Source organism: Rhinichthys klamathensis, unplaced genomic scaffold, assembly GCF_029890125.1.
Source record: "Rhinichthys klamathensis goyatoka isolate OS25496 unplaced genomic scaffold, OSU_Roscu_1.1 h1tg000731l_1, whole genome shotgun sequence".
In the NCBI taxonomy this organism is placed as follows: Eukaryota; Metazoa; Chordata; class Actinopteri; order Cypriniformes; family Leuciscidae; genus Rhinichthys; species Rhinichthys klamathensis.
This window is the reverse complement of record NW_026607144.1, coordinates 1-222500: the sequence shown is the minus strand read 5'-3', so window position 1 is coordinate 222500 and position 222500 is coordinate 1. Positions and strand designations below refer to the sequence as shown.

Sequence of the window (222500 nt, the reverse complement as noted above, 5' to 3'; positions counted from 1 at the left end):
ATATACTGTATCTATTAATAATATTTATATATATATATATATACACTCACCGGCCACTTTATTAGGTACCCCATGCTAGTAACGGGTTGGACCCCCTTTTGCCTTCAGAACTGCCTCAATTCTTCGTGGCATAGATTCAACAAGGTGCTGGAAGCATTCCTCAGGGAGTTTGGTCCATATTGACATGATGGCATCACACAGTTGCCGCAGATTTGTCGGCTGCACATCCATGATGCGAATCTCCCGTTCCACCACATCCCAAAGATGCTCTATTGGGTTGAGATCTGGTGACTGTGGAGGCCATTTTAGTACAGTGAACTCATTGTCATGTTCAAGAAACCAATTTGAAATGATTAGAGCTTTGTGACATGGTGGAAGTAGCCATCAGAGGATGGGTACATGGTGGCCATAAAGGGATGGACATGGTCAGAAACAATGCTCAGGTAGGCCGTGGCATTTAAACGATGCCCAATTGGCACTAAGGGGCCTAAAGTGTGCCAGGAAAACATCCCCCACACCATTACACCACCACCACCAGCCTGCACAGTGGTAACAAGGCATGATGGTTCCATGTTCTCATTCTGTTTACGCCAAATTCTGACTCTAACATCTGAATGTCTCAACAGAAATCGAGACTCATCAGACCAGGCAACATTTTTCCAGTCTTCAACTGTTCAATTTTGGTGAGCTCTTGCAAATTGTAGCCTCTTTTTCCTATTTGTAGTGGAGATGAGTGGTACCCGGTGGAGTCTTCTGCTGTTGTAGCCCATCCGCCTCAACGTTGTGTGTGTTGTGGCTTCACAAATGCTTTGCTGCATACCTCGGTTGTAACGAGTGGTTATTTCAGTCACTGTTGCCCTTCTATCAGCTCGAACCAGTCTGGCCATTCTCCTCTGACCTCTGGCATCAACAAGGCATTTCCGCCCACAGAACTGCCGCTCACTGGATGTTTTTTCTTTTTCGGACCATTCTCTGTAAACCCTAGAGATGGTTGTGCGTGAAAATCCCAGTAGATTAGCAGTTTCTGAAATACTCAGACCAGCCCTTCTGGCACCAACAATCATGCCACGTTCAAAGTCACTCAAATCACCTTTCTTCCCCATACTGATGCTCGGTTTGAACTCCAGGAGATTGTCTTGACCATGTCTACATGCCTAAATGCACTGAGTTGCCGCCATGTGATTGGCTGCTTAGAAATTAAGTGTTAACGAGCAGTTGGACAGGTGTACCTAATAAAGTGGCCGGTGAGTGTATAAGTGATGTGTGTTTTTACAAGGTTAAGAAAAATGCCCCTGAAAACCATTTCGAGGGGCAAATATTACCCCTAATATTAAATAATAATAATTTCTGACCTATATATCCTGTCCACTTACATGTCTAACAGCAAATCACTTATGCCACCTAAATAATATTTATAATGACACAAAGTCCTGTATAATGTGTCCGCGTCCCAGATTGCTCCTATGCTCCGGTTGCATCCATGAGTTTGGTGCAGGATCTGTTTGACAGGCCAATGTTTGGGAAACCTGTTCAGCAACAGTCATTACTCCTTTTGGTGACGGCACAGAAATGATTCAAGGCTGTCTGTCCATAATCACAAGAACGTGCCGTGTTTGATCGGCCCTGATGTCGTTCAAGGGTTCTAGATCTCTAAGGCATTTAGTTAATTTAACATTGAACATTTCCATAACGCATGATTGATTGCACGGAATGTAAAGTTTGTAGCGAGCGGCAGCATCTCGGATATTTCATCAGTGTGTTTCTGTGGAAGCATTAGACCGCTCACACACACTCCTTCTCTCAGCTGCTATTTTTAGCTCCAGCTCTACAAGCCCACAGTCACACTCGCTTGCTTATCCAATAAAGCTAAATCGATTTTACACTTATTTCCGAAATGCTCTGTGTATCAATAACTCATATAGACTATATCATTTGATGGAAGATCCTTATAGTGACTATCTATCTATCTATCTATCTATCTATCTATCTATCTATCTATCTATCTATCTATCTATCTATCTATCTATCTATCTATCTATCTATCTATCTATCTACCTGTCTATCTATCTACCTGTCTATCTATCTACCTGTCTATCTATCTATCTATCTATCTATCTATCTATCTATCTATCTATCTATCTATCTATCTATCTATCTATCTATCTATCTATCTATCTATCTATCTATCTATCTATCTATCTATCTATCTATCTATCTATCTATCTATCTATCTATCTATCTATCTATCTATCTATCTATCTATCTATCTATCTATCTATCTATCTATCTATCTATGTGAATATTCTAACTAACTTGTTTTCTTCAACAAGTAACAATGGTAATACTATTTATTTATTTAGGCATGGTGGCATTTTAAAGTAATGTGGCATCATCAAGGTAAAACTATGGTACTGAGATATATGCCTTTGTACTACAATTCATTTATAAGGTGCTTGCAGTTATACCATAGTACCTTCATGGTACAAAACATGCAATGCCATGGTACATTTTGTTGTTGTAAATACCACGGTTTTTATGTAGCATGGTAATACCGTTCTTGTACATGGTATTCCTGGAAGTGGCATGTAAAATAAGTCGTGCGATTATATGATATCATCATATACTGTAATGACATCAGCAATGAAAGGTAAAAAGTAAATAAAAAATAATCAATATAAAAATAAATAAATATTTTTAAAAATATATATATTATGAAATATCAAATGTTAAAAAGCAAATAAAAATCGAACATTATAATGGTAGCCTATGTGATTGATATAATATAATCATTGTATCATTATCATATCAATATATGATTAAATGATATCATATGACTTTCTTTCTTTCTTTTTTTTCTCTCAATTCAATTCAAATCAATTCATCTCTTTCTCTCTCTCTCTCTCTGTCTCCCTGTATGACTTGTAGCTCACCGCTCTGAACACAGGGGATGATTCGACCTTGTCTCTTTTTTTTTCATCAGAGACTCGGATCATCTTCCCGTTCCCGGAGAACTGCAGACACGGGAGTCAATCTATAGCTTTATAGATGAATTTCAAACAGTGTTCCGCTGCTTTTTCCACGATACCTTCTCTATTGCGTAACAGGAGCTGCATGGCACTCGGCCATTTTTATGAGTGACCTGTTTTTCAATTAAGTTCAGCCGGCTTGCCGTTGAGGTCTCTCTCTGCTGACTAAACATGCAGTTACAACGCTTTGGTCGAGGGGAAATGGATGGCGCTCTTAAAGGGCGGTTTTGTATTGTAGTACATTGTTATTGATGGGGGTTTGAACAGGTCAGAGTTAAATGCTGAGCGCTGCTGTTTTCACACACCACACCGGACAGGTTCTGCGCTTCACTGACGGGTCAAGCCAAACGCTAGCGCTCGGGAATGAAGAAGATAAAACAGCAAAATATAAGTTATTGATTTAGACATGCTTTGTGTGGACTCTCTTAAATTAAAACAAGCCACAAATATACTTCCTATTGACCTTTACAGTGCAACAAATTAATCTTTGTGAGAACTGATTCAGCAAAATTTGGTTGTTTAAATCTTGGCTGTTATCTAAAAATATTTGAATCCAAATTTCAAATATTAATTTAATTAAAATACTTGGAAACTTTATTTCAAGGTGATGTAATTGCACGTCACTACATATACTTACTATAGTAATAACAGTAAATTATGCATAATTACAAGTAACTAACCCTAAACCAAACCCTAACCGTAACTCTATAGTAAGTACATGTAGTTAATTAAATATGAGTGAGTACAATGTAACTACGTCACCTTAAAATAAAGTGTAACCAAATACTGTAATAAAAAATGTATTCAATTATTTGAAATACAATTGAATTTTTTTATTAAAATATTAAAAATTTACAGTAATTGAGCATATCTCGTATTTAATATTCCTTTAAGACACAACATCACATTCTGTTTCGTGTGTGAATGTTGTAGCCGTTTCTCCAAAAGCATTAACAAACCTCTTTATCCTTAAAGGAATGTTGCAGTGCATGCTGGGACACACATGTTGGCATGAATAAAACATATTGTGCTGATCTGAGATGGATTATATCGTGTGAAGATTCTCATGGGAGCAGGTCAGCATGTAACTCTGGTGTACGTCTGTGTGTGTACATCCTCTCCCTGATACATATACTCCCACTCTATACTTATAGTTATCTATCCATCCATCCATCTATTGTAATGTACAGTATCTATCTATTCATCCATCCATCCATCTCTATATATTGTAATGCATATACTTAGTATAGTTATCCATCCATCCATCAAATATCTGCAAAAGTAAGTTGTTTTTTTCTTTTCTTTTTTTTTTAATTCTGGGGACAATTTAATTTATGTAAACACACACAACACAGTCGGTTACTGTATGTACGCACATTTCTACTACTCTTCACTTCTGGCATGCTCATTGTCTCACAGGTGGGAAAAGAAGGTTTTTAAAGCTCATTAGCAGTGTGTGTATGTGTGTGTGTGGTGGTGGTGGTGGTGGTGGTGGTGGGGGGGTTGTCTGTATATGTGTGTGTGTGTGTGTGTGTGTGTGTGGCAGTTGAACTCAATCTGCTAAGTGGGTGGAAGATTCTAGAGGCGGTGTTGAGATTCATTTAGATAATGACACATTATCTCATCTTGATGTTCTATCTTTACCTTACGCTGTGCATGGGCGACGCAAACAAGAATGCAGAATGTCTTCCATCCGTTTAAAGCAAAAATGCATAATATCATAACTGATTGTTCGCTGCATCTTTGATCGATATAAATGACTTCAGAAGAAACGTGCCCCGTCAGATCACTTTTAAGAAGATCTTTGTAATGGGCTGTTTTTGTGATAAATCACTACGTTTGATAAAAATGAGATCCTGGATTGCATTTACCGTACATTGTTGAGAATAATCAATTTTGGAGTTGAATCAGTACAAGCTGAGAATGAATTAAACTGCGGATTTAATTACGGGGCATTTTCATAAAGGCTGCAATTTATTTCGAGTGATGAATGGCGGAAAACATGATATATAGCATATACATAATTTCTATTCACTCACAAGAAATGAGGGGCTGAGTGCGCAGTTTGGTCACCGACTTAATTCTGAAAGACATCTGGGAAAAAAGGGCAGCTTCATGTGAGATTAATTAATTCCGAATGAAACAAATCCACTTCTTCGCAGCGCGGGGCTTCTGAGGCGCAAAGTGTGATGTCTTTCATTTACTACACTTACAAATATATGAACATCATTGCATTACATAACAAAATATTAAACCGACTCGAGAAGCATTTATTTGAAAGATTATACAAGTCCTTCTCAAAAAATTAGCATATTGTGATAAAGTTCATTATTTTCCATAATGTAATGATAAAAATTTAACTTTCATATATTTTAGATTCATTGCACACCAACTGTTCAGGTCTTTTATTGTTTTAATACTGATGATTTTGGCATACAGCTCATGAAAACCCAAAATTCCTGTCTCAAAAAATTAGCATATTTCATCCGACCAATAAAAGAAGTGTTTTTAATACAAAAAAAATAAGTCAACCTTCAAATAATTATGTTCAGTTATGCACTCAATAGTCAATACTTGGTCGGGAATCCTTTTGCAGAAATGACTGCTTCAATGCGGCGTGGCATGGAGGCAATCAGCCTGTGGCACTGCTGAGGTGTTATGGAGGCCCAGGATGCTTCGATAGCGGCCTTAAGCTCATCCAGAGTGTTGGGTCTTGCGTCTCTCAACTTTCTCTTCACAATATCCCACAGATTCTCTATGGGGTTCAGGTCAGGGGAGTTGGCAGGCCAATTGAGCACAGTAATACCATGGTCAGTAAACCATTTACCAGTGGTTTTGGCACTGTGAGCAGGTGCCAGGTCGTGCTGAAAAATGAAATCTTCATCTCCATAAAGCTTTTCAGCAGATGGAAGCATGAAGTGCTCCAAAATCTCCTGATAGCTAGCTGCATTGACCCTGCCCTTGATAAAACACAGTGGACTAACACCAGCAGCTGACATGGCACCCCAGACCATCACTGACTGTGGGTACTTGACACTGGACTTCAGGGATTTTGGCATTTCCTTCTCCCCAGTCTTCCTCCAGACTCTGGCACCTTGATTTCTGAATGACATGCAAAACTGAGCAACAGTCCAGTGCTGCTTCTCTGTAGCCCAGGTCAGGCGCTTCTGCCGCTGTTTCTGGTTCAAAAGTGGCTTGACCTGGGGAATGCGGCACCTGTAGCCCATTTCCTGCACACGCCTGTGCACGGTGGCTCTGGATGTTTCTACTCCAGACTCAGTCCACTGCTTCCGCAGGTCCCCCAAGGTCTGGAATCGGTCCTTCTCCACAATCTTCCTCAGGGTCCGGTCACCTCTGGTCACGCTGTGCAGCGTTTTTTGCCACACTTTTTCCTTCCCACAGACTTCCCACTGAGGTGCCTTGATACAGCACTCTGGGAACAGCCTATTTGTTCAGAAATTTCTTTCTGTCTTACCCTCTTGCTTGAGGGTGTCAATGATGGCCTTCTGGACAGCAGTCAGGTCGGCAGTCTTACCCATGATTGCGGTTTTGAGTAATGAAACAGGCTGGGAGCCTCAGGAATCTTTTGCAGGTGTTTAGAGTTAATTAGTTGATTCAGATGATTAGGTTAATAGCTCGTTTAGAGACCCTTTTCATGATATGCTAATTTTTTGAGACAGGAATTTTGGGTTTTCATGAGCTGTATGCCAAAATCATCAGTATTAAAACAATAAAAGACCTGAAATATTTCAGTTGGTGTGCAATGAATCTAAAATATATGAAAGTTAAATTTTTATCATTACATTATGGAAAATAATGAACTTTATCACAATATGCTAATTTTTTTAGAAGGACCTGTAGAATTTGATGCATGCATACTGTATAAAGATACTAGATGTGATATTTTATCAACTAATGGCATTCAGACATTTTTAAGTGTGACTTACATCTTGAAATAATTTTTAGGGTCATTTTAGTTACAAAATGACAAAAAGTCTCACCATCTTGTAAGCAAGTGTTAAACGTTTGTAACCTGCAAAACTATGTTTGATGTTTACACAGTTGGTCCACATCTACCGTTCAAAATATCTACCGTTTGTGGTCAGCATTTAAATACTTGGCATTGTTTGCTGTTAGCAGTCTGCAGTGTGCTTTCAGAGACCCTCCACCTCCCCCCAGCTCCACCTGTATAGATCAGCAGCGGGGGGTTATTCATGTGTGTTATATGTGCAGAAGCAGCAGCAGCATGTCTTACTCAGCAATGTCTGTGAATGTATTGGCAGAAGCAAGTCTCTGAACTTGCTCTGCAGCAACAGCATAGCAGATCTAATCCGCCAAGACCAGATACATTAACGTTGACATATCCATTATTACCAGTACCATGCCAATCTCTCCGAGAGTTGTCATGACAGCACTACAGAGAGGTGTGCTTGTTAATGTATGTCCATGGTAACAAATGACTGGCGGGAAACTAGAACAAAGGGAACAGGTAACCGAATAGAAACAAATAAAAGTTCATGAAAATGAAACTAAACAGAGCATAACCGTGACAATTTCACAGTTTTGTTGTTTTTACTGTATTTGTGATTAAATAAATACAGCCTTGGTGAGCATAAGAGACTTCATCAAAACATCTTACCGACTCCAAACTTTTGAACTGCATTTTCAAACAAGTATTTGTGGTTATATATATATATATATATATATATATATATATATATATATATATATATATTAAGCATAATTTACTCAAAGAGGTCTTTGAACTTAAAGATTAGGTCTCATACTAAAGACTCAATCAAAATGGATAAGGATACACTGTTTTTATAGTGTGATGTTTGTTTGGCAGTCCTCACCTGACTGTTAAAGGTGTATTGTGTAATATTGTTGATGTTTCAATCATTTAAGTACTTCAATACTTTAAAAATGTCTGTTTGTTTGATCAGCACTTCTGACTCAACCAATGAGTGAATCTGGGGGCGGGGCTTGTACCTAAAGGGCCGTACACACCGGGACGAATATCGGCGCGCGTTATTCGCCAGCGCTTTTCAACGCCTTTTTTTGTGTTCACACCCAAGCGATTTTCGCTGACGATGAGCCGAGTGAACATGCAAATTCATTCCCTGACATTAGATGGCACTTAATGTATAACAGAAATAGTCCTATTCTGTAGTCGCTGTCGCGTTTGTCATATAGTTCTTTTAGCTCCGACACCAATGAGACCAGCAGCTCTACATTCATCTTGCCTTGCATCTTCCTCGTCTTATTTCTTCCCGGCAGTGTAGACGCTACTTGGCGTATATCTTCTTCGCCGCTACGTATGTGTGCTCGGCAAGACCGTTTTGTGCTTGAGCGCCCCCAAGTTGTGTTTTACTGTAACTTCAGAAGCTCCAGACACGTGAGCAAAAGTGCCAATCTCATTGGTCGGATAGTTTTTGACGCGGCGCGTCAAACCCAAAGAACGAGCCCGAGGCGTTTTTTTAAAAATGACGCTTTTACGCGTGGCGTTTTTCGTGTCGGTGTGCACACTCACATTGGCGCCCTTTGTTTAGTCACGAGGCGTTAAACGTCGGCGAGTATCGCGCGCGAAATTCGTCCCGGTGTGAACAGGCCTTAACTGTGAAAACAATGACAGATGGGCTGGTTTGGGAACAACCAACAAAATCTAATGGCAGTTTGTTACATTTACATTTTGGCAATTCATACGATCTCATTAGTACATTTTTGTATACGATCTGCTAATGCCCCATGTGATGGGTATGTTTAGGGATGGGGTTAGAGGTGAACCTTCATGCTTACTTCATATTTTTTATAAAAAATTGCTACTTCATAAAATATTTTGGTTTTCCCATGAGACCAGGTTGGCACAACTGTTTGTAAACAATTATTATTCTGTGCAATTCCCCTTATTGCAGCTAGTGGGGATAAAACTACATCGATTACTACATGAAACTTCTCATTCCTCAGAGCCGGGAGGGTTTGACCCGCTGGTTAATGATGGTGCTTTAAACCCAAACCAGTGAGACCGACACTATCTCAGAAACTTGCGACGTTGAGCTTGTAATTAAATAATGAAGTGATTGAGAGGTAATTAAGGTGTCTAGACAAGGGTCAGGGTGGTAGAAATAACTCTAATGGGGGGTTGGGAGGTACAGAAGCTTGTGTGTTGAGTTTATTTAATTTTACAGGATGTAAAAATATGATGTTTAGATATGTATTACTGTTAGATCTATTTATTTATTCCTGAATAGATGTGGATATAATAATTGTCAATATTATAAGTGTAATATAATATTCAACATTTCTGAAAGTGCTGAAATTTAAGCTTTGAAAATATTGCTTAATGTTGCTGATGTTTTTTCTTGCAATGACTGTTAGTTTTCAAAATCTAAGATTTAATTAATGCAGGTTTTTTTTTGTTTTTTTGTTTTTTTTTGTGGCTGTGTAGCATTTTGGGGTTGCACTTTATTTTACAGTACGTGTACTTATAGTGTACTTACCTAAGAAAATACTGGGTATTATAAGGCAACTATGGGTTAAGGTTAGGTTTAGGGATATAGGTTCAGGGTTAGAACCTATTATAACCCAGTTATAGGAATTACTGTAATAAGTACATTGTATGTACATGGAAAATAAAGTACCCATTTTTGTTTACTGTTAATATTTTGTATAAACATTGCTAAAGAAGTTCCTGAAATATTGGATATTATTCAAGTTAGTCACATGCACATATTACAGAGGTGCAAAGAATATGACAAATCAAACGGATTGCTACCACAGATATGGTATAGTTCATATTATACGGTATGCAAGATTAAAAATACGGTATGCAAGTGTTGAAAAATCTGCAATCTGTTGAAAAAAAGCATTTTACGACATTTTTTCTTTCTATGACCACCAGGTGGAGCACCTTCAAGTTGTGTGTGATCTCAGTGTTGTAGATTTGTGGCTATGGCATTAGCATATCAGGAGACCTTTTCCCATCTCTATGAACTCATAAAACATTCAGCACACCAGTGGACTAGCATCAAAAAAGTTCTTTTTTATTAATAAAACATCGACACGAAGCAGTTATTTCCCTTAAATATTGATCTGTGCTTTCTGAATATGGTTTAAAGATAAATTCAACACATGAATCTGTGATAAATCGTGGTGGTATGCGACTTGAGGTTGTTTGGTGTGTGTTCTTTACCGTGTTAGTGTGGTGTGTAATGTGAAATTAGTATGTGGACTTCATTATTATTCATAGCAGTATGAGAATTTAAAATTGTGTTTTAAAAATTTTATACGCTTGATGATTAAAATATGATGTATTAATGATTTTATTAGAGGGCACAGCTTTCATTTTAATTTGACAAAGAGAAGCTGGTTACCTCTTCGCTCTGTTTCTCTGTCCTGCTCTCCTCATATCTCTTAATCTTGTCTTGCTTATCTTTTCTCCTTGTTTAATTATTGTCTGGTTTCTTCTTGTCCCTTCTCCCCTCATCTCGTATCTTCTCATCTCTTCTCAACCCCTCAACTCATTGAAAAAGTCCTCCAAGAAGCCAAAAGCGGACATATTGATCTACAAAGTTAATATCCCACCTCCTGTCCTTTCCGCTCTTCTATCCTCCTCCTTAATTCTTTTCTTCCTGTGAGTCAGCATAACTAATATTTGGCTCTGTTCCTCATCTTTTGTCCTTTCACTCGTTGTTTTCTCTTCCAGCATGAGGTCTGGTTGTTGACTGACATGTCGATGCTTCCCCGTTGAGTTACAATAAAGTGTAGCAGGTGTTGTTGATGTCATTTCCTGTTGGGGGTTGTATGTTTAATGGACAGTCTTATAGCAGGAACGTTCCCAGAAATCGTGACTGTTGCACTTGCACTTCTAGCATAGACCGTCTGGGATGTAGTTAATATTTTATGACAGTTTATCCCTTTTAAGGCATATTGTGAATAATTTTTTCTTGTACTGTTTCATTAAGTCAAGTCACATTTATTTATATAGCGCTTTATACAATCCAGATTGTTTCAGAGCAGCTCCACAGTAATACACAGGAAAATAACAGTTAATGTTGTAAAATATATCAATCAAGACACAAATTCAATTTACGCAGCTTTCGGAAAATAATATTATCAGATCTATCTAGTTCAATGTTGTTTCAGTTCAGTTCAATAACTGTCAATGTTGCAAATTTCATCAATTATGAAACAAGTTCAATTCAGCTATAAGCAGCTTAACAGAAGATAATTGTTCAGCTCAAGTCAGTTTAATGTTGATTCAATTCAAATGTCGATGTTGCCAAGTTAGTATCATTATCCAGCTCAATTCAGTTCAATTTCGTTCCAGTTCATCCCAAAGGTGTTCGATGGGGTTGAGGTCAGGCTCTGTGCGGGCCAGTCAAGTTCTTTCACACCAAACTCCTCTAACCATGTTTTTATGGGCCTTGCTTTTTAATGCTGGAATAGAAAAGGGCCTCCCCACAAAGTTTGATGCATGGCATTGTCTAAAATGTGTTGGTATGCTGAAGCTTTAAGATTTCTCTTTACTGGAAGGGGCCAAGCCCAACCCCAGAAAAACAACCCCACACCAAAATCCCCCCTTCACCAAACTTTACTGTTTGGTAGAGGAGAGATAATGGCATTGAGTTACATTAAAGTATAGCCGGTGTTGATGATGTCATTTTCTGTTGGGGGTTGTGTGTTTAATGGCACAATGCAGTCAGGGAGCCAGGTAACGTTCTCCTGGAATCCGCCAAACCTATAGACTTGCCCATGAGACCAAAAAGTGTGATTCAAGTACACTTTCTCTACAGGTTGACAAATTTCCACCGGTTAATCGTGTCAACCGGTATCGATCGCACATCCCTAACAGATACTGTAAAAAATAAAACCATAATTTTTACGGTAAAAAACGGCAGCTGTGGTTGCCAGAACTTTTCCGTCAAAAATACGGTAGGAACGTTGTTGGTTTTACAGACTTAACTTAAAATTTACAGTAATAAACCGTATTCCATTATCTGATGTAATGTTGATTTACCAACCTATTGAAGTATTGATATCTGTTTTGTACCATTGTAATACACTGACAACCAACAATCATCACAGCAGTAATCAGAGTCACATGATTAATCAAAGCTTAGCTCATCACAAACAGCTCTTCCACAAGAAGGTTAATACTTATATGAAGAAGCTGCACAGTGTCATTCACACAAACATTAAACACCATCATGGTAACATACATGAAATTAAAACAATGCAATAAACATTAATTTAACAACATTAAATGTAACATAAAACCCTAATGTACATAACTGATTAGAAAAAAAAAAACAAGAAAACTATGAGGAAACAGTTATTTCAACAAAAATACATAAAATGTGAAGTGTCACGCAGGGAATTGTGGGAATGTCAATTTACAGGTTTTCACTGTAAATTATACCGCGTTCCAGGCAACCTGTAACCCGTATTTTTCCAACCTTATACCCGTGAAAGTGCACTGGAACGGCAGTCAAACCCGTGACTTCCCACCCGTGAACTCGTACTAGATCGATGTACTCCCAGTTACGAGCTCTGACGTCACATATCCCGCGAAACCATACAGGTTTGTTTACATCTAGCTACCACAATTCCTTGCGCTCAGGTAGTTTGGCGTGACTGGCCTGGAACGCGTGATTTACGTGCTCAAAAACCTGCCTGGAACGCAGCATTATACAATGAGTTGTTCTTTTTCACTTTCAAAAACTGTAAATTTAACGGTATTTTACAGTAAAATTACATTAAATGTACCATGAGATCTATCACAGTTATTTACCGTATATAGTACGGAAACTTTCTGTTAACCAGTTAACAGTTTTGCACTGTAGCATTTTTTACAGTCTTTTACCGTTAAAATCACGATTATTTTTTACAGTGGGGAGATTGTTGATATTACATTGTTTCTTCTCCAATGAGACCCGTTGGACTGGCTGGCATTTGAGCAGCATCAGCATCGGGAAAGCAAGTCTGATGTTTCGTCTCTCCTGAGGATCTTTCTGCCTCTTTTCTGCTCTTACTTTCTCTGGCTCGCGTGACATCTCACAAACAGGTCTCAGTAACTTCATTCTCTCTTCCGGGAGCGATTCACCCGGGAAACACAACAGTTTAGAGGGATTGTGTTTTCCTCAGAGAGAGGGCAAACAAGGATGTGAAAGATCTCTGCGCATGAAGTGCAGCTTCAACTCTCACCCGGTCAAAAGAGAGATGACTGAGATGTTACGAGTGAGTTTTTAACTAATCTGATGATGAGCATCAGGATGAGTTCATACAGTCATGTGACTGAAGGAAGTGTGTGCGTTTGTGCGTGTACAGTAGAATAGAGAGCGAGTATGTGCGAGATGTGGGTTGTATGGTAAAGATACAGTAATTAAGTTGTTTCTAACCTAATTGCCACAATCATTCATGCACAATTTTAGTTTAACGCTGACTAAACAGCTCCGTCTGCAGTTTAGAGGGTGCAAGTGTGTGTTTGTGCGTGTGGGAGTGTGTGTGACATCTGTGGTTAAATGCTTTTTGGCTGTGTGTGGCCCTGTTTAAAATAGACTGCTTTTGCTGCTAGATGCAATAATGTGATAGCAGTAGCACAGCCACCTGAAAGAGCACTCGCTCACTCACTCTCGCAGAATCCTCTTCAGCATTTGTGGAGTGTTTTTATTTATTCATAAAGACATTGTTTTTATTTTCTTCCAAAAATGCTAAACTTTTTCTGTTAGTGTTTGAGTTAGTCTGTAGTAATTATAATCAGCTTTATTTAAAAAGAACAGGTAACAAAAAAAAGTGTAGAGTTAGTCTATAAAGTTGTTCTAGCATTGCTACTTATTTGGAAAGAAAAATCATAAATAAATTGACTTTGTATATTTTATTTATGTGGTAACATTTTAAAATAAGGTTTCATTAGTTAACTACTTTAGTTAACGTGAACTAACAGTGAACCATGTTATGGGAATTTTTTTTTTCTTCCAATTTTGATCCCCATGAGGGAAACAGCTTAATCATACAGAATTATGTTTTTTGAAAAATGCAGATAGTTTTCTGTAATGGTTTAGGGGTAGGGTTAGTGTCAGGGGAGAGAATATACAGTTTTTCCCTTATAAAGGTAATCTTAGAGTTTGGGCTAATCTGTAATGATTAGAATGAATAGTACACTCTAAAAAATGCTGGGTTGTTTCAACCCAAATTTGGGTCAAATATAGACAAACCCAAATGTTGGGTTAAAGATGTAATTTAAAATTTTAACCCAACTTCAACTTTCACTTTCAACTGTACATTTTTTAATTACATTTTTAACCCAACATTTGGGTTTGTCCATATTTGGCCCAACTTTGGGTTGAAACAACCCAGCATTTTTTAGAGTGTATATTTTATGGTAGTTATTTAGATATACTGTACGGGTATACAGTATGTTTATTAGCTATACTTGCAGGACAAATTTGTCCGCTCAAGTTACGTTAATTAAACCTCCTTTTGGGGACATATAGACAAATGATTCATAAATAAATGAATGGTTTCTTAGGTTTTAGGAAAGTTTGTAAATACAATTAGCTGTATATGAAAGCAACAGAAGTCTGTAGTATGATCTCATTCACAAGTAAACATTTGTGTTTCCAGTAGAGCATGAATCATTACTTTTATCCACTTCCTTGTGTGCACATTTTATCTGACAGCAGCTCTCGAAGGAGTGTGTGTGTGTGTTAAAGGGTAAAGGGGTCATAAGTAGCTCCTGCCACGTCACAGTGTTTTTTTGTCACTCGAGCGACATTGTGTGCCTCACACACAGCCTTACACACGCACACACAGAGTAAGCCACAGGTAGACATCTACTGACTGTAAATATACAACGCTTGATGTTTAAAACTGCAATATCTGCTTGAGCTCTGTGCCATTTAACAAAAGTCTGTCTTACATTTGACAAGATATCAGTGTGCGATCATTAGGGCTGTGAGTCCTCGTCCGCTCAGCTCATCTTCCTCACAGCAGTCATTTTTACACCCGATTTTTATTCATTTGTCTATTCCTCTAAGTTATGAATTAATCCCAGTTCCGATATTACAACATAAGCTGTTTGGAATTGTATATTCATGTTTCAGTTAGGACATTTAGTGCTTGGTTTCTAACTACATTTTTTGAAAGAAGGCTATATTTATGTGATCAGAATACAGTATAATATTGTAAAATATTATTACAGTTTAAAATAGCTGTTTTCTATTTTAATATAATTGAACATATAATTTATTCCTGTGATCAAAGCTGAATTTTCAGCATCATTCCTCCAGTCTTCAGAGTCACATGATCCTTCAGAAATCATTCTAATATGATGATTTGCTGCTCAATAAATATTTCTTATTAATATCAATGTTGAAAACAGTTGTGCTGCTTCATGTTTTTTTGTGAAAAGCACGACAGGATTTGTTTCAGGATTCTTATATTAATAGAAAGTTCAAAAGAACAGCATTTATGTCGTTTTTTGACCAAAGAACCAATGAAGGAACACCCATTTCTTTTTCCTTTAAATGATACTTGCATGGGAACTATTTTTTTTTTTAATGTTTTAAGTGTGCGGATGTCTCGGCAGACGTGACCTTACTGTCCCCATTAGATCTTATTCCCCTGCTGTACGTCCCCACAGGAGAAAGGGAGCCGGAGCATGTCATTTCTCCTTAAGCAGAAACTCCTTCATGGTGTGATGGATCTCTTTTTCCTCCAGCGTAGCTCAGCTCCATTTCTGAGAGTCCTGACGGCCTGTGCATCCTTTCACGGCCCGTAACCATGGATATAAGCTGCCCGGAGGAAGAGCGGCACTTGTAGCAATCAGCAGGGATACAGGGATCGGGGTTGATACAGATGGCTTTTGTGTGTCTGTATGCTGTGGTGATGTAATGGCAGATGACAGCTGAGCAATTTCATTGTGTGTAAATAACCTTTGTACGTTCCGAGTGGAAAAGATTATGTATATCTGTGCGTGAAAGAGCCGAACGCTCCGTGCTTCTTCACATTTTTAGTATGCATTCTTGGAAATAAGCAATTTATTCTCAGACAGACCATTTCCTCCCTTGCTTACTGCGATTTCGTCAAGTAGGACATGTTCCTAAATTCCTTGTTGGCCGTGAAATGTCATTCCAATTGGGTCCTTATCACCTGTATCTTTCTCCTCTGATTTTTTGGTTGGGGTCATGACAATGGCGGTGTCCTGACTTGGAAAAAATTCGCATGTTGCTTGGAAATTGGTGGAAAGAATTAAAATAGCATCTTTATTATTCCATTTCTACAGAGAAACGGGTTTTTTAAAGGGATCGTTTACGCAAAAATGAAAATACTGTCATCATATACCCTTGTTTCTAACCTGTGTGACTTTTTGTTTCTTCCGCTGAGATATTTTAAAGGATGTTTTTGTCCCCAACAATGAAAGTTAATGGGATCCAAAACATCACTGGACCTCAATGACTTTTACTAGACATAAAACCTTATTCAAAATATTAGGGCTGTAATGGTACACAGAAGTCCCAGTCCTCGATTTTGGGGTCACGGATCAATACGAGTTTGGTACAACAGGAAAAAGCTACAAATCCCCAATGCTAGGTTTCTTTTATTTATTTTGAACAGACAGTAGTGAAAATTATAGTTTGTTCCACCTAGCGGACTTTAGTCCTGTATTAAGCAGTAAACAGAATGCACTCTTATAGGTCATATTTCTATTGTAGACCCCATTGTCTCATTATTACAGCGGCAACAACATAAAATTCTCCGTCATTTATGGTCAGATAAGATACAGATAAGAGCAAGACATCATTCAAAACTATAAAGGGTCTATTTTTATTTGTGTGAATACGATCATTGTGCTTTTGTAAAATAAAGAAAACTAACAGGGTCCCGCTTTCTGCCATCCCGGTTTTCTTTCCATGAAGTTTGTGGAGTGTGTCACAAAAATGAATCAAAACTCACCGTATAGGCTACTAGCAAGCTCTTGCGTGCCATCTGAACTCTTCGTTTTGGGTAGGTGCATAGTTCGACTCTTCTTCTTCTTCTCTTTTTCCTGTTGTGGTGGTTAGAAAACAGCGTTGCATTACCGTGTGCGCCCCCTCCTGGATTGGAGTGTGGTTCACCTGTGACTGACTGTATTCCTCGTCTGATTGTTTGCACCGTGACGTCCATACCATAGAACATTAAATAACATGTTTCTGTGTGATACTACTATCTGAACCGTGTGTTTTAGCCTATCAGATGTCACAGGAGATGGAGAGTAATGGAGAAGGCATTAGGCATGTTAAAGGTTATTCCATTCAGATAAACACCACTGATTCAGACATTCATACAGACAGACATCATTCATAAAAATATCTTTCAGAAAGTGTAGATTAACAAATCTCATCCATGTTAATTAGAGTTTTTTTACTTAATCCGCTGTGACAATGACTATGTGCACCAATAATGTGATCATTTCCAATAATAAGAGTAAGGGCTTGTAAGATATGATACGACCAAACATTTCCACTCCCATTTACATGCTAATTTTATTCTCTAAGTATTGTGGTTATTTTTGCCGCCATGTGCAATGTGGTGGAATAAGTCCCTCCTTCTAACTAAAAGAGCCAATCGCCAATTGGTAAAGTCATTGCGTCACTTCTGAGACGTGCACTTAGGACTGCACAATTTATGAGAGAGTTGTTATCAGATTTTATTGGTGATTTCAAATATGAAATTTAATCGTAAGCTTGATGAACAGCTTTAGAGATTTTGATGTTTCCCTATTCAAAAAGATAGAAGCTGTACTTGACTCGTGTATGACTGAGACTCTTCAAAGATGGCCGCCGAGTGAAATGACTTGCCTTAAAGGGACTTTGTTTATATTCATGTTGCACAACGTTGTCAACATGAACTCAGTTTCGAAAGTGCACATGTACAGTTTGGTCAGAGTGGAATAGATGCAATTAAAGTGTTTACATTCCTGTTTGTTGTTGGCATACGTTTTACTATAATTTTGGTTGCTCTGAGTATGAGCTTAATTGCATCAATTAGATCTAAGTATTGTTTTTACATAAGGTAAGGTTTAATCGCAATATTACCTAAATCTCACTATAAATCGCATTATGAGGGTGCATGTATAGTTATTGACAAGCAACACATCATGGCACGACATTTTGTTTGCTGCATAGTCCTGAAAACATTGAAATCTCAAGTCCCACTCCACATAAAATATATATGCTCAGAGCGGTTTGCTTTGGTTCATGGCTTAGAACATGAATTAAATATTTAACTCAGCAGTTTTTGGTGAGGACAGAAAAATGACACCATTCAGACCAAGTAACAATATTCATACCTGCAATGCACATTTGTATGTAAGTAGTTAGGAAATGGTTTAAGGAGCCGTTCACACAGAACACAATCTTGCAATCTGTCTATGCTACTTTTTAATTGTTGGTCCATATGCGCTAGGTGAAAGTCAGGTTGTGCTGTCATGTCTCGCTGTATTTTTAGCTTCCCACGCCATGAGTCCCATGTTTTTAAGATGCTGTGTCAATTTAAAACAGTTGAACTTTTGAATAGCATTTCCAGTTCCATTGCATTTTGTCTAGATGTTTTTGTCTCTAACTGTATCTGAATTGTCTGTATGAAAACAAATCATCCAATGGCCTCTAGTTTTGCTCTAAAACACTCAGTTAAGGTGATTCTTGAGTTCTCTATCCTGTCTGAACATATACTTTGCAGGTTCAAATTAAAGCAGCACTAAGTAGGAATTCCGTTTTTGTCAAACAGCGACCCCTAGAGTCGCTGTGGAGCACTTGTACTGTCGTGAATAGCACTCACGCAGAGATGGCTCGCACTCACGGCCGGATCCCCTCCCCCTGTACACCGGTACCTATTCAGTAGGATGGACGCTGTAACGAGTGGAAATAAGGTATGGCCCCTTTAAGAGCTGCGCGCGCCCTGTTTAACTGTCGGCAGTCTGTATTGTATGTGCGCCTCGAACACCACATGTATACGGCGGCGGGTTATTTCTGTTTGATGCTCATTTGATCAGAATTTTATCAGATCTGTTTTTTGCCGTAAAGCAATTCGTTACCTCGCGAGACCTGATATCACACGATACTTCCTAACACTGAGGTCGGCGGCTCGCCGGCCCAAAGTTGCAAGGGTGGTTTTGCGGCTCACAGGCACCAGGGGGGTGCGAGACGACCACCATTCAACACGAAATCAGTAATATAAACATTACAATGACTCCAAAGCTGTTCGGTTAAGGTAAAAAAGTTACTTAGTTCACCTTTAAATCTTAAAGGCATCTTCACCTTTAACATCGCTTTAGATAAGTGCAAGTCACCAGCAAATCCCGGTTCACCAATGTTACCTCGTGGGAAAATGTGGATGTTGAATTTCGATGTCATTTCCAGTTGGCCATTTTCATTGTTGAATAATTCAATCAGAGCATGTAGACAGCTTTGTCCCTTTCTTTAGATTTCACATTCCTTTTCCTCCATTCACTTGAGCATAATTTCATTTCTGAATCATTAATTTCCATTCAATTCAGTTACACTGCACTCACTTCCAATCACACTGGAGTGTTTTGGAGGGTCTTGCAGTGCACTGAGTAACACAGCGAGGCCTGGCGTTCTCATCTCCTCCTGCGCTTGATGATTTACCCTCTGGCCTCATTCAGATTAGCACACACTGAATGCAGTCTGACAGCGCACAATGCTGTCATTTCTAGACTGGATGTATCATCCTATTACATTAGCGTGTGTGTGTGTGTGTAAATAAGAATTGTGTGTCATTTTGTCAACGGCAATTACGTGGCCACCAAACCTTCGATCATTGACATGCTAAAGCTCACTGAATGTGTGTTTGTGTGTGAGAGAGTCAAATATCTTACTGGTTCCTTTTTTTTAAACCACACACATATATAAGTACGTGTGTGTATACATTACTGCAACCTACTGACAAGCCTAATTCGAAAACATTAAAGGGAAACTTCACCTCTGGAAAGATGAATATGTATTTAAAATGGGTCATTTATGTAGAAGAAATGTGAAATTATTTTTGAATTTGGAGCTTTCTAGACTGAGAAAAGCCAGAAAATGTATTTTTGGCTTATGTGGATGAAAGACAACAACTCCCAGAATGCACTTGCTTCGCTGCCCTAGCAGGCCACGCCTACCGGTAACAGAGTGCAGTAGTTAAACAACAAGTCTAGGCTACTAGTGAGTCTCCGTGATGAGTCTGCCCGAAAATGTTTCGAGATTGCCCAAAATCTCCGGGATTCGGCTTTTGCGTTCTACAGTCGCCATTCATCATGTTTACTGTGGCGAGCAGGACGAGACTAGGGCCGCGGAAGAACGGCGCGAGGCCGGTGGCGTGATTACTGATGAGAGACACCTGTGAGACGCAGCGGTCTCGTTTCTCTCACGGAGGAGCGGGAATTGTCTTAGCAATGTTAAAACGCACATCAACCGATCACTTGTTTAGCGTTCATGTAAACACTACATTCAGATTCACCAATCGGAATGAATTCAGTTAGATTGAAAGAAAAGGTGTACATGTAAATAATGAATGGCGACTGCAGAAAGCAAAAGCTGAATCCCGGACATCTCTGGCCGGACATGTCCGGGAAAAGGATGGTGGTAACCCCTACTACTCAGCTTTCTCCACAGAACAAGAGCCTGCTAGCTTAGCTTAGCTTCCAAAAAAAGATGGCTGACACTATGTGTACATTCTGTGAGTGAGATCCCACCCTCTATGGGCGGGTTGAGAACATGCGGGACAGCCCCTACTACTGACTGTAGTCTTTAGCCTCTGGCCAAAAAATCCTCCGATGACGCAAAATGACGATTTTTGCGTCATCGGAGGATTTTTCCCAGACAAAAAATACATAAATCTCTCGTCTCAGGGGGATATGAGGGTGGAAAGCTTGGTAATTCGAAAATACTACAGGTTTTCTACTAATACAAAGCTTAATGCTAAATCCTGAAGTATCCCTTTAAGAATACTCTTATAGTGCTTTGTATGGTCAGAGCGTGTTGCAGATTTTCTTTTTTGTTGTGAATGAGCATTTTGTTCTGTTTTCTTTAGTTCTCAAAACTGGAATCTCAGAGGACCTTCTGTGTTGTCTCTTGGGAGATGAAATGTCTGTTTCTCTTCAATCCAAATACTAATCGTCTTGAGGGAAGCAAACTAATAATAAATAAGGTTCCTTTAGCAGTCCTAATGACTGACCTTTGAGCTATCGACATCTGGTGTCAAAACCATCTCAACTGCAGACCACTGCTGGAATAACAGCGGCTGGAAAAGGTCAGCTGTGTTCGTGCGCATGTGTTTCCTCACACTAAATTGTCTTCCTTTTCTTTTTGTTCTGTCTAATTATTGCTATTATTTTAGGTTTTAGAACTTTACATTATAGTGTTACATTTAGCATTAAAGGTGACCTATAATTCAAAATTGAATTCACCTTGGTATAGTCAAATAACAAGAGTTCAGTGCATGGACATGACATAGAGTGAATCTCAAACTGGACTGTTTTCGCGTTCTCATTTAATTCACGTTTATGAAAAACACCCCTGAAAAACGGTCGGTTCTCCACACAATACCGACTGTGACGCAATAGTCGGGATCATTAATATGTACGCCTCCAAATATTTGCATAATGCCAGCCCTCAATGCCAGGCGGAACTGCGCAGCCGAAGCATGGCAGTTGCTCAGTGTGGATGTACACATGAACACAAAAGTATTTTTTAGTTCCTTCATCTGAGCCTCTGAAGAAACAATGGGTTATTTTTATTTTCTCTGGAAATTTCCAAACATTTCACCGACGACTGTTTCCTCAACTTGGGCCAATACAGAGCTGGCCTCGGATCGAGCTACCAAGCAACACTTTCTGATGAGTAATTGTTCAAGTTCAGACAGGTAATCTTTCTCTCAAAATCGTTCAATACTGTTTATGCATCAGTAAGTCAAGCCAGTGACTAAAATATCAGCTTCACATCGTTTCTTTTAGTAGGATGAAAATAATCGTATTTAAATTGTGAACAAATTATATACAGAAAGCGATCAAAGAACAATCTTTCCACACAGCGCGAGTTTATCTGGACACTTGCCAAACTCGTTATGAAATCAATGACGCACGTTACTGCACAACGAAGCTCTTACTGTATTTACATCATGGTGTTTGCATTGGTGAAAGCTGAGAAAGTGCAGAAACTGCTTTGCAATGATAAGATCTTCATTCTCGCGATCAACAGACTGTCATCTGCTCAATGCTCATCACGGCAACATTTTATGTGATGGGAATAGATCTAAATACTTTAAAAACATCTCACGATTCGTTAATCTCGATAGCTGTTATAGTACAAACGTATAATAGCAGTAGTAAAAGTATTCGGGAGAGAGTTTCACGTGTAATGCGTTGCTATTTCATATGCAAGCATGTCAGCCAATCACAGCAGTGGCCGCGGTTACACTGAATCCCACAGCAGACACGCCCCTTCAAACAGAGTGTTCAAATCAGAGGCTAAAAGCAGGCTAGGAAAAATGCCATTTATTTCTAAATTATGATTATTTTTTATCTAAAAAACATACTAACATTATAAGGGTAACCCAGGAAACATTATAAAATAATAAAAAAAAAACATTCTAGGGCACCTTTAACAGATACAATGCTGTACGCTAGAAAAGGCAAATTACAAGTGAGAAATAATTCATTTCTCCATCTTTTCTCCTTGATTGCAATGCAATTACAATGTAGGTTATTTTCTTCGTTTTGCTAAGAAATGAAATCTTCTGCTTCTCAAAATGTTCTCTTGAGAGAAAGACTCCATTAATGTCACAATGCATTTCCTCAGAGTAGATCTCAACAGTGTCTCAAACTGTGCTTGTCTGCAATGTAAGATTACACTTTATTTCAATGGTCCATTCTACTAAGTTACTTTGCAACTTCATGTCAACCAACTCTCATTGCAGCATTAGTAGACGTTCGGGTTAGTAGAATAAGTTGACGTGTAGTTGCACAGTTACTTATAATCAGTAGAATGTCTGTTGGAGGACCATAAATTAAAGTGTTAGCAGATCTCAAGAGTTAGTTGACATGTAGTTGCAAACTAGTTAGTAGAATGTCATAAGTGGACCTTCGAAATAGTGTTACCTACACTAATTTTATCAAAAATTATGACATAGTAGTGCATGTTGTTCGATATAATTACTCCATATGTATCAATGCAGCTATGAGCACTGCAATTTAAAGTGTGACCATTTTGCATGATTTCTTTCTTTAGGTTTTCAATGTATTGCTCCTAAACTTTTATAGTACATGGGTGATAACTGATGCTCTGGATTTATACATCTATTCAAAGGGCGCCATCATAGGCTTTCCCTATAGTTTCTCTCTTTTTTTATTTTTTAAAGAAACAAGGCGTATCCATAGATTAAAATAAGTTACTAAAATATCTATAATTAAAATAAAATTTCAGCATTCCAGGCATTTTAAGTATTCAACCAATTCTTTTAAATTAAGTTCTATCATGACAACTCTCAGAAGGGTTTAGCATGGTAATGGATATAACAATATTGAATGATGTTGATATTGAACATACAACAAAAACTACAACTCCCAGGAGGCTGTTGGGTCTATTGGCAGCACACACACAATACATCAATGAATGACACATTATTGTAAAAACACAAATGCCTACGTCCCAGGCGTTTACAGAGCAAGTACAGAGACTTGCTACTGCAAATACACACACGACACGCTGCTGTGAGCATGTAAGACATACTGCTGCTGCTGCACAAATAGCATACGTGAAATTACCGTAAATCTACACAGGTGGAGCTGGGGAAGGTGGAGGGTTTCAGGGGAACTTTGAAAGTGTGCTGCAAACTGCAGATGCAACAGGAACCAATCAGCTTGTGCCCTGTAGTATATAACTGTCAACAGGTTGCGTTAAGGATCCATCAGTCTGGGCCATCTAGAGTTTTATGACAGAAGTTGGTACATATCTTTATTTTTAGCTGTTTTAGCTTCTTTCAAAGCTTGTTTTGGCTAAACTTTTCATCCAAGTCATCTTGAGGCCACTTTGTAAGTTTGAGAACCGCTACACTAGAGCATAAGACCAGCACCCTTACGGTGTTGTGTGTTGTGGTCCGGTGTGTATCGTGTGTGGTTGTAGTGATCCGTAATGGCCACCCTCCTCTAGCTGACGCTCTGTCAGAGTAAAGCGCTCTTGCGTGCCACACGCTGACCTTTAGGTAATGAGTCATTGTGCTGTGTGTACTCTGTAATCTAGTGCTTCCAGCATCTCCACTACTGTCTGTGTGCTGTGCGATCTGCACTTAGCTTCTGCTGGACGCCGCTCCATCTGTTTATCTGGAAAGAGTGAGTCAAACATTAAACCACTCAGGGACAGATTTTTATCTGAACAATGGATATTCACAAATATCAATGACTATGTGTTTTAAAGAGCACTTTTGAATGTTGAGCGATGGTTAAAGTAGAGCAGAATAAAGTACAATCGAATAGAAAAAAATTATACAAAAGAGTGTGTGTGTATTATTGGAAGGATGTTAATGGAGTTAAACTGATTTTAAAATATAAATGTATTGAGCTGAACTGAATGGAATTTGTTTGGGTGGCACATTTGGCTGTTTTTGTGATTATAAGAGTGTTGGAATAGAACTGATTTAAACCATGTACATGAAATCCACGGGGAGGAGTCGGATCCAGATCCTACTCCTCCCACCTTACATATACCTAAACCTACCCATCTCCACCCCCTGATCCCTAAACCCACCCCTAATCCCTAAACCTACCCATCTCCGCCCCCTGATCCCTAAACCCACCCCTAATCCCTAAACCCACCCCTAAACCTACCCATCTCCGCCCCCTGATCCCTAAACCCACCCCTAATCCCTAACCCTAATCCCTAAACCCACCCATCTCCGCCCCCTGATCCCACCCCTGATCCCTAAACCCACCCCTAATCCCTAAACCCACCCCTAAACCTACCCATCTCCGCCCCCTGATCCCTAAACCCACCCCTGATCCATTAAAACCCACCCCTAATCCCTAAACCCACCCATCTCCGCCCCCTGATCCCTAAACCCACCCCTGATCCATTAAAACCCACCCCTAATCCCTAAACCCACCCATCTCCGCCCCTGATCCCACCCCTGATCCCTAAACCCACCCCTAATCCCTAAACCCACCCCTAAACCTACCCATCTCCGCCCCCTGATCCCTAAACCCACCCCTGATCCATTAAAACCCACCCCTAATCCCTAAACCCACCCATCTCCGCTCCCTGATCCCACCCCTGATCCCTAAACCCACCCCTAAACCTACCCATCTCCGCCCCCTGATCCCTAAACCCACCCCTAATCCCTAAACCCACCCCTAAACCTACCCATCTCCGCCCCCTGATTCCTAAACCCACCCCTGATCCATTAAAACCCACCCCTAATCCCTAAACCTACCCACCTCCGCCCCCTGATCCCTAAACCCACCCCTAATCCCTAAACCCACCCCTAATCCCTAAACCCACCCCTAATCCTACCCATCTCCACCCCTTGGATCTTGATCCGACTCCTCCCCGTGGATCTCATGTACTGCATTGAGGTGCTACTGTAAAACTGGGCTAAATTAAGTTTAATTCAATTTTTTCGAGTGGCACATTTGGCTATGTAGATTTAATGGAATGGAATAGAATTCAATCGAAACAGCTGATTTTAATTGAAAGTTCAATTGATCTGAATAGACTTGCATTGCATTTGTTTGGATTGCACATTTGGTTGTTTTTCTAGATTATAAGAGTTTTCTTGCTTGCTTCAAGCGCTCACTTGCAAACACAGACATCTACGCTGCACATTTATTTCCAAGAGGGAATCACTCTACATGGACCCACACAAACGCAAAAACACCCGCAGACACATCCGCAAACAAGTCGGCTAACTTTGAATTGCACAAACACTATAAGACTGACAGCAGTGTGTGGGACATCAGATATGATTCTGAAAGGCACAGCAGGTGCATACAAACAGCGGGAATCTGATGAGAAATTAGACGCTTCAGTCCTCTGGGGGACTACATCTAAAAGGGTGATTGAGTTCATTAACACATGGCACGATGACATTTGTGTGTGTGTGTATGTGTGAGAAAGTGAGTGTGTGTTTATGCGAAACTTCATTCATGCGTGTGCGAGAAAGAGTGTGTGTTTGTGTCCAGATGCAGTCATGCATTTGTGTGTGGGCATCCATGCATGTGTGTCAGAAAGACTTGTGTGTGTGTGTGTGTGTGTGCGTGCAAGAGTGTGTCTATATGCATAGTTTTGTGTGTGTGTTTGTTGATGCAGCAATGTTCTACTTAGGAACAAAATGGTGGACCTGGTGTAGATTTAAAGATGGGTATTAGTACGCAACAAAAACAAACTTTTTTGGATGTTTGGATAGATGCTGAAATGTAGATAAAATTGATTATTTTTATGATCATTTGACGTTTTTTGGCTTATTTTAGAATCATTGTTATATGAAACAAATTTTTGTCACCTTTTGAAGTGAATTTAATTGGAATGATATTAATGGAGTTAAACTGATTTGAAAATATACATTCATTTGAATCAAACTGAACTGAATGGAATTATTTTTGGGTGGCACATTTGGCTGTTTTTGTGATGGAATAGAACTGATTTAAAACTTGATTAATTAATTAATTATACATAATGAAAAGAAATTTACAATCACAGCATATTGATAAAATGCCTTTTGTGTCACACACCAAAATACATTACATATTAAACAATTACAGAAATATTATTCATTATTCAGTTCTCAAAGTGTATTCTTCTTCAACATTATGCAATTCTTTGAAACGAGTTTGCACCAGAAGTCACACTGAACAGAATTAAATGTCCTCATTTCTAATTAAGTCAACGGCTTTCAATAAATGTGATTAAAACATAATTTATCATACAGTAAATGCAACAGAATCGACTGATTCATTCCATGAATTCAGTATTAGATTAAATAAGGGTTTGTAAACATTTGTATGTCTGTAAAGTTGCTGTTACGGCTAGGGGGGTGTATGGGACTTACATGAGACACACACGCGCATTTGCACACACACGTAAGGTCTCTCGCTCTCTCCCTCTCTGCCGTATGCGCGCTGCACGGTTTGGAGCTCGCGAGCTCTAGATTCCGAGAGATTTGAACTAATTTGCGGCCATCAGGAGCCGCTATCAATATGCGGGAGACTCCTGGAACTTCCGGGAGATTTGAAATATCTGTGAACGCATACCTCTCTGTCCAATCATCTTTGAAAACTCTATTTTCTTCGTCAACTTTTCTTTTCCTGGACAATGACATCCTCCACAGCCATTCAAACGCTTACGCCGGGAAGTGTCGCGTCGCGGTCGCGCCCGATTACGTCAAAAGTCACACGCTCACTGGATGGCAACTAAATCACGGAGGAAAACTTTAAATATCTCGCCTTCGTTTTAATTTTGAACCATCATAAAAAATAAACAAATGATTTTAACATGCGTTTATCAAAATAGGAAATCCAGACTTTTAATCCCACACAATTAGGGCTCTTGAAATACGAAATGGAGGCGGGTCCGGATTGAATTCCCTCCGGGTCCGGATCCGGACCGGGGTCCGGACTTTGAGAAGCACTGCATTAAAGAGATCTAGGGCCCTATTTTATCGATCTGAAACGCAAGTGTCAAAGCGCAAAGCGCAAGTAACTTTGTGGGCGGATCCCGGCGCTGTTGCTATTTTCCCGGCGGGATAAATATCTCTTGCGCCAGGCGCAAATCTAAAAGGGGTTGGTCTGAAGTAGCTTCATTATTCATAGGTGTGGTTTGGGCGTAACGTGAAATAAACCAATCAGAGCGTCATCTCACATTCCCTTTAAGAGCAGGCGCGCTTGTTCTAAAGCGGATTCCTATTACGGCGGATTTGCCAGGCGCGCGCCAGGAGCGGTTCACAGCCGAGGAGAGCAACGTTCTCGTCAGGGCCGTAAAACACAGAGAAGTGACATTGGGGACGGAGAAACCCACCCAAATTAACTTCTGTTAAACAGGCGTATGATAATTTGGGTAAATGTGTAAGCTACATGTATGCTTTTATAATAAATTGTCTATCTATCTATCTATCTATCTATCTATCTATCTATCTATCTATCTATCTATCTATCTATCTATCTATCTATCTATCTATCTATCTATCTATCTATCTATCTATCTATCTATCTATCGTAATAATGTATGATTTGCAAAAATGAAAACTGCTGCTTAGATGAGAGAATCAAAGTGTATGCGCGTTGTGCACACGCTACATTGATTATGGTCAAGCATGCGCCCTTAAAATATCATAATGAACAACGCGCAATGCGCCACTGACTTTAGACTAGTTTTTTTCTGGTCAGTGGCGCATTTGTTTTATAGAACAGCAAAATAGCATGAAGGAAAGTTTGCGCCGGAACACGCCTCCTCTTTGCGCTGAACCGCCCCGGGGAGCGCAAGTGTATTTCTTAGTTAACCGACGTGCGTCTGTGGAGGGAAAAGTCCGCTTTGCGCGGGTGCAAAATAGGAATGATACATGCGTCAGTGTACAAAGTCATTTGCGCCGAGTGCAAGATAGGGCCCAAAATCTGTGATTTTCATTGCGGTTTGTTCAGTATGATGGAGTGAGATGCTGATTCAGTCCCTGTGCTTCTCTAATATGTTCTTCTCTTCGGGGACAAACTGTGACTGTCATTACTTTAATCAGCCCCGGAACAATCAATGATTCTGCTTGGCTCTGATTGGCCAGTGTAACGCCTCGTCATTGGGGACTGGACATGCCCTTCACTTATTGGTTAACACGAAGCCCATGGCAGGAATGGGAATGGTTTCATAGATGTTAGAAGTGTCAGTCCTCCTTGTTTGTGGACTGGGCCATGATTGGGACAGTTTTGTAGTGTGGTGCCAATACCGATGGCCTTAAACTCCCCTCTGTACCATAGTATGCCCATTTAAAGGACAATCTAAGTAGTAAACCTGCACATTCACTCGTTTTCCAGAATTTAAGAATTTAATAAATCCTTACCTGACACTCTCACTGATTACTCTTTTCTCCATACAGTATACTGTGTATATACACTGTATAAACTGTGTTATTTTACTATTATTTATATAATAAATATTATAATATTTATTGAATTAGGTTTTGTGTTGTGTTACAGTATGTGCTTTTGTCATTCTTGATATTTTTTTTATTTATAGTTCTGTTTAGCTTTATTTTATTTTTATTTCAGTTTTAGTTTTAGTAATTTTAGTACTTAGCCTAAACTTATTTTATTCCCAACACTACATTTGTAATTTTCATTTAAGATTTTTAAGTTTGTTTTTCATCTAATATTTACATTTTATTTCTGCTTTATTAACTGTGCAAACTCAATATTCTTTTCCCTTACCCTCAACCTAGCCATCACAGAGAACTTTCTGGATTTATATATATATTTTAAAAAATAAAACCCCATCATTCTGTATGATTTATAAGCTGTTTTCCTCATGGGGGACCAGCAAATGTCCACACAAGGATTTCGAATATTGCCATCTTTGTGGGAACATAACGCAGGGTTTACCTGGGCTGCACACACACACACACACGCACACACACCTGTGACTGTATAACCGGGTTTGTGTTCTGCTGAACGAATGGCTCTGTTGCTGCAGTGATGAAATAATGAGATTATCATATCAGAAAAAGCATGATGTCGTCTATCCGGAGCTGACGAATAAACGTTTATCGGAATCATCAAAACGATGCCGGCTCCAGGGAATAAAACAGAGGCTGTGAGAAATCGATGTTGTGGCACAGAGTACTGAATGAACATACGTTTTAATGCAGAACCAATATGACAGTACCAGTGATACCTCTAAAAATACATGCACATTGTTGGTTGCTTTCCACCTATTATATTTAGCTATAGTTTTGTAGTAAACTATGTCAGGGTTAGGCCTTAAAAACCCATCTTCACAGCAACACGAGTTAATTGATAATCTGATGTCAACCTGTGCATTCACTCAGTGTGAATAACAGCAATGACTCAGCTGTTGTTGTTGTGATGTGATCGTGAATATTATAGCATCAATTATTCAAATCTGCCAATAATGATTTAGTGTAATTACTGCACGGGTTATAAAAGTGTCAAAGCTCAATATTAATTAGCACTTGCGTAATGCAGGCGACTGAGACGGATCACAGATGCTCGGGCTGAAATGTGTGACGCACACTTGTGAAGGTGATTTTATTGCTCTGTACCTCACAGGAGTTTGTTAAAAACTTAAAACCTTGCATTCTTAGACCACTGCAGATAGTGCCCGGTTTTGAAAATCCCGATGACTCCTGAATGCTTCAACGTGGTTTATTTGTGGATCTGAATTCAAAGTTTCCCATTAGCGCAGTCTATGTCGTAGCGAGAAAGACCACACGCAGTATGACTAAGCTCATCAACAGCAAGAACTGAAACGAAAACCCAACCGTGTAAAAGATCAACCCACTGCCACAGATAGCGATAAAAAACGCTTTTAAATTCTCATGGTATCAAAGCTCTGCAAGGCTCTGCATTGACAGTAAATAAACCACCTACGTGCATCAGCTCTAATCTCCTCACATCCCACTCAAGAGCTCTCGCTAAAGCAAGCGTTCATCTTCAGAAAGAGGAGGTGGGACGCCGCTGAGGTGAACAGGGAATCACGCAGATTGAATACTATGTGTTTGTCGCTTGCTGAATCAATATTACCACGTACAGTTCAAAATCTCTACGCTGTAAACACAGAGTTTGTGTTTCTGACATCTGGGCTTGCGTGGTCTTGTAACCAGAACTTGGACTGATGGGCAAAAGCTCTGGTCAACGTTGCAGCTTATTTTGCACCAAAAAATACCGACTTGGCCTGACGTGTAAAGAGATCAATTCGTTTGGTTTTGTTTTTACGTGCTAGTCATTCAGAAGATTAGTCAGCTAGCCGGCGGGTCAGCGTTTACCTTATGTAAATGACTCACGGCGTGTCTTTGCTGTTTTTGGCTGCATTGACAGTGAGTGTGTGGGAGGAGAGAGAGAGGATGCAGGTGAGAAACCAAAGCTTCTGGCGTGTGTTGTCACGAACGCTGTAAAAACAGTGATGTCTCGCTCGCTTAAACTTTTTGAAAGATGTCTCTTACACGGGTTCTACACAAATATGAAGCAGCACAACTGTTTTCAACATTGATAATAATCAGAAATGTCTCTTGAGCACATCAGCATATTAGAATGATTTCTGAAGGATCATGTGACACTGAAGACTGGAGTAATGATGATGAAAATTCAGCTTATCAAAGGATATCACTTATTCACATATTACAAATATATAGAAAACCGTTATTTTATATCAATGATAATAAAATGTCAATAAAATTGGTTTTACTGTAATTTTGATTAAATAAATGCAGTAGTGTTGTCAAAAATATCGATATTTCGATAAATATCGATACTGAAATATCTGAACGGTACCAATAGCCTACTAGTTTCCCGAAGTATCGATACTAGCCGAGCGGTCACTTTCACTTCTCTCAAAAGGCGCGTTGACAAACACCACACGTGACGCACTCGTCTCATTCGCTCTGGTTAAATAGCAAAAGTGAAGTGAATGGAAAGATGGCGAGGGCGGCGCCCCCGCGACCGGCTTTGGTTGATTGATAAAGAATACCGCGAGCGGGCATGTCGGAGAATAGCGCGGACACGCGTAAAAAACACACCGCGAGCTGGCATGTCGGAGAATAGCGCGGACACGCGTAAAAAACACACCGCGAGCGGGCATGTCGGAGAATAGCGCGGACACGCGTAAAAAACACACCGCGAGCTGGCATGTCGGAGAATAGCGCGGACACGAGCTACACACCGCGAGCGGGCATGTCGGAGAATAGCGCGGACACGAGCTACACACCGCGAGCGGGCATGTCGGAGAATAGCGCGGACACGAGCTACACACCGCGAGCGGGCATGTCGGAGAATAGCGCGGACACGAGCTACACACCGCGAGCGGGCATGTCGGAGAATAGCGCGGACATGCGAGCGGGCTGCGGGCACCCAGCAGATTGTTTGACTATCAATAATCCCTCACATGGGTGAAAACAGACTTAAGGAACAGGCTCCAGGGGTAGGCTACTATTTAGCAGCATATGCTCAGCATCAGGGGTGTTTGTTGTTTGGACAGACCTGCTCCCACTGCTAAAAAAAATCCTCAAGGAAACACTGTAACTCCTCTCATTTGAACTTTTCTGAAACATTAACCAAGATGGCCTAGTATTGTTGTTGATAAGAGTCTGTGTTGTCTCGTTTAAATTCTTAAAGTTAACATAATCTGACTGAGGAATCTTAGACAAGTAAATATTGTAACTGTGGTCAAATGTAAATTAACTGGTGCCTATTTAACTTTATTCAAAAAAATATTATTTAATTCTGCAATTTTCCTTCATTAGCGATTATCATCAATTTGATTACACAGATATTAATTAAACTAAACAGCTAGACAATGGCATCTCTGAATTCAATAATGACATGCCTTTAACTTAAAATTGAATGTTTAATCTTATTATTATACATTACTGACTCTCTATCCTCCAATTTGATACTGTTAAGTGCTTTTTTGTTACAGTATATTTTAATCTTTGATAACAGTGCTGTGGAGCACCAGAACAATGCCACAGACTTGAACTTATAAAAATACATCATGTTAGCTCTGATCCAATTAAAAAATATAAACAAATAGAACTCAGGACATTTTTGTTCATGTAAAATATACCTCATTGTCATGTTCTAGACTTGTTATATTTAGATTTAAATAAATAAAAATACCCCCTTAATATTGTGGCAGTTTTTTCTCCGTGGTATCGAAAATGGTATCGAATACCGATATTTTTCAAGGTATCGTATCGAAGTTAGAAATTCTAGTATCGTGACAACACTAAAATGCAGCATTGGTCAGAAGGAGAGACTTTTTTCAAAAACTTTAAAAAATATGAATTATTCCACACTTTTTGAACGGTATGGGTGTTATGGATTTGCAATTTTTTGTCTTTAACACTTTAAAGTAACTCAGATGTGTGCAGCTCTAGCATTCTTACAGAGTATACGTTGAATGCAAAGTGCTCTTGGTTTGATTCACTTTACTTTTTTTTAATTCCAAATCGATTTACCGATATTATTATACAAAATTAATGTATGTACTAATGTATAAACATACTCCAGCAGAGTATGATTCCTGCTGTAACAGTTTGTGGAAAGGTGAATCTTTCCTGTTTTCACCATTAATACAAAAAGTCATGTGACCCACTAGTCAACACAGACCCAACTAGTGGCAGAGTTCGTGTGTTGCTTTTTTTAAAAACGTTAATATATGTATATTTTTTAATATATAACATAAATAATTTTATGGAGTGTCTGTAGGTTTTTGGGGTCTGTCAGATTTTTTTATGTTTTCGAAAGAAATCTCTTCTGCTCACTAAGACTTGATTTATTCGATCAAAAATACAATAAAAACAGACATATTGTGAAATATTATTACAATTTAAAATATTTTCTATTGTATTATATTTAAAAATGTAATTCATTCCTGTGATCAAAGCTGAATTTTCAGCCTCATTACTCCAGTCTTCAGTGTCACATGATCCTTCAGAATCATTTGATGATGATTTGATGCTCAATAAACTTTTCTTATTATTATCAATGTTGAAAACAGTTGTGTTGCTTAATATTTTTGTGGAAACCATTTGTTTTGTTTTTTAGGATTCATTCATTTTAAATAGAAATCTTTTGATCAATTCAATGCATCCGTGAAGAAAAAAAGTATTAATTTCTTTTCTTTTTTTTTGCTTGTTTGTTTTATGGAAAAGGGATGTGTAAAGCAAAAAGCCTTCTTCAACATTTACATTTGACTGAGCTTTCGAAAAGTATGCTCTTTAAAATTAAATTATCGACAGCTCCACAATATATTCCATCATTAAAATGCAGCTGTATTGAATCTATTTTTGTCTTCAGATATCAGTCAAATATGCTGCCAATTCTATCCAAGTGCACTTTCACCTTTTAACCTATATTGAGCCCAGGAACAATTTTTCTCCAATATTTCACCACAGCTGAGTGATAATATGAAATGTACGCACCATATTTCCAATAAGTGCCTGTGTGTGCGCACATGAGGTCAAAAGAGCAAGTACCCAGTGAAAAAGAAAAGAAAGCTCTCCCTTGCAAATCGAATCGATCAGGCTCGACTTCTATAAATAGAATCCATAACCGTACGCTCGAGTGGGCAGGCGGCCTTCAGGGAAACTGGGAGATCAATCTTTACAAGTCCAGAAGATCAGTAAAAGCCAGTTAAGTTTGTACAAGTGCTCTGCAGGAGTTGAGCCGCGTGGCCGTGTTGTATTGCGGTAATGAATGCATGTGTTTGTGGGTGTTGAGCACTGTGGCGTGGGCCGTCCAGTGGGTGTTCAGAAGGTTTTCAAGAGGCTATATGTCAATGGGATGCATTCTCATTAAATCTGCTGCTATTTCGGCACAAATTAAGAACAATTCTCTTTTTTTAGTTGATTAGTTGCATTAGGTATTTTATATATTGTCTATATATAAAATATATCTTCTGTATTTTAAAGGGATAGTTCACTTTGGAATTAATTTTTGGTATGTTTTAGCTTACCTCAAGGGCATCCAAGATGTAGGTGTCTTTGTTTCCGCAGTAGTTTCAATTTTGATATGTTTAGGTCAAACCGTTCTTGTCTGTCAGTCATATAATGCAGGTCTATGGTCACCACCTCAAAGAGCATGCACAGAGAAGTCCAAATTAAACATGATTTACTGACTCGTAAATGTAAGTACACATTGATGGCCTAAGACACGAAACGAGCGGTTTGTGTGAGAAAACAAACAGTATTTATATCGTTTTTACCTCTTGTAAACACAGCCACGTCCAAGTGATCTGAGGGCGCCGGCGCTTCAGTCTTTTCCGGAAAGCGCCGGAAGTGAAACCTCGCGCGTGTGCGTCACTCATACAATTGTTTTATTTTTTTTAATTGTTTTCTTTTACGGCGGTTTAAACATCCCGGATAAGCGCAAATTAGTACCCTTTTAATTAGCCGTCTTACCTACAATCTCTGTTCTGTGTAAACAATGAGTGACGTACACGCGCGAGAGATCACTTCCGGTGCTTTCCGGGAAAAGACCGAAGCGCCGGCGCCCTCAGATCACTTGGACGTGGCTGTGTTTACAAGAGGTAAAAACGATATAAATACTGTTCGTTTTCTCACACAAACCGCTCGTTTCGTGTCTTAGGCCATCAATGTGTACTTACATTTACGAGTCAGTAAATCATGTTTAATTTGGACTTCTCTGTGCATGCTCTTTGAGGTGGTGACCATAGACCTGCATTATATGACTGACAGAACGTTTTGACCTAAAAATATCAAAATAGAAACTACTGTGGACACAAAGACACCTACATCTTGGATGCCCTTGAGGTAAGCTAAAACATAACAAAAATTAATATCAAAGTGAACTATCCCTTTAAAAACATCCATCCATCCTTCCGCCCTCATGATTGCGAGTGTGATATTACTTAGTTAATATTGAGTAACTTCACTTTTAGACAAAACATTTTAGCACTTAAAAAATAAACAGAATCACAGCCGTTTGTTTTCTCTGTGCAACACACACAGTAGTGGCATGATCCTGATCCTGACTGAATCTGTGGTTTTCACTGAATTGGTTAAGTGAATGATTCAATGACTCACAAGGTACTTATTTTGTATAAGTATACTTCACGACCGCTAAAAAAGTATGTTATATTATGAGTGTGTGTAGTGTGAATGTAATGGACGTACTACAGTCGCCATGTTGTCATTATCATGTGACCTACCAGCGTCAGTTACGCTGCTTCACTGTCATTCACAAATCCTCTCCCGTGGCCTCATGGGATAGTAAAGTGTCCATCGTATGCAGAATCTCAGCAGAAGTAGTAGGTCATCCAGGTAGTTTTTGCCTACTCTTTTATGAGTACTGTGAATTTCGGACATACTTCTGTCACATACTGTTTTTCACCTAGTATGGAAGTATGCGATTTTGGATGCAGCCAGCCACTTGTTTTGTTTTGTTTTGAATGGTTCAGTGCATAATTAAGTAACTCATATATTTTTTCTCATAAATGCATTATGAATCTCTTAAATGAATTGTTCATTCGTAAGACTGCAGCATTATATATATATATATATATTAGAGAAAAACAATTCTATATATTTATATTTCCACTCTATATTAGAAGTCCCTGCAGCAGACAGAGAAAAACACAAGTCTGTTGTTACGTGGTGCACTCCAAAAACATATGAATATTAAATCTATTGTAATAGAACTGTTTTTTTGTTTTTTGTTTTTTATACAGTATCTTGATTTCTGCAATGTTTGAATGGGAATTAATGGGAAAATATGTTAGTTTTTTTGCCTGCAGATCAGCTAACTGCTGAAGCTTACCAGCCAAACCCTTACGCAACAAAAATATATTTCTCAATATATTATGTGACAATATATTTCATGTGTCTCCATATATTGTGAAATTTACATTGTAATATATCATATGATATATTATATAATAATATATTATATATATGCAATAATATATTGCAATATATGGGACAATACTGCAATTATTGCCGTTTTCATATATTGAATAAATACATATTATTATACTATTTAATATATTGTTAGGTATATTGAAATATGTCCCATATTATATGAAATTATATATTGGAAGAGGCATTGTATATATGTGAAAATATATATGTAAAATTATATGAGCTAATATACCTCAATGTACCAGATAATATAATCAGATATATATGCAAACATGTCTTAAATATGTTGAAAAATATATTGATTTATATTACATAATATATTATATATAATTATCATATTATATATTGTATACAATAATTTACCATGTGGGGGAATAAAAAGTGGACTAAAAAATGTTGTAATTGTTGCTGTTAATGATAATTTAATTTATACTCTCATCTACATTTTACAATATATGGCCGGGACTCGATTAAAAAAATTAATCTAATTAATTAGAGGCTTTGTAATTAATTAATCGAAATTAATCGCATTTTAATTGCATAAATATTTGACCTGAGAACAGTGAGAAGTAATTTTTTTCACATGGATTTTCAGTATACTATTGAATAATGACTGAATACATAAGCTTAATCAACAACATAGTTTATTTTTGTTCAACCAAGTCCAGCAGACCAGTGCAATTTTTGCCATTAAGTGTCCAGCAGACCAGTACAATTTTTGCCATTAAGTGTAGTAGCATATTGCTACACTACACTAATAGCAATAGCGAATTCCTTGTTGCATTGCACACAACCATGCTCTTATCGACGCTTCCATCCATTCGCTTTTTATAACAAAAATTCCCACCGGCCAACCAAAGCGATCTAGGCGATCTATGAAGCAAGCGATCTCGTCAGCTTCTTCATCATGAACGCTAGTTGGTGCGCCAGTATAATCGGTCCGCCGAAACTCATCCAGTGAGAAACGTTCCGCGGTGCAAAACTAAGTGTGATTAAAATAATTTGTGTAATTAATTAACGCGTTAAAGTCTGTAATTAATTAATCTTAATTAACGCGTTAAAGTCCCGGCCCTAGAATGGTCCATCCATATGGCTATATAATGTAAAATATAATGAATGTCATGCAAAAATTTGATTTGGACTATTGTTAATCAACCTTTCTGTAAACCTATGCATGAGCTTACTTAACTCATAAAAAAAATACTTTGTTTCAATAAACATACATGCAATAATGTAATACAGTTTTGTTTGTATATCAATGTATTTTAATATATGAATCAATATATAGCAATAGGTTGTCCATCCATATATTGTTATATATTTTCAAATATATGAGGCAGTTTCTGATATATTGAAATATATTTTCTAATGTATTGCAATATAAATTCTAGTATATTGCAATATATTTTTGTTTCGTAAGGGAACAGTAAACACCTGTAAACAGCAGAAAAGAGCCAGAAGCTGCTCCCCCTTTTTTTTTGTCAATCAGAAAGTACTCTTTTCCTGTCAATATTTTTGCAATGTTCTGGTGGGTGTGGATTTTATAAAAGGCCTTTTGATTAAAGGAACCGTTTTAAGTCTAGTGTAAATTAGCAAAATGTATGAAATTGCACAGTAACTTTTAGCAAGCAAGCCTGTTTAAAACCACTTTAAACCACTATGTTTGAGCTAGTATCACTTCAACACGTATGCAAAGCTCTTTGAATGATATCTTCTCAGTGCGAATGAAAGAAGGAAGATGCTTGTCTTGGCATAGTAAGGTGGGACGTAATACATTTTTACTGTAGTCTTGTCACTTATTTTCTCGCTCATCAGCAAAGACTGTATTAGAAAGGCTCGATGTGAGTCAGCGAATTTAGTCTTTTTACTTCCCGATAAAGTCTAATTAAGCTAAAAGCTTTACTGGCTCAACTATCCTTTCTTCTTCTTTTTCTTTTCTAAACCTGTAACGCCTACCTTCCTGTCTCGCCCCCCTAAGAAGCGGGCCAAGGGGGCAAGAGAGGAAACCTGGCACTAATTGGACACCCCCTGTAATCTCTGAGCCCAGAATAAGATGAAAGAGACACCTGGTTTGCGTGACCTATACTCAGCGTTTTGGCTAAGATGGTGCGTGACTCAGCTCACATTTTCTGCCCGAGTGCATTTGCAGGCGAAGCCAACATTTGAGAAACTTTCAGTTCTTGGAAAGTCACTGATTGGCTTCTTGGAATTTGGTGAAGATGATAGAAGTTGGCCAGTTAGCAGAGTAGAATTAGATTAAAGTATGAAATCACACCATGTTGCTACTTTCTGTTGCCAATATGCGATACTTTTTTTTTCTGGTGCTTTTGAAAGCAGTTTCTTAAGTCAACTTTACTACTTTGTAATTTAGCTAATGCTTTTTACCCAGATTGGCATACAGCACAGTTATCCCAGGGGAAATCCGTCTAGAACAACTTGGGAAAAGTGCCTTGCCCAAAATTGAAGTTTCTTTAATGGTTTTTGTAGCACCTTAGGTACAACAAACCATTGATAGTTGCTACTATAACCCACTGTTGCTATAGTTTATGATTCTTTGGAGATGATAATGTTACACTGTAAAAAAGAATTATATGATCAATATGTTATTACATCTCTTAAACTCATCAAAATAAGTTCAGTAATTTTCAACTGTTTTATGTTATACACGATACAACTCATTTTAATGTAATTTAAGTTGAAATGACTTAAACATGCAAGTTGATTGTACTTAAAATTTAAGGCATTTTTTACAGTGTATGATCAATTTGGACTCTGGAATCATTAAAGCACCCGTGTGTAAATGGTTTTCTAGTTAAATATAATATTTAAAAAACTCAAGTTACTGCAAAAAAATCTCTATTTCTCTATCATTTATTCTCTTAAAATTAAGTCTTAAAGTCCCACTGAATTGTATCTCTTAAGTCTTAACTCATCTTTGATCACCAAAATGAAAATTTTTCCTTGAAAAGAAATTTCTTCATGCCTTGAATGTAATAGCTTGAATGTAACTCTGCATCCTTGCCTCATTTAGTATACACGGTTCCATGATTATGCAAATTAACCACACCTCCAGCTCACAAATCCACTCGTTGATGTGATTGGTTACAAGGTAGTTTGTGACGTCAGAAACACCAGCGATTTCAAACCACGTCTTTTTTTCACTGCAGTTTTAAAGCTCCAGTAGGGAGTTTTGAGAAAACGTTGACTTAGCCTGAAAATTTGAACGAGCACAACTTACAGGTCCCACCCCCTTGCTCTCTGCTGCGCTACAGCCCTTCCTTCTCAGCTCTTCCTCCACAGCGGAGCCTGTCGTGAACGCGCAGGCTAGTAAACAGGGCCACCGATAACAGCGGATAAAAAGTTATATGGCACATTCACTAATAGGGACTAAACGTCAATAATATGCTTTACATTGACTATGGCCTGCCCATACTTTGACTACAAACTTGGTCCTCAAATCATTATGTATTTTCCAATAGCCTACATGTAATTTTATAACGTTGCACTCTTTCTATGAGTTATAAATAGCTAGTAAGATAACGTTAATATAACGGTAACTAACGCTACAGTATGTAAGTAATTATTCTAGCGATATATAATGCTAGATACGGTGTGCTAGTACATTATTTCAGCAACATGACAAGCCAGTGAATTAGCAGGTTTCAATTGTTGCTTAGCAGAGTGCGTGACATTTTATCTACATGTTATGCGGCTAGAGTTTTGACACCGAGTCAATGGGCTCTGTGTAATTCTTTCTTTTTCGCTTGTTTATCGTCATCAGTCTTTTTCCTTTTACCTCTTTGTTTTATGAGCAGGTGTCACTGGAGAATTTGCAGTTTAGGTTGTTTCTCCGTCATAAGCACAGCTGCAGCTCGCCGGCAATCTTGAGTTTGAACGACGGCTCGCGCAACGCGCTGTGCAAGAGAGGGGTGTGATCAGCGCGTACACGAGCGTGAATGACACTGCTAAGACATTCCTCCTGGCTCTGATTGGTTGTTTCTGACCGGGAGCATGTATTTCTTGCAAATGGCAATAAGACCACTGGGAGGAGCCAGAGGAGCTTGATTTTTACACAGATTATCTGTCTCATATTCTACTGTCAGGACATAATGACAGTTTTAGCAAATACATGTTTTCAAAAGTTACCTACAGGAGCTTTAAGGAGAAAATACTCAGCAATGTTGACTTATGAATTTGCACATGGTTTGTCTTAAAGCATAGACATATAAACAACATTAAATGCTTGATTTTCACCACAGGGGGACTTTAATATTTTAAGTGATGTTGCTTTGCACTTTTAAAGGGAAATTTGAACTTGAACATTTTAGATATGTTTGTACCTGGGAAAACAAGTCAAAAATCGACTAACTAAAAACCCATGCAGTGCAATGGTGGCAGCGGGTTCACAGTCACACCTGCAACACTTGGTTACCAGCCCAGATTTTTAAGCATCAGTATTCTCAGCACACTCAGTTTTGTTGTTTGCTGGCATCTTTGATCTGATCACTTCTCTCTCTCCGGTCTCCAGGTTATGGTCACGCGGCTCCGGGCACGGATGCGGGAAAGGCGTTCTGCATGTTTTATGCCGTGCTGGGGATTCCTCTCACGCTGGTGATGTTCCAAAGCCTCGGCGAGAGGATGAACACCTTCGTCAAGTACCTGCTGAAGCGCATCAAGAAGTGCTGCGGGATGCGCATCACGGACGTCTCCATGGAGAACATGGTGACCATGGGGTTTTTCTCCTGCATGGGAACGCTCTGCATCGGCGCGGCAGCTTTCTCCCACTACGAGGACTGGAGTTTCTTTCAGTCCTATTACTATTGTTTCATAACACTCACCACCATCGGGTTTGGGGATTTTGTGGCCCTGCAGAAGAACAAAGCCTTGCAGAGAAAACCCGTCTACGTGGCGTTCAGCTTCATGTACATCCTAGTGGGGTTGACGGTCATCGGGGCTTTCCTCAACCTGGTGGTACTACGTTTCCTGACCATGAACAGCGAGGACGAGCGACGGGACGCCGAGGAGAGAGCTTCCCTGGCGGGGAACCGCAGTAGCATGATCATCCACATCCAGGAGGACACGCTCCAGAGGAGTCGACGGAGACGAGAGCAGCAGCAGCACCGCTTCAGGCCAGAGGTCACCGATCTCCAGTCCGTTTGCTCCTGCATGCACTACCATTCGCATGAGTTCGGGAGCTCTGTCGGTCTCGGGTTGGGAATGGGTGGAGGAGGAGGAGGAGGCGGCGGCGCGTTTCCGCACCAGAACTCGTTCGGCTCTCAGTTGAGCCCCCATCAGTACCATCACTACCACTCGACGGTGTCCTACCGCATAGAGGAGATCTCGCCGAGCACGTTGAAAAACAGCTTCCTTCCCTCCCCCATCAGCTCCGTCTCACCCGGGCTCCACAGCTTCACAGAAAACCTCCGGCTCATGAGACGACGCAAGTCCATCTGAGGAGCGGCGGCGCCCGGTAACTCATCGCCCGAACACACATTTCCAATGCTGCTGCTCTACCAAACCTCATTCCTGCACTTTTTTCGACATTCCCTGGCCCTTGCGAGATGACGAGGGATCACGCGAGCAGGACGCTTGAAAGTTTGATGGATATATAAGAACTTCTTAAAAAAGCATGAAGCATGGATATCTATTTTTGCAGAAAACTTCACCTGGGCCTTCTTTGCCCTTTTGAGCAGCACCTGAGCGCGGGTTTGGATAAAATAATACCACCCTGATATCTTATCAGACGATTTGTGTTTTGAATAATACAAAGGGAGAGATATATATATAATTTTTTAAGGAACATGTGAAAATGTGTTTTATCAAACGGTGAGCAGCCTCTGGTTCTTTCTTAAGATACAAGTGCCACACCAACGAAGAGGAAATAACGATAAAACTGATTTGAAAAGGACTACACAGTATCAGGTATTGTTTTCTATAAGCAATTCTATTTAAGAAGAATAAGACATTGATTCACATCATGCCAAAATATTGTTGCCAACCATAGCATGTTGTATTTGTTGTTTGATGTGCGTCATCATTACCGTTAACTTTTTGTTTAGTTGTTTTTTTTTTCCCTTGTTTTTGTTCGTTTAATTTCAATCAAAAGTTTTCTGTAAATTATACATGTGTGTAGAGACTTTCCAAGTGCGTTATATTTAGAGGTGACAGACGAGAGACAGCAAAAGTCGGTCCTGAGAAGAGAATAATTGCATGTGCTTTGTTCAAACTGGTATGCGTATACGGTTTACGAGGCGAAGCGGTAGCTACTTTAGCTCTGGATTCAATTTAAAAAGCAAATAACCCTTTTAAAAGTACTGTTTGAAATGAAAGTTGAACAACTGACTCCAAAACATCCACTAAAACTGGGCCTCACAATGGGAACGTTTACGGCATCGCAAATGATTGTTTTTCATCGGGATTTATATAAAAAACAGCACGTTGACTCGACTATTATTCCATTGTGAACAATCAATGTATAATGTATGCTTACCCTAGCAATGATTGCTTTTCTCTCAACCATTTATTTGAATGAGACTTATTTAAATGCATCAATAAAGACAGTTATTTATGTATTTTACACTTTGATTATGTCTTGAGAAGGATGCCCTGCAAATCAGATGGTACCTCATAGGCCTAAAATTGCTCTGACGTTGATTGAAAAACATAGTGCACCTCTTTTAGGTGAACGGTCAGAATGTAATCAACAGTTCTCATTCGCTGCTTGTGCTAGGGATTGTTTTTGTTCACTAGCCGAATTGCATCTCTGATATAACAGCAATCATGTCACTTTCCAATTTTAAACTAAATCTTTTACTGGGTCTAACTGTTTCCTGAATATAATATATATAAGTATCTGCGTCACAGTTAGGATCATCCAATAAACCAGAGTTGGAGTCAAGACCAAACCCTACAAGACCCAGACCATGACTTGACCCCTCGAGGCCCAGACCAATACCTCTTCAAGTATGAGTTTGTCCAGTTTAATGGAGAAGATGCTGGATTTATCACAGCATTCACTTTGTACAGTTATTTACACTTTGTACAAATATTGCTTATTTTCTGGAATCATACCTTGTTGAATTTGGCTGAGTATCACCTTTTAGTAGGAGGCCCTAAACTAAGAACTAAGACTTAGAGTAATGCAACTCAGGCCACGTTTATGTGGTTTTGATGGGTCTCAAGATCAAGACTCCAACTCACAATAACTAGACAATAATATTAGACAATAACTAACATCACAAACACTGGCTAGTAGGAATTTGTGAAATTGACATGTGAAGGCCAAGTTTGGTAACCCATACTCGGAATTTGTCCTCTGCATTTAAACCATCCAAGTTAGTGAACACACATTAGGAGTAGTGAGTAGTCAACACACACACACACACACACACCCGGAGCAGTGGGCAGGCACTCACTCAGGCGCCCGGGGAGCGATTGGGGGTTAGGTGCCTTGTTCAAGGGCATCTCAGTCATTTCCTGCTGGTATTAAGAATTGAGCCCGCAACCTTCGGGTTACCAGTCTCACTCTCTAGCCATTAGACCACAGCTGGGTATAGAATGGGTATATGAGTTTGTTTGGATTAACGGTTCCATTACTTGTCTTTTTTTTGTGTGTGTGCATTTTCTTGATTTCAATTTCATTTCACCACCTCATTTTCAATTGAGAGTTTGTCTCTAATTTTACCTCTGTGAAGCAAATAAATCAGAAGCAGTCAGGATGGTTAGTTTTTATCTAAAATCCAGGATTCTTGGGCAGGCGACTGGTAATAGATTAGGTGAAATGTGACACGAAAAGCATGAATTGGTTATTAAAAAAAATTGCCAAAGGCTTTAGGTGGTAAGTGTCTTTCGGCTTGGAACCCTGTTGATGTTTTCTTGGAAAAATAAATCTTGAATAATTGTCTTGATGTGGATCACTGAGGGATGGAAAGCCCAAAAGTGCCCACCAAAGTAATTCGGTTTCAGACAAGACTAATTAATGAGAGAAATTCCAGAGGGACTCAGTTGCTCCCATGCACTCTTTTAGTCAATTTCCGAGTCTGCCAGCGGGAAGTGTTTCCAGGCTCAAACAGCGCACCCTTCTAATACCAATCAACTTGACGTCTGACATTCTGGATTTCACAGCATATGTTGCAGCACTCATGTAAATTTATGTAAATCGCTACCATTTTATAATATTGTACAGTGCATATATTGTAAGTAGTTATATCCTTGACAAATTAAAAAGGCATATTTTAAACTCAGATGCATTCCCATTTTTACAGCATTCAGCATACTGTATTATGTGCCTTGAAGGGGGTATCTTTAAAATGTGGAGTTTGTATTTCATTAAGGCACATACTCAAATACATATTCAGATATAGAAGAAAACAAATTAAAACACTTTGTCAAAAAAAAAAAGCTCCCCCATGTATCCATATGGGAAAAAATACAAGTTACATCAAATAAAACCAAAGCAACTAATCCTCATAAATGCCGCCGCCGCCACACAAACATATATTTTAACATAAACACTGTCTGAAATACGTTCTCTGTTTCACTAGCACAACAACAAAAAGCATTATTTTCCACTTTTTATGGTTGTCACATTAACCTATGTATGTACATGATGGTTTCTGGGGTCAGGGCAGAATAATATGTATTTTACATTAATAAACTGTTCTTGCATACACTATATAATAGCCTGATGACAAATACTCAGACAGATAAGCTTGTATGTATGAAATGGATGAAATGTAATAACTTTATGACTGGCAACATATCTACTGCTATGGGTGGGCAGTGACATAAATAAAATGTGTATCAAAACAGTTCTGTTTACTTAAATAAATAAATAATAAACTGCAAATATCTTCTTGATATTATTATAGGGGCGACAGGAGTTAATATGATGATATAGCAACTAGCCATGGTCTCCCCTATACATAATTTAATTGACAATATATGTTTTTTTTTTTTTTGTGGCTGTCAGCAGAGAAACAAACAATTGTTGTGACCATCTCTTTTTCATTTGTTTACTCTCAACTACTATATATTTATCTTAATGCTTGAGGAATATTGCATTTTCAAATCAGTCTGTCCACCCACAGCAGTGTGATTCACGCTGCCGAATAAATATGATTATTCACAATAATCATCATGTTGCTCTATATTAATTTCTACAGTAATCTCTTTCGGCAATAGCATCCATTATTGAGGGATCTTTAAAGATCCCACTACATCAAATAATCTGTGTGACCCTCTCTGACTAAAGAAGGGAATCCGTCATGATACGGATTCAATGTCCGGACTGTCAGAACAACATATTGTTTTGCCTTTATTGGGAAAACTTGCAATGGGCATTTCAATTTATTTGTTTGTCTTATTTGTTGTGTGTGCATGACATATTGTGGCCGGCTGACCTCTTGACCACATGACTGGGGTGAATTAAAAATTTGAATTAAAAAAAATATCAACTTCCTTCTTCTCTTACCGAGTGCTCTCTGATTGGCAGTTTCTGTATCACATGGCAATCTGCATAAACACACATTCATTGGTTTTATTGGTGACAGAAACTTTTTATTGGGTTTGTGTCACTTTTTTATTTTTTAAATGTCTATATAGTTTATTTTTTTATTGTCAACCCGCTGTAAAAAAAGTTGCTGCCTTAAATTTTTAAGTACAATCAACTTGGATGTTTAAGTCATTTCAACTTAACTTACATTTAACTGACACTAAATTAAAGAATTAAAGTCAGTTAAATGTAAGTTAAGTTGAAATGACTTAAACATCCAAGTTGATTGTACTTAAAAATTTAAGGCAGCAACTTTTTTTACAGCGGGTTGACAATAAAAAAATAAACTATATAGACATTTAAAAATAAAAAAGTGACACAAACCCAATAAAAACTTTTTTTATAAGTTATACAAGAAAAGTTAAAACTTATTTTGATGAGTTAAAGCAATGCTAAAACATATGTTGTCATAACTTATTAATCATTACATTTTTTAACAGTGACATTTTTATTTTAGTTATAGTACAAGTTACAACCAAAAATTAGAAATGTCAGTTGGCTGAAACTAAAAAAATATATATATTTATTTTTACTTTAAAGTAACGATTTTTATGGGGTTTTTTGTTAATAATAACCATATATATAGATGCACATACCACTTCATACTTGCACCGACTAACAAAATCAGCATTCACATCTCTGCACATGACTTTTTGACAGCTACTGTTTGCAAATAACCATGTTGCCAAAGTCTTTTTCTGTTTCCAGTTTCCTGTGTTCCCATATGTGCCGTCAATAAGCGTGCAGAGCGTGCTTTCTCTCTGGGCCCAAAATTAGTCTGTTTTCTCAGTGCATGATGGGAGGTGAAAGGTGCTGTATCACACCACACAATCCTTCCCACCTTATCTCTCACATCAGGCTCTCTTCAGCAGCTGTCGAAAGGCATGTAGGTGTCATTTGCGTGCCACAAAGAAAATCAGTAAATTCCTCAAGATGCCATTTAAACTTTAACTACAGGCAATAGATCAAATGCTGTGACGTTGATTGCTGCTTACTGTATAGTCATTCTGCTGTTACAGTTACTGTATGTACCATGCTTTGCAATGTAAACCGAAGATCTAGTAACTGATCAAAACATTATATCTATCATCACATTGTATATTCATCATCACAAGTCTAAAAAAACGAACTTTTCATAATATCAAGCAATGACTTTAGAAGAGACTGAATTTAATTACTAATGTATTGCATTTTATGATACGCAAGCCTTTCCAAAATACTGTGTGAGTAGGTAAGCTATTTGAATTTGAATTTACTTCACGACTGTTAAAAAGTATGTTCTATACAACGCATTCTCATCCTTTGGCGTCATATAGGTGACGTTCCAGCGTCAGTTGCGTTGTTTCACTGCCATTCATAAATCCTCTCCTGTGGCCTCATGGGATAGTAAAGTGTTAATATGCACACTTCAGAATCTCGGCAGAAGTATTCGGTCATCCTGGGTACTTTTCTCCTATAGTTTTTGGAATATTATGTATTCTGACATGCTACTCTTTTGGCGTACTGTTGGGAAGTATTTGATTTCGGACGCAGCGTTAGTTTAAATATATAAAAATAGGTTATGCATCTTTCTTTAAACAAACAAAGTTATCATGAATAACTTTCAAATGTATAATGTTTAATGTAAACGAAATCATATCAACACTTCCCTACTGAATAAACCATCTTTAACTAGCCATAAGGTGGTTAGCTGGTCCTCTTGGTTTGTTCTGCAGGTTTTAAGATGGGAGACTAGCTAAACCCGGCTGAAACACGAGCTAACCCATCTTAAACCAACTAAACTAAACCTATAGGCTAATTTAAGTCAGTTTATGAGTATTGAGCATATGAATGTTTCACACTTCAATTGTTAACACATCGTGACTTAATAATTCACACTGTACTGGCACCAATCTTTGAGGTTAACATCACAAAAGCTCAAAGGATCTCTGGTTAAAAATGCTAACGCTGTGCTAACAGTATATGCTAAAACACTTTCAGTTTATAAGTGCGAAACATTTTAACCCAATGTCTAACGCTGCATAAGATTCAAAATGGGATGTGGGAGAGTCCTACCTGTATCTCTGACTTCCGACCATAAAGACGCTCAGAAGATGACATACAAAGAAACAAATTGCAATGCTAACATTTGCTTGCAGGTGTTCGTTTGTCAACACAGAAGTCTCCTTGAAACCAAATTGCAGAGGATAAATGATGCTATGCAATGCTAGAAGTCGTTCTGCAGGTGTACGATTATCAGCAGAGAAGGTAATTTACACACCTGTTTCTTATTACCACGTAAAACTTTGACATATTGATGCATTTTACTTGCTAAAATGTGAATGTTTATCATTAACAGTGTGCATCACTCTACTTCAACCTGCCTAAGGGGCTTTAATAATCTGTGGAAAAAAAACTTTTCCTTTGCACAGAATCTACTGTACTTGTTCAGACACTTGAAGTCGCTTTGCATTTAAGATCCTCGTTGCAAGATGGATAAAGTTGCAATGGGATAAAGTTCTAGTAGTAATTCGTTAAAGATAGTTAGTGTGGATCTACTGTAGAGTGATGTAAGTGAGAGCAAACCTGACTACACAGTGGAGCTAACAGAGGCAACATCACCTTCTCAATGTGTGAAATCTAAATGAATCCTAGAGAAGGAGCTAGACTTTAAGAGAGAGAAAGAAGGGGCTGAATGTGCCTGTGAATTTCGCTGTGAACCTATTTGTGGAAACCACACTCACGTCTTGAGTGGAAGAATATGAAGCTGTCATTTTCTACCAATAAAAAGTGTGTGCCTGTGTTTTAGTGAGTGAAAAATGCACTGTGTTAGTTCGAGACTAGGCGGTAAGTAGGAGCTAATACAGTTGTGTACAAGCTCCGAGTTTTTGTTAGCACATCTATATTTCCAACGCTATCTCACGACCAATTCTTACAAATTCGTACGGGTGAGTAAGTTGTGACTGATTCTTCGTACGACCTTACATGTGCGATTTGTCTAAACCCCAGTGACGGTTAAGTTTAGGGGCGGGGTCAGGGGGAGGTCATTCGTACGAATTCATACGAATTGGGCAACTCGTAAAATATGTACGACTTAGCAAAGATCGTACGAGTGAGGTCGTATGAATTCGTACGAATTAGCCACCTAGTAAAATTCGTACGAATTGCCGTGAGATCGGGTTGATATTTCATTATTTATTTGTCAGTGCAGTAAAATGTTTAGAAAATGAACAGATCTGATAAGAAAATCTGATTCAATGAGCCACATGCTCAGTTGAGTCCCCAAGTTACAGTTAGCCAGTGTTTAACAATTTGCATTATTTTGTGGAAGAATGTTAAATGGCAATAGGCCTGTTTTTATACAAATTAAGGTAACAGTGGTTTTACAGTGACTAATGGAGTAAACAGCCTCATGCATTTTTCTTTTAAAAAACGGTATCAAAAGCAAATTCAGTAAAAAAAAAAAAAAAATTCAATAACATAATTTGGGTCACATTTTAGATTAGGGTCCCAATTCAATACTGGGCCTGGGCCGACACAATGTTGCTGTCTGGAAACATATTAATGCCATATTCTACATCCTACCAAATACCTAAACTTAACAACTACCTTACTGACTATTAATAAGCAGTAATTATGAGTTTTCTGAAGCAAAAGTCATAGTTAATAGATAGTTAATAGTGAGAATTGGACCCTAATCTAAAATGTGACCCAAATTATGTTATTGAAATTTTTTTTTTTTTTTTTTTTTTTTTACTGAATTTGCTTTTGATACCGTTTTTTAAAAGAAAAATGCATGAGGCTGTTTACTCCATCAGTCACTGTAAAACCACTCAATGCTTATTGCTTTACTCTACTGAGCACAAGTTTTATATTCTGGAATAGTTTTGTAAGCTGACATTGCCCTGTGTCATTAAAATAAACTGTGTACATGCATTTCAATGGATATTTGACTTCACTGCACCGAAACATCCTAAGACTGCTTAAACTATGAACAGCATTCGTAACCCATTTTACAGTAGTGTCTAACAAGATCAAAATTGTAGGGCAAGACTTGATTGTATTATCAGGAATTGATTGAATGATGTAAATTGTTTTATACCAGAAAATACTGTAGCTGTAACACACTTTTGAGGAGGCTTTCTGACCATGTCATGGATGCTGAAGGTCAAGTTCACCCAATGTATCCAAATGGTAACGCTTGTTTTTCAGATCTTTTGTGATTTGCTATTTCTCCCATAGCCTTTATTATATTAACATCAACTAGCATTAAATAATTGTGTTCACTCTTTGTAAGATATTGTTCACTCTTTAAGGTGCATTACACCTGTAGCCTAAAACAATGAGTAAATAGCTTGTTTAATTGGATAAGATTATTTTTCACCAGTCACGTGGGTTTGGTATGGAAGATTGTTTCCGTGGAATAAAAAATAAAAAGTTATTTACGACTTTTTATCTCAAACTTAGGACTTTATCGCAATTGCGAGTTTACATCTTGCCATTCTGACTTTATAAACATGCAATTCTGAGTAAAATAGTCAGAATTGCGAAATAAAAAGTTGCAATTGGGAGTTCTAAAGTCAGTACTATGAGATATAAACTCGCAATTCTGACTTTTCTTCCCTCGCAATTGCGACTTTATATCGCACAATTCTGAGAAAAAAGTTAGAATAGCGAGATGTAAACTTGCAATTGTGAGGAAAAAAAGTCAGAATTATGAGATAAAAAGTCACAATTACCTTTTATTCTGTGGCAGAAACAAGGTTCCATAGTTTGGTGGTGTCTGCCGAAAAGTCAAGTTAGCATTTTTTTTTTCTTTGGAATAACAAAATCATTCACAATAAGAAAAGGACATGGTGATGGAAAAATATAAAATGGGAGGGGGAAAAAAATATGTCAATGCTTTTGCCTTCTCTTGAAAAAGTTTTGCGTTCCCCGAGAAACTTTGCGTTTCCTGGCAAAGAACTTAAAAAGTTTTGCGAGCGAACGCAAAGTTCCTCGGAGGAACGCTAAACATTTGTGAGAGAACGCAAAAGCAAGGACTTTATTATTTTTCCTCCCATCTCATATTTTTTTCCACCACCATATCCCTTTAGCGGCTCCTGACCTAAATAGAGTAAATTTGACTTTGTTGACTTATCTTCTTGGTCCAGACTGAGAGCATAACAGAATCCATTGAACAGTATGTTTTCCCACAGAGCTGATTTCTTATGCTAATCACAGCGCTGTCATCAGTAACAGAGTACATTAGCTAATACTCCAGCAAATGAATATTCTTTTCACTCTTTTTCCCGGTTCTCCGTAAGGTTGCGGTTCAGCAGCCTCTATGACATCAGCGTCCTCCGTGTTTGGTGGGTCTACAGCTGGATGCCGGCCTTTATTGAGTAGGTGGAAGCGAATGTTCCTCGGCCCTATTCATCTCCCGTGGCTCCTGGCTAATTAAGCTGTCAGGCTGCTGTTTGAGGCCGGGGGAGAGCGACAGCATAAGAGCAGTGGTGGAGGAAAGCTGGATCTCTGGCGCTGGATCCAGCCTGTAATTTAAAACGCAGCTCAAAAGAGCTTCAGCACCCAGTCAAGCCACCCGAGGAGGGGAGCTAACCTCTCTCTTCATAAATCACTGATATGAAAGGCCTGTCTAATATGCAGGTGCTGAGAGAGAGAGAGAGAGAGAGAGAGAGAGAGAGAGAGAGAGAGAGAGAGAGAGAGAGAGACTGAGAGAGAGAGAGAGACTGAGAGAAAGAGACTGAGAGAGAGAGAGAGACTGAGAGAGAGATTTGATTTTTGAAAAAAACTTTATTTACAGTTTTTTTTATTTTTTTTTTACAAATTTTCATCTCTTCACAAAAAAACTTGACCAACAATAGCTAAAACATTCAACACATTACACAAAAGATATTAATACCTAATGCAATTACAAAGAAAAAAACAAATCACCTTCACAAACTCTCTCATAGTTTTATAAAACCGAAAATCAATCAAAACTCTAGATTTTATCGAAGATAAAAAACATACATTCACATCATCGCTACCCTTTTGTTCCACTCTGTTTTTCCTGCTGATATAAATAGCCATTTTTGCTTGCCCTAAAATAAAATTCAACAATTGACAAGTGAAGCGTTTTTTCTGAAAGTACTTAAAACCTAAAATGAAATTCTCAATACAAAAAGTTTCATCAAACCTACAAAACAATTCTTTTAATGTCATAAACAAAGGTTCTAATCTCAAACAATGCATAAAAGCATGAAAAACAGTCTCCCTTTGAAGACAAAAAGGGCAAGCAGGATTAATTTCTGGACTCAACACCGAAATAAAAGAATTGACAGCAATGGCACCATGAAGAATTCTCCATTGTAAATCACCAAACCTTTTTGACAATGGTGGCTTATATAATGATCTCCATTCAGGTTTTACATCATTTCTTAGTTTAAAAACAGAACGCCATGGTGTATCGGTTCTTTTTTCTAACCTTTTCTTGTTAAAAACCAAAACACAGGCTCTATACAGTTTTTTACCTTCGCTTGACATGAAATCTAAAAACAAAGATTCACCTGATTTCAACAAAAAAACTATACCCTCTTCAAGATTGGGTTGAATAATCAAACATGGAAAGGGATCCTCAACATCACGAGTACAAACCCCCGTAAAAAAGTCTCTTAACAAATGTTCTTCATCAACTGTAAAACATGATTTAAGTTTGACAAAAAAACGTGTTAACAAACGAACAGATTTGATTCCTAAATATTTGGATGCAACGTCCACATTCTCAAAATGAGGCCCAGTTAGATTCAACAAATGTCCCAAAGTAAAAACCTTGGATTTCAAAAATATGGTGCTGAACCCCGGCAGATAGCAGTGAGTAGCAATGTCCAGACGGGCCCCAAGTATCAGTGGTTCCTGCAAAAGCCAGTGGAGAGAAAAAAAGTTTTCAGTCTTGTGAACACGAAAGAAGCTCCACACTTTAAAAAGATTTCGATAGAAAGCAGGCAGCTCCGATAGATCCAATTTGGTTGGATCCATTAAAAAAAGGGATTTGTCCAGTCCGAAACCCCCAATAGTGTGCAAAATGGTGCAACTCGCAGCACGCCAGCTGAAATCTGTAGAACCATCAAGTAATCTTTTTAAAAACTGTAAACGAAAGGCAGCCATTCTACTTTGTAAGTGAATCAAACCTTGCCCACCTTCATCTTTGGGGAGGTATAAAACACTCTGTGGGACCCAGTGCAGTTTATCCCAAAAAAAGTTAACAAGAGCAGCTTGAACTTCTGCTAAAAACTGTGGTGAAGGGTCTACACATGCCAATCTATGCCAAAGTGAAGATGCCACTAAATTGTTGACAATGAGAGTTCGCCCCCTATAGGACATATTTGGTAATAACCATTTCCACTTATCCAAGCGTCCCTTAACTTTTTCCATCAGCCCCTCCCAATTTTTTTGTAACACATTGTCATCCCCTAGATAAACTCCTAAATATTTTATACCCCCACTCCCCCAACACAACCCCTCAGGAAGGCAAGGTTTACCATCAGACCATTGTCCCAACAATAAAGCATCACTCTTTTTCCAATTAACCTTTGCAGAAGACAACAATCTAAATTCTTCAATTAAATTAAGTAAAATCTGCACATCACTTTGTTTGTTAATCATCACTACAATATCATCGGCATAGGCTGACAAACAAATCTTATCATTACAAACTGGTAAAAACAAACCACTTAATTGACCTCTTATTTGTTGAAGCAAAGGCTCAATGGCCAAGGAATACAACATTCCAGACAAGGAGCAACCTTGTCTGATACCCCTAAGAACCTGAAAAGGAGCACATAAGCCACCATTTATTTTTAGCATACTCTCAACGTCACAATAGAGTACCCTAATCATGTCTATAAAATCTTTACTAAAACCAAAAGCTGTTAAAGTACTCCACAAATATGAGTGCTCTACTCGGTCAAAAGCCTTCTCCTGATCCAAAGATATCAAACCACAGTCCAAGTTTAACAATTTAGAGACATGAAAAATATCCCGAATTAAAGAAATATTGTCAAAAATAGATCTACCAGGGATACAGTACGTCTGGTCCGGATGGATAACCTGACCCAACACTCCAGCCAATCTGTTACCCAAAGCCTTAGAAAGTATTTTGTAGTCGCTGCAGAGAAGCGAGACAGGGCGCCAGTTTTTAATATCTGTAAGGTCCCCTTTTTTTGGAATAAGAGTGATCACCGCTCTTCGGCAACTCAACGGCAACCCACCCTTTGACAAGCTGTCCTTCAGTACCTCCAGCAGATCTACACCCAACTCCAACCAAAAAGCCTTATAGAAATCCACCGGGAGGCCGTCCATTCCTGGTGCCCTCCCAGACTCCATGCTATGGAGGGCCTTTTAGAGCTCTTCCAGGGTCAACACTCCTTCGAGATCGTTATTAGCCTCCTCTGACACCTTTGGTAGGCTGTCAAGGAAAACGTTCTCCACACAACACCCTGACTTGAGCTCACTCCTATACAGATTTTGATAAAAAAAGAACTGCTCTTCTCCGAATACCAGCAGAATCCGACAATAACACTCCATCTTCGGAGCGCAATCCATGAATGAACCGTTTCTGGCCATTCTTTTTTTCCAGATTAAAAAAGTATTGGGATGGTGCATCCATCTGATCAATGCTTTGAAAGCGTGAACGGACCAGAGCCCCCTGTACTCTATGCCCCAGTAGATCAGCTAACTGGGCTTTCTTCTTTGAGCAGGCTTCTAAATAAAGTATCTCACCGGTAGATTGAGCCAAATTTTGAGATTCAATTATCTCTCTTTCCAAATACTCTAAAGAACGGGTCAACTCCTTAGTAACGTTGTGAGTATACTGTTGGGTAAATTGTCTTATTCGTATCTTACCAACATCCCACCACTGTTGCAAGGAATGAAAAGAAAACTTCTTTGTTCTATAAACTTCCCAAAAATACTTAAATGATTCCTTAAAAAAAATATCATTTAACAAATTGGTGTTAAAATGCCAGTATGCACTTTTTGGTTTTATTGAACTTAAAATAAGCTTACAATGCACCATACTGTGATCTGAAAAACTTACTGGTGTTATATAACATTTAGTAAAAATACTAAAATGGTGATTAAAACTGTAAAATCTGTCCAGCCTAGCTAATGACATAACATTATCACGTGTGTGAACCCAAGTGTACTGTCTCTCATTACCATTTAAAGATCTCCAAACATCACATAAATCATACTTTTTAACAATATGAATAAAACGTTTACGCGAAGCCAAATGAGGCTCAATGTGATTTCGATCAAGATTGTGCTCAGTACAATTAAAATCACCACCTATGAACAAAAAATCTTCAGGGCAGCAGTTTTGGAAAGTTGAACACAGTATGTCTAAAAAAACCATCCTTTCAACTGGTGCAGTTGGAACATATACACAAATAAAAATAAACACATAACTTTCGACAACAGCTCTAACTTTTAAAAGCCTACCTTTTACGATTTCATCAACATCATAAGAGATAGGATTAAATTTTTTTGTGAATAAAATGGCAACTCCCCCACTTATTGAAGTCTTATGGCTTAACACAGGGATGCCATCAAACTCCCTCGCCCAGTCAGCAGCATTTTTCAAGTCGCTATGAGTTTCTTGTAACAAAACAACATCAATATTTTTCTGTTTAATTACTTCATATATTGTAGCTCTTTTCCTAGATTCTCTTGGACCGTTAACATTCAAAGTAGCTACATGAATTTCACTCATAAAAAAGAAAAAGGAAAAGAAAAACCACCCACAAATCCAAAAAACATCAGCCATTCTATTTTTAAAATGAACAGACATTATTGTTTAAAGCAGTATTGAGATTCCTCACAATTTTCTTAAGTCGATAAACTTCTTTGTTAGTAAAGCAACTCTCTGCCATTAGGCTTCTTGTTTTTTCAACAAACTGTTTGACATCAGGAAAATAGTCTTGCACGCGCACACCTCTCTTATTTTTTGTTGATCTAAGGAATAACTTAATGTCATCAAGTCCGTAATCCCGACTAATGAACTCCCCCTGAGAAAGTGTCATACTAGAGTCAGAAGACCCACCATCACTCTCTGTATCCTGATCCATAACATCTTGCACTTCACCCTTTTTACTTATTTTGGCATCAAATGTTTTTTCAATCATCTTCCTTTTATGTGGCATTTTGAAAGAATGCTCTTCCTCTACACAATCCGTCTCACATGTCACTGAACTGTTCTCTACAGCACTTTCATTTTGCTCATCTCCTTTATCCTCAGAGAACTGTGCCAAGCTCGGTAAATCTTTGACACTAGCCTCTGAAACTATTTTGTTGCCTATCGTGCCCAAATGTTCACAGTGCAGTGAAATCGACGCAACAACACTCTCACCGGGAACACCTATTGCCGACGCCGCCACAGCCGAGCTCGGCCCCGGCAATGCCTCCTCAACTATGTCGGCAACACCCTCCGCAACACCACCACCTTCAGTACTCTCATTCACTGCGTTTGTTTCCTTTTCTGTAGCTTTATCGGGACAATTACGAATTAAATGTCCAGATTTACCGCAACCAAAACACTTAGATTTCGCGGTAGTGACAAAAACAACATATTCAAAATTATCAATCCGAAAATTTAGTGTCATGTCTAGCTCGACATCGTCTTGAATGATCATATACGCGAATCTCCTGAACGAAACGATATGTTTCAACAGCGGTGATCCGCTATTGATTGGGATCTTTTTAATAGGAGATACCAATTTTCCATATCGAGATAAAGCTTGTGTCAAAATTTCATCACTTACGAATGGTGGAACATTTGACAAAGTGACTCTCTTAGCTGGCAATGAAAGAGGAAGAACAGAGACAAAATCACCACCAATGACTATTCCGTGTTCGACTACTTCATTGACTTTATCTACGCTATTAAGAAACACCACAATGGCACTATTCATTCTCGAGGCAGATAGCACGCTCTCATGCCCCACAACCTCACCAATGGCCAAACAACATTCCTCCACACTCACCGCGGCGGCCACTTTAACCGCATTACGCCGCGTGAGTGAACTCAAAACCTGCACAAGTGGGGCCGACATACTTCCCCGATAAAGTGGAAAGCACGCGGCCCAAAAAACAAACAAAAATACTAACTAACAAAGACCAGAAAAAAAACAGCAAAGGGAGAAAAAAGAAAACAGTTTCACTCACAACCCCTCCTGACACGCTCACACACTCCGTCAACTCGCACCCAGACACACCGGAAGTGAGAGAGAGAGAGAGAGAGATATTACATAAGCTTATGTACACATGTATGTGTTCCATAATGCATACGGTGAGAGCCGAAAGGCCAAATCCACAGTGAAATGCTGGGAATTAAAAAATAACTTGAAAACTTTTATGATTTAAAAAATATTATTACGTAAATAAGTATTGGTAATTATTATTTTACACATAAACAGATATAATTTATATAAAATTATATAAAATGATTATATAATTATATACATATCATTTATATAAAATGATTTATCTGTATTATATATATATATATATATATATATCCCCCAAATCCAGAAAAGTTGGGACATTTTGTAAAATGTAATAAAATCAAGAATCTGTGTATTGTTAATTCTCTTTAACCTTTATTTAACTGACAAAAGCACAAAGAAAAAAAATGTCCAATGTTTTCACAGGCCAAATTAATTGTGTTTTGTAAAAATAAACAAATTTTGATTTTGATGGCTGCAACACACTCCAAAAAAGTAGGGACAGAGGCAAAATAAGAGTGAAAAGACTCATAGAATATCCAATTGACCTGTTTTGTAACAGTTCACAATTAGCAGTTGAACTGGTAATAGGTGAGGGTAACGTGATTACGTATAAAATCCAACAAAGACTTGGTCCTTGCAAGCAAAGTTGTTCATGGCTCACTACTTTGTGCCAAATTTCATGAGAGAATTGCCAAACAATTCAAAAATCACATTTCTCAATGCAAGTCTGCAAAGTATTTAGGTCTTTCACCATCTACCATACAAAATATTAAAAAAGTTTCAGGGAATCCAGAGAAATCTCAGTCCGTGTAGGGCCCGGCAGGAGATCTCTGGTGAATGTGTGTGACCTTTGACCCCTGAGATGGCATTGCATGAGAAACCATCATGCTACTGTGTTAAATTTAGCCAGATGGGCTCAGAAGTACTTTGGGAAACCGTTGTCACTTAACACAGTCTGCAAGGAGAAATCTATGCATCTGTTCAATGCAGAGATGGGGCCGAGTTCATCTCAGATGGTCTAAAAGACAGTGGAAATGTGTGCTGTGTTCAGATGAATCCATGTTTCAGCTTGTTTTTGGGAAAAACTAACTTTGAGTTCTCAGTCCCAAAGATGAAAAGGACCATCCAGATTTGGTGCAAAAGCAAACATCTGTCATGGTACGAGGGTGCATCAGTGCAAACGGCATGGGTGACTTGCATGTGTGTGAAGGTACCATTGACGTGGAGGCGCGTGTATTGGGATTGTATCAGGCGAGATTGGGCAAAAATTCCACTTGCAAAACTTCAACAATTAGTATCCTCAATTCCCAAACATTTAAAAAGTGTAATTAAAAGGAAAGGTGATGAAACACTGTGGTAAACATGCCTCTGTCCCAAATTTTTTGGAGTGTGTTGCAGCCATTAAAAATCGCAGTATTTACAAAATACACTTCAAAATCTTTTCTTTTTACTTTTGGCAGTTAAATAAAGGTTAATGAGAATTAACAATTCATAGATTTTTGGTTTTATTGCATTTTACAAAATGTACCAACTTTTCTGGATATGGGGTTGTATACGTATATGCTCATAATGCATGTAATACAACAAATAAGTTATAACACACACACACACACACACATGTATGTATGTATATATAAATAATATGTGCATTAACTTCATAAGTTTCATAAGCTATTTAAATTTTAATAAAGAGCAATGAAAAATTTAGCTAATGCACTAGGGCATTCTGGGACCAAATGAATCCTTGGGTTCAAAAAAAATGACTTGGGTTTTATTTCTAGCCAAGAGTACTGTTCTTTTCATTTCAGATTATATCCTTTAGCACCCTATTGCCATTATGTCAAATAAATTATATTTGCATAAGAAAGCATGCAAATGTGCTGCAACTCTGGAAGATTAAATCTCCAAAAAAAAAACAGACTCCATAAATTATTTGGTCATTCTGAGTTTACGACTTTCTCTCCTAGCAAAATCTCTGCGCTAAACTATTTATGTGGGGTGGATTAGAGTAATAATTTATCCAAAAATAAAACTGCTGTCATTATTTTCTCTCTCTCGTGTTTGTGGTGGTTTATGGGAAAGCACTGTGGAACAGTGGGTGTCTAAATTACCTCATTTAACAGGCGGTCAGTGACCTCTCCACGGGGGACTGTGACTAAATCGGAGCACTTTTGTTCATAGTGGGCCTGTTTGGAGAACTGCAGAGCCAACCGTCACAAACCCTGTGAGATTCTCGTCTTTGCTGTAATAACCTCTTTTTCTCTTTGCACTACAGGTGTTTGACATTTCAGCAGAAACAACTTCAGGCTGAGACACATACAATGAACTCCACCAGGCATCTGAGAAGAAAACCGTATTTTTCTCTAGTAGGATGACTGGAAACATCTTGAGAAAGCTGTGAGAACAACTTTTGTGAGCTTGAAGAAATTGTGTGTAATGTGTTGCACCTGGTGATGAAAGAGAATTGGACAATTTTGGGGCATGAAATGACAGCTTAGAATTATACTAAACATTCCAATTGTTTCACTTGTCTTTTCAGATCAAGCTTATTTTTCACTTGGTGGATGATAAAACAAGTGAAAATCACTCAGAACAAACCACTCAGCAATATCCTGACAGCCACCCACAACACCTTACTCCGTGTCTACACCGGATGCGACGGTCGTCGCTCTTGTCAAGTCGTGCCGCAACAGCTAATGGCTGTCTACACTGGACGCGAAAAAGTGCCAGTTGCAAAGCATTTGTCAGTACGTTATAAATAGAACGAGCATCAGTTTACTGTATGAGATTTGTCGCTCACGTCGCGGTGCATCCAATGTAGGTCAGAATCACTGTTTCTAATAAGCTTTATTGTTTTTAGTCGCATCGCGTGTAGACAAGGTGTTAGTAATACCCTGGCATTAACTCAGAACACCTTAGCAACCACTTAGCAACACCCAGGCAGCCAAGCACCCTAGCCACCACTTAGCAACACCCAGGCAGCCAAGCACCCTAGCCACCACTTAGCAACACCCTGGCAGCCACCCAGAACACCTTAGTAATACCCTGGCATCAACCTAGAACACCCTGGCAACCACTTAGCAACACCCTGGCAGCCATGCAGAACACCCTAGTAACCACTTAGCAACACCCAGACAGCCACTCAGAACACCTTAGTAATACCCTGGCATCAACCCAGAACACCATAGGAACAACTTGGCAACACCCTGGCAATCAGGTACACTAGCCACCACTTAGCAACACCCAGGAAGACACCCAGAATAACTTAGCAATACCCTGGCATCAACCCAGAACACCCTAGCCACCACCTCTCAACACCCTGGCAGCCACCCAGAACACCTTAGTAACACCCGAGCAGCCATCTAAAAACACCCTGGCAGATGCTTAGCAACACCCAGAACATCTTAGCCAGCACCGCCCTGTCAAACAAACAGAACACCTTAGTAACAACCTGTCAACCATCCAGCAGAACCCAGCAACCACTGAGCAATACTCATTTTACACATTTTTAAATAAGCTAAATGTACACTACCGTTCAAAAGTTTGGGGTCAGTGAGAATTTTATTTTTATTTTTTGGAGGAAAGAAATCAATACTTTTATTTATCAAGGACAGTAAAGACATTTATAATGTTACAAAAGATTCTATTTCAAACAAATGCTGTTCTTTTGAACTTCCTATTTATCAAAGAATCCTAAAAAAAAAAAAAAAAAAACTGTACAACTGACAGACCAACAACTGTTTCAACATTGATAATAATAATAAATGTTTTTCTTGAGCATCAAATCCTCATATTATACTGATTTTTGAAGGATCATTTGACACTGAAGACACTGACTCTGGTGATGCTGAAAATTCAGCTTTGATCACAGGAATAAATTACACTTTACTATATATTCACACAGAAAACAGCTGATTTACACTGGAATAATATTTAATACTATAACTGATTTTTGTTGTATTTTTAATCAAATAAGCGCAGCCATGGTTAGCAGAAGAGAATTCTTTTAAAAGTATTTAAAATCGTACCGACCCCAAACTTTTGAACGGTAGTGTATGTATTCAGAGTCTGTCATGTTCATCTCACCTGTGATGACTTTGAAGTGAATGTGTTATCAGTAGTTCAGCCCAACAATATTGTGTGAACCAGAGCAAAAATGAAAATGGAGAAAGGAAATGCACACAAAAGCACCATTATCAGCTGGTTCCATCTGAACAATCACATCGTGCGCGGATAAGGACAGATGGATCTGGCTGCCTTGAAGGCGTGGGGTTTCAGGCAGATTGTTACAATTCTTCCCCAGATTTGAGAGCCTGTGCAGCACTGATGCTCGTTAAGCCCATTGCCCTTTTGAAACCAATTTCGGTGTCTCTGCACTCATGCCCGTGCGAATATGTGGTCAGCTTGCTTTTTCAGGCTGTCGCGCCCCATGCAGCGCTTAGCTCTGTCTGGATTATGACAGCACTTTCCCTGCTCTGGGTCACCAGGATCAGCTCTCACTCAACACCACAGCCATACATATAATCCCATCAGCCCCAGCATGGAAGAAGAGGATTTCAGGGTGACTATGAGGACTTTACAGAAGATTAGGCCACTGGATATCTCATTCCACATCACAAATGGAGAGTAAGATCGTCAAACTGGGGATCATTTGCTTGCTTTACATTTCCACATGTGTCGATTTAGATTTGATCTCTTGTTTATACCCAGATAATAAAGAAATGTTAGAATAATGCAGAATAATTTGCCAAAATATGCTGAATGCAAAACAAAACAAAACTGTATTTCACAATGCAATACGCTCAACTTGACCTTTGTTTCCAATTCTAAAAGCATTTATGATTTATATTTTGACTCGATATTTGTTAAAATTAAACAATGCTAATTAATCCAATTGATTTAATAGTGTTGGGTCCACCTTGTCAAGTCCGAGTCGAGTCTATAAGCCCTTAACCAATTGAGTTTGAGTTGATGTTTAATGTCTTATTATCTAATTTTATGTTGTTACTTATTTTATTTCATGTTACAAGTGATGTGGATTCGACTACACTGCAAAAAAAAAAAATCGGTTACACTTTATAAAGGCGTCATTGTTATAGCGTAACTAATATTAATTACCAACAGCTACTTACTATAGGGTTGATTGGGTTTGGTTTAGGGTTAGTTGGATGTAATTATCCATAATTTACTCTTATTAGTATGGTAAGTACATGTAACGTGTAACAAGGACACTGAAAAACAAAGTGTTACCAACATTTCGGAGTCTAAAATGTCAGAGTTTGCTTCAAGTCCACCTGAGTGAGTCCGAGTCCAAGTTCATTCATAATGGCAGTCCGAGTCCAAAACCCAACTCTATGATTTCATACAAAACAATAACTGTTACTTTAAACATACAGTAGCCTATTTTTTTTTAACAAATTGTAGGCAGTGTACAGTCCAGTGTGCAGCATTCAGTCAGTAGTAAGGTGTTCCCTTCCACAGTCATGCACGTTTGAGGCTGCAGTCAGTAGCGCCATCTAGTGCCTGCTGACAATATAATCACATTCTCTACTGAACATTTGAAAATCCAAGACCATGTGGCTTTTACATCAGCAGAGATCACAACACACCTGCACACTGACCCCAATCCTCATAAGGATCTTACTGAGAAATCACTGAGACAGTTGTCAGTCTAATGCAACCTCTCTCTCTCTCTCTCTCTCTCTCTGCAAAGTCACAGTCTCGTGCAGGACAGAGGAACAAAACAAACACACACGGCCTGATGATTCGGCAAAAACACACACAGGAAATTATGGCATCAGTTGTGAGTATATAAGCATTCTATTCTATTCTAATATAATCTATTCTATTATATTATATTCATCTGTGTAGTTGTGACTGAATTGTTAGAGGAAATTATTGTTTTCATTTAATCAAACATTCTGTGGAGTGTATCAATGCTACTGTAATAAAGAGAAAATATCAATATTCATGTTTAACTTGAGGGTAAATGTTTCTTATTTAATTTGATTAAATACTACAATGATTTTTGTAAGACGCAGTTGCAAAATAAAATAAAAATATATTCCATATAGTTTAAACATGACTATTGTTTTCATCCTCTTTTTGTAAATTGAATGAAATTATATTTACAATACCAATATATATATATATATATATATATATATATATATATATATATATATATATATATATATATATATATAGTTAAGTATGAAATATATATAATATATAGCTTCTTTAAAGCATGAAGTGCATCCTGGAATGTTTTTTTTAAAAGAGTTTGCTGGACACTTTATTTCCTCCATTATGTGTTCCAACTCATTCATTAAAAAAGAATAAAGAAATTCCTATTTATGCACAATTATTTTGTATCCACAAAGCAAATTTGAAGCATTTAGGTTTTTAACATCATAAGAAAAAAATCAGTCCGTCCAAACTTTCCACTGGCAGTGTGTATAAGATTTTTTTCATAAAAAAACGTGTCATAGAAAACTGCATGTAAATGTCACACTTTTGCATGTGTGTGTGTGTGTGTGTGTGTGTGTGTGTGTGTGTGCTGAAGATTCAGGAAAGTTTGACCTGCCAGGGGAAAAATGCGATGATCCATCTAAGTGGCTGTGGTATTCAGCTGGTGTCTAACAAGGGCGGTCTCTCACGCACACCTGCCCTCCATCTGTTACCGACACATGCTGAGGAGCCAGGTCACATGACGCTCTCCTCTTCTTCCTCCTCCTTCTCCTCTTCCTCCTCCACACAGGATCAGGGTAGAGCCCCTGTTCAGCCCTCAGAGCAAGAGAAAGCGGCTGAGAATCTCCCCATGAGACGCCCTCTGAAACTTGCCCCGCTAGAGCTCCCCCTAGAGGTGAGAGAGGCACAGTGGCAGAAGATCAGAAGTGCTCAGCAGGCCAAAGCGCCGGGCTATAATTCGTGGGGGGCGTATCCAAGAAAAGAAAAGGTTTGTTGGCAGGACGGCCCGGCCAAGTCACCAGAACGCTCCCTGCTGAGTACCATCACAGTGCCCCACAAACCACTGCTACCTGTCAATCAAGTCAAGCTTGGTTCTGATAGGCCAGCGGGGAAGGAGGCGGGGCGAGGGAAAGGTAATCTGTCAGTTCGCTCGGCACATCCTCCTGAGAACAACTGCCAATCAGAGCACGGCAACAGCCAATCAGCTGCTCCAGCTAAAACCCAGGATGCAGATAAGAGGCGTCTAAGACTGCGAAGGACCCGACTGCTAGAGGAGGATCAGAGCAAATCCAGCTCCTCTACAGGTGATGAGAGCAAACAGGCCTCAGGCGGCCCGGGCAAGGGTCAGCGCGCCGCCGACAAGGCCATCAGAGATGCCAGCCGTGTGCTGCAAAAGGCATCATGGAGGAACCTGCGGGAACCTGGGGCAGTGGGTAAAGTTGGGAGAAGGATGGCTGTTAATGACATTCAGGAAGCCGTGCTCTGACTCTTTGACCCGAAGAGGAAGTTCAACACGTGGTGTTGGGTTTAGAGACTTGAACATGGCAAAGCAGCCATGCCTAGAGGATTTTCCCTCTTGGGTTTAGATCCGAAAACTGCTCAGTAATGTAGAAAACAGCACAACATTCCTGATCCAAATATTTGTGTATAAGTATAAATGACAGATTATTTACAGTGAGTCAGTGATTATCGCAAAATAAACCCAGACAGGGTGATCAGGACTTGGACATGAACGTTATTACACTACTACTTACTCAGTAAATAATAATAATAAAAATATCTGTCATGGGACTCGTGGATGTGTGTGTGTGTGTGTGTGTGTGTGTGTGTGTGTGTGTGTGTGTGTGTGTGTGTGTGTGTGTGTGTGTGTGTGTGTGTGTTTTAGTGCTGTCAAATCGATTAATCGCAATTAATCACATCTAACATAAATGTTTGTGAATATATAATGTGAGTGTATGTGTGTGTATATATATATATACTGTATATATGTTAGATGCGATTAATCGATTTGACTGCAGTAATATATGCATTTTAATTAGATACTGCCTAATTTGCATATTTGAACATAACATTGCAGAAAAGTTGTAATATAACATTTTTTGTCTTAATGTACTGTGATTAATTAACTGGGGAAGTATGGCAATGTTTAATAATTAGGGTATAATAATAAATACCCCAAAATGACCCTATCCACCTGTGATGTCTTGTTTTAAAATGTTAATTTATGCAGTTTATCATTGTTACCTGCAGAATGCTACCACTGACCAATCAGAATCCGGTATTCCTGTGAGTCAGCCGTGTAATAAAATCCATTTATGTTCTTTATATAAGACGATTATCGTTGCTAAAACTAGATAAAAATAAAATGTACACATTGACAGTCTAGGCAAAGAGTTTGTCAATACTGTTCACCGCAGCCAATGAAAATGTCAATGATCACTGTGTTTCTTTCCCTATTTACATAAATCAATAAAATGTTGCTGTGTCTAACACAATCTGAGATTAATAAATAAATAAATCTATCTTCTTTCAGGGGACAGTGCTAAATGACTAAAATGACTTTCAAAGAATGTAATGTCAGCACTATATAGCTAGCACTAAAATGACACTTTGTAAAAGCTGCAAAGGCAACAGAACACTAGCTCATGGTTATCATTGCGATGGATTATGGGATATGAGTACTCTTTATTGTTAATTAAACAATTTTTAACAAGTTTATCATATTCAACGTTGCTGTTTACACACTGAGTGTGATGAACATTGTAGTAGGCTAGTAGTAGTAGTTTTTTTTAATGTCCCCCTGTGGTGAAAATCAAGTTTTTAATGTTAGCCTATTTGTCTTTGTGTTGTCTTTAATGTGCTTTAAGACAAACCATGTGCAAAATCATAAGTCAACACCATTGCTGAGTATTTTCTCATTAAAACTGCAGTGAACCAAAGACAGTCTCAAAATCGTGGTTTGAAATCTGACGTCACAAACTAGCTTGTAATCAATCATGTCAAGGTCCCGGCGGGCTTTAGTATATCATTAACAGCGTACCAACAGGGGGGTCCAGGATGTCCAGGTAGCCTTATATTTTCTGTTGATATGAAAAATCGGGTAGATTTAGCAATATAGCGTGTGTTCTGAGTTGTTCAAAGCGTTTCTGATGATTGTTAGAAGACTGATGCCTGACTCTGAGATGACAAACGGAAATATGGTTTGTGTAACATTAGCTAGACATTATTAGCTGTTGATAACATATGGAGCTAATAATATGACAAAATGATTTGAATTTGAATTGTGTAAATTTAAATTATTTGCAAGTGTAATCTAACAAAACTGAATTTTAAATAGTTCTGAATTTGATTTTTTTTGGAACGAATATTGAACATCTGAAATTTAACAAACTGAAAGGTTTTTATGGCTGAATTTTATAGACATGTATTTTCAAACAGCTAGTTTTTGTGTTCTGAATTCAAATACTGCAAAATTTCAGTTAAAAAAAATACGGATTCAAGTTTTCAAGATGAAGAAATTCGGAACGTCAAATTCAGTTTTCTAAAATTCAATGTCAAAAATTCAATGTCAAAAATTCAGGTCTTACAGAAAGTAGGTCACAGGGAAGAGTAGATGATCTCTGACTCTGATCATGAATCGCCCGGAGGTAAGTTAAACAAGAATGATTTTGTGTTTGTTAGGTTAGCGTTCTCAGCACGTGATACATTTGTCTAAGCGGTCTCTGGTGTTTGTTTTAAAGTATATTTTGTGTAATATTTTGTGTAAAATTGATTAGAACGCCACCGTGTCTACTACACAGACAGGATGCGAGCGGCGCGAGCAAAACAAAAATGTATTAGTGCAACTTTCATTAAGTAAAATCACCAAAAGCCTTCAACCAAACTGAGATGACCCGGTTTTATACATAATGCCTACATAATGCAATTGTCCTTTCAATATTAAAGTCTTCTCTACTGACTGATGACTGACTCAGTAATAAAGACTGTCTTTGCCGCCATCTAACATTACAGGCGAAATATTTTAACTTATGCTGCTGCTCACGGCCAGGGACTATTTTTTTGACATTGAATTTTAGAAAACTGAATTTGACGTTCCGAATTTCTTCATCTTGAAAACTTGAATCCGTATTTTTTTAACTGAAATTTTGCAGTAGGCCTATTTGAATTCAGAACACAAAAACTAGCTGTTTGAAAATACATGTCTATAAAATTCAGCCATAAAAACCTTTCAGTTTGTTAAATTTCAGATGTTCAATATTCGTTCCAAAAAAAATCAAATTCAGAACTATTTAAAATTCAGTTTTGTTAGATTACACTTGCAAATAATTCAAATTTACACAATTCAAATTCAAATCATTTTGTCATATTATTAGCTCCATAATATGATAGACATAGAAGCAAAAGGCTAATTATGTTAATTACCGATGTTGTAAAGAGCGATACCATTGTGCAACCTTTACCTCAGTAAGGTAACGTTAGCCGAGTGAATCTCTGAGCTGGCGTCTGACGTGAGTGGAGGCGACGGGGCTAATTAGCATATTCATGGGTCCGCGACTCCGCGTATACTAAATGAAGCAAGGGTGTAGAGTTGCATTCAAGCTATTTAAAGCAGCACTAGGTTACTTTTCAACCTTCATAATATATTTCCAAGTCTCTTGTGATGGTACATCGACTTACAATAGGTTGAATGACACGTCTACCATAGCCTGACGGGGTCTGTAGCGTTTTTAATCGTACTTTTAAACTTCGGGTTTTGGGTAGTAACCGGCGAACAAAGAGAACTACAAAATTCGACTGCTTTACGGCATATACGTCACTTCCACCACCACCCCCACTTCCTTAAAATCGGACGTGCGAGCCAAATGTTATAGTCATGGCCGAGGCAGCACAGAAAAACAAGAAAGCAAAGGTTTTATCGGAGCAAAGCAAAAAGAGAAAGTGATCGCGTTAAAGGCAGAACGAGGATCAACATTGGGCCAGCATTTTCTCGCTGGCGTGAGCTGAAGGAGGAGGAGGGGTGCCCGACCGATGCGGACTTGGCAAAAAAAAAAATAATAATCAAATGAAAGCCTGTGTCTAAACGGCATGCACAAGTTTGGTAGGGGCTACATTCTTGCAAGTAAATATATAAGATGTACAAAATCATATTTTAGGATACCTAACATGTCTGTGATATTTGTTTATTTGTCTTGCCTCAAGCTATAATGCAAATTGATTTGTAAAATTTGCAGATTCATTTATGGTAGCTTGATATTATAATATTGACGATATATGGTTATTATCAACCACTCAAACATTGCATTGAAGTATCATATAGATTCAGTAAAACGGTAAAACGGTAACCAATAGGCTACTATAATGACGCTGGCTTGTAAACGTGATCATCGCGATCATTTGTCGTTAGAAAAAATAAAACCCATGAAATTATATTCATATGACATGCTGAAATATATGCCACTGTACCTGGGATGAAGACATTTCACACGCGACGCAAGCAGAACACCTGCATGTGACCTCCTACAGTGTTCAGGGCTATCATGGTTGTCAACAATTGCACGTGCATGTAGGATGACAGAGTTTACGACAGTAGTAGAGGTCGAGAGGACAATACTGTTTCCCAACTGTAGGGGGACCCCACCCCGAGAGCAAAAGTTCCCTGGTGTTACTTTAAAGGGACACTGTGTAGGAATTTCTCCCATCTAGCGGTAAAATTGTATTTTGCATTCAAACGAATTGTGCTCTCCAGCGCCTAGCTTTTTCAAATGTGTGTTGTATCTACGGTAGCCGTTATGTACCAAAAAGCTATGACAGGATGTCTTCTAATAGCACTTCGTCGAGTGTTCCTTCGGGTGAACAGGTTTGTTATTTCAAACAAACTGCAACTTGACACAACGAACAAACGAATGTTACAGTATGAATTACTGACTGTCAACCTTGCTGGGGCAGTGACAAGCGCCTCTCACTGCTCTGCTCCTCCGTTTCTGCTGCGTTCAGTTACGTGACGCTGGCTCTGAACGAAAACGCGTTGGCCTAGTACTTTTTGTCCCTCTCTGCTATTATAGTTTTTCAAGATGGCGGAACTACATGGAAGCCTCCGTGGACCTACCCTATGTATATAAAGATAATAAATTCTTCATTTACGAGGATAAGTCAGATAATTGGCAGAGGTATTTGTACACCATTGAGGACATATTTATGAATACAAATTGATTTTAGATAATAAAATACCTAAAAAAGTACACATAGTCCCTTTAAGGCATGAATATATATATTTTTTTCACAGGACAAAAACTTTAAATACTGTGTCATTTTAGTGATCAAATATTAGTTTTAAGGGATACAATTATTGACTACAGGGGGACTTTAAATTAAAAGACCCAGAAGTCTGAGAGAGGATTAGGACTGAAACATTTTTCATTTCATTTAACCTTTTTTTAACCAGGTAAGCACATTGAGAACACTTTCTCATTTACAATGGCAACCTGGCCAAGATAAAAAGCGTTGAGGTACAAAAAACATGAGTTACACATGTAATTTACAAGACAAACTACACAGTAAACATAGAAAATTAATATGTAATATGCAGATCCGCAGATCAGACATTTACAATTTTGTACAACTAATGCAAAAAAGTGAATCGGGTTAGCATGACTCAAATTGGTTTCAAGTCGGCATCAGAGCACCCCCACACTGAATCTAGTTCAAATTCATGGTTGTACACGAGTAGCCTATCTGTTGTAGCTACTGATCAACTGGCTGCCAATGGAGAACACCATTCAAGACCCCTGACCACTAGAGTTTGTAATTTTTTGTTATATGTTAAAGAAACGTGCAGCAAATACAAACACCTTCTTCCCATAATTAAATCGTATGCTCAAGCTGTAATTATTTTTTTTTCCATAATGAAATCTTCATAACATAAACATATCTGAATGACCTTTATAACCCTACATGTCTCCTCACTTGAGTTCTTCAAAGAACCTATAAACTTAACTTCCTCGTCACTTTTGTAGATCTGCATCTGTGCCAAACCATCAGTTGTCCTCTGCTGGACTTTGCCCTGCGCTAAAGTTAGTGCGACCTCCGAGCGAGACCCCTTACAAAAAGGTAGAGGATGGAAATAGATCTTGTTTCTTTTCAACAAGATGAAGCACGAGCAGTTACTTCCTGCACGTTTTTACTGGTGGATGTTTATTGCTGTGTGGCTCGGTTGTTGATGTGTTTTACTGTCCATAACGATGGGATTTAGGGAGTTTGGAAAGTGCATGTTTGTAAGATTTCGTGAGTGCCCGATGCCTGTGAAAGTACTCTGTGGTAAGACGTCCAGATGAGACATGAAAAGTAAGACAGGAGGAGAAGGGAAAGAGAGAGAAAGCAGGGGTCTTCAGAGACACGCCGTGCGCACAGGACATCTGGCATGTTCGGCCTCAAAGAACAAGACGATCTGACAGGAAAAACAGCAGGATGGTCGTTAACATTACAATCTTTTAAGGTAAAAAAAGTACATTTTAATTGGGTTTCCTCTGAGAGATTAACTCGACTAATACTTTGACATTACAATACTGTTAGTGTTTAAAGAGATTACAAGTCTATCTATCTATCTATCTATCTATCTATCTATCTATCTATCTATCTATCTATCTATCTATCTATCTATCTATCTATCTATCTATCTATCTATCTATCTATCTATCTATCTATCTATCTATCTATCTATCTATCTATCTATCTATCTATCTATCTGTCTGTCCATCCGTCCATCCATCCCCATCCATCCATCCATCCATCCATCCAAAACAGGTCTTTTCACACTGTTTAAAGGAATAATTCACTCAAAAATGAATATTCTGTCATAATTTGCTCACCCTCAATTTGTCCCAAACCTGTATGAATTTCTTTCTTCTTCTGAACAGAGAAGAAGATATTTTGAAGAATGTGGGTAACCAAACAGTTGACGGGCCCCATTGACTTCCATAGTATGGGGGAAAAATACTATGGAAGTCAATGGGGAATTTTTCCTTTTCCTGTCATTCCAATTAAACTTCCTATGTGTTTGGCCAATTCAGTTGACTACTTTCCTTAACTCAAAGGTGGCCAATTCTTCAATTCTGAATGTTGCACAACCCTGGAGCATTTACATTAGAAAAGAGCCACTCAGTTCAATTTTCAACTTTTCAAATCTGTGTTTTAATGAAAATGCACATCCACTCATTTGACACACTACTTCATCGAGTGAACTCTCACTATAGACACAAACCTTGTGGGTAAAAGTCCCCCATCAGGCCCATTGGCAACCTGTTGTAGGCTCAGCCTGGCCTGGAGAGAAGAGGAGAGAGAGAATGAACTTGTGTGAGAGAAAAGGAAAGAGATGACGAGAAAGAAAGTGACAAAAATATCCCGGAAAGTTGCTCTATAATTGGTGCAGTCTGTCAGAGCCCTATTTTATGTGCGTGAACAGGGCAGGGCAGCCATCTCGTCCCCACTGAAACCCAACACTTAGAGGAACAGTTCCTCGTCCCTCCCACCTCAGCAGAGGAGAGCAGACTCCACAACACTGTGCTCCTCACTGCAGGATTACTGTGTGTGTGTGTGTGTGTTATCACACCTGTGTATGACCTTACCTGGAGCTTTATTTCTAGGAGGATGCTGCTTTGATACTTCAGGTGTCTGTGAGGTGTGTTTTTTGGAGGAGGTTGAAGAAGATCTTCTTGTTCCTACGGATTGACAGCACAGGTAAGAGTGAAGTTCATCGTTCATATCCCAAATATATCCCATCAGCAAACAGTGTTTCATTTGTGATATTTTGATCTAAGATGTTTAGTCATCATGTCTTAATAGCTCAGTCTGCTCTATAACTACTGCTTTCTTTATTCTTCCACTTTTGGGGGGGGGGGGGGGGGGGGGGGGGGGTGCTTTAGTAGAAGTAAAGGCTGTTTTTAACATTTCAGCAGAGGAAGAGTGAAGATTTCTGGTTTATTCATCTGCAGGTTGTTCCCAGGCTGGTCGTTTAGCAGAGTTTTGGAGTTTGGCCGCAGTCGGGCCCTAGAGTGTTAGTGGAGATAGACACACTTAAAGGTTTCAGAGACTCAAAATGAGAAATGTACTTGCAGACAATACAACAATTATGATAACTGATGGGTTTTTTTGACAATTCTAAACTGTCCAATAATGAAATAACAGAGGTAACTGGATCAAATCAGTCAATTGCATTGGTAACCAAAAGATTGTAGGTTATATAGAGTTGGTAAACCAAAAATGATATGTTATACTGTACATCCGTCTAATAATAAAAAGGTTGTAAGTTAGTCGATGAAAGAATGCAGGTCATGGCTAGTAACCAAAAGATTGTATTTATTGATCTGCTAAACCCAAAAATAGTATGTTTTACTGTGCGCCTAATAACTAAAAGACTGTAAATTGGTCGATGAAAGAATGCAGGTGTTGCATGGATGATAAACAAAAGGTTTTAGGGCTGGTGATCGAAAGGTTATAGGTCGTAGGGCTGGTAATGCAAAGGTTGTTGGTCATAGGACTGGTACTGTGAGTAAACAATTGTAGGTTGTCAAGCTAGTTAACAAAAGTTTGTAAGTCAAAAGGCTGGTAACCAAAAGATTGTAGATTGGTGGTCTGGTAAAAAAAAAAAAAGAAGAAGATTTCTGGTTGTAGGGCTGGTAAATGTAAGGTTGTAGCAGGGATTGAACGATTTTTTCAAAAAAAATAAAAAAAAATAAGTTGACATCTTTGTGAATAAAGTCGAGTCGACGTTGACTAGTCACTGATGACGTCATTAATGGACAAATAAGCCTGAACCTCGAGCTGAGACTTGAACGCGGGTTGCCTTGCGCACAGTTATGGCATACAGCGCTGCCCACAAGGCTATTGCATATTGCTCCAGTTCTCAGTTCTTTTGTCTTTGGGTCGTTATATTTCTCACAGATTTTTGCTCGTTCTAAATCAGATACAGAAAAAGTAGCACAGTAAAGATTACATATGAATGCATTACAGAGAGTGATTGCGTGTGAACCAATTATACCTGGCAGCGTCTCTCTACTAATAGTGAAGCTGTGGGTTTTAGTTACTAAGAAACATATGCTAGAACTTTTCAGTTTCTAAGCTAGTTTTTTGATAAATCACAGAACAGTGCTATGCGCTACTAAATGTTTCTCTATTTGCACGTGATGCGAGATACTCTGTATGTGTGTGCGTTACAATGCAGAATGGCGATTAACTTGCGTGAACAATAAGCTGTTTAACACGTGCATTCACCCGATTAATTTGTTCATCCAGATGGTATAATCAAATATATCTAGAGGAGGGCTCTCAGAGTATGCATTTATTTGTCATTTTAACTGTTGGAAACAAAGCGTAAAAGTGAACATAAAAGATTTCGTATCCTGTTGCGCCCTCTATAGGCCATGATTAGCGACTAGTCAATGTTTAAAAGCTTAAAGTGTCATGGCAGAGCATTCAAGTCGTCTAGTCTGTGCAACCCCTAGTTGGTGACCATGACCATTGTGCCCTTGGACATGGCACTGACCCACAGGTTCCATTTGGGACATTGACCATATGGGTCAACTGGGTGAACTGGGTGTTCCCTTCCACAACCATTTCATTTTAGTTATGAAAAGAATTTAGTTTTTTAACCAAGCACAGGCCCATTAGTTTCAAAATGCAACCGGTAATTTAGGCTAATAGCTTGACCAGTAGGCTGGAAAAACAAAGTGCCTTTTAAAACTTTGGACTGCTGAACTGGCTGTAAAAAAACAGTAGGCCTACATATTGGCATATATATATAATTTGATGTCTAAAATCTAAAAATAAATCATATTACATGTGTTACAGGTGGCTATTTGTTTTCACAGACACATGAAAATCCAGTATATATGTTGTTTACTGCAAATGTATACAGTTAATGTTACTAGTTAAATGAATCCGGGATACTTTCGCAGTCTCAAAGAAACATGAGAAGACCTGCTGGTCAAAGGGTTCAAAGAGCTCACCGTGCTGGGACATACTGTGGGCTTTTAAGACCAAAAGTAAAGAGCAAGCAAGACTTTCTGGGTCATATGATGATAGTGCAAACCTTCATGAAGGGAGGGAGAGCAATGAGCTATGGAAAGCAACAAAGAAAAGTCACTGAATTGTGTGAGAAGAGGCCTCTGACCATCAGTTCACGAGGAACATAATTGTTTTCCTTATGTTCTGACGGATCCAAAGAAATGGACAGTGTTCCAAAGATGCATCAACTTTTGTACTGGAAACTTTGAACTCACTAACTCAATTGATACCATTTTTACAAGTCATCAAAGTCCCATTTGCCATTGATGAAGTTAATTCTATTGTCCTTGGTGAAGGTTTTTCAGGAGAATAGCAATTTAATGCACCTGAAAGTAGGGGAACTTAGCTGAAATTGCCTGTGAGGAAAGATTGCCACATCATCAAGGCTCAGCAAACCATAATTCAATGCTTCCCAACGTTGTTGCCTCGCTCCTTGATGACAGTGTGCTCCCTGGGGCGAACTGTACTCCGCTAAATCAGAAGAACACCCTATTTACAGCGAAACATCAGTTCAGCTTAGCCAGAGGAGCGTGGTTAGTCACCAGTAATGTATATATAGTTTGGTGAACAGGGGAATGAATTACAGATGGACATAAATCTGTTACCCCACCTTGTTCACTCGGTTTCCTGATGGAGATCTATAATCTTTCATTATGTGTTATTTATAATATTATGCAGTCCCCCCAAATACCTCACCTCACATTCATGCTAGCACTTTTGCTAATGTATCTGTCTATAGACAACAAATATTATTTCTTCACTATGCACTTAACAAATCATATTTAGTATCACATTCAGGGAATACATTTTTTAAATTTCCACCAGTCATATATGGATGAATCTCAATCTCACAGAGAGAGGTTTTCTCTGCAGACATTTACTATTCATTTACCTATTATTTTCAGTGATTTTACAAGACTTTTTATGGTAACACTTTACGATAAGGTTTCAATTGTTAACATTAGTTAATGTATTAACAAACATAAACTAACAATGAGCAATGTTACTGTATTTATTCATCTTTGTTAATATTACTTAATACAAATACAGCTGTTCATTGTTTGTTCATGGCAGTTCAAAGTGCATTAACTAAAGTTAACAAATACAACTTTTTATTTTTATAATGTATTAGTAAATGTTGAAATTAACATTAACTAAGATTGATTAATGCTGTAGAAGTGCAGTTCATCCTTATTTCATGATAATTCAAGTTTAAAACCTTATTGTAAAGTGTTACCCATTTTACTTGTGTAATACGCAAATAATTGTAAGAAAAAAAAGTAATAATTGTATTTATATTGTACTTAAATTGGTAAAATAGTAGGGATGCACCGATATGAGCATTTTGGCTGATACCTATAACCGATAATTCTTTATATTTTGAAAGCCGATAACCGATATATCGGCCGATAAATCTAAATCCAAATTTATATATGATTTATGAGAGCCTGATTACAAAAGCAAAAGTTTCACCATTTAAAATCCATGTCTCAAGCACACAATTATAATATCCTCATGATTAATGTAGCCGATATATGACACATGTTGCACTGAACTATATTTTCCTTTTTTGAATTGATTTTCAATAATTTTTTAAGCAATTCATAATCATCATGTTGAACAGTGCGCATCTGAAGTGTCTCAGCTGAAGGAAATAATACATTATTTATCGGCTTTAATATATCGGCCAAATTGTCTTATCGGGACGATACCGATAACATTAAAAATGAACCGATATCAGCCGATACCGATATGGTGGCCGATATATCGTGCATCTCTATAAAATAGTCCTGTATTCACTTGTATACTGTGTTTATGAGCATGATGGTTCATTTTGTTATTGACTCAAACTAAAACGGTAACTTGGAAAGTAATCAGGATTAATGTGGGCTGCACCAGTAGTACATCAGTAAGAAATGTTATAGCACACGGCTAACATGAATCATACACTCCACTTCTGTTTGCAATCTATCAATATACCTCCACTCCGAGTCAGAATGACTGATCACCGAACATTTGTTCTCATTTCTCCACTGCAGCAGCAACTTGATGATCATCGCACCTTAGTGGGAATATCAGCAAACAACAGCGGAGAAGGAGATGGAGTTTCGATTCGGGCTCAGGATCTCTCTGGTCCTGACCATACTGGCCCTGACTCTGTACGGAAGGGGTGTTGAAGGACAAAGGGCAGGTGAGGTCACATACTAGCCTAAATATACTGTTTTCATGACCCCTAACCACATCTCTGTTTAACTTTAGCTTGGTGGCTCTAATTCTGACTCTCGGTGAGTCTGTTATGTGTGCAGACTGAGGTTTTGCACCTGAGAAACTAATAGCTTTGAGTTCTCTGTCAAATTCAGTCCATGTATTATCCAACCAGACCATGGTACACTGACAGAAACACAAACCTCATAAATCTGTGGCTAAACTCTATACACACTGTCTGTAAAATTGCATGTCTTTTGTCCCAGGTTGCAAGAATGTCCACTATGATCTGGTATTCATCTTGGACACCTCTTCCAGTGTGGGCAAGGAAAACTTTGAGAAGATCCGGCAGTGGGTGGCAAACCTGGTGGAATCTTTTGACGTAGGTGCGGAGAAGACACGTGTGGCCGTGGTTCGCTACAGTGACCGTCCCACCGCCGAATTCAACCTGGGCAGGTACAAAACTCTCGAGGAGGTCAAGCGTGCCGCTGGGAACATCCGCTACCTGGGTGGGAACACCAAAACTGGAGATGCCATCAGCTTCACCACCAACAACATCTTCACGGAGAGGACAGGGGCAAGACCCGCCGCCAAGGGTATTCAGAAAGTTGCGATCTTGCTGACGGACGGCAGGAGTCAGGATTTTGTTTTGGAGCCATCGGTTGCTGCAGCGGCTGCTGGAATCAGGTTGTTCGCTGTAGGGATTGGGGAAGCTCTTAAGGAGGAGCTGGAAGAGATCGCCGCCGAGCCCAAAAGTGCTCATGTGTTCCACGTGACGGACTTTGACGCCATTGACAAGATCAGGGGCAGGTTGAGGAGGAGACTCTGCGAGAGTGAGTATTGATGACTTTGACCTTAAACCACATATGTTATTAAAAATAAAGGTTCCAAAAAGAGTTGTTGTTTTTTTGCAGTGATGCCATGGAATAACCATTTTGGGTTTTTTAAAACATTTTAAAAATCTAAAGAACCTTTTTCCACTATAAAGAACCTATTGTCCAATTAAATGGTTCCAGGGATATTAAAGGTTCTTCACAGAAACATAGATGCCAGTACATTTCTTTACACAGTCAGATAGGTTAGGTGGGAGTTGACTTAACACAGAGTCAGCTTGACCATTGACCGACTAAAAACATCAGTCATTTAATATGCTTTTGTTGGCAACTTGGCACACATTCCCATTCACAAGAAGGTCTGTTCTGTGCCATACAAGACTTGTTGGACAGGAACTGGAAGCTCTTTGGCCAGGACATTTATGTGGTTTCTTGCCTCGGTGAGCTCCGAGTAAAGAGGTGTATTAAATACAGAAGACAGAAAAGCTCAGAGCTCAAGTGCTTTTCCAGATCACATCGGCTCTGCAGGCAAAGATAACCTAAGTACATGTGGGATAGTCTTTGGAGGCCATTACAAACAACAAGCTTGCATTAAAACTATGAATATAGATTCAAAAATACATAAACCCAAACCGTTGAGGTATGTGGCCTGGATTGACCATGCAAATGCAAATTATGTATATGCGTAGTACGTTTTTAGTGATGATGGATGCTTAGCCTTGACATTCCTCTCTAAAATTAGCGTGAACGGGAGAGCGACGACACCTGGAGCTCTTCAGTTTAAAGTGGAAATCTGAGTCCGGAGTAGCACTTCCGCTTTCCAGAACTCTTGTGTAGTCAAAGCAATATAAAAACATTACATATACAGTGGTGAAGCGGTCTTTTGTTGAAGGTACAATCGTTGGGATTTGAAGAGGTTGTAACACAAGCCTTCTCCAATGCCTGCTTTAAATCAGACAGCCAGGAAGATAGGGAACCATTGGACTTGGCAGGGAGATGGAGAGATTAAAAGAGAAAGAGATAAACTGATTTATTGTGAACCAAACCCTTGACCCTGCCTTGATTCCAACCAAAGGTCCTCCTCTGAGTGACTCTACGTGACTCAGAAGTGCAGAGATATCAACTCAAACATTTCACTGCCAGCTTTAGACTTTGATTGTCCTTTAAGAATTTAGAACTGAATATCAGGTCCAGTTCTGTGATTACCAAGATAATCTGGCACTAGCATTGGCATCTAAGAATACTGGTGGCTAGAAATCATGGCATCTCCAAGGTCCAAGTTATTTTTGCTCTGAAAATTACAGTCCTAATGTTTCAAGTGGAACTTGGCTTCACCGTACTGCGTTTTTACTTTTTAATCTTTGGCTTTTAATTTTTTTTATGTGAAAAGATAAAAAGCATTACCTCATCCAAGGGCACAATTAGCATTATTTTAATTTATGAAATGTGATTACCCATAATGCAGTTTTTTCTTCTTTGGAAAGAAAATCATTTAAGGAAAATGACATTTCCTTCTCTAAAAGTTGGTTGGAATCAGTTTTTCCCTTTCTTTCTTTCTTTCTTTCTTTCTTTCTTTCTTTCTTTCTTTCTTTCTTTCTTTCTTTCTTTCTTTCTTTCTTTCTTTCTTTCTTTCTTTCTTTCTTTCTTTCTTTCTTACTTTCTTACTTTCTTACTTTCTTTCTTTCTGGTTAGTAATAATAATTTAGAATGAATTGCCTAGGTAATGTTCACCATAAATTCAACAGATTTTGTTGTTGTTGTATTTTCATCAGCGTAAAAGGGAATATATGATATATTAGTAAAGTGTACATTTTTGTACTAAATTCATAAATAATTATTTTTTGACCAGGATGTGTTACAATAATGACAATGATATTTGTGCTTACAGGGGTAGTTCACCCAAAAACGAAAATTAGCCCATGTTTTACTCTCCCTCAAGTCATCCTAGGTATGATATGACATTTTTCTTTCAGACGAATACAATCGGAGTTATATTAAAAAATGTCATGGCTCTTCCAAGCTTTATAGTTGCAGTGAATGATCGTTTTGAAGTGCATAAAACATCTATCCATCATAAACGAACTCCACACTGCTCCGTGGGGTTATTAAAGACCTTCTGAAGCGAAGCAATGAGTTTTTGTAAGAAAAAAATCCATATTTAAAACTTTATAAAGTAAAATAACTAGCTTCCGGCTAAACGAACATTCGGATTCCACTTAGCGCAACTTATGCGAGTAATGCGACGCACTGCTGATATTTACGCTACGCCATGACACACTACGCTACTTCCGACGTCACAAGTTGCGCTTTAGGCGTAAGTAGACTGCGTATGGCTGTTTCGCCAGAAACTATAATTTTACTTTGTAAAATTTTCTTACACAAACTCATCGCTTCAGAAGGCCTTCATTAACCCCCCGGAGCCACGTGGAGATTGTTTATGATGGATGGATTCACTTTTATGGACTTCAAAACAGAAACGGCCATTCACTGCCATTATAAAGCTTGGAAGAGCCAGGAGATTTTTTAATATAACTCTGATTGTATTCGCCTGAAAGAAGAATGTCATACACCTTGGATGGCTTGAGGGTGAGTATGGGGTAATTTTCATTTTTGGGTGAACTATCCCTTTAAAGGTGCCTTGTGTAAAAAAATCAATTCAAAATCCACATATTCCATACCAGATGGGGGCAGTATACCAGAAAGTTGGCCTACTCTAGTCTGTTTTTTAGTTTCGGGTTGTTAATCTTCTAAAACCGTCAAATCGTCCGCTTTGTCCCTCCAAAGCCTATTTTGATCGGTTAGTGATGTAGAATAGAATGACTGCTGCGCTTTACAGGGCGCATAACGAGCAGAGAGAGAGAGAGAGCGCCCCGGCCGCGCGTGCGCGCACTCTCACATCTTTAAACAACACGAGCGCAGTCCTCCTGCTCTCTCTCTCCCTCGTGCATATTAATCAAATTAATTGACACGATCGTAAGACCGCAGTTCATTTGGAGATTTTTAGAGATTAGAGACTCAATGAACAACATCTCAACACTAAATTATAAAGGCCAGTCTCATATAGACGCGATAGGCTTTATGCCGAGCGTCACGTGACCAAGCCGGAAAACAGGTCACATCGCTTCCGATTCAGGGCTTTTGTATGTGCTTCATGAAATTTTTTGCGGTTTTACTCAAGATAACTTAAAAGGAGCACGCAAAAATGAGCACAACCAATGTCCCTCGCATGTGCAGATGGATATTTAAAAGTTTTTTAATTTTTCTTCTTCACACTAACGTTTATATATTTAAACAGCATAAAACACCAATAACAAAGTGAATTTAGTAGGTTAGCTGATTACCTTAAAAATCCATAGATATCGTAGTTAGTTCTTACGGCCGTTAACACTTTCTCTGACAAGCGGATGCAATGAGACCTGTTTTCCGGTTTGGTCACGTGACGCTCGGCATAAAGCCTATTGACATCAGGTTCAAGTACGCCCACAAGCCGTGCGAGTTATTCGTGTATTGGAGTTTGGCTGGTGGTTATGTATGTTGCCCGCATACCGCCTCCCATGGCCGAAACTGGTATTATGACACTGGCCGGGCCGGGGCGCGATATTTTTTTTCACAGGATGGTAGGGGAAGACTCATGAATATTCATTAGGGAACTCATCCCTGATTGGTCTTAACCCCAGTGACTGGTAGGTTTAGGGGCGGGGTTAGGGGTAGGTCATCAGACCCCCAGTGACAGGTAGGTTTAGGGGCGGGGTTAGGGGTATGTCATCAGACCAATCAGGGATGAGTTCCCTAATGAATATTCATGAGTCTTCCCCTACCATCCTGTGAAAAAAAATATCGCGGCCGGGGCTAGTAATTTAGCATGCTAATTCAGGTTTATATCTCGGCAGCACTATGACTTGTCATTTTTTTAATGACATCATTGCATTTATTTCTTCTCATTCTTTTGATACGTGTAGCTCATTTGTTGGATATTTTTACCTCAATTTTTACATATGGCACCTTTAACTGTCATTAAAATAGTCTTACAATGCAAACAACAACATTCTTTATGCAAAATATAATTTCCTTTTGATTAAATGGTGAATATTACTTCCAGCTTTATGATAATACAGGAAGTGCACTGGGACATTTTTAGCATGCTTGAAATAAACGAAAAGTGCAAAGCGTGTTTGACTAGTAGTTTCATCACTTAGTGTATCTGGGCTTTGGTTCAGGTCGGTTGTCCACCCATGACCACAGCATGCCAAATCTGTAATCAGTGGTGGGACGCTGCTAAACAGAACAGAAGTGCACTGTAATATGTTGGGTGTGCTAAAATATTTGATTGAGCCATTCCCTTGTGTTTCAGAGTATAGTTTGCACACTTGCTGGAGGATTTAGATGTGTTAGCCGGGAAGAATGCTGAACAGGAAGTGGAATATTTTGGGTTGGACTTCTCAGAACACGTTTAATAGAGTAGGACTGTCTCTGAATGAATATCGCATCTGAGGAAACTTGGATGTGAGATGTTTCAGTTGTTGATACTGGCGTTCTGAGTGGTTTTAAATGCGTGCAGTTGCAAGTGTGTTTTAGATGGTGGCTTAGTGGCTTTTTAGCTACCGTTTGAGAACTTCAAGTCTGAGCTAAAGTAAAGTTGGTAATGGTTTTACAAAGTCCTCTATCTATATGACTCAACACTTTCTGCATCTCTAGCCTGAAATGTCAGGGTGATTATTTGCTAGTTTCATTGATCAGCCGGTACCAGTTGGCCCTTTTGTAAGCATAAATAAATACATCAGCTTGGTAAATGATTTGTCATTTGAGACTAGTATTTTATGAATTGACTAATGTCAATACAGTGCAAATTGTCATGTGTATATGCATCCATTAGATACTTAACCAACAACATCTGGTAACATTTTGCAGGTGCATCATAATTTATTTTTAGTTATATTCATTTAACCAGCTGATTATCCTTAGCATATCTGATATGATTTTTTTTTTGGTGTAATCCAATCACAAATTGATTGCTCTAAGAAATAAGCAAGAAAATAAATGCAAAAGTCTTTGAAAAACAATGTAGAAATGCAGTACTCGGTCCATCATTTTAGTTTCATGGCCATCCACTAAATTACAGCCTTTAAGCCACAGCTGAAGGAAGTTGCCCTCGATAGAGCACAGTTAGAAATCACTCATACGTGCCATTTAAACAATGACGCACGACTAGCTTTTGATTGCTTTGTCATTTCGCCAGTCAAAGGAAATAGGTACGTCGAAAACAACTCTTTATGGACAACCACATTTTGTTAGTTACTTTTCATTTAGCAGCATCCCACATAGCAAGCAGTCTGGCCCGAATGTGTCTTCAATCTGGCACTGCTGGCCTCCTGTCGACAATGACATGTCTCCTGTCTGCCAGAGCTGGGCCATGTATGGCAATGATGGCACAGCATGATCACGGCAAAACACATGAGGGACGAATGTTGGTGGGAGGAGTGTGGCCCAGACCAGTCCATTGATAATCTGGTCCAAATCAGGCTTGTGACCATGGGCCATATAAATGCATTTTATCTGGCCCAGCTCTGTTCCACAAAACCCCTTTTCGCTCGGCTCACGTACAGCAAAGAATGATGGCCCTGTAGTGGCCCAGATCTGGATTTAAGACTAACCCCACAAATGGGCTATAACTGGTCCGAGTCTCAGCCAATTAATGACCCATAACTTGCCCTGCACTGGGCCTGAATAGGTTTTAGTATTGGTACAGATTATCCTTAAGATTTGGATTACAGCACTAGAATGTAATACTTTTATGATAATTTTATTGTGTTTGTGGTCTATTTTACACCACATGGTAATGGTAAAATTATCACAGAAATGTCAGTTATTTTCATTCTGTTATAACTTGTCAATTCAAAGATTAATTTTAAACAATACTTATCTTGAAAATTTTGAACTGAATCTCTGTGATAATTTCACCATTATCGTGAGGTATTTTAATTAATTGTGTTCACCATGAAGTACATCATTTTATTATATGTACTACCAATACTAAAACCTATTCAGGCCCAGTGCAGGGCCAGTTACGGGTCATTAATTGGCTGGGACTAGATAGGCCAGTAATAGTCTATTTGTGGTCCTAGTCTTTAATCCATATCATTCTTTGCGGTATGTGGGCCGAGGGAAAAGGGGTTCTGTGGAACAGAGCTTGGCCAGATAAAATTTGCTATGTGGGGTGGGGTGGGACTTTTTGTGTTTTAGGAAGGTTGTGGACACAGGAACATGACCTGTTTGCAGTAACACAGAAAGAGAAACCTCAAGTTACTATGCACATAAACGCCTTGAAAACGATACATCCGCTGTACTGCAATAACTTGGCTCACATAACGAATACAACTCAAATATAGAAAGCCAGGTGCTCTTTTCTCCAACCTTTATTTATCCCCGGGTGGGCGGCTGAGCTCTTTATTTATTCGTGGTCAGGAGGGTGATGTTTGGATCAGGGCAGGGACTCGCTCGGGGGTGTGGGGGTTTGGGAGAGTCACGCTGAGGACACTGTATCGGACAGAGATGTAATTGTGTCAAGTGACCCAGCCTCTGTAAAGTGGAACTCGTAGTGAAAGTGGGGCCTTTTAAACGCTACAAAGCACTTTTTATAGGAGCGATTAAAGAAAATTACAGGGTCTGATTGTACATGATTGTCAGGGACGCGATCAGCCGCTGTGGTTTGGGCGTCTGCCTGGTTCATGCCAAGAGTGTGTGCACGTATGAGAGAGAGAGAGAGAGAGAGAGAGAGAGAGAGAGAGAGAGAGAGAGAGAGAGAGAGAGAGAGAGAGAGAGAGAGAGAGAGAGAGAGAGAGAGAGAGAGAGAGAGAGAGAGAGAGAGAGAGAGAGAGAGAGAGGCATAAAAAGACATTGAAATCATTTGATCGATGGCATATTTAGGTATTATAGTATGATTTTGTGCATTATTCTACCAATTAACACCCAAAGAGCATATACGTTATAAGGGTGAGTAAATAATGACATAATATTTATTTTTGGCTAACAGCTACCGTGTGTGTGTGTGTGCATGCATGTGGAGTGATGGGAATCACATTACCTGTACATCTTTTCCTGTACTCTCTTTTCAATTAAAAGTAACAAAAAGACCAAACAAAAGCAATAAGCAGTCATCCATAGTGTCTAAGCTAATATTAGCATCCTTCCTTAGCACTAGCAAGTTCCTCTCTATAAATAGCACATTCTCATCACAGATGCCATAGTAAAGCAAGTCTGCTGGTGTTACGTTTCTTCCTGTCATCACTGCTGTCACTAGCAATGCATCGCCATTTGAAATCTGCCCGTTTGTACGGCCTAAATTATCACCGCTGTGACGTTAGCATAGCTGCACTCCACCAAACTCTAAGCTCACTGCGACCAACCTGTAACTTTCCCCACTTCTATGAGCCAATGTCATAGAGTCGTAAGTTATGCCACCATGTCTTCGCTGGAGGGCTTGGAAAGGATCCTCTAACAGTCTGTCTTCAAGCACAGAGAGGAAGATGGATAATATTACAGTGAAAGTCACTCTCAACTGTTCATTTTCTTCAGCTGCCAGTAAAATCATACCTCTTCAAAGAGGGCAATGTTTACTGTTTAGAAAGATTATGGCATTCCTATTTAGGTATCATCAAAAAAAAAAAAAAATCCTAAAAAGCTTTACAGGGGTTCTATTATGCTCATTTAAAGGTTCATAAATTTGTTTATGGGGCACACTGGAATATTTTTTACACCATTTAATGTTCAAAAAATTATTATTTTTCATTGTTCCAGCACCTGTTCTCTCTGAACGCCCTGTTTTAGTTTCGGTTTCTTAAAAACCTGCCTTCCGAAAAGCGCAGTCTGTTGTGATCGGTCAATCACAGCATGTGTCTGAAATGTAACACTACAGTAATATCTTTAATTTCTAGTAAATTTCGAGATTTAGGATTTTTGAGACTTTATCTTTGCAAATTTGACTTTGAGACATCATTATTTTGCTTTTGAAACTCTAGAAGAGATATGTCTTATTCAGATGTCAGGCAAAAGTCTCTATTTAAACTTGTTTTCTAACAGCAATTGAGATATTAAAGAAAAGTCATGCATTATTTTTTTTTCTCATTAAGTGCCTTCATTGGAAAAAAGGTTATATCTATTTTCATCCTAATTATGTCTGTATAACATAAAACATTTAAATGTTAAATAATCGTGAGTGAAAAGGTTTGTCACGGGCGAAATACCTCGGCAGATTGCCTGGGCACCTGGAACCAGTACAATAAAATGTCAACAAAAAAAAATTTAATTTCACACTATGAATTATTGATGGAGTCTGCTCTCACTAAAAGCAGATGTTTAGACATTTCAGGAGTGTTAATAAAGCATGCATCACATTAACCCAAACAGGACTAAAAAATATTACGATTCTAACTGTAGAAATAAATTGCTCTATATAATCCAAGCACCTGTGAAGAGCTGTGTAGTTCCTAAGGTCGTTTTGCCATCCAAAAATATGTTCACCCATAATGTTGTGTTTCTCTCCACAGATGTTCTGTGTCCCAACATGAAAGTCCAGGCAGGACGTTTCAGACCGAACAGCACCAGTGCTGGACAGACGGAGGTCCCAGGTAATGTGTCCATGTTCTTCCCATAGTGCTTTGGTGTTAAAAGTGTCATGAAAGGCCCTCAGCGTCGTATCAATTCACTGTTCGCATCTGAGGAAAAGTTCACATGGTTTCATTGATAATAATCTCATAGGATATGAGATGTTTTCAGCTCACCTTGTTGCAGCTCTAAATCCATTTGGTATAAATTGGCTTTTTAAATTAAAATCTATTGTCTTCCATCATTTGCGACGTTAACATCCCAAAACTAGTATTTTATGATACTTTAATATATGTTTCATCTTCAGATGTGAGAAAACGAAAACTTTTCTTCCTCTCACGGTTACACGGTTACATGAAAATCACCATACTGTATTTTATTTTCCGATTAGAGGTCAAAAATAAAGTGCACGGCATAATGATTCTGACATATGGACTCCCAATCTTGCACTTCAGAGTCTTTTTTTGTGTGGATGTAAGTATTAATACCACAAACTACAAGCCTAGTTTCTACATTTAAAGTACTTTTGGATCAGAAATAAAGCATTCTTTTCCCTGAAGGTTATGCTTTAAAACATGAAACATTGCAGCGGGACATCGAGGTTTCGAAATAAGAGATCTTTTGCCCTCCTCTGTTCTAAGAAACGTGGAGTTCTTTAGTGATTACACAGATCTGGAAGGATGTTGTGTTTGGGTCTTCAGGGGGTTCTGAGTTCCTCTGCGAGACTCCCACTCAAATTCATCAACCTAAAGTAAGAAACCAGACCAAAACAGAGAGAGAGAGCACTTACCTGTGCAAGAAAATGACTATACAATCTGGTGCTATAGGGGTGTGTGGAATGGAAGGACTGATTCACTGCAGGCATATACAGACACTGCTGTATGTACAAAATGGTCAAGAGAGCTGTTTTTCATAAATCTGATGAGTTTGGGTCATGTTTTAATTGCTCAAATCTCTCTTGATGTCGTAACCCTGGAAAATGATTTATGTTTCTTCGTTTGACATATTTTATATCTGCATTGCTACAAAAAAGTAAAAAAAACTTTCTAAAGTCTCTGAAATGTGGTCCATTTGACTAACTATTCTACTTATAATAAGGAAAAGTGCTGTCTTTGGTGTTTGGGTGAAGTTTAAAGTGTGATCTCTCCATGTCTGAACATCATTTGTGGGTCACTGCGCTTTCCTCATCGTTCCTGTCATCTTCTTGACGTTTGTGCTTAGATCTGTTTGGTTGCAGTTCTTTTGGATTGCACCGACTAGACTAGATCTCTCCTCCTTTGGTGTTAATTATGGTGTCTTGCTCCTGTAATCTGCGATATTCAAGAGAACAACACAAGCTAAATCTTCAGGGAAATTCCAGGTTCACATGAGATGTCACAATTGCTGAAACATCTGCATGCTGTTTCTGAAGTTTGGAACGTCAGTGTTGGCCAAAAGGCCAAAATGGACATAAAATATTGCTGACTCATCTGTAAAGTAACTTTAGCAATACAAAAGTAGTTTATTTCTAGCACTTGCACACTAGATAACACTCTGATGGAGTGTTTGACAAATGTGTAAGATGTGTTTTGAGGGGTTGGAAAGTTCAAGTATACAGTAAATTGGATTTCTGAAAGCATAACTAGACATCTCTGAAATTCTCATTGATCATCAGTGTGTTAGAATGCATTTGAACCAACTTTTCTCAACGTTTGGTGCACAAACCCTGGTTTTCTTCTAAATCTGCAATGCACTATTAAATCAATGGAGTTGCCTGCATTGTGGGGTGTAAGTGCACTAACTAATTTTAATCGTTCATATAATTCAACTTAGCTTTTTACTAATGTTTTAAGGTACATTCACACCAAATAATCCGCATAAAGATTACTATAACGTTTAATGATAACAACATTAGCATCCTCTGACCATTAGCTATATGTTTCTCGTCTGCCACTTTAAATGATCGAGCTCTTTAAAGCAGGATAGATTCTGATTGGGTGTCAATATTTTTATCATCCATCACCTGGGGAAATTTTTTTTATGAAAGTGATCCCAACTAAATTGTTTCTCTGTGCTGTTATTACTGTTATAGTTGTGGTGTGGACTGCAATTCCTTGATATTTATAACGATTAGAACTATTTTTATATAGCCTATAATGTAGCCTATAGCTATCGGCCTTGGTATGACTGTATTTATGAAACTTATGGGCTTATAAAATGACATTTTCAACATTACATTTGCATGATTTGGAAGATGATATATCCAAATCGCATTAAATGTAGGCTATGTTTAGCGCATGCGCGGCCACGGAAGATTTTCAAAAGCGGATAGGTGGAGGGAAAATAAATTAAACAGATTAGGCCCTATGGGTCTCAAGATGCATTGTGAATAGTTTAATTATTTTTTAAACATCTTAAAAACATTGCGCTTATGCAACTAAATGCTGAGGGGACAAAACATCAAGATGTCCATTTAGCGCATGCGTCTGGATCAAAGACTTGGCTGTTAAACCACAGAGAAGTTTGTCACGCTGACACACTGTGTGACCGTTTTAAAACGCTGCCGTAGCGTTTTTATGCGGTGACATCTAGTACTTAAGGGGGCTGGTTTCTATGGTCGTCGCGTTGTGTGCTGGAGTGCCCAATTGTTCCGATCAAAGTCATGCGTCTTAACGCGCTCATCCGTGCCGCGCCGCAGAACCCTCGCTCTCTCACTGTTTAAAATAAGACTCGCTCGTGATTATACGCTTTTACTCGCCACTCGCCAGGCCCAAATTACAGGTCCTGCAGGCGAAACGCTATCGAGAGAGAGAGAGAGAGAGTCGTGCCTGGCGCATGGAGACGCAGAGACAAACAGAGAGTTGTGGAAATGAGCTGAGAAACGAACAGCTGGAGAAAGAGTTGAACATGGTGTGAAATCAAACAAACAGTATAAACATACAAGTGATGGAGAACACCAGGGGAAATTGTTCTAAGATGATGAACTGAGGTTCAGACACTACAAATTAGTATACTATACTTAAAGAATTTTGATGCCATAAATACCTGACATTTTTTATTTGCTGACTATCTAACCAGGTTTGATGTCAATCATGTTGAACAGCATTGGTTCTCATGTGTCATGTTAACGAGAAAGAGATTTTAGAGCAATATTTTCTGCAAACAACTGCTTAAATTTAGCTTTGTTCATTGCTTCAGACAACAAGTACCATATATAAGTAATTTGGGCTACTTTTTAGGGTGTTAAACATCTCCTTCTGTGTGTTAAAGTCATACCGAGTTGGAAAAACAAGAGGGTGAGTAAATGATGATACATTTCTCTTTCTTTTTTTGTGAACTATTCCTTTAAGGGGCAAATGACACTATACTTGCTCTATATGCAAATATTGATTCATCTATTGGTCCAATGTTTTGAAAACTTATTTTTAAATTGATACAGCTTTCATGGCACAAGAGACTGCAAAAGCATCGAGATGTACCATTACGGCCAAAGATGTCAATTAAAAAACTAGCACAGATGGAACATGAGAAAGTGTGAACGGCCCCCTATAATGCTGGTCTGGCAGAAACCATGAGGGATTTGTTGTGCAAAAAAAAGCTTAAAAGATGAAAAGTGCTTTTGTTGTTTTATGCATTTTTTGTACTTTGCTGTTAACAGGGTATCTGCTTTCTTTCTACGTCCTCAGCCACCTGTTACTCTATTACAGACACACACACACTTGCACGTTCTCACATTACCACCAAGTTAAACAACTCCTAACATCCTTCAGTTCAAATAATCGTAGACTGTTTAAAAGAGCCCCCGTTTGCTGACACGAACACACCTGCCCTAAGAAAACAACATGAGAGTTCATCAAGTGAACGTGAGATTTAACAGGCGGCATATACACAAACCATCAGCGGTTCATGTACAGTATCGAGAGCTCTTTTGAACGTTTAACTCAACCAGCATTAAAGTGTGTCGCAGATCGACCCCTGACTTTCTTCCTCAGACAACGCCTAGGGCCCCACTGGCATCGCCATGGCGACAGACTATGTATTGGTTAAAGGAGCGCCCTGGTTTGGCCCCTATACTAGGGTAGAAGGCCAATACTGCCAACCTCTCTCTCTCACACACACACACACACACACACACACACACACACACACACACACACACACACACACACACACACGCACGCTGGAGCACCACTGACATAATTGCACATGAAAGGTTGGTTTTTAAAACATCTGGTGCAGCAAGTGCAGTTTAATGAGTGTTGGCTGTGGATCTGAAGCATTAATTAATGGGCTGATACACACACACACACACACACACACTTAACTATTTAAAAAAAAACAATGATGTCATGTTTGATCCCAGAGGCATGGATTTTTTTGTGTGAATATGGAAATTGGCCCGAGTGAGGCGTGTTGTTTTGCTCGTGGATATGGAGGAGAGATATTAACACTTAAAACACAGCTGATCAGTTTGACCGTAATTTGCTCTTTACTGGGATTTGTTTCAATTTATGTCCATTATACTTGATTCTGATTGGTCAGTCATGGTATTTTGTTGTCAAATATTTGATGTTAATGTAGACTGTTGTCTAGTTCACCCAAAAATGAAACTTCTGTCAGTAATTACTCACCCTCATGTCGTTCCAACCCCGTAAGACTTTCGTTCATCTTCGGAACACAAATTAAGATATTTTTGATTAAATCTGAGAGCTGGATCACTCCTCCATATAGGCTTCTTAAGGGATCGAAACTGGCCGGCCCAAAAGTTATGAAAGACATCGTTAAAATAGTCCGAGTGACTACAGTGGCTCAATCTTAAGTTTATCAAGCGGCGAGAATACTTTTTGTGCGCAAAAAACAAACAAAAATAACGACTTTATTCAACTATTCATTTCCTTCTCTGTATGGCCGTGATATTTCACGTAGTGATATTGCGCAAAGCTTCTGGGTTGTACGTCACGCATCACACACATGACCAGCGTCGACCAATAGTGAGCCTGCGTGTGACGTGCAACCCAGAAGCTTTGCGCAATATCACTACGTGAAATATCACGGCCCACAGAGAAGGAAATGAATAGTTGAATAAAGTCGTTATTTTTGTTTGTTTTTTGCGCACAAAAAGTATTCTCGTCGCTTGATAAACTTAAGATTGAGCCACTGTAGTCACTCGGACTATTTTAACGATGTCTTTCATAACTTTTGGGCCGGCCAGTTTCGATCCCTTAAGAAGCCTATGGAGGAGTGATCCAGCTCTCAGATTTATTCAAAAATATCTTAATTTGTGTTCCGAAGATGAATGAAAGTCTTACGGGGTTGGAACAACATGAGGGTGAGTAATTACTGACAGAATTTTCATTTTTGGGTGAACTAACCCTTTAAGTGATTTCCTATTTTGCTGTTAGTTTCATGTCCCTTTTTGACTCTCTTTCTTCAGTTTTTTTTTATGCTATATATAATACATACATTTTAAGAGTCCTTACACAGGTCAAGCTGTTTGGCCAATGGGTGGAAATATATATAATAATATGATAAATACAAACATTTATTTGTATATATATAAAAAATATATAATTAACGTTTAATTACTCATTTCATGCATTATTTTGAGTCATTAAAATGAACATGTGATAAATTATATTTGAACTTAAACTGAACGTGTCTGTTTACGGATTTTTTAAGCACTGCCATATGAAATTTGCTAGATCAGTAAACGTGCCTAGCCTAGCAAAAACGTAGAAGCTATATTATTGCATATAGGCCTTCTTTTGTTTATTGCACTATGATATTATGTTTTAATCTTATTTATCTCTTTTTTTATAAGAGTGATCCTCTACTTACAGAAAGATTTAGGAAAGTTCATTTACAGTATGTTGTCATTTTGACCTGTCTCTTGGACTCCACCTAGTGATCATTGATGGAAAGACGTGTTAACGATAATCTACAGTACAACATGTTCCTCAATCAACATCTTTGTAGATCCTAGAACAACGTTTTAATCAACCAATCAGATTTGAGGGACAAGTTTACAGTTAATGTCAAGTTTTTTTCTTCTTCTCTGGTCTCAGGTTTTGATTTGATGGAATACTTCAATGTGAGAGATTTTCTTGGAGAAAAATTTGAGCCAGGTCAGACCCCGTATGTCCGGCTCGGTACCATGCCCATCGTCCAACAAACACAGTAAGTGAATCATTACTTGCAATGGAATATTAAAAAAATGCTTTATTTTAATGTTGTTTTTTTTCTGCAGTTTTTCTCTTTTTAACCAAGCTGTCTTTGTTTCTTGTGTTGTAGAGATGTCTTGCCGCAGGGTCTGCCTGATGAATATGCCTTCGTGACCACATTTAAGTTCAGGAAGACGTCTCGTAAGGAAGACTGGTACCTGTGGCAGGTCTATGACAAATACGGCATCCCGCAGGTGTGCACAACTGATTCTTGGGCGCCAATGAGGACCTGATGTTTCAATTGCTCTCCATTTGACCAAATAAAACCTATGTCAAATATATTCTACATATATTCTCCAGGTGTCCATCCGTCTGGATGGAGAGAACAAGGCAGTGGAGTACAACGCCGTGGGCCTGACGAAAGATGCGGTCCGGGCAGTCTTTAAGAACCCAGAGGTGGAAAACCTGTTTGATCGTAACTGGCATAAGATCGGCATGAGGGTGGACTCCAAATCTGTGTCCCTGTTCCTGGACTGCAAGCACATTGAGACGGCGCCCATAGAGGAAAGAGAAGACATTGACATCCAGGGAAAGACTGTCATCGGAAAGAGACTCTATGACAGCGTTCCCATTGATGTAAGCACCTGTGTTGAGGTTTATTTATACACACTCTCATTTAGATTAGCTTACATCGTACTGAGTAAGTTGCACAAAATACTGTGAAATGGAGGCATCAAAAGTTAAAACCATAGTATACTAAGGTACTGATTGATTATTTTTTATAATATAGTATTTTCATGGCACTTCATAGACAGAATACCACCATGGTAGTCTCTAAAAAGCGTGGTAAATAGTGGTTCATGATTTGATGGAACGCCAGTCTTCAGAAGTTTAAGGTCAGCAATATTTTTTTAAAGAAAAAATACTTTCTAATAATTTCTATTTATTAAAGAATCCTGAAATAAATGTATTTCTGTTTCCTCAAAATATTAAGCAGCACAATAATAATCAGAAATGTTTTTTGAGCAGCAAATCAGCATATTAGAATAATTTCTGAAGGATCATGTGACACTGAAGACTGGAGTAATGATGCTGAAAATTCAGCTTTGATCACAGGAATAAATTACATTTTAAAATATATTACAATGGAAAACAGTTATTTTAAATTGTAATACTATTTCACAATATTACAGTTTTTACTGTATTTTTGATCACATAAATGCAGCCTTGGTGAACAGAAGAGACATTGGATTTTTATTTTATTTTTTCTGACACAAACTTTTGAACTGTACCATATGTTTATAAGTCAACCAAAATCACAGCTAATACAAACAGTCTTTCCTTTACAGTTTGACCTCCAGAGAATGGTGATCTACTGTGATGGTAAACAGTCTGAGCAGGAGACGTGTTGCGATATTCCTGGTGGACCAGTAAGTGTATCTGACACACACACACACACACACACACACACACACACACACACACACACACACACACACACACACACACACACACACACACACACACACACACACACACCTTTATTCTCACCTCATTATGTCTTCAAGAAGAATATGTAAACACATCACCTGGATAATAAAGCAAAAACATATGCTTTCGAACAGTACAAGCCCTATAAAGGGCTCAAAGGTCTTTGTTTTTAGTCCTTGATGAAGATGATGATGGGGAATATTCGTTGTCCAGTGTCCAGAATTTCATACTCATAATACTGGACATCTGGAGCCGCCCTGCAATACTTTTCGTCTTCGATTCCTCTCACTTTCTTTCTTTCTTTCTTTCTTTCTTTCTTTCTTTCTTTCTTTCTTTCTTTCTTTCTTTCTTTCTTTCTTTCTTTCTTTCTTTCTTTCTTTCTTTCTTTCTTTCTTTCTTTCTTTCTTTCTTTCTTTCTTTCTTTCTTTCATAACACATTGAGTCTCTTTCCGTTTCCTCGTTCACTTTCTCTTCTCACTCAGTGTGAACAATCTTTGGCGACCGAGGCTCCCCCAGTCCCGTTGCCCACCCCAAAACCAACAAGTGCTGAGCAGAAGAAACCGGCCGCGGTCAACTGCTCCTGTCCTGCAGGGGAAAGGGTAAGACTTTCAGGTCAAAGGTCACACTCTTAAAGCTGGTGAACACCCACGTTTAACATGCGAAAAAATTGAATGTTAGCCTTATGATGCTGTACAGTAACCAAACTTATTTACAGTAGATGAGAAAGAAAAGACTAAATAGACTTTCATTCTTTTCTGAATCATGTGCTGAAGAAGTTTTAGTCATGCTAATAAGGAATATTTTATAGTTTATAAGCAAAAATGTGACATTTTGGTTAACACAAATTTTTTTTTGTAAAAGCAAGCAAAAATTAAGTTTACAGTACATATAGTATAGCCACAGGACTTAAATTAAACATTTTAACATAAGACTAGTATGATGAAATTATAATATAATAATAATAATAAAATTATACATTTTCCCTTTATTATACATAAAGTAATACATTTTACATAAATTATACATTTTACACTCCAACTTTAACATTTATAATAACAGATTAGTTTTTTGTACATAAGAATACATAAGCATTTACTTTATATCAATTATTTGTATATATAATTAATAAAATATTTTAAAAAATCTGGGCTTTTTTTTGTTTAAACCCTTAGGAATTTCTCGCCCTATAGACATTTGTTTTTCCTGAAGGGCGAAGTGTCATGGATGCTTTTATAGAAATGAGTTTATATTGAACTTGTAAAATTCCTTTAAAGACATAAGGCTGGATATCAATTTTTTTTTAAATCTGAACTTTCGTTTGTAATGCATTCAGTTCCTTTTTGTAATGCATTCATTCTATAACCTCTCTGATTTCTGACCTCCACTTTCAAAACATATCCCCTCATTGCTCTCTCTTTTGCTGTCTCTCTCTATCTTTCCCATCCTACAGGGTGAGACAGGTCTACCGGGTGCCGCGGGGCCCAAGGGTGAAAAGGTCAAATAGTGTTTCAGTATCACAACAACTTTAATATGCTTTTGCACATCTCTGGATGCATTTCCGACGGGTTCCTCATTGGCTCTTTGCGTAAACTGTGCATCTGCAGGGGGATCCTGGTCTTAAAGGGACAGAAGGACCGCCAGGGCTCAAAGGGCTGAAAGGAGAACGTGTATGACACTCATACTATCTCTTATAATGCTTCATAAAGCTTCATTAACTCTTTAGATGAACGTAATATTAGAAATGTTTGCTGATTTTCCCATACAAGTTAGAGAAAAACAAGATTTATTTTTATATGACATTGATCTGTTTCCATCTCTCTGGGCCTGGAGAATAATTGATCGGTGTTGATTGATTATTTGCAGGGCCAGGCCGTCTCTATCAAAGGTGATAGAGGAGAAAAGGTAAGGTCATGAATTTACCAGCCAAACTCCTCAAGATAGACCAAGCACAGTGAATGTTTAGTCTGTATGTGTGTTTGTTTGTGCACGTGTGTGTTACTGTCGTTTTCAAACACTTCATTCTACCCTTGATTCCAAAAAGAACAGCAGAAAAGAAACAAATGTTGAAATTGACATTCTTTTGAGGATAAAAATGATACGAATACCATATTTTGAACGGCAGAATTATGGGTCCGCCAACCTCGGAGGATAATGCAAAACAAGAAGCAGGGCACTGAACACCCACTCACAGCGCTTAAAACAGACAGACAGACTCCAGGGCAGAATTACCTCAGAATAATGTCATAATTAGAATTAGAGAGAGAATTAGACGACCGTGGTGTTGGGAACAGAACGGAAACTGCCATTATTTAAACATGCTTACTGGCTATCAGTAAATGTCCAGATTTCACTCATTTGATCTGTGAAGACTTCTCGAAAAGAGTCTTATTTTGAGATTTCCACTGGGGCAGATTTAGATGCCAGCCGACGCCCACAGCTAGAAAAATGTTGCATGCTGGATTGGTCAGTGGAATTTCCTGCGGGCGACCTAGAAACGGCATATGTGAATATTGACCCCTACTGTGCCGGAGCAGATTAACAATTACAAAAACAAACACGCTAAACAATTACTAATCCTCATACGTTATGGGTTTAGAACTAACCCTAAACCCTAGAAGGTGTGCTGTTACTTTTCGACACGGCAAACGAAAAGTTTGATGAAAAGAAATGATATTTTCTTACTCAGTGCTTTTGTATTGGTTTCCAGTAATAATATCTCAACATTCTTAAAGGCATAGTTCGCCCAAAAATATAAATTCTGCCATCATTTACTCTTGTTCTTGTTCTAAACCTGTATGAGTTTCTTTCTTCTGTTGAATACAATATATATATATATACACTCACCGGCCACTTTATTAGGTACACCTGTCCAACTGCTCGTTAACACTTAATTTCTAAGCAGCCAATCACATGGCGGCAACTCAGTGCATTTAGGCATGTAGACATGGTCAAGACAATCTCCTGCAGTTCAAACCGAGCATCAGTATGGGGAAGAAAGTTGATTTGAGTGACTTTGAACGTGGCATGATTGTTGGTGCCAGAAGGGCTGGTCTGAGTATTTCAGAAACTGCTAATCTACTGGGATTTTCACGCACAACCATCTCTAGGGTTTACAGAGAATGGTCCGAAAAAGAAAAAACATCCAGTGAGCGGCAGTTCTGTGGGCGGAAATGCCTTGTTGATGCCAGAGGTCAGAGGAGAATGGCCAGACTGGTTCGAGCTGATAGAAGGGCAACAGTGACTGAAATAACCACTCGTTACAACCGAGGTATGCAGCAAAGCATTTGTGAAGCCACAACACGCACAACCTTGAGGCGGATGGGCTACAACAGCAGAAGACTCCACCGGGTACCACTCATCTCCACTACAAATAGGAAAAAGAGGCTACAATTTGCAAGAGCTCACCAAAATTGAACAGTTGAAGACTGGAAAAATGTTGCCTGGTCTGATGAGTCTCGATTTCTGTTGAGACATTCAGATGTTAGAGTCAGAATTTGGCGTAAACAGAATGAGAACATGGAACCATCATGCCTTGTTACCACTGTGCAGGCTGGTGGTGGTGGTGTAATGGTGTGGGGGATGTTTTCCTGGCACACTTTAGGCCCCTTAGTGCCAATTGGGCATCGTTTAAATGCCACGGCCTACCTGAGCATTGTTTCTGACCATGTCCATCCCTTTATGGCCACCATGTACCCATCCTCTGATGGCTACTTCCACCATGTCACAAAGCTCTAATCATTTCAAATTGGTTTCTTGAACATGACAATGAGTTCACTGTACTAAAATGGCCTCCACAGTCACCAGATCTCAACCCAATAGAGCATCTTTGGGATGTGGTGGAACGGGAGATTCGCATCATGGATGTGCAGCCGACAAATCTGCGGCAACTGTGTGATGCCATCATGTCAATATGGACCAAACTCCCTGAGGAATGCTTCCAGCACCTTGTTGAATCTATGCCACGAAGAATTGAGGCAGTTCTGAAGGCAAAAGGGGGTCCAACCCGTTACTAGCATGGGGTACCTAATAAAGTGGCCGGTGAGTGTATATATATATATATATATATATATATATATTTTTTTTTTTTTTTTTTTTTTTTTTTTTTTTTTTTTTTAAGAATGTTGGTAACCAGACAGTTGACAGTACCCATTGACTTCCATAGTAGGAAAAAAAAAACTATGGAAGTCAATAGCGGTTACCAACATTCTTTAAAATATCTTCTATGTCAATAGGGTAAGAAAAGAAAAATGAACTTAATTAGATAAAATAATCCCATAGACTTACAATAAAGGAGGAATTCTAGCCAAATGGGCCTGTAAGTAACTACCCAGAATACTTTAGCAACCTCATATCGACATGCTAAGACCACCTTACATGAACGTTTCTATTGTTATGCATGATTTGTGTGTGTATTTATGTGTCAGTGATTTGCACGAGTGTCCATGCGTGTATGTATATGTGTGTTCATTCTGTGTATGTGTGTCTGTGTACTCACAAGTATCCGTGTGTTATAATGTTAGCTAGCAGCATATCGAGGAGTTTGCTGGTTAAAGTGCATGATGCCGCAAACGCATGTTTGTGTTTGAGGTGTTGCTCTGTCTCTGTCTCTCTCAAACCCTGTCATGTATTGTCTTCTTTCACACTGAGTTGTGCTGTGGTGCAGTAGTTCGCACACGTGCTTTTGACATGCTGACCCATGGTGCACATGCAGAAAGAGATGTTACCACATGTTGCTACATATCGTTTACAATATTCAAAGCTTAATTAATTACACAATTTTGAATGATACTTTCAGTAATCCATATCTGGACTCTGCCCGCTATATTTTCACTGAGTTTGCTGCAATGCATTCTGGGATTTTCTTGTAAGTGCTATATTAGAAAGTGGCCAAAAGCTAACTTAGAAGGTAGCATGATTGTTACCTACCGTTTGAAAGATCTTTTTGCATCGTGTGTATATTGCTATATAGGTTGCCAGCTCTCTACATGTGGTCGTTAGTTTCTCTTGATGGTGTTTATCATTGATCGGTTGGCTTTATCGAAGTGAAAAGAACCTTAAAAGTAATTACAGACTATCAGGCTGTCAGCTGCAGTGTGTGAAGTCGTTACTATAATCAGGTCATAAAAGTTTTCTCTTGTACTATTCAACTCTCAGAATTCCAGGAGATTCCCTCGAGTGCACGAGACGTCTGAAAGACAAGATATAATGGGAACTATTTCTTTAGGTTTCCTTAGTGGTGTTTAGTGGTTTAGTGGTGTGATTAATTGCCTTGACTAGAAAATTACACTGACTGCTGTTGGCCTCTTTTTATATTGTGATCTCACAAGCATTTCTACATAATTTGTAAGCCCTTACAGTATGTGATACTTTGTGAATGATGATGGAAATATTGTGATTATGTCTGATACACTCAAGCAAAAACACAGTCTTTTTGTTGGGTGGTTTGTTGGTCATGTTTTTTGATAAACTCTTTTGGTTGGAAGGTCAGATTTTTCAGATTTTCATTGGGACATTTTGAACTTTATGTAAATTAAACTAATTAGTGCTTCACATGCATTTGGCCCCATCGAAACATGTACAGCACGCCAAAGGATGAAACGTGGTCACGTCCAGGTCAGGAGTCATGTGACATCTTAGTGCAAACCATACTGAAATTCCATCTCTCTCCACAGGGGGACAGCGGCGAGCGCGGTGAACCTGGAGCCAGCGGAGACAAAGGAGAAAGAGTAAGATATAAGATACACTTCTTTTTTCTTTCTTTTTCTTTTTTTAGTAAGATATACATGTGTACATGTAATATGAAATGGCATTTGCATTTGACTTACACTTGAGTTCAAATGTTTAGGGTTGGTAAGATTTTTTGCTGTTTTTGAAAAGAAGTCTTTGATGCTCACCAGCTCTGCATTTATTCGATCAAAAATACTGTAGAAACATTAATATTGTGGAATGATATTACCTATAACAGTTTCTTCTTTCATTTAAAATGTCATTTATTCCTGTGATCAAAGCTGAATTTTCAGCATCATTACTCCAGTCTTCAGTGTCACATGATCCTTCAGAAATGATTTTAATTTGCTGCTCAAGAAACATTTCTTATTATTATCAGTTGAAAACAGTTGTTGCTAACTATTTATTTGGGCGTTTTTAGGGATCCGATGGTTTACCAGGTCTGGCTGGGAAACAAGGCGATAAGGGACAAAGAGTGAGTAAAAAATGTGTGTAGTTGATGGTATATTTCGATGGTGTATGGACTATTGACCAAGCATGTCATGTTTGTGCTGATAAACAGGGTGAACGAGGAGTTGCAGGTGAAGCTGGGTTACCTGGACCTCTCGGACTAAAGGTAAAACACCACCACCTTTAGACATTAGAGTTAGAATATACACTCACCTAAAGGATTATTAGGAACACCTGTTCAATTTCTCATTAATGCAATTATCTAATCAACCAATCACATGGCAGTTGCATTTAGGGGTGTGGTCCTGGTCAAGACAATCTCCTGAGCTCCGAACTGAATGTCAGAATGGGAAAGAAAGGTGATTTAAGCAATTTTGAGCGTGGCATGGTTGTTGGTGCCAGACGGGCCGGTCTGAGTATTTCACAATCTGCTCAGTTACTGGGATTTTCACGCACAACCATTTCTAGGGTTTACAAAGAATGGTGTGAAAAGGGAAAAACATCCAGTATGCGGCAGTCCTGTGGGCGAAAATGCCTTGTTGATGCTAGAGGTCAGAGGAGAATGGGCCAACTGATTCAAGCTGATAGAAGAGCAACTTTGACTGAAATAACCACTCGTTACAACCGAGGTATGCAGCAAAGCATTTGTGATGCCACAACACGCACAACCTTGAGGCGGATGGGCTACAACAGCAGAAGACCCCACCGGGTACCACTCATCTCTACTACAAATAGGAAAAAGAGGCTACAATTTGCAAGAGCTCACCAAAATTGGACAGTTGAAGACTGGAAAAATGTTGCCTGGTCTGATGAGTCTCGATTTCTGTTGAGACATTCAGATGGTAGAGTCAGAATTTGGCGTAAACAGAATGAGAACATGGATCCATCATGGCTTGTTACCACTGTGCAGGCTGGTGGTGGTGGTGTAATGGTGTGGGGGATGTTTTCTTGGCACACTTTAGGCCCCTTAGTGCCAATTGGGCATCGTTTAAATGCCACGGGCTACCTGAGCATTGTTTCTGACCATGTCCATCCCTTTATGGCCACCATGTACCCATCCTCTGATGGCTACTTCCAGCAGGATAATGCACCATGTCACAAAGCTCGAATCATTTCAAATTGATTTCTTGAACATGACAATGAGTTCACTGTACTAAAATGGCCCCCACAGTCACCAGATCTCAACCCAATAGAGTATCTTTGGGATGTGGTGGAACGGGAGCTTCGTGCCCTGGATGTGCATCCCACAAATCTCCATCAACTGCAAGATGCTATCCTATCAATATGGGCCAACATTTCTAAAGAATGCTTTCAGCACCTTGTTGAATCAATGCCACGTAGAATTAAGGCAGTTCTGAAGGCGAAAGGGGGTCAAACACAGTATTAGTATGGTGTTCCTAATAATCCTTTAGGTGAGTGTATATGGTTTGATCAGCGTCAAAAACAAACTTTTGCAAAGAGATTGTTATAATACTAAAAAAAAAAGTAATATGATGCATCTTAATATGAAATTATGTGAAAAATATGACCACTTTGGTCAGTCTGAACAATTGTGGATGTTACCTATAAAATCAAAGCAACATCAAATTTAAAATATTGCACAACATAGTGTTAGATTATACAGCTCTCTACTGTGCTGTTATACTAGATTTCATTGTGTTCACTGTTGGGAGTGTTTTCTTCGCGTAATCTGCTCTGTGTTGCATCATTTTGAACACAATCTGGCCCTTTTAATCTGACCTGTTTTAATTCAGGGTGTCCAAGGTGATTCTGGTCCGCCCGGAGCACCAGGTCCTCAAGGGGTGTCTGTAAGTGTGACGTGTGTGTTTAAATCAGCTGCTTATACTGATGATTATGGAAGCCCTCAGAGTAAAACAAATAAAAACTTACTTTAAGACTTTATCTTTAATGCAACTTTATATTTCACAAATGCATGTTTGTATCTAACAATTGTTAATTCTTAAAGGGTTATTTCACCCCAAAATTAAAATTAAAATGTGTCATTAATGTGTCACCCTCATGTCGTTCCAAACCCGGAACACAAATGAAGATCTTTTTAATGAAATCTGAGAGCTGTCTGTTCCTCCATTGACAGCTACGCAACTACCATTTTGAAGCTTCAAAAAGTTCATAAAGAGTTCATAAAACTATTCCATATTACAAATATTCTGAAGGGATGCTTTATATGATAAACAGATTGAATTTAGGCTTTTATTCATTATTATTTAATATTATAATAATAAAGTTTTAGCAATTTTATTTTGTGATTTTTATAAGTTTTATGTCTATATAGTTTTTATACATTTTTATTTCAGTTTAAGCAGTTCTATTACATCAAGTTAAACTAAATGAAAATAAAAAATGTTGCTTTGGCAACTAGTTAAAATAGCTAAAATGTTTCAAGCAGCAATAATGTTTTTATGGTTTTAGTTTTATTACATTTTAATAACCCTGTTGTGAAGTTTGTAACATTAAGAGCATGTTGTGTTGTTCATCAGGGCGGTGCCGGAAATAAAGGAGACAAAGGATCCTCTGGAGATAGGGTAAATTATGACTGACACCTGTCAATCATAACAACTTTGTTACCACAAACATCATAATAGGCTTAGTGAGCTGAACCCCTTACGCTGAACTTTGGCACATAACTCGTCCTGCACTACAGACATGAATGAGTCTTAAATCATGCAGCAGATTTTTTGCACAGCAGTCATCGCCTTCAGAAAATGTAAAAATCTAGATTAGTCTGTCATTGCAGAGCCTCTTTCCCCCACTTCAAGGCCTGGGACAATATTCCCGGTTGTCTTCCCCTTGTCAGCACCCCTGTTTTAAGTTCTGATGCTGTGTAATAACTTGGACAGAGTCCAAACTAGTCATTATCAAAAAGCACTGTACATACCTGTCAGATCCAAACGCTACAGAGGGAATATTTCAACAGTGTACGCAGGCAGACTAATAACTCAAACAGATGTCAGTGCTGATGCAGACTCCATATTTCCTGTTCTGTGGGGGCGGTGTGCAACCAGACCGTTTCACACGGTACAGCATTACCGTCATTCCACGGTCTGTCCCACGGTACACCTCCACACACACGCTGAGGTTGTTAAGACAAATTTGACTTTTCTGAATCAAATTTAGGAGCAGCATATGGAACTGCAAAAATAGTGATTGTTTTCATACAGCTGATGTTGCTGTATTTGACTGGTTGGGATGCTCAAACAAACACTATTTCCCCGAGGAGTCACAGTGTTACACTTTCCAGGAAATCAGCTATTTTATTATGTTAGATATTTTAACATGGAAAAAGTACACTGTTGAAAAATTATGCAATTTTAATGGTGAAAGACTGTAAAAACCTTTTGATTAACAATGAGTTTCCTTGCCGTATATGGTGAAAACTGTAGTAAACCAAACATTGTAAAATGTTAATTAAATTTAGTTTTTGGAAAAAGTTATCCTATGAAAAACCATAACCAGTGAAAAACCATAAATTGACATTCCCAGTCCCATAATTCCCTGTGACACCTTACATTTGATGTTTTTTTATTTATTTAAATCATTATTTCTACCTATTTACTTTGGTTATCAGTTAATCTTTTGGTATTTGTTATACAGTACGTTAGAATTTTGTAACATCTTGTCTTGTTAATTGTGTTTATTGCATTTTTTAAATGTCATGCCTGTTACCATGATGGTGTTTTGTGTCTGTGCGACACTGTGCGCCTTTTATCAGTATTATATCAGTTTGTGGAAAAAGCTATTTTTGATGAACTTTGACATTACCAAAAAATTGCTTTTACATTAACAAATAAAATTTAGTGCATTAAAGGGATAGTGAAACTTTTGTTATTACTTACTCACCCTCAAGTTGTTCCATACCTGTATGAGTTTGTTTCTTCTTTTTAACACAAAAGAAGATATTTTAATGAATGTTGGTAATCAGACCCCATTGACTTTTGGATATTTTTTTCCTACTATGGAAGTCAATGGGTGCCGTAAACTGTCTGGTTACCAGCATTCTTCAAAATATCTTCATTTGATGTTCAACAGAAGAAAGAAATGCATACAGGTTTGGAACAACATGAGGGTAAGTAATGAAAAAAGGTACATTTTTGGATGAATTATCCTTTTATTGGGTTGGTTTGTTAACATTGTATCAGTTAATGAAATATACTTTTTTTTTTTTTTTACTGTAAGTTAATAAAACCTGAAATGTTGCTAACATATTTTTAACAGTTAAGTTCTGGCTACCACAGCGCTGCCGTTTCTTTTTTACTGTAAATTTCACAGCTTTTATTATTATTATTATTTTACAGTGTACACATTTCAGCTTTAACCAGCTAAGTTTGCCTTGGTAGGCAAAAATGCATTACTTTTAAAGATAAATATTGGTGATCCAATGCAAATGGAGCAAATAGGAATATTTTTAGAAATAAATGCATAGTTCATCAAAACAGGAAATATCAGATTATACTTTTGCGAGAATGGTTTAACTTTTGAACTGAAATGGCCTTGAACTCAAAATAAATACATCATGTAAACTCATTTACCATCTGTTATATTTCCTGAATTCCTGAGCTGTAACAGCAGGCTCTGTGGAGTGTATATTACACATGTTTTCAAGAGCTTGTCATTTTACACTCATTTCCTGCTGCTGTTGTCTGTATAAAAAAAAATAAAAAAAACCTGTCTGGACAAATATAAGTAGTTTAACGTTAAAGGAGTCGCTCAGCCTCGCTTCATTCTAAACCTAAATGTCGTTTGTGGGACAAAAACTTAGAAACTAGGGGTAAGAAGTAAAGAGCTTGTGACACTATTCTTACTGAAAGAATTAATTGTTCTCAGCAACAAATTTCAGAACAAATTGCGTGCTGTTAAAATTATAGTCATTTATCAAGACAACTATCATGAAATGAGCATTGTGAAATTGTAAGCAAAATATAGCACATAATTAAATATTGCTTATACACTACTGTTCAAAAGTTTGGGGTCTGTAATTTTTTTAAATTATGATCAAGATTTATTTGATCAACAATACAATAAGAACAATAATATTGTCATATATTATCAAAAATTAAAATGACTTTTCTATTTTAATATATTTTAAATGTAATTTATTTACAAAAATGTACTGACCCTAAACTTTTGACTGGTGTATATATATTTTTATTACAGAATTTTCCATTCAATGATGTCTGACTTTCTCATGTTGTTTAGGGCGAGCCAGGTTTAGACGGGTTTCCAGGTAAACCAGGTCTTCCAGGAAAAGAAGTAAGTGTTCAGAGGATTCTATAATGTATATAATTTGTCTCGTACCATTTTGCTCAGCATGCCATGTACAAAGGATGTTGCAGATATTAATGTGAGCTTGTGTCAAGTATTGCTATATGTTTAAACTAAATGACTCTTTTTCTCTAAAATCAGGGTCTTAGGGGGCTGAGTGGCGCTCCTGGATCAAATGGAGTCAAAGGAGAAAAGGTATGGACACTTTTTTGGGGGGGGGATGCTGGTTCCTTTGGTTTTAAAGATCTGGGCAAGTCTTTTATTCATCCTCAAGTTGCTCCAACCCATTTGACTTGAAGTTAAGTCTCATTTTCAAAGTCATTTTTCATTTCTTTGGTAGTTGAAGGTGCACCCAGATATATTTAACTCTTCCCTTTTTCACATAAAATCCCAAAACGCATATCTTCCTTGGAAAATTATAGTTTTGTATGATATGTCTGTATTTCTCACGCTCATCCACAAAGACACCCATTCAAATATGCAATCAGTCTCATTTTATCTCACACACACACACACTTTCATGTACTTATTCCCAAAGGAAATGAGAAAAATGTCAGACGTTGCAGCTTGCAGTACAGACAGTTTAACTCAACTCGAATATCAAATCACTGTTTGTGGGAGTCTAACCCAGCATTGAATAAATCTCCTGCTTAAACCATCCAAATGTTGTTTCATAATCTCTGTGTTTGTTTGATAGGGTGAACAAGGTCCTGCTGGAATACCTGGCAATGCAGTAAGACGTTTGATTCGTAAACTGAATTCATTTACATTGTAAAACAGCTGTATTGAGTTGAATTGATCTGTGTTTTTTTTCTCAGGTTCAGTTGGCAGGACTCAAAGGGGAGACTGTAAGTGTAACATCTTTTTAGAAGAGGAGTCTACCTTTGCTTCTTCAGAGTATTCTCTAAACCGTGTGTGTGTGTGTGTGTGGTTTTCAGGGCGTCCCAGGAGAACGAGGACCCCCAGGAGCGGACGGCCCCCCTGGACCTGCTGTAAGATATATTTTGTGATGTAATGCTGTTTCAAACAAGTTTTATTGCTTTAAAATTACGTATTGAAGAAGAAAAGTAAAGTTCGTTCTGAGAAAAGCTTCTGATTGCAGATGATACTTGATATTTTATATCAAATGCAATGACATTCAGACGTTTTACATAGGGCTCAAGTGTCCAAATAATTTTTGTGATCACTGTACATTACATTCATGGTCTGTTTATGAAAAAAAAGCAGCATTGTTGTGCACTTCATTGTTTTTAATTAGCCTATTGTTTCTGTTGTTTTTCTCAGGGCCCACCTGGACCTCCAGGTTTGCCCGGTGAGATGGGTGAGAACGGACAAAGGGTAGGACATTTATATTTGATTGTAATAATCCATCTCGGCTGCTTGTGAGGTGTTCTAGAACCTGATCTGGGGTAACCATAGAGACTGGCTAGAAACTGTGAATCTCAGTTCACGTTGTGGTATTTTTGAGTGCTCTGTGGGGTCAGATTAAAGCGAGGAGCTTGTTAGGAAGAGAGACGGGAGATGTTCAAATGCTCTCAGATGCCCTCAAACTGATGAGATGACTGCATCATTAAAATGTTCTCAGGGTACTTGGTAAACAGTGTTTCTTGTCAAAAATTATAATAGCATTTGGATAACAGCTCCAAAAATGAAAAACAAGCAAACAGAACAAGGTTTTTTGTGCATTTAAATGAAAATTCTGTAATAATTTACTCACCCTCATGTTGTTCCAAATCAGTATAACGTACTTTCTAGAGATGCACCGATTACAATTTTCTAGGCCGATTCCAATTTCCGATTTTTCTTGAGTTTGACCTGCCGATACCGATTTTAGCCGATTTCGATGTCCTTTTTTTAAACCACTTTACAGCACACACAAATATTTATTTTCTATCTTCTCTTTAATAGAACATTTTGCATAGAACATTTTTTTAACAGATAATCACTATAAAATAGAACTATATAAATTACTCCTGGTGTGGGAAATCCACACACATCTAAAGTGCAGTGTTATGGAAGAAGCATTTCTTTCTTTTCACATCCAATATCCAACTAAATAAAATTGATATATTTAGCAAACTAAACTTTTGTATGAAAACAGGTAATGGCAATAAAATAATATATAAATAACAAATATAACAATAAAATAAATATAGCCTACCCTTGCAGTATATATTTCTCAACACACACACACACACACACACAGGCCTATTGCAATCACTTGTACATCAATGTTATATTTCTCAAACAGTTTTTCTCTCTGACACATGTCCAGCCAGGCTAAACAGGACAAGTGGAGCATGTGCAGGGAAACGACCTGGAATAAAAACAAGTTATTTTCTATAAATATTTTTGAGTCTTAATTTTCTTTTCTGACATAGCCTGGCTACTTCAGTTCTTGTTAAAACACACCAGAGGTGCAAATTCTGTGCATTTTGGGCACTTTTGGGGTGAATTCATATTTATTTTGTCCATCAAAAGTGTGCTTTCACTTTAATTGAGCGCGAGCAGAATAGACTCGGCGCCGAAACCCGCGCTTCACTGTTGTTCACGCGACGCTCCTGCTTGACGCTCACGCGCTGCTCCGGCTCCCGGTGTGAATGCACTCATTGATTAACATGCACGCCGAAGGAAAAAAAAAAAACCCGCTGCTCACGCTTGCGGTGTGAAACGGTCGTAATTCACGAGGTTTCCTACATGTGTGTTCCGTGTGCACGTGTGATGCCGATGTTGCGCGATGTTAATCATGCGGCGCCCGAGTGCATTTGACCGGCATAAAATCGGCATATGTCAGACTGACTGGCCGGTCGCCGATCATGGCCGATCACGTGAAAATCGGCCGATTCTGGTCACCAGCCGATCAATCGGTGCATCTCTAGTACTTTCTTCATTTGAACACAAAAGAAGATATTTTGAAGAATGTCGGTAACCAGACAGTTGACGGCACCCATTGACTTTCATAGTGTTTTTTTTTTTCATACTATGGAATTCAATGGGCGCCGTCAACTGTCTCTGTTACCGACATTCTTCAAAATATCTTCTAGAAAGAAACTCATACAGGTTTGGAACAACTTACGGGTGAGTAAATGATGACAGAATTTTTATTTTTGGGTGAACTATCCCTTTAACTAAAATCAAGCGTAGCGCTAGTTCTGGCAGGTCACGTCAGTCAAGCTCGCGTCAGCTGACTCTCAGCTGATCCACGTCTACCTATAGGAATATGACTCCTATCACAGCATTCCTATATATACAGTATATATACTGTAAGGTCCATTCAGTATCATCAGCAGGTTTATCGTGTTGCTCAGGAGCTAATTACCCTTCTCCATCCCCAGCTCCTCCTCTCATCCAGTCAGGACTTGGGCTTCTGATATTCCTCTTTGATTCAGACTAATTTTTCTTGAATTGTGTTATTGAACATTAATAATGTCTTCAATACATTTATGTTGGTTCTGTTCTGTTCTCCCTGCTCTTATCCATGCTAGGCTGCACGGATGGTCAGGGAGTTCTTGCCCAGAACAGAACCATAGACCTTATTCAGAGCAGCGCCATGACAGATATGAAAGCGAGGCTGTGAGAGATAGACTTGCCGTGTTTTCAAAAAGCTGTATAAAGCTCCTAGATCACTTATAATTTTCCACAGCTCATGTTGTCTGGGTTTTTTGTCTACTTTGTCTATATTTTTGCAGTGTTTCATCAGCAGAACAATCCAAAAACACATTAAATAACAGTGCAACCCACTGAAGAGTATTGTCTATCCCTCACAGACTCGCTTTCAGTCCTGTTCAAAATCAACGATGGCGCTGCCGTGAATAAAGTCAGTACCGCCAATCCAATTGGTCCTGACAGAAATAAATGAATTGCCAGGGCAATAAGTTGTCATATTAGATACGTACATTTCTAAGGACTCTAAATTATCAACATGATCAAAACTGGAAAAACCTGTCAGACAATCCACATGGCTTCTGTCTTTTTTGCTGTGAAGACAACTTTAATGATTTTTTATAAAGTAAGTTTACATAAGAATAACTTTTAAATTTTAGTAATATTTCGAGATGAACACTTACTCTACTGAAGCAACTTAGGTTTATACTTGCTTATACTTGATTACTTGCTTATCAATACATAATTTAGAAAAATTGGGACTGAAAAAACGTGTTTGAGCTCCATATTCTCTTATATCATACTATATGAGCTATAAAAGCCTGATGTATCAAATATGATACTCATAAAGCACATATGCAAACTTTTATTATATATATATATATATATTTCATCTAAAGTTTCAACAAACAAAAAATAGATTTTTCTGAGTATTATTTTGTCAGTTGAAGTACTAATATTACTAACTAAAATAAAACTACATCTGGCATTAAAATAAACTAAAAATATTTTTAAATATTTTTAAAAAATCTAAAACTAATAAAAAAAAGTTAAGTCAAGAACTGTGATAGTATATAAATAATGATAAAGTGACACAGGTTTAGCACAATGTTCACTGCTAAATGGAGCGAAAATGACAAAAAAGCACCAAAAAAGTAGTTCATACAGTATGAGTTGTGCGTTATATTTTAAGCTGTGAACAGACAGACTGTCATTTAGGTAATCTGCGGCAGCTCTCAAATCTGCCCATTTCATATTTACCACATGAAGACTGGCCAGTGAAGGCATTGGTTCTCTGTAAAAACTCACTTAATCCACCTAAATCTGGTCTGCTGGTTTGAGATGGTTTCTCAGCCTCACCAACTTGTTATTTAGCTGGACAACTATCTGAAAAGTGCCCAATAAACCAGCTAGGACCGGTAGACACACAGACATTGTGTGTGCATATTGCCTACTTTTATCCTTGCAAATTTCAATTCTCATTTTTAGGTGCGCAGTTCCTAGCTCAGTATTGTATCTCAGCAGGGTTTGCAGGTGTTCTGAGTGTAGCCCAAGTTCTCTCTGTCCCAGCGGGAATCACAGGCTTTCAGAAGCTTTTAGATAGGGAATCTAACTCAGATCTCGCGCACAGCACAGAAACACAGCGGGTGGCACTTGAGTGAATGATGCACAACTGTAGAACGGCAGGGAGCCCTGAGTGAGATGTTAAAAGAGTTCCTATCTCTCTATTTTAGGCTCTTATTGCTGTAATACCTTCAAACTAATTTTCCTTGCCTTACATGCCAGCAGCAGGGGATGCTAACGTGTTAGCAAGAGTTAGCATGTTCTGCCATGATTGAACAAATATGAAAGTGAGGAAGATAAATGTACACTCTGCTTCTAAACCACCTATTAAAACTCTTAATCAGAATTGTTTTTTTGTCGTATATGCTAGCATACGTAAACAACAGCAATATTTCAGATAGGGATATAAAAAAGCCCTAAGTTACCTGATACCGACTGCTAGCATTAGCAGGTAGCTAATCATGGTCTGTAACTGTGACAATAAATAAAGTCTGTTGGCCATAAAGGAAAGTATGAGCCCTACTATATGTCCCAACCTAACATCCGTTTCAGTTAAAAAAAAAAAAAAATGTACACAGGAAATAAAACCATGCTAACAGGGTCTTTAGTATCTTTGTTTGTTCTATTGCCATTTACTGCCATTTTGTAATTTTTGTCATTTCTATTTAATATAGAATACACTGACAGCTAACGGAACATTGTCATAAATGTAAATCAAGAGCCATTTCCAGTTTGTCCAGGAGAGGGCAGAACAACCCTTGTTTTGTGCCTCTAATTAATGGAAAGTTACATTGGAGTCATTATAGATGCCAGATAGAAGACATGAACTCTACCTGACCTCTCACAGTTTGTACAAGAAACTGCCAGAGGTCAGGTAAAGGTCAGAAATGTTGACATTTCCATAAAGTTCACAACAATTTGAAAAAAAAAAGGCACACTAAGAGAAATCAAATGCCTGAAAGTTCACCCAAAAACGAAAATTCTGTCATAATTACTCACATAATTACTAATGTGTCGTTCCAAACCTGTAAGGCTTTGGTTCATCTTCAGAACACAAATGAAGATCTTTTTGATGAAATCTGAGAGATTTCTGTCCCTCCATTGACAGCTACGCAACTTCATGAACGGATCATAAAACTATTCCATTTTTTATTGAGTGGTTAAGTTCTGAAGAGACTCGATCGATTTATACGATGAACAGATTTAATTTAGAGAGAAAAGATGGATAACTGATATAGAATAAAAAAGTAATATGCCTTTTATTGTGTTATCAATCAGACCAATAGTGATTAAAAAAAGGCTAATTATAGCATGATACTAATGCAATCACTTCATTGTTTTATTTTATAAAATATCTCTTTATTCCTTATTATCTCCTTATTTATTTTCCACATAATACAAGCTCATGAGACATTGTTTTCTCTGTTTCTCTAGGGTAAAAAGGGGGATGCAGGATTGCCGGGAGTTGATGGTCTTCCAGGACCACCTGTAAGAACCAGCAGAACATTCAGTCTTAGTCTGAGCAGAACCCTCTGCCCTTTATTTTTCTTATCAAGTGTGATTGCATTTTGGGTTTGTTTTTAGAATTGGTCAGAATGAAATACTACTGCTACTGCATAGCCTACTATGTATATATGTATATACTATGTACACAGGTTGAGCAATTGCTCATTATCATTTAAAGAGACATGCACCGAAACGGGTCGCTGTGAACAGAGCTGTTTTTGAGGAGGTAAAAAGGGTGTTGTTTTACACAACCATTGAGGAAATTTAATCAAAGTATGTTACAAACTTTACATGAAGATCCTAAAGAATCATACCAACTTGTGGAAAATGTGCATCTGATGATCCCTTTAAAAAAATCTAAAGTCTTTTTAGAGTAACAGTGGCCGCTAGTGGTTACTAGAGGAATGAACATCATTCAAATCAAATTGCATTGACTCCAAAAATCTATTAAAAAGCAATTGAATTTCTAATGTAACATTCCAAGTTTTATTTTTGGTTGTTAGGGTCCTCAGGGGCCTCCTGGACTTGGTGGCAGCCCTGGACAGACGGGACTTCCAGTAAGTTTACATACACCAAAATAATATGTCACAGCCACAGAATAGTATACAGATGATATTAAATTGATCTGTTTGTTCTCACAGGGATTACCCGGTGAAATCGGCTTCCCGGGAAAACTAGGAGAAGCAGGAAAACCAGTGAGTCGCTGTGACTTAACCCTGAGAACTCAAGCATATTGTCCACACTTCAATAATCTGTTGCCTTATTAACGGAACACTCATTTGTAGTGTGGAAAAACTTGAAATAATGATTTTAATGGTAATTATTTTTTCAGGGTCTGCCAGGAAAAGATGGATTGGATGGTTTCCCTGGAAACGACGGCGAGAAGGTTAGAACTGTTTTAATGAGGCAAACTGTGAACTCAGTTCTCTGGAGGCAGAACTTCATCATTTATACACTCGTCGAAAGGCCAGATCTGGTTTTTGACCTTTTCATTTGTGTTTTTGTTGCACTACAGTTTTTGTAATTATTTTGCATTTCCATTAGGGGCAACGAGGAGAACCCGGACAGGACGGTTTCGCTGGTAAACCGGGATCGAAGGTAAAGGGTGGTCGTTTGTGGACTAGTTGTTTAAGATCTGGGTTGGAAATCCTTTTTTTATTATTTTTTTTTATTGTATCACTAATGCTACTTTGTCTTTCTCTCAGGGAGATGAAGGCCCTCCAGGACCCCGAGGACCTGCTGGTGAACGGGTGAGGAAAGCAAAACTTAAATGAGTTTTGAGAATGCCTTGGCAAAAGCACATATGAAACGGCTGTCTTGTTCTGTCTCAGGGAGAGCCTGGTTTGGGTGGGCAGGTCGGCCCGATGGGACCCAAAGGAGAGAGAGGAGGCCAGGTAAGACTGTGTACTATATGGACGTTTGTTTGAAAGAATCAAATTCTCTCTCTGCTCTCTTGATGTTTCGAGGTCAGAATCAGGTGTTTCATTGATTAACAGAATCAATAGATATTGATTTGTTAAAAATATCAGGATCTACTTTAAAAAAACTCTACTGTGAGAACCATCATCTATTCACTTCTCATAAGACATGTCCAGACTATATTTCAGCACAAAGATCGTGAGATAAATATACGAAATTAGTCTTGTTAATGTCAGTTTGAGTCATGCGTTTGTCAGATCTTCATCCGTCTGTCCGTCTTGTAGGGGGAGAGAGGGAAAGATGGACCTACTGGCTTGAAAGGAGACAAAGGAGACAAGGTGAGAAGCAAAAAGACTGCTGGAAATGTGCATATACAGTATAGGTTAGGGGCTAGTAAGGGTTTTTTTTATAGTGAAAAAAAGAAATGAATACTTGTATCCAGCAAGAACGTGTTAAATTGATGAAAAGAGACAACAATACATTTACAAAAGATTTCAATTTCAAATAAATGCTGCTATTTTGAACTTTGTATTCATCAAAGAATCCTAAACAGCACGACAGTATTTCTTAATATTATTAATGTTGAAAACAATCACAATTTCTTGAGCAGCAAATCATCATATTATAATTATTTCTGAAGGATTATGTGACACTGATGATTGGAGTAAAATTCAGCTTTTCATCACAGGAATAAATTACTTTTTTAAAATATATTCAATTGGAAAACATGTTATTTTGAAATGTAATAATATTTCACAATTTTACTGTTTTTACTGCATTTTTGATCAAATAAATACAGCTTAAATACTTCTTTTTAAAAACATTAAAACAACTTTTGAATGGTAGTGTATTTAGTTAATTCATAGTTTTGATAACTTGAAATAAAAATGAAAATAAAATAAATGATTAGGTGATTATCTAAGACTCATTTTGTTGTGTTTTTGCCTACAAGTCACCTCTGGATAACGGCATTTGTGATATAAACGCAACAGGCTTCCAGAGGGCCGTTTTTGAGCATGTGTTGCTGTAGGTTTCACACATGTCAGTGATGGTCTCCTGAGGGCATGAGGTTGTTAATGAGATCATTAACATGCTGACAGGATGAGGATATAACCTCTCTCTGTGACTGTTTTTCATTCATACAGGGTGAGGTGGGCCCCAGGGGTCCAGCCGGGGTCCCAGGCAATGTGAGTACAGTTGATAATTGACATATTACATACAAATATAACCATATACATTTACAGATGGTATAAATAATCATCTGATTTCTGATGTAAGTAATACATCAGATGAATAAACGAGAATAGAAATCTCTTGTTCAAGTTTTTAGTGTTTAATCATGTATTGATTCAGCTGATGAATGTGGCTCTTAATTCATATTTGTGTTTTTTATTTTCTGTAGGTGGCCAATGTGATTCCTGAACCTGGCGAACCGGTAAGTTATCGGTTTTGTCTTGATTTTGACCATATTTTGAGTAATAGATATTGAGAATAGTTTGTTAATAGATATCGTGAGTATATCTATTAATAAACTTATTTAAGTGTGTTTGTGCTGTCTGTCTTTACCCTGCACGATATTTTGATATATTTTAATTGATGCACTCATTTTTTGGGGGCCACTGTATCATATAATAAACCACATATTTTGCCTGTTTTACATTCACATTTGAAATTTCCTGATCTTTAGGGCAAGCCGGGAGAGAAGGGAGAGAAAGGAGATCAAGGAAAACCAGGCGAGATGGTGAGCTTTCCAACAATAATTTGAAATGTAATGAACTACTGTATCTTTTCAAGGTTGTAGGGATCATCTCAAGAGGGCAGTAGAGAGTCAGGTTTGGTTGTGCTAGTCTCTTGTGCGTCTGAAAATGTTCATTTACAGAATCACTTTACTGTGACTAGTGCAGACATAATAAAGTCTCCTGTCAGTTTGAGGAATCATGAGGCAAATATACTTGAAAGGCAACAGCTAAATATGTGCATTTCATTTCTGAGAACAGCCACCTGAAGTGTTTCACGCATTATTTGACAATAGATATTAAGGGATTCAGCGTTGCATAAAGGAATATTAATAAACATGAAGGTCAGGGGCGTTGCATCCCATCAGCTGATGTTATACATCTCTTGTGTGCTCACGTTAAAACCACCATTCTGCTATAGGACACCATTTGCTATAGTTTTAGCACCTGATAATATCTCAAAACAGGTGAAGGTGCCTTTTTGCCCCGAGCTATTAATAAAGCAGATCCTGGGCATCTATTCACAGATCAGTGCTATTGACATTTACTGTAGCTGTTTTTTGTTAAATTGTTGACATTTCAGTTTTGACATCTCCAAGATGAGCTTTTCTGCACAGTCAATCTCTTGACTAATTAATATTAAAATATCAAATAAAGAAAATAAGCAAATAAAGTCTAAAAGCCTGAACAACTCAAGCACATCTTTACAGGACATCAGTTTATAAATATCAAAGTGAAAGTTTGGCTGATGAATATAATTAGGTCACATAACCTAATGATCTAGGAAGATTAGTGTGGGATAATTCATATTTATGTGGTCATATTGACATCATGACTGGCTCATCTTCCGCCCTCCCACTCTAACACTAATAATGTCAGTTAATGCTTTATAATTATTCTATTATACACTCACCGGCCACTTTATTAGGTACACCTGTCCAACTGCTCGTTAACACTTAATTTCTAAGCAGCCAATCACATGGCGGCAACTCAGTGCATTTAGGCATGTAGACATGGTCAAGACAATCTCCTGCAGTTCAAACCGAGCATCAGTATGGGGAAGAAAGTTGATTTGAGTGACTTTGAACGTGGCATGATTGTTGGTGCCAGAAGGGCTGGTCTGAGTATTTCAGAAACTGCTAATCTACTGGGATTTTCACGCACAACCATCTCTAGGGTTTACAGAGAATGGTCCGAAAAAGAAAAAACATCCAGTGAGCGGCAGTTCTGTGGGCGGAAATGCCTTGTTGATGCCAGAGGTCAGAGGAGAATGGCCAGACTGGTTCGAGCTGATAGAAGGGCAACAGTGACTGAAATAACCACTCGTTACAACCGAGGTATGCAGCAAAGCATTTGTGAAGCCACAACACGCACAACCTTGAGGCGGATGGGCTACAACAGCTGAAGACTCCACCGGGTACCACTCATCTCCACTACAAATAGGAAAAAGAGGCTACAATTTGCAAGAGCTCACCAAAATTGAACAGTTGAAGACTGGAAAAATGTTGCCTGGTCTGATGAGTCTCGATTTCTGTTGAGACATTCAGATGTTAGAGTCAGAATTTGGCGTAAACAGAATGAGAGCATGGAACCATCATGCCTTGTTACCACTGTGCAGGCTGGTGGTGGTGGTGTAATGGTGTGGGGGATGTTTTCCTGGCACACTTTAGGCCCCTTAGTGCCAATTGGGCATCGTTTAAATGCCACGGCCTACCTGAGCATTGTTTCTGACCATGTCCATCCCTTTATGGCCACCATGTACCCATCCTCTGATGGCTACTTCCACCATGTCACAAAGCTCTAATCATTTCAAATTGGTTTCTTGAACATGACAATGAGTTCACTGTACTAAAATGGCCTCCACAGTCACCAGATCTCAACCCAATAGAGCATCTTTGGGATGTGGTGGAACGGGAGATTCGCATCATGGATGTGCAGCCGACAAATCTGCGGCAACTGTGTGATGCCATCATGTCAATATGGACCAAACTCCCTGAGGAATGCTTCCAGCACCTTGTTGAATCTATGCCACGAAGAATTGAGGCAGTTCTGAAGGCAAAAGGGGGTCCAACCCGTTACTAGCATGGGGTACCTAATAAAGTGGCCGGTGAGTGTATATTTAAAAAAATCATATTTCTGTAGCTGAACTCATGAAAGCTCTCTCTGCCATGCACTCATCTAATAAAATAGTCCAGACACCAAGCAGTGCATCATTTACAGAAACACAGACAAGCTTGTTACAATGATGTATCTGCTCTCACCTGAATGTATTAGTGTGAAATGAGAAATCTCTGTTGAATTACTGCAGTTCTCACTAGTCAGGCCAAATGCAATCATTTCTGTCAGAGAAACTGCCCCGACGTCATCTTAAAAGAGAGCCAGGTTTCATTTCTGGAGTGCAGCGTAAACTTTATGAGATTTCAAAGTCACCATGGCTGGATAAACTAAAGTATATTAAAACATTCACATTCAATTACACATTATTACACACTTTGAGGATATTATGGCATACATTAAGACTTGTTACTAAAATGAATCTGATAACCTTCACAATCTCTAATATTCCCAGGGTCAAAGAGGACTTCCTGGAGAGCAGGGATTCAGAGGGCACTCCGGACCTGCGGTAAACCAGAAACAATCCTTTATAAAACATCTGAGATGCTTTCAATTCATTCAGACAAACTACTGAATATGATGATAATTGTTAATCCTTAATCCAGTCACACCTGTGAAAATGTCAGTGATTTTTCGAGAAATTGAGATGTTTCTTGTCTTTCTCCTGTTGGTGTGAACAGGGCCCTAAGGGTGACGCTGGTGATAAAGGAGAGGCAGGGGGACATGGAGACCCAGTGAGTTTGTCTTCTCCTCACACATGAATGCATTGTTTGTTTCCTGAACTTTTCACTGTCAAACTCTTCACTTTCTTCAGGGTCCGCCCGGATTGATGGGCCCTCAGGGGCTCCGAGGGCTGCCAGGCAACGTGGTACGTTCTTAAATACATTCTTGCCTTTTTTGACATCCAAAATACAAGATCCATTTTAGGAAACGTACAATTTGTGTCAAATGTCTAAATGCACATGGGGTCATATAAGCAGGTTGTAATTTTTCTGGTAGAGATCTCATGAACAAATACGTTTTAAACTTTAACTTTTGCAAGTGTAAACATCTTTTGTCTGTGTGTTTTTCAGGGTATTCCAGGCAGCATCGGTCCACCTGGTATCGCTGGACAGAGAGGGGAGAAGGTACAGAAATGAAATATTCAACTAATACAAATTGATGACTGATGAGCCAAAACATTATGACCAGTCACAGGTGAAGCGAATATTATTGATCATCTCCTAACAAGGTCACATATTAAGGAATGCATCATAACACACAGTGCATTACACTATGCTGCGTATGAGTCTGAGTAGCCACTGAGCAATCAGAGTGCCTTCCATGACCCCTGTCAATGTCGAAAACGCCTACAATGGGCGTTCATGAGCGACAGAACTGGACCTTGTAGGATTGGAAGAAGGACATCTGGTCCGATGAGTCCTGAGTCCATCACATGGAATGCCGTGTACTTGTGCATCGTACACGGCATTATATATACATATAGTTGTCAGTCAATTTAATGGGTGGGTTTTATGGTAATTGAGAATGAGCGTGCATGCGCGTCCCATTTACGACTGATTGGAATTCATTAACATGATGAAGGGTTCAAGGTGTTGCCCTGGCCTCCAAATTCCCCAGATCTCATGGATGCCTTGGTGGGTCGACGGTGTTTTGGCAGCACACCAACAGCATACTAGACATAATGTTTTGGCTCATCAATGGATTATTGTATCAAGTTATTTATTATCATGAAACATAATTTACCCTGTCCGAATCAGAATGTATTTTTTGTTTGTATTTATTGCTATTTATATGCCACCAGGGAGATGCAGGTAAAGATGGTCCTTCTGGACCCCCTGGTCCAACCGGTGAGCCTGGTTTAAGAGGAGAAATCGGTTTGCCAGGAAAAGGCAAAGAGGGAACAAAGGTAATGCATTCATTTTGTGATTCATAAGCTTGATGGCATGGATTATATTTTTGTTACTGATGTGACTTTGTTAAAATTGCACATGTTCTAAATGTGTATTCTCAAAACTACTGGGCAATTAGCTTTAGAAGAAAAGAGCATGCATTTCGTTTCATTCTTGTTTTAAGGTTTCCCGTCACGAGCGTGTAAAATTGCATTTAATAAGCTGTTTACATCTTGTGCTCTGGAGAATCTTAAAGTTGTTTACCCTAACTTTTTCCATTTATATTTGCTGATTGTGGTTAAAAGCACTGAAACGTGGAGAATAAAACTACCACACATTAAACTAATGAGTCAATGAGACTGTGGCTGCAGGTGTTACAGGGGAACTGGGGTTGTTTTATAGTTACAGCTGCCTTATTTTTCCAGCTATACACACACGCACACAGTCTATCCAACAGAGATACATGCTTATTAACACGTGTGTGTGTGTGTGTGTGTGTGTGTGTGTATAATAATGAAATGGATGGATTTGTATGCCGTATTATTGGCACCAAACAAAATGGCGTCACGATTTTCAGTGAATCATGACTTAAATTTCATTCTGTATGTCTCTGTATGACTTTAAAAAAACTTGGAATGAAATAATCCCTTAAAAAATAAACTAAATATGATTTTGTGAGAGGGAAAATGAAAGGACTAATAAAAAATTGAGAAATAGAGAAGCTTGAAGCACAGTATTACTCTGCTTTGTGTGATTACAGGGTGATACAGGACCTCCGGGTCCAGCTGGACCTCCCGGACTGAAGGTAATGAGACTTCGATGTGGGTTCTTTCTTGTTAGAAGAAAGAAACAGACTTTATTTTGTCTTCCATCAGCATGAAATATAATTTTGGGCATTTTTTTTTATATCATGAGCAGGTGCGTGTTCCCCAGAGGCAAAAGCTGAATCACTTTTCATTGGCATTTCATTTATGTGATGGTTTTTAATGAAATGTCAGACAACCAGATAATGATACTAAAAGACGTTTTCCTGGGGAAAAAGTACCAGATATTCATTTTGCTACTGTATCAATCAGTGCTTTACCAGTGCTCGACTTAATAAATGCAGGACATACACTCTCGTTTAAATGTTTAGGTTCAGTGAGATATTTTTTAAAAGCTTTTAACCAGAAAGAATGCCTTAAATTGATCAAAAGTTACATTAGAGACACTTATAGTATTACAAAAGATTTCTATTTCAAAGAAAATTCCATTTATCAAAAAATTCTGGAAAATGTTTCCACAAAAATGATTCCTTAAAATGATTAAGCAGCACAACTGTTTTCAACATTAGTAATGATAATAAATGTTTCTTGAGCAGCAAATCATCATATTAGAATGATTTCTGAAGGATCATGTGACTCTGAAGACTGGAGTAATGATGATGAAAATTCAGCTTTGATCACAGGGATAAATTACAATTCAAATATATTCAAATAGAAAACACTTATTTTAAACTGTACTATTATTTTACAATATTACTGTATTTTTGAGATGGAAAAATGATAGATATAGATAGATAGATAGATAGATAGATAGATAGATAGATAGATAGATAGATAGATAGATAGATAGATTACCATACTAAATATATTACAATAAAGATGCAAATTAGAGTATATTATAATATTATAAACACAAAAGAACAATATCTTATGCAACAATAAAGTAGAATTATAATTATTCAGCCCTGTTTATCACTTTTTATTTTGTGTTTTAGGGCGTGCCCGGCCCACAGGGCATGCAGGGAATGCCAGGAAACAGAGGACCAGCAGGAGAGGGAACCACTGGACCCCAGGTACAGAAACACACACAGTCATGCTATCTGCTCATTCTTCCATTGCAATATCCAATCAAAATGCATTCATTTTCACATAAGCACTAATATTAGCAACGCAAATAACTCTAAAAAAAAGCCCTATGGCCAAAAAGTGACCTTTAAACTGACTTTAAAATTTGCCATGAATTTGGGAAATGGGTTAAAACCAGTGTAACTGTAAAAATGCCTGTTTGTCCGTGCATATGCCATTGTTTGCTGTAGTTTGAGTGAACACATTTGCATAAACAAGCACACATACTGTATGCACACAGAGAACATGGTTTTATTATGTGAAAGCTTATGTGACTTTTCCATCTATTTCTGACCCAGCTTACTGTTTTTCTTTTTTTTTTCATGGATCTGAAGCACACATTTATTTATGCTCATATCTGAGTGATATTCTGTGTCTTTCTCAGGGGCCTCCCGGACCTCCAGGGCCAACAGGAGCCGCGGTAAACAATCTCTTCATATTTATATCACTTTCAAATGAGACAGATGCTCACAGAACAGCCTTAAGTGACGTGTCATGTTTGATATTCAGGGTTTGAGAGGACCTCCAGGAGTGAGCGGACCACAGGGACCCGCTGGACATAATGTAAGATTCATTTTGATTTACTTGTACAGGGACAATTCTGTTATTGTAGCACTATTAGCTAAAGGCTACATGTAAACTGTAGTCCCTGGGATCAGATGATTCATATTTTGAGTTCTTAAAAACCGCGCAGCACACAACCGAAGACGCTCTGTAATTTGGGCCTGTAATTTGCTTCATGCTAATGATAGGTAGTAGCAGGTTGTATTTATAATTCAGTGAGATTTCATATTCACATTTTAGAGAACAGTTTTTCCTGTCCAAAAAAGTAAATATCTACTTACGTTAGTGGTTCTACTATTAATATTGCTTAAATTTAGAGTTACCACTTAACTGCTTACCAACCTGGTTTCATTTTTTTTAAATCCACGCAGAACACAGTCATTCAACATCTCAGATGGAGCATCTTTAGCTTCCATTAATCATATTGTACCTGTGCAATGACAGTGAAGTGCTTTACTTTTCAATCCTGAATCGTGATGCAGAATTAAACCAGTTTCACGGCCCTGCTGTGGATCTCATTCAGTCTTCTTGGGGATTCAGTGTCAGTTTGTGACTAACACGGTTTGAATGTGTTTTCCTGTGGTGAGGATCATCAGCAGGAGTCATGCTCATGTGCATGTGTGTGTGTGTGTGTGTGTGTGTGTGTGTGTGTGTGTGTGTGTGTCTACCTGCAGGGTTTACCAGGAAGACCTGGAGAGAAGGGCTCAACTGGAGAACCAGTGAGTGATACCTGTTCATCATTTAAATATGGAATCATCAAATCAGCTGACATTTAATATTCACCTGCTGCTGATGGACCATAAATGCAGTTAAATAAGTGTTTTATTGAATTTTGTTTTCCCAACCTCTTTTACAGGGAAAAGCTGCAGACCTTTCTGATCTGAAGGTAACAGCCATCCATCCTAAAATCCTCCATTCTTCCATCCTTCTATCCATTTCTCAATCCATCCATCCATCCATCCACTCATCCATCCACTCACCCACCCTTTTATCCACTCATCCATCCACTCATCCACCCTTTTATCCATCCATCCATCCATCTGCCCTTTTATCCATCCGCCCTTTTATCCATCCACCCTTTTATCCATCCATCCATCCATCTGCCCTTTTATCCATCCGCCCTTTTATCCATCCACCCTTTTATCCATCCACTCATCCACCTATCCATCCATCTATCCATCCATCCATGGCGGATAGAATATATAATAGGACATTTATATTAAAGTGCATACCGTAATAGAGATCAGGGTTGGGTCACACCATCCATAAGTTCTTACTTAAACTGGGACACAAGAGAGGCTTAGTAAGTAAATTTTACTTAATTTGGCTGCACTATTATATTAATTAAAGCTCCATTACACCATTAAAGCTCTCTGTAATATGTGTAGTTGCATAATTTGGCATTCACCTTTATTGATCAGAAATAGTGTTGAAAACCCAGGATTTTGAGTTTATTGTGTATTTCCATTCTTGTTAAGGTTGTAACTGTGCGTGTTTCTCTTTCCCAGGACATTTGTTCAGATTGTCCCCCTGGACCAGCTGGACAACCAGGTACTCCAGGACCTCCTGGTGACAAAGGTCATTCTGGACCACCTGGGAAAAACGGACAGGATGGATATGCGGTGAGGAATCATGATTTAGACAAATATGTTTATTCTTTAAGCTTAATGGAACTGAAACATGACAGAACATGAAATATAAACGTTTCATCAGTTTACCTCCATTTAAAACCTCAAATAATAGATTAATTTATGAGTCTTTATTGGGATTTAACTGGTGGTTTTTGCAGGGTCCTCCTGGACCAACAGGACCCACAGGACCTCCTGGTGCTGATGGAACCAAGGTTAGAATGTTGACCATATATATACAGTCAAACCAACATTTATTCAGACACCTTCAACATTTCTCACATTATCACAGTTTATGCGCTATAGTTTAGAAAATGGTAATACAATATAACAAGAACTCAGAGTTATCAAATCAGTTGATATTTCACTGGTTTTGGCCGTCCTTCTGTTAGATAATACCAATTTAGGTCAACCAATTTACCAAGCAATGTTAAATTTTGTTCAGTCTGCGGTGTAAAATGATTGCATTACCAATTAAAACATGCTCAGGTCAAAGTGTCTGAATCATTGGTCCCACATTTGTATAAATTTTACTGGTAGTCCACTGTATGAAGAATTTTTGGTTATAATATGTCACAGTTTACTTTATTTTGCTATCCTCACTTACATAAATGAACTGTAGTGTCCTGCACCCACTAGTAAAAAAAATATCAAAAATGATATCGGGTGTCTGAATAATGTTTGGTTTGACTGTACACATTATAAATGCATATCCTTATATGGGTGAAATATAGTTGTGTCAACCGGCAGCATTGCATCACTGGTGTTTGTTTTAAATAACTTATTTGTGTTGCATTGCAGGGGGTCAAAGGTGACAGAGGTCCTCCAGGAACAGCTGGAGATAAGGGTGAAAAGGTACTATCAACTTACCATTTTTCATCACTGTTAATATACTGCATGTATTATATGTGTATTCAGACTATTTGAAATACCATTATTTATCCTTATGCCACATCTTTCTCTCATTTATTTGCATTTTCCCAGGGCAACTCAGGACCTCCTGGTTATCCTGGGGCTGCAGGAGCCATGGGTCAACCTGTGAGTATTTTAAACACACTTCCAGACTGTGTAGCTACACTAAAAAAAAAAAAACGTACATTTCTGCTGTATCTATAGGGTAATGATGGAAACCCTGGACCTGTTGGACCACCTGGACCTCCTGGAGAAAAGGCAAGGCTAATATGTTTTGTTCTGTGATTTGTTGGATGGATTGCAAGACTGGAATCTGTGTTATTGATGATTGATAGTCATGAGAATGTGTTTTACCAGGGTAAAGAAGGACTGAAGGGAATTCAGGGACCTCCAGGCCTGCCGGGTCTAATGGTGAGCGATTACATCTCTTTCATCGTTTTTAAAATGTCCGTTCAAAAGTTTTTGGTTGGTAAGATTTGGTAAGAAGTCTCTTATGCTTAAGGCTGCATTTATTTGATCATAAATACAGTAAAAATACAGTAATATTATTATTATTACAATTTAAAATAACTGACATTTTAAAATATATTAAAATAGAAAATGTATTCCTGTGATCAAAGCTGAATTTTCAGCATCATCAGTGTCACATGACCCTTCAGAAATCATTATAATATGCTGATTTGCTGCACAATAGACATTTCTGATAATTATCAATGTTGAAAACAGTTGTGCTGCTTTTTGTGGAAGCCATAATACATTTATTCCCCCCAGCATTCTTTGATAAATAGGAAGTTCAAAAGAACAGCATTTATTTGAAATGGAAATATATTGTAACTTGTTTTTACCGTAATTTTTGAGAAATTCTTGCTGATTAAAAGTATTAATTTCTTTAAAAATAAATGAATAAAAAAAACTATTTTGAATGGGAGTGTAAATCTAATAACTCCATGATGCTGTTTTTGTTTCCGGTGACTACATACTGCCTGATACTACACATTCTGTGCTGAAGGGCATGATGGGTAAACACGGAAAGGATGGCAGACCAGGAGAAACAGGAGAGCCGGTATGAGTCTGATGTTCTGTGTGCATACCAGCATCCTAGCCAAGCTTAGATCTGCATATACAGCCAGAAACATAAAAAAAAACATGATTTTTTTTTTTTTTTTTTCTGCTTGTAGGGTAAACAGGGAGAGCCAGGAACACCAGGAAGAGATGGACTCAGAGGAATGCCTGTGAGTTATGACTAAAAACCTAATGAAGATTCTCTTATTCTGTATTACGGATGGATTTCTTTGGGAAGCTGGACTATTTCACCTCACACAAATGTACCATGGCATTATTATCTGCTACCTATACCTATAGGCTGAAATATACACATTTATTTGTGTCTTTTCCAGGGTTTCAAAGGTCACAGAGGGGAACCAGGGCCACCAGGGTCAAAGGTTAGTCAATGGCAGTTGAAATGAATGCCCATAGATACATTCATATTCCATAAATAATCCAGAATTGTCATGGGTTCTGTTTATAAATGCTGACCTGTCATATTGGTTACATTAGGGTGAAGATGGGAAGCAGGGTGTTCCTGGACGTGAGGGTCCAGCTGGGAAAGATGTGAGTAAACACGTAATCCATGTTGTGCGGTCCATCTCTCTATGTCAGAGGTCACTGCAGACCTGACCGCTGTGAGCTGACGGTGTTGGCTTTTAATCGGTGTACTTGTGTTGCTCAGGGTAAAACCGGACCACCAGGGCTAGAGGGCATGAGAGGACCACGAGGAGAATCCGTGAGGATGCCTTTGATGAACCAATTAAATTGCAAAACAAAACTGCACCAGTGTGATTATTTTGTTGGGTCACTGTGTTTGTCTTTTTAGGGTCAACCTGGAGAATCAGGACCAGCGGGCAAGCCCGGATCTCAGGGAAATCCTGTAAGTTTCTTATAGCATGTCAATATGGGCGGCCATGTTGTTCAATGAACTGGGAATTTCGATTTACAACCACTTTTGGACCAGAAAAATGCCTCTCGCTGGTGTGTCTATTAAAGCATGGCTCTGAATTCCTATGGGGCCGCATATTGAAATAGAACACAAAGCACACCTAAAACCCCCTTAACTTTATTGAACTATATTATCAGCAATGTTTACTGTAAATTATCACTTTGTTTTACTGTATTTCAGGGTCAGCCAGGACACAAAGGTGATGCAGGGAGCCAAGGATTACCCGGATTCCCAGGTCCAAAAGGGCCATCGGTGAGTGAAGTTGGTTTGGGACTGATGGGAATTTAATTTTTTGCATATCTAAAAGTAAAGCTTTTATGCCATTAAAACAAGCCTTGTAAATATGTAGAAATGAACAGCAGGCAATCCTAAGTGGATATGAAGTGCTGAAGCCTGTCTGAACATGTGCAAACACTTGTGTTTTTCCCTCAGGGTCCGTCTGGTCCAATTGGCCCAGAGGGAAAACAAGTGAGTGATGGTTCTTTACTTTTCATTAATATTATATGAACACTTTTTCATAATTTTCAATTTCAACATTTTCAAACCATGTTTTTATCATAGGGCATGTTAGGAAAACCAGGAGACAGAGGACAGAAGGGAGAAAAGGTATCCATCCATCCAATCCATCCATCCATCCAATCATCCATCCCATCCATCCATCCATCCATCCATCCAATCTATCCATCCCATCCATCCAATCTATCCATCCCATCCATCCATCCAATCCATCCATCCAATCCATCCATCCATCCAATCATCCATCCATCCAATCCATCCATCCATCCATCCAATCCATCCAATCTATCCATCCCATCCATCCATCCATTCCATCCAATCTATCCATCCAATCCATCCATCCATCAATCCATCCAATCATCCATCCATCCATCCAATCCATCCATCCATCCATCCAATCCATCCATCCATCCAATCTATCCATCCAATCCATCCATTCCATCCATCCATCCATCCATCCATCCAATCTATCCATCCAATCCATCCATCCATCAATCCATCCAATCCATCCAAGCCATCCATCCAATCTATCCATCATCCAATCCATCCATCCAATCTATCCATCAATCCATCCATCCATCCATCCAATCCATCCATCCATCCATCCATCCATCCATCCATCCATCCATCCATCCATCCATCCATCCATCCATCCATCCATCCATCCATCCATCCATCCATCCATCCATCCATCCATCCATCCATCCATCCATCCATCCATCCATCCATATATTTACCACTTCAAAATCATCAAATCAACACTCGTCTTACTTGGTTGCTTGTTTCTGCAGGGTGATAATGGAATAAAAGGAGACAAAGGACCCGTTGGAGATCCGGGCATTCCGGGTAACCCTGGGCCTCCCGGTAGGAAGGGTCACACGGGGATGATGGGCATGTCGGGACCCCCTGGGGAAGTGGGTCCTGCTGGGCCCCCTGGTTCTTCAGGACAGCCGGGACTCCCAGGTCTCAGAGTGAGTCTACATTAGTATTTTAAAAGAAAATGTGGGATGCTGATGATGTCGAAATGATGTCATGAAATGTATTACGTGTTTTTAAGGGCGAGACGCCATCACTGGAACAAATGCGACGGCTCATTCAAGAGGAACTTTCCAAACAATTGGATGGTGAGATTCATTTGGCGAAAATGTATTTGACTTGATACTTTGCAATTTCTTTTTATATTTTCTAAACTTTCCATTGATTTTCACAGCTAAATTAGCTTACCTTATGGCTCAAATGCAACCCGCTCATATCAAGAGCACGGCTGGCCGTCCCGGTCCGCCTGGTTCCCCAGGTAAAGATGGATCTCCTGGCAGACAAGGTCTAACTGGAGAGCCTGGAATGCCTGGACAAAATGGAGCAGAAGGACCCAGAGGTCCAGTTGGTCCTAAAGGTACCACAGACTAAATTCAGATTGTTACTTTGCTCGATTGACGTTTGAAGTTTAATCTTTTCAACCTACGCTGTTTTTTTAGGTGAACGAGGTTCAAAAGGTGAAAGGGGAGAAGACGGTGTTGGACAGAGAGGAGAGACTGGTCCAGTTGGCCCCATTGGTAAGATCTTTTGGTCATCAATGCTTGGATTTACATTGACTCAAATGATATGTGTTTGGATGAATCTCATGAAAACTGTCAAGAAAATTTCCCAAATCCAACCAAAAAATTAAAAGAAAAAATCATGTTAAAGAAACCTGTTTTAGGACAAGATTTACATAATAAAGTTCCATTTTTCGACTTTAATAAATAAAAGGTCATATTTTTTGTATTTTCTTTATGCTTTATTTTTTTTTAACAATTTCGATTTTATATTTTTATATTTTGGAGAGAAATGTGCTTAAAAAAAGAGTCAATGCAAAAGTGTAAAATGGTCTTAAAATATATCTTAATTTTATTTCATATCATTTTAATATAAAATATCGTTTAATTTTTTCTTTTGATTTTGGAGTGAAAATTGTGACTCGAACATTTCTTTGTAAACGTGTTGTAATGGTAAACGACGGCTGAGATCATATTTGCACCACAGGTCCTGCAGGAATGCCAGGATATGGAAAAGATGGTCTTCCTGGAGCCGCAGGTGCTCAGGGAGAGCCCGGTAACCCTGGTCCTCACGGTCAGCCCGGACCTCCTGGACCGACAGGGCAGTGCGACCCCTCACAGTGTGCCTACTACGCCAGTCTGGCATCAAGACCTCACTCCAAAAACGTCAAGGGCACTTAAAACACCCCTCACTGTCCTGGGCTAACACCTATTTATGAACTTGGACATTCAATGAGCCAAGAATATGTTCTGTACCATCAGGAGAACTCCAGCGTCTGAAGGGTGTGTAAATATGTGTGTGCGTGTGTGTGTGTGTGTATGTGTGTAAATGTGTGTTTGTAATAGGCTTTTAACTTTGGTTAATGTCTTCTTTAACCCTGAGTTAAGTCCACTTTTAGCCCTGGGTTAAGGAACATTTCACACTTATAGACCTTATGAAGCCCCGCCCCTTTTCAGCGCTGCGTAGTTGTGTTCTGTCTTCCGGTTTGTGTTTCCACAGCATGAAGGAAAGATCTCACTGAATTGTGAATGAACATTTTAAAATGTTCCCGGTCTACTGACATTTGTTATGACATCCGCTTCAAACATTACAATGCTCACGATAGCTTTAGTTAACTCTACAATAAGTTATTCCACTTCATCCTCTTCAACAGTGATGCCATCTGTAACAAAATACACAGTTACCGCAAAAACAGAAGATGAAACACAAGATGGCTGTGCGCTTGTTTCTCTGGCGCACAAGGTCTATAGTTATGAAAAAGTGTTAGCATTTAGCATTAGCGCTTCCAACTGTGGGTTGTGAAATCCAGCTCTAGATTAACCCTGGAAAGTGATTGTGATCATGGAAAATGTATATTCTATATAGTGAATATTAAAAAAAAAAAGTGTCATTATGAACTCCACAATATTGAATCGCTTAGACATTTTGAAGTTGCTTTCTCTCAATGAATCAGTTGAACTGGTTCACACATCGGTCAGAATTTATTCAGTAGCGAGTCGTTCTGAATCAAAAGGATTTTTACAAATTAATCACAAATCGCTTGGAAGGTCATAGAAAAGTCATTTGCTCTAAAATCTTGTAAATGCCTTAAATATTAATGTTAACACTTCAGTGATTGTACAGTGTCTAAAACAGTTAAACGTTAAGAAGAGACAGTATTATACTCTACTTGTCCACTCAATGAATTTAACCCAATAATATGCAAATAATAATATTAACCCAGTTTGTAAAGATTTTACACTCTACACATGACATCCCAGGATCGAATGCTAACCTAGTATAGTGTGAAACCCATTAACCCAGGGTTAAAAATGGCTCTTGGTCAACAATCTAAAGTGTGAAAAGCCCACAAGTGTCCTGCCGGTCAGAGTTTAATTTTTTTAGTTAGTAGGTTTTATCTCAAGGTCATTTACTTCAAGTGAAGACTTTCAAGGCGTTTCATATAACAGGACAAGAAATCCTGTCACGACGACAGGAAGACATTTACTTACCAGACCGTGATGTCATAGTGACACAATCCTGCCCACACTCACGCCGTTTACTGAGGTCATTGAGTTAGTGATATCGGTATTGGCTCAGGATGCGCTTATCAAGTCTGGGAAATTCTCTGCTCGAGGTTTATTGATGAAGCGCTCCGCTCCTCTGGGAAGAGACAGAGGAACGCTTTTGCACTCATCAATAGGAAATCTCAATGAGGATCATTAGAGGTCCTGGAGATGGAGGAGAAGTGCATTTCTGCTCTTTTTTTGTCTACGTTTTGTAAGATATATCTCTTTGTAGCCATGCATCAGGTGAATAACTTGCCTTTCCTTTTCATTTTGGATCATTAAACTTGCGTTTGTGATGACTGAAAGGCAGCTGCTCAATTCAATGCATGTTTAATAGTTTAACGCAGCTTAAAACAATTGGCAAAAATGTCTGTCACTGCAGAAATACACACCATTGATGCCTCTTATAATGTCATTTGTAAAAGGTTTGCGTAGCACTTTCCTTTTCAAACGGCTTTGCCTTTGTCATTATGATGGTTCAGGAACACAAAGTCCTAGTTAAAAGTCCAGTGTGAGTGTGCACTAGCATCATTTGTGGCACTAAAGCGTTCAGTTAAAGCCGTTGAAGCCACACAGTTACGCATTACGTATCCATATAAGCATTGTAGCAGATCTCAAGAATAGATCTTTTTATTTTTTTATTTAGGAGATTGTGAGTTAGCTTGACTGAAATTGACATCCAAAAAATATACAATTTTGTCTTATTGCCTAAAGATCGGTAAAATATTGATATATTCTTGAAAGGAAGGGGGTTTAATTTTCTATCTTATTACTTAAATATATTATTTTTTAATTGTTTTTAATCTATTCTTTGTAGTTTTTCCACCCTTAGATATTCAGATTCAAAAAAGGAAGATGATTACATTTTCTATCTTAGTTTTGTAAAGGAAAGTGTTTTTTTTTTTTTTTTTTGCTGCAAATACTTTAAGATATGGTTTTATTTTTGTAATGTTCCTACAATTTCCTGACAGATATCACTGAAATAGGTGTCTCTGTGACAGGGGGATTGGTCTGTGCTTTTTCAGCCAATCAGAAAGTCTCGCTGCCTGTCAGTCATTTAGCATCTTCAGGTTGCCTTTCTTTGGAGGGGCAGGGCTTTAGTGTGAGGTCACATGTTGAGTTTAGCAAAATGGCTGAAAGAAGGTACCGCATCATTAGTGGATCATCATGGATATGGTAAGAATGAAGTGAATTTGTTGACTGATTAATTATATTTTAAAGCAAAACCTCACATGATACCATATACAGTAGGCTTGTTGTACCTACATTCAATGCTCATGATGAATCTTTGTAATTAGTATTATATACACAATCATAAGGAATCTTGTTCTTATCAAGTTTGTTTCTTTCCCCCCCCTGCATTTCTTAATTGTTTGTCCTTGTTTGCCCAGCCTTCAAGAGTTGATGTTCTGGTGATGTATTTTGAATAGCTGAGCTTATTACTGATGCAAATTTATGTAAATTCATGGTGCTTTTTTAGTGCAAGCAAAAGAAATACTTGCTATCAGCATTACTGTCATGTTCTCCTCCACTTTATTCAGATATAGTTGCTTTTTTTGACTTTGTATCCTGTTTGTTTGGCTTCTTCAAGCCGTTAATGACTGTATTTGTTTTTCATACCAATTTGCATTAAATTATTCTAATGAGCTACAGGTGCAGGTGATGTAAAATAGTATAATTTATGCATGGTATAATCTATCTGTTTATACTGATTCTCTGGTGCTATAATTATTCTTAATTAGTTTGATGTATGTGTATGTGTGGAGGGAGAGTATGTGTTAATAAAGAGTGGAACAGGTCCATAGGTTTATAGGATTGGGCTGTTATTGTGGGGGGGAACTTATGAAGTTAATACCGTACACAGTGTTCTTCAGTGATGAATTTACAAGTTTGAATATTTTATTCCTGAAAAACAACCACAACTAACAAAAAATGGTCTAATGTATTAGTTAATATAAATGTTGATTATTATAATTGTTATTTTAAGTTAGATTTCATGCGTCTTAGGTCAAACAAAGACCTAAGGTGCATTTTTTTTCTTCTTCAAATCAATGCAATTTCAATTTCTACTTTTTTAAAATCTATGAGCAGATCAAAGATACTTTTGTGCTAAAATCCCCACCATTTGTACAAAGCTCAGCTGTCATGACCATGTTACATTTTTATAAGGAAGAATAGTCGCTTGTTCTTAAACCCTATTTGAGTCGAACTGATTTTATGTGGCAGCTGACCGAGTCACTGATGCTGTACATGGAGCTCAAAGCGTATTAAACCTTAATTTAATTCACAAATGATTGTGTTCCAATAAAATCGTCATTCCGGAATTGTCCCTTTTTGCCAGTCTGTATCTATAATTATCTTGAAAATGACCTTAAAGGGATAGTTCACTTTGAAATTAATTTTTAGCTTAACTCAAGGGCATCCAAGATGTAGGTGTCTTTGTTTCCACAGTAGTTTCAATTTTGATATTTTTAGGTCAAACCGTTCTTGTCTGTCAGTCATATAATGCAGGTCTATGGTCACCACCTCAAAGAGCATGCACAGAGAAGTCCAAATTAAACATGATTTAATGACTCGTAAATGTAAGTATACATCGATGGCCTAAGACACGAAACGAGCGGTTTGTGTGAGAAAACGAACAGTATTTATATAGTTTTTACCTCTTGTAAACACAGACACGTCCAAGTGATCTGAGGGCGCCGGCGCTTCGGTCTGCGCAAGCGCCGGAAGTGATCTCTCTGAAAAAATTCAACGTTGTCTGTTGATATATCGAAATCGTCTTCCATTGCGATTTCCTGTATATCTAAATAGGTTTAGATCTTCACAGTGAAAGGTAACACTTCCGAAATCTCTGTGTAAACAATGAGTGACGTACACGCGCGAGAGATCACTTCCGGCGCTTGCCGGAAAAGACCGAAGCGCCCGCGCCCTCAGATCACTTGGACGTGGCTGTGGTTACAAGAGGTAAAAACTATATAAATACTGTTCGTTTTCTCACACAAACCGCTCGTTTCGTGTCTTAGGCCATCAATGTGTACTTACATTTACGAGTCATTAAATCATGTTTAATTTGGACTTCTCTGTGCATGCTCTTTGAGGTGGTGACCATAGACCTGCATTATATGACTGACAGACAAGAACGGTTTGACCTAAAAATATCAAAATTGAAACTACTGTGGAAACAAAGACACCTACATCTTGGATGCCCTTGAGTTAAGCTAAAACATACCAAAAATTAATTTCAAAGTGAACTATCCCTTTAAAACATGTATTGGACAAGCAGTCTACTAGTCAATGTAAACATCAAGAGATCCAGGGTTAAAGGGATAGTTCAACCAAAAATGAAAAAAAATGTAATTTACTCACCCGCACTTTCGTTCATCCTCGAAACAGAAATGAAGATCTTTTTAATGAATTCTGAAAGATTTCTGTCCCTCCATTGACAGTCCGTGCAACTACCATTTTGATATTTCAAAGTTTCAATCACATTATGTATAAACATTGAACCGCATTGGTTCTCGCACTTCAAGCAAGAATGCTTGAGCATTACTATATCTGATGTGTTTCGATTAATGTCTATATGTGAATAAAATCATCAAAAGTTAAATCGGTTCATCATATAATCGTGTCTCTTCAGCTACGATCTTTATACAAACGTTTTGAAGCGTCAAAGTGGGAGTTGCTAGGACTGTCAATGGAGGGACAGAAATCTTTAAAAATGTTTTAAAGATGAACTAAAGTCTTACTAAAGTTTGAAATGACATGAGGGTGAGTAAATGATGACAATTTTCATTTTTGAGAGAACTAACCCTTTAAAAGGATATGGTGAATTATAGTGAACTATCCCTTTAAGGCCAATGCCATAAATAATAAACAAATAATATCATTAGATATTCTAAGGCTAGGTCTGGTTATTGGAGCTCTGCTATATATATATATATAAATACTAAAAGCTTTTTAAGACAATATTGTAAATATAATCAGTCCGTCTGAAAGTACAGATCTCTTTTGAGAGATACATTTTCTGCGACTAATTGTTTAAAATGAATGGGATCTTATCCAGAAAGCGCTTATAAAAGCTTTTCATGAAAAATAAACCGTAGCATGGTGGTGAAAAGCTTTTATTTCAAGCTGCCCTGTTGCTGGATCACTGTCGTTCTGTTGGCGTAGCTTAATGTCTGGCACCATGTCTAACATTGGTCTTTACAATTACATTTTATGAGAAATATTTAGAAAAATACACGCAGAAATGCAATCGTATGGCATGTAGAGGTCCAAAAAAAATTACTTCACCATTGATATTTACCGGTTTGTGGCCCAAGAACTGAAACGTCAATTTCCAATTAATTAATTTATCTGCAATTTACTGTAAACCATCTGAAAGAACAAACATTTTCCTCTAGTTTATGTACAAGGTACACCAATAAACCATGTGGATTGGAACCTCCATCAGGAGCTTCATCTGTATGTCTCTATTCAACTGTCACGTTTGCTTAACTCGCCGTGTGAAAGTCTCTTCAAGTTTGTCGGAAATGGACTGCATCTGTACTCTTGATGATGACGACGTGATGAAGGTTTCTATGTTTCTGTTCATGGACCCTTGATGTTGACGGACTTCTTCCCGCCAACCAGGTAGAGAGGTTGAGGCCTGTAGCAGTTTGAAGGATCACAAAGCCCTGGAGGACCCGGGGTTCCTCTGGCTCCAGGGGTTCCTGGGGTCCCGGGCACACCGGCCTCTCCTCTGGCACCATCTGCCCCGTCCTTGCCGATGCCAGGCTTGCCAGCTGGTCCTGTTTTAATGAAATCAGACTTGATAAGGAAGGTTTTTGAAAATGTGACTACAAAATATAGTACAGTCTAAATATCTAATCCGTATATAGAACTATCAACAGTTTGTTCCAGTCTAAAATATCTATAGCTTTTGGAGTGGTTGAGGTTTAGCATGTTGTACCTTGAGGTCCGGGTTCTCCATGGATTCCTGGAATTCCAATTCCCTTATCTCCCTTGTCACCTTTTAGTCCTGCATCACCTACACAAATGCATAAACATAAAAAGCATTAGATAATACAATAGATCACTTTATAGACATTTATATAGTACAATTAATATGCAATTCAATATTCAAATCGCTTTACAAAAAAGGGTCAGATAATCATAATTAGAATCAGATAATATTAGGATAGTTTGCTATACACCCTTTGTACAGTACAGATTTTTTGCCGTATTCATGTATTTACATGGTACTTTTAGTTACACTAACAATTAAAAGTTTGGGATAATTTAATAATGTGAATTCAAAGTAGCTGTTTGTTTTCTATTTGAATATATTATAAAATGTAATTTATTCCTGTGATCAAAGCTGAATTTTCAGCATCATTACTCCAGTCTTCAGTGTCACATGATCCCTCAGAAATCATTCTAATATGATGATTTCCAGCTCAAGAAACATTTATGATTATCAATGTTGAAAACATTGCGGTTTTATATTTTTTTTGAAACTGACACATTTATTCAGGATTCTTTGATGAATAGAAAGTACAAACAAACAGCATTTATTTGAAATAGATTTTTTTTTTAATCTTTACTGTCACTTTTGATCAATTTTATCCATAGTTGCTAAAAAAAATAGATAGATTTCTTTCAAAGAAAAAAAAAATTTGAAACTTTTGTTAGTGAAACAAGATGGTAAATTGCAAAGTGATAATCTGTAAAATGCTGATACAACATTTCACATTTAATGTTGAAATGAATTAATAATTAGTCAAATGCCCATTAGTACATGTATATAGACTAATACTGCTTATACCAACATGAACCAACGTTGTCTGGGTGGTAATAGTGTAGTTTAAATAGTTCTTACATTAGTGAATCAGGAGTATTCGATCATTCTATCTATTTTAAGCTCTTATGAGAAAAACCTCTGTGAGACTTCTGACATTTATACGGTCAAAAATCCCTGCTAGGCATCATTGTTCACAGAATGCTAGAACATTTTCCTCAGGAGATGCATTAATAATCTTCAATAATCATGTTGATATCCTCTGAGGTTCTGCCGAAATAAGAGGAAGATTGAGATGCAGTCGGGGGCTTTTCTAATCATCCTGTTATTGCTCCTCAATCTCTGTCTCATTAGCAAGCGTAGCGTTCCTCCTCGGCTCGCTGGCAATTAGCGCAGACAGCACACACTGTACAACAGCCTCCGCTTGACAAAACAACTGCAACGCTTCACATTCTGGAGGCTGTTAACCCTTGATTGACCAAAAACTGTTTTTTCTTGACAATTTACAAGTTCAAGTGATTTTAAACCATTCAAGCGCAAGAAGAGAACCCGATCGCGCTGTTATCTGTGAGTAGGCCTACAGCCACACACACCTGAAGTGCGCACACACCAGAGGTGTAAAGTCCAGGTTCAGAAAGTAAAAGTCCTCCTCAGTATTTTGTTCCAATCGCCTGGATTTGCTAATTAGCAGTTTTTCAGCCAGGAGATAGAACTAATTAGTGAAATCAGCTGGGTGAGTTCATGGGTGGAATAAACATATGGCCGGACTTTTACTTTATGACCCCCGGACTTTACACCTCACACACACACACAGAGAGAGAGAGGCACGCACACGAAGATCAGATCACGCACGAACACCGAATTGACTCCTCTTTCACGTCTCCTATCGCTTGACAGACTCATAAACACAAAATGTTAAAATACCCGTCTTGGCAAGTATTGTCATAAACACAGTCGGTTATGTGTTAAGTGAACGTAAACAGTTGAGAAAGAAATCGGATGTGTATCATTATATTGGATCCGTTCATTAGGTCTTAAAGTGACAGCAGCCTGTACAAATCTGATGATGTCTGTGTCATTAATGTTGACCAAACAACAAAACACATCTTTAACAAAGATTAATCTATACTTAATTTATACAGTTATACAATTTTACATTCAATGATTACATTTTTGTACCTGAATACTGTTAGACCGTACTTTATTTGTTACCTTTGTTATATTGTATTTGTCAATGCTTGTAATGTGTGTATTTGTTCTTATTTTATTACTGACTGTTCACTTGTCTTTAAGAATGTTTCATTATTAAAAGCTAGATCTTCGCTGTGGTATCGAAGCACTCAAAAAGTGGGCGTTAAGTAATAAATGAAAAGCAAAGTTACATTACCCACCCACACTGATCCGAAAAATGATCCGATTCGTGACTCAAAAACGGTAATATAATCAGAACCGTGAGTTTAGTGATCCGTTGCACGCCTAATAAAAATGGTATTTATGCTGTGAAATCTTTAATGATTTTTTTATAAGGTAAATATAATTTGCATGATGCAGCTGAAGCTTAACGCAATATCAAGAACGTTTGATCTTGAGAATTTTTAAGAAAAATAAAAAGATGCTTGAATCAAAGGCTCACTGCATCCTCAAGAGCTTAGCTTTAATTCAGCTGACAGCAGAGCACTATTTGAAACAGTGATACATGGTTTGGAAATATCATAAGCAGCGAGTAAAATCAATGGTACCTTTGACTCCTGGTTTTCCAGGAAGGCCATAGTATCCTTGAGGCCCCTTGTGGCCCATCATTCCTCTGGGTCCGGCTTCTCCAGCAGGACCTGCTGGTCCCGGCGGTCCAGCTGGCCCCGTGAGTCCTGGACTTCCAGGGGCTCCAATGGCCAGAGGTTTCTTGGCTAGTTCCTTCTTATAGGCATCTAAATGTTCTGTTTGGTACAATACAATGTTACAGTTAAGTTGCCATTTAAAAAGAAAAAAATACAATTGATGTAGGTCAGGGGTGCCCAATCCTGTTCCTGGAGATCTACCTACCCCTATCTACCTCTAACACACCTGTCTGTAATCATCAAGTGCTCCTGAAGATGAAGTTCAGGTGTGTTTGATCGGGGTTGGAGCAGGAAGATAGATCTTCAGGAACTGAATTGGGCATCCGTGAGGTGATGAGGGTACGTTTACACGACAACGATTTACTAAAAATGGAAACGTTTTTTCCTTTGCATTTTTCGTGTACAGACGACACCATTGTCGAAACGATCTGATCTGCAAAAACGACTGAAAATGCTGTATTGGCCGTGTAGTTGGCGATGTCACTTTGTAAAGCAACACTATAACCCTACAAGCATGCGCATTACGCCACCGTTTTCACAAATTCACGTTTTTGTAGTTTACACAAACAATAACGGTATTGTTTTCAAAAACGTGCACTTTGAAACCCGTTTTTAAAAGTTTGTGTTTTCAGGCCGCCAAAAACGCCGTTGTCATGTAAATGAACAGCCAAAACGCATAAAAGGTTTTCCCTTTTTAGTTGAAAACGTTGTCGTGTAAACAGCCCTTGAAACAGCATCTCGAACAAGAAAAAAATGTAGGGTGGGAATTGTTTTTGTCTGTCAGTAATTGTTGGGATAGATGTGGTTTGCTATTGGTCGATCTCATGTGAGTGACAGGTTGCCCCGCCCTCGTGCCAGAGAACACGACATCAGAGAAGAGATGTTGATGCAAGAGGGAGAGGAAGTTATTTTGATAAAAGATTACGAGGGCACATGAATGAAAAAAATAATAAAAAATGTATGTGCACTTATAAAATCCTTTACAATAAAAATACTGCAATTTTCCATTATTATTATTATTTTTTATTTCATGGTGACTTTAACTGATAAAGATGTCGTACCTTCAACAATAACTGAACAAATCTCACGGATCTTCTCGTCATTCGTCTTGGGCCCCTTTTAAAAACAAATTTTTACAACAACATCAGCAACAACTGCACAGAAAGCAGAAGCAACGCACTGTCCAGTCAAAGATGAAAGTGAACATATAGCAATGTACTGACAGGTAGACCTCTGGGACCAGGGGATCCTGTTAGGCCTCGTTCCCCCTCCAGACCTCTGGCTCCCTGGGGTCCCGTCAGACCCTCATGGCCTGGCTGTCCTGGACGACCATCAGCTCCTGTAGCTCCTCTCTGGCCTTTCTCTCCACGCTTAGATAAAACAAAGAATGAGAAGATAAAACAAACATCCAACAAAAGCAATAATTTGTATTTCCTGAAGGAAAAGTTTTACAGTAATTTTGTGGTAAGTTTAGTTTTTTTTTTTATTCTACATATTTATATACACACACACACACACAATTGATTTTTTTTCACAGTCCTAGTTTACACACATATACATATATATATATATATATATATATATATATATATATACACACACATACAATAATTTATTTTATTTGATGATTTATTATAAAAAATATTGTTATATCATTTATTTCATATTATTGGTTTATTTTATATATAGAAATATTTAGATTTTAAAATTACATCTTTGTTTGTTATTCTACAATACGCCTTGAATGAATGTTTAAGTGGCACGCTTACCTCTCCCTTGATTCCAGTAATACCCGGAGGCCCCTGTAAACCATTATTAAAAACCATCACACTACTGTACACACACTGGAATACCATAATTAGAGGGTGTGACTGGGTATGCTGCTATAAATATGGCGAACCTGATCACCCTTCACGCCTGGTTCTCCCGAAACACCTGGATCTCCCTGTAGAACGAAGAGAGAGAAAGATATTAGTGTAAAATTACACGGTATTCAAGTGCAGGAAGCAGCAGGTGTTTAATACGGTCACTGAGTGCATAGTTTGACTGGGGCATTTTAATTTACCTCACTTCCTTTGGGACCGACGGGACCCATTGGACCCTGAAAGAACAGGAAAAAAAAATGACATGATCACACACAGCGGACAATAATGTCTGCTCTGTTGTGATTATTACAATAAACAATGATCACACCTGGTCTCCTTTATGACCCGTGTGACCCTTGATTCCACGGGGACCCATGAGTCCTTGGTCACCTTTATCTCCCTGCGGAAGTAGTCAAAATAATAATGAAATACTGTATGAATAACAATGTATAATTGTACAGCGCTTCACCTAATAATTGCCTTTTATTAGTACTAGTCACACATATACTGTAATTAATTATACTAATTGGGGGTGGGGGTTTTCATCTGGAAATGGGTTTTTGCAGGATGGGATGTCTGTAAATGCTTGGATTTACATGCAAACGTATGCAACAGGGTTAGTATCTATCAATACACTTTTTTTTTTTGCACACTAACATAAAACTTGCTCACATGTACTGTCTTTGCCATCTCCAGCAAAGTACATAGGTTTACTGCATAGAATAAGTATGCATATTGGATAACACAGTCATTAAGATCCATAATCAAACCAACGGGTCTGTGTCCAACCCACCTGGATTCCTTGTGGGCCCATTGAGCCGACTGGACCCTGTTTTCCCGTTTCACCCTGAGGAGGACAAGTTTGTTGATTAATTGGATGCATTTTTCAACAAATTGTACATGAATTGTAATCTCAGGACAGAATGGTGTGCACCAAAGGAAAAAAAAATCTGAATTATATGTATTTCTGAATTATGTTTTTATTACAGTGGATCCTTTGGCTCCTGGAGTTCCATCTTCTCCTGCTGGTCCAAGTGCTCCCTAAAATATAACATTAACATGATTATAACTCATAAAAAAAAAAAAAACATGCGTACAAGTGTAAAAAAACAAAACAAAAACATTATACTCACATCTTTACCAGGAAGCCCAATTGGACCAGTCGGCCCTACAGCACCAATATCACCCTGTAATAGAAAGAGTGTAATTGCTTGCTATGGCATCACTGTTTTAAAATTTAAATGAGATTCAGCATATATTATTTTTTTATGTAATGATGTTAACCTTTTGGCCTGCAGGCCCCACGAGTCCCTGTTTTCCTGGCAAGCCCTAAATTTGAGATGCAATATTGTTAAGTCAAGGTGAGTCACAGATTACAAATTATAGTGTGCAAAATGTCATAGCTGATAGCTTTAATATACAGTATATAATATAATAATATAATCTAATTAGATTAATATAATGTAATTACAAGTATATCTGATTACATAATCCAGATTAAATATAATCAGTCACTACCCAGCACTGCGCACATGCACATAAATATACATTGATTAACTCACTGGAATTCCCACAATTCCTCTGACACCAAGGGCTCCGGGCAGACCTGGGTCTCCCTGTCAAGCAGACAGCAAAATCTCAAAATCTTCCTAAGTTTTTATCATTGAACGAGCCAGATTTAAGAAAACAATATGCATTTTAATTAACAAAAAAGGTCAAATACAGCATCATAAAAACTGGATATGCATGCAGTGTAGCAGGTACAAATGGAAATGTTTTTCCATGAAGTTTGCATCATCATAAACCATTGAATCATCATCATAAGTCACCTTCTCTCCAGTAGCTCCTGCTGCTCCATCAGATCCATGCTTTCCTGGCTCACCCTGCACATAACATCCTCTTCATCATTATTAAAGTTATCATAGACATTTCAAATAACTCTTTCATTACATAATTATTATCATTTTGAGCATAAAACTACTGAGAACTGATTAATCCGTGACTCACAGTGTCACCCTTGGCACCCGCAGCTCCTTTCTCTCCCGGCGCTCCGATCGCACCCTAAAACAACGCATTATGATTAGTCAGAAAGAAACCAGGTACCTTTAAATGGTTTTTGCTGATTTTGCTCAATTCATAGTGTTCTTGAGTAGGGTAGATCATACGGACAAGCAATAACTCACATCATCTCCTTTAGGCCCAAGATGTCCCTGTCGCCCTCTGATGCCTTCAACACCCTGTTAAGACACATACATATTCATTTACTTCACTAAACTCAATATAGAATTCATTATCTGTACAAAATAACTGTTAGTTGACCAACTGCACTCAAATTTGCTGCATCCTGGGTTAGCCCTACGGAGTGTCTATTTACACCAAGAGCAAATAGCCCACCTTGTTGGCCGAGGCTATTTACACTAACTCCGCCCACCATTATCTGATTGGGCCAGACGAAATGACCAAATTAGCTTTTGACTTGGCCAACCCGAGTTTGAATCCATCTTTTAACTCATTCTTCTCCCTTTTCCCATCACATATCAGCTCAAAAATATTCGAAAAGCGTAAATAAAGAGCATAACGGGTGTAGAATAGCTGGAATATAGTGTTTAATGGGTAGGTGTAGTGGTGGGCTTTAGAGACAGGGACAAGAAATGTCCCCAATAAAGCAGCATCCATTTATGATTTTAATAAATACAATCAAATAAACTGAATATGTTGTTATTATTGCACTGTTTTATAATATACTACAATACACTGAGGTGCAAATAGTATCTGCCACTATTTGCCCTAAGTAAAAATAGCATCGTACTAATATTTACACTTAAATACATTTACACTTAATTTTGATGGTCCATTTTAGACATTCTACTAACTATAAGTAACTTTGCAACTACATGTCAATTAACTCTCATTAGAGTATTAGTAGGCTGTAGCAGACTGCTGTTCCAACGCCATCTCACGACCAATTTTTACGAATTCGTACGAGTGATTAAAAGGTGGCTAATTCGTACGAATTCGTACGACCTCACTCGTACAAATTCGTACGATTCGTCTAAACCCACGTGACGGGTAGGTTTAGGGGCGGGGTCAGGGGTAGGTCATTCTTACGAATTCATACAAATTTGGTAACTCGTAAAATATGTACGAATTAGCAAAAATCGTACGAATTTGTACGAGTGAGGTCGTATGAATTCGTACGAATTAGCCACCTCATAAAATTCGTACGAATTGCCGTGAGATCGGGTTGGGTGTTCGGGTTAGTAGAATAAGTTGACATGTAGGTGCAAAGCTACTTATAGTCAGTAAAATGTCTGTTGGGGGAGCATCATAATAAAGAGTTAGCAGATATTAAGCAGACAGTTTACTCATACTCTAATGAGAGTTAGTTGACATGTAGTTGCAAAGTTACTTGTAGTTAGTATAATGTCCAAAGTGGAGCATCGAAATAAAGTGTTACCGAAAACACTGCTATTTTTACTTAGCATAAATTTAAGGCAGCGATAGATGCTATTTACACTTAGTAACGCTGAAAATGTATTAATTAAATTTGTTAATTTATTATATACAATATATTATTATTATATTAATATATTATTTAAAATAAATATAGATATTGTAATTATATTATTTTTAGTTTAGTATTTATTTAACTCATTTATGCACTCGTGATGCCACAGGACTGTTCTCTATCTCCCTAAAATAGCTTGATATCATCTTAAAATCTTGCTTTTATATCCTATAAGCTCTGTTGAACTCCATTTCCACTAGACTAGCTTGCTGAACAGTCTTTTCTCATGAATATCAGATAAAGTCATAAATCATCTGTGCTTTGATGCCAGACTTTAGTTCAGAACGACAGTGTATATTTGATTTTTTTTTTTTTAAATTTGTGAAACACTGCTCACGTACTGGGGATCCTGGTGGTCCGGTGGGTCCTGGGATCCCGTTGAATCCAGGAGGACCCTGCAGACATGAAACAGACAGGCTAAAACTTTACCAAAAGTTCATTGTGCTCAGCTGGAAGAATGACATTTCTATTGCTTTTGTGTTATCACACAAGCCTAAAATATTATTCCCTGCATACATTATGCTCACACAGCAGTTTTAATCTGTACGATCACTTCAGATGTTAATTGATTGGCTTTATTGAGCTTTAAACAAATGTAATAATTATGTCATGCATTGATCGGGCTGGAGGACATTGCTCTGCAAGCGTTCCTCTGGTTTCTTGCTCTTTCCTCATCTGATGCAGATGAAGAAGATGTTTTAAGTCTTACCCGATCTCCTTTATCGCCATGAGGTCCAGGGAATCCGATAGGACCTCGCTGACCCTGCAGGGAATTTGAGTAAACACTATGACAATGTGTCAAAGAGATATTCTTGTGGTGACAGATAATATTAAAAAGTTGAATGCATCTAAGCCTACAACGAATAAACAAAGTCTTCATACATCATCTCCTGCACGTCCAGGAGGACCTGACTCTCCAGCGGTCCCTCGCTCTCCCTGTAAATAAAGAAGAAAATGATGCCAGTGTTTGTTGATTAATCAATCTGAAGAGCTTGTCTATAGCCGTTTCTAGGTTTTCATGATTTCCATTACACGAGAGTAGATGTTAAAACTTCATGCTGATTTGTACTCGGCTTTCGCCAAGATAAGCAAAACTAAGACGTAGCTTTACAGTAAACTATGCTTCTCCATCCATTTACGCTTCTTTCCATAAGGTGGTGTGACTCCCCTTCTGTCCGGCGTTAATGGCAGCAGTGTACTTGGGGCGTCAGCGCACGCGACGGCTGCAACTACAGGACCAGCACGACAACCGTCTGGATTGAGCCGAGTAGGGGACATCTCTAGGGTCTTCAAGTGGGCACCTTCCGTCCTTAGTGTTTAGTCGATTAGCCCACGACACCTCAAGAGGGCTCGACAGTGACTGTGGCGTCCCAGAGTCACCCCCCTCCGTCCCCCACTCAACTCAGCCCAGCTTACTGACCTCTACATCCCTCCTGCTGCTGAGACCTAACCACAATCTCACAATCTCGCCGCAACCCGACCATACGCGCCAACCCGTTGACTAAGGCTGTCGAGCCCCACTGGTGCGTTAATATGCAGTTTCAGTGGCAACGGTTCCGTATGGCATACCACCTACCGCAAAACACAATATCTGCCCAACCACTCGTCATTCACGCAATATCCACAGGAACGTATACAAACAAACCAACAGACTCTTCAAGTTTTCAAGAATTCTACGAAACCGTAGCGTGGCGGCCTGTACACAGCCAGCTAGAATCTTTCCGTCTCAACCACAGCCAGTTGCTGCTCCTTTCTGCTGCTTCAGATAAGTTCTTTACTGTGCGACGCAACTCTTGGCCACTGAATCCGACGTCTCTGAGGAACCGGGTTGTAGAGTGTGCCACAAAACCTCGACAACCCACTTCCACTGGATAAACCTGGACTCTCCATCCTCGCTGTTCTGCTTCAGTGGCCAGATGAGTACCGCAGTTTCTTCCTCTCATATGCCTCATCTACAGCATCCTCCCATGGCACTGTTAACTCTATCAGTTGAACAATGCGTGCTGATCCAGACCACAAAACAATATCTGGTCGTAGGTTAGTGGTGGCAATCTCAGGTGGAAAAATAAGCCGTTGATCAAGATCAGCCAGCATCTTCCAGTCCCTAGCAGCTTCCAGTTGTCCTGGGCGAGAATTGGTGTTAACACCTTTTCTTGGTGGTTGCTCGCCTGGGCGGAGGAATATTGTCTTCTGCGTGTAATGTCTTGCTAGAACAGGTGGCAACTTATTGGTCATACTACGCTTGCCTACCAATGCTAAAGCCAAACATCGCAGTACTTGGTCATGGCGCCAAGTAAACCGACCTTGGCTAAGAGCCACCTTACATCCTGTCAAAATGTGCCTTAATGTGGCAGGTGATGAACACAAAGGACAAGAGGGATCCTCTCCTACCCAGAGGTTTAGGTTCTGCGGTGATGGGAGAACATCATATGTTGACCTAATAAGGAAACTGATCCTACTCTCTTCCATTGACCAAAGGTCTTGCCAGCCCATCTTACGTTGTTCCACACTCTCCCATCTCATCCACTCTCCCTGCTTGGCCTGGGAAATGGCCTTTATACACCTCATCCTCTCCTCCTGCTGTCGCACCTCGTTGACTACCAGCTTCCTCCTTTGAGCTGGGCCTGCCTTGTGCCATTTAGGAGGAGCTAAACTGAGCCCAAAACCCCCTCTTCCATGCTGTACCTGTCCCACGATATCCCTAATTTGAAGGGCAGCCTTTGCCTCTACTACAGATTTCTTTGCTGACCACTTTCTACCAGTTTTTAACACAGGGGCTGCCTCCCTTACACATTTGTCGCGTGACTCTACTAAGGTCATTTCCAGTCTGACCTTGGCACACTTGAACTCCTCGGTTAAAGCAGAGACTGGCAGCTGCAATATTCCTTTACTATAAAGTCCCGCTCTGCTGAGGCAGCGTGGAACTCCCAACCATTTCCTGATGTATGAACTTATCAACGCTTCCAGTTTATCCACTGTTGTCAAAGAAACGTCGTACACGGTCAGTGGCCACAGCAACCTCGGCAGTAGACCAAACTGAAAGCACCAGAGTTTTAGTTTACCAGGTAGAGCACAGCTGTTTATGCTCTTCAACCCTTCCACTGCTTGTCGTCTAACTTCTCCCACCCGAACTGTGTCCTTTAGATCCCCATCGTACCATCTCCCAAGACTCTTCACTGGCTTCTCAGAAACTGTTGGTATTGCCTCACCATTAATGAAGAAACATTTTTTCAAAGCACTCTTACCTTTTCACCCAGGATACCTGGCACACCGTCCACACCTGGAAGACCACGATGTCCCTGGCAGAGAGATTCAATTTAATAACACCTTCATTCATTAGAAAAGTAGTTGGTGTTTGGCCAAAAAAACGCTCTTTAGTGAGCAAACTGATGTACAGCTACTTTGGACAACATATTTCATCTTTGTGCCACATTCATCAATTTCTCCTCACCAAGACACATGATTAGAGGAATGATTCATGTCTGAAGCACAAGTTACGTGCCAAAGTTTATTACTTAGGGGTATGGACTCACCTTCATCCCTGGCAGACCAGGCAATCCCTGTGGTCCAGATGGGCATGTTGTCTGGCACTGCTAACAAAATGAGACACACAAACGCATCAGGTCTATTCATCACTAACTGCAGGATCAGACAGGAAGTGAAGAATAACTCAACCAGCCTGTAGCTCACCAGAGACATGCAAAAGGAGCACTGAAGATTGAAGATGAGGGAGCATAACACTGGAGCCGATTGTCAACTCTTAAAAAACATTTGCTGCATTTTCACGAGCCAATGATAAATTATAGTGCAAATATAGTGCACGTTGACATACAATCCAAGTTCTATATGTTGCATGCTGTATCTTTTTGTGTTTTAAGATATAGGCCTTTGGCAGAACATTTCTTGAATGCTGATGTGCAGGTTCGGTGTGTCCATGTGAAGCATAAATGTTATTAAAATCTAACAAGCACTCACAGTCTCCCCACTTCCCTCAGGGTTCCCAGCACCTTGTGGCCCCTACGGACAGCAGAAGGACAGCAGCGTAGTTTAGATTCAGACACACACTTAAGCAAAGCCCCTTTTAAAATCCTCAAAGGTTACAGCGTTCAGGACAGATCTGCGTGAAAGCTCTGCATTAGTTCTAAACCCTCTGAAAGCCAGAAGTCACCTGAACCAATTAAAGTAAGGGGTAAAAGCAGAGACAAAAAGTCTTAGGATGTATAAAGGTAGACAGTGAATTACAGTGAGTTTTAAATAACAGATAGCCGACGGCAAAACTTCAAGAGCCAAATTTGAAGTTTTGTATCTGTTAGTAGCCTATAGGTTGGGTTTGGTAATGCTAATGTACTGCTAAAAGTTGACGAAATTAATGACATTTGTAATGCAGTAATGTAATTGTAAATGTAGTCTAATGCAAATTTGGACAATAAAAGTACAGGAAAGTCTCCTCCCCCCCACCACCATATTACAATGCACTGTCACTGCCACCACAAAACAGATTTTTATTTTGTCTTGCGTTACAGATTTTTATTTTATCTTGCGTTACAGATTTTTATTTTGTCTTGTGTTACAAATTTTCATTTTATCTTGCGTTACAAATTTTCATTTTATCTTGTGTTACAAATTTTTATTTTATCTTGCGTTACAGATTTTCATTTTATCTTGTGTTACAGATTTTTATTTTATCTTGCGTTACAGATTTTTATTTTGTCTTGTGTTACAAATTTTCATTTTATCTTGCGTTACAGATTTTCATTTTATCTTGCGTTACAGATTTTTATTTTGTCTTGTGTTACAAATTTTCATTTTATCTTGCATTACAAATTTTCATTTTATCTTGTTACAAATTTTTATTTTATCTTGCGTTACAGATTTTTATTTTGTCTTGTGTTACAAATTTTCATTTTATCTTGCGTTACAAATGTTCATTTTATCTTGTGTTACAAATGTTTATTTTATCTTGCGTTACAGATTTTCATTTTGTCTTGTGTTACAGATTTTTATTTTATCTTGCGTTACAGATTTTTATTTTGTCTTGTGTTACAAATTTTCATTTTATCTTGCGTTACAGATTTTCATTTTATCTTGCGTTACAGATTTTTATTTTTTCTTGCGTTACAGTTTTTTTATTTTATCTTGCATTACAGATTTTTATTTTATCTTGTGTTACAAATTTTCATTTTATCTTACGTTACAGATTTTCATTTTGTCTTGTGTTACAGATTTTTATTTTATCTTACGTTACAGATTTTTATTTTATCTTGCGTTACAGATTTTTATTTTATCTTGTGTTACAGATTTTCATTTTCTCTTGTTACAGATTTTCATTTTTTGTCTTTTTTAATTTTAATTAATTTATTTTATTAATCAATGAATACATTTTGTATTAATACATTTATAGTCAATAAGTTAGTTGTTAACTGTTTTAGTTCAGTTTAAACAATAATTTTCTGTATTTTTACATTTTATTTGAATTTCTACAAATTTCTAGATTAAAATTCAATGATGTAAACAAAAACTCAATACAGTGAGACATAGACATAAACTCTAAAATTAAAACTCTACCATTGAGTGTTCTGGTTATATGGACACTAAACTAAATTAAGCCCATTACAGTATACGTTGCCTGAAAGTTGTTTGAAAACATTCGCCATATGTAAATTTGCTAAACTTATGAAATATATCAATGGTAGAAGCCGGTCTTACTGCTGGTCCTGGAGCTCCTGGTGGGCCTGGTGGTCCTGGGACCCCAAGTCCTCCTCTTGGTCCAGGAGGACCCTGGAAAAATATCATAAAGGATATTTATATTCTGGTAACAGAGACAATCAATAAAGCAATGACAACAAGAGCTAGATTAAGTATGAAAACCGATATGTAATGACAATTGTATACTGTAAAGGTGGCACAGAAGCGCTTCTGAAATGGCATTTAGGTGTCTTTACACAGACTGTTTAATGCAGCTTAAAGGTGGCATGAATGCATTTACACCGCAATTATAACTGTATACTTTGATACTAAGGGTTGAAGTGGGTCAGAGCAGGCATAATTTAATCAGGCTTTTATGCAGCACTACACAGAGATTTGAGCAGCCTTAACTCTTTAGCTATATTAAGATGCCTTAGTATTAATGCACTGCGTAACACTTTGAAAAGAATTCCGACCTCTGGTCCGATGTTTCCCTCATCTCCTGGAGTACCAGGCTTCCCTGGGGGGCCCTGCATGAGTGGAAAATAGCATTAAGAAGTGTAAATGTGAAATTAAAAGATGTGAGTGAGACTAATTACAGTAAAACCAGTTTTTTTGTTACATACTGGAGGCCCAACAGTCTCTGGTCCCTAGAAGAAGAAAAACACAATAACAACAGAATAAGTCAAACCTTCAAAATGCATAATTTGTCTAAAAAGCATGGTACAGTCGTTTTTGCTAAGTAAATAATCAAAAGCACAAGAAAACAATGATATGACAATGCAATGTCAATAGAACACGTCAACATCACAAAAACAAAAACATTTAGAATTTAACAGTGAAGCGCTTGTTTGCTTTCCAAAACGAGGAAAAGACTTACCGGGGGTCCGGCAGATCCAGGGAAACCAGGAAGACCCTACAACCCCCCAAAAAACAAATCTTAGCATAATGACATGAATTCACAGTCCCATTAAAATTTCACAACTTTTTTTTTTTGTTTTTTTTTTAAAATGTGTGCATTTTATGAAAGACTATTTTGCAGGTAAATAGTGAATTGTGAAGAATCTGAGAAAATGCATCATTTTATTGATTTCTCGCTGTTCCGCAATCATGGAATCATGAAAAACGGCAGGAAATGAATGTGAATTCAAACAGACAGTGAATTTAAGGGGTCATTCTGAGGTCTCTTACTCTTTCTCCCACTGGTCCTCGTGGCCCCATGGGGCCCATTGGTCCCTACACATATAGAAAGAGAACCAATTAACATCAAAGTAATTCATTTAGCACAATGAAATGAAACAGTTTGTGTGCTGCTATGAAACTGATTACACGTTATTGATCGTCTCATTGGTAACTCTTTGCAATAAGGTCCCATCGCATTAACTAACATATGAATATAATGAGCAATACATTTGTGATAGTATTTATTTTTGTTAACGTTCGTTAATAAAAGTACTACTATTCATTGTGCAGTTAACTAATATTACCAAATGGAACTTTATTGGAAAGTGTTATCGTCTCGTTTAGGTTGTGTTATTAATGTCATGTGTCTCAATACTAACCAATAGTCCTGGGACCCCCTGCAGTCCTCTCTGTCCTGGCAGTCCAACCTCGCCTCGATCTCCTTTACTGCCCTACGACACACACAGAAAGACAAAAACAGTTTCATCACCATTCAGCATCGACTGCAGCTGTTGCTAAGATATGGCGGAGCCCGGTGGGTCTATTCTAACATAACTAGTGATGCATCTGTCCTCATCTGATAGGACCAGAGTCAGCTCTGAGCAGCATTTCACCTATTTATGACACACCAGATGATGGTGCAATTCAACCACGCTTTCCCTAAATAGATATTGACGCAGGAAGCTGGATTGATTGGCTGTGTTTTGGATCTGGCAGCCTGTAAATGCATTTTCTCATTAGGAGTTATAATATAAAACTTGCTGTTTTAATGGGTATAGCGGTCAAGTTCAATAAAGGTAATATTCAATCTTACTGAATGAACGCCAAGTTTTTATACATGTTGTATAATACAATTCATGTGACACATAGGGCATTGTTCAAATATAGTTCTCAGAACTCTGTTCTCATTTTTTAAAATGAGCAGCGCAGATATCCCTTCTCAATTACTATTATTAGTACTTTTTTGTTGTAATTCAAACAGTATACTATTTTCTATAGAAAATGTTTAAAAGAACAAGATATACCTTTTTATACTGTGCATTTTCATATTGTGTTGCCTACTTATTTTGTAATACACACTTACAATTTTAGTGATTTTTATTAGAATTTATGTGTGTTTTATTTTTTTTTAAACAGAACACACACACACATATATATTATATATATACTGTTTTTTTTTCAGTACACAAATATAATCACAATATAGTTATATACAGTATATATATATATATATATATATATATATATATATTGTTTTCATTTTTAGTGTAGAAAAAAAACTTTGTAACAACTTCGTAGCATCCAAGCTATTTTTTGTGTGTTATAATAATAAGAATATTATTATATATCAGCTTTATAATTGTTAGACCTTACAAACTACGTTTTTTAGCTGGTTTAATTAAAAAAAGAGATAATATAATGATATATCAGCTTCATAATCTTTGTAGCTTACAAACTATTTATTTTTAGTGTTTAATAATAATAATAATAATAATAATAGATTTATGCATCATCTTTATAATCTGCTGTAGCAAAAATAATGATCAGCTCATCAGTATCGGTCAGTATCAATTTCAATATCAGTGCATCCCTTTTCCTAACTCTAGGACTAACTTTTAGAACAATGTCTCCCTGAAGATGTTGGAGATAAAGATGTTTCTTCAATTTTCCATACTTACCGGAGCTCCAGGGGTGCCCGGGGTGCCTGGAATACCCTGAAGAACAGAAGATTTTTTTTTGAGAAAAAAAAAAACTAGGTGCTAAAAAAACACAGTAAGTCAGTTAGTGAGACAGGACAGATGTGTCGACATAAGAAAATCTCCAATGAGCAACTCCTGCCTCCCTGAACAAGAGAATAAATCCCTAATGAGCTGGCCGGGACCAAAGAACAAACGTTTCATTAGCTTTTGTGGAAGACTGAGCTGCTTAAGTCTAAAAGGAACAATTCTAATGGAGGTTCATTAGACTTTTACTTCAGGACTGGATCACAGAAGATGAAAATACAAAAGAACACGAGTTAAAAAGTTCAAACTGATAATCATTTTGATTTGAGCATCGCTACAGTGAATGAATAGGAAAATCGAATCCTTTGTCGATTGTATAACTAAATATCTTGTTTAATTATGTTACGGCTAACATACAGTATATCATCATTACTGTATGTATTTTCTATTTTTCCCAAATAATAATAATTAATAGTAAATTAATAAGATAATAATAAAAATAAAAATAATGAAATGCATTCATTATTTAAAAAATATTGTTTTGCCATATTTGTGTTCAATATGCATCAGATCTACTGGTAATTTCTCATATAAACGTGAAGTTGACTACATTTCTAAGGCAACACACCCCAGACGAATAGGGTAAAAACAAAACGGATTTAAAAAAAAAAAACATACTTCCCCAGTTAATTGATTATATTAAGAATTGCACATATTTTTTGAATCCAATTTTTTCTGACATGCTTTTAAATATGCAAATGAGGCATTGTCTAATCAAATATGAGCTAATTTGCATCAATTTCCAGAATAGGAATCTTAGGAAAGGATAACACCAGGTTCGGAAAATCGGTTTTACAGAGGGGATTTTGCATAACTCCATAAATAAGAAAATACTGTCAACAGCCAGAAAAAGCCTTAAAATATATGCATAGTAACTGAAATCTACAGACACAAACAGATAAAGTACAAGAAAATAAAGACGTTTAGGGTTATTTGGACGTTTTCTTTCCACTAGTCTGAAAAACATGTTATGAAAAGCCAAATAGCCCAAAATCTCACAATTGTCTGTAGTGTCTTGCTTTCATTTACAGTAGTCATGTTTATATTGAACAGAAAGACATACGTCTCTCCCGTCTCTGCCATCTTCTCCTGTGGGTCCACGAGGCCCCTCAGGGCCCTCAGGGCCGGGGGGACCAGGGATTGGCTTGGGATCCGGCTGTAAAGTGTTGAAGGAGTAAAAGAAGGAAAACGATGAGTAAATGTAAACATGAAATGTTTTAGAATCCTTTTTATCATTTGCTTTGGTCACAAATAATCTGTTTCATTAAACAAAATCAATATCCGGAAAGGCTGCAAATAATCTCTCTCTCTCCAGGGACCGTAAACAATTACTTTAACACAATAAAGAATAAAATGTAAATCATTATCTCTCTGCCGCCGGCTTCTCTTTATTAGCTTAAGCTTCAAGCGAGCCAAGGAAATTTAGAAAGTAACTGTATTCTTTCAAGGATGATTTCGTGAAATTTCAAAGAAATTTCTTAATAAAATATCACATTATTAACCTTGTGGTGTTAATAATCTCATATATAAATGCATAAAAGCTGTTCCGGGTCATGTTTTGTGGATTGCAGTAAGTATAGCAGGTAGCAATGAGTCACTTCAGCAACAAAGCATTGTAGTAGATTATTTGCTAAAAATAATAATGATAAATTAAAGAAAAACAAAGTAAAAAAAATCAAATACCTCAGCATTGGCATACATCTGAAGAAGCGAGAGAGAGAGAGAGAGAGAGAGAGAGAGAGAGAGAGAGAGAGAGAGAGAGAGAGAGAGAGAGAGAGAGAGAGAGAGAGAGAGAGAGAGAGAGAGAGAGAGAGAGAGAGAGAGAGAGAATTAAGATTATTGCAGAGTTAGTGAAAGTGAAACCCCTTCACCAAAAAGAGAAAGCACACCTGTAGATGGCGCCACAACATGCGGCCTACGATAGCACCCCGCTGGCAAACTCGTCAAAAAACAAAGCAAATGCGTGAATGCCGACATTGACGTCAACCGTTAAGTGGCGAAGTGAGATGTTGAGGCAACTAGCGTTTCCAGTCGGCCATAGCAATAAACTCGATATTGTTAAGGTTGTACCTTGGTTATGCAATGCATATATTAGAATGAAAGTAATGCTATTGATAATAATTTATTCAAAATTGTGACTAAAGTCTTAAATTGTACAATTGTATTGACAGTTTACTGCTTAAAACCATCTTTGACCAGCTTAAGGTGGTTTGATGGTCTTTGCATCCAGTTTTGGATGCTTGCTGATGAGGGTAAAAAAGCAGCCAAACCACCTTTCAGCCTTTCAGCAGGGAGCTGACTTGATTTTTCCATATTTAAGTTGTTAAACATAACAACAAAAAAGATTGTTTTCTCATTTAAGACAAACAGGAAGTGATGAAAGCATACCTCAGTCAGAGGAAGTTCCGTGCAGCTCTCTCTCTGAGCTCTCTTTGGGTCACAGTGAATCAGCATCCACTGCAACTCAAACTGGAAAACATAAAACAACCAAGTTACTGCTTTATTTGTACAGTAACTACAACAACTGCTTCGTGTTGAACATGAAAAGTGATGCACAGTCTCTTGTAAGTTCTCTTCATAAATAAATAAATGCATAATCCAGCCTACAGTATATGCTCATCCTGTATATTCGTGATTAAAAATGAAAATATGAATGAATACAAAAGCTATGAAATGACAGGTAATAATAGATTATGACAGAATTTTTATGACCCTGTCTGTTAAAATGAAAGTCTAACGCAACCACTGGACTACATTTACAAATCCCTCCGACCACAAACCTTATTTGATTTACATATGCATTTTCAGACTTATTTTTATCCGTCCTTTGGACAGGAAGTGACAAGGTGCTGAGGTTCAGTAATCTGGCAGTTTCAGTGTGACAGTTACACAGACCGACAGTCACATTTATCACAGGTACAGACTGTAACAGGATGTGATGGATTTGGCAGGTGTGGGGTGACAGTAACATTCATCAAATACAGCAGAGATCAAAACAACTGAATTAACCCTTTCAAACATGTTCAATATTAGTTCTTATAAGTCTTTGTTACCTATTTAAAATGCCATTTAAATTATTCATATTAAAGCAAAATCAAATCTTAACATCTTAACAAGGTATATGTCTGAACACAGTGATATTAAAGGGGCACTAAGTATTTTTGGTCACATTTTATTTTGAGGTGTCTTTGTTACAGTGTAATTATACATTTAAGTACCGAGTAATATGAATTAACTAGATCTACTTACTATTAGGGATGTCACGGTACCAAAATTCCAGTAGTCGGTACCGATACCATTAAAATTTTACGGTTCTCGGTACCAATTTCGGTACCACAGCAAAATCAGTTTGAACTATTTTTCCAGTCTATTTAACCATTTGAAAAAAAAAATTAAATTCAATTATTTATGATGGTAAATTTATGAAAGCATTGAAGGCTACATTCTGTTTAAACGAAAATATTGATGACATTGAGAAATATTGCTTATAAAAAAATCAAGGGAAAAATAAGCAACCTTCTATGCACACATTATTATTAGTAGTAGTAGTAGTATTTTTAATTAATGGAGACGTAGTTAAATCTATTGTACAGTAGCCTAATATATTTATTTCTGTCAATTTCTTTGTTAAACCAAACTTTTATTTTGACGGGTTGCCGTGAAGACCTTTGAGTTTCTGTGCGTGTATGATATGACGATAGTTTTTCTCAAATGAAACGATAAAGTGCTCATGAAGTGACTCTCAGAGATGAATTGAATCATGAATCATGTCATCATATCGTGAGGCAGCAGAGACGGAAAATAGCGCGAGCGTCACTCGACTCGTGCTTCAGTGTGTGTGTGTGTGTGTGTGTGTGTGAGGTAACGTTAAATGAAACCGCGCGTCTGCGCCGTTCATTCACACAGAGACAAGCAGAACACGCAGGGGTAATATTTAAATAGTCTTTTTTCATTTTAATATACACAGACACCACATCAGCAGCGCTGCCGGTCGCCATGTCTCAGCGCTTTCATGAAGAGGACGCAACTTCACGCCCTTCGCGCATGCATGCGCATCCAGAACCGGGTTTGACCGGATACTCGGTACCACCGGTACTTGGTACCGTGACGTTTAAATTTTTTTAGTACCGACTTGGTACCGAAGTACCGAATATTTTGACAACACTACTTACTATAGGATTAGGGTTTGGTTTAGGGTTAGTTGCACGTAATTATGCATAAGTTATAGCTATTATTAGTAACATGTAATAATCTAATAAGGACACTGTAAAATAAAGTGTTACCATATTTTTTTGTTATTGGCCAATGCAACACAGATAGAGAGATAGATAAATAAATAAAATAAATACATAAATAGCCAATGTAATACATTTTTCTGTATTTCTACATCTACATGAAATTCATCTTATGTGAGTGTGAATCATTTAAATGTCAAAAGTAAACTTAGTTTCTTAATGAATAAATTATTATCATCAACAATAACAACATATTAATAATAAATACTAAAGTAATTTTTTTGCAAGTATTTTTTATATAATCTAAATCTATATGCAATACATTATGAGACATTTTAAACATATCTGTCAAAAGCATGCTATTCATTTATTTCTTATAAATAAATAATGCATTTTATTTTTCTATATCATGTACATCTCATGGGACTCTATATTTTAAACATATCTGTCAAAAGAATAAATAAATATATAAAAATAAATAAATAAATAAAAGCGCTAATGATGAAACTGTTGCTCTCACCACTACAGAGGTGTTGGGATCAGAATCCAGTCTTCCGATGAGAGTGTCTCCCTCTGTGTTGACATAGCCTTTCCTCTTGATGGGCTTCTGGTCCACCGGGTGACAGTCCACGTACAGCGTCACCAGCTCCTTCTCCACGCCAACCATCACCTTGTGCCATTTAGTGTTGAAGAGGACAGAGAGGCCCGGAAAGGTGACGGTCTGGACGTCTCCTTCTATAGTGGTGAGGAAGAACTCCAGGGCCTGCTGGTCTCCATTGAGACGCATGCCTGCCTGCTTCAAGCCGTCTTCATCCACCACCTGCCAGATGTTCCACACCTTGTTCACGGTGTTCTTGATCATGCGGAAGGTGGTCATGAAGGAATACTCATCCGGAAAGCCTCTTGGAAAGTTCAGCCTGGTGGGAAACAAATACGGATATTTATTAAAGGTCCCATATTGTACACCTTTCTGGAGGTTTATTTGAGGTATTTATGTCCTTAAGAATATAAATGTGCGGTATAAGTACCAAAAACCATCTCAATATATTTTTTTATTAAGAACAGGTCGATTTTGGCCTGTCTAATTAATATTCATGAGCCTCTCTTGTGATTGGCTTGTTGTTTTCTGAGTGACGCACGGCCAGGCCAACCACAGGTAACTAGGGTCATGTATGCTGTAGGGTCATGGATGCTCACAAGTAAGGTAAATAAAACACCTGTAATGATGGGCATTGCTGAGGGAAATGTTATCCGGCCTTATATGTTCGAGCCGGACTCAGACCCCGAATCGGGACAACCAACCACCTCCTCAAACGCGCTAACAAAAGGATGTTTCAGAATGGAAATTAATGTTTTGGGTTTTTTCGGCTTTATTGTAAGAGTATTATAATTACCATTACATCAATGCTGCACGCAGATTTACCGTTAACGCTAATTTAAACTGTCTGTAAACAAACTTTTGAAATACTTTACCCATGCAAGGACACTTAACGTTAGTTTCTGTTAGCAAATCAAAAGACACAGAGACTGAGTGAACTCAATCTCACCGTCTTTAACTCAATAAAAACAACTAAGGAAAACAAACAACGTATTTTGTCTTGTTTCCAACAGATATTCTATCAAAGCTTGTGGCAACCATAGACTGTACAAAACAAGACGTCGGCATCAACTTACCAACACGTTAGTGTTGCATATCCGTTTACAAACTATAATTTTAGATTATGCTCCATAATGTAACATAAAATGTGTTAGAAGTTTATTTACGGGTTATGAATTTGAGGTTGGGCCCAATAATGTAGGGACTGCAGCATCTTTGATGAGTAGCTTCTTTGAAAAAGCGGCATTGAACTGTGCCAGACTGACGAAGCAGTCGCACAAATGTGCAGAACAGACGACTAAGGTCGAACTAAACTGCTGTGGTATTTAAATATTAGCCACTGGTCTCTTATATTAATGTTGTTCGGAAGCAATAATGTAGTTTCCTGACATCCATCGACTGAACAGCGTTTTCTCGGCATGTTTCCGTGTTGTTGTTGCTCAGCAACGATGTTGTCTGGAGTTGGGCAAAAGGAGGGAGGGATGGTGGGCAGTGCTCGGGGTGATGACTGAAGGCGGTGACTGAGTAGTTCAGACGTCACATTTATACGGAAGTCACAACGGCTTGTGAAAAGGCACTACTTTATGCAGGCTGTGTGCATTTGTCTGTGGATTGAAACTTATGTTTTAGTTACATAGCCCCTAGACCTCTGTTATCTTGAAAAAAGCCAGGAAATTTCAGTTTTGACAATATGGGACCTTTAAATATTTGTTTCTTAATACAGATTGCTTTTTTTATCACAAATGGATTGCAGAAGGCAACCAAGATCCGTCAGTGCCGTTAGATACAATGTGTATCTCTGTTATATCATGGATGCGACCAAGCAAATGTAAGTTACCTAATATTATATAAAAAAAGGTTTAGAAGCCAACTTTAAAGTTTTAAATATATATTTTTAATCTATATTAATATTGAGGTATGGTCTGAGGGCAAGTGGCTTTAGTGAAAGTGAAAAAACAACTAAATAAAATAAAATAAAGGTCCATTTGAAATGATACATTTGTGTTAAAAACATTCTAGTGATTCATTTAATAAAAATTGTTAAAAACTTGTCTCATTAAAAAAAAAATGTGGGGGAAAAAAACAAGGTTTAGAAACTTGTTTCAAATGTTTAAATATATAATTAAATCTATATGAATATTGAGCTATGGCCTGTGGGTGGGTGGTTTTAGTTAAAATGTATCAAATAAAATAAAATAAACAAATAAATAAATAAAAAAATAAAATACATAAAAAAAATAAAAAAATAAAAAAAATACAAAAATACAAAAATTAAATTAAATAAATAATAATAATCATAAAATAAAATTTATTAAAATAAAATAAAATAAAATAAATGAATTAAATAAGAGAGAAAATTACATGAAATGGTGCATTTTGTATTAAGAACACTAATGATTATTTTCAAAGTTTTAAAAACTGATGGCAGGAAAAATTGTTTAACTTTTTTTAAGAATTGCACTGTAAAAGCTTACATTTTAAACTATAATGTTGCACTGGTAGCTTTGTTAAACAGAAAGAACTACTGCAAATGCATAATGAAGTTACGTTCTTGTAATGAAGCGCATCTATTTATAAATGGGATGTATTACCTCTAAGAATAGTAATCCACCTCCATTATTGTCTGATCATCAAGGGAATAGCCCTGCATTATACACACAGCTCGGCTTCAAGTTGTTCTGAGATAAAATTATGAATAACATACAGATCAGAGAAGTCCACTTTCATCTTCAAAGCCTGTGTGTCGTCCGTGAGTTATTTCAGATGAAAATAGATGAATCAGATGCCGGGCTGCAGGCGGTGAGGGAACAACACACACCATCTGAGAATCAATTACCTTGTCTGGTTTTACACGCACCCTCTCTGGGCTCGACCCCGTGTGGTGTTTTAACAGGCAGAGGTGCTCTGCGGGAGATGTTCTCACGAATGAAGCTACAGCAGCCTTTAACCAGCTTGTAAATGGATCAAGGCGAGGCCATAAATATGGAGTTTCCTGTTGGCTAGTAAAATAAATGAGGGCCACTGTTCGGAATAATGACAATGACAATGACAATTTATTTGTATAGCACTATTAAAAACAACAGCTGTTGACCAATGTGCTTTCCACATAGACTCACAAATCAATAAGGAACCCCATATTCAAGCAACATGCAAACACATACAAAACACAGTCTTTAATCAAAAGCTTTTGAAAATAAATAGGTTTTAAGTTTGGATTTAAAAATAGTAAGAGATGGAGCCTGTCTTAAGCTAATTGGGAGAGTATTCCAAAGTCTAGGTGCAGCGATGGAAAACGCTCGATCTCCTCTGCGCTTTAGGCGCGATTTTGGGGTAGACAGTAAGGCCAGATTTGAAGAGCGTAGAGACCTTGCAGGCTTTTGTTCTATTAATAATTCTACTAGGTACGTTGGTGCTAATCCATTTAAAGATTTATAAACTAAAAGTAATACTTTAAATTCTACTCTGTAACACACCGGTAACCAATGCAATGATCTTAGAATCGGTGTAATATGCTCTCTCTTTTTTTTTTTTTTCGCACAGAAAACGGGCCGTAGCATTTTGGACACATTGTAAACGAGATAGTGTTTGCTGACTAATTCCCAGATATAACGAGTTACAATAGTCCAATCTCGACGAAATAAATACATGAATTAATTTCTCAAGATCTTTAAATGAGAGAAACGGTTTTGCTTTAACGAGCAGACGTAACTGATAAAAACATGATTTTACCACGGAGTTTATTTGACGATCAAATTTTAGATTATCGTCTAAAACAAAACCCAAATCTTTCACCCACGGTCTCAAGTACACGGACATCTCACCCAGATTTAGGTTTACAGATTTTGATTGCTCAGATGGGCTAAACATAATGATTTCAGTTTTCTTTTCATTAAAAATTAAAAAATTTAAAGAAAGCCATGCCTTTACCTCCTCTAGGCATGCTGTAAGAGACGTTAGGGTTAAAAAATCTCGTTTCACGGGCAAATAGACCTGTGTGTCGTCTGCGTAGCAGTGAAATGACAGACCGTGTTTTTTAAAAATGGACCCAAGAGGAAGCATATATAAAGAAAATAATAATGGAGCTAAAATAGAGCCCTGCGGAACTCCATAGTGTAGGTGTGCTGTACTCGAGTAACGTTCTCCTATCTTAACTGAGAAACTCCTATTTGTTAGAAATGATATTAACCATTTCAAAGCTGTACCTCCTATACCAACATAGTGCCTTAGACGGTCAGTTAGGATAGTATGATCAATTGTATCAAACGCTGCTGTTAAATCGAGAAGAACAAGTACTGTGAAATCACCAGAGTCGCAAGTAATTAAAATATCATTAAAAACTCTGACCAATGCGGTCTCTGTGGAGTGACATTTTCGAAAGCCAGACTGAAATATTTCAAATAATGAGTTCTCAGCTAAATAACTCTGTAACTGTAATAGAATAATTTTTTCAAAAAATTTAGAAACAAATGGCAAATTAGAAATTGGCCTAAAATTTGTCAAAACAGATGAATCCAGGTTCGATTTTTTAATCATTGGACGGATCACTGCATGCTTTAAGCAGTCAGGCATAATGCCAGATTCTAGACTGCGATTTATTATAATCAGAAGATATGGAGCCATATCAGCAATAAGTTGTCTGAATAAAAAAGGAGGAAGACTATCCAGTGGTGAGCCAGAAGGCTTGAGCTGCTTAGCTATGTCTAACAATTCCGCCTCAGTAACTGAGTTAAACTCATTAAATGACACAGCGTCAGTTTCATTTAAAAGATGGTTATTAGGATTAAGAGAAATTGTAGAGGATGTGCAAATTATACTCTGTCTAAGATCTCTTATTTTGTTTTCAAAGAAAGATAAAAACTCATCACATGACGGGGATGCAACCCCCGGAGAGAGTACGGCCGATGGATTTAAAGTAGCATTTATAATATTAAAAAGTGTCTTTGGTCTGGAGCAGTTCTTGTTAATAATGTTTGATAGATGTCGACATTTGGCTTTTTTTACTTCCTTCTGGTAGCTGTGCAGAACGTCCTTTAAAATCTCAAATGACACCTGAAGCCTGTCCTTTTTCCAATTTCGTTCCGCTCTTCTGCAACAGCGTCTAAGGCAACGAATGGAATCATCAATCCAAGGTTCATAATGGGATTTTTGTCGCGGTGATCTTAAAGGTGCCACGGTGTTCAAGACATCAGAGCAGGTGGAATTAAATCTGGAAAGAAGTACTTCCGCGCTGATCTCACAAGCAAATTCATCGAGCGATGGCATCACTTCGTCAAAGATGGTTAGGAAAGATGATTTTGTATGATTATTAATGTAGCGATACGGAGCCTCATAAGATAAGATTTTAGAAATCTTCGCATGGCAGGGTACAGTGAACATAACAGTCTTATGATCAGAGAACCCGTTTTCACTGATTTCCAAATCAACGATAGAAACTCCATGCTGGAGCACTAGGTCAAGGGTATGGCCACCTTTGTGTGTGGAAACATCGATCCCCATAATAAAATCAAAAGCATTTAGTAGATGCATAAATTCCTTAGCCGAGCAATCATTCATGCAGCATACATGCACATTAAAATCACCCACGATAAGAAACTTATCATATTTTGGGGTCAGATCACCAAGGAATTCTGCAAAATCTGTTATAAAGTTTGAGTTATATTTTGGTGGTCGGTAAATAACAGCAATCAGAAGTGGATCAGCAAGTTCAAAGCAAAACATCTGAAGTTCAAAACTGCTGTAAATGTTACTCGCCACCGAGCGACAGTTAAAGTGTTCTTTATATATAGACACTAGTCCACCACCCCGGCCAGTTGTCCGTGGGGAGTTAAAATAGCGACATTTGTTTGGCAGAAGTTCGGAAAAAGGGCTCAGATCTCCTGGACAGAGCCAGGTCTCAGTAAGAAATAGAAAGTCCAGTCTCTGCACAGAGAACAGATCTTTTAAAATAAAAGTTTTATTTACGATCGATCTGGAGTTTATCAAGGCCATCCTTACATTCGTGGAATTTGATGTAGATTCCTTTTCATGCACTGCATGTGGCAGCGAGCGAAGATGATTCAAACACACTCCTCCACAGTGGAAACGAGGAGAAAAATCAAGAGTGTGTACGCCCGAAAGCGACGCCAGCTCAGTCGGAACCAAGGGAACCATCCATTGCCGAAGCGGATACAAAGAGCGTCTCCGAACAGCTCGACGCCAGGTAAATGGAAGTTCTCCATGCCTCAGCAACTCCATCCTCAGCTTAACCGCGATGCCTGCTCGTTTTCCTCGGCGTCGCCTCCGCCTCAAAATCGGAAAAGAGCCAGGCCAGCGGCGCAGGTATCCAGGTATAGATGATAAATCCGGTGGTGGTATAGAGTGAGAACCATCCTGTAATTGGTATGGCTGCACATTTGATGAGATTTCCACATTTAAATTTAATAGAGTTTCTCGATTATAAATTAATATTGATGCGCAGCATTTCTGCACGGTAGCACAAGTTAAAACATATAAACAAACAAACAACAGACGGAGCAATAGACGGCCTGCCACACACATCGGCGCCATCTTTTCCATCTCCGGAAATGTTTTTCATACATCTTTTCATAATCTCAGTCTCAAGAAACCCCTTTCTCCCATTTCATTTCATTCCAAGTCACGCTCTCCCAAATAGATATCAGCACTTCAAAGACAAGTTGAGAGTCCATTTAATCAGTTGGTAGTGTACAGATAACGGTTTCCTTGTTACAGCACAGTTTTTGTGTATTGATACTACCCTTTGTAGCATAAGTTTGCATAAATCCAAGCATTTACAGACATCCCACCCAGCAAAAACTCATTTCCGGAAGATGACAACCTTTAAAGCTCTTGCCTGATCATAGCCCTTCATTTTCCAGTTATATTCCTCTGACCTTTTCTCTTTTGTAATGTCTCTCAGACATCTCTCTTTCTACAGTCTTTCTTCAAAATCCCTCTTGCTCACTCTCTCTCCTCCCCATCATGAGTGGACACGCCCCCCACTGCTGATTGGCTCACTCTCTCCTCCCCATCATGAGTGGACACGCCCCTTGCTGATGATTGGCTCACTCTCTCTCCTCCCCATCATGAGTGGACACACCCCCCACTGCTGATTGGCTCACTCTCTCCTCCCCATCATGAGTGGACACGCCCCTTGCTGATGATTGGCTCACTCTCTCTCCTCCCCATCATGAGTGGACACGCCCCCCACTGCTGATTGGCTCACTCTCTCCTCCCCATCATGAGTGGACACGCCCCTTGCTGATGATTGGCTCACTCTCTCTCCTCCCCATCATGAGTGGACATGCCCCCTACTGCTGATTGGCTACAAGTGTGTTGCGTTGCTCGGTCGGATCCACTTTCAACAGCATTTTTCAGAAATCGCTTACTGCACATTTAATTGCAATTTACATGCAATTAAGTGTCCAAAATATTACATTCAGTTCGCATTAAAGTAGATCATTTCTGTAATAAGTATGGCTCTAGTATGCTAAAGTGTACTTCTTTTTCACAAAGGTATAACTGATGTTTATCAGTTCCCTCTTCAAAGTTTATTATAAAATTCATGCTCTTATATTTTCCCTAAGCCTCTTTTCAGTTATCAGCGAGACACTTGTGTCTCTTACTACAAAAAAAATGATAAATAAATAATAATTATATATATATATATATAAATATATTAGGGGTGGAACGGTACACAGAAGTCACGGTTCGGTTCATACCTCGGTTCAGACGTCACGGTTCGGTACGATTTCGGTACAATGGAGGGAAAAGCAAAACAAAAATGCAGAAGGCTTTTTTTATAAATGTCTTAAGCCTTGTATTTTTAAAATAAGTTTTATTAATAAAGGCATAGAACCAGTTTATTTGTAGTGCACTGACAGTAGTTTTATATAATTAGTTTATTAATTAAATGATTAAAAAGACGAAAAGACCTTGAGATATGTTTGGTAATTGTACCTGAATGAATTTAAAATTAATTTGCTATTTCAGATCAATATATTTGTTTTCCTTCATTTTAATTAACCCTAACTTTATTCTCATCTGAATTATAAATAATTGATTTCCGTATAAAATAATACTACCATTAAAAACTTTTGTTAACAGTTGTAGGTTACAGTTTGACAAGAGTTTAGAGTGTGACAAAAGCACAGTTGTGTTTTATTGCGAGTGTACACAAATATAAGTAAACACTTTGCAGGTTTAATGATGTCCTGTAGGAAAAAAATGACGGAGTATGTTTTTATGTTTCCACTGTTCGATCGGCCGTGCCTCTGACACACACACACACACACACACACACATATACACACACACTGTTCGATCGCGCGATTCGCGCCCGCGCCTTTCTCTCTCTCTCTCGCACACACACACACTGTTCATCGCGCCCCTCTCTCTCTCTCTCTCTCTCTCTCTCTCTCTCTCTCTCTCGCACACACACAAACACACACACACACACACACACACACACACACACACACAAGCATTGCAATCTTGATCGCAGCCTGTTGATTGCTGCGTTCACAGTCACACCAAAAGCTAATAGAGCGAAATTTATCGCTATTTAAGAGGGTTTTTTTTTATTCGTACCGTCTATTCTCCGTGCAAATTCGTGCACCGAACCGTGACGCCCGTACCGTTTCGGTTCAATACGAATACATGTACCGTTCCACCCCTAATATATATATATATATCACCTGCTGAAACATGAGTATTTTTGAGTCAGCGTGATTGTATGGGGCGTATGGGTATGCAGCGTTTTGCTCGAGCGGATCCACATGGGTTCAGACAAGTTAGTTTTTGCATTATTAGAAGCTGTTCAGAGGGTGAAAACACCTGTCTCTGACCTGTAATAATGCAACACCTGAAACAAAGATCATAGATGCCAACAAGGTTATGTGTGTGTGTGCATACAGTATACAAAATATTTAGCTTTGGTTTACGTAATGCACTCATGCATATATTGATAAGAGTGTAATTTTTGTTGTTGTTGTTGTACATAATTGATGTGTGTTTTTGGACATAAAGACATCCCCAGTGTTTATGTGCATTTGTGCACATAGTTTAGTGAGTGGTCAGGTTTATAGTTACCTGGTTGGGATCTGGAAGTTAGCCTCTTTGTCGAGTCTGTACGCCACCTGGAGGGGTGTGGAACCTTCTACCTTTCTGACGCCCTTCATCGGGATGACATCCAACTGAAACTGTGTGATCAGATCAAATCCTGCCACACAAATACAATCGAAATGGTTCATAAGCTCTCTATAGACACATACCTAATGTCTGTGTGGGAAATCAGACAAATGAGACCTGATTTCAGATCACGCACGCACACACACACAAAAATTATTCAAAATATCTGTCTAAAACATAATCATTTCTGGGAAAAAGGAAACAGAGAATAAAATGCGATTAAAATAATTAAAAATGGCAATTGTGTATTAATTATATACAATGCATTTTATTCTTACAACAATCTCATTTGATCCAAATTAGATCCAATTATGATAACATTGCCATTAGCATTTGTGACAAATTCATGCAATAAATAATATAATGCCGTTAAATGCATTAATATCCACCAAAAACATCCATTAGGTCTCTCCACATCTGTTTGCTTCAGGAAATGCGTTTGTAACTTGCTTACTCCCCGTTTCCAGCCTGTGCTCAGAGCAGCACATGTTAGTGATTTGAGGTTGCAACCCTCCGCATTATTTGTTAAAAGCGAAGGAGTCGCAACCAATTAAGATCTTGCTGAGCTAGAAGTGTTTCCACTGCAGAAATTGGCCGGCCAGAGACGAAAGTTTTATTTGCCTCATTTGAGATCTAAAAATGTCTTGAAAGGCGACTATCAGATTCAGCATCTTTACCTAATGTAACAAACAGCTTTGTGCCGCTGCATGTCCTACTTAAGGCCATTTATAGGTAAACAATGCCTGAACAAAGAGGATTTTTTATCGATAATCATGCAGGATGGTGGTTAAATATTCATGCTAACATTCATGAAAAGTGCTCTACTATGCAGATCATTATTTTTACTAAAGGAGCTGGGCCTCTTTTAGATCATTTTTTGGATTTGTCATATACTGGATTTACTGCATAACACACAATCCCAAAGAGTCTGCAATGAATGCACACAGTTCACAGCATGTTTTCTCACAGGGGCTCTATTTTACCTGGAAGGTCATCTTGTCCATTCTTCATGGTTGGGCACACCGTGTCGCCATCTAATCTGTTCAAATCCAGCTCTGAAAAATTCATAAGTGACATGAGTGTTGTGCCAGGCCTTTCTACAGTAACATATCACCAGTGAATACGCTCTGATTGGAAAAAAAGTGACATTCACCCTTCTCTTGACAGCAGGCAATTTGTACCACACACAAATATCTTTTACAAAATAATAAGAAATGTATTTTTAAATACTAATTATTATTTATATATATATAAATATATACGCCTTGCTACGAAAGTAAATAGATGTACAATAAACAAATGTATTTTCTAATTTGCCACACCATCCTTTAAAGGCCATATGTGCACCGCTGAGCATAAGATGTGATCAATTTGTCGTAATTACAGTGGGGAAGCACTTTCTGGAATTATGGACTTAAGTGTACATGTGTGGGCCTGCAGGACAGCTTTTATAAGGTCAGATGACTGACAGACATAGTCATCTGTGCTCATTTGTATTAATCTAATGTAAGTGCACGATGGGAAAACAAATGTGACACTCCATCTATCACAAGGACAGTTCTGCCCTACAAAGGCAAAAGACCTTAACTCACCAGAGTGTGAAACTGAGAAAAATGACTTTAAAGTTTTTTTGTTGTCCAGCCAATTGTATGATAGGTAGGACAATGAAAATTTGCCAAGTAGTTGTCATAATGAATATATTTATCTACATTAAAAAATATTTAGCTCAAACTTGACCTTTGACCCCTATTCGGAAGTTACTGTATTCTGCCTTTGCATTATCTGCAAAACAATAATGGGTCATACAAAGGCAAAATACCTTAACTTCTAATTTATTGACCATTTTGCCTTTTATCACTCTATACAAACATTTCTATGATAACAACGATAGCCTTAAAATAACATTTAGTAAGTTCTGTCTAGTAAGGGTTAATATTACATCAATAGTTACAAAATATTACAAAATAAAAAAATTATGAGAAAGACCTTAACTCGCTAGAGTTTGGAACTGAGAAAAATGACTTTAAAGATTTTCAGTTGTCCCTCCAAATTAATTATAGGTAGGACACTGTAAATCTGGCAATTAGATGTTTTAGTAATAAAAATTATCTACATAAAAAAATCTTGAGCTCAAACTTGACTTTTGACCACTATTTTAAAGTTACTGTACACTCTGCCTTTGCATTGTCAGCAAAAAGTGAGAAGTTATGCCAAGGCAAAAGGCAGTAACTTCCACATTATCAATATTTGGTTGCTGATCACCATTAACAAAATCATTATAGTAGCACCTGTATAAAATCTAGTGATCATGGCATTTATTTTGTATGATTTACACTTATAGACATCTACTTATTACTACCCTGTGCTTTGGTTGCATTCTGGTGGCATTATTAATACATGAGACATGGCAAAATACCTCCATAGCGGTAAGATCTTCAATTGGTACCGAGTGGCATAAGACTTGATAAACGCGCGTTCAAAATGATCACGATAAAACAGGTCCTCGCGCACATTCGACCCGGGGACTCGTTTATAGTATATTCGTGTTCGAAGGTGTCATGCTCCTCGTACGTTCACGAAAAGTACGAAGTACGAACGCAGTGCTTTCCATCTTGAGACTCGGTGGGGAGCGCGCTCTGGACTACCTAGACGACTAATGCATTTATAGCACAACCTTCTGTGTTCTGCGTCTTTTCAGTAGCGGTGGTTTCAGCTGTCTGCCCTATTATTGTGCAGTGCACTTCGCTCGTCCCGCGGATTTATTCCGGACAGTGTGATTGTAGGTACAACCCGCTTGTAACAGCTTGTCTGATGTTGTATGCACCAACAATTCTTGCTGCATTATGTTGTATGCACCAATATACCGTTGTTGCTTCATTATTATCACTCTGTGATATATTAGTCGCGCGTCGGCTCGACCGTGTTCAGGGCGGAGCTGAAGGCGCCGGCGAAGTTTTGGCACTCTGCCAGCTAGATGCATGATTGTTTCAACCCGATCTGGGTGAGGCGGGGATTTAGTTCTTTGTTGTATTCACCTGCTACGGCGTGTGTAACAACTCTGCATATATCATTCGCGATGGATAGCCTATCGCACGTTTTTCATATGGAGCGGGTTCAGACCATACTAAATGTTCTGACCGCATTTGTGCTGGACAAAGCTCTGAGGACATCAGAAGTTACAGGGACTGATGGCAGCTGTACAAAGTACACAGGCTACATCGTAATTTCAATTTTAATGGAGAGCAAAACAAAGGCAGAACACCGTACAATCTGAAAGGTAGCATATTTGATAGAACGCCAGCACCGTAACTTCATATTGACGCGCGGCTAAACAAAGGCAGAGTACCGTAACTCAAAATGAGCGTTCCAAAACAAAGCCAAAGAGCGGTAACTGGTGTTACGGTGTTCTGCCTTGGTTTCTCACGGGCTTTTGGAAGTTACTGTTAAGACAACCCATTATTTTCTCGAAAAAACGACGGAATTGACTCAAGATACTTATCCACATGATAAAGGGGGTCTTGAATGTGCCAAAAATATAAAAAACGAATTTTCGACCAAACACGAAGTTACGGTCCTTTGCCTTTGCACGGCAGAGTTTACCTCCTACGAATATTAAACCCTCTGATGGAGAACATCAGCCCTGTTTCCTTTCTATAGTTCACCATTTGACAACCTTAAAATATCCTGAGAATGGAGTTGATCTGTTGTTTTAGCACCGGTTTTCATGTATGTATGAATTGTATGTTAAAGGATTAGTTCACTTTTAAAAAAACTTTTGCTGATAATTTACTCACCCCCATGTCATCCAAGATGTCCATGTCTTTCTTTCTTCAGTCGAAAAGAAATAAAGGTTTTTGATGAAAACATTCCAGGATTTTTCTCCATATAATACACTTTGCTGGGCACCAAACGGTTCAAGGTCTAAATGACAGTTTCAGTGCAAACTGCAAACTGTTCAAAGGGCTTTAAACGACACCAGACGATGAATAAGGGTCTTATCAAGCGAAACGATCGACTCGTTCATCAAAATGAACAAATCTTTTTTCGAGTCATTTGATTCATTTAACGACCGAAATGAACGAATTGACTCGGAAAAAGATTTGTTCATTTTGATGAACGAGTTCGAACAGGAGAGTTACACAGAACAGAGCAAGGCGAGCATGTGAGCTTATAAAACTTAAACTTTGTTTTTGTTTTTTTAAATGAGCGATCGTTTCGCTTGATAAGACCCTTATTCATCGTCTGGTGTCATTTAAAACCATTTGAACAGTTTGCAGTTTGCACTGAAACTGTCATTTGGACCTTGAACCGTTTGGTGCCCAGTAAGGTGCATTATATGGAGAAAAATCCTGAAATGTTTCCATCAAAAACCTTAATTTCTTTTTGACTGAAGAAAGAAAGACATGGACATCTTGGATGACAAGGGGGCGAGTAAATTATCAGCAAAAGTTTTTTTTAAAGTGAACTAATCCTTTAGGATGATAGAATCCGATTTAGGATGCTAAAATATCCGTTTAGTGTGGTTACACTATTCTGTGATCTAAAACAGATTTTAAAAAATGCTACCAAAATGCCCCAGGGTTGGCTAAAATTAGATCATTTCATATTTGATCACTTCCTAAAGCCTGGTCAGAAGCATACCATGATATGACCATGTTTTGGGGCGTTCATCATGGATTTAGGACGATACTGTGATGATATTGCTATGGTGTTCTTTTAAGCACCTTGGTAATAACGTACGGTATGGTAATCATACAATGCCATGGCATATTTTAAAAGTACCACAGTACTACCATTAGGTACCACCACAGTGGTTTTATAAGGGTTTAAGTTTGGCTCTATGACCAAAACCGCAGTGCTGGAAATCATGAAATAACCGCATGGGGAGCTGGAGAGCTTCATCTGCTGACGCAGCGCTTTAATAGAAGAACAGTATGAACAGACACACTGACATCTGGAACTTCTTGAAAGCCTGAAATAAGCAGGCAGGAGCGAGAGGTACCATAGTAAAAAAGGCATTTCCCTGTGTTTTTACAGTGCTGTTTATCCGGGCGCAGAGCCGTGTGAGAGCGCTTTAAACCCTCATATCCTCTCATGTCATTTTAAAACCACCCATTAGTGCAAATGAGGGACAAAGCCGAGAATGAAGCCGCACTCTCTCGCACACGTTTATACGTGCCTCCAGACATGCTTATGGTGGCACAGTGATTCATTGTGGACCACACACTGATGTCAAACCCATCACAACTGTACACTGTAATAAAGTTGTAAATAAAAGGAAGGTTATTGGAGTATGTTTTACAAGAAAATACTACTTCAGTCTTTCTACTTTCTACAAAATTGCCATTTTGATGTTTAATTCAATGTGTAACTTTATAACTATTTGTAAAATTTACTGGTAATTTCAGAGTGGATATTCTTTCAAAAATAAATCATACACCAAATGATGTGTAGTGTAAGGTCACATGACAAGACTTAAATCGCTGCATAGTTGTATCACTACATGGTGCTCCTATTCATCTACGGTATCCAAATATTGATGCACCTCTTGATGGAAATTACATCACAAAATGTATTTCCATCCAGAGGTGCATCCATTTTTGGTCAAGATCTTGTATTGACAATGCAAGAGTCCAGCACTCTGTAAAGTCTCATCCAGCACATCCCAAAGACACTCAATGAATTTAAGCTCTGAACTCAAAGGTGCCAAAATAATTCTTCATGTCCCTACCAACCATTCTTTTACAATTTGAGCCTTATGAATCTTGACATTGTCACCCTGGAATATGACCATGATGTGTTTTCCTACATGGTGTTACGCAGCACGTTTGAGCTTCTGTAAGAGCCAATGAGGTTAATTCTAGTGTTACGCAGCACGTTTGACTTCAGCAAGAACCAATGAGGTTCATTCTCGTGTTACGCAGCACGTTTGAGCTTCAAGAACCAATGAGGTTCATTCTCGTGTTACGCAGCACGTTTGAGCTTCAGCAAGAACCAATGAGGTTCATTCTCGTGTTACGCAGCACGTTTGAGCTTCAAGAACCAATGAGGTTCATTCTCGTGTTACGCAGTACGTTTGAGCTTCAACAAGAACCAATGAGGTTCATTCTTGTGTTATGCAGCACGTTTGAGCTTCAAGAACCAATGAGGTTCATTCTCGTGTTACACAGCACGTTTGAGCTTCTGTAAGAACCAATGAGGTTCATTCTCGTGTTACGCAGTACGTTTGAGCTTCAACAAGAACCAATGAGGTTCATTCTTGTGTTACGCAGCACGTTTGAGCTTCAAGAACCAATGAGGTTCATTCTCGTGTTACGCAGCACGTTTGAGCTTCTGTAAGAACCAATGAGGTTCATTCTCGTGTTACGCAGCACGTTTGAGCTTCTGTAAGAACCAATGAGGTTCATTCTCGTGTTACGCAGCACGTTTGAGCTTCTGTAAGAACCAATGAGGTTCATTCTCGTGTTACACAGCACGTTTGAGCTTCTGTAAGAACCAATGAGGTTCATTCTCGTGTTACGCAGCACGTTTGAGCTTCTGTAAGAACCAATGAGGTTCATTCTCGTGTTACGCAGCACGTTTGAGCTTCTGTAAGAACCAATGAGGTTCATTCTCGTTTTACGCAGCACGTTTGAGCTTCTGTAAGAACCAATGAGGTTCATTCTCGTGTTACGCAGCACGTTTGAGCTTCTGCAAGAACCAATGAGGTTCATTCTCGTGTTACACAGCACGTTTGAGCTTCAGCAAGAACCAATGAGGTTCATTCTCTTGTTACGCAGCACGTTTGAGCTTCTGTAAGAACCAATGAGGTTCATTCTCGTGTTACGCAGCACGTTTGAGCTTCTGTAAGAACCAATGAGGTTCATTCTCGTGTTACACAGCACGTTTGAGCTTCTGCAAGAACCAATGAGGTTCATTCTCGTGTTACGCAGCACGTTTGAGCTTCAGCAAGAACCAATGAGGTTCATTCTCGTGTTACACAGCACGTTTGAGCTTCTGTAAGAACCAATGAGGTTCATTCTCGTGTTACGCAGCACGTTTGAGCTTCAGCAAGAACCAATGAGGTTCATTCTCGTGTTACGCAGCACGTTTGAGCTTCTGTAAGAACCAATGAGGTTCATTCTCGTGTTACGCAGCACGTTTGAGCTTCTGTAAGAACCAATGAGGTTCATTCTCGTGTTACGCAGCACGTTTGAGCTTCTGTAAGAACCAATGAGGTTCATTCTCGTGTTACGCAGCACGTTTGAGCTTCAGCAAGAACCAATGAGGTTCATTCTTGTGTTACGCAGCACGTTTGAGCTTCAAGAACCAATGAGGTTCATTCTCGTGTTACGCAGCATGTTTGAGCTTCTGTAAGAACCAATGAGGTTCATTCTCGTGTTACGCAGCACGTTTGAGCTTCTGTAAGAACCAATGAGGTTCATTCTCGTGTTACGCAGCATGTTTGAGCTTCAAGAACCAATGAGGTTCATTCTCGTGTTACGCAGCACGTTTGAGCTTCTGCAAGAACCAATGAGGTTCATTCTTGTGTTACGCAGCACGTTTGAGCTTCAAGAACCAATGAGGTTCATTCTCGTGTTACGCAGCACGTTTGAGCTTCAGCAAGAACCAATGAGGTTCATTCTCGTGTTACGCAGCACGTTTGAGCTTCAAGAACCAATGAGGCTCATTCTCGTGTTACGCAGCACGTTTGGGCTTCTGTAAGAACCAATGAGGTTCATTCTCGTGTTACGCAGCACGTTTGAGCTTCAGCAAGAACCAATGAGGTTCATTCTCGTGTTACGCAGCACGTTTGAGCTTCTCTAAGAACCAATGAGGTTCATTCTCGTGTTACGCAGCACGTTTGAGCTTCAGCAAGAACCAATGAGGTTCATTCTTGTGTTACGCAGCACGTTTGAGCTTCAAGAACCAATGAGGTTCATTCTCGTGTTACGCAGCACGTTTGAGCTTCTGTAAGAACCAATGAGGTTCATTCTCGTGTTACGCAGCACGTTTGAGCTTCTCTAAGAACCAATGAGGTTCATTCTCGTGTTACGCAGCACGTTTGAGCTTCAGCAAGAACCAATGAGGTTCATTCTCGTGTTATGCAGCACGTTTGAGCTTCTGTAAGAACCAATGAGGTTCATTCTCGTGTTACGCAGCACGTTTGAGCTTCTGTAAGAACCAATGAGGTTCATTCTCGTGTTACGCAGCACGTTTGAGCTTCTGTAAGAACCAATGAGGTTCATTCTCGTGTTACGCAGCACGTTTGAGCTTCAGCAAGAACCAATGAGGTTCATTCTTGTGTTACGCAGCACGTTTGAGCTTCAAGAACCAATGAGGTTCATTCTCGTGTTACGCAGCACGTTTGAGCTTCTGTAAGAACCAATGAGGTTCATTCTCGTGTTACGCAGCACGTTTGAGCTTCTCTAAGAACCAATGAGGTTCATTCTCGTGTTACGCAGCACGTTTGAGCTTCTCTAAGAACCAATGAGGTTCATTCTCGTGTTACGCAGCACGTTTGAGCTTCAGCAAGAACCAATGAGGTTCATTCTCGTGTTGCGCAGCACGTTTGAGCTTCTGTAAGAACCAATGAGGTTCATTCTCGTGTTACGCAGCACGTTTGAGCTTCTGTAAGAACCAATGAGGTTCATTCTCGTGTTACGCAGCACGTTTGAGCTTCTGTGAGAACCAATGAGGTTCATTCTCGTGTTACGCAGCACGTTTGAGCTTCAGCAAGAACCAATGAGGTTCATTCTCGTGTTACGCAGCACGTTTGAGCTTCTGTAAGAACCAATGAGGTTCATTCTCGTGTTACGCAGCATGTTTGAGCTTCTGTAAGAACCAATGAGGTTCATTCTCGTGTTACGCAGCACGTTTGAGCTTCAAGAACCAATGAGGTTCATTCTTGTGTTACGCAGCACGTTTGAGCTTCTCTAAGAACCAATGAGGTTCATTCTCGTGTTACGCAGCATGTTTGAGCTTCTGTAAGAACCAATGAGGTTCATTCTCGTGTTACGCAGCACGTTTGAGCTTCTGTAAGAACCAATGAGGTTCATTCTCGTGTTACGCAGCACGTTTGAGCTTCAAGAACCAATGAGGTTCATTCTCGTGTTACGCAGCACGTTTGAGCTTCTGTAAGAACCAATGAGGTTCATTCTCGTGTTACGCAGCACGTTTGAGCTTCAAGAACCAATGAGGTTCATTCTCGTGTTACGCAGCACGTTTGAGCTTCAGCAAGAACCAATGAGGTTCATTCTAGTGTTACGCAGCACGTTTGAGCTTCAGCAAGAACCAATGAGGTTCATTCTTGTGTTACGCAGCACGTTTGAGCTTCTGTAAGAACCAATGAGGTTCATTCTCGTGTTACGCAGCACGTTTGAGCTTCAAGAACCAATGAGGTTCATTCTCGTGTTACGCAGCACGTTTGAGCTTCTGTAAGAACCAATGAGGTTCATTCTCGTGTTACGCAGCACGTTTGAGCTTCAAGAACCAATGAGGTTCATTCTCGTGTTACGCAGCACGTTTGAGCTTCAGCAAGAACCAATGAGGTTCATTCTAGTGTTACGCAGCACGTTTGAGCTTCAGCAAGAACCAATGAGGTTCATTCTCGTGTTACGCAGCACGTTTGAGCTTCAGCAAGAACCAATGAGGTTCATTCTCGTGTTACGCAGCACGTTTGAGCTTCAGCAAGAACCAATGAGGTTCATTCTCATGTTACGCAGCACGTTTGAGCTTCAGCAAGAACCAATGAGGTTCATTCTCGTGTTACGCAGCACGTTTGAGCTTCAAGAACCAATGAGGTTCATTCTCGTGTTACGCAGCACGTTTGAGCTTCTGTAAGAACCAATGAGGTTCATTCTCGTGTTACGCAGCACGTTTGAGCTTCAGCAAGAACCAATGAGGTTCATTCTCGTGTTACGCAGCACGTTTGAGCTTCAGCAAGAACCAATGAGGTTCATTCTCGTGTTACGCAGCACGTTTGAGCTTCAGCAAGAACCAATGAGGTTCATTCTCGTGCTACGCAGCACGTTTGAGCTTCAAGAACCAATGAGGTTCATTCTTGTGTTACGCAGCACGTTTGAGCTTCTGTAAGAACCAATGAGGTTCATTCTCGTGTTACGCAGCACATTTGAGCTTCAGCAAGAACCAATGAGGTTCATTCTCGTATTACGCAGCACGTTTGACCTTCTGTAAGAACCAATGAGGTTCATTCTCGTGTTACGCAGCACGTTTGAGCTTCTGTAAGAACCAATGAGGTTCATTATCACGCGACAAGCAGGTTCAGTTGAGCTTCTGTTTATGTTCGCTGATCAATGTTTATATGTGAATAAAAGCCTAAATTCAATCTGTTCATCAAATAAATTGATCGCGACATGAGGGTGAGTATTTGATAAAAAAAATAAAAAAACCTGAACCTTCAGGGTGGAAAAAAAAAATATTTTCATGTCAAAATTACCGGAACAACATGAGGGCTAAAATGTCAAATAGGACATTAATTAATCATCAATCAGTTTTCTTGATTCCTCAAATCTTATATTCATTTATACCTAACAATCAACAATGACTAAAAAACAGGAAAGACAAGGACATTATGGGATGAGTACCAGAGCAAGAGTATTTTATCACTAGTTAAAATTTCTAAGACACATTAAACATCAAAAGAAGATACTCACGAGCGAGAGCTGGAGCCCAGAGCAATGTGAAGACAATCATACGTGTTAAACATCCTGTCAATGTCCGTCGCCAGACCCGACTCCTGCCAGAGACAGACACCATTCGGATTCACAGAACATCATTATTATAAAACTAATACATGCAAACAAATATTCAAGACTGAGGAAGTAGTAATGTAAAAATATAACTTGTAAAACTATTATTGTGAATATTTGCAAGACGTGTCCCCCTTTTTGAAAGGTTTTGAAAGTGGGTTTAAAGCAGGAATATGGATATTTGCTGTCTCTGATTCAGTAAATTTTACTGAGTCAGTAAAAAATTTTCACTCTTTTATTTTTAAAAGAAATTTAGCACATTTATTCAGCAATGATGCATTAAATTAATGGCATTAAAGACATTTATAATGTAGCAAAAGATTTCTACTTCAAATAAATGCTGTTCATTTGAACTTTCCAGTTATGAAAGAATCCTGAAAAAAAGTAACACGGTTTCCACAAAAATTTGAAGCAGCACAACTGTTTCTTGAGCAGCAAATCATCATATTATAATGATTTCTGAAGGATCATGTGACACTGAAGACTGGAGTAATGATACTGGAAATTCAGCTTTGCATCACAGGAATAAATTATATTTTAAAATGTATTCAAATAGAAAACAGTTATTTTAAATTGCAATATTTCACAAGATTACTGTTTTTACTGTATTTCTAAACACACAAAAAATGCAGCCTTGGTGAGCACAAGAAATTTCTTTTAAAAACAGTAAAACAATAGTACTGAGCTATTGTTGAGCTACATGAAGAGACCCATGCTGAGATAGGGAGCCACCTGTCCCTGTGTGTGTGTGTGTGTGTGTGTGTTGTTTTAAATTGGCAAGAGGCACAGGAAGGTGACAGGAATATATTCTACCACAGTAATGATGAATGAGTCATGAGTCCCACACAATGTGCACAATCTATCCACAGCATTGTACACACCTAACCCTGTCATCCATCCATCTATGATCCATCCATCCATCACACAGTGAGCTTTAGGCTCTTGTCAGGGTCAGAAGCCAGAATACATGCAGCAAGTCTTTCAGTGTTCTTTCGTTCTACTGGATTAATGGTGAACATTTTAAAGCTCCTGTAAGTGATTTTTTGGCAAATATTATGCATAAATTGTCCTGAAACAGAAGCCCTGATCATTCACAGCCGTCTTTGTGACAGCACTACAGCACTTACAATCTGCCTACGCACGTGTTGGTCGATCACGAAACTTGGCAAGCTCTCTGCCCGTCAGTCATCACGTGTTCAAGTTTGCTGACACGGATTCATTATACAGGGTGTCTACAGATATAAACAAGTTAAATTTAAGACTTTTTAAGACCTTTTTAATGCCACTTTGAATGAAATTTAAGACCAAACCTGTGATGGAAATACACATTATTTTACATACGTATATGTAATATTTAATGTTTAACCTAAGCAATTGAAGTAATTTAATATTAACTACTTGTTTATTGAACTAAAATCAATGTAACATTTGCAATCGTGAGAATATTCAGCAAAATAGCTCCTGTCATGTTACTTAACTATACCTTATGATAAAAAAATAAAATAAAAAATAAAAAAACTATATCATATGTTATAAATAAAAAAACTCAACATTTTTTATTTTTACCTCAGTATGTTTCTTCTTTGAGTTTTTTTATGTGCTGTTATGCACATTAGTTTTGATTTCTCACTTTAAAATCTCTCACACAGACAGGCAGCGTGAGTCTCAACAGTGCTGCAGAAATACATTACAGGGCTCGACATTAAGCCTTTTTATGTGCTTGTCCTTTTGACAATTCACTTGTCCGAGTAAAAAAGTTGCTTTGTTCGGATTTTTTTTTTTGTGTGTTAATTTATTCTGAAGCAATATTCTCAGTGTTCAATCAGCGTTGATATTTAAATCGGCATATTGTAATATCTGCACCTTTAAAGGGCAAATTTTAAATTCCTAAATTTGATCAATAAATTAAATTATTTAGAATAATAAGACACTATAGGGCTGTTACCCTAGGTAGGACTGATCAAATTAAATCATTTACACTGAAAAATTACAATTGCATAAAATAATGTTATGAAATTGATTTAAATATACAAATAAGAAACGTTGGAAAGAATGATACTACTTTTAAACAAAACACTAAACCGCCAGTAGGTGGCGGCAGGCAACCGTCTTAATGAGTGAGTCATTGAGTCATTGATTCATTCATACAAACGATTCATTTAAACGGTTGATTCATTCAAGAATGAGACAGATGTTTATGTATGGGTCATTGAATCTTTGACTCAACCGATTCGATCAAAATGCTGAATCATTCAGTAATGAAAACAGGTCGAGTGTTCCTGTGAGATGCGCCGTGGTTCTGCTGTGATTTTTGTTTGGAACTATTTTCGCTGCTGAAACAGAACAAAAACAGCCAATATTGCATCTAAAATGTAAGTGACTTAATTTTAACTGTTTATTGAACTGTTGTAGGAAATCAATGTCACATTTTCAATCGTGATGGTGTTCAGAAAAAATAATTCAGTTTGCTTAACATATGTTAAACATATAAAACTCCACATTTAGATTTATTATTGGCAGTATGTTGTTAAATGAGTGTGTGTGTTGCGCTCATTTGTGTAGATTTCTCCTCGAGAGGCTGCGCGAGCGTCAACAGCGCAACCTTAGCGTCAGTAATACATTTATTATCCACAATCGATCGCAACTTACAATAAAAGTAATAACATCAGAATCATTCTCTCGGTTTAGTCATTCCCTCGTTATTTTTGTTTTTGTTGATGTTCTCATCAGGCGGACAAGCGTTAATGTCGAGTCCTGCGTTATCATTATCATTCACTGTTTATGTAATAAAATCAGAATCATTCTCACGATTCGATGCTTCACTGGTTATTAGACGGACATTGGGTCCGTCAGACTGGAGAAATTTTAGCGGTAATGTGACCAGAAATATTTAAGACCCATAGAATCTGAATTTAAGACATTTTAATACTTTTTAAGGCCTTTTATTAGGACAACTTTATTTAAGACATTTTAAGACTTTTTAAGGACCCGCGCGCGGACACCCTGATTATAAATATCTACTTCAATAAACCGTTCAGACATCAGATCTTCTCTGATTAAATCCAATGAAAACACTAAGGCAGATGTCAAGATTTGAAAAACAACTGAGTCAATAAAGTTATATATTTAAATATATTTTAATACACAATTTATTCCTGTGATCAAAGCTGAATTTTCAGCATCATTACTCCAGTCTTCAGTGTCACATGATCCTTCAGAAATCATTCTAATATGATGATTTGCTGCTCAAGAACCATTTATTATTATTATCAATGTTGAAAACAGTTGAGCTCCTTAAAGTTTTTGTAGAAACCATAATACATTTTTTCAGGATGTATACACAATTTCATATGCATCTCGGTCAACCGTGTTAGGACTGTCAAAAATATCCTCTCTCTCTCTCTCAGCTTAATGTCATTCCCTTGACAAATGTTTTTGCTTTGCAAGCAATTGTTCTATTATACAGAAATGACAGCTTGTATTTTTCAATTGCAGCTCAAGTTGATGCAGAAGCGTGTGTGAAGATGACAGAACAGTTCAACAGAAGGATCAGAGCATAATACAGACAATTATGCAACTTCAGATAAGCAGTAATAAAAGTTAGAGAATGTGCATATAATAATAATAATAATCCGTTACATTTATATAGCGCTTTTATGGGTACTCAAACATGGACATGGAACATTTACATGGAAGGGGGGAATCTCCTCAACCACCACCAGTGTGCAGCATCCACCTGGCAGCCATATTGCGCTAGAACGCCCACCACACACCAGAGAGGAGACAGAGTGATGAAGCTAATCTGTATATTGATATGATATGAATATGCTCGAGTATATGCATCTGTGTATGTGATGGTTTTAAAAAAAAAAGTTTTTAGTTACAGCTCTCAGATATGATTGTAACTGAAATCAAAATGATTGAAATTAAAAACATTTTGAAAAGAAAAGAAAAGAAAGAAAAACTTTTTAGGATCATTAAGATTATGGTAACACTTTACAATAAGGTCTCATTAGTTATTATACATGAAACATGAACTAACAATGAGCAATACATTTATTATAGTATTTATTCATCCTTGTTAATGTTAGTTAATAAAAATAGTCATTCATTATTTGTTCATGTTAGCTCAAACAGTGCATTAAGTAATGTTAACAAATGCAACTTTTGATAATGTATTAGTAAATGTTGAAATTAACGTTAACTAAGATGAATAAATGCTGTAGAAGTGTTGGTCACTCTTAAATCTTGTTAACTGAAGTAGTTGACTAATGTTATTGTAAAGTGTCACCACATTTACGCCAAGTCTCATTGTTGCAATTAAAGCAAAGTATAATTAAATATCATGGCATTTGGTAACGCTAAATTTAACCTAAAAATCATTGCTTTACAGTACGAGAAAGAAAGAAAGGTTGTAAACAACATGGAAAATATAATTCCTTCTTTTATTCTCTATTGATTTTGGGGTAATATGTGACCATGTAGACTAACTGTGAGAATGACCTAACTACACAAAGCTCTCAGTGAAGGAAACTTGGTCAGAAAACATTTTCAGAAATCAAAACGCGAGTTAATGATCACAGGTTTCCAAACACTCCTTTTCAAAAAGGGTGCCAGGGTAAGTAAGCAAAAACACAAGAAATATGTTAATTATTTAGTATTTAGTCCTACGATTATCCATCGCATACTACATACTATATATAATGGCATTGTCATCTGAGAGCATGAGGTTTTGTAGGATTCTCTCTCATACAGTAGTGGGTGAAGCTCAGATTAGAAGGTGGGGTTATTTAAATCTTGGATTTCATCCTGCTGAACACCCGTAATCCATGCAGGGCTTCATTCGCTTTCTGAACACGAACGTATGAGGGAACGTTCCGGAAATCACAAACTACTGATTAATCATAGTACAGGAGATTTGTGACCAGCAACAGAGTAAAAATACCAAAACTGAGGGGGAACTCTGTCCGCTTTATATAACAACTGACTCACTGAACATCAGCCACAAAACATTGGAAATGTTCCTTATTAGTACCATGAAGTAACATGTAAAGTAAATGCCCTTACAAAATTGTTGCAGTAAAAAAAATCTGATGATAATACTATAGCATTTGTCCAAAATCCTTAAAAAAACAAAACATGGTAGTACCATGGTACTTCTTTGGAATATCATTTTAGTGGTATACCATAAACTAAAGTACTGTGCAGGGTTCTTAAAACCTTTTGACCAAAGAATTTACATGAATTATTAAATAAATAAAAATCTAAAGCATTTACAATTTTTAAATTCCCTGATACTAACAGGTTTTCCATAACCTCTGACCATGATATTACAGTCAATATACTCTTATAAAGTCATTTCAATTGAATAGCTAACATGTGGCCTATAATGTGTCCGACATTCTCATCTTGCAAACGCACACACTGTAATATGGAGAACATCATCAGATTTGTGTTGGGACGTGTCATTCTCTTTCAAGACAACTGCTGCTTTCCTGAACAAACCAACTGCTGTCTTTCATCCAGATGTTGAGGGAAGTTCCTCCTCAACTTTCATCTAAACTATAATTACAAAGGCGCTTAGAAGAAAAGAAAATCATACAGACACACAGGTATTTTATCATGTACTAACAGAGAAGAGCCTGCCTTAAAAACTCTAACATAAAAACACCTATTGATCAACACAGATGCCCTTAAGCCTAAATTTAGGTACTAAATAAGTGTGTTAAAGTGTGTTAAGGTACAGTTAGCTTATCGAAGGGAAATTAGACACAAATTGCTGAGGGAATAGGAATTAGTTTTACAGTCTGTGAGTATTCAAAACACTCTAGTCACTCAACAAAGAGTCAAAGCAACTCATCAGAGGGAAATCTTCCCACAAAAATAAGTTAAGATCTTTTTCATGTTTTCCATGAGGGTCACCAAGTGTTTGAGATCTTACCTGCTCATGCTGAGTTGAGGAGCCATATTTCTGTCCCTCAACGCGGATGTGAGAGTCTGAATGGATGTAGAAGAAGTTTTGTCCTTTGGCCCAGAGATGCGTCGTCCCCCTCCAGTCCGTATTCAGCTGTGCCCACGGGCCTATCTGACTGAAGACGACCTGTGCAAGAGATGCCAAACTTTTGGGACACATTAAGGGTTTTTTGCGAGGGCGACCTGGCTTGGTTCCTGGCGTCCCATTGGCTGGGTGAGCTTCGAGGGGTGGTGGCATGGTTTTTTTTATGACTGATGTTTAAGGGAGATGTTGCGCCTCGGGCGTTACAAGCACCTTTTTTCATTTCTGCACAGGAGCTAATAACACATGTTGAGCAGCGGTAATTCTTCTAATGGGAAGCCCTACTGTGGGGAGAGCCTGTCATAAACATTATGTTAGATTGTGTGTTCTTGAAGCTGGTTAGAAAAATACTTGCAGCATACCACCTGGTTGACAACCATTATTCACGAATCTTACTTCCAACTGCATGAATAAATCCGTGCTGATTTCACAAAAGTTGCATATGCGGGTAAAGACGTTCCTGGAAAATATGAGGAGAAGGTAGTGTCCTTTAACAATGCTGAATCCAAGGTTTCTCCAAGTAGACTGGCACTGAAATTACTGCAAACTTTGTTTTGTCACATTTTCTGCGTTGATTGTTGGAGAAAATCTGCAAAAGGGATTTAAAATGATAAAATGGTTCAAAGGTAAATAAAATGGTAAAAATGTAAAATAAACGTGGAGTTTTCTGCAGAATTCAGTGGGTGCAGGTTTCTAGTCAGACCGACTGATGACTAATAGTGAAGGATGTTGAGATAAAGCTGTCAGTTGGGGCATATTCAATAATGAATCTCAATTTATGCCAAAAATATGCGTTTAAACATTGAAGGCACAAAAAAAAAATAGACAAAAGCTGATGGAATAAGAAAAGCAGAAGCAAACAAATCTCTGCCAATCATCCTCAGAAAATGCCGGTTAGACATACTGATGACTAACTGTGAGGGATGTTGAGGTACATCTAACAGATGGGACATATTGCATAATAAACCGATAAAACATTTGCATGTTCATATTAGATTAGTCCTTATTTGATTATATAAATGAACAGGAGACCCCTTTGGGAATGCTCTCAAAAGAAAAAGGAGATTGTAAAGTCGCTGTAAAATGACTGTGAGGTCGATCTGAGTCTGCTTGCATAAGCGCCCTCACTATAAAGGTCTTGCCTTGCAGCTTTGCCCTCATCAGAGGAGGATTCTGGGAAAGGAAATACTAATGACATCAAAACGGGTCTATGAAATTGACTTGCTCACAGGCATGTCAGCCACAATGACTTCTGTTACATCAAATGTTACGTAATTTATACCTTACAAGAGGACTTAGGGTATTGCTGTAGGGCTCAGACAGAATCTGCATTTCATCTTACAGGATATATAATTCAACACCTTCACCTTCACAAGATTAAAGCAGTTTCGTCTGTATAAAAAGAAAGTGAAAAACACTTGAAAAAGTTATAACACAAGCTTAAAACGAAGAAATGCTGAAGCATGCATCATGTACTCATAAAACCCATGTTCAGGCTGTCATGGAACATCTGGATGGCTGGTCATTAATTAAAGATTTTAGACACCAAGCAAAAAAAAAAAAAAAAAAAACTTGAAGAATGCGTGAAGACTGCAAAATTACTTTGTCAGACATTCTCTGGCTTCTCTTGTACTGATAGTGAGCCATAAAAAAAATCAAGGCTGCTTATACAGCATCATTGTGTGATAGAGAGCATGTGTGGTCAATTAGTACAGAATGACACCGCCTGAGGCTAGGTTTGAAATAGAATACTAACATGCTTACTGTATATTAGCAGCTAAAAATGTACACATTATGCCATATCTTTACACTTGAAAAAAAAATTACCGTTTTTTTTTACCGTTAATTTACGGTAAAAACTTGCAGCTGTGGTTGCCTGAAATTCCCCGGAAAAATACTGTCACGATAACCCCTTTCACAGAAACATACAGTCTTTACTGGTAAATTACCGTTAAGAGATCATGTATGAACAGGACCTTTTCAAAAATACCGGTAAATCAGTTCTGGTAAATTACCAGTATGATAAATTGTAACATTACCAGTAAATTACCAGTGTGTGTATGAGTACGTATGGGGTCAGAACGCGCTGATGTAAGAAATCTGCTTTGGGCCAATCATACAGTTCATTTGGAGATGACTTTGCACTTTTTACAGTAAGCGCCACTGCTTTTTAATAGTTTTTCTATGTAAATATGTGCTAGATGGACATCTTTGACCATTGCACCTCATCTCGCAGCTTTTTCAAAACCCATGCTGCGTCCAAATCGAATACTTTCCTACTGTATAGTATGTGGAAAACAGCACACCAATAGAGTAGTATGTCCGAATTTAAAAAACAGTAGGCGAAAAGTACCCCGAAGACTAGGGTTGGGTATCGGTTGGGTTTTATCCGATACCAGTACCTACTCGGTATTTTTTAAACGGTTCCGGTGCCTAAACGGTTCTTGAAACGGTACTTAAGAAAACAAAACTAAACACACTTTATCAAAAAATAATACCCTTTTATTTACAGGGCCAAACTGGACACAACATTAACTTAAATCTTTAAACAATATAAATACAAATGATAATAAAACCAATATAAAATAAAAATTCACATTTACATAATATCAAATAAAACAATATTGTATCAAACAATGTAATAATACTGGAGATTAATAGAGATTACTAGCAGGCAGAGCTGCCTGCCAACTCTCACGCATTGACCGTGAGACTCACGCAATTGACCCTTTTCACACGCTCTCACGCCACACATCCATTTTCTCACGCAGAGAAAAATCGGCGGACAAAGAGGACACTGACACCGACAGACAAGGTTACTTTTGATATGGAACAAATCCACAGCAGATTCTGTCAATATTTTTATGAGATTCACACAATAAATAACGTTTTGGCTCTTTGAAATGTGACAGATCGCTGCGCGCGTCAGTTCAAACGGCACGTGATACAGCAGCCTACAAATCCACTGCTTCTTAGCTACGCAGCGTTGAGTGAACCTATGAAAGAGAACATCTCTGGTTACTGGTGTAACATATCTCTCAATAGGGAACGGGACGCTGCCAAGCTCCTCGCGTTGCCGACCAGCTTCCTTTTTCGGCAGAGAAATCTGAGGAGCAGATGGCGCGCGCCAACATAATATGACGACGTAAGTGCGTTGTGGCGGCGCCTGCGCCATCAGCCAATGTATTGGCTTGATTCTAAATGGATTCAGACTATCGGCACACCCAGATGGCGTTCTGACGCGTAATTTTACACGTGAAATGCAGCCAAACCTTGCGAGCAAGAGCGCGCATGCGAGACAGAAGAGACTGTGCGTGTGTGTGTGTGTGTGTGTGCGCCTAATTAAGTCAGGCACCGAAATCAGGCACCGAAATTGTCGTTCTTATTCGGTCTGGTTACTACCGTTTACGTCGGAACCGGTTCCCTATTGGCACCGAGTTTCGGTACCCAACTCTACCGAAGACCTACTACTTCCGTTGAGATTCTGAAGTGTGCATTCGATGGACACTTTACTATAGCATGAGCAAGGGAGAGGATTTATAAATGCCAGTGAAGCGACACAACTGACGCTGGTAGGTCACATGACAGTAACAACATGGCGGATGTACTTCCGAAATTAATTCATACTACTCATATTCATACTACATAAACGCACTTTTTTAACGGTCGCAAAGTAAGTTCAAATTCAAATGTAGTACCTACTCAGACAGTACGCTGTTTTGGATGCACCACCTGCCTTCTTTTTCATTGATCAGCGCTGCGGCTCTGCACTTGGATGGATACTATTATGCGCATCTTGTATTTTTGAAAAGCAAAAACACATTCTGTTTGATCATCACCAAAAAATTATCAAATTGAACAGATAGTGAAACATAAAAGCGATTCTCCTCATGCAGGGTGAATAAAGACGACGTTTAAAAATAATTTACGATGACTGACATCACAGAATTTACAGATTTTTTGGTGCTGACGTGTGAATGGTCTCTTAACAGTAAAAAAAAACTAAAACAAAAGGATGTCAAAATGTCTAAACAGCATATTTGTGTATTTACCGGTAAAGTCATTCTGGTCATTTTACGGTAATTTACTGGGATTTCTGTGTGAAAGGATCAGGTGTTTTCAGTTTTACAGGATGCCAGTATATTTTACAACTTATAACCATATATTTCTTTAAGTGATATAATGTTTATACACCTACTTTAACTACCAAAATCTGCATTTTTACCAATAACCACCACAATAGACCAGTAACAAGTTCATCATGAGAGGCCTGTTCATAAAACATGGTCAATACAATTATTTTCAATGTAAATAACAGAAATAGCAATGATTGTATGCTAGTAGGCTATTCAGTTATACATTTTAAAAAGTTGTATTTTTGTTGTTGCATTCCCTCTGAGATTGCTGTCACATGACCTTCAGCAAGTGGTGTTTAAAAAATAATTTATTTTTAAATCCAATTTTGAGTAAAAATGTCTTAAAAACAAAGTGTGCAATTTATGTTAAAATACTTGTCCCTATATAGAAAGGTTTTTATATATATATATAAAACTATAGGTAAACCATTCATGGGTTCTTTGAAAATATTAACTTTCAAAACAACAACAACAAAAAAACAGTTTATCCAATGACAGACAGGTGAGGAAACCTGTTTGAAGCAGTTATTTTCATGAAAAATTTACAAAAAAGATGTTAAAATTGCAGTGAGAATTGCTTACAATTCATTTATAACACTGATCACTGAACTTTATAACACTTAAAACACTGAACAGTGATTTTATTTAATATAGCAAACATACTAAATCCTGCAGAAATAGTGTTTGCATGTAATTGCAGGTTTCTAAGGTTTGCAGAACTCATGGTATTTGCTTATGCAATGGCATCACCTAGTATTTCGGGTTTCCTGTATGCGGATAAAATCAGGAAGTTACCTGTCCAAGACCAGATGGTGCAGTTTAGATAAACCCATAACACTGTCTGCACACCTGCAGAGTCTGCTAGTACTCAGAAATGCAGCGTTATTGTGCAACTACCCACGTGAGCTTTTAAAAACACTCTCAGAAGGATGTATATACTGACTGCACCGATATAGCATCAATATTTGATTGGTACACACAGTGAGGTGACCTCTACATTCACTGGCCGAAACAGACCTGCATGCTTTACTGCACAGCACACACTGTGTGTTTAAACAACCATCAGTGTGAATGCTCTGAACGCTGGGTAACATAAATATGTTATTACGAATAGCAGAGGCTTAACACCTAACACTCATGGGCATATAATTAATAAATCTTCTTACAGTAATACCGTTTAAAAAAGATGGTCTGACCATTTTTTGGCCAGTACATCAAAATCCTCATGTGTGACTTTACCCATTCTTAAATAATAATAATAATAATAATAATAATAATATACAGTATATCAAATATAATTGTATCTTTAAGATAAACCGATCCATATATGATGGCAAGGAAAATAATAATAACAATAATACTAATAATAAACCCTCTGACAATAACTAGCAATGTAATTTATTAAACAAATTCTAAAATTTAGAGAGTCTGAAACTGCCATTTAAGCAAAAAGCCATTCATAAAAAAAAGCTGCTGGAAGATGCCAGCCAATGCAGATTTAATAGGTAGAGGTGAACACACACACACACACACACACACACACATATAGCAAATCATTTTGGTAATTATTTTAGATTTATTTAATGATTTATTGATTGGTTTATTACTTAAAAGATAATGTGCAAAGGGAAATAGTTCAATCCAACCACAATCAATTTAGGTTTTAATCCTCAACAAGTACATGGACACATATGGTGTGTTGAATGTGTGTAAAGTTGAATTATCTCACATCTATTGACACTGGCGTAAGCCTGCATGCATAGTGCATCTGACAACACAGAGCACAGATCTATCCCTGAGCATGATCATGCATCCAGCTTCAGAGAGAGAGAGAGAGAGAGAGAGAGAGAGAGAGAGAGAGAGAGTGGCGCAGCAGCACTTAGGCAGATTGGACATCATCTCTGGAGGTGGGAGAACGCAAGCGCGGTACCGCAGCACGCAGGAGCTGAATGATCGCCATGGCAACAACAGCATCAGTACCAGCAGCAGAAGCAGCCGTGAGCCGCTCATGTCCGTGTCAACACTGAGACCTGCCGTAGCTCCCTCTGAACTAATGACATAGGATCAAAGCGGGTGCGCAGATCACGCCTACGGGGTCGCGTCGTTGCACAGGCAGGTAAGACGATGGATGTTTACGCTCTTTCTCTTTTATTGTTCCTCTGTGTTTGGCTCACGTCGACCGACTGCTTTTGACTGCCGTTTCTTAATGACTTGTCTAGTCTGGTCTGGTCTTTAAGCTTCTCTTAGATGGACTGGCAGGAAAATATTCCGTTATCCGGCATAAATCCCTGTCAGGAACATATTGGATGCATATTCTGCCAATGCAACGCGCCAGCCATCTGGCTCCATCAGAAATACACAGACATGTATTTGTACACCACAACAACACGTTTGAAGCGTGTGACGGGTGACATTGGTGTTTGACTTGAGCGGTACACTGTGTGCCGGACACCTCGGCTAGGAATGATTTGATTTAGGTGCACGTACACTCGTTTGGTTTCTGTTTTTTGTTAGTATAGTAGTTAGCTGGGGCTAATATGTCGTTTGAAAGGGTCAGAAAGAGTTCAATCAAAAGCTGAATGAACCACATATGAGTCATGACATGGATTTTTATGGTATATGACGCATTTTATGTTATGCTGAGGAAAAACTAATCTTCTGGTTTGGTACAAAACTGAATGTCAACCTCTCTTCTATAGCGCTGAGAGATTTTGTGTAATGAGGTGTTTCTAGCAGGGCTGAACTGACACAAACAGCCTGCTGAAGACTCAAGAAACTCCTGGCTACAGAAGCTCACTGAGAACGGAACAAATCCACTGGAATTTTACTCTGGGATTACTGTTATTCTGCATAATGTGTCAAATTCACACGTTCACCACGAACGGGACACTTTTACATGGAGACGAAAAAAAAAAAAAAATCAACAGATGAAAACAGGAATTGCTCAGGTGGTTGAGGGATGACGTCTTTTCGTGAAGGTCAATAAATCTGACATTCACAGCTCCGTCTCGGCGAATCAGGCTGCGGATCTATTTTTCAAATTACATCTTGTGTAGAGGAGGCTTAATAAAAGATCATGGCATTTGACTCAGTCTAGCATTTACAGGCCAGTGTGAAATCTGGAATAATCTGGACTGTAAATAAGCGCTGTGAATGTTGGACCATATAGATGGTGACATTCAAATGCAAACCTGCGAGTCCCGCCTGGGCACAGGCGCTTTTTGACGCGTTTAACGGATGTGGCCCAGGCTTGCCGGAGGACAACCCCAGACGCCAGCGCGCTGTACTGATGTGTTAAAACAGCAGATTTTCCAGCAGACTTCCAATTGGTCATGTCTGTCCACACTGCTCCAGGCAATACGTGTTGCATGATCTTGTGGGAATGCTTGGAGTCCTGGAGGGCCGCTGTCCTGCAGAGTTTAGCTTCAACCCTAATCACACACACCTGAACAAGCTAATCAAGGTCTTGATTACTAGAAAGTTAAAGGCAGGTGATTTTTTCAGGGTTGGAGCTAAAGTCTGTAGGACAGTGGCCCTCCAGGACCAACGCTGCCCATCCCTGATCTAGAACAATCAACAGAAAGTTCTACTGTATAATCCTCGAGGGATTAAAATTCCTGAATTGTGAAGTTTTCATAAAATAGTTAGCATTGTGCAGACTTTTTATGCAAACAGATGAAGACAATTAAAGAGCAACAGTGCTTCTGTTTAATTTCTGCTTGGTAGTTCCGCCCATGTTCACGTTGTCTCTCATTATGGTGTGCCATTCAGCATTTTTGGTTACACTTTATTTTAAGGTTATGTAGTTACATAATACTTATTTGAGTAAGTACAACGTAATATTAATTAGCTACATGTAATTACTATAGTTACAGTTAGGGTTTGGTTTAGGGTTAGTTACTTGTAATCGACCTATGGCTAAGCCACGCCCCCTCCACTCACTCGGACAAACAGTCAACATTCGGTGACAGGCGCTGTCACAGTAGGAGACATTTCACAGGAGGCAATTGATGATTTTTGGAGACAGAAAGATTATATATCATCTCGAAGTCACCAAAAGGGCCTTAGCTATTCATCGGAGGGTTATATTAATAATTGTATTGTTGAGAAGGTCGATGAAAAGCTTCAGCTCCAGGCAAACATTTACAGGTCACAGTGTAAACATGATAAACCGCATCTCGTTGCCATCACCATCTCAGACAACAAGATAGAGGATCAGCATTGTTCATGCACTGCAGTATTTACATGAATCATTCAGCACAACATTGCTAACATTTGTTATCTCGGTTATTTAAAGATACGTTAATGAAGCTAAGTGGTACAACGCAGCTAGAAGCTAACGTCAACGTTTTCTAATGTTAGGCTAAAGTTTGCCTAACGTTACGTTAGAGATGTTAAAGATAACGTTCAAATACATTGTTGACTTAGAACAGATGTAGACAGCCTTGTTTAATTCTTGTTTAATTTATCCACGTTTAGTTGGTGTTGTGGTCTACCGCATAACTTTATCCAGAGCAGACACTTATCTCGGTTGAGATGTGGCTTGGGAAAGGGTAAAAAATACACACAGTCGCCCTGCCTCTCGGGATACCTAGTGTCGGAGTTGCAAGTACCCCATGCACACCATTTGACCATTTTAAACTTAAAATGACAAGAAAAAACATCAAAAAAACGAATGAAAACTGACTAACTGCAATGCATTTCAATGGACGTAGAAGCAGAGAATATCCGAGTGTATTGGGTTAGCTATGCGCTCTGTGATTGGCTCATTGCGTTTGGGGGCGAGGCTTAGCCATAGGTCAATTATGCATGATTTACTGTTATTACTAGACTAAGTACATGTAGTAACGTGTAACTACGTCACCTTAAAGGTGCCCTAGAATGTTTTTTTAAATTATTTTATAATGTTTCCTGGGTTGCCCTTATAATGTTAGTATGTTTTTTAGATCAAAAATAGTCATAATTTAGAAATAAAAGGCATTTTCCTAGCCTGATTTTAGCCTCTGATTTGAACACTCTGTTTGAAGGGGCGTGTCTGCTGTGAGAACCGGCCACTGCTGTGATTGGCTGACATGCTTGCATATGAAATTGCTCCGTACATGTGAAACTCTCTCGAATACTTTTACTACAGATATTATACGTTTTTACAGCTATCGAGATTAACGAATCGTGAGATGTTTTTAAAGTATTTAAATCTATTCCCATCACATAAAATGTTAACGTGATGAGCATTGAGCAGATGACAGTGTGTTGATCGCGAGAATGAAGATCTAATCATTGCAAAGCAGTTTCTGCACTCTCTCAGCTTTCACCAATGCAAACACGATGATGTACATACAGTAAGAGCTTCGTTGTGCAGTAACGTGCGTCATTGATTTCATAACGAGTTGTCCAGATAAACTCACGCTGTGTGGAAAGATTGTTCTTTGATCGCTTTCTATATATAATTTATTCACTATAAAAAAAGCTTGTTTTCCTCCAACTAAAAGAAACGATGTGAAGTTGATATTTTAGTCACTGGTTTGACTTACTGATGCATAAATAGTATTGAACGATTTTGAGAGAAAGATTACCTGTCTGAACTCGAACAATTACACATCAGAAAGTGTTGCTTGGTAGCTCGATCCGAGGCCAGCTCTGTATTGGCCCAAGTTGAGGAAACAGTCGTCGGTGAAATGTTTGGAAATTTCCAGAGAAAATAAAATTAACCCATTGTTTCTTCAGAGGCTCGGATGAAGGAACTAAAAAATACTTTTGTGTTCATGTGTACATCCAAACACTGAGCAACTGCTATGCTTCGGCTGCGCAGTTCCGCCTGGCATTGAGGGCTGGCATATGCAAATCTTCGGAGGCGTACATATTAATGATCCCGACTATTGCGTCATAGTCGGTATTATGTGGAGATTCGCCTGTTTTTCAGGGGTGTTTTTTAAAAACGAGATTTAAATAAGAAGGAGAAAACAATGGTGTTTGAGACTCACTGTATGTCATGTCCATGTACTGAACTCTTGTTATTTAACTATGCCAACATAAATTCAATTTCACATTCTAGGGCACCTTTAAAATAGGTGCTGAATAAGTGTTAAAATAAGCGTTACTGTAAGATGTATGCTCTGTCAATATGTTTTTGTTTCAGTCAGTTGGTCTGTGCTCATGTTCATGACTTCATCTCCTCGTTTAGTTAATTATCCTGTTCACCTGTGATCTCATTAATCATCTCACTAGTTCCCTTTGTTTGTACCATGTATTTAAACCCTGAGTTCTCCTTTAGGGTACGTTTACACGACAACGATATGCTTGAAATGGAGAAGTTTTCCGCGTACACACGACACCATTGTCAAAACGATCCCCATTCACGCGGATTCGCGAAAATGACTAAAAACACTGTATTCTGCTGCCAGGCCATTAGATGGAGATGAAACACAGTAGAGTGAACACGTAATACGCATGTGCATGACGTCATCGTCTTCAGAGATTCGCGTTTTGTCATTTACACAGAGGCCATTTTTCAAAAACTTGCACTTTGAAAACCCGTTTTCAAAAGTTCTCGTTTTCAGGCACCCAAAACGCCGTTGTCGTGTAAATGAACAGCCAAAACACAAAAGGTTTTCTGTTTTTAGTTGAAAACGGTGTCGTGTAAACAGCCCCTTAGTCTCTGTCCGTTCTCATCTACGTGCGGTTGTGTTCTCCTGTGTTTGGATTATTAAATACTGTTAACTTGGACTATTCCTATCGTGCGCTGCATTCAACACACGGCATTTATTTTTTATTTTTTTACTTTCAGTGTGGACAGACAACTGACTTTAAGCTGAAAACTTCATAACTGGTTAGGACAGTGTTACCCAATAAAATGAAAAGAAAAAATATATATTTTTCTAATTTTTTTACTAACCAGCTGCAACAAGTGGACATTTTGTTACTTGGATAGCCACGCCCACAGCGGAATTTCATTGGTCAAGCTCTTCTCCTCAAACTTGCACATTAAACATCAAATAGCCTGTTTTGATAGGCTTTGATTGAGTTGCATTTGTATTTTCAATCATCTTTAAGAATAACATTTTGTTGTGTCAAACTAGTTTAGGACACAATGTAATGCAGGCAGTGTCATCTTTGTACTTTAGCATGATTTTATCTCTGTATGGCCCACTCGTGATCTGTGACTATTCAGGATGTTTTTACACATTAATAGATTTGAGTCAGCCGTGAATACTGCAATGTGAACAGCTCTGTGTGTAAACCCGATCAGACAGCATGTGTGTGTTTCATGGCAGGTTTTCTCAGGTCACTTTGAGTGGATTTGTAACCGTTTGTACTCAGACTCTCTCTCATGTGATCTCTCTAATCTCTTTTAACTATCACATTGTTCCTGCAGGGTCAAGCACATGATGTATAAATATTTTACAAGCACCATTGTCCAACTGCAGGACTTTCATTAGAGCTGAATATCACCATTATCTATCTCATTACACAATAAGCTTAATAAGCACAATAATAGCTTTATATGTGTAGTTCAGTCATATTTATGTCTTGTGATCTAACCACAAAAACCAAACCCCTGTCATCTCACCCTGTTTTCTGACTGTAGGAAATTGGTCGAATTCTGGAGCAAAGTAAAGACTTGCATCACAGCCAGCTTACTTGAGAAAAACAGTATGTTACTATTCCAAACTTTACCTAAACTAAATAATATGAATACCATAATGTACAGCATGTGAGTTTTCTGTATGTGTGAAATAGCTGAAACAACTAGTTTTGCTAAAATGTGCATTCAAAGCACAATGTGTTAGATGATGTATCCCACAATGCATTGTGCCTAAATTAACCTTTTATTTCCAGTGTGATAAAGAACCAGAAATGATTTTACTTCTTGAATTAGTAGTTAATCATAATAACAGACTTGCAAACGTTTTACACAAAATTCTATTATAAATGTCTTTCAATCATAATTCGAAATAATAAATGAATTAAATGTGCAGCATAAAGAGGTCATGTGAAATCAGCGTAGCAGACTACGGTTTTAAATGTTTGTTATGAAATATTGCATACTGTTCCAGTATCTTTAAAAATAGTAAGTACTAGGTAGTTGCAGTATATACTGCACCATATGCTACATTATAACAGAACAAATCTGTTAGTATGATGGTACGAGAGAGTGTAGTCACGTTAGACAGAGGGTTACCGTAGTTTGACTTTTGAGGTGCGTGTGTGTTCGAGTCTGGTGAAGTTGATTTGTACTGTAAAATAGGAAAAACAAAAGTCATTTCAGTTCAAGGAATGTGCTGTATGTTGACAAAGTACAGTATTAAATGTTCCAGTTCAACAGCTTAATTCATTGCCATTCCTGTCCAAAACTGACTGCATTGTGTCATATTTGCATATTTGTCTTTCTTGTGGAGCCTAGGCTGAATTTAGGTTTAAACTGATTTCATATCAACTGATTGTGGTCATATTCCTGCAATGGCGAAACATGTAACGTCTTAACTGAATGCAAGAAAGCTTGTGACTCACCGAGCAACTTTCTAAGTGCTTATTGATTGATTTCAGACACGACTAAAGTTAGGGGTTAAACCGATGTCCGCTGGCTCACTTCCTGTCTGACACGTGGTGCAAGTGAACACAGTGTTCAGTTCTGATTAAACATAATTTTGACGTATTTGATTTTTTGATATTCAATTCAATTTAGCAGACATTGTTTATAAACACAGCCCTTCTACACAGGGAGTGACATCATTTGGCCTTTCCAACAACATGGAATGGAAGAAGATCATATCAGTACAATATCAATTCTTTGTTAAGCTCAGCCATTTAACCTCGTTATTTGTATATTATGTACAGTTACACTCACTGGCCAGTTTATTAGGTACACCCTTTTGCATTTAAAATTGCCTTCGTTTTTCATGGCATAGATTCAAAAAGTTGGTGAAAACATTCCTCAGAGATGTTGGTCCACATTAACATGACAACATCATGCACTTGCTGCAGATTTGTCGGCTGCACATCCATGATGCTACAGTAAGCACATCCCAAAGCTGCTCTATTGGACTGAGATCTGGTGACTGTGGAGGCATTTGAGTTTAGTGAACTCATTGTCATGTTCAAGAAACTAGTTTGAGATGATTTGAGTTTTGTGACATGGGGTGTTATCCTGCTGGAAGTAGCTTTAAGAAGATGGGCACACTGTGGTCATAAAGAGACGGACATGGTCAGCAACAATACTCAGGAAGGCTGTGGCGTTAAAATGATGTTCAATTGGTACAAAGGGGCCCAAAGTGTGCCAAGAAAATATCCCACACCGTTGATACAAAGCAGGATGGATCCATGCTTTAGTGTTGTTTACACCTAATTCTGACCCGACCATCTGAATGTCGCAACAGAAATTGAGACTCATCAGACAGGCAACGTTTTTCCAATCTTCTATTGTCCAATTTTGGTGAACCTGTGTGAATTGTAGTTTCCTGTTCTTAACAGACAGGATTGGTACAGAACACCGGTGTGTCTTCAGCTGCTGTAGCCCATCTGATTCAAGGTTCTATGGGTCTCATTCATGAAACACGAGCAGAATGAATTTTTGTGTAAATCGTGTGTAAAGTGGTTCTGGCGTAAATTTTCGGATTCATTAAAATGTTCGTATTTTCCAAATGTTAGTTGGTACACAAGAAATCTACACCTGCTCCCAGCCACGCGTAAATAGTGCGCTTAACACCCGAACGTTTTGCTCATTAATAAGGCTGCATTTTAATTCACCTTAATCGGGTACATATTTGCACAGCATTTTGAAAAAATATTATATATAGTAATTACATACGGTTTTTCTTATTATGAGAGCCAGTAATAGCATCTGCGATGGTGGTCCTTCTCCAGTTTGAATACTATTTTTCCGAAGTGAACTAATTCGTTTTTTTTTGCTCTCAAGCTTAATGTCGAACCATTTTCTTCTCACTTCTGGGAATGTTCGATTAACAGATGAAACTCCATTAACTGCATCTGTAATATGCTGCCAAGCTTCCTTTTTTTAGGACCCGATACGCCACTATGTACGCTTGAAAATAAAATGTGACTTCTGATAATAAAACTTAAATTTCTGCATCTGAGAATTTTTTCTTCTTCATTCGCATTCATGTCATAATATGATGCCCATATATAGTTGTCAGTCGGATTTAATGGGCGGGATTTATGGTAATTGAGAATAAAAGTGCACGCGCATCCCATTTACGACTGATTGGAATTCATTAACACACACACACATTTCACTATCACATCTGACATTTACGAAGTATTTGTGAATCAGGAGAAGAGTTTTCGGGAAGGTCTCTTTACGCGCAAATCACTCGCATATTTACTCGTATATTTACGAATGTTTCATGAATGAGACCCAATGTGTTGTGTTCGGAGATGCTCTTCTGCATACCTTGGTTGTAACAAGAGGTTATTTGAATTACTGTTGTCTTTCTATCAGCTTGAACCAGTCCGGCCATTTTCCTCTGAGCTCTTGCATCAACAAGGCATTTTCGCCAACAGAACTGCCGCTTACTGGATATTTCCTCTTTTTCGGATCATTCTCTGTAAACCCTAGAGATGGTTGTGCGTAGAAAATCCCAGTAGATCAGCAGTTTCTGAAATACTCGGGCCAGCCCGTCTGGCATTAACAACCATGTCAAGTTCTAAGTCACTTAAATCACATTTCTTCCTCATTCTGATGCTCAGTTTGAACTTCAGCAGATCGTCTTGATCATGTCTACATGCCTAAATGTACTGAGTTTCTGCTTTGTGATTGGCTGATTAGATATTTGCGTTAACGAGCAGTTGAACCTTATAAAACGGATGAGTGTGTGTGTTGCAGCTCATAATATTTCAATGAACTCAGTTTAGCCAATAGATTTTTTTTTCTTCCTAAAACACGTTTGTTGCAATTAATGCAAGATTCCAAACTAAACTATGTCAAACTACTTTGACCATGTGAGGTTGTTGAAGAACAATTTTTGAAGGTTAAGCACCTCCTCTCACTGACTATTTGTATAAGTGGCTTCATTTTATTAAGAGTGGACCAATTTTGTACTCCACTCGCGAAAAGTGCCGTTAACATTTGCAATGCACAATTACAAACACAGGCTCAAATAGATATATGCAAGCACACATACAGACTGACACAAACTGACAGGCCCATAAGACTCTTCACTATTGCCAGAATGAAATCATATATCACTCACAGCAAGCCCACAGCCTACAGAATTCATTAAGCACACAAGTCGAGCAAGTGTCTTCAGTCAGCGGTAGATTTATGACCGCACAAGAGATGCGCCAGAATATTGAATATTGCTGGAAGTAAACTTGGAGCAGTGCAGGTTACCATTCCATCATTTTTGCAGATCTCTGAGAATATTGAAGAAGGTGCCCAGTAATACATTCGGCTGATCCCGTCACAGTCCAAACCCACCGAGATTCATAACCCAGACTTCCTTTGCAAACAAGATTTTTGATAGCAGTTTAATGTCCGGTAACATCCTCTGTCTGTGACTTTTCCATGTAAAGGAAGTAGTGAACTCAGTTAAACCAATAGTATTTCATCATCATCATACCACTCCACTATCTAAATCTAATTACAAACATGAATCTTATACAGTATATGCATCATATATGAATCAATCAAGCAGATTATTCAGGGTCCTTGAACCTAAAGAAACTTCATATTATGTTCTATTTTATATTGTATTTATTTATCTAGCAGATGCATTTGCCAAAAAAACCTTTATACTTCATATTATATAATATATTCTATATGTATTAATTTAGCAGGTATATTTTATTAAAGCATCTTCATATTTTATTCTGTTTATTAATTTAATAGATGCATTTCCCTGTAACAACTTCATATTATTCTATTCTTATGTACAAAAGTTTTACTACATGCACACTGTATGTTTCAAAGTAAGCATTGTTACCCATAATGCCCTCTGTTTCTGCTCAAGCAGCAGCAGAGGTCAATGCTCTCCGGCCCGTCTCAGACTGGCTCTCAGGATATTGAATCAAGCAGTGAAGCAAACACGGTGGAACATTGTGTCGGTTAATGCAAGGGCAGCATTTCAAAGGAAACATATTTTTCATTTCTCAGCATCGGCTGCCAGAGGAAGGTGGCTGCAGCTCCAGAGCTGTTAACCTTTAACCGCCATACTGAGACAAAAGACTAAACCACTCATAATAGCCATCTAATGCTACGTCACACACGCTCACGTCCAGCCCCTTTATCGTTTCATTTTCAACTATCTCTGTTAATGTTTTCTGAAACAACATTCCTATTTATATTTCATCGATGCTACGAGAAACATTTTTGCGCTCCCCATCACATCTGACAGTGAAGCTTCTATAGTTTTCCTTACCATTGCTCACACAGTTTGGTAACATTTTAATTATCTCTGTTGATAAATAAGAGGCATAGACTGCAAAAAAAAAAATAATGTGGTGGTTGCAAATCAAGTAATTCGGAGCCTGCCTGAGTCGGTGCAGTCGTGATCTTAGTTTGGCTTGAATCCCTTTCGATTAAAGGGCGGGTTTTTGACCTATACCGCAGCCAGCCACCGAGGGGACGATCGAAATGCTCTGGCTTCACTTTTCAGGACTTGTGCGGCACATTTGACAGGAAGCTGTCACACGGCTCTGTGCACACTGCTTCAGCAGAACAGATGAGAGTATTTTAAACAGTAACTTTCATTGTGGTTGAGCTATGTTTCGGAATTCTCATGTAAATAATGTTAATAATAAAAATAAAGAAAACAGTTATTTATTTTACAGTTTGTGTACTTACGGTGTAGTTACCCAAGAAAGTACTGGTAATATAAGGTAACGGATTAAGGTAAGGTTTAGGGATAGGTTCAGGGTTAGTACCTAGTTATAACCCACTTATTGTAGTTGCTTTAATAAGTACATACGAAACAGGACTGTGAAATAAACTGCTACCAAAAAAATCCATGTACATTAATTTGATGTATTCTATGTTTCCATCCAAAGTTGCGAATTTAGCTTATGTGCAAAATTGGGATGATGCATAAAACATATGCAAATAAAGTTTCCATCCCATGTGTTCAAGAGAACAAATACATTAGTACAGTTATCCAATCAAATTCTCTGTTGAGGCAAAGTAAAAGTTTTTTGTTAAGCATCAAGCGATTTATTCTGTAAATGCGTTCCATTGTAGTTTATGTGCATGTCTTCTTATTGTATAAAAAATGTATCTACCTCAATTGAATGCACACGTTTTTGTTTTAGAATTTATGCACATCTTGTGATTCAATGAAGCGTATTTTATGCGATATCCCAAAATTTGGATAAAAATAGGTGGATGGAATTGTCACCCAACTGCTCTACATTACATGTCGAATTCAGCGAATCCAGTTGGAAACAAATATATTTTGTATGTTTAATCCAAATTTGTGCGAAAATATCTTTACCTTTGGCAAAATAATGAATCAAGAAACAAAGCAGTTTATTGTTATATTCATCATACTTGAAATGGCAGGTCAAGCATTGCATTGTTGGACACGATATTCTGACATCAAAGCATAAGAATCAGGAAGGGTTTTTGGGAATAATGCATCTCTAACTGCTTAGAAACACCAAGCTGAGGATGTGCCTGTGTCTGTGACATGGGTACTAATTTTGTTCAGCTACTAAATAAAGTAAAAGAAAAAAAAAATCGTATTTTTTCCTATTATTTGAATTTGTCTGGAAAGTCTAATCTAAGCTTAAATGAGAACTTTGAGACATAAAGTTGAGGATATGTGTCATTGACCTTGATTTGAATGTTCACCAGAGCCTGACAATAATGAGCACACTGGAGTTAACCGACTGTATAAAACACACTAGGATCCTAAGGGCCAGTGCACGTCTGTTTGGCCGTCACACACTGTTGCAACTGTTTGTTTAGCTCACCTTCAACATGCCAGCTGATTTATATCCAGGAAATTCTGCTTCTTTGCCCCCCACCGATGGGACGTCCTTAAAATCTGCAGATTCGGTGGCAATATATCAGTGCAGTTTATGGACGCATGCTGCGTATTTCATTGAAAAATGCCTTGATGTGTCTTCATAACCCTGCTGGAAAAGAAAATAATAGTCAACCGAAATAAACCCATGCTTACTAATGAAGCATAACTGTTAGAATTATTTCCAATCCATACTGTACATATTCACTGATATGACTGCTGATTTTATTAAAGAAATAGTTTTCAGGAAAATCGAATCTAGAATATTTTAAGACATTGAAACATTTTAACATTATAGAAAATATAGATGTGACATGGCATATAAAACACTTTCAACTATTCTGAGTTTATCTGCTTCCAATATCAGGCAATTAGACTGATACAGATAATAAAAAGACAATATTTATAGTCAAGAAGACCCTTAGTTTTCACTGCAACATTTTCAGCATAATTGAGCACTTTATATCCCTCATTTCTCATTACAATGATGAGTCTGATATTGTCTTTCTCAGCATTATAAATGATTCTCATTACTATATTACGGTTTTCTTTATTACAGAAGAAATATTTAATTAAAATATATAATTAATTTATATATATTTGTGTGTGTGTGTGTGTGTGTGTGTCCTGGGCACCTCTTAATGTGGTACATTTTAATGATAGCAAATACTGTAAAAATACTATTTATTTTACATAAATTTACTCAAGATTTTGGAACTGATAATCACTTATTAATCTGACACTTGGGCATCAATATGGGCTGACGGCTTGGTGTATATATCAGTCTTTCTGTCAAAGTTATGACAGAGAGCATGCAATAAAGACGATGATGGACAGACAGAGAAACTGTGAGGGAATTTGTGAATACTAATAACCATGGTTGAGTTTTCCCATCTAAAACACGCTGATTCTTCCACCATAAAGCCAGTCTGGATAAGCCAATATTCTCTCAGATTCCACTCGTGTCACAACTACACAACCTGTTGTGTGGGAAGAAGCCATTAGATGTGATTAGCACCACACACTCATACAGGTCCAGCTTGAGTGAAGTGGCTTTGAGCTGCGGCGTCTGTGAGACGGATTGTGTCATAAGTATGATTTGGGATCATGTCCAGAAATGCCACTGCTGTCATTCGTCTTGGAGCCGTGCATCGTGCATTGGTTTGCCTCAGAGCGGCACATCAGGTTCCCAGAACAAATATTGTCTGAGATGAGTCACAGCCTGAGTAATTAGAAATGGCGTCTTCCTGAGTCACGGGTGTACGTCTGCCACTCTATTACGGAGTCATTGGATTATGTTCATTGAACAACACACACCCTCACAATGGGCAAACAGCAACAGCGGTGTTGCTGTACCGCTGACAACGGTACAGCAACACAGAGTTCTGAAAGAGAAATGCATTCAGGGTTGGATAAGACGATGCGAGGCTTGAAGTGTTTAGCTGCAAATTAACTTCTCTTGTTCTCTCTAGGCGATGGAATGGATGATGTCGGAAGTACAGGGCACTGTGGAGTTCTCACTGGAGTTGCACAAGTTTCACAATGTGGATCTCTTCCAGAGAGGGTAAGTCTGTGTTCTTCTGCATGTTTGAAGGCTGTGATGAATGGCTTTGTAAAGCATCTGTTCTCTAAACAACATGTTCAGGAATAGCACATGGTGACGGCATCATGTACAAACCCTAAGAGCCAGTTTGGATCACTCTGTGCAGTTTGATTGAGAATGTGCTCTCACATTCCAGAAATGTTTTCATGTTCTTTTTCAATGCAATGAATAGATGGCATTGTGTTGGCGTTTTAGTTCATGTCTCGTTAGCTTTCAGAACTTATGTTAATAGCAAGTGTTTCGAAAAGCAGACAAAACAAACTTTTAGCAAATATATGCATTTTCTCTAATGGTAAAATGCACAAAAAAATGTTAATGACTCATCTTGGACTCAAGGTTGCATCTAAAACTCCAAACAAATGCTCTCTACTAGAACCCGAATAGCATCTGCTAAAGGCTATTTAGACTAAAGAATATTCTGCTATTTAAAAAAAATACACTACCCTTAAATAGTTTAGAGTCAGTAGGATTTTTTTAATGTTTAAGAAAGAAGTCTCTTATGCTCAACAAGGCAGACTTCATCTGATAAAAAATAAAATAAAAAAACAGTAAAAAAGTTCTCAAAACTTTTTTTTTTTACTGACCTCAAACTTTTAGATGTGTGTCGATATATGTCGATCTAATTTCCTGTTTCAACAGGAAATACATTAACAGAACCCATGCAATTCCATAGAGATTTTTTTCTAGGCTATTGATGACAATGACATGAGTTTGTTAGACGAAGAGCAGACAGGGAGAGTCAAACTGAAATGTAAATAAAGGGAATATATTTGGTACCACTATTGGTGCAGTCTTCTCTGTATGTGTATTCGACACCTATTGTAGGAATTTCATCCGTATGTATGTTTCATGTAAAAAAAAAAAAAAAAGTTTACTGACAATATTGCCATAGAAAAGTAATGAGGCTGTTATTTAAGTGATGGTTATAGCATATCATGTCTATGCAAGCTATTTCTTGAGAAGAGAAGCTTCCTAGCTAATAACATTGTTATTTACACATTTGTTTACCTTAAAGGTGCCCTAGAATGTTTTTTTTATTATTTTATAATGTTTCCTGGGTTACCCTTATAATGTTAGTATGTTTTTTAGATAAAAAATAATCATAATTTAGAAATAAATGGCATTTTTCCTAGCCTGCTTTTAGCCTCTGATTTGAACACTCTGTTTGAAGGGGCGTGTCTGCTGTGGGATTCAGTGTAACCGCGGCCACTGCTGTGATTGGCTGACATGCTTGCATATGAAATAGCAACGCATTACATGTGAAACTCTCTCCCGAATACTTTTACTACAGCTATTATACGTTTTTACTATAACAGCTATCGAGATTAACGAATCGTGAGATGTTTTTAAAGTATTTAGATCTATTCCCATCACATAAAATGTTGCCGTGATGAGCATTGAGCAGATGACAGTGTGTTGATCGCTGTTATGATGAGGTGGAAGCAAGGAGGGAGCAGGATCCAATTGCAGCACACTTTATTCAATAAACTCAAACTACATAAAGACTCAGGCTAGGGGACAAGACTCAGGAACAGAACAACCAACATCAATGTTACAACAACAAGAACTCACAAAGACTGGACTGAAACACAGGGCTTAAATACAAGGCCAAACAAGCTAAACAAGATAACAAGAGGGCGTGGTATACATGAACACAAACGAGGAGCGGGAAAACTGAACCGGACTGAACCAAAAGCACAAAGACAGTCACAGGGGGAACACAGACAAACATTACAACAATCGCGAGAATAAAGATCTTATCATTGCAAAGCAGTTTCTGCACTCTCTCAGCTTTCACCAATGCAAACACCATGATGTAAATACAGTAAGAGCTTCGTTGTGCAGTAACGTGCGTCATTGATTTCATAACGAGTTTGGCAAGTGTCCAGATAAACTCGCGCTGTGTGGAAAGATTGTTCTTTGATCGCTTTCTGTATATAATTTGTCTACAATTTAAATACGATTATTTTCATCCTACTAAAAGAAACGATGTGAAGCTGATATTTTAGTCACTGGCTTGACTTACTGATGCATAAACAGTATTGAACGATTTTGAGAGAAAGATTACCTGTCTGAACTTGAACAATTACACATCAGAAAGTGTTGCTTGGTAGCTCGATCCGAGGCCAGCTCTATATTGGCCCAAGTTGAGGAAACAGTCGTCGGTGAAATGTTTGGAAATTTCCAGAGAAAATAAAATTAACCCATTGTTTCTTCAGAGGCTCAGATGAAGGAACTAAAAAATACTTTTGTGTTCATGTGTACATCCACACTGAGCAACTGCCATGCTTCGGCTGCGCAGTTCCGCCTGGCATTGAGGGCTGGCATTATGCAAATATTTGGAGGCGTACATATTAATGATCCCGACTATTGCGTCACAGTCGGTATTGTGTGGAGAACCGACCGTTTTTCAGGGGTGTTTTTCATAAACGTGAATTAAACGAGAACGCGAAAACAGTCCAGTTTGAGATTCACTCTATGTCATGTCCATGCACTGAACTCTTGTTATTTGACTATACCAAGGTAAATTCAATTTTGAATTATAGGTCACCTTTAATGAAGTTACTAGAAAAATAAGCACTCTGTAACACTGTCAATGCACCCATTATCTACACTGCAAATGCAAAAAACGAGATTGCTTTGACTATAACCAAAAAAAGTTGCTACACTGCAAATGTCTGAAGCTGTGTTGTTTGCAATATTGACATCTTTACTGATTGTTATAGCGGTGAGGTATACAGCTCGCTTGTAGTGTGGACTGAGTGTTAAACACTGTTTTCATATACACCTCCCCTGCTAAGATCATAAGGCATCACATGAAGGTGTTCGGTTCAGTAGACTGGTAAATTAATGATTGATTTTTGCTGTTTTTGTACATTATTTTCCTGTCATTGGTTCAAGTCAAATCAATTACACCCTTGCTGTGAGCAGCAGGTGAAGTCTACAGGGAATTCAATGACTTTACAGGTCACTGATTTTTAACTATGCAGCATATAGAGATCTGACTATAGGAACTAATTTGAGGTTCAGAGACAAAACTGTGTGGCCTGCCATGACCTTTATGATTCTTCTGGAAGTTCTACTAGTCACTTTGGTGCTAATTCAGTGTTTGGATGAGGGGTTGACATTACAAATAAATGGCATGGACACACTACTGTTCAGAAGTTCGGGGTTGGTAAGATTTTTTTATGTTTTTGAGAGAAGTCCCTTATGCTAATTCATTTGATTAAAATTTCTCTATGTAATTAAAATGTAATCCATTCCTGTGATGCAAAGCTGAATTTTCAGCATTATTACTCCAGTCTTCAGTGTCACATGATCCTTCAGAAATCATTCTAATATGATGATTTGCTGCTCAAGAAACATTTCTTATTATTATGTTGAAAACAGTTGTGCTGCTTAATATTTTTGTGGAAACCGTGCTACTTTTTCAGGATTCTTTGATGAAGAGAAAAATCAAAAGAACAGCATTTCTTTGAAATAGTTATTTATAATGTTACAACGTCTTACTGACACCAAACTTTTGAACGGCAGAGTATATTAAATATGACTAAATATATTATTAAAAAAAAAAAAAAAAAATATATATATATATATATATATATATATATATATATATATATATATATATATATATATATATACACACTAAATATACATTTTAAAAAGTGCAAAACAACATTTTACTAATTATTTTATAATTACCGTACACAAGTTTATTATGGCAATGGAATAGAATAATTCATGTCAAAAATTCTGCAGGTCCGTTTAAAATGAATTAGCAAAAGCAAAAAGGAGATATTACATACAAATAAAATTACCAAAAACTTGATGTTAATGAAAAAAAGCTTGTGTTAACTACCCATTTAAAGATGGGTAGTTAACACAAACTTAATTATTTATCGTAATTAAAAAATATTCCTGGTGTTACTGTACAAATTGCATCAGTGCACAAAAAAAGTTTTTGAATATTTGCTATTGGTCATAATTAATATAAATTGCCTTGAGTGTTAACAGTGGAGTTGGCAGTTCATTTGTACACATTCTGTGCACCGTTGTTGATAAAGAACAGGGATAAAGCTTGAAGAAAAACTCTACTAATTGTACTTCTTAATTTTATAACACAAGAGACTGGCAGATGAATAAATGAAAAATAATACTGCCCTATAAATAAAATGTGCCTATTTTATTCAGACAAAAATCACTTGAATACAAATCACATGATTACTGAACTCGTAGGCAACTTCCATAGAAAGACTTAAAGACCACAGAATGCTAAAGGCATTGTTTATAACAGAGAAAGTTCATGTTGTCTTTAAGAAGCAGGCAGAGCTAACACCAAGGTAATCAACAAGGGCGATAAACAAAGTTTCTAAAAAAAGAAACAAGTGTGCTCTGTGACTTGGATAAAACGAGTCTACAAATCTACAATAAAGCTAGACATCCTGACTCTTAGCAGTACATCTAAAGTCGGTTACGTCTCAGTAGACACCCGTTTGTCAGCAGATCTAAATACTATTTCCTCTCTATCCTCAACCAGTCTCCTGACAGCTGTGTGAAGCAGAGGTTGAGTAAAGGTCACTCATAATGTTGTTCAACTCACTGCGTTTGCTCTGAGATTAAAGCCAGGCTGTTGGCTGAAACATCAGCTTTGCAGAGATTTGATTGCCCCTTCCCCCTCCATAAAGCAGACAGCTAAACCTCTGAATCTCCTCTGAAATAATCCCCAGAAGGCATAGACTGCTGTTATATACTGTTTGTTTTTTTACAGCCACTGTATGTAGTTCCTGCTCTGAAGAGAAGCATCTAACAATAGAACAGAACAGATTGAACTAATACAACTTTAGCCTATATGTGTCTGGTGGAGCCCAACAGAATGCGTTATAGTGAGCGTGGAGAATCTGTTTGGGAATAAAGTATTAGGTGAGCAGTCATTCGGTGGTGTATGAATGAGTGAGTGAATGGGTGAATGAGAGACAAAATGTAAAGCGCTTTGGTGGCCATTGGGTCTGTGAAAGCGCTATATAAATGCAGTCCATTTACCATTTATGTGTGTGTGTGTGTGTGTGTGTGTGTGGTATGTGGTTGAAGAAGATGATGTGGATTTGGTGAAACAGAAAAGAACAAATAAACAAATGTCACATTTTACTCACCAGGTTGTTCCAAACCATTGTTTTCTCTGTGGAACTACCCATTAATGGCTCGTTTCCACAGAGCGGTACAGTACAGTACAATGGTACACCCTGATCCGGCTTGTGTTTCCACCGCTAATAGTACCTTTACTTGATGGGTGTGGTGTATGTCGGAATGCAGCGATCAACGTCATTAAACCTGTGTTTAACTGCGAAGAAGAAAGCGAAACAGTAAACACCAATGGAGGACCTACAGCAGATTTTGTTCTTGCTTCTCGGCATGTGGCTGTTTGTCACAAGACAAAAAACATTGTGTTGCAACGGTGTGTTTCAACTCTATATTAAAAAATGGCACTGTCACAGGTTAACATGGTGACTCTATAAACTTGCAAACTTACAAACATACACCCATTTCACTGATATTGTGCATTGCCGGCAAAATTAACATCTGTGAACACATCAGGAAGGGTTATGGAGTTTTTGTTTTGTTCAGTCTAAAGTTTGTTACTGCTGTGTTTTGTTATACACTGAACAAAATTATAAACACAACACTTTTGTTTTTGCCCCCATTTTTCAAAGATCTAAGACTTTTTCAATGTACACAAAAGGCCTATTTCTCTCAAATATTGTTCACAAATCTGTCTAAATCTGCGTTAGTGAGCACTTCTCCTTTGCCGAGATAATCCATCCACCTCACAGGTGTGGCATATCAAGATGCTGATTAACTTTAGCTGGAAAATAACTTTATTCTAGAGCTGCTATAAAACCAAAATAATCTCTGTTACTTTAATTTCCTATTATCACTGTAAAGCCGATTTGGAACAATCCTTGGTTAAAAGCGCTATATAAATGAAGATGACTTGACTTGATTAGACAGTATGATTATTGCACAGGTGTGCCTTAGGCTGGCCACAATAAGGCTGCATTTACACTGCAGGTCTTGATGCCCAAATCCGATTTTCTGACTATTTCCGATTTTTTTGACGACCCGCTTACATCATCTTTTAAAAGTGACCCGTATCCGATTTTTGCATTTACACTATACACTGCTGAAACTACCAAATGTAGACGTTCTGACCCGGAAAAGGAAGTAAAACAGCACGAAATACAATGGATGCAGATGCGAATAAAATTATCCAGTGTTTTGCTTTCCACAATATTTTTAAAAGTCATTAAGCTTTTTATCTTACGGTGGCACTGTAGCCACGAGCGCTTACCGTGCCTCCCCATATCTCGTGAAATGTCTTCAAACACCGATTTATTTCTGTAACAACCGTGCATTTTTGCCTGCACTGTCTCTTCGCCCCAAACACTCAAAAGACATGAAACCTCCGCATTGCTCCACTGTGTGTATCCTTCGTCCTCCATCGCGCCTATAATAAGTCATGTGATCTCAGTTGTTGAGTCCTGAGTTGACGTCACTTTTTTAATGACGTACGACTCGCATTTACTGGGGAATATCCGATTTGTCTGCTTACATGGCACACGCAAATGCACGTTTCCGATTCATATCCGATTTATTACCACATATGAGTGAGGCCTGAATCCGATCTGAGAAAATCGGAATCCATGCGTTTTTTTCCTGCTTACACGTTCATGGGTCATATCCGATCTGTGCCACATGAGAGGAAAAAATCGGATTTGGGTCACTTGAACCATGCAGTGTAAATGGGGCCTAAAAGGCCACTCTAAAATGTGCAGGTTTACTGTATTGGGGGGGGGGGGATCTCGGCAAAGGAGAAGTGCTCACTAACACAGATTTAGACAGATTTGTGAACAATATTTGACAGAAATAGGCCTTTTGTGTAAATAGAAAAAGTATTAGATCTTTGAGTTCAGCTCATGAAAAATGGGGGCAAAAACAAAAGTGTTGCGTTTATAATTTTGTTCAGTGTAGTTTTCAACTCTTTATAGAAACAGTTGTTTTTGCCATTTAATTTGTTGTTAAACTCTTTCTCTGTTAATGGTTGTTGTTTTAGCTGTTTGGAAGGTTTAAGTGTTGTGTTGGGTGTTTATATTATTTAATATGATTGGTTTACAGAGAATTGACCCTTACAAGAGGAATGACCACACTAGAGGCCTAACTCAGTCGGATGTGGAAAAGGAAAATGACGTGCTGTACATGGCATAGAATCCAAAAATGGCATTTTGATTGGAAAGTGCTGAAATATTTACAGTGCAGGAGAAAACAAAAATAAATAAAAACTGTACAATTTTCTTTTCTTTTTGTACAGTTTTTATTTATTTTTGTTTTCTCCTGCACTGTAAATATTTCAGCACTTTCCAATAAAATGCCATTTTTGGATTTTGCATGTACAGCACGTCATTTCCCTTTTCCACTCCGACTGGTTGGCCTCTAGTGTGGTCATTCCTCTTGTAAGGGTCAATTCTCTGTAAACCAATCAACGTTCTACAGTGAGTCTAGCTGCACCCTTTAGTACAGCGCTACAACAACTATAATAACAATAACCTATGCAAACCTATGCCACTCCCACACCAGACACACGTCAAAATATCCAAAGAAACGATTCTTGATTTACGGATATGACGAGACACGCACAGGCGATATAATGTATGTAAGCAGCAATTTTCCCACAATTTTTTTTTTTTTTTTTAAATTCATATGCTTCCAAAAATGCAATGTCCAACTTCCTATGATCCAATCAATTCCCAAGGACAAAATCAAATCCTGCCCTACCTTTTTTCTTATTCCAGAACCGTTTCACTTGAATATACATCACAATAGGGAAGAAAAGAATAATGCCACTTCCATTCCATGCCAACTTTAATTCCATGTGGGAAATTTACAAAACTTGCCAAATTACAAATTACTTTGTGTAAACGCTAGCATGAAGCTGTTGTTTTCAGCAGCCTTCAGCACTGCATGTTTTAACATGTGCTACAGACAGGTGCTATATCATTTCAGACATGTTGTAGCTTGTGTTACGCTGTAAACATGCTTTAACATGCGCTACAGACGTTTTAGCACATGCTGCAACAGTGCATCATGTATTTCAAACAAGTCGTAGCTTGTACTGCACTGCAGACATGTTTTAGCATGTGCTACAGACATTTTAGTGCATGCTATTGACACTTTAGTCAAGTGTTATGGTAACGTTTCAGCGTGGAACTGTAGTTGCATTTAGCATGTGCTGTAGATGTGGTGAAGCTTGTGTATTTGACGTGTGCTGTAGACATATTTTAGCATGTACTATCAACATACTGTGGTGTAGATGTTCTTGCGGAGCTGCTGTGGAGTACAGGGATGACCCGACTCAGTCCAGGAGCTCCAGAGAGTATGATCTGTGAAGTGCTTCAACATTTAACATGCAACCGCAGTCACCTCACTGGCCAAGGTGACCTTTGTGCTATCCCCCTGATGGAGTCTGGGCCGTCTGAACATGCCGACTAAGCTTTCACATTAATTCATCATCATTATTTATGTTCTACTAGAGATTCACTGCATAAGATTTCACACTGACCAGATAAAAAGCTGTTTATCCCGGTCTTGTTTAGTGTAAATGGTATAGGTATGCATTATATCCATTTTTTATTGCCATTTTGTCCTGAGAGGTTTTCATAATTTAGTCATATGTAGAGAAATTTACCAGTAGAGCATCCCACAGTCTTTTATTAGGAAACACAAGCTTAGTTTATATAGAATTCAATGTGTTTTAAATTTGTATATATACTGTATACACTGAAAAGTATTCTAAAAGTTTGGAATAATTCATATTTTTAAATATTTTTAAAACAAGTGCACCATGGCTGCATTTATTTGATCAGAAATACAGTAAAAAGTGATATGTGAAATATTAGTACCATACAAGTGTCAAAACATTAAATTAACCATAATTTGAAATCACATGAAATATTAAAAAACGGAAAAAAAGAAGTTTTATTTTATATCTTGATTTTATGTTAATGCTATGTGTTTTTTTTTTAAGCAAGGACATCATCAATTTCAGACACAATGTAACTTGCTCTGTGTTTTGGTTTGTCTCTTTTAACTGTAACTTGTACATATCTGATGATGATTCGTCAAATGAGGTCTAATTCTGGGTCTTTTTCACTTTTTGTCACTTGCAGCTTCTATCAGGTGAGGGCAGGTCTACGCGTGTCTCCTCGGGTTCCCCACAGAATCACTGCCACAACACCTGGATACACAGGTGAGAACTTTCTATATTGACCTATGTTGACCTTCTTTACTGTGTGTTGTTTCAGTGTCTCCATAAATGTATGTGTCAGAAAATATGCAACTAATCAGTCAGTGACACTGGCTAGTGAGTGTATCTACATTCTTTTGATTCCATTTTTTAGATTTAGTATGTTTAGGGGTAGTGGTTTGGATTCGAGATGCATCATCCGAGAGTTTTAGACTCTCAGCATGCTAAAATCTTCTATGAGGAGATGCTTCTATGAATTTATTCCATTAACAGGGCCACTGTGACCATTAAAGCAGCACTTCAAATTTAAATTCACCCCCTGAACAACAATTTTAGAGACAATGACTGTCGAACTTGCAGCCTGCAAGTACTGTTATTATGCACAATGCATTTGTTTGTGAGGACTCATTTTGGTTACACTTATTCAGTCTATACCTTGTTTTAATGGATACAGGACGATAGTGAAGCCCATCGGAAGAGTCTGCTCCAGGGTTTCAGTTGAGGGCTCTTACCAAGAGGCTTTGGGAGGATTCCCCTCACTGTTTGTCTACTCCTGCAGTTAAAAATAAATGTGCAGAATAAACCACTCAGACACAAAGTTTTCTGAGACAAAAATACAGCATTTAGAGGACAGAGAGAGAGAGAGAGAGAGAGAGAGAGAGAGAGAGAGAGAGAGAGAGAGAGAGAGAGAGAGAGAGAGAGAGAGAGAGAGAGAGAGAGAGAGAGAGAGAGAGAGGGAGACTCAAACAGAGATAAAGTCTTTACCATCTAGATATGAGGCTTTTAAAGTCTGACAAATTATCAATTATGCACTAAAACTATAAAAACAGATCGACATAGAAATTGAGAGCTAAATAAGATTTGTTCAACATTTCAAAGATTTGAAAGTGAAAGAAAGTGTTTACTATGCTATTCTAAATTTATATAAAGTCATTACAGTTGAACAGCTGAAATAGCTACTTCTATATTAAGAAATATTATATAATTATTTATTTTATATATTTATATGTCTACAATATTACCCAGAAACTATAATCTAACAGACCAATTTTCCTATGGTATTATTATTAATAAAAATAAACACTGATACAAAATGTCCAATACCATTATTCAGAATATCTGCCTAGATACTTTGATTTTCTTAAGGGGGGGAGTCTCTCCCAACTTATAATGTAAACTATACAGGGAACCCTCTCAATTTGTACATATTGCTATAATATTTGAGGTTAAAACTAACAACAAAGCCTAATAATCTGTTATATTGAACTGCTATTCATTTTCAGATAATCATTGCACTATAAAAAATTTAAATGTTTTAACAGTTGCACACAAGGTAGTTTGCATAAACACATGTCTTCATAATACATTTATTCAAACATAATTAACAGTAAATAATCTAGTGTTTTTATAGATAACTAATGAACTGTAAACATTGGATAGCCTAAGTAACCTTTCCTGAGGTAAATGCAAGTTTGTGACAAGCTGTTTTATTGACGTCTTTTCGCGGTTGAAACGCTAAATGAGCGATCACATGAGATTATACATTTTGATAAGTTGTACTGTATCTTTCAACATACCTTTTGGTGTTCATGTTAATGAATGTTTATTTGTCGTGTTATAAGTGGAACAAGAGTAGCTAAGACTAGCGCTCCATGTTGCCGCTTGAACTGAGGCTGCGACGCATGACATTACGTCACATTTAAGAGCGCCAAAACGTTGTTTGAATTTTGTGATAAAATCAAAATGGACAGAATTTGAAATCTGAGACTTTTCTAATCAGAAGTAACAAACCACAAAGCTCTCTGCGATTACTGAATGGGAGGCGTGCAACAAATAATGTTTGGAGTAGGAAAAAAACGCGGACCTGACAATCCTGGTTGGCTTGAACTAGGGTGATTCATAGGGTCAAATGGTTAGGGATACCGGTAGTTCACCCAAAATTTAACATTTTGTCATTACTTATTCACCCTCAAGTTGTTCCAAATCTTTATGAGTTTCTTTCCTCTGTTGAAAAAAACAACAAAAGATATTTAAAAAAAATACTTTCAGTATTTGTTTGGGTGAAATATGTAAGGCTATTTTATTGCATTATTGTCGAGAAGACAGCCCTCACCTCCAGGAAATGAGTTTTTGCAGGGTGGAATGTCTAAATTCATGGCCTCTCATTGGCGTATTCTATATTAAACATAAAGGTTTACATTTGCTGTTGTAATAGTTTTGCTGCGAGACATTTTCTCATGGTTTTCTGTGACCTGAACCCCCTCACCTGATTAAACACACTATGTAATTTAGGTTACCTGTGTGTCCTGTTCTGTGTGCTGCTAACTTACATTCTTCTCACATTCTCAGCACACACTCTGTGCTCAAAACAGTAATCTAAAGACGGCTTTAGTTTTATGGCCATCTGACGGCAGTCCGGGACACGGGCGCATGTTGTGTCAGGTGAAAATATAGTCCTTTTTCACAACATTCACGGCTTCTGGTCTCTGTCTCACACACACACACACACACACACACACACACACACACACACACACACACACACACACACACACACACACACACACACACACACACACACACACACACACACACACATGTGCACATACGCGCGCGCGCGCACACACACACACACACACACACACACACACACACACACACACACACACACACACACACACACACACACACACACACACACACACACACACACACACCAGCCAGAATCATTTTAGTTGACAACACCTCATATTATATACTATTATTTAACAATATTGTCAAGAAGGCTTCTTTGTCATATCTTACCAAAGACATTTTTACTTTATTTACTTTATTACGTATTTACCCATACTACTTACAATTTTGCTTTCACAGTAGTGAGAAAGTGTATTAGCATGCTTCTGAAAGTGAAATGTTTGTTCAGTATGCCTCAGATACTCGTGATTCCAGCACACTATGAACTACAGATCAAATACTGCCATCTGAATGACATCTCTTCACCGTAATGAGCTTCTGGGCACACTTTCATCTTTATGTGCGAGGCACTAACAAGACTAGAACTTTGTTTTTGGATGTCTGCTGTCTGAAAAGTTATAAAAAGACACATTTCTTTACATTACATTCTCTGCAGTATACGCCATTACTTTAGTCTTTAGTGTCACATGACCCTTCATAAATCACTTTGAAATGCTGATTTGCTAAGAAACATTTCTCATTATCATCAATGTTAACAGTCAACAGTTATTGTGCTGCTTAAGTGGGAAGCCATGATAAAACCGTGATTTTTTTTGATGAATAGAAAGTAAAAAACAGCGTTTATTGTTTATTGACTATAAATGTCAGTAACACTTTACAGTAAGGTCTCATTTGTTAACACTACATTAGTTAATATGAATGAACAACTAAAGCATTTATTAATCTTAGTTAATGTTAATTAAAAGGTGCATCTGTTAATATTTTTTAATGGACCTGAGCTGACTGAACTAACAATAAACAGCTATATTTTTGTATTAATTATCATTAACCAGGATTAATAAATATTAACAAATGTCTTGATCCTTGCTAGTTAATGCTAGGCAATGCATTAACTAATGTTAACTAATGGGACCTTAATGTAAATTGTGTTAAGCAGTATTTTTTAATACAGACACAAAAAAACACAGAACTGTCCCAACCAGAAAAAAAACGCAATATTAAGATATAAAAAATATATATATAAAAAAAGATTTCCATGTCCCTTTTTAAACTTTTTTTGTCCTAACAAACCAGGACACTGATAAATTAAGTATTTCCTGTTCATTCAGTTGCTCATTTTGTTTCAGTTTTAGTCATATGAGATCAGCAGTTTTTTATTTGGCTTATCTTAATCTGATCTTAATGTCTTTATTGAGGCCTTACAGTGTGTGTGTCTGTCTGTCTGTCTGTCTGTCTGTCTGTCTGTCTGTGTGTGTGTGTGTGTGTGTGTGTGTGTGTGTGTGTGTGTGTGTGTGTGTGTGTGTGTGTGTGTGTGTGTTGTTTATGTCCCTTTTGGGTACATTCACCAGGATACACACCAGTAAACTGAGGACCACCTCAAAAATTGAGGACATTTTGTATGTCCTCATTTGTTTGACTATATAATGGCATTCAGCATACTCTAAAATGGTGTCCAGACTTAAAATCTCACTTGTCCCAAAAAATCAGTTTTAAGTGATTTGTGTATGTGAAGTGTGTATGCCCCCCCACTAAAGTGTGTATAACACAGCGCCCTCTAGGAGTACTGCACTTCCGGAAAAGATACACACTTCGGGGATTCTGACCAATCAGAGCGCAGGAAGCCACTATGAGAGCGGGACTTAATGATCTGACCAATCTGAGGCCATCACGTCATCAACAAAAATGGCGGAGCGGAGGCGATATCATTATTATGAATGAATTGACAGATAATCCACATTCAATAATAGATAAATTCGCAATAATTATTATTTAAATAAAAATAGACTAATTTACCCTGAGCAGCAGGAGCTCTCACGATGTATATGGGCATGTTATTAAACTTTAATCCTCGCAGTTTTGCTCTCGCATCGGAGTCTGCTCTGTGTAACGTTATGTGTGTGTGAAGATCGCGCTGCTGCGCGTCACCGAGACTATACAGCTGTACAGTAACTTACATAGGAGTTTATTAATCATGTAGGAACGAGTTTGAAGCGGGGAAGAGACAGAGACATTACGTCATGTGAATTTACAAAGTACATATTTTCTTCCAAAAGCGGAGGAACAGCTGTTTAAATCTGTCAATATGGATGTGATGATTTATTCATCCAAGTTTGTTTAATAAAAACACACAAGCCACCAAAAGATGTGAAAACATGCTAAATCGCTTGCTTTTATGAGTGATTTTATTTGTTTGAAGTGTTTTCTCCTACTTTGCGTTCTGCCGTTTCCTCTCATAATATCAGTGATTTCCCTGAGTGGCCACCGCCCCTCCCCCACCCCCCGCACGAGCAGGACAGGACTCCGTTACCAGTTACCACAGCAACACATTCACTACAGCAAACAAGCTAACTTTTTTCTTTATATATTATATTATATTATATTATATTATATTATATTATATTGAGGAGAGCAGTTACAGCAAACATTATTCTTATTATATTATATTGCATTGTATTATTTTATATTATATAAAGAGGAGAGCAGTTACAGCAAACATTCTCTTTGTAGTATATATTATATTATTTTATATTATATTATATAGAGGAGAGCAGCTGCATGAAACATTCTCATATTATATTATTATATTAATTAAATGTTTACACTAATTACATACGTTTTTTTAAGGCGCTTTGGTGCATTTCTCAAATCACAACTAAAATTCTTGTTCAACCTCCACATCATCTAGTCACTTGTGCACATCATGAAAGCAGTTTATCATTCTTTTGAACAAATTGCAAATGCTTTGGTACATTCATGCAATAAATGTAAGTGTCTGCTGTTTCTTACATTATCAATTGCTTATGTCATGTTGATCAAAATGTATTATACTGGTTCTCTGTTGAATAGTCTTACCCCTCAAAACATATAGGCATTAAATTACTAGTTGTCATAAACTGTCAAACATATTTTCTATACAATTCTATTATACTTTTTTTGTCCTGAATTGCAGATGTGAATTTTGAATTTCACTAATGAAGGGGAATGTAAAGCATTAGATCAATCAATGATCACCAGTTCTCTATAATCGCTCAGAGTGCATCTCATGAAGCTTCCTCTGGAAGCCATATAGACAGAGCACAACACATACACACTCTGAGAATGGAAGAACAACAGGGTAACAGCCGAGAAGAAGAAGAGGAGGAGTAAGGATGTGTGGTGGAAGGATACAGAGGTAAAACAGAGAGATTGTAGGTTTCTGAAGAAATAGGGGCCAATATTGTAGATCATGTTCATGACCTCATGGCCGAGGCGGGTTGAAAGCTGAGCTGAATGTTGGGAGAACAACCGTGTGTGTCCTCAAACATTCAAGTCTTTATAGACAGAACATGCGTGTAATCAGACAGTGTTCACTATACTGTACTGTTCACCATAAGCTGTAGACTTACTGTATTACAGTGGAGTCTACTTGCATTTTACATGAGACAGTAAAAATACGTGATAGAGATCCCTTTCCCACTAATTAGATATCTTAAATGATGTTGTGTGCACTTCTGTATTTGTCTTCATTGTTGTACAGCCTTGATGTTAATATTTTGTTGAAAAATTGTTAAGACCCCAGGAAGAATAGCTGCTGCTTAATGGAGTAGCTAATGGGGATCTAAATAATAAACAATAAACAATAAACTCTACAGATAAAGCGTTGTGAATCTAGTTTCGCGTACCTACCCCGAAGTGATAAAATAAAACAAAATTATGTATCAAATTTATAGACAAGTAATTTGTTCAGGCATGGTTTTCTAGGGAAATACAAACCTACGCACATATATTCAAACGCACATAACTATAGAATCAATTCTTAATGCGCATGTGAACGCCATCAGCGTTAATCACAGGTTCACGTTTAAAGTCTGTTTAGAGACATTCATATACATTTTTACCTTGCAGTTACTGTAAATCCGGCCTCTAGTTCATAAACGCCAGAGGAGAACTGGCCCCCACTGAGCCTGGGTTCTCCCAAGGTTTTTTTCTTCTCCATTGGGTCCCTGATGGAGTTTTAGGACACCATCGGGTCACTTGATGGAGTTTTTCGGTTCCTTGCCACTGTTGCCTTTGGCTTGCTCAGTTGGGGATATTCAAATTAATTAACCAATCATTAATACCATTGATCAGCTCTACCAAACGTGGATGTTTTTCCACTAAGAAACGAACATTGTTATTATGTTTTGATTGATACTGTGAAGCTGCTTTGATGCAATCTATATTGTGAAAAGCGCTATATAAATATACTTGATAGAGACATAATGTAACACACACACATATACAGTATGTGTTTGAATAGTCTGTTCATCGCAATGGCATTGTCATTTTTTAACAGACCAACAGTGTATCTGTGAGTCCAGTCTCATAATGGGTACATGTGTTTATGTGTCATACAGATAATGTGCAGTCTTTTCATTGTCATCAAAATCGTAGCCAGTGTTTACTTCTCAAAATACTGATACAGTTATATTGACAACCATCAAAAGCCTGTAACTTGTTAAAAATCCTTAGTACAATATATATCAATGAACATATCAGTGCCTTGTGTCACAAACAAGAATGTCAAAATGCTGTCATGTAATCCTATTGTGTTCTGCTGTTTGTACGAAATGCACTTTCCTTGTTTGCAAATCTTAAGGATGATTCAAGAAATGTACCAAAGCGACTGATAAGAACTGTTTATAGAGGAGAGCAGTTACAGCATACATTCACTCTCTCTCTCTCTATCTATCTATCTCTCAATATATATATATATAGCCTATATATATATATATATATATATATATATATATATATATATATATAAATCGATAGATAGATAGATAGAGAGAGAGAGAGAGAGAGAGAGAGAGAGAGAGAGGGGGGGGGGGGGGGGCAGAGCAGTTACATATAGTCATACAAAAGAAAAAAAGTGTTTAAAAGAATCATGAATCAAGCTGACACGTTTAAATGTTTGTTTACATAATTATTTTGTACTTAATTTGATTTTAAAAGCCATTGGATCTGCACTAACCCTAACCCTAACCCTAGCTCTGCCTGTGACTGTCAGTCTGACTGAGATCTGCTCACACTGTGATCAGCCGCCCTTCCCCCACAGCACTGAGACTGATCGCGCGCGCGCCCTTCCCCCACAGCACTGAGAGAGACTGATCGCGCGCGCGCCCTTCCCCCACAGCACTGAGACTGACTGGAGTGACAGAGAGTTGAACTTGTCTCTGGCTGAACTAACAGACTGACAGTTACAGGTAGATAGCTAAGCAGAAGTGCTGCTCAAAAGATCACAAACTGTCGTGGCTATGCGTTTTTAAAGCACTTTTACAAGGTCTATTAGCTTCTCCGCCCTGTAATGTAAAATACCATTAATTTATGAAAGAAATACAAAGAAGATAATGCTGTTAAAGTACTTGTTAAAGTTTAATTTAGAGCCTCGAAATAATCCACACCCATCCCCCATCTTAACTCGAATAAATTGACAACAACACAGACTCCAAAAGTAGAGACATATTATACCAGCTTGAATATCAGCCCTGCTGTGTATTTGCATACATCAGTTTACTATTTTGATTAATAAATGCTATTAGTAGAAAATAAGATGTCTGTTCAAGATATCTAGGTTGCTCATTTTGCATTTTTTGCTCTTTTAAACCTGTGCTTGTTCGGACATGCGCACTGGTTCCTAGTTCGAGTCGGGTGAGTTCGTTTACAAGTGATCATGTGCTCTGTCCACTAGAAAGACTTGATCCACGACAGTTTTTTTTTTTTTGAAGAAGAAGAAGAAACACTACTGCGATTAAAAAAAAAAAGATTCTTGTCATCAGAGAGTTTTCTATTCGGTCAAATAAATAGTCACAATTGCAACGTGAAATCCAAATACGTAACTACGTCATTTACGCACGTCTGCGACAGTGGATGTATTTTCCCGGGAAATGCAGACACGTGACAATGGGACGCGAAACAGTCAGACGACAGCCCTCCACCCTCCACCACGCAGGAAAGGTGAGATGAAGTCTTGTCCTGAAAATGCATGATAACTAAATACATTGTGAAATATGAAAGTTAGTAAGATGTATGTTTATTTTAGTGGTTTAATTATTTTTTGCTTAGGGTTTTATTTACTTCTCGATTGTATTTTATTTGTTTCTCATTTGATAATTTGTTGCAATAAGGAAAAAAGTATATTGCCTACTTGTAGGCATTGACCAGTAAATATAATTTTGTTATTTCTTATATAATAGTACTTTAGATTCTACAAATTAAAAAAAAAACGAGTCAGTGATAGCCTACTATATCATTGTTTTTCTCAAGTGTTGTCAAATTGCAACTGTGATTTAAAATATTAATTATATATTTTTATATCATTATTATTTGATATATTTTTAATTTTATGTAATACAATATTTGCCCAAAAATCTTTTTTTCAGTGGAATGTTTTTTTCTAGATTTATTATTTATCTTTTTTATCTTTTTTTGCCCAATGATGGTACATAGACACTTTATAGTATTTTTATTGTGTGTTTCAATGTCCAAAGCAGACAAAAAGCACATTAGAAATAGTCCATATAAATCTAGCTGGTTATTGACTGAAAATATCCTGTATGCTGTAGCTAATCAATATAGTAGATTCATGTCAATTGTGGTCACAAGACACACAAGAACCAATGTTTTTTGGCATCATTGACATTGCCTTTTTTTAATCTAAATTCCTGTTGTAGACTGGTCACACGTGCTGTCATTGAATAGAGCTCTGTGATATAATATAAATATATACTTAAGTGTTGAACAGAAAAAACACACGTGTTTGGAACAACATGAGGTTCAATTGGAACACTTAACATAATTGTATGTTAATTACGTATGTTTTTGGGTGAACAATTCCAGTAAGATCAACAAGATTTTTTAAATATGCTTGTTTATTTCATTCACATTATATATATATATATATATATATATATATTTTTTTTTTTCCCAGTCATTTCAAGAAAGTAAGTCGCCATGCTGGGAAATAAAAGACGTAAGAAACCTCTGCAGGACGCTGAGCATCACATTACCTGTGAAACCGACAAGCCTGAGCTTCAAGAGCAGTTCATCAGCAAATATAAAGGCAAGTATTTATGAATAAGCAGTAATAACGTTACTCTACAAAACTGATAATTTAATATATAATTTATTTTTATTGTGCAGTCAAGATTTCTGAATAGAGTTCTGCAGGCATTAGCCCGAAAACAAAAACAGTTGCATTTTTGCATTTCTGGTTCCATCAACCCAAAGTCAGTGTTTATTTGCGCATTCTTAGCCCAATTATGCACAATAAGCCCATAGTGCGTGTGGTCATGTAAACGCAGACTAAGGTCATCATAAACGGCATAAGCATAAACCAATCGACACCGCTAGATTTTTGCCCCTTATTCCAGATTTGCCCAGCATGTAAACACATTAACCTGCGTTCTGTGGCTTATTGAAGTGAGCATGTGTGACTGGAAAGTGTCCTTATTGTGGATTTAAGCACATCCAGACAGAGCGAGCGTTTTCTTGACCCAAGAACATCTTAAAAAGTGTTCTCAAAAAGTGTTCTCATCTCATGCAGAAGTGGTACAGTCAAAATCCTACTAAAACTTCTTTGTCATTGTGGAGAGTGCAGTGCATGGTTGCATAGCAACAACAGACGCCACGGGAAAATCAGACTGTTATTTTACTATTAATAATAAAATATAAGCTAATATGCATTAACACTAGGACTCCCAGAATTCTATAACTACTATAATGGCCATAGCAGTCATTCTGACTGCTCATACATTATTTGCATATCATTTCAAAAAGCTATATCAAATCTAAGAATAAATGGATCTGTTATGTTAGGATAGGTAATAATAAACATCAGAACACTACATTTTAATTATGATGTATGTAAAATTGTATTAGTTAACCAACAACCACTCAGCCTCATCAAGGCTCTGAAGCATGGCTAAAGCCTCTGTGGCAGTCATTCTTCTTGCTGACATTGTTCTGATATTCTCTTTTCAATATTTCAATTTGGTTTTAGCTCGAAGCTAAAGCTAGATTTCAGCTTTGCAATAGACTAAACAAACAACAAGAGAAATTGTTGCTAGTCAACGGTGATGCATCTTCAAGAGCAGGAAAAAGGAGCAACCGACACACGGTCTGTAATGCATACGGTCAGTATGACTGTTATGACCATTCAAGGTAGAAATACTCAAAACTCAGTCTTTTGTGTCTTGTAATTTTAATAAAATAACAATGATAGAATAAAATATAGACACATTTAGGAAAAGTCAGGGTCCTATAGTTACATGGGTTTTATTTCAACAAAGTTATTACATTGCAAAATTTTAAAACAGTCAAAATGACTGCCTTGGGAGTT

The 222500-nt window shown here is 38.1% G+C and overlaps 4 protein-coding genes and 1 long non-coding RNA gene across 8 annotated transcripts in view; 4 read left to right on the top strand and 1 right to left on the bottom strand.

The window, feature by feature from the left end:
* The window catches only part of kcnk9 (potassium channel, subfamily K, member 9), a 50001-nt gene extending 7891 nt beyond the window's left edge, over positions 1 to 42110 (top strand). The window contains exon 2 of the mRNA XM_056242576.1: positions 41185 to 42110. Coding sequence (XP_056098551.1) covers positions 41185 to 42110 — 926 coding nt within the window. The remainder of the gene's footprint in view (positions 1 to 41184) is intronic.
* Positions 42111 to 61515: 19405 nt separating this feature from the next.
* LOC130077364 (uncharacterized) lies at positions 61516 to 64142 on the top strand. The gene is made up of 3 exons (XR_008805737.1): positions 61516 to 62078; positions 63166 to 63255; positions 64018 to 64142. It is a non-coding gene; the product is annotated as an uncharacterized LOC130077364 (long non-coding RNA).
* Positions 64143 to 76518: 12376 nt separating this feature from the next.
* On the top strand, positions 76519 to 129212 carry col22a1 (collagen, type XXII, alpha 1). Its single transcript, XM_056242565.1, has 64 exons — positions 76519 to 76671; positions 76952 to 77518; positions 86062 to 86142; positions 92164 to 92275; positions 92390 to 92513; positions 92620 to 92895; positions 93609 to 93689; positions 94233 to 94349; positions 95201 to 95245; positions 95355 to 95417; positions 95614 to 95652; positions 99423 to 99476; positions 99899 to 99952; positions 100040 to 100093; positions 101682 to 101735; positions 102426 to 102470; positions 105142 to 105195; positions 105349 to 105402; positions 105905 to 105940; positions 106026 to 106055; positions 106146 to 106199; positions 106492 to 106545; positions 111589 to 111642; positions 112164 to 112217; positions 112302 to 112355; positions 112493 to 112546; positions 112705 to 112758; positions 112866 to 112910; positions 112992 to 113054; positions 113364 to 113417; positions 114225 to 114266; positions 114482 to 114514; positions 114767 to 114820; positions 117385 to 117438; positions 117611 to 117664; positions 117745 to 117798; positions 118004 to 118057; positions 118735 to 118839; positions 119583 to 119627; positions 120582 to 120659; positions 121097 to 121132; positions 121222 to 121275; positions 121950 to 121994; positions 122132 to 122161; positions 122784 to 122897; positions 123065 to 123118; positions 123705 to 123758; positions 123888 to 123941; positions 124020 to 124073; positions 124173 to 124226; positions 124825 to 124878; positions 124994 to 125047; positions 125213 to 125257; positions 125373 to 125426; positions 125545 to 125598; positions 125689 to 125742; positions 125992 to 126063; positions 126244 to 126279; positions 126373 to 126417; positions 127119 to 127298; positions 127385 to 127451; positions 127538 to 127720; positions 127803 to 127880; positions 128350 to 129212. The coding sequence occupies exons 1-64, from the start codon at positions 76581 to 76583 to the stop codon at positions 128541 to 128543; spliced, it is 4863 nt and encodes a 1620-aa protein (XP_056098540.1). The 5' UTR covers positions 76519 to 76580; the 3' UTR covers positions 128544 to 129212.
* A 4802-nt stretch (positions 129213 to 134014) lies between these two features.
* LOC130077353 (collagen alpha-3(IX) chain) lies at positions 134015 to 182729 on the bottom strand. Of its 4 annotated transcripts, none has more exons than XM_056242572.1 (38): positions 182321 to 182728; positions 176284 to 176366; positions 166612 to 166683; positions 165530 to 165659; positions 156365 to 156761; positions 153998 to 154078; positions 153293 to 153310; positions 152673 to 152765; positions 151505 to 151540; positions 150206 to 150277; positions 149835 to 149879; positions 149524 to 149559; positions 149270 to 149293; positions 149120 to 149173; positions 148665 to 148736; positions 146934 to 146975; positions 146492 to 146551; positions 146204 to 146257; positions 143841 to 143894; positions 143668 to 143721; positions 143300 to 143353; positions 141574 to 141627; positions 141398 to 141451; positions 141220 to 141273; positions 140953 to 141006; positions 140675 to 140719; positions 140524 to 140577; positions 140378 to 140431; positions 140184 to 140237; positions 139719 to 139790; positions 139591 to 139626; positions 139426 to 139470; positions 139295 to 139327; positions 138749 to 138895; positions 138587 to 138641; positions 137430 to 137624; positions 134863 to 134940; positions 134015 to 134701 (listed from the first exon to the last, which is right to left on the bottom strand). In XM_056242572.1, the coding sequence occupies exons 1-38, from the start codon at positions 182344 to 182346 to the stop codon at positions 134502 to 134504; spliced, it is 2841 nt and encodes a 946-aa protein (XP_056098547.1). In that variant the 5' UTR covers positions 182347 to 182728; the 3' UTR covers positions 134015 to 134501. The 4 variants fall into 4 exon arrangements, with proteins under 4 accessions (XP_056098547.1, XP_056098548.1, XP_056098549.1 ...); XM_056242573.1 differs by having other exon boundaries at positions 146492 to 146548; positions 182321 to 182726; XM_056242574.1 differs by lacking the exon at positions 153293 to 153310 and having other exon boundaries at positions 182321 to 182729.
* Positions 182730 to 201554: 18825 nt separating this feature from the next.
* On the top strand, positions 201555 to 211450 carry LOC130077366 (protein FAM135B-like; the record flags this gene model as incomplete). The annotated part of the gene is made up of 3 exons (XM_056242593.1): positions 201555 to 201913; positions 202019 to 202110; positions 211371 to 211450. Coding segments are annotated over exons 1-3 (244 nt in total), but the record flags the coding sequence as incomplete, so codon positions are not given.
* Between the last annotated feature and the right edge of the window lie 11050 nt (positions 211451 to 222500).

Bases quoted from the DNA above. Each gene is read 5' to 3' on its own strand.
- col22a1 (XM_056242565.1), top strand. From the start codon at position 76,581: ATGGAGTTTCGATTCGGGCTCAGGATCTCTCTGGTCCTGACCATACTG. The intron at 112,547-112,704 runs GTTAGAACTGTT...CATTTCCATTAG, and splicing joins CTGGAAACGACGGCGAGAAG to GGGCAACGAGGAGAACCCGG. The intron at 121,276-121,949 runs GTAAGATTCATT...GTCTACCTGCAG, and splicing joins AGGGACCCGCTGGACATAAT to GGTTTACCAGGAAGACCTGG.
- LOC130077353 (XM_056242572.1), bottom strand. From the start codon at position 182,346: ATGGCTCCTCAACTCAGCATGAGCAG. The intron at 140,578-140,674 runs GTTAACATCATT...TTTCTATTACAG, and splicing joins TGGGGCCTGCAGGCCAAAAG to GGTGATATTGGTGCTGTAGG. The intron at 140,238-140,377 runs GTAATAAAAACA...TGTCCTCCTCAG, and splicing joins CAGGAGCCAAAGGATCCACT to GGTGAAACGGGAAAACAGGG.